Genomic DNA, 262,298 nt, shown 5'->3' with positions numbered 1-262,298 from the left:
CTATGGGATGGGAATCCTTTAATCGTGTGGCCATCAATATTGACAGGCTCATTCATTTATTAAGTATCCAGAAATATTGATTACATAATACAAAGTTCTCCATTTGGTAAATGGTATTCAATGGGAAATAGTACAATTCAGAAGTATTACGCAACTCTATGCAAGGATGTTTATCCAGCCTATTTTGATCTGAATAGCTCTACTGTGTGCAGATAACTCCTGGCACAACATTTACCCTGGTGTCTCTTGGTCCAAAACTTGTGGACAACATTGAGCCTGTATACCTTGCACAATTCCTCTGACCCAGATTAAATATTAAGTGTGCTTGTGACAGAGAGCAGGCAGCCATCCAGCCAGTCATTTCAGCCCGACACCCTTCACCTTTACTGCCAGTCTAAATGAAGGGTCCCCACCTGTAATGTTGACTGTTCATCTTTCTCTGTGCATGTTCCCTGACCACTGTATTTGCTTTTGCTTAGTACCTTGAGGTAGGTTACCCCTCTATCAAAATCAGTGCGAGCACTGTCCCCAGGTGGTTTATGTGGGGCCTCCGCAAGTCTGACTCTGCCTAGTCAAACTCTTGTTAGGTTCCAGAATTGCAGAGTTGTCATCCCTTTCGGACCAACTCATTCAGGCCAACATTTATGTACCATCTCAAGCGTCCTCCTGTCCTTCCTCACTAACCCTATCAGCATAACTCTTTCTCTACTTTCTTCCCTCATCTGGTCTTCTTTTCAATACATCTTAGCCATTCTGTGTCAGTGGAGAGTTCCACATTCTCGACGCTCTTGCAGTGAAGAAATTTCTTCTGAATTCCTAAATGTATTTTGTGGCCAATGACCACAAGCTGGCTGTAATTTTGCAATTTTTAGTACACTTCACTTTTAGAAGGAAAACACAATGTTCTCAGATCTAAAACCTGAAATGATTCTCTTTCAACAGCTTCTGCCTAAGATGCTTAGTATATCCAAAATTTTCAGTTTTCATTTCAGATTTCTGACAGCTGTTGTTTTGTTTTTAACTTCACTTTTAGAAGCGATAGGCAAGATGGAATGGGGGGATTTGGAGCCTTGAAGTTAAGGAATATGATAAAGACATCAGAGAGGAAGGATGTTAGGATCAACCTCTTCCCCCACCCGGCAAACTACAGGAAAAGTACAAGCTATAGTATAAATCATGAAAGAGTTTTTGTTTTACTTTATACAGAGTCAATCTTTACCCTCTGATCATCAACTTATAATATATAGCTGAATTTTTGTCCTGGATATGCAAATGCTAGCAATGAAGTGAATTAAACGAAGTCGGGGAGAACTAAAACAAGTGCATCTGCTCAATCCACTGTCTGATTGTACCCTGCATACATCACTCAGGTGTCACAAGCTTACATACACTGCCCAAGTATTCAGCTTATTAGCCACAGAGTCATACAGCACAAAAATAGGTGTGTCATTCCACCATATTTATTACCTTTGCAGCCTGTTTCACCTTTCTATGCTGGTCCTGCCTGACTTACTGAGTTCCTTCAGCATTTTGTGTGTGTTGTCTGGATATGAAGGATCTCTTGTGTTTATGATAATCCAACATACACACATTAGGTCTTCAGCCTTTTATGCCTTGATAATTCAGGTACTTAAGTGTTGTTTGTGTATCTGCTCCACCACCTCTTTAGGTAGTGTATTCCAGATTCCAACCACCACCCACCTCACCTTTTGTGGAAAAAAAAACTTCCCTCTGATCTATAAACCTTACACATTTAAAGTCTCTCACTTTAAACCTTTTCCCATGATGGGGTCCTCCAAGGCAAGAAGGCAAACAAGTTTTCTATCTACCATATCTATCCTGCTCATAATTTTATGGACCTTTCACATCACCCTCTGTCTTCTCTTCTGTAGCAAAGGCAAGCCTAGCCTGTCCATTTTCTCCTTATAACTGAAGTGCTTCAACCCTGGCAATATCCTGACGAAGCCCCTCTGCACCTACTCCAGTGCAATTGCATCCTTCCTATAACATGGCAACCAGAATTACACACAATACTCTAGATGTAGCTTAACCCATGTTTTACAAAATTGGAATATAGCATCCCAGATGTTATATTCTCTGTCATGGCTAATCAGGGCAGTGACCAATGACCAATGTGCTCCCTTTCATGTGCTCCCTTTTCTTCTGAGCTGCTATTTTCAAGTGTAGCACCCCGCGGCCCCCCCACCCCGGCCAGCCTCAGGGTCGCTCGGCTCGCTGTCGTCTAGGGAAACAGCCCTCGGCCCCGCCAAACTGGGGAATCAGTTTGTGTGGATGCTGTGTGATGTACCCCGCCTGCCCAAATAACAGACAATACACCAGATATGATTAAATGATTTACAGTTTATGGATATTACTGGAACTATATTATTAATAGAGAATAAAATATAAAAGGAAAATAAAAGGCACCACACTTATCAAAGTTCAATCTCTTCGTGCACAAACAGTTGCAGCTCAGGATCCAACTTCTTCTTCACCCTGCGACCCCTTGGACCACCTCGACCGGCCGCCTGGGACCACCACCAGTGGTCGACCAGACGCTCCACACAAGTCCGTCTCCGTCTCCTCTCCTCGCCGAACGCCCCGCTCGGGGTCCAACCCCGTTAGCAAACTCACAGCACCTGGTCCATTCTCTGTCTCTCTCTCCCACCTTCTGCCTCAAAACCCCACGCATACAATATCTTACAGACACACCAAAAACATAACAACTATCCCAATTGGTTCGTAACTCCTTTCTTATCAGTAATGTGATCCAAACAAACTGCTAGCGGGAAGGACTTTCTCAGCAGTTAACATAACAAAGAAGCCCTTTCAATTATGACATAACAAAGAAGTCATTTTAATTAGACTATGCAGTGACATAAAAAAAGAAACCTTTACACAAGTATCTATAGACTTGAACACCGTCCCACTCTGTTCATCAAATACCCTTCAGGGCTTTACCATTGACTGTGGCTAAGCTGCCCGTTTGCCCACCACACGCGCCAGAACTAATTGTCAGGAGGTACCTTACAGTGTGAAACCTGCTGAAATGTTTCCCAGTGATCTGTTCATTTTAGTTCCCTCACTGGAAATCTGTCAGCTTCGTTAGCAGAGACCAATAACAAAAATACACTACTTTGAAACTCTGCCATGCTATACTGAGATGCAGGGGTCCCTGGTCTTGAAAGCTTAATGCTCTTTGATGGTTCCGGGACAACTTCATGCTACTCTAGTCATGGGCAAGGGACTTCAGTACAGTCGTAATAAATTGCTGGAAGATCTCAGCAGGTTGAGCAACATCTGTGGAAGGAAAGGGATGGCTGATATTTTGGGTTGATTCCCTGCATCAGGACTGAGATTTCAGGAATAGCAAGCCTCCTTCTAGCTCTTCTAAGTCCCTTCTTAACCTCCTTCTTGGGTACCTAATAAATCTCAGGAGCCTTGTTTGATCTTTGCTTCTTCTTCTTCTTGACTACACATTCTACATCTCTTGTTAAGCATCTTTCCTTTATCCTAGCAGCCTTTCCCTGTCTCAGTGGAACAAACCTTTTCTGACTCCCTCCCACACTGACTCAGTAGATATTCCCTCCATGATATCCTCTCTTTCTGCTACTGTGATAGTACTTCTGTTTAACAATATCACTCCACTCCTTCTATCTTCTCCCCTATCTCCTTTGGAGCATCAAGCTGCCAGTCCTGCTCTTGCCATAGTTAAGTGTCTTTAATGGCCACAACACTGAACTACGTGTCCAGATTCACACTCTGTCTTCATCAACCTCGTTCTTAAAAATTCTCACATTAAAGTAAATACATTTGAATCTACTCAGCTGACTGTATTGAAATCCTTTCCACTGCCTATCCATCCTCAGACTCTCTACAAATTGGCTGTACCTTTACATCAACTGCCATGCCGCCATACCAGCTGAGGTTCCTTAAGGTTGTCGTAGCCAGCGGAGGTGCTGGGATATGCTCCCACTACCGATTAAATGCTCCCAAAGGAGTGCGGGAGTGCATTTGAAATAGCTTCTGACAACCAAGTCTAGCTCCTGTCCTTCTCATGTGGCTTAGCTACTAAGCCCGTATGAACTGTTTCCACTGACAGGAAGAGGGGCAGAGGTGGGTTACTGGTGCCTTAAAACTAGTGGCTTTGGGCAGATGGGGCTTGTCAGCCATGGTTGACAACTAATCTAGGAGAAGGAAATGTCTGCTGCCTTGCAGTATACCCACTCATGGAGAAGGTTTTGGGACTAAAGCCTGAGGAGAAAATGAGGAGCTGGAGTCCCTGAGGCAGTCCTACATTGAGTTCAATGCTGACTGGCAACTCCTGCAAAGCCACTGGTGCCAAACTGTATTGATCTCTGCCATTCCTTTGGATTCATCAGCTGTGTGGAGAGGGGGAGGCTGCTGCATGGGCAACAGCTTTCTCTCCATATTGTACTGCCCTGGCTTGCGTATCACGTAAGACACAACATCCATGGTTGACCTTGACCAATAGACGGCCTCATTCTTCTGCCATATCACCCTGCTTTTACTCCTAGTGGCATATGGCATGGGAAACAATCCAGAGATTACTACCCTTCAGGTCCTGCTGTCTAGCTTCCTTTCTAACTCCTTATACTCATCAGGACCTTACCCATTTTGATAGTTATGTCATTGGTACCAACATGTACCATCTACTCACCATCCTCCCTTTAGACTACTGTGGATCCAATCTGAGACATCCCCGACCCTGGCACATGGGATGCAACATTCCACCTCTTTCACATCCACAGAATCTCCTGCCTTTTCCACTGACTATTGAATCTCCTATCACCACTGCTCCCCTCTTCTCTTCTCTTCCCTTCCCTTTTGAGCCACAGAGTCAATCCCAGTACCAGAAAAATGGCCGCTGCAGACTTGCCCTGGTAGTCACCTCCTCCCCAACAAGATCCAAAGCAATATATTGGTTATTGAGGGGAATAGCCACAGGAATGCCCTATACAGACTGCCTACTCTGTTCCCCTCTGTTGTCACCCAGTTACCTATCTCACTGTAAATCCTGTCTAGCAACCCCTTAATCTCTCTGTGCTTGTGTTCCTGCTCCCCTGCCATTCTAGCAATGGCCACTCTGCTTGTCCCTAACTTCTTTTTATTGGCTGCTATGAATGAGCTAATTACCCACTCAATTAATGGCAGTTTTTTGTTGTCCTGCTACCTGGAAAGGAACAGGGTCCCAAAACACACCTCATTATACGTCTCCCACCTTTCGCTCTAACATCCGCTGGACTTCTGGTTAGGATCATCACAAATGATGTCAACCAAAAATAATTAAAACTGCTGGTGCTGGAAATAGGAATTGAAGTCAAAAATAATCAGCAGGATATACAGCCATGGAAGGAGTTATCATTTCAGCTTGATGCTTCTCAGACTTCAGGATATGTAGCATCAGCTCAGTTTTGTTTTGGATCTCTCTGTGACTGGAAATGTAGAAACAAGCCATCCAGCTTTGTTTGCAAGGTCTAACTAACTCTGTTAGATGGGCAGGGCACGGAAGGATGCAATCCTAATGTGGGCAGATGGGATTAGTGTAAATGGACAAAAGGTGGCCGAGGCACCTTGCTTAAAGTTTATGTTATGAATTTACCTTCCAGGGGCTCAACCCAGCACCTTCATCAGCTACTAATGCACAGACTGGAATCCAAAGCAGCAATGGTGATGGAGGCTCAGAATTTATTACACAGGCACCAGAAAACTTCTCATTCTGCAACTTCTCTCCTGCTTCCTCTTGCCTTCTTCATCTTGGCCACGGGACACATCCCCCACTCCTCAGTCCAATTCCCATAACACTGCTGACTGTTCAACTTCCCTCCCTGGCCCCGTGGTTAGCTGATATTAATCATTTAGGCACTAAATCCCCTCACCATTCAAATCAATCAAATATTATCTGTCTCTTTTTCAAAAAAAAACCTTTGACACTGCCACTCCCTTCACAACTTGCTCTGTCCTTTCAAACCTTTATCCCATTCCCACCCTCTGTGGCTTAGTTTTGAATGTGATTCTTAGGTCCTTTCCCTTCTTCCCTGGAACCCTGTGCTTGAAGCTCTTTAGTCTTATTTCCCTCATTACATTGAAGCACCTCTTATCAAAGACAAGTCTGTCATCCTGTGTGCGTGTGATGACGGTATCTGTTCTTCGTGTTTTTTTCCTGAAGAATCTGCGGCCTTTGAAACAGCTGATTACCCATGTCCACGTGGAGACACTTTGCTTGCTGAATGCTGCCTTGTCCGTCAGATCAAAGCGAGGATACCACCTGCCGACATTTCTAGCAATGCACCGTTGTCTCTTCAGTGCTCTATGGACATTCTTACACACGGCCCCTTGTCATCTAAAACACATCAGAGTCCATTGAAGTGTCTGAATGTGATTCACCATCACCTTTCTTACCCTTTTAAAAATTCCCTACTCTTACAACACAACAGAATAATTGTCCACTATTGTATTGCAGCACATTATCCCATAGTTTAATTGGTATTATACAGAATCTTTTACATCTAAATATAATCAACTGGTCTTACGTCTGGACCTGCTGCTACACCTGAATATACTACAACTCTAGCTACTGCCAAGCATCTAACAGTAATCTGACTTCTTCGCCCTTCCTTTCCAGTCCTGATGAAGGGTCTCGGCCTGAAACATCAGCTGTTTGTTACCATCCGTAGATGCTGCCTGACCTGTTGATTTCCTTCAGCACATTGTGTGTGTTTACAGTAAATGAATTATATGAGGCTTCAATACTTTGAACTGAAGGAGAAAAGAATGGACATCCAACTTAAACCATTCTATATAGTTACTTAATGGCACTTACCTTTCTGTGTTTTTTTGTGTTTACCTTTTTAAGATGCTGGATACAGTAGAATAATCCTAATGTCCATTTGTGCACTTTCACCTCTGCCTATGTATAAAGACTCACTCTTGAACTTTGAGAATCAAAATATAGGCAGAGATCTCACTCAGGTATTCAAAGAGTACTATTGTACTAGAGTATTGTTGTAGTATTTGCTGTCTTTCAGAAGATATTTTAAACACAGCACTGTGCACGCAGGTACAAGATCTCGTGCCAAAAAGTCTTGAGAGCAAGGAAGTTGGCCCAGAAACTTGGACATTATTCAATTTTTAGGCATCATCAACTCACTGATGTTTGTTAATAATTTACTGAGAAGCTGTTGGTGAGTTTGGAACACTGGAGGCCTTATAGTACACAGAACATAGAACAGTTCAGCACAGGCACAGACCCTTAAGCCCATGACTGGCTGTGTTGACCGTGACCCAAATTAAATTAATCCCATCTGCTTGAACACATTTCATGACATATGCTTGTGATATTACACCCAGCAATTCTGATTATGACATGATCCATATCCCTCTATGTTATCAGAAGATGATTACCAGACTGGTATTTCACATTTCCAGCCTATGAGACTTTATTTATGCTTCTCATAATTTTATAAACTCCTATCAGGTATCTCCTCAGCCTCTAATGTTCCAGAAAAAACATAGGAAGTTTATCCAAACTCTCCTAAAAGCTAATACTCTTTAATCCCAGCAACATCTTGGTGAACCTCTGCACCATTTCCAAAGCCTTCCCCGTGTTGCCTATAATACAGTGACCAGAATTACACACCATACTCCAATCGCACCACACCGCATCCAATTTCTCATCCAGGCAGTGTACGATGTGCTTCCAAGCCCATCAAACCTGCACACATGGGGCAAGGCAGAGTCATCTGCGTGCCCACTGTGCTCCAAGCGAGGAACCCTGGAGCACATCCTCAGCGGCTGCGCAAGGGCACTTGGTGAGGGACGGTACAGGTGGAGGGATGATCAGGTCCTGAAGACCATCGCTGAAGCCATCAGCGCAGGAGTTGAGTGGGCAAAGCGGTCCCGACCCTCCAAGCAGACCATTGCCTTTGTCAGAGCTGGGGAGCAGCCAATACCTGCCAAAAGAACATCTGCAGGCATTCTGACCTCTGCAAGCGACTGGCAGCTTTTGGTGGACCTTGAACAGCAGCTGAAGTTCCCCAACCATATCGCAGCCACCACCCTGCATCCAGACATTGTCCTAGTGTTTGAGTCTACTAAGCAAGTGGTGCTGCTGGAGCTGACAGTCCCATGGGAAGATGGCTTGGAAGAGGCCTTTGAAAGGAAGCTCTCCAAGTACGCAGGACTGGTCAGCAACTGTCAGCAGGCTGGGTGGAGAGCGAGGTGTCTCCCAGTGGAGGTTGGTTGTAGGGGATTCGCAGCCTGTTCCTTAGTTACAGCCTTCAGAACTTTGGGCATCAAGGGAGAGAGGAAGAGGAGAGCCATCTGCAGTACCACCGATGTGGCAGAGAGGGCCTCAAGATGGCTGTGGCTCAAAAGAGGGGAACCGTGGAGTTATAAGTAGCTAGCTGGGGTCTGATCAGCCCCGGCTGGGTCACCTGGAGGAGGTTGTATGATGTTGAAAGACCCGAAACACCCGATGATTCCACGAACATCACTGAAGATGTGTCCAGAAGCATCAATAGATGTATGTACACAGCAATTGTGGCCTAATGATGTCGTATCTGTAAATAGGGGCCATGGGCAATTCTGATTTGATGGAGAATGGATGTGAAAGCACAGAGGAACATCTGGAGGAATTTCTGAAACGCTCGTTCACTGCTGTCGTTACAGTGTGGTCGGGAATCTTTCGGAGGGTAGGCCTCAAAATCCCCGGCCTTGCCTGCTTTTGGCGACCGAGAAAGAGGTTGAATTGCTTGGACAGAGATGGCGCTCAGTACTCGGTGTCAGACAGCTGATCAGAGCTCGAAGTTTTCAGATGACTCAGAGTCGGATTGTGGTCGGCATGGCAGGGAGAGTTTTTCTTCCCTCTCCCATCTGTGTGAGATGTGGGACATTTGAGAAACTTTGAACTTTACTGTGCTCACGGACTTCTTCATCAAGTTATGGTATTGTGCACTGTTGTAACTATATGTTACAATTATGTGGTTTTGTCAGTTTTTTTAGTCTTGGTTTGTCCTGCGTTTTGTGATATCACACCGGAGGAAATAATGTATGATTTCTTAATGCATGTATTACTAAATGACAATAAAAGAGGACTACGTGTCTTCATAATCTAATGAAATATTTATACAGCTGAACAATGACCTCCCAAATTATGGTTAATATGCATTAACTGATGAAACTCATCATCTTTGTTGTGTTGTTGGGTAGGTAACTCTAGGACTTGGACTCAGCGATCAGCAATATACTATTTCTAAAACAGAATGATGTGTAACATGGGAAAGGATTCAGTGGGTAATAGTTTATTTTTTGTGACTCCATGCCCTTCGTGAGAAATCTTGGTGAGTAACCTGTACACATTTTATGAGTGCTATATATCACAACCATGGTGTGCTGATGATGGTGTGGAATTGGGTTGAACTTCTTCACTATTATTGGAATGTTGCACCACATTCCTGACGTGCCTTGAGATGGGGAAAATGCTTCAGGAAATCGGGAGATGTCTGGTCACTTAATTTTGTGATTGATATAGCATTAAGATGCTACTAGACAATGGCATTGCCATTCAATGTCAAAAGTCTGTGATGGTGATGGTTATTGTTTGGTCCTCGTGTGATGTGAATGTTACCTATCATTTATCACCCCATGCCCAGTGCTGTGTAGGTTTCACTGTAAAACAGCATGGACTGTCTCTTTATCTAAGGTGAATGGAATTTAATATTATACAACAATCAATCAATATCCAGTCTTCTGTGTCTTTAGAGGGTTAAGTCATTTTGAAGGAGTTGAAGATGGATGGGCCTGTGGCACTGCCCTGAGAAATTACTAGAACAATATCCTGGGCTGAGGTAATTGAACTCCAGAAGCACAATCATCTCTTTAGTGCAACTCAGTGGAGAATTTTACTATGCCTCTCTGAGGACATATCCAATTGAATGCTGGTTTGATTTCGAGGGTGGTCACTGATGTCTTGCCTCTCAAACTCCAGAACTCCGGAATTCCAGAGGCAAACTATGCTGGAGCACAGAGACAAGTGGTCCTGAACGTCAGAGAGCCGATTGCTGGTAAATACCTTTAGACAGTGCAGTCAACAGAACTATTAATTTAATTGATGACTGGGAGTAGACAATGGCCCAGTAAATTACTTTGCCTTGTTCTTTTTAATAAACAAGGCATACCTGCACTGTTGGGTTGTATACCTGGGCTGCAACTTAAATGGAACAGATTGGCTGGTCCTGAAACAAATCGTCAGCATCAAAGCCAAAATGTTTTTGCGTGCTGCAACCTTTGCTAAAGTTATTTGTAGCTATTTCAACTTGTCTGTGAACTCATGAATTTCGGAAAGATCTTAAAGCAATTAAAAAAGAAAATTCTGTATTTTTAAATCTAAAATTAACTGAAGTCATTTGCTAGCTACTAAAGTCCATAAGACCATAAGACATAGGAGCAGAATTAGGCCATCTGGCCCATCGAGTCTGCTCCGCCATTCAACCATGGCCGATCCTTTTTTTCTATCTCCTCCTCAACTCCAGTTCCCGGCCTTCTCCCCGTAACCTTTGATGCCATGTCCAATCAAGAACCTATCAATCTCTGCCTTAAACACACCCAACAACCTGGCCTCACCAGCTGCATGTGGCAACAAATTCCACAAATTCACCACCCTTTGGCTAAAGAAATTTCTCCCCATCTGTTTTGAAAGGGCACCCCTCTATCCTGAGGCTGTGCTCTGTTGTCCTAGGCTCTCCCACCATGGGAAATATCCTTTCCACACCTACTCTGTCTAGGACTTTCAACATTCGAAAAGTTTCAATGAGGTCCCCCCTCATCCTTCTGAATTCCAGTGAGTACAGACTTGTAATCTCCTTAAAGAATTCCAATAGATTCATCAGACAGAATTTTCCCTGAAGGAAACCATGCTGGCTTTGTACTATCTTGTCCATCACCTCATCCTTAACAATTACCATATATAACCATATAACAATTACAGCATGGAAACAGGCCATCTCCGCCCTTCTAGTCCGTGATGAACTCTTACTCTCACCTAGTCCCACCGACCTGCACTCAGCCTATAACCTTCCATTCCTTTCCTGTCCATATATCTATCCAATTTAACTTTAAATGACAACATCGAACCTGCCTCAACCACTTCTGCTGGAAGCTTGTTCCACACAGCTACCACTCTCTGAGTAAAGAAGTTCCCCCTCATGTTACCCCTAAACTTTTGCCCCCTAACTCTCAACTCATGTCCTCTTGTTTGAATCTCCCCCACTCTCAATGGAAAAAGCCTATCTACGTCAACTCTATCTATCCCCCTCATAATTTTAAATACCTCTATCAAGTCCCCCCTCAACCTTCTGTGTTCCAAAGAATAAAGACCCAACTTGTTCAACCTTTCTCTGTAACTTAGTTGATGAAACCCAGGTAACATTCTAGTAAATCTTCTCTGTACTCTCTCAGTTTTGTTGCCATCTTTCCTATAATTCGGTGACCAGAACTGTACACAATACTCCAAATTTGGCCTTACCAATGCCTTGTACAGTTTCAACATTACATCCCAACTCTTATACTTAATGCTCTGATTTATAAAGGCCAGCATACCAAAAGCTTTCTTCACCACTCTATCGACATGAGATCCCACCTTCAGGGAACTATGTACCATTATTCCTAAATCCCTCTGTTCTACTGCATTTTTCAATGCCCTACTATTTACCATGTATGTCCTATTTTGATTAGTCCTACCAAAATGCAGCACCTCACATTTATTGGCATTAAACTCCATCTGCCATCTTTCAGCCCACTCTTCTAACTGGCCTAAATCTCTCTGCAAGCTTTGGAAACCTACTTCATTATCCACAACTCCACCTATCTTAGTATCATCTGCATACTTCCTTATCCAATTTACCACCCCATCATCCAGATCATTAATATATATGACAAACAACATTGGACCCAGTATAGATCCCTGAGGCACACCACTAGTCACCAGCCTCCAGTCTGACAGTTATCCACCACTACTCTCTGGCGTCTCCCATCCAGCCACTGCTGAATCCATTTTACTACTTCAATATTAATACCTAACTATTGAACCTTCATAACTAACCTTCCATGTGGAACCTTGTCAAAGGCCTTACTGAAGTCCATATAGACAACATCCACCACTTTACCCTTGTCAACTTTCCTAGTAACCTCTTCAAAAAATTCAATAAGATTTGTCAAACATGACCCTCCACACACAAATCCATGTTGACTGTTCCTAATCAGACCCTGTCTATCCAGATAATTATATATATCATCTCTAAGAATACTTTCCATCAATTTACCCACCACTGACATCAAACTCACAGGCCGATAATTGCTAGGTTTACACTTAGAACCCTTTTTAAACAATGGAACAACATGAGCAATATGGCAATCCTCTGGCACCATGCCCGTTTCTAATGACACTTGAAATATTTCTGTCAGAGCCCCTGCTATTTCCACACTAACTTCCCTCAAGGTCCTAGGGAATATCCTGTCAGGACCTGGAGACTTATCCACTTTTATATTCCTTAAAAGCGCCAGTACTTCCTCTTCTTTAATCATCATAGTTTCCGTAACTTCCCTACTTGTCTCCCTTACCTTACACAATTCAATATCCTTCTCCTTCGTGAATACCAAAGAAAAGAAATTGTTCAAAATCTCCCCCATCTCTTTTGGCTCCACACATAGCCATCCACTCTGATTCTCTAAGGGACCAATTTTATCCCTCACTATCCTTTTGCTATTAATATAACTGTAGAAACCTTTTGGATTTATTTTCACCTAACTTGCCAAAGCAACCTCATATCTTCTTTTAGCTTTTCTAATTTCTTTCTTAAGATTCTTTTTACATTCTTTATATTCCTCAAGCACCTCATTTACTCCATGCTGCCTATATTTATTGTAGATATCTCTCTTTTCCCGAACCAAGTTTCCAATATCCCTTGAAAACCATTGCTCTCTCAAACTTTTAACCTTTCCTTTCAACCTAACAGGAACATAAAGATTCTGTATCCTCAAAATTTCACCTTTAAATGACCTCCATTTCTCTATTACATCCTTCCCATAAAACAATTTGTCCCAATCCACTCTTTCTAAATCCTTTCGCATCTCCTCAAAGTTAGCCTTTCTCCAATCAAAAACCTCAACCCTGAGTGCAGACCTATCCTTCTCCATAATTATATTGAAACTAATGGCATTGTGATCACTGGACCCGAAGTGCTCCCTAACACAAACCTCCGTCACCTGACCTACCTCATTCCCTAACAGGAAATCCAGCACTGCCCCTTCTCTAGTTGGTAGCTCTATGTATTGCTGCAAAAAACTATCCTGCACACAATTTACAAACTCCAAACCATCTATCCCTTTTACAGTATGGGCTTCCCAGTCTATGTGTGGAAAATTAAAATCTCCCACAATCACAACTTTGTGCTTACTACAAGTATCTGCTAACTCCTTACAAATTTGCTCCTCCAATTCTCATTCCCCATTTGGTGGTCTATAATACACCCCCATATGTGTTACTACACCTTTCCCATTCCTCAATTCCACCCAAATAGCTTCCCTAGACGAACCCTCTAATCTATCCTGCCAGAGCACCGCTGTAATATTTTCTCTGACAAGCAATGCAACACCTCCCCTTCGTGTCCCTCCGATCCTATCACACCTGAAGCAATGAAATCCAGGAATATTTAGTTGCCAATCACACCCCTCCTGTAACCATGTTTCACTAATAGCTACCACATCATACTTCCAGGTATCGATCCATGCTTTAAGCTCATCCACCTTTCTTATAATGCCCCTAGCATTAAAGTAAATGCATTTAAGAAATTTTCCACCTCTTACTCTTTGTTTATCACTAACGATGCAAACAACTTTACTATTTTCTTTTTCTTCCTTCTCCCCTACATCTGTTCCTACACTCTGGTTCCCCTCCCCCCTTGTATCTAGTTCAAATTCACTAGGGTCTCTCTAGCAAACCTACCTGCAAGAATATTTGTCCCCCTCCAGTTCAGATGTAAACTGCCCTGCCAGAACAGGTCCCACCTTCCCTGGAAAACTGCCCAATTATCTATAAATCTGAAGCCCTCCCTCCTGCACCATGTCTTCAGCCACGTGTTTGTCTGCACTATCTTACTATTTCTAAACCCCCTGCATGTGGCACTGGTAGCAATCCTGAGAGGACCTGTCCTTTAACTTGGCGCCTAACTCCCTAAACTTGCCTTTCAGAACCTCCTCACTCTTCCTACTCACGTCATTGGTCCCTACATGGACCACGACATCCGGCTGCTCACCCTCCCTCTTGAGAATACTGAGAACTCGATGTGAGATATCCGGAACCTTGGCACCAGGGAGGCGCCAGACCATCCGGGATTCTCGATGTCTTCCACAGAACCACTTATCTGTTCCCCTAACTATCGAATCCCCTATCACTACTGCTCTCCTCTTTTCCCTCCTTCCCTTCTGAGGTGAGGGTCCAGTCTCAGTGCCAGAGACGCAACCACTGCAACTTGTCCCTGGTCGGTCGTCCCCATCAACATTGTCCAAAACAATGTACTTATTATTGGTGGGAATAGCCACAAGGGTTCTCTGCTCATTTTGGCTATTCCCCTTCCCTCTCCTGACAGTCACCCAGCTACCTGTCTGCTGACCCTTAGGGGCGACTATCTCCCTGCAACTCCTGTTTATTTCTGCCTCTTCCTCCCGAATGATCCGAAGTTCATCCAGCTCCAGCTCCAGTTCCCTAACTCGGTTTGTCAGGAGCTGCAGCTGGATGTACCTTTTACAGGTGTAGTCATCAGGGACGACATCTTCCCAACCACTGAGGTCAGGCTAACTGTTCTATAATTTCCTTTCTGCTGCCTTCCTCCTTTCTTAAAGAGTGGAGTGACATTTGCAATTTTCTAGTCCTCTGGCACCATGCCAGAGTCCAATGATTTTTGAAAGATCATTTCTAATGCCACCACAATCTCTAATGCTACCTCTTTCAGAATCCTAGGGTGCAGTTCTTCTGGTCTGGGTAACTTATGTACCTTGAGGTCTTTCAGCTTTTTGAGCACCTTCTCCCTTGTAACAGGAATTGCACCCACTTCTGGTCCTTTACACACTTACAACATCAGGCACACTGCTAATGTCTTTCACAGTGAAAACTAATGCAAAATACTCATTTAGTTCATCTTTAATCTTTTCATCTAACAATAATTGTATGGAGTTGTATTCTGTCAGCATTGTAAGTGGATTGAGTCCCACGATGTAGGCAAAATGTTGTACCACCCAGAAGACCGCTAATGAGTGTTTTTCACATCCAGTATACCCCTGTTTTACTGGTGAGAACATGTGTGATGTAACTTCCCATGCATCTCCTGTAATAGGGTGGTATCAGCTGCAGCCACCGCCAGTGAGAATGGCTCATGTGGATCTGGGGGTTTTAAAGCAGGCGTGGTGGCCAATGCTTACTCCAGGTCTGTGATGGCTTCCGTCCACATGCCACATTCTTTTTCAGTAATTCCATTAAAGGAGCTGCCTTAGTGGAAAATCCATCAACGTGATCCCCACAGTATCCTACCAGCCCCAGAAAGGACCACAGACCTTTTAGGTCTTGGGGAATAGGTGGTTTCTTAACCACTTCTACTCTTTGCTTGTCAATTTCTCTTTTCCCCAGTGTCAAGATCATTCCCAAATAACTAACTTCTTGTTTCATCACCTGTGCTTTTTGAGGGTTTACCTTTAGTCCCAATGCAAATAATAACTGCAACAGTTCTGCCAATAGCTGATAATGTTCCTGCTTGGTTTCAGTCTGCAGATGAAGATCACCTACGTATTGCACCAAGCATTCAGCCTTTGAAAACTGTTCTTCCCCTAAGCACTGGTAAAATATAGATGAGGAATTAAGGAACGCCTGTGGTAGGGCAATCCACATATACTGTTGTCCCTGAAAGGCAAATGCAAACTTGTATTGATACTCACTTTCTAGTGGGATAGACTAAAATCCATTATTTATGTCTAAACTTATGAACCATTGTGCTCTTTCATTCTGTTTGACTACTGTCTCCAGGTTAGTTGCTACAGTTGGTCTGTTAATGGGGTTTCTTTACTCAGTTCTCGATAGTTTATTTTCATTCTCCAACTACCATCTGGTTTCCTTACTGGCCATATGGCTGAGTTATAAGTGGAGGCTATTGACTTCAGTACCCCTTGTTGTACCAAACTCTGTATTACTTTACCTACATCTTCCTCTGCCTTTTTTGGGAAACTCATATTGCTTCTGTGGTTTAGGGTCTGGACCTTGTACGGACACACTGCCAATTAACTTTCCGCAGATATACTCGTGCCTTGCAAATGTCCTGAGTTCTGTGCAACAATTTGCCGAACCTTCTGATCATTGCTTATCTCCTCTGGTTTTATCCACATTTCACGCATGGTGCATATTCTATCCTGATGTTCTCATGCTGGGATCTGCATGCGGTGTATGTTATTCATGTCAGTTGGCATCTGCCAAATCATACAATCAACTGGATTAAAACGAAGCCCCGCTTTGGCCATATAATCACTCCCCATTATATGTTCCTGCTCCTTGGGTAATTCAACCAACACTATTGAATGTTTCAATGCTATGTCTCCTATCCTTACTTCCAATGGTACACTCACGTCCCACTTGTGAATGTCCTGTGAATCCACTTTGGATAATTTCACCTTGTATCTCCAAATTTAAGTTATTTACATTAGCAGTGTTGACAGTGGATTGGGATCCTCCAGTGCCCTCTGACAGTGTGGCCTCCGACACTACCACTCACAGAAGTCTTTTGGTTTCATCCCACCTTGTGTCACACCCCCATGTTGGTGAGACCTGTCACTATCATTGAAGCTCAGGGTACAATTCCCTGGATGGTGGTGTCTCCACCAAGTTATTTTGAGGGCTCAGTCTTTCTGGCCCTTCCAAGGGCAAATGGTCTTTCTCATCTCAGGTTCTCTCTTAATGTACCCCTCTTGACCACAGTTATTGCATATAATTACTCCAACGTCAGCACTCCCTGTTCCTAGTACTGTCCATTTCCTCTGCCCTACCTTGGTGGGGAGAACCCTGGGGTGGGCCCTATCCTCATTTCTCCCGGGAGTTACCTGACTTTTAATATGCATCACCTTTCATTTACAGGGCTAAGTTGGTCTTTGTATCTCATTTTTGCAGGCTTTACTCATTTTCCTCAGTACCCATGGCTCAGTATGCGTAAATTCAGAAAGATCAAACATTGACATAGAACATAGAATAGTACAGCACAGTACAGGCCCTTCAGCCCACAATGTTGTGCTGACCCTCAAACACTGCCTCCCATATAAGCCCCCACCTTAGATTCCTCCATATACCTGTCTAGTAGTCTCTTAAACTTCACTAGTGTATCTGCCTCCACCACTGACTCAGGCAGTGCATTCCACGCACCAACCACTCTCTGAGTAAAAAACCTTCCTCTAATATCCCCTTTGAACTTCCCACCCCTTACCTTAAAGCCATGTCCTCTTGTATTGAGCAGTGGTGCCCTGGAGAAGAGGCGCTGGCTATCCACTCTATCTATTCTTCTTATTATCTTGTACACCCCTATCATGTCTCCTCTCATCCTCCTTCTCTCCAAAGAGTAAAGCCCTAGCTCCCTTAATCTCTGATCATAATGCATACTTTCTAAACCAGGCAACATCCTGGTAAATCTCCTCTGTACCCTTTCCAATGCTTCCACATCCTTCCTATAGTGAGGTGACCAGAACTGGACACAATACTCCAAGTGTGGCCTAACCAGAGTTTTATAGAGCTGCATCATTACATCGCGACTCTTAAACTCTATCCCTCGACTTATGAAAGCTAACACCCCATAAGCTTTCTTAACTACCCTATCCACCTGTGAGGCAACTTTCAGGGATCTGTGGACATGTACCCCGAGATCCCTCTGTTCCTCCACACTACCAAGTATCCTGCCATTTACTTTGTACTCTGCCTTGGAGTTTGTCCTTCCAAAGTGCATTGTCAGATACATCGGTATATTGAGATACCAGTGTCATCAGCCATCTATTTGAGGACTCTGGCCCTAAGTGGACCCGATCTAATCCTGTTCCATACACCTCTTAGAACACAGTCCATAAACAGGATGCAAATGCAGTGGGATGTTCACCTCTCCTCTGGTAACATTTGCCTAGCGCGTCTACCGGACCCTCTGTTAATAACCCAAACAGTCAATACTGCAGTCTTTAATTTCTCACTTTTCCCCCTAACATGTCGTTGCGTATCTGGCAAAGCTAAGTGTATATGTGGATGTAAACACATCATAATCAATTTCCTTTCCTCGCTATCATCTAGGCCATGTATTACTCTCTGATGACTAGTGGCTTGGAAAAGCTATCGATGGTCTCCGAACACACACGTCTCAATATCCTTAGCAATATCCCTAAGGTGCTGTACCCCGAACGGTGTGGTGCATGTTATAATCTGATTTTGATTTCCTGCCCCGGCTCCCCACTCTCTGAGAGTATCTAGGGGTGCCAATCGTGCAGATGGCAGCACCAGCTCCCATTGGTAGGGTGGCAGTGGGAGTTCCTCGGGAAATGGTGCTTCGTAATTATCGTAACCCTATCTAGTAGCTTCATCTGCTAAATCACGCTAATTAACATCTCCATATTCACCCTCCTCCCCTCTTTCAGATCCTAAAGCACGTTATTCCTCGCTGTACAGCAAGTTGGTCCTGCAGCTTCTGAATCTGCTTTAAACACTTTGCATGATCCCCAGTGCTACTCTTCCTTTCCTGTGCTGATTTCTGAATCACATTCATAGCCGTCTTTAATTCATTGCGCTGTTTTCTCCGTCCTTCACTTCCCTTTTACTTTTCTTTTTAAGTATTTTCTCACACTTCAACTGAAACTGGTTCATATGCACCTCTCTGACCCTGTAAATCAGTAACCCTTTCTCTAGAAGCTTCTACCTCCTTTTGGAGCCTTTGTTTTCTCCTTCTAACCTACCTCGCTCACCTTCTGCTTTTTGTCGACATTCTAGGATTTCCTGTTGTAACCTACATCTCTCGGCTTCTGCTTTATGCCGACATTCGTTTTCCGTTTCTAATCTGTGTCGTTCCGCCTTGGCATTTTGTCGTAATTCTATCAAATCCTCAAACAGCCAACTGCTACTTGTTTTTGTAATTGTTTAAAACTTCCTGCGTGACAGCTTCCCTTGGGCGTTTTTCCATAAGCCATCCCCAGCAGTTGTCCCTTCACCGCTAGGGTGAGCGACAAGCTCCTCGTATTGCGTCCGCTTCCCCAGCACGTATTCCTGGAAGTATCCCTCCAGTCAAACCGATCCAGGTCCTTCAGACTTGCAGAATTTCCTGAATTCTTCATTCTTGGTTAGTAAACGCTAACTACCCAGCCCCAGATGTTTCTGTACCTCACCCACGATATCCAACTCCAGTCTCCCACTGAACGACATATCCTAAACCGTCGTCAGAATTCAGGCAATGGTCCTGGCACTAAGACTCGAGGTCAGCAATGCTAAACTAGAGTGGTCTGCCCAAGCTACCCTCCATATGTTGCTGAGCTTACCATGACATTATCGCCTTGGGCTTAGATCTATTAGGACACTTGATTCATATCTTCCCTAGAACTCCCAGCACCTCATGTTCAAACATATTAGTGGCATTATAAGGGCTCCAAAACCTCAGGTTCAGTAACTTCTGCTTGCCATTGGATGCCTCCTTTCCCTTCCTGCCATCTGTTTATATTTCATTACTTACTCAGTTGCTAAGCAGGAGCATGTAGGGCCTTTGGTCAGGGTCATTAATCCTCCTTTACCTGTAAGTAGCAGCTTGTTTGAACTTGTGTACAAAACTTATAGATTTCATTTATAATCAAATAAGTTCAATAAAAACTGACAGTGCAGTTGCTCACAAAGAGTTTTCCTGAATTGTCTGGGAGCGGGGATTTTTTCAGGATGATGAATAGCAGAGTCACCATGATGAAGTCCACGCAGCCAGGCATCGCTAACTAGGGGACTAATAGCCACTGCCCATTGATATCCACATTCTTTAATGCCCCCATTCCACAGTCACTAGTGCTACCAAAGACTCCTTTTCATTAACTTCCTTGTATCCAAGTACTGAATCAAGTTTTGATATGGAGGAACTGGAAAGAAAACCAACTTCAAAGAATTTTCCCCACAGGAATTGGAAGTCCACAGACACGCACTGAATGGGAAAGGTACAAGATTAATAGTTTGGGCAGTGCAACAGAGCGCTCAGCATGTTGATGAAGATCAGAGCCCCTTTGATGAATGAAGTTAGTTTCAGTATCATAAACATGAATGAAACTCCCACTATGCCACTCTGTGGGTGAAGGTGCTGTCAGTACAGAATGGATTTAAACTCATTTGCTCCAGTGAAGTGTGTAACACTGATTAAAAGTGCTCGAAGCAGAATGAGATCCCTCAAGGGAAAGATTTTTAGAAACAAAAAATTAGTGAAATATTCTGGGAGTTGAATCAAACAGGGTATGTTATACACCAGTAGTTAATGAGAACTGAATAAATTTGATTTCCTTTTTAACTATTGGACTTCCTGAGAAGATTTACTAATCTATCCCATTTTTGCATTCTTTAAAAAGACCTTAAATCAGTATGTAATTTCTCCATCAAGAAACTTTAGACCAAAATTTGACTTGGAAGTACCATAGAAAGGGGGCTTGAAATTTTAGTTATTTGCCACTGAATTTAAAGGCTTGAGAATATGAATATGTTGAATATATGTAAGACAATGTTTAGAGTGAAGATTGGAAAATGAGTTCTGTTTTGAGCACTCCATCAAGAAAAATGCTTTGGGATTATGGGTAAATTTCAATGGTGATTATCTGGGAATGAGAAGACTGTGTAAAAATCTAGAGCTGTTTATAACTATTACAAACATTTCCTCTAGCATTGACAAGCAGATAAGATACAGATTTCCCAATGTAACAAGCAAATTTACAGCTTTGGTTTAAATAGTAAAGTTAATTCCATACAGTTTTTAACTGAACTTCACCTGGAATAATGATTTGGTTTTGGTTCTAATGTTTTTCTAGGTTACCTTCCAAATATAACTTCACTTTTACTATAAATTATGGTGCACACCAGAGTGCATTAACGTATGTCATTAACAGACAAACCATGGTAAAACAAGAACCCATTTTAAAGTAAGTTTTATTTGGAAATGTTTAAGCCAGAGTTTGAGCCATAAATGATTGGTAAATAGCAAGCTTAATGCATCTGGTCCTAGTTACTAAACAATGTTAAGATGCCAGGTTAACATTTTCTAGACATTTAATTCACTACCACAGATGCAGATTAAACCTGAAGTATTTTAAAATGACTACGTTGCTCATAGCAACAACATAACTGGTACAGTCTGCTACAATGAAAGAAATAGGTGATGAAAAGATGGCAGTATAGGAGCGAGTAACTGCAGTACTGATCATTGTCACTAGGTGGACACAGTGTATCATCAATCCAAAGTAAGCACTAGTACACTAGGCCATGAAGTCAATATTGTTCTTTTGTTAAGCACTAGTCTACCCTGCAGCCAGTGCAGGTGCTGAGGAAGGGGAAAAGAGGTGGGAGAAGGAATCTTGTATTAGGCCCTCTCAGCCTTCTGTACTCTGTATAATCCATCTCCAAACTGGTGTGGCCCAGTTATTGACTGTGGAAGGATTTTAGTTACTCAAAACAATTTTGCAGAATGCTAACAGGTGTTAAAATTTTTTTTTAAACTTAAAAGGAAAATCAAGAAATGCCACCCAGGACAGGCAGCATCCAGTGCTCCACAACCACTTCTATACTTAAAATATTATATCTAAAAGGAAACATCTTTTTGGTTATAGTGGGGAGGCAGGAAGAACTGAAGCAAGATTAAATCATGGTTATATGGTTGTTTTTTCAGCTCTGGATTCTATTAAAGCAGGACAGACGCAAATAACAAAATAGATCCAGATACTGGAAATCTAAACTAAACAGAAAATGCATTTTTTTTGTTTTCAATGTCTGCAACAGATCATCACTTTGTTCTCAAGTGGGAACTCTTTCTTGAAGGGGAACAGTATTGTTTGTGTTCACACTCAGCAAAGAAGTGATCTGAGCAGCAAGAACTGGAGCCCAAGTTTCTTTGGAAATTATCTAAAACTTGAGTGTTCAGAAGATTTGGTGATTTTGGAAGTTGCTCTTATTCCATTTTCAAGCCCCTTAAATGACATGAAGAAGTAACACTGGCTTTCAGTATTGCTTACATCAGGAAGTCATGTTAGAGTGAGCAAGGGAAACAGGAATATTGTGGCACTGGGGCAGAGTTCGTGCTGCAGTGACCTATGTTCAATCCTGGCCACTGGTGCTGACCATGTCAAGCTTACACATTCTCCTGGTGGACCACATCGGTTTTTTCAGGGTGCTCTAGTTTCACCCTACATCCTAAAGTAAGCTAACTGGCCAGAATTGTGTCAGGTGAGTGCTAGAATCTTGAGGACTTTGGTAGCAATGTGGAAAGAATAAATGCACAATAAACCCATTTTTAGTGTGAATGGGTGCTTGATATAGGTGTCAGTTCAGTGGACTGAAAGGATCATGCCCCCAGGATAAAGTTGGAGAGGGAGAGAGAGAGTTACTGAACAAGCATAGAGGAAGATGATTTTGCTGTCTGTGGTAGATTATTTTCTTTCCAAGGCCCAAGAGGTTTATTGCTGACCTGAGCTTTCTAGCACAGCAGCATAAGTTTTCCAAAGGGTTAGAGTTTGTGACAAAGTTAAATTTCTAACCAACATTCCTTGCTCAGCTTCTTGTTGTAAACAACTGAACAAGTAGTTCTTGTAGACCCATGCTTAATCAATGTAAGACAATAGGGTTGTGCTAATTAGCCTGCATCTAACCAGACAACACTGGCTAAGTTACTTGCATCATTGTGACTAAATCTGAGAAGATTGCAGACCAGACTGATTTTGTCATTTAGCACATCAAACATGGTCACATGTGTTGTCGAACATATATTAGTTGGGATACAGTATTTTCATACTCAGAGAGTCAGTCCTCACAGAATTATTTTTGGGTGTCTGAGATCTCTGTCCCCAGAAGCATTTAGACCATCTGTGTGAATTACCTTGTCCTAGCAAAGGCATCTGAAAAACATCACTTGTAGATAACGTCAACTAGTAGCAAAACAGTATAAATGTTAGAAAGCATCTGGAATTGCTACCAATGACAAGGAGAATTACAGAAAGATGGGGGTGACAGATAGAAGAACTAGAATTCATTTGTCAACATTTGGTTTCTGTAACAGACAACTCATTCATCTGCAACTCATTGGTAAGTTCTTTTTTTTGTAAGAATTGTACCCGTGTTTGGAAATTGGAGTTTATAAATCTTTTGTAATTCAGAAATCTTTCATAAATTAGAAATCGTCTATCAGTGTTAAATGTATGTATGTTAAGAACTGCTTGTCTAAATTAAAACTGAAACATACTGTTTGGTTTATTTTAACTTTGTTGGCTGGAAGTACCTCCTCCTTGATAGGGAAGGGAATGCCACCACTCAGGTAGCTGTATTGGCAGCTAAACCTTGCTGCAGAGACTAGACAGGGGAGTAAGCTAGTCTTTGAATTCAGTACAACTGCCTTATTGTGAAGATGCCCATAGAAACCTATATTGGACAGGTCTTAAAATCTCCTTTGAGGTTAGAACTTTGCAGACAGTGCATCCACCATCACATGTCTTGGTGTTTAGTGAACAATTACAGGTGAGTGGAATTTGCAAGCGCAGATGGGAACCTGTAAGGAACATTAAGATGAAATGCTGGTAGGTGCGGCTATAAGTAGTGATCCTAGCAGCCCTGTACTGAGGGTGGAGAGTCAATGTGCAACAGACTATACACAGTGGCAAACCTGTGTTCAGCCAGATAATACCTCCTGATTCTTTAAAAAAAATTGTGGCAGCTAAAAAAAAAACTGACACTAATTCTGCTGTAGCTTTGCAGTCAAAACTACCTGGAAATTTTAGTTTGTTATAGTGAAGGGTATTGAAAGAATAGATGTGGAAAGAATTTAAAAATTGAGTTTATTATTTAAAAATAAGGGTCATCCATTTCTTAAAAAAAGATACTTTTTCTCTCTCAGTTGACCTTTAATCTTTGGGATTCTGCTTCCTTTTAGGAAGACAAATGTTGAACATTCCTTGAATGGTGTGGGTAGAAACTCGATCAATAAGCAGGGATAAGTGGAAGGCACTGCCAGGAGGTAGGGGGGAGGTTGGTAGAGGCAGATACATTAGTGACATTTAAGAAAAACACTTAGATGGGCACATAGGTGTAAGAAAAATGGAGGGCTACATGGGAGGGGTGGCTTGGAGTAGGTTAAAAGGCTGGCACAATGCTGTGGGCTGAGTGACTTGTACTGTGCTGCGATATTCTAAGTTCTATGATAACTGGGGTAAGCAAGAACGTAGAATTGAAGTTGAAATTTGATTAGCCATGTTATTATTGGAATGCAGCGCTGGCTTGAGTCACTAGTTAGCCTACATCTGCTCCTAATCCATTTGTACACCAGCTCCACTCATTGGGATTCAGATTTTCACCGTCAGCTTTGTTCAGTAAAAATACGCAGTAGGCTGTGGATCACTCCACAGAAGTCACAAACACAAGCTGAGGGATTACTTCTGTACCGTATTAGTGCAGAACCTGTGTGTCCTGTACTGTTGCAAGTCCTGCCTTCTGGTTGAGAAATACTTAGCCATTTCACACATGAATGAAAAATGCATTGCCTTGTTCACATGGAAGGGACTTCTCCAGGCATTTTTGTCAACATTCCTTTCTCAGTCTATGTAGTCAAAAAGAAACCAGTGAGCTAGCTGGTCTTTGCAATGCTGTCTATGGGATATTTCTCACAGTATAGTGACGTATTCTCTGAACAGTACTTTAAGATACGTGGTGAGGAGTAATGATCAAAAATGGCAATTGTACAGCATATCTCAATACAATTTTAAAATATTCAACCTTGCAATGAAAGAATGAAAATGTATTTGTGAATGTATTTATAAATTTAACCAGGCTGTTTCGTTCTGAGTTACAATTCCTGGAGGAGAAAACGTGGTGTCATTGAGGTGGTCATTTTTTTTTTCTGAGGCAAATACTGCTCTGGCCATGACTGCATATGACTGCTCTCACTGCCCTGACATTGCAGTGAACAACCAACAGCTGTAGGTATCTGCATATTAATTCTAAAAAGTACTAGCAGGTAGGGTTATAGTTTTGAATGTCGGTTTCAATATTGTCCTCTTCTTCCCTTGAGGCCCAATTCTGTTTCAACAAGACACAAGACAAAAGCAAAACAATTGCCCTCCCGGATGCTGCAAAGCAAGCCAGATCTTGTCAGTACAATCATGATCCTCATAAGACAGAAACTTCCAGTTTGTCTATACATAGTGAGTGATAAAAAGGCAAAGGAAGAGCATTATGAAAAAAATGGTATCTATGCCTCATGTGTAGAAAATGTTATAAAACAAAATCCAAATAAAATTCAGCCGATAAAATTCAATCCATCTCAAAAAAGGGAAAATCCTTACAAAAATAATTAAACATAGACAAGATCTGGTATTACTTTTCACTTTTCTAAAACTATCATTCCAAATCAATATTACTTCTTGGCAGATTTGCTAATCAAATTGCAGAGCTTAATTCTGTGGAATGTGAAATTTAAACTAAGCTCTAACAATTATTAATTCAGAGAGGGACCTGAATTGCATTAATGTGTCATTCTCTGCAGTGATTCTATAATATATAGGTAAACAAAATACCATACTAGGGGATTATTTCACATTTTAAACCACTGAGTTTAAAACTTAAATTGGCTTGACTTAAGTCAGGTTTGCATTTGTTGAATGCACAGAAGTTCTTTGTAGCATCTTTCAATTATGGAGAAAAGGTCAATCACTTCTCAGATTTGAGGCATCAAGAACTAAGTATTTCAGGTTCTCTACACATGCCACTTTCCATTAGAGAACATTCTGGAAGCATCCTTGTGTGTCATCCTTTCCATTTGTAGATCCAAGTCAGTAATATCTTCCAGCTGCTACAACCTATCATCATGTTCTGTTCACCTTGAGGAATTCAACACAATATATATATATCTTTAAAAAAGTCAGTGTCCTGATCTACAATCAATGATGCACAATTTAATTGCTTATCATATCTCAGAGGATTCGATCCTTTCAATCCATGGTAGGTTCTGTTTGACATCATTGTCCGTCAGTTCTACTTTGGCTGTAATAACCCGAATTTCTTGTTCAAGGGCTTGGTTTCTTTGGTACATCTCTAGATAACTAGACTGTAGTTGTTTCTGATACTGAATGACTTTTTCCTTTTCGTCCTGCCAGGTACTTCTCTCAATTTCAAAATTGGCAGCTTGGGCTTCACACTGCCTTCGTTCCAATAACAGTTCAGCTTTCAGTCTTTCAATCTGGAGGACAAGACCTTGGGTGGTGTCACCATGACAGCTTCTGGCTTTCAGATCATCAGTCTCCCTGTTCAACAAGCCTTTCATTTCTTCGGGTGCTCCATCTCTCTCCAGGCAGGCTTCTTGGAGTAAGATGTGCTCCTCCTGCTGCTGCTGCTGCTGCAGCAGTGCGTTTGTGCTTTTAGCTAGTTGCTTGGATTGTGACTGCAGGGAGTTCTTTAGCAGCAACATCTGTTCATCTTTGGTACAGAGCTCCACTCGAACTTCTTGGAGCAGGGCTTTCAGGCTGAACAGCTCACTCAGTTTCTCCGCTACCTCTGCCTGAGAGTCTCGCAGTTGCTGCTTCAGCAGGGCGATCTCACCAGCCTTCTGACAGACCTGCAATGAGACAAATTTCAAGCAAACCCTTCTGGTCATCTGAAACAACAGGCTGCTCAGCATGAGCAAAAACCAACATTTAGGTTTTCACCCAAGACTTTTTAATCTAAATGCTCAAAGCTTTTTTTTAAATTTTGAGAGAGAAGTTTGTAATTGCCCAGCTGTTGAACAGTGCAGACACTACAGACCAACCTGAAATGGTTTTCTTCCTTTGCCAGAGATTCAATCAGATTGAGGGTTTAAGGTTACAAGCTACAAGGAAGTTTAGAGGGGATCTGAGGAAGATTTTTTTTTCACCCCCCAAGGTTGGAATCTGGAAAATACTGAGGAGTGATGGAGGTTAAGACTCTCACAGTATTTAAGTATTCCAACTAAAACAAAGGAGGGCCCAGACTAAGGATGGTAAATGGATGAGGATAGATGGGCCTTGATGGTTGTCATAAATAGAACTGCAGGCACTGTTTCTGTGCTGCACTTCTGTTGTTGACTTTACTCTTGACCAAGATGGATCATTCGAAATTTTAGTTGCTAAGTGCAGAGGAAAAGAATTGGGCCTAGCCACTGGTGAATACTGGTTTGGAAAGAGATAGATAAATATAAAATATATGTCAAAGGTGCATTCACTTCAGAGAAATTAAACATCTCCTTTGATTCCAGTATGAAATTCGGTGTGCTATATGAATGAAAGTGGGATTAATGGAGCAAATGCCTCCCACGTAATAGAGCTGAGCCTTGCAGAGATTTAACTCCAGGAGAACAGCATTGCTGTCAGCATCCTTGGTCTGAAATTGAGGTGTGGAAAGAAGAGATCAGGGCATCAGCAGTAACCAAGCACAGACTGGTAACATTGCAAAGGAGAATTCTTCAGGAAAGTGTGCTTGGAAGGTAATCCCTGCTCAGACTTTCTGCCAGCAGCCTAGGTAAGCCTGGGCCCTCTTTATCTATCACTGAAGCAGGTCTCAACCCCAAGGTTAAAGGTTGATTTCTCATGTGGGGCATAAACCATGTGCAGGTAAGAATTTTGCACAGGTGACTAAATTCTACACAGCCTTTGATGTCTGTACATAAGCAGAAAGATGAGAGCCCACAGACAAAAATCTTGCCGGGTGCAATTGGTGCACCAAATACCCAATCGTGTTTAGCAACAGGTTTTTGACAAATTTGCCTTGTGCAGTGCATAAGGGCAGGGTTAATAACAAACAATTAAAGCCAGCTTTAAGAATAGGTACAGCTTCCTCGACGTTTTAGTGGAAAACAATATGGGACAATGTGGACAATGTAACAGTGTTAGTACAGAAACCTAAATCAGTAACAAGGAAGATGTTGCTGATTACTTTGGGGTTCCATGTTCTTTTGTTTGTGAAATGCTAATTAACCAATGGCAATACATAATATTAATACATAAATAATTATACCTCCCATTTGGTCTCCTCCAGCTTTGGGGTTAAGTCATCTTGCTCCTGTCGATAAGACGTACACTGGCTTTTGAGCTGCTCACATTCCAGCAGCAACTTGTTGAAATCCTCCTGCAGCTTCCTCTTCTCCTGCTTGATCTTGAAGACCTGCAGCTGGAGAGTCCGCTGGGTGTGCTGGGCTTGCTGGGTCACCTGGCGCAGCTTGCTGGCATAGATTCGCTTCAGCTCTTCCATCTCCTTCTCCCAGAGCCTTTGCTTATCCTCGAACACCTGAGCAATGGCATCCTCGCTCTCATCCAGGTTCCTCCTCACGTGCTTCAGCTCCACTTCCTTCTCGTGAAGTCGGTCTTCCAGCTCTCTGACAACGTCCTCCATCGATCGTGACAGCTCGCAGGAAGGGGACATGTTGCCCTGGGGGTCCACCCGGCTCAGGACTGCCATACTCTTGCAGGAGAAACGGCCACTGTCAGAGTTGGAAGCCTCCTTGGATCCCCCATCAATGCAGTTTGAGCCAATGTGGTTGATTTGCCCCATGGAGGCACTTATCTGCCCTATGTGGTGCTTCAGGCCCGTTCCGCAGGGAGGGAGGCTCGTCATGGAATTCCGCCCAGAGTCAGACAGGTCCTCCTCTTGACTGACTGTCCTGAAGTAATCCTTCTTTTCAGCTCCATTCCTCATGGGTGAATGGTCCATCTTGCTGAAGACATTGAGGCTGGCTGTACTGTCACTCAGCTCCTTGGTCTGCTGCGGATACAGATTCTGCGTTGAACTGAAGTTCGTTGGCACCACCGGCGTGAATGCAGAGGGTCGGAATCGTGACTGTGGAAAAGACAATAAGGTGGGGACGGTTTGGTGAGGGGGAGTAGATGGGAGGATGTAAAATTGAAGATCAACTGATATACATTAAAATACAGTTTGTACTTGTTTTCTGCTAAATGGATTATGCTCGTATACCCATTAGTAATCCATAAGAAGTTGTTTATTCTCCAAATTTTTGTAGCATTTCCATCATCAACTGAAAGGCAAAGCTTAGTTCCGGCACCTTCTGCTTTCCTGATGTTTTTATTATCTAGATATCTCACAGCCCTGATTTTTGTACTTGTGAGACTATCAACACCTGATAGAGGAGTGACATGAGCTAACCTGGATGGCAAATACTTATATTAAACTAGGTTCATTTAACTTAATAGAGAGACTCCCATCCCAGACAGTAGGTTAACATGAATCACACTGGTACATCTAGTTGGTTGTAGTGTTATAATCATTTTCTTTACAATCTATGATCTTAAAGAATGTCATAATTATCAAAAGACAATCTGTTTGAATGTCAAGTATAGAGATAAATGCTAATATAAAATCAGGCAAAGCCAATAATTTTTAGGTTTGAGGTCTACACACTTTTCTTAGTTGCAGAAATCCAATTAGGCACCAATGAACAAACACTTCAATTGAAGTTCATGCATTTAAACAGCTTTGCAGAAGTCTCTTCTCCCCACTTACATTGTCAGACTATCTGGCAAGAGCATCCTGGTGACATTTACATTCCTCACAGTTACTCTGCTCAGAGTCTGACTAAAGCTTCTTTTTTATCTTAAAAGATATTGCTACTGAGACAGCCATGAGGTAATAAAGAAGCTGTTACTGAAATACGTAGAAAATGCTGGAAATACTCTTATAGAAAGAGAGAAAATAAGTAACATTTCAAGTTGAAGAAAATTTCAGCCCGTCCATTGCCAATGATCAAACAAGTAGCTTGTCAAGATAGAGATTGTCAAGAGAAGCTGTGGAGAAGCTCAGAGAGAGAAACAGAGGTGGCGTCATCTGTACACATCATAACTGTGTCCTCTTGTGGCTTGGTATGGACATCCTGAGACCATGTGTAGCTATTTGTGTAGCTACTCTCACTTGCTCGTCCATTGAAACGTTCCCACAACCAATGATCTCACTTTAAGGACTCTTTATCTCATTATCTCATGTTCTCATAATTAATTGCCGTTTACTTATATTTTCATCTGCACAGTTTCTTACCTTCTGCGCTTTGAGTGACCTTTCATTGATCCTGTTATAGTTACTATTCTAGATAGATTTGCTGAGTATGCCCACAGGAAAATGAATCTCAGGGTTGTATTTGGTGACATATACAGCATGAACTTTGATAATAAATTTACTTTGAACTTTGAACTACTTTGTAGCAGTGATCAACTGCAACACTCACTTTGTCATGTGAGCTTGAAAACTTTAACTGTTCTGCCACACACACAAACCCCATGTTTTGAAAAAGGATTCTGGTGCAGCATTGCATAAGATACACACTGTGCTATAATCCACTTGCAACAATGCTACAAGAATCCGTGAAGATACTGATGCCACGCTTTTGAGTGATGTTGCCAAGTGGCTGCATATGGATGAAGAAATAAAATGAGGCCTGGATTTGGGAAAACGCCAGTGTTCCTTGTAGGAACTTCTGGCTTCAGCTGGATAGACAAGAACCAAATAAGTGAGTATAGTGCCACCACCAGTAGTGAATGAAGGTGGCTGTAGTTATCCATATTTATACAGAATCAAAATACATAAAGAGAAATATTAAAAATTCAGAAGGTTGAAAATAAAGTACATTAAATAATTATCAGATTGATAGATCTTAAACAGGGTGAATTAAAAGTAAAAGGCAACTTATTCTACTGTATCAAACTTGTTCTAGTCAGGTGTTTCTGACTGAGGTTTAAAGTACCTTTTCAAATTTTCCTCCAACAGGAAGTGAGTTCTTTTTTAGGTCAATGTCCTTCCCATAAATCTCATTCTGTCCGTCTTTTCGGCACCGTTCCATGGAAGAACACCCGGACGCAATCCTTTTGTCCGTTTTTGCTCCTTTTTTGGTGCTGTTAAGATAGTTCAACAGGTCTCTCTGGGTCAGTCCTTTTTTAAAGAGCCCATCTGGCTGCCTGAGGTTGTATGCGTTCCCACTTCGGTGACTCTTCATATTATCACTTGTGAGCTCATGTTTTTCAGCCATTAGACTACCAACGCTTCCCATTTTGCACTTGCTGTTAACTGGAGAACAAGGATACAGGTTGTTGTGATCACTAGATACAGATAAGGTGTGGACAGCAGCCATGGGCATTCAGGACTCCAGAACATGGCTTGATGGCAACACTAGAAGAGAAAAAACAGACCACTTAAAATACCAGCACTGAGGAATTAATGAAAATTAAGCCCTGCTCCTGTCCCCATGATTAGACTGGGTAGGATGTATGCTCTCTGTGTTACATAGCATCAAAAAGAATGTGTTCCTCCTCTCTGTGGCAAATAAACCAAATATGCGCTCACTCCAAATGCACACAGTAAATTCAGCAAATGTCGCTTAATAGAGGGAATGTATTGGCAAATACAATCACTTTATGAGAAGCTATATTGTCAAACTTAGTGCTTTATGACAGGCTTTTAAAAATATTTATTCTCTAGATTTGCACATTGCTGGCAAATCCTGCTCTATTGCCTATTCCCAGCTGTCCTTGAACATCTAAATTGTACTGAATCAGACAGGCAGGAATGGCGGATTTCCCAGTGGAGCCATTGTACTGACAGGAAGGTACTGTAATATTTAAAATGGGGCTTTGTGCCATCAGAAAAACTGACATTTAGAAAAACTGCTGTTCTTACTTCCAATAAAATGGCATAGAGAGTAAAAAAAGGAGGGGGGGATCAGGGAACAGATAGCGGATAAATTGTTCTCAGGGTCTTGCAGCACTGCAGAAATGCATGCAAAGACTCTGGATAAGGACTAAGCTGCAAATTCTGACTGCATTATGACATAGGGACGGTGGGGGGTTGGAAGGGAGAGTGGGAAGTCGATGCAGAGAAAGAGGAGTGGGGAGAGAACCACGGAAAAGGGGGAGGATGAGGGAAGTGGACAGAGAACTGATGGGGCAAAAGTGGGGATGAAGAGTTAAGAGCCAAAGGAGGGAGAGATGGGAGAAGTGGGGGGGGGGAATGAATGGAGGGAGGGGAACTTCCATGCTGCCTGGTATTATGGGTGGCAAGAATAGACAGAGATAAATAGGGCTGAAATGTTTCCAAAACAGACAATTAACTCCACAGAAAGAAAATCCAGCTCCTTTTCTATCTAGCTTCTACTAACTAGTTCAAGCACTCGCATTGTGTCCCAGCAGCAGAGTTGCACGACTGATAAAACTAAGCTTCAACATTGCACCAGGTGTTGAGAAGTTTTAATAATACTGGAAATCTCACAGACAAAATTCCTGCTGCTTGCCTAAACAATGCACCATATTTAGTGAGTCTCAGGCAGGATGTTTGTGAGCTATCTGTAGCTTGCAATGTGTCAACAGATAGCGTTAAGTGATAATTTACTCAATGAAGGAGTAAATTATATTTAAATTTTACATCACTAATACTTTTGAATAGAAGCAGTGCTACTTTGTTACATTTTATAGAACAAAGTCGCAGTATTGTTCAGTATTGTGCATTGACCAGTTCCTGGTTCTCGGACAATGTGGTGCAAATTCCAGCTCTACCATTTTCAACTTCGTTTTACTGCAGATTCGACTTCCCTGCAAATAATATTGGAGCACTGAATCAATGGGAAATTTTCATGGTGGTTAGTACATACAGTCAGTGGCCATTTTATCAGGTACAGGTGGTACCCAATGGTGGCCACTGAGAATATTTCTGTGTGATTGTGTTCATGGTCTTCTGCTGCTATGGAACTCCACTTCAAGGAATGACGTGTTGTGTGTTCAGAGCTGCTCTTCTGCACACCAACTCTGCACGCCACTGTTGTAACATGTGGTATCTGAGTTACTGTTTCCTCCCCGTCAGCTTGAACCAGTTTGGCCATTCTCCTCTGACCACTGACATTAACAAAGTATTTTTGCCCACAGAATTGCCACTCACTGGAAGGGTTTTTTTTGTACCATTCTATGTAAATTCTAGGGACTTTTGTGCATGAAAATCCCAGGAGGTCAGCAATTTCTGGGCTATTCAAACCGCCCCGTCTGGCACCAACAATCATTTCATGGTCAAAGTCACTTAGATCACATTTCTCTCACATTCTGATGTTTGTTCTGAATAAAAACTGAACCTCTTGACCATGTCTGCATGCTTTCATGCATTGAGATGCTGCCACATGATTGACTGATTCGATATTTGCATTAACCAACAGGTGTTGCTAATAAAGTGGCTATTGAATTGAAGTGCGCATCTTCAATTACTTGTAAAATTATCTAATTTCACTTTTGTCTTATTTCTTTATCGCACAAATGTTCTTTGGAGGGAAATAGAGTTTGCCAACCACTTTACCACAAAGTGGCATGGTTTTCATCCCAGAAGCACCATGTACTAGATGTACCACTGAGCTATTGGGAAAATATCAAGAAATATAATGCATATTTAATGAGTGAATATGATTCAATTGCCATGACACTTGCACCAGATTCCAAATGTTCCGAAATGGAGGATTATGAGAGATAGGTGCAGAGCAAACTCCCGGGGCTAGAAACGCTGCAGCATCATTTGTTTTTGGTGAACCAATGAGGTGCTTGGGTTTCTCAATAATTGGGGGCACAATATCTTGATATTCTAATGTCACTGCCTGGACTGGAGAATAGAACAATCTATCATGCATTAATATTTTTCCTCAGGGTTGTCTTACTCTGGAGTGCAAGTCACTCAGAATGGAGGTGGGGTGAACTATCTAGTGGGGAGAACTGGAGAAGAATTGAGAAAAGAATCAGAGTGAGCCAAAGCCAAAATTGAAGGAAGATGCTGGGAAGCGATTCAAAAACATCCTAAAGAAAATTTTGAAAATAGGAACTGATTAAAAAGTTTGGTGAAGTGTGTAATGAAGTTCAGAATCTACATTGAGGTAAAACCTATGCACCTTACCCTCCGGTACAAATGGATGTTTTAACAATGGAGCACCTTCCAACCCTCCAAGTAAAGTCTGTCCCAGTGTACAAGACTGTCCACATACAGATACAATGTAAGTAGCACAACAGTTGCAAGCCCAACAATCTCTGAGCACTTGCGCACTCAATGTACGTGAAACTCCATGTGTGGATTTTAGATAAAATCCATTTGGGGAGTCCATTACAATGCTGAAATAAGCAAACAAAATTCGAGCCCAACCTTTAAACACTCAGCTGGTAATTGGGGGGAGGCCTGCATGCTGAAGTCAATAACATATCCAGATATTATCTTTTTGATAAATATAAAGATTTGCTTTATTTGTCACATGTACACATTGAAACATAGAGTGAATTTTGTCATTTGTGTCAATGAATAACACAGTCCATATACGTGATTCGGATGAAAAATAGGTGCAGTGATTAGTAAGTTTACAGATGACACAAGTCGTGGATAGCACGGAAAGTGCTGATGAAGAAAATCAGCCCAAGTATTGCCTGTTTATTTCCTTCCATCAATTTTGCCTGTCTTGCTAAGTTCCTCCAGCATTTTGTGTGTGTTGCTCAAGACTTCCAGCATCACCTTTATTTAACATGAGGGACCTTGTCAAATGCTTCACCAAAATCCATGAAGACAACATCTACTGACCTTCCCTCAGTCATCTTTGTCACTTCCCTCAGAAGAACTCAATCAGTTTGGAGAGGCAGGATCTCCCTGCACAAAGCACAACTGACTTTCTCTAACAAGTCCAGGTTTTTCCAATGCAGACAAGTCATTCCATGGGAAACTTCTCCAATAATTTCCCTACCACTGATGCAAGGCTCTCTAACCTATAATTTTCTAGTTTGTGCCTATTGTCTTTCTCAAATGAAGGAACAACATTGGCTAATCTCCAATTTCTGGTATCTTGCCTGTGGCTAAAGAGATACACATACTGTATCTTTGTCAAGGTTCCAGCAATCTCCTCCCTTGTTTCCCTCAGTAGCCTGAATTAGATTCTATCAGGCACTGGGGACTTATCCACTTGAATATTTTCCTAGACACACAATACCACCTTCTTTCTAATATTGATATGTCCTAGAATATCAGCAAAACTCTCCCTAATCTCACTCACCCATCTCCTTTTCCTTGGTGAATACTGATTTCCATTCATAAATCCCCTCCTTTATCCTCGAGTGGACCTACCCTTTTCTGATCTACCTTCTTATTCCTAGTATACGTATAAAATGCCTTGGGGTTCTCCTTGATCCAACTTGTCAAGATCATTTTCTGGCCTCTGTTAGCCCTCTATTTCTTGTTTAATTTCTCTATATTCATCAAGTGCATTGTCTAATTTCAAGTTCCTAAACCTTACAAATGCTTACATTGTCATCCAAAGTTTCCAAGCCTTGCCATCTTTATCTATCAGCTTCGCAGGAACACGCTAGTCCTGGACTTTAATCAACCAGCTTTTAAAATTCTTCCACAAATCATGTGGATTTATACTCAAACACTCACTTTCCAATCTGCCTTCCTTCTTGGTGTCCACTACCATAGATCCTTCAAAGTATCTGTGTAAGTTGTTAGGGAGGTTATAAAGGTGTATGCTGTGTTGGTCTTCATTAGTCAGGGGTTTAAATTCAAGAGCTGGGAGGTAATGTTGTAACTCTATAAAACCCAGGTTAGATCACACTGGAATACTGTGCTTGGTTCTGGTTACCTTATTATAGGAAGGGTGTGGAAGCTTTAGGGAGGTGCAGAGGACAAGTCTTATGAAGATTAGTTAAGTGAACTTTACTTTTCTCTTTGGAGCGAAGAAGGTTAAGAGGTGACGTGATGGAGGTGAACAAGATGATAAGAGGCATAGATCAAGCAGATAGTCAGAGGCTTTTACCCAGGGTGGAAATGGCTAATATGAAGCAGCATAATTTTAAAGTGACTGGAATAATGTATGCGGCGGATGTCAGAGGTAAAGTTTTTTTACAGAGCGCTCAGTGTGTGGAATACCCTACCAGGGGTGGTGGTAGAGGCAGATACATTAGGGACGTTTTAAAAACTCTTAGAAAGTCACATGGATGATAGAAAAATTGGAGGGCGTGTAGGAGGGAAGGGTTAGATGTTAAAAGGTTGGCACGACATCGCGGCCTGTACTGTGCTGAATTTTCTGTGTTCCATAATGTCCAGTTCCTTCTTCACACTCTCGTAATTAGCCTTCCCTCAGTTTTAACTTTCAACAGAGGACCTGTCCTATCCTCATTCATAACCATCTTAAAAATTAATGAATAATGGTATACTGTTTCAAAAATGACCCCTCACTTAAACTTTGTTTTCCTCCGATTAATTCGCCAATACGTTTAGTATGGCCCAGCATAAGCTGGATTCTTGACGTACTGTTTTTCTTAGAGACACCTAACAAATTCCATTCCATCTGTCCCAGGCAATATGGGAGACCCAATCAATATCGGGAAAGTTAAAATCACCCACTACAATAACCCTGTTTTTGCATAATTTGGTGATCTACCCGCATATCTGTTCCTGTCCTCCTGCTGGCTGTTGGCACGTCTGCAACAAAAGCAGCATAGTGATTGCATTTTCTCATTTCTGAGCTCTACTCATACAACCTCGCGGATGAGCCCTCCAAGATGTCCATTATTATCCTGAGGAGAAACATAAAATGGAATGAGAATCTATTTTCCTCATCACTCTGAGAATCTGTCCTGTACTGTGCTACACCCAAATCCCTTTGCTTGCCTGGGTATTGAGCTTATTTCTATAAATACAGCCATTCAATATTAATAATCAAAAATTCATCACCTTGCACATAATTCCAGAGTTAAGCCTGGTGCCAAACTTCCAGCAGTGTGTAAATATTAACTGTTCTATTTTGGTACTATCTGGATATTTCAGTACCATTCCCAGTGCTAGTCGATAACTTTTCTCACAGACGCCTTTGTCAAGTCAACACCTGGTGTTTGAAGCTGTCACATCTGGCATCATGACATCACTTTCCTTTCCTATTTTGACATCCTTAAAGCTTTTGCTACTTCCAGAGATGAAGAACTTGGGACAACTGTTTATCCCTCCAGACAAAAGATTTTCTTGGCCTGACCAAAATTTTCTGTTTGCATTATAAAGCACGTAGCTCAAGACACTGGCAAATGACAGGCTTTTGAAGTAATGCAGCCCAAAGTCTGTGTGTCTTGTGTATCCCTTCCTCAATTTCCCATTGAGATACTGAAGGTCAGCTGATAATTTTACTTGGAGATACAGCACACAACAGGCCCTTCTGGCCTTCTGAACTACATCACCCAGCAACCCACTGTTTTACCCATAGCTTAATCATGGGAACATTTACAATGACCAATTAACCTACTAACTGGTACATCTGTGGACTGTGGGAGGAAATCGGAGCACCTGGAGGAAACCCATGTGAATGCAGAAAGGAATCTACGATCCTCCTTATGGCGGACACCAGAACTGAACTCTGAACTCTGAACTCCGACACCCCAATCTGTAATAGCATTGCGCTAACCACTATTCTACTGTGGCACCCCAATCAAACCAATAGATTGCTTCATTGAATAAAAAAGCAGATAAAAAGACTAACAGATTTCAACTCTCCCGGAGGCAAACCAGATCTGTACAGTTCCACCCCAAAATATTTGTAGCAGCATAGAGAGGAGTTGGTTTGCAAGCTTTGCCTCTATGGTCCTGGTGCAGGTTGATGGGAGTAGGCAGTTTAAATGGTTCAGCACAAATTAGAAAGGCTGAAGGGGCTGATTCTGTGCTGTACTTTTCAATGACTTCATGACATACAGCCTAGCGTTAGTAAAGAAGGCTAGTCATAGACATGCTATTACTCATTTCCAATATGTACTAGAATAAAATGAGTTCAATTGTGTTGCTCAAGCCCGTAATACAGGCACAAATTTTCCCAAAGCCAGGCATAACACAAAAGCAAATAAAAGTTGTCATCACCAGTAAGGTAGGCAACCTAGCCCCACCATTTTCCTCTTCCTGTCCCTCCCTGATGATGCCGGCTCTTGCTGAGACACATTCCAAAGGAGGCCCCCTAGAAGAGGCTATTCCTTAACATGAAAGACTAATCAGATCAGTGAACACTCTGCTAACACTGAGCACCCCCATGGACACTCTCCCTCCACTAGCTGTCACCAGACAGCAGGTGGGAGTAGAAATTTTCCACCACCCCTATGCTGGCAGAGACCGGTTGACAGCAGAGCATTTTGTAGGTAGTACAGTACATAGTACTTCTTCAGGACTGCATGAACATTTAGTTTTGGATGATGTGCAGGTTTAAGTGGTGTTAAAACTCCACCCATCTGTGCAAACGTCTAATCACAATCCTTAATTGCTTATTTCCTTCCTTCCTTAATATGTAGCTGCTGAATCATTTCATTGAACTGGTCCCATCCCGAGTAAAAGAATAGGGCCTCTACAGCGAGAATGCTCATTATAAACTGAAGTACATACATTGATACCACCTTCCAGCAGCAAAGCTTCCTTAACAACATCCTTAGTTATTGAATGTGCTGCTGGAATGCAGAGCCAGAAAATTCAAATGCACAAGGGCACTAATGTGACAGGAAATCCTTTGATATGCCCATTGACTATCCCAATTACTTTTTTTTGTCCTGCTATTGTGCTCTGAAGAGACATGAGGATTTAAATGAGAGATATTTCTGCTTGTTATAGTTGTCTCTGGCTATTACAAAATCCATAAAAGATCAGCAGATTCATGTGGCTGCATATTAGTTCCCCCATGTTTCCCTTCAGTAATTCAATGATGGTAAAACTGTGCAGATTTGTACAGTATTCTTCCACCAGTAAACAGTAGTGTTAGAAATGTCCAACTGGATCCAATTCACTACCACTGCACTAAAGAGCTGAAGAGAACACTAAATATAAGGCTCATCGCACAGAGTTGAAAGGACAGGTAACAAAATCATTTTATGCCCCTAACAAAGATTCCTAAACATTACTGTTTACAACCACTGCAAATCTTCGTTAGAATCAGAAAATCTGAGGACTGAGCAAAATTAACGATTCTGACAGAGTGCAGGAGCAGAATTAATATACACAGTCAAAACGACAAATACATCGAAGAATTCCTGGATAAACGATGCATCTCTGCTGATAGTGCCCCCTTTCTGTCAGCACTCAGCGACTCATACAAGTCAGATCCTCCTATTAAATTAACAGCAATCATTGTTCAATGCATCAAAAATTACAGGGATTTTTTTAAATGGTGACATTGAGAAAGCACATGCACTGCTGAACATCTGTGGTTTCAAGGCACAGCTTCTTTGTTTTGTAAATGTGAATTCATTTGAGATTATCTCTTGGTGATGGCCTATTAACCACCAAATAATACTTGGATATGAACAAAAAAACCCTGTAGATGCTTAAAGTAGATGTAAACAGGCATAACATTGGGACTGTGGATATAAGCACTGTTTCCTCCAAGCTGCGCGGGTGCATGGTTGCGCAGTAACTGAAATGCTCCTGGCACATAGCCTTTGTTGCTGCGCTGCTGGAATATACTTTTCTATAATATTAATATAACCCTGAAATTATATGAATATAATTTCGAATGATATGTTAATAGAATTGTGAAATACCCTGTAATTAATTGTGTATTAATGAATATAATCCACATATTTAAAATGCTGCGCAGTTTTCAGGCCATGTAAAAGTTTCCTTTTCAGAGCAATGATTGGTCCGCGCAGCTGTAAAAAAAATTAGAGGAATGTTGGAGGTCAAGAATTGGAATTGAACAGCTAAGGGTATTCAAAATTTAAGAAGGACAGGCAAAAAAAGAAAGTGTATTCATAGTAGTATCGGTGTTTAAAGAGAAGAGTAACAACAGCAAGGAGGGACTTTGACAGCTGTGGCGGGGTTTGCACATTATAACTTACTGCAAGGCAAGATTGGGGTATCGTAAGTGGCAACAACCATCAGTCCTGGATAGTTCTATACATCTTGCGCATACTTTGACACACCCACACAAACCCACCCAGTCTGCAACCCACACCACCCACCCCCTTCCGCCTTCCCCAACACCTCCAGGTGTCCCTGTAGCTTCAGTCTCCAAGTCTGATGTTTGGGCATCATTAACAAGGGTGGATCCACAAAAGACATCTAATCCAGGAGGTGTTGCTGATGAGAAACAAAGATTCGTGCAGACCAACTGGCTGGAATATTTAAAGATTTATTCAACCTCCCACTTCTGTGGTCTGCGGTCCTCATCTGCTTCAAAGAGACCTCTATTGTACCGGTGCCCAAGGACAGTGTGGTGACCTGCCTCAATGACTACCATTCACTGGCCTTTGGCTATGATACAAATCTGCTCCTAAATCAGTGATGACCTGGATCTCCTCCAATTTGTCTATTGCCATAATAGGTCAACAGCAGATGTGATTTCTCTGGCTCTTCATTCTGCTCTGGACAGCAGGAACTCAGACGACAAACTGCCACTCATCGACTATGCTTCAGCGTTCGACACAATCTTCCCATCCAAACTTATCATTAAGTTTCAAGATGTGAGCATCTACACCTCCCTGTGCAACTGGCTGCTTGACTTCCACATCAGCAGAGCTCAGTCAGCAAGGGCTGGCGAGAAAGTCCCCTCCTTGCTGTTCATCAACACTGGTGCACTTCAAAGCCGTGTGCTTAGTCCCCTGAGCTACCCTCTATATACACGTGACTGTGCGGCTAAACACAGGTACAGTGCGATCTTCAAATTCCCTAGTAACACTACTGTTGCTGGACAAATGACAGGTGTTGATTAGTTAGCTTACTGGACTGAGACAGGTCACCTGATTACGTGTTGATGCAAAAACGTCCCGCTCTATATCAGCAAAACTAAAGAGACGATTGTTGACTTGAGGAAGGGGAAAGAGAGCGAACCTGCACCAGCCTACATTGGAGAATCGGTAGTAGAGAGAGTCAGCAACTTTAAATTCCCGGGCATTAGCACATCAAATGAGGTGCACACAGATTAAATCATAAGGAATATGCACCAGTAACATAAAGGAACCTTTGAACTTGTGCTGACATTTGACAAGATCATTCTGGTTCACATTTTCCTGCTCAGATTCCAAAAACCTATCAATATTTGTCACAGGGCAGACACAGCCTTACCACAAGATTCACAAACCCTTTATCTCCTCCCATTTTCAGCCTCCAAAATTAAAGTCTGTCAGGAGCCTTGTGGCCCATCAGGCCAGAGCTTATGCTGGTTTCCGTGGCGTGAAGTGACTGAGAGTACGAGACTCCCCCTCGGATAGGACGCCAGTCTACCGCGAGGTTAACCCCCAGCATTTTTGCCGGTACCCATTCTCAGCTGGGTAGACTGGAGAATTGTGTGGTTAAGTGCCTTGCTCAAGGACACACATGCTGCCCCGGACGAGGCTCGAACCCATGACCTTCAGATCACCAGTCCAACGCCCTAACCACTTGGCCACATGCCACACTTTCAGCCCCTAAAGTAGACCTCTAATCCTGATATCTTGCTCCAGTTCCAGACTGAAGGAAGCAAGCAACTTATCAGCATGGATTCCACAGTGCCTTTTTAGAACCTTAAAATCAAGCAAGCAACCACAGTGGGAGATACTAGATGGGGCGTCAAATGCCTGACAGAAGGTTTTAAGATAGAAGAAGTGAAGATGTGAAAGTTTAGGAGAGTAAGCCCAGTCAGTGAATGGCAGGGTGCAGAAGCATTGAGATACACCAAACATGAGGGCCAAAAGAATAAAGTGGAGGAAGCTGGGGACTGGTGCTGGGGCCTGGGGAAGGTTATGAAGCAGTAGATGGATTGAGCAGAGTTAAAGATGATGTGGCGAGCTTTAAGGAATTCAGTGCAATTGGCAATGAAAGCAAGGGTGTGGGGCAAGCAGGACATAGAAGGAAGGTGACAAAAGATCCTGTTGAATCAATATATAGAATGCAACATGCCAATTTAGAGAGCTCCGTGATGGTTGGGCTGGAACGGCAAAGACATAAATAATGGTTTCAGGATCTGAAGGATTGAAGCAGTTTCTGGAGTTGAGAGGCTGGAAGATCAACAGCTCAGCTTGAAGTTCAACAGAGAACAAACACAGTAAAGAGAATTCTAATCAAAAGGCCAATAAATTGCTCAGTGGACAGTTTGGCATGTTACCTAATCAGGCAGGTGAGAAATAGACTTGGCTTCAGTTTGGATTTTGGATAGGAGATAGAGAGAATACACTGAAAAGCTGATTCACAATTCCATGAAACCCTGAGCAATTTTATGAATACAGTATCCAGGCTGCAGCCAAAGTATCCCCCACAGTATCACAATGACAAATAATAATAAGAACCTAAAACATTACAGGCCATTCGGCCATCGATGTCGTGCTGACATTTTAACCCACCTAAGATCAATCTAACCTTTCTCTCCCACATAGCCTTCCATTTTTCTATCATCCATGTGTCTATTTAAGAGTTTCATAAACATCCCTAATGTATCTGCCTCTACCACCACTCCAGGCAGGACGTTTTACACATCCACAGCTCTCAGTGTAAAAAAACTTCGCTCTGACATCTCCCCCCCCCCCCACATGTTTTCCTCAAATCACCTTAAAAATTTGCCCCCTCGAATTAGCCATAAATAGAGAAAAACCAGAAAGGTAACTGTAGATTTTGTCCTGCTGGATGTTATAGACTTAAGATTAGCAGACATGCTGGGATGAAATGTCTGTCAAAATTCCCCATCTCTAAATTCAACACCTATAGCTACAGAATTTTATCACCATGCCTCTGCGATTTTGCAACCTTGAGGTGTGAGGATTGTAGAATCTGCCAGACAGCCCGACCAATGGGAAAACTCAAAGTTTGACAGCAGCCAGCTCTGGGGCTGCATTGCTTTGGTATGACAATGAATTGCACAGCACCAGATAGAGCTGAGGAAAGGTCATTAAGCTTACCCCATCCTCCTGCCACCCTACTAGGGATAGGGTTCCTCTCATACTCACCTACCACCCACCAGCCTCCGCGTCCAGCACATAATTCTCCAAAACTTCCGCCACCTCCAACGGGATCCCAGCTCCAAGCACATTTTTCCCTCTCCCCACTTTCTGTTTTCCACAGGGATCGCTCCTTATGCGACTCCCTTGTCCATTCATTACCCCCCCCCCCCCACTGATCTTCCTCCTGGTACTTATCCTTGCAAGTGGAACAAGTGTCACACCTGCCCCTACACCTCCTTCCTCACTACCATTCAGGGTCCTTCCAGGTGAGGCGACATTTCACCATTGGGCTCATTTGCTGTGTTCGGTGCTCCTGGTGTGGCCTCCTGTATATCATTGAGACCTGACATAGATTGGAAGACCGCTTCCTGGAGCATCTATGCTCCGTCAGCCAGAACAAGTGGGATCTCCTAGATGCCACCCATTTAATTTCACTTCCCATTCCGATATCAGCACGATTCCTGTCGTGCTGAGGCCACACTTAGGTTGGAGGAACAACACCTTATATTCCATTTGGGTAGCCTCCAACCTGATGGCATGAACATTGATTTCTCAAACTTCCAGTAATGCCCCCTCCCACCCACTCCTTTACCATTCCCCATCCCCTTTTCCCTCTCTCACCTTATCTCTTTGCCCGTTCATCACCTCCCTCCTTTTTCTTTCTTCCATGGGCTTCTGTCTCTTTCACCAATCAACTTCGCAGCTCTTCATCCCTCTTCCTCCAGGTTTCACCTATCATCTGATGTTTCCCTCTCCCCTTCCCCCACCTTTTAAATCTCTTCCTCAGTTTTCTTTCTCCAGTCCTGCTGAAGGGTTTCAGCCCAAAGCGTCGACCGTGCTCTTTTCCGTAGATGCTGCCTGGCCTGCTGAGTTCATCCAGCATTTCGGGTGCTTTGATTGGATTTCTAGCATCTGCAGATTTTTTCTTGTTTGTCATTAATCTTAATTGGCATCATATTCCGTCTTAAATAACACCCAAGCTACTAAGCTTGCAGAATTTTCTGATTTTGCTCTGGGTTTATGTCAAGCCTGGTTGAATTATTAACTGTGACTAAGAAACGTCTGAAGATGGTTTGCTGCAGATAAACTTCCACTCTTCTGCATTCGGTATATCTGAATAACAATGTGGATTGTGAGGGAAAGCAGGTGGTTCCATCTTTGGAACAAATATCTAAAGTAGACTTCGGCAGTCACAACAACACATTCATCTAAATGACTTACAGTAAAAGAACATTACATCAGATAGGGAATTAGAATCTATGGGAAATTTCAGTGAAAATTATTGCTTAATGAAAACTTTTCTTTTAAAAAGCAAAAGAAATATTTCTCTAATTACTCCCTTTTATATTTGGAAAGGACAATTTTCATACCTTTGACTAGTAACATATTTTTTTAAGTACCACCAGTAACAGTTATTTCTGTCAGAGAGCCATCTGGAAGTGTCCTATCTGACAGGGAACAATGTTATCTGCGCCAGTAGATGTCAGAATCCAAAACACAAATCCTTGGAGTACACCACCAAGTAACCAGTCTGGGCTGGATAAGACGACATGGCACAAAACATTTTCACTTACCCACACTCTCTCATAAAACAGCTTTTCATTTCGAAATGGGGACAGCTGATTCTTGAAGCAGGGAGGACTGCGAAACACTGAGTTTGAAGGTCAGTCTCACAATGTCGATAGCTACATCCCACATTTAATCTCATAATCACCAGATCACCTCAGTAACCCCTCCGCAGTTCCAAATTTAACTTGCCTCCAGTAATAAAAATCCCAGTGATTTTGTTTATCCAACAGCTTTTCAGACTATGACGGATGAATGTTAATATAACGTGAATACTGAGACTATCACTCGAAGGATATTTACCATGTAGGCATACCCTGTTCTCAAAGAAGTTGCAAATCTAAGTTTCTTAACAAATGAAACAGTACAACAACCAAGTGAAAACACATTGAAAGTATGATTTGAGATATACTAACACACTTCTACTAAAAGGATTATTAGCATTCAGGGTATAGAACCGTGGCCTTGTTATAGGGATTAAAATTTTGTCTCAAAAAAGACATAGTATTATTTATTTTCCCCAGTGAAACTTTTCATCTGTTTCTCATGTGAAGAGGAACGTTTGATGAAATTGGTTGGTGGAGCGCAACCGAAGAGGGGTAGAAGCTGAATGAAGAGTTGGGGTAAAGCCTGCTGGAACAGGAGAGTTCTGTGGGCAGTGAGGAAGGTCTACAGCAGCACCTCAAGAGTTCGAGTGTGGAAGGAAGGTTAAGAGGAAAGTTACATTTCGAATTTTGTTGTCAAGCTTGACTAGCTAAGTGTTGGTCAAGACTTGGGTCATGAGGGTGACAAGATAAGATGGAGACGCGGCCTTGCCTGTACGAGATAACAATAGCTAGCAATAGATCATGCAGTGATGAGGTATTGCTAACCTTTGTCCGAGATTGTCCAGCTAATAGAGGAACCGACTGCAGGCGTGCAACTCTAATCTTGAGTCTTGCATGGAAAGCATTTGTAGAATAGCTGATACCTAACGAATGCTTCTTGAAATCACTGACCAAGTACATTTAGCTGTTGGTTATTGCCCAACATTTACTGTATAAATTTAAGGTGTAACCTGACATTGAAGGAGTGGTAAGGTAACGGCTCCCCCGATCATGTATTAAAGGGTTAACCTTATACCAAGGTCTGTGTCTTTATTTCTGTTTGCGAACAAAGTCTCTCATTGTAATTTGATGATGGAATTCTTTTACTTGACGAATTAGTGGAGCGGGGGGTGGGGTGAAGCTGTTCTGCCAATTCACAGAACTAGCCTATTTCCCTCTAATTTTCCTTGTATCCTATTGTCACTTCATTCTCATCAACTACTACTGGGTCTAATTTATAGAGGACAACTAATCACCAAACCTTTGAAGTGTGGGAGGAAACTGGCATAGCCAGAGGAAATCGACTTGGTCACAAGGAGTACCTGCAAACTGCATGCATAGTGTGACACATCTATCACACTGCTTCAGAAACTCAAGTTTGACCCTGTCCACCAGTGCTAACAGTGTGGAAAATACATGTTCTCCCTGTGACCAGGTCCTCTGTTGCCTGGGTGACGAGTGATGGCATTTTCTCAACCTCAACAGCAAGCTGTCTCTTTTCCATCATCCAAAGCTGCAGGCAACCGTGTGCCTCGGTGCAGTTTGCAGGTACTCCTTGTGACCAAGTCAATTTCCTCTGGCTACTCCAGTTTCCTCCCACACTTCAAAGGTTCGGTGATTAGTTGTCCACTGTAAATTAGACCGAGTAGTAGTTGATGAGAATGAAGGGCCAATAGGATACAAGGAAAATTACAGAGGAATAGGCTTGTTCTGTGAATTGGCAGTGAATCAATGAACCAAAATGGATGCCTTCCATGGTTAAGATCATTCATTGGTGATGCAGTAGGAGGTGTATATAGAGCTTGGGTGCTCTCAGAAAATTTCAGTGGGCTGCAATCATAACGATCTATTAGATATTCGGCAGGGGCCAATTAAAAAGAAATGAGGTGTAAGCAGAGCAGCCATTGTGGGAGTGGGCAGCGTTAGAGTGGTCAGGGTTTGGCTAAGCAGGCTCGGGCAAGAACAAGCTGCGGCAAGCACAGGTGGAGGCTCTAAGTAATTTTTTCTAGTAAGTTTTTTTAGTTAGTATATAGCTAATGCGCTGAGAATGGGTCCAGTGTTAATGGTGTGTTCCTTGTGTGAGGGGTGTGGACTTTGGAAGACCTCCAGTCTCCCTGATAACTACATCTGCACAAAGTGCACCGAGCTGCAGCTCCTTAGAGACCGTGTTTAGAAACGGGAGCTACTGTTGGGAAAATGAGGAGGTGATAGAGAGGAGCTACAGGGAGGTAGCCACCCCTAAGTTGTAGGAGGCAGGTACCCGGATGACTGGCAGGAGAGGGAAAGGGAATAGGCAGCTACTGCAGGGCACCCCTGTGGCCATTCCTGTTAATAATAAGTATACAACTTTAGATACTGTGGGTGGGGGGCTGTGGAACCTACCGGGGGAAGATGCAGCGGCCTGACCTCTAGCACTGAGTATGTCTCTGTGGTTCAGAAGGAAGGATAAGAAGAGGATTGCAGTAGTGATAAGGGATTCCATAATTAGAGGAGCAAACTTTAGATTCTGCGGACATGAAAGAGTAACCTGAATGGTATGTTGCCTTCCAGGAAGGTATGACCTGTACAAAAAGGACAGGTTTTCCAGAGCAGTTGTGGAGGGTTTAAACTGATTTGGCAAGGGGATGGGAACCACAATGATTGGGCTGAGGATGGGGCAGTTGGTATTCAACTAGATGTAGTGTGTAGTGAGACTATGAGGAAGGACAGGGAGATGATAGGGTAAAATTGTAGCCAGTGGGATGGGTTAATCTGCACAGGGGGCCAAAATCATAAAGGCTGATGCATACAGGACTGAAGCTGTTATAATTGAATGCATACAGTATACAGAATAAGGTAGATGATCTTGTAGTGTAGTTAGAGACTGACAGGTATGATACTGTAGGCATCATTGAGTTGTGGCTGAAGGAAGATCATAGTTGGGAGCCTTATGTCCAAGGGTACACATTGTATCAAAAGGACAGATAGGTAGGCAGAGGGTGTGTGGTCCCTTAGAAGGGGTGACGAAGGATAGGAAAATGTAGAATCCTTTTGGATAAAGTTAAGAAACTGTAAGGATAAAAAGACCCTGATAGCAATTATATACAGGCCTCCGAAAAGTAGCCAAGATGTGGCCTGCAAACTACAACAGGGGATAGAAGAAACATGTTAAAAGGCAATCTTGCTATATTCATGAGTAATTTCAATATGCAGGTAGACTGGGAAAATCAGGTTGGTGCTAGGTGCCTAGAGCAGAAATTTGTAGAATGCCTATAAGATGTCTTTTTAGAGCAGCTTGTTGTTCAGCCCACTAGGGAAATGGCAATTCTGGATTGGATGTTATGTTAAGACCCAAATTTGATTAGAAAGATTAAGGTAGGGGGTACCTTTAGACAATAATGATCATAATATAGTTTTCACCTTTCAGTTTGAGCGTGAGAAGCTAAAATCAGATATATTGGCATTAAAGGGAATTACAGAGGCAGCAAAGAAGAGCTGGCCAAAGTTGATTGGAAGGGGGGCACCAGCAGGGATGATGGCAGAACAGCGATGGCTGGAATTTCTGTGAGCAATTCAGAAGATGCAGGAAAGATACATCCCAAAGATGAAGAGGTATTCTAAAGGTAGGATGAGGCAACTGCGGCTGACAAGGGATGCCAAAGACAGCATAAAAGCAAAAGAGAGGGCATATAATATAGCTAAAATTTGTGGGAAGGTAGAATATTGGAAAGCTTTTGTAAACCAACAGAAAGCAACTGGAAAATCATAAAGAGAGAAAAGATGAAATATGAAAGTAAGCCAGCCAATAATATAAAAGAAGATCCAAAAACAGTAAAAAGAGATCAGAGTAGATATCGTACCACAAGAAAATAATGCTGGAGATGTAGTAATAGGGGACAATGAAATGGTGGATGAACATATTAAGTATTTTACATCAGCCTTCACTGTGGAAGATACTAGCAGAATGCCAGAAATGTAAGAGTTTCAGGGGGCAGATGTGAGTGTCATTGCTATTTCTAAGAAAAAGGTGCTTGGGAAACTGAAAAGTCTGAAGATAGATAAGTCACCTGAACCAGCTGGACTACACTTCAGCATTCTGAAACAGGTAGCTGAAGAGATTGTGCAGGCATTAGTAATGATTTTTCAAAAATCACCTCATTCTGGAATGATCCTGGAGGGCTGGAAAATTGCAAATGTCACTTCACTTTATAAGAAGGGAGGAAGGCAAAAGAAAAGAAATTATAGGCCAGTTAGCTTGACTTCAGTGATTGTAAAGATGTTGGAGTCTATTATTAAGGATGACGTTTCAAAGTACTTGGAGGCATAAAATAGCCCAAAGCCAGCACGGTTACTTAAAGATAAACCTACTCTGACAACTCTGTTGGAATTATTTGAGAAAGTAACAGGGAGGATAGACAAGGGAGAGTCAGTGAATATTGTTTATCTGGATTTTCAGAAGGCCTTTGACAAGGTGTCACGTATGAGGCTGCTTAACAAGTTAAGAGCACATGGTATTACAGGTAAGATATTAGCATGGATGTAAGATTGACTGACTGACAGGACGCAAAGTATGAGAATAAAGAGAGCCTTTTCAGGTTGGCTATCTGTGAGTAGTGGTGTTCTGTAGGGGGTCTGTATTGGGACCACTTTTTTTCATGTTATATGTCAATGACATGATGAAGGATTTGATGGTTTTGTGGACGACACAAAGATAGGTGGAGGGGCAGGTAGTGTTGAGGAAGCAGGTTGTCTGCAGAAGAACTTGGACAGATTGGGAGAATGGGCAAATAAATGGCAGATGGAATATTGTGTAGGGAAGTGTATGGTCATACACTTTGGTAGAAGGAATAAAGACATGGACAATTTTCTAAATGGGGAGAAAACTGAAAAATCAGAGGTGCAAAGGAACTTGGAGATCTTCGTGCAGGATTCCCTAAAGGTTAACTTCCAGCTTGAATCAGTGGTAAGGAAGGCAAACATAGAAAAACATAGAAAAACCTACAGCACAATACAGGCCCTTTGGCCCACAATATTGTGCCGTACATGTACTTACTTTAGAAATTAGCTAGGGTTACCCATAGCCCTCTATTTTTCTAAGCTCCATGTACCTGTCCAGCTGTCTCTTAAAAGACCCTATCATATCTGCCTCCACCACCGCCGCCAGCAGCCCATTCCACACACTCACCACTCTCTGCATAAAAAACTTAATCCTGACATCTCCTCTGTACCTACTTCCAAGCACCTTCAAACTGTGCCCTCTTGTGTTAGCCATTTCAGCCCTGGAAAAAAGCCCCTGACTATCCGTCATGGTCCGCATCAGGGTCCCTTTAAATTTACCTTGTTTATGTTACGATCCGGACCATTGATTCCCTGTTTTCCCGTGTCCCTCAACTTTGGTGATTAGCGGCAATTAACACTTGGCTGAACCAGTAGTTTATAGTCTCCGGTTTCAGCCGTTCGGCACGGGAGCTTCTGCAAAGTCATCAAAGGTACGGTGTGCCGATGTCATCTGGCCGGAGCAAGCCCAGTCTCTGCCGAAGCGAGTGCCGGTAATTCGCCTTTCCTCACCAGAGCAACCCTGTCCAGTTACCTCGCCAAAACAAGCCTGCAAAGTTTCCTTACCAAGGTGGGTCCGTCAGTTAACCCGCCGGAGGGAATCAAGAACCACTGTCTACTGTTCCCGGGCCGAGTTGAGAGGTCGCCACTACCCGGAGGCTCCAAGTCAAGTCCTGGCTCCGGGCGGCATTCAAGTACCATGTCAAGTCCTGGCCCTGGCGGCGTTCAAGTACCATGTCAAGTCCTGACCCTGGCGGCTTCCCAGTTCTGAGTCAAGTCCTGGCCCTGGCGGTCTGTGATTCCTGTCCTACCCCCTTGTCTGAATCCCTTCTCTGCCCCTCTCGCCTCTAGCCCTCGTCTGCAGCCCCCACCTGCACTTCGGTCTAGTTCAATCGCCGGAGCTAGATAGGTACGGTCTGGTGTTCATTTGTGTTGGTCTTGTCTTGTTTTGTCCTTGCCTCCGTGGGGTAAGTCAGGCCGTCTTGCCATTGCCCCGCGGGGAGTCATGTTCTGTCTTGTCTTGTCCTCACCTCCGTGGTGTAAGTCATGCCCCGTGGAGGGTCATGAGTCCCGGCCCTATGTCCTGTACCCAAGGAGGGGTCCCGACTCTGTGTTCTGTGTATGTGTCCATGGTTCCATTTACCTACTCTCCCAAGACCGAGGCTCTGTGTTCCCATGTTCCTCCTCTCCCTAGCCCATGTCATGTCCATGCTTGGTTTTGGGGTCCAAGCCCAAGGCAAGACCCAGGTACTGGGTCCTTGCCCAGTCTCGGGCTCGGAGTCCATACGCTAGCCTCTTCACACCTCCTCTAGTTCTGGGAGCTGATTCCAAGTCCAAGCCCAGACCCTTGGTCCCAGCCTAGTCGTAGTCCTGAGTCCTTATCCTGTTCGCTATTCCTGCTTCTGTCTTGCTCTCCTGGTATCGTACAATAAACTAAACCTAAGTAACCTCACAAGATGTGTCTTACATTTGGGTCCACCCTTGCTCCCCATGCCCCCGCCATTGTGACACTATCCACACGATCAATACCTCTCATCATCTTATACACCTCTATCAGGTCACCTCTCATCCTCTGTCACTCGAAGGAAAAAAGGCCAAGTTCACTCAACCTATTCTCATAAGGAATGCTCCCCAATCCAAGTAACATCCTTGTAAATCTCCTCTGCACCCTTTCTATGGTGTCCACATTCTTCCTGTAGTGAGGTGACCAGAACTGAGCACAGTAATCCAAATGGGGTCTGACCAGGGTCCTATATAGCTGTAACATTACCTCTTGGCTCTTGAACACAATCCCACGGCTGATGAAGGCCAATGCACCATATGCCTTCTTAACTACAGAGTCAATCTGCACAGCAGCTTTGAGTTCCTATGGACTTGGACCCCAAGGTCCCTCTGATCCTCCACACTGCCAAGAGTCTTACCATTAATACTAAATTCTGGATCTTTTCCATCAACTTACCAACCACTGAAGTGAGACTCACTGGTCTATAATTTCCTGGGCTATCTCTACTTCATTTCTTGAATAAGGGAACAATATCTGCAACCCTCCAATCCTCCGGAACCTCTCCCATCCCCATTGATGATGCAAAGATCATTGCCAGAGGCTCAGCAATCTCCTCCCTCGCCTCCCACAGTAGCCTGGGGTACATCTCATCCAGTCCCAGAGACTTATTCATTTTGAGAGAACTAGAATACAAAAGCAAGATTTCACGCTGAGGCTTTATAAGGCAATGGTCAGACTGCACTTAAAAGAGTATTCTGAGCAGATTTGAGCCCCTCATCTAAAAGATGTGCTGACTGTGGAGAAGGTCCAGAGGAGGTTCATGAGAATAATGAAAGTGTTAACATATGAGGAGCATCTGTCAGCTCTGGGCCTGAACATGCTGGCTTTTAGAAGAATCAGGGGAGATCTCATTGAAACCTATCGACTATTGAAAGCCCTAGATAGAGAAGATGTGGAGAGGATGTTTCCTATAGTGAGGGAGTCTAGAACTAGAGGGTACAGCCTCAGAATAGAGGGTCATCCATTGAAAACAGATATGAGGAATAATTTATTTAGCAAGAGAACAGTGAATCTGTGGAATTCATTGCTACGGATGGCTGTGCAGGCCAAGTCATCGGATAAGGCAGAGGTTGATAGATTCTTAATTAGTCAGAGCATGAAGGGATATGGGGAGAAGCCAGGAGAATAGGTTTGATAGGAATAATAAATCAGCCATGATGGAGAAAGTATGATGGGATGATTGGCCTAATTCTGCTCCTATTTTATGGCCAAGGGAATATGGAAAGTGCTTCCAGAGATTGCCAAAGTGGGATGTGTGAAACCTGAAGGAATAGCAAAGACTTTCAATGCAAGGTCAGGATTACAGGGGCCCAGTGAAGCATGGTAACCGCCGGAATAACGGGTTCAAAGCATCTGACTATAAACTGCTACAGCTAGCTGTTCGCTCTGAGTGATATGACCAGAGGCAAGATATACATCACAAAGTGGTAGGCAGTCGGATGCTGTAAAGACGGATGAAATACAATGATCAGATTAGCACTGGTGCGGGGAGCAGGGGCAGGTAGGAGAGGGTGTGCATAGTGTGAGAAAAAAATTCAGGTCAGGAGCAAAGAATAAACTGGTATCTCCAGACCAGCTAGAGCCCTTAACCTGAGGGTCAGTTTCTCTTGTCAGAGAGAGAGATGGAAGTGCAGAAAGGGTGGTATTATGTGGCTAAATAATTTCCTAACATTTAAGTAATCATGGTATTAAACAGCTGGCCTTTGAATAAAATCTATCCAGTGTAGGCTAGTAGAAACTACAGTCTATGGAGAGAGAGGATTAGGGCGAGGGAAAGGGTAGTGGAGAGGGTGAAGGACAGAGAGAGGGGAGAGAGACAGACAGAAGGAGAGAGTGGGGAGAGAAAGAGAGACGGAGATCGGGAAGAGATAGGAGGACGACTGCACAGATCGGAAACTCAAACTGTGCAACAGGAAATTTGGCAGCTGGCGATCTCACAGTCAAAGGTGTTCAGATCATCAATCACGGTAATTCAAGTGCCTCACTCTTGCCTGCAGCCTTCTGCTGATGTTGCTATAAAGGCTTCACGAACAGCAGAGGGAGAATCAGAGTTCAGTCTAGCCTAGTGAAAGATCAAATCAAACAGGATGCAAGAAATGAGGCTTTGAGAAACACAGCCTGTAACACTAAGGTTTTCAAAAACTTCAACAATTATACATCTTTTTGGAGAAATGAAATGAGCCATCACAAATAATGTCAATCAAACTGCTCAGACATTCCAGTACACTTTACTCCTGCACTCCAATAACCGACCATGGCTCTCAATCTGGCACGGGGCACTTCCCAATGCTGAGGGGTTTCAGAGGACAGAATGAGAGCAAATCGGAGGAGTGGGTAGTGCTGTTCCAAGCCACTGTTGCTCATCTTACAGAAACTGGTATAAAATTCACCAGCCCAGGGAAGAAATACATTTAGAATAATGGTGATTCTACAAGAAGCAAACCTCATGTGTGTTAACTGTCTGTGCTATCTATTGGTTCTTTTTGGGCAAACCCGGGGTTGGAGCAAAGAAGCACAACATTTCTTTCTGATAAGGCAGCATATGCTGACAATAATTGTTTCCTGTAGCCCAGAGGAGTGAATCTCTGTGCAGTTGTGCATGTGGGATACTGGTGAGGCATGGAAGGACAAGCAAAGCCTGAACAACCGTGCGGAACATCCAAAATTGAAATAACACTGATGTAGTTTCTTTGTTATACTTGCAGTTTTTTCCTGCACACACAACACAAATGTCTTAAGAACTGCTGTGACAGATGATTTTAATGAGTGGAGAAAGGGAGAAAGTGAAGGGATTCTTAGAATGGAAGCCACACCAGAAACTAGAAAGGAAGCTGAAGGGCAGATTGGATACTATGACATCCGGTCCAGCAATGTACATAGGTGGCCTCAGTGCCAAAGGACTGCACCAGGGATCATTGACTTTGCTCAAGCAGCTCAGGTCACACTGGTCTAGACTCAGACTAAACATTATGCGCCTGTCTTTGATTTTCTCTCTCTATGTATTTTGACCTAATTCAGTCAGGAACGGGTCCCTGGAGCATCTCTGGAATCGGCCAGGGGTATTTGTTTATGTAGAAGAAGAAAATATCTGTAAGATTCAACCTAGATATAGTAGTCAATATTATTATGTTTGCAAACCCTCTAAGACTGCCCCGGCATCCCAGGAATTAGAGGAATTTCCAGAGTACAATTAGAAACAACCCAACAAAAACAAGTCGGGGGGGGGGGCAACAAAAATGTAATTTTAATTTTTCTTTGAACACATTTGTTTTGAGTTTTCAATATACCGAGACAGAGGGAAAAGCTAATTGACAATCAAGTGGTAACACTTACCTGTTCTCTGAGCAGTTTGAAGTAAGTACATGTTCGGCACAGCATTGTGGGCTGAAGGGCCTGTATTGTGCTGTAGGTTTTCTATGTTTCGATGTAATCAACGTGTCACGGATATTGGCATGCCAAGTGACCAATGGAGGCCTGATACCATGCAATGACCCCTCCTGCAATTCCTGAAGTTACTATCTGAACTCTGAGACCCATTCAGATTTCTCTCCTGCCTCTGAACAATAGAGCTTTGTTACATGCACTCCTCTGGTCATTAAGAATTGCCACCCCACCAGCCTCCCCTCCCCACACCCTCTCCCAACAATACAAAGTGAACATATTTCTCCCTCGCCTCTTGCTGGGATAGTCCTCCCTTTGGCGAGCTGCATTCAGATATGCTATTGAGCCTCTGTTCCAAAGATCTTCTGGGATACAGTGTGAGAAGTGGAATTCACCCAGTGTCTGCAAGTATATCAGCCAACAGTTCTACTTACTCCCATATTTAGAAACATTGAGGACAAAGTGGCTTGAACAAGTTAGCATAAACTACAAAAGTTGACTTTCTTTGTTTTCTTCCAATAGAGATCAATAATCTGTTTAACCATTCAATTTAAAAGGACAGAAAATTATTCATTCATATCTGTGTCCTCTTATTTTTGTGTTTCATACATACTTGTCAGCTAGTAATTAACTTCCTAACCTCAAGAACATCCTGTCTTATGAGGGAGCTATGGTAGCATAACGGTTAGTGCAATTTTATTACAGCTCAAGACATTCTGGAGTTCAGAGTTCAATTCCAGCGATGTTGTGTAACGAGTCTCTGTACGTCCTCCCTGTGGAATGTGTGTGTTTTTCCCGGGTCCTCCAGTTTCCTCCCACAGTCCAGAGATGTACTGGGCAGGTTAATTGGTCAGTGTAAATTGTCCTGAGATTAATTAGGGTTAATCGGGTTGGGAGTTGCCAGGGCAGTGTGGCCCAAAGGGCTAGAAGGGCCCACTCCACACTGTAATGCTAAAGAAACTAAACTAAAGCGCAGTCACTAGAGATACAGCATATTTTAATACCTTCAAGTAATTATTATACTGACTGGCATTTCAAACAGTGTTATGAATAGAAAGGAAATTAAGTTGTCTTTTTCTGGGGATGCAGAAACAAAATGAAACAAAAAGATGGGTCATATTAATAGTGAACCTTGACCCCCCCCCCCCAACACAACAATCCAGAATTGGAGCTTAAACCAGTTGGACCAAATAGCCTAATTCTCTGCTGTAAATTCCTACAAATGTATAAATGGAATCTGTAGTGCGTGGACTGGACAATCCATCAGTGTACTAATCTGACCATTCCACCGTACAATTGCGCCAAAAGGTATTCCCAATCAAAGTTTCAAGTTTGACTGGGCAAGTCCAGCTTCTGAACATACAGGACTGGAGTCGTTGTACTGGTGTAGGATTCCCTGAAGGTTAACTTGTAGGTTGAGTCGGTGGTGAGGAAGGCAAATGCAATGTTAGCATCCATTTTGAGAAGACTAGAATAGAGAAAAGTACATGATGCTGAGGCTTTACAGGGTATTGGTCAGACTGCACTTGGAGTATTGTGAGCAATCTTGGGTCCCTTATCTAAGAAAAGATGGGCTGGCATTGGAACAGGTCCAGAGGAAGTTCGTGAGAATGATCCTGGGAATGAAAGGGTTAATGCACCAGCAGCATTTGATGGCTCTGGGCCTGTACTTTGCAGGAGTTCGGAAGAATGAGGGGTGATCTCACTGGAACCTATGGAACTTTGGGAAGCCTAGAAAGAGTGGATGTAGAGAAGATGTTTCCTGTAGTGGGTGAGCCCTTGACCAGAGGGCACAGCCTCAGAACAGAGGGACACAAATTTAGAACAGAGATGAGGAGGACTATATTGAGCAAGAAGGTAGTGAATCTGTGGAATTCATTGCCACAGATGGCTGTGGATGCCAAGTCGTTGAGTACAGTCAGAGCAGAGGTTGATAGATTGTTGATTAGTCAGGGCATCTGAGGTTACAAGGAAGAGGCAGGAGAATGGGGTTGAGAGGGATCAGCCATGATGGAATGGCAGATCAGACTTGATGGGTTGAATGGCCTAATTCTGCACCTATGTCTTATGGTCTTATTAAACCAGGAGATGAATGAAGACACAGTTAGTTCACAACTTCAACCCTTTTGACAGTTTTCTCTGACAATGTTTTGAACCGTCTTGGAGCAGATTAAAAACACAAATTAGGAACATATTTATGCCGTGCACATCTATGTCAAAAAAAAAATGCCAGAACATGCCAGTGTGGAACTTGGGGGCCACGTCAAAGCAGGTCCCTGAAATGCAAAATGCAACACATTGGGGAACCATGGAGAATAAAGTTAGTGATAAAATAGTTTGGTTTCTGCAGCTGCAAATTGAGAGTACTCTGTTTTCAGTTCTTTGTTCTGATTTAATTCGACTAAACAAGACGCTTTTCAAAATAAACTTATCATACATAAGGAAACTCAGCAGCAGTCCTTGAATCCATGCCAAATGCCACCTGCAATCCATCACACTAATGAACTATTCCTGACAGCCACAGAGCACATTATTAGGTCAAGTGGGCCTCAGAATTCACCTTCTACCAGATGTAGCAGCTCCAATGAAATTGTTGCACTAAGGAGTTGGATTGTGAAATTCCCTCCCTGCACTCGTACTTCAATTCAAAATCCAAGTCTTCCATTACGTTTCTGTGGCAGGAGTCCAAATTGTCCTCGTGAAAGGAACTGAGTGAGGAAAAAAACGCAACCAGCAATGAGTAACTGACAATTTTGTATTGTCATGTTAACGAGGCCATAATCCTGGCCAAGGTTTCTATTTATATCCAGTGCTTCCTTTTAGTCTAATGGTCACTGCAAGGCATTGGGCAGGAATATCCTTGGGGACTGGTGTGTGGCTCTAAAGCTCCAGAGTAATAAATAAAATGAAAATCTCAAAAGGTTATTAGGCTCGAAAGTAGTTTTCAGAGTGTTTCAAGCACCCTGCTTGTGTAGTTATTCCCAGGGTGGATGAATTCCCCATTTCTCCTTGAGATGGCATCAGTTTTCTGATGAATATAGGATTTGTGCTATTGCTGAGTGTACTACAGAAACTCCATTTGGCACTATATTACACACCAAGGGAAAACAACTTTGACCATACCCTGTCATGTTGCCATGAATTCCCCTCCAACAATAAGCCTCAGAATACCAGGAATCACAAATCACGTCCTGTCAGGTCCCATCAGGCTGTTACCAATGTCACAACCACAGAGGTGATGGGCCGAATTCCAACTATGGTTCAATCTGTGAAACAGAAAGCTATTGCATTCTAGTACCAAAAAAAAACCATGAATGTGTCCCCATTACCATTAAAAAGTAACTCGTGTTAGGCAGCCAGCCACACTGACACTGCCTTTCCTGTTGGTTACTTCACTCTTAGAACGTACAATTTACTCTTGGTTCTTGTGGAGTGGTACAACAGAGATCCCAGTTATAATAGAGTAAAATCATGGCATATTAGCCCTGTTAATTTTGACTGATTGATTGATTGATTGATTCAGTTACAGGCAGGATGAGCCCTTCTGGCCATTCAAGCTGCACCCCCCAACAACCCCCTATTTACCCTAGCCTATTCACGGGACACTTACAATGACCAATTACCCTACTAACAGGTACGTCTTTGGATTCTGGCAGGAAACTGGCGCACCCAAGAAAACGCCACACATCGCATGGGGTGGACGTACAGACTCCTCACAGATGATATTGGAATTCAACCCTGACACCCCAAGCTGTACTAGTGCCATGCTAACCATTATGCTACAGTGGCACATTTATTTTAGAACTGAGGTCTTCATGACATGGAAATATCTGGGCGTCCCCTGGATATGTATAAAGTACAGTACCGGTGTCCTGAGTTCAATTCCTGCTGCTGCCTGTGAGAAGCTTGTGTGTTCTCCCCGTGACCGTGTGGGTTTCCTCTGGGTGCTCTGGTTTCCTCCCACAGTGAAAAGACAAACTGGTTCGTAGTTGAATTGATCATTGTAACTTGACCTGTGATGAGGCTAGTGTTAAATCAGGGGGAATGCTGGGCAATGCGGTCCGAAGGGCCGGAAGGGCCCGTTCTAAATTGTCTCTCATTAAAATGAATCTCAGGGTAGTGTATGGTGACTCATAGCTACTTAAAATAAATTTACTTTGAATTTTTGACTTTGAATCAACTGAATGTAGGGCCTCTCTGATAGAAACAATGTGAGTCTCATTCTTGCCCATCCACATGTCTGCCCTGGTGCACAGCTATTTATAAATCAGATCTGCTTCTTGAATTGAAGCACAATGCTGGAAGGTGTGTTGTGTGTGCTTTCCTCCACACCACTCAGCCAGCTGTGGGTAAGAATGTCTGGAAGTGGAAAGTGTCAACAGTCGGCTCTGTTACAACCTTATCTAAAAATATTTCAGCTCTCTAGATAAGAAATCCACATTATCCAGCTTTCTGCAATAGCTTCAGAAGATCTAACGAAGGACATGACTAGAAAATCTTCACCTAAACAATGCAATGTTATACAATAATAGAAAGCTCTGCAAGGCAACAGCATTATTTGGATTCAAATTCGAAAGGTTATCACTAGGGAGCTGATTATTGGAGATTCTGGATACTTTAGTGTAGGAATTCTGCAAGATTCCTAATCAACTAAATACAGTTGGTTGAAAAATAATAGAAAATTTGAGTGAACACAATCACCCGAGAAAAATAGTCGCCTTCGTGCCCATTGGTTGTAAGAGCACGCGCTTGAAATATGGGTACTTATTGATGCCCCTGGAAATAGCTTAAGGTAAGCATCATCACTTCGGTTAGAGGATAGGACAAACTCTTGTGATCTTAGTTCACTAACAGTAAGGAGTTGTCATAGATCCAATAAATTGGGGAAACTGATTGCACGTTGATTTGAGAGATTGAGTCCTTATGCAGAAAGAATGTTGAAGGAAAAGATTGGCTGGATGATCCTAAATCAAGGTTACTAGATGGAGAAGTGGTGGGAAATGCAACAGAAAGACAGGGTGGGGTGGTGGTGCAATGTAGTTTGACTTGTAATGAAAGGCAAATCCCTAAAACGGGATTGTGAACCTTTTTGAGAGCATGTGCTCAAATTGGCAAAAACTTCTAAACATTTTCTCATGTGCCTTGGTATTTTTGAGCAGAGATTATCATTAATCAGTGAATTAGTAACAGTAATTATGGAATTTTTTTAAAGAAAACAGATGAGCCTTGTTGTTTATTTACATGGATTTGTTGTTTTACTATTCGTAAAAATATAACAGTCAGATGAAAATATATGAAACATTTTAGAAAACTTGTTCAAAAATTATTAATATTATTCTTTTAAAAAGATTTGAAAGATAAAATCATTTGTAAATAGTATTAATATCGTAACCATTTACTATACAAATCCTGCGAGGATTTCAAAATATATCATCCATCATCGTCTCTTGCAAACCGGCATGAGACGTTTCCTATAAAAGTATCTCACCACTCTCAGGTTGTAAAAAATCATTCATAGAATCATAGAGAAGTACAGCACAGAAACAAGCCCTTCGGCCCAACTAATCCATGCCAACACCATTTAAACTGCCTACTCCCAGAGTACCAGAACAGTTAGCAGAGAGATTGTGGAGGCACATGTTGCTAAGACCTCAGGCAAAGTTAGGAATGAAAAGTTTGAGCATGCTGTGACAGAATTGAAAAGGGTGAATATAGTACTGAAGGTGTTGTATCTGAATGTGTGGAGTATATGGAATAAAGTAGATGAACTTGCAATACAGTTACAGATTGGCAGGTTTGATGTTGTAGCCATCACGGAATCATAGCTGAAGGATTATACTGGGAGCTTAATGTCCAAGGATACACATTGTATTGAAAAGATAGGCAGGAAAGCAGAGGGGTTGGTGTTGCTCTGCTGGTAAAAAATGAAATCAAATCATTAGAAAGAGGTGACATATGGTCAGAAGGTGTTGATCATTGCGGATAGAGTTAAGGAACTGCAAGGGTAAAAAGATCCTGATGGGAGTTGTATACATACCCCCAAAGAGTAGTATGCCTATAAATTACAATGGGAGATAGAAATTGCATGCCAAAAGGGCAATGTTACAATGGGGGACTTCAATATGCAGGTAGATTGGGAAAATCATGTTGGGACTGGATTACAGTATGGAGAATTTCTAGAGTGCCTATGAGATGGCTTTTTAGAGAAGCTTGTGGTTGAACCCACTGGAGGATCAGCTATTCTGGATTGGGTGTGGTGCAATGAACCAGAATTGATTAGAGAGCTTAAGGTATAAGAACCATTGGGGCAAGTGATCATAATATGATTGACTTCACCCTGAAATTTGAAGAAAAAGAAGCTAAAGTCTGATGTATCAGTATTACAGAGGAGTAAAGGGAATTACAAAGGCATGAGAGAGGAGTTGGCCAGAATTGATTGGAAAAGAATACTGCCAGGGATGACAGCAGAGCAGCAATGGTAGGAATTTCTGAAAGCAATTCAGAAAGCACAGGATACATACATCCCAAAGAGGAAGGAAGTATTCTAAAGAAAAGATGACACAAGAGAATTCAAACCCAAGATAAAAGCCAAAGGGAGGTTATATAATACAGCAAAGATTAATGGGAAGCTAGACGATTAGTAAACTTTTAAAAACCAACGGAAGGCAACTAAAGTCATTAAGAAGGTAAAGATGAAATACAAAAGTAAGCTAGCCAATAATATTAAAGAGGATACCAAAAGTTGCTTCAGATATGTAAAGTGTAAAAGAGAGGCGAGAGTGGATATTAGACATTTGGAAATAGATGCTGGAGAGGTAGTGATGGGGGACAACAAAATGATGGACAAACTGAACAAGTGTTTTGCATCAGTCTTCACTGTGGAAGACACTAGCAGTATGGTGGAAGTTCCAAGTGACGAGGGCATGAAGTGTGTGAATTTACTATAACTAGAGAGAAGGTTCTTGGGAAACTGAAAGGTCTGAAGGTAGATAAGTCACCTGGACCAGATGGTTTACACCCCTGAGTTCTGGAAGAAGTGGCTGAAGAGATCAGGGAGGCATTAGTAATGATCTTTCAAGAATCACTAGATTCTGAAATGGTTCCATAAGGCTGGAAAATTGCAGATGCCACTCCACTCCTCAAGAAGGGAGAGAAAGAGAAGAAAGGAAACTATAGGCCAATTAGTCTGACCTCAGTGGTTGGGAAGATGTTGGAGTTGATTATTAAGGATGAGGTCACAGGGTAGTTGGAGGCACAAAATAGGCCAAAGTCAGCATGGTTTCCTCAAGGAAAAATCTTGCCTAACAAATCTGTTTAAGTTCTTTGAAGAAATAACAAGCAGGATAGATACAGAAGAATCAGTTGATGTTGTGTACTTGGATATCCAGAAGGCCTTTGACAAGGTGCCACACATGAGGCTGTTTAACAACCTACAAGCCTGTGATATTACAGGAAAGATGCTAGCATGGATAAAGCAGTGGCAGGAGGCAAAGAGTGGGAATAAAGGGAGCCTTTTCTGGTAGGCTGCTGGTGACTAGTGGTGTTCCACAAGAGTCTATGTTGGCACTGATCCTTTTTATGTTGTATGTCAATGACTTAGATGATAGAATTAAAGGCTTTGTTGCAAAGTTTGCAGATGATATGAAGATAATTGGAGGAGAAGGTAGTTTTGGGGAAGTAGAGAGACTAAAGAAGGACTCAGACAGATTAGGAGAATAGCCAAAGAAATGGCAGATGAAATACAATGTTGGGAAGTGTATGGTCATGCACTTTGGTAGAAGAAATGAAAGGGTTGAATATTTTCTAAAAGGAGAGAAAGTACAAAAAAAACTGAGGTACAAAATGACTTGGGAGTCATAGAGCAGGATTCCCTGAAGGTTAATTTGCAGGTTGAGTCTGTGATGAGGAAGAAAAGTGCAATGTTAGCATTCATTTCAAGAGGACTAGAATATAAAAACAAGGATGTAATGGTGAAACTTTATAAAGCACTGGTGAGGCCTCATTTGGAGTATTGTGAGCCGGTTTGGGCCCCTTATCTTCAAAAGGACGTGCTGAAACTGGAGAGGATTTAAAGGACGTTCATGAAAATAATTCCACGATTGAGTGGCTTGTCATATAAAGAGTGTTTGATGGCTCTGGGCTTGTATACACTGGAATTCAGAAGAATGAGGGGTGACCACATTGAAACCCATTGAATGGTGAAAGCCCTTGATAGACTGGATGTGGAGAGGATGTTTCCTATGGTGGGAAAGTCTAAGGCCAGGGGACACAGACTGAGAATACAGGGACATTCCTTTAGAACAGAGATTAGGAGGAATTTCTTTAGTCAGAGGGTGGTGAATCTGTGGAATTCTTTGCCACAGCCAGCTGTGGATGCCAAGACTTCATGTATATTTAAGGCAGAGGTTGATATATTCCTGATTAGTCAGGGCATGAAGTGATACGGGGGAAGGCAGGAGATAAAGGCTGAGAGGAAAATTGGATCAGCCATGATGAAATGGTGAAGCAGACTCTATGGACCAAATGGCCCAATTCTGCTCCTATATCTTATGGGCTTAGGTCTGTAGTCTCCCATTGACCTACACCAGGACCCTAGCCTTCCATATCTTTACTATCCATGTACCTATCTAAACTTCTCCTCAATGTTAAAATCAAGCTTGCATGCAGCACTTGTGTTAGCAGCTCATTTGAGACTCTCACGACCCTCTGAGTAAAGAGATTTTCCCTCATTTTCCCCTCAAACTTCTCACCTTTCATCCTTAACCCATGACCTCAGCATGTAGTCCAACCCAACCTCAGTAGAAAAAGCCTGCTTGCATTTACCCTATCTCTACCCCCTGCAATTTTGTACTTCTCTATCAAATCTGCTTTCAATCTTCTATGTTCTAAAGAATACAGCCCTAACCTATACAATCTTTCCTTATAACGCATGTCCTCCAGACCTGGCAACACTCTTGTTCTGCTTCATTTATCAGTTAACATAATTATGAATGTACCTTTTTATTGTGAATAGGCTTTAAAGAATCAGGGGGAAGCAATGCATGTCACATGCCAACAAAGGTTTTGCACATGCCATCTTGGACAAACCATCCCGGACAATTTAAGTGGAATGTTGCTCTTAATCTAATCCAGGTCTGATGTGTTATTGCTTACCCCAAGGCAAAAAGAAAGACTGCTTTCTGCAAATTGCTTTTGCACTTGTCAAGATTAAAGATGTCAATCTAGATATGAACAGCTGATGCAGTTGGTCTTAAAACTCATAGTTACTGCTCCCAGCCACTTTCACAGGGAAGCAGAACATCAGAGGCATTGATCGATTGTTACTAGGTAATTGGTTTACTATAGTCACATATACTAAGGTAGAGTGCAAAACTTTTCTTTGTTTACCATCCGGACAGATAATTCCAAACATAACTACATCGAGATACTACAAACGATAACAGGAACGCAGAATATAGTGTTGCAGTTACAGAGTGCAGTACAGGTAGGCAAATAAGACGCAAGGGCCACCCCAAGGTAGAGTTCATCTTTATATTGCAAGAGATCCATTTAAGAACCTTATGATAGCGGGAGAGAAGCTGTTCTTGAGCCTGACTGGAATCTGTTCTCAAGCTTTTTGACCTTCTGCCGACAAGAGAGTTGGGCAGGGCTGGAGATGGAGATGAGAGGATGACCAGATAGGAAGCTCAGATTTTTGGATACAATTGCTATCACTCCTGTTTTCCCTCCACCTGATCATGCACATCTAGCCTCCTCCACTTCCAATACTTGTTCACCGACAATCCACAATGCTGGCACCTTTCCTGGAGGAGACCACTGCAGCATCCATCTTGCTCAAGTACAACTTGCTCTGTATGCTGCAAGCAGAAATAAAGCACCATCCAGAAATTACAGTTCAGACCGTGGTCAATATTGCAATAAATCAATCCCACTAAAGCCTAGCAGGTGATAAATTTATGATAAATAAGCAGCAGCAATTTATGGTTCTTGCTGCAAACCAGCAGAGCTCCCCTTGATCAGGAGAGCTGCTGATTCCTTGTTCTGAATTGAGAGCAGATCTCAATGATGGGACACAGGTTTGAAGATTGGAAGCAGATGCCCTGATTAGTAACAGGCCTCCTGCTCAGCAGAGTTCCTTCCTTGAGTTCTGTGCACTTCAGATGGAGCCAAATCCAGCTGGAAGTTTCTTATCAACTCAGGCTGCAGTTATTCAAACAGCATAGAAAAATGTTAGGGGGAAAGGAAAGGAAAGAAATATCAAGAAAGCTCCAATTAGTTTCCCACCCTCACCCCGCCCCATTTTGCTTTCCATCATTCTGGCAGTCCTATCACCTTTTTCTTTTCCTCCGCTACTACACTACTTGCCCATCACCTCCCTCCGGTTCCCCTCCTCCTTCTCTTTACTCTTTGGTACACTATCCCCTCCAATCAGATTTCTTTTCCAGTAGCCCTTTACCTCTTGCACCTATCACTTCACAGTTCCTTACATCATCCCATCCCCACACCCACCTTTCCTCTCATCTGGTCTTACCTTACATCATCCCATCCCCACACCCACCTTTCCTCTCACCTGGTCTTACCTATCACCTACTAGCTTGTACTTCCCTTTCTCCCATCTTCTTATTCTGGCTTCAGCCCTCTTCCTTTCCAATCCCAATGTAAGCTCTTGGCCAGAAATGTCAACTCTTAATGACCCTCCATAGATTCTGACCTGCTAAATTCTTCACATTACACTTTCTTTGATAACTCAAAAGCTGCAACGAAGCCAGACAGATAGTAAGTGGTACAAGGCAGCCAGTAAGAAAATATTTTCTCTATCAATGGCTCATTGTGGCAAGCATTTGATTTTCACTCAACTGCAGGCACTCAGTTTTGAAGCTCTTTTTCACAGAATCCAAGATCAGTTAAGTTCCAGATGGAGAGCCAGAGGCCGAGTCGAGTCAGAGAATGCTACTGCTCAATTCAGATGGAGAAGAACAGGCATAATCAGTGGAAAGAGATCTCCCTTAAGGTGTCAGGTCAAACGGGGGGCGGGAGGTTAAAGACTGAATATTACTGATGAAGGGTCATAGACCTGCAACGTTATCTCTGTTTCTTTTTCCACTGATGCTGCCTGACCTGCAGAGAGTTTCCAATGTTTTCTGCTTTTATTTCAAATTCCAGCATCTTCCGTTGTTTTGACTTTCATTAAGGTCGAGTTTATTTTTCCTTCACATAGCCCTCCTCCCAATGCATTTTTCCCCTCTCCTAAGTATACAAACACTGGGCTACTGTACAATTCCTAGGCAGTATTTACTACAGAGGAGTGTCGACAGCCACTGTGTACAGAGCAGGCTGCAGCCTGGTGAGACTTCCTTGTTCAAAGCCCAGCATTATCTGACATTCCTGAAGGACTTACTTGTTTACTGCAGGCATGCTGCAAAGAAGCTAACCTTTACCATTAAGCACAAGAAAGTCTGCAGAGGCTGGAAATCCAAAGTAACACACACAAAAGGCTGAACTCACCAACTATGGAAATGAGTAAGCAGTCCAAGTTTCGGGCCGAGACAGTTTTTCAGAACTTTTACCATTGCTTACTCTGGGGTTATTAAATCCACTTGTGGTAGCCCACCTACCTCTGTAGTGAACCTCAACTCTTCCCCACCATCAAGAGACGATGATAAAAGAAGGTAGTTCCATCACTAAGGACGCTCGCCATCTGGAATCACCCTCTACTTCTTACTATCATTGGGGAGGAGGTACAGGAGCCTGATGACTCACACCAACCAATTAGGAACATTTTTTTCCCTTCCACCACCAGATTTCTGCATGCACCATGAAAACTACCTCATTATTTCTTTTTTTCCCACTAGTCATTAGTTTATAGTAATGTTAAGTCTTTGCATTACACTACTACAGCAAAACAAGTAACTTCATGTCATACAGATCAGTGATAACTCTGATCCTGTTTCTGAAACACATGCTCCTTCAGAAAAAGCCCAAAGATATCACCCCCCCCAGCAGTTTTGACATGCAGTACCAGGAAATTCATTAAGCTAATTGCCCGAGCAGAAATTACCTGATTATTATTATAGCACTGGAGGGCAGACAGAGGAGATTCTTCAGATCTTGCCTGGAAATGTTACATTTTAGTTAATAAGAGGCAGGATAGGCTGGATTTATTTTTGTCGGAGTGGATCTATTGGTTTTTCTGTGTGAGGGAGGGGTTTGGGGATTTGATGTAATTGTCGCTGTTCTTTTCTGTGAGGGAGGGGTTTCGGGGATTTTATGTTACTGTTGCTGTTTTTTTTTGCAAGGGAGGGAGTTGGGTTTGAGGGTTTCGATGTTCCAGCTGCTGTTTTGCATGTGGGCAATCTGTTAGCCTTTGTGTAAGGGAGGGAGTGGGGGCTTTTGGGGTTTGAGGGTTTTGTTTCTTTTTCTTTTTCATGCCGGTGGGGGGGGGGGGGTGGAGTTGATGTCTTTTCCTTCAACGACCTGCCGGGTTCTTCTGTATATAGAAACATAGAAAACCAACAGCACAATACAGGGCCTTTGGCCCACAATGCTGTGCTGAGCATGTACTTACTTTAGAAATTACCTAGGGTTATCAAAATCGTCTAGAACTACCAAGTATAAATTTAAGATAATGGAATTCAAATTTGGATGTAACTTGAGAAAGAACTTAATCAGAAAGTGGACGGAAATTCAACCACACTGCCTGAGTGGGTTGTGGAGGCAGGTACTCTCACAACAGACAGGCAAATACATTGTCAAGGCAAAGGCAGCTGGACAGCTAGTGCTGGTGCTGGTCAGTGGGATTAGTGTAGATCGGGTAGCATGCATGTAGTGGGATGAAGGTCCTGTTTCTGTGACGATATCACCAAAGGGGTGAGAGGAAATTTACAAAAGGGATAATGTGGCTCTTGCTGAATCATTTTATTAAGAAAAAGTTAAAAAGATGTAGTGGGAGATCTCTGAAGGAATAAATAAAAATGATTCTCAAATTGAATCACACTGACATGTCAATAGCCAGAGCTCGGCTTGCTTGTGGAAGGAATTCAAAACCAAGACTTCATTCGAGGAACCAGGAGGCAAAGCTTTGAAAACAGCTTTGTTGCGATTATGTGTGCAGATGGCCTCTAATGACCTCCATGTGGAGAGAGAGCACGGGCCCTGATCTGGTATTCATGCACCGTGCATTGGAAAGCTGAAGGAATTAAGCTGGTTGAAAGGAGGTCAGAAAGTGTAACATGTACCAGGCTCTCTTCAACAAAGAGATATAGATGGCTCCTGTCGGCACGAATCTTCTTACTTAACAACCTAGAATTAGGAGACCACCTTCTAAACGAAAGTCCTACAAAAGATTGTGAGGATCTCCGGGGTCTCTCTTCCACCCCTCAGAGATATTTATCAGGAGCACTGTGTATGCAGGGCCCTTAGTATTGTCCCAACCATCCAACAACCTCTTTGATCTACCCCACCCACCATCAGGCAAGAAGTACCGTAGCTTTAGAACAAGAACTGTTATGATGGGAAAATGCTTCTGTGGCCCGTCATATGACTACTGAACTTCCTGCCACCACCCAGGTCTCATCACACATGTAGCAGCTGTAGCATTTACTGCCAAATGTTTAGTTAAATTGTCGTAACTGCACCTTAGTATTTGTTAATTTACTTGTGGTAACATTACCTAATGTGTTATGTGTGTGAGTTATATGTACTGTGTTGTGCACCCTGGTCTAGAGGAACCTTGTTTGGTTTGGCAGTATAGATGTGTACAGTTGAATGACAATAAGCTGAACTTGAATGTAAAGAATGTTTAACAGCCACTTTGCAGACATCTTTTACACAATCCAGGGTTTGCATTCTTTATGGACATTTGAACCAAGCAAACAGATCTCGATTCAGCAGTTCCAAGAGACCACTGGTACTGCGACCTTACTAACTTCAAAAAGTGCTGCTGAGCATCCCCAGCTGATTACATATACATTATCCACTGAACTACTATTGCAGACTCGAGGTCTGTCCTAGACTCCACTTCAAACTTGCTCCAGAGGCATCAAAAGAGCTGGAGTGCACCAGTACCTTGAGCTCAGTTCCAAGTGTGGTCTGGAGCTGAGGCCAGAGTCAGACCAGGACAGTTGAGCTAGATTGTGAACCACGAGGGAGATCGGACGGGGTTCAGAATGTGGGCTGGGAGTGAGGCCGGAATGTGGGACTAGAGAGTGAACCGAGAGTGAGATCAGATCCGGGGTTCAGAGAGTGCGCTGGGAGTGAGGTCGGAACCAGGTCAGTAATGTGGGATGACAGTGAGGTCGGATCCGGGGTTCAGTGTGTGGGCTGGGAGTGAAGGCCTGAGCAGGAGCGTGGGACTAGAGAGTGAACTGAGAGTGAGGTCAGATCCAGGGTTCAGTGTATGGGCTGGAAGTGAGGTCAGAACCAGGTCAGGAATGTGGGATGAGAGTGAGCTCAGTTCCGGGGTTCAGTGTGTGGGCTGGGTGTGAGGTCAGAACCAGGTCAGGAATGTGGGATGACAGTGAGGTCGGATCCGGGGTTCAGTGTGTGGGCTGGGAGTGAAGGCCTGAGCAGGAGCGTGGGACTAGAGAGTGAACTGAGAGTGAGGTCAGATCCGGGGTTCAGTGTATGGGCTGGGAGTGAGGTCGGAACCAGGTCAGGAACGTGGGATGAGAGCGAGCTCAGTTCCGGGGTTCAGTGTGTGTGCGCTGGGAGTGAGGTCGGAACCAGGTCAGGAATGTGGGATGACAGTGAGGTCGGATCCGGGGTTCAGTGTGTGGGCTGAGAGTGAAGGCCTGAGCAGGAGCGTGGGACTAGAGAGTGAAATGAGAGTGAGGTCAGATAAGGGGTTCATTGCGTGGGCTGGGAGTGAGGTTTGGAGCATTACTGTGGGACTATACAGTGAATCGAGAGTAAGGTCAGATCCGGGGTTCAGTGTATGGGCTGGGAGTGAGGTCAGAACCAGGTCAGGAATGTGGGATGAGAGTAAGCTCAGTTCCGGGGTTCAGTGTGTGGGCTGGGAGTGAAGGCCTGAGCAGGAGGGTGGGACGAGAGAGTGAACTGAGAGTGAGCTCAGTTCCGGGGTTCAGTGTGGGCTGGGAGTGAAGGCCTGAGCAGGAGGGTGGGACGAGAGAGTGAACTGAGAGTGAGCTCAGTTCCGGGGTTCAGTGTGGGCTGGGAGTGAAGGCCTGAGCAGGAGGGTGGGACGAGAGAGTGAACTGAGAGTGAGGTCAGATCTGGGGTTCAGAATGTGGGCTGAGAGGGAGTTCGAAACCAGGTCAGTAATATGGGATGAGAGTGAGCTCAGTTCTGGGGATCAGTGTGTGTGCACTGGGAGTGAGGTTGGAACCAGGTCAGGAATGTGGGATGACAGTGAGGTTGGATCCGGGGTTCAGAATGTGGGCTGGGAGTGAAGGCCTGAGCAGGAGCGTGGGATTAGAGAGTGAACCGAGAGTAAGGTCAGATCTGGGGTTCAGTGTGGGCTGGGAGTGAGGTCGGAACCAGGTTAGGAATGTGGGATGAGAGTGAGCTCAGTTCCGGGGTTCAGTATGTGTGCGCTGGGAGTGAGGTTGGAACCAGGTCAGGAATGCGGGATGACAGTAAGGTTGGATCCGGTGTTCAGAATGTGAGCTGGGAGTGAAGGCCTGAGCAGGAGTGTGGGATTAGAGAGTGAACCGAGAATGAGATCAGTTCCGGGGTTCAGTGTGTGGGCTGGGAGTGAGGTTTGGAGCATTACTCTGGGACTAGACAGTGGGGTCGGAACCAGGTCAGGAATGTGGGATGACAGTGAGGTCGGATCCGGGGTTCAGTGTGTGGGCTGGGAGGGAAGGCATGAGCAGGAGCGTGGGACGAGAGAGTGAACTGAGAGTGAGCTCAGTTCCAGAGTTCAGTGTGTGGGCTGAGAGTGAAGGCCTGAGCAGGAGCGTGGGACTAGAGAGTGAACCGAGAGTGAGGTCAGATATGGGGTTCAGTGCGTGGGCTGAGAGTGAGGTTTGGAGCATTACTGTGGGACTAGACAGTGAATTGAGAGTAATGTCAGATCCGGGGTTCAGTGTATGGGCTGGGAGTGAGGTCGGAACCAGGTAAGGAATGTAGGATGACAGTGAGGTTGGATCTGGGGTTCAGAATGTGGGCTGGGAGTGAAGGCCTGAACAGGAGTGTGGGACTAGAGAGTAAACCGAGAGTGAGGTCAGATCCGGGGTTCAGTGTGGGCTGGGATTGAGGTCGGAACCAGGTCAGGAATGTGGGATGAGAGTGAGGTTGGATCCGGGGTTCAGTGTTTGGGTTGGGAGTGAAGGCCTGAGCAGGAGCGTGGGACTAGAGAGTGAACCGAGAGTGAGGTCAGATCCGGGGTTCTATGTGGACTGAGAGTGAGTTTTGGAGCATTACTGTGGGACTAGAGAGTGAACCGAGAGTGAGGTCATACCTGGGGTTCAGTGTGTGGGCTGGGAGTGAAGGCCTGAGCAGGAGCGTGGGACGAGAGAGTGAACCGAGAGTGAGGTCAGATAAGGGGTTCAGTGCGTGGGCTGAGAGTGAGGTTTGGAGCATTACTGTGGGACTAGACAGTGAATTGAGAGTAAGGTCAAATCCGGGGTTCAGTGTTGGCTGGGAGTGAGGTCGGAACCAGGTAAGGAATGTAGGATGACAGTGAGGTTGGATCCGGGGTTCAGAATGTGGGCTGGGAGTGAAGGCCTGAGCAGGAGCGTGGGACTAGAGAGTTAACCGAGAGTGAGGTCAGATCCGGGGTTCAGTGTGGGCTGGGAGTGAGGTCGGAACCAGGTGAGGAATGTGGGATGACAGTGAGGTCACATCCGGGGTTCAGTGTGTGTGCGCTGGGAGTGAGGTTGGAACCAGGTCAGGAATATGGGATGACAGTGAGGTTGGATCCGGGGTTCAGTGTTTGGGCTGGGAGTGAAGGCCTGAGCAGGAGTGTGGGACTAGAGAGTGAACAGAGAGTGAGGTCAGATCCGGGGTTCAGTGTGGGCTGGGAGTGAAGTCGGAACCAGGTCAGGAATGTGGGATGAGAGTGAGGTCAGTTCTGGGGTTCAGTGTGTGGGCTGGGAGTGAGGTCGGAACCAGGTCAGGAATGTGGGATGAGAGTGAGGTCAGATCTGGGGTTCAGTGTGTGTGGGCTGGGAGTGAGGTCGGAACCAGGTGAGGAATGTGGGATGACAGTGAGGTCAGATCCGGGGTTCAGTGTGTGTGCGCTGGGAGTGAGGTTGGAACCAGGTCAGGAATGTGGGATGAGAGTGAGGTTGGATCCGGGGTTCAGTGTTTGGGCTGGGAGTGAAGGCCTGAGCAGGAGTGTGGGACTAGAGAGTGAACAGAGAGTGAGGTCAGATCCAGGGTTCAGTGTGGGCTGGGAGTGAGGTCAGAACCAGGTCAGGAATGTGGGATGAGAGTGAGGTTGGATCCGGGGTTTAGTGTTTGGGCTGGGAGTGAAGGCCTGAGCAGGAGTGTGGGACTAGAGAGTGAACAGAGAGTGAGGTCAGATCCGGGGTTCAGTGTGGGCTGGGAGTGAGGTCGGAACCAGGTCAGGAATGTGGGATGAGAGTGAGGTTGGATCCGGGGTTCAGTGTTTGGGCTGGGAGTGAAGACCTGAGCAGGAGCGTGGGAATAGAGAGTGAACTGAGAGTGAGGTCAGATCCGGGGTTCAGTGTATGGGCTGGGAGTGAGGTCAGAACCAGGTCAGGAATGTGGGATGAGAGTGAGCTCAGTTCCGGGGTTCAGTATGTGTGCGCTGGGAGTGAGGTTGGGACCAGGTCAGGAATGTGGGATGACAGTGAGGTTGGATCCGGGGTACAGAATATAGGCTGGGAGTGAAGGCCTGAGCAGGAGCGTGGGACTAGGGAGTAAACCGAGAGTGAGGTCAGATCCGGGGTTCAATGTGTGGGCTGGGAGTGAAGACCTGAGCAGGAGCGTGGGACTAGAGAGTGAACCGAGAGTAAGGTCAGGTCCGGGCTTCAGTGTGGGCTGGGAGTGAGTTCGGAACCAGGTCAGGAATGTGGGATGAGAGTGAGGTTGGATCCGGGGTTCAGTGTATGGGCTGGGAGTGAGGTCAGAACCAGGTCAGGAATGTGGGATGAGAGTGAGCTCAGTTCCGGGGTTCAGTGTGTGTGCGCTGGGAGTGAGGTCGGAACCAGGTCAGGAATGTGGGATGACAGTGAGGTTGGATCCGGGGTTCAGAATGTGGGCAGGGAGTGAAGGCCTGAGCAGGAGCGTGGGATTAGAGAGTGAACCGAGAGTGAGGTCAGATCCGGGGTTCAGTGTGTGGGCTGGGAGTGAGGTCGGAACCAGGTCAGGAATGTGGGATGACAGTGAGGTCGGATCCGGGGATCAGTGTGTGGGCTGGGAGGGAAGGCCTGAGCAGGAGCGTGGGACGAGAGAGTGAACTGAGAGTGAGCTCAGTTCCAGAGTTCAGTGTGTGCGCTGAGAGTGAAGGCCTGAGCAGGAGCGTGGGACTAGAGAGTGAACCGAGAGTGAGGTCAGATATGGGGTTCAGTGCGTGGGCTGAGAGTGAGGTTTGGAGCATTACTGTGGGACTAGACAGTGAATTGAGAGTAATGTCAGATCCGGGGTTCAGTGTATGGGCTGGGAGTGAGGTCGGAACCAGGTAAGGAATGTAGGATGACAGTGAGGTTGGATCTGGGGTTCAGAATGTGGGCTGGGAGTGAAGGCCTGAACAGGAGTGTGGGACTAGAGAGTAAACCGAGAGTGAGGTCAGATCCGGGGTTCAGTGTGGGCTGGGATTGAGGTCGGAACCAGGTCAGGAATGTGGGATGAGAGTGAGGTTGGATCCGGGGTTCAGTGTTTGGGCTGGGAGTGAAGGCCTGAGCAGGAGCGTGGGTCTAGAGAGTGAACAGAGAGTGAGGTCAGATCCGGGGTTCAGTGTGGGCTGGGAGTGAAGTCGGAACCAGGTCAGGAATGTGGGATGAGAGTGAGGTCAGTTCTGGGGTTCAGTGTGTGGGCTGGGAGTGAGGTCGGAACCAGGTCAGGAATGTGGGATGAGAGTGAGGTCAGATCTGGGGTTCAGTGTGTGTGGGCTGGGAGTGAGGTCGGAACCAGGTGAGGAATGTGGGATGACAGTGAGGTCAGATCCGGGGTTCAGTGTGTGTGCGCTGGGAGTGAGGTTGGAACCAGGTCAGGAATGTGGGATGACAGTGAGGTTGGATCCGGGGTTCAGTGTTTGGGCTGGGAGTGAAGGCCTGAGCAGGAGTGTGGGACTAGAGAGTGAACAGAGAGTGAGGTCAGATCCAGGGTTCAGTGTGGGCTGGGAGTGAGGTCGGAACCAGGTCAGGAATGTGGGATGAGAGTGAGGTTGGATCCGGGGTTCAGTGTTTGGGCTGGGAGTGAAGGCCTGAGCAGGAGCGTGGGAATAGAGAGTGAACTGAGAGTGAGGTCAGATCCGGGGTTCAGTGTATGGGCTGGGAGTGAGGTCAGAACCAGGTCAGGAATGTGGGATGAGAGTGAGCTCAGTTCCGGGGTTCAGTATGTGTGCGCTGGGAGTGAGGTTGGGACCAGGTCAGGAATGTGGGATGACAGTGAGGTTGGATCCGGGGTTCAGAATGTGGGCTGGGAGTGAAGGCCTGAGCAGGAGCGTGGGACTAGAGAGTTAACCAAGAGTGAGGTCAGATCCGGGGTTCAGTGTGGGCTGGGAGTGTGGTTTGGAGCATTACTGTGGGACTAGACAGTGAATTGAGAGTAAGGTCAAATCCTGGGTTCAGTGTTGGCTGGGAGTGAGGTCGGAACCAGGTAAGGGATGTAGGATGACAGTGAGGTTGGATCCGGGGTTCAGAATGTGGGCTGGGAGTGAAGGCCTGAGCAGGAGCGTGGGACTAGAGAGTTAACCAAGAGTGAGGTCAGATCCGGGGTTCAGTGTGGGCTGGGAGTGAGGTCGGAACCAGGTCAGGAATGTGGGATGAGAGTGAGGTTGGATCCGGGGTTCAGTGTGTGGGCTGGGAGTGAAGGCCTGAGCAGGAGCGTGGGAATAGAGAGTGAACTGAGAGTGAGGTCAGATCCGGGGTTCAGTGTATGGGCTGGGAGTGAGGTCAGAACCAGGTCAGGAATGCGGGATGAGAGTGAGCTCAGTTCCGGGGTTCAGTATGTGTGCGCTGGGAGTGAGGTTGGGACCAGGTCAGGAATGTGGGATGACAGTGAGGTTGGATCCGGGGTACAGAATATAGGCTGGGAGTGAAGGCCTGAGCAGGAGCGTGGGACTAGAGAGTAAACCGAGAGTGAGGTCAGATCCGGGGTTCAGTGTGTGGGCTGGGAGTGAAGGCCTGAGCAGGAGCGTGGGACTAGAGAGTGAACCGAGAGTAAGGTCAGGTCCGGGCTTCAGTGTGGGCTGGGAGTGAGTTCGGAACCAGGTCAGGAATGTGGGATGAGAGTGAGGTTGGATCCGGGGTTCAGTGTATGGGCTGGGAGTGAGGTCAGAACCAGGTCAGGAATGTGGGATGAGAGTGAGCTCAGTTCCGGGGTTCAGTGTGTGTGCGCTGGGAGTGAGGTCGGAACCAGGTCAGGAATGTGGGATGACAGTGAGGTTGGATCCGGGGATCAGAATGTGGGCAGGGAGTGAAGGCCTGAGCAGGAGCGTGGGATTAGAGAGTGAACCGAGAGTGAGGTCAGATCCGGGGTTCAGTGTGTGGGCTGGGAGTGAGGTCGGAACCAGGTGAGTAATGTGGGATGACAGTGAGGTCAGATCCAGGGTTCAGTGTGTGGGCTGGGAGTGAAGGCCTGAGGAGGAGCGTGGGACTAGAGAGTGAACCGAGAGTAAGGTCAGATCCGGGGTTCAGTGTGGGCTGGGATTGAGGTCGGAACCAGGTCAGGAATGTGGGATGAGAGTGAGGTTGGATCCGGGGTTCAGTGTTTGGGTTGGGAGTGAAGGCCTGAGCAGGAGCGTGGGACTAGAGAGTGAACCGAGAGTGAGGTCAGATCCGGGGTTCAGTGTGGGCCGGGAGGGAGTTTGGAGCAGGAGCGTGGGACTAGAGAGTGAAACAAGAGTAAGGTCAGATCCGGGGTTCTATGTGGACTGAGAGTGAGTTTTGGAGCATTACTGTGGGACTAGAGAGTGAACCGAGAGTGAGGTCATACCTGGGGTTCAGTGTGTGGGCTGGGAGTGAAGGCCTGAGCAGGAGCGTGGGACGAGAGAGTGAACCGAGAGTGAGGTCAGATAAGGGGTTCAGTGCGTGGGCTGAGAGTGAGGTTTGGAGCATTACTGTGGGACTAGACAGTGAATTGAGAGTAAGGTCAAATCCGGGGTTCAGTGTTGGCTGGGAGTGAGGTCGGAACCAGGTAAGGAATGTAGGATGACAGTGAGGTTGGATCCGGGGTTCAGAATGTGGGCTGGGAGTGAAGGCCTGAGCAGGAGCGTGGGACTAGAGAGTTAACCGAGAGTGAGGTCAGATCCGGGGTTCAGTGTGGGCTGGGAGTGAGGTCGGAACCAGGTCAGGAATGTGGGATGAGAGTGAGGTCAGATCCGGGGTTCAGTGTGGGCTGGGAGGGAGTTTGGAGCATTACTGTGGGACTAGAGAGTGAACCAAGAGCAAGGTCAGATCCGGGTTTCTATGTGGGCTGAGAGTGAGGTTTGGAGCATTACTGTGGGACTAGAGAGTGATCCGAGAATGAGGTCAGATCCGGGGTTCAGTGTGGGCTGGGAGTGAGGTCGGAACCAGGTTAGGAATGTGGGATGAGAGTGAGCTCAGTTCCGGGGTTCAGTATGTGTGCGCTGGGAGTGAGGTTGGAACCAGGTCAGGAATGCGGGATGACAGTAAGGTTGGATCCGGTGTTCAGAATGTGAGCTGGGAGTGAAGGCCTGAGCAGGAGCGTGGGATTAGAGAGTGAACCGAGAATGAGGTCAGTTCCGGGGTTCAGTGTGCGGGCTGGGAGTGAGGTTTGGAGCATTACTGTGGGACTAGAGAGTGAACCGAGAGTGAGGTCATATCCGGGGTTCAGTGTGGGCTGGGAGGGAGTTCGGAGCAGGAGCGTGGGACGAGAGTGTGAACTGAGAGTAAGGTCAGATTTGGGGTTCTGTGTGGGCTGAGAGTGAGGTTTGGAGCATTACTCTGGGACTAGACAGTGGGGTCGGAACCAGGTCAGGAATGTGGGATGACAGTGAGGTCGGATCCGGGGTTCAGTGTGTGGGCTGGGAGGGAAGGCCTGAGCAGGAGCGTGGGACAAGAGAGTGAACTGAGAGTGAGCTCAGTTCCAGAGTTCAGTGTGTGGGCTGAGAGTGAAGGCCTGAGCAGGAGCGTGGGACTAGAGAGTGAACCGAGAGTGAGGTCAGATAAGGGGTTCAGTGCGTGGGCTGAGAGTGAGGTTTGGAGCATTACTGTGGGACTAGACAGTGAATTGAGAGTAATGTCAGATCCGGGGTTCAGTGTTGGCTGGGAGTGAGGTCGGAACCAGGTGAGGAATGTAGGATGACAGTGAGGTTGGATCTGGGGTTCAGAATGTGGGCTGGGAGTGAAGGCCTGAACAGGAGTGTGGGACTAGAGAGTTAACCGAGAGTGAGGTCAGATCCGGGGTTCAGTGTGGGCTGGGAGTGAGGTCGGAACCAGGTGAGGAATGTGGGATGACAGTGAGGTCGGATCCGGGGTTCAGTGTTTGGGCTGGGAGTGAAGGCCTGAGCAGGAGCATGGGAATAGAGAGTGAACTGAGAGTGAGGTCAGATCCGGGGTTCAGTGTATGGGCTGGGAGTGAGGTCAGAACCAGGTCAGGAACGTAGGATGAGAGTGAGCTCAGTTCCGGGGTTCAGTATGTGTGTGCTGGGAGTGAGGTTGGGACCAGGTCAGGAATGTGAGATGACAGTGAGGTTGGATCCGGGGTACAGAATATCGGCTGGGAGTGAAGGCCTGAGCAGGAGCGTGGGACTAGAGAGTAAACCGAGAGTGAGGTCAGATCCGGGGTTCAGTGTGGGCTGGGAGTGAGTTCGGAACCAGGTCAGGAATGTGGGATGAGAGTGAGGTTGGATCCGGGGTTCAGTGTGTGGGCTGGGAGTGAAGGCCTGAGCAGGAGTGTGGGACTAGAGAGTGAACCGAGAGTGAGGTCAGATCCGGGGTTCTATGTGGGCTGAGAGTGAGGTTTGGAGCATTACTGTGGGACTAGAGAGTGAACCGAGAGTGAGGTCATATCCGGGATTCAGTGTGGGCTGGGAGGGAGTTCGGAGCAGGAGCGTGGGACTAGAGAGTGAACAGAGAGTAAGGTCAGATCCGGGGTTCAGTGTATGCGCTGGGAGTGAGGTCAGAACCAGGTCAGTAATGTGGGATGACAGTGAGGTCAGATCCGGGGTTCAGTGTGTGGGCTGGGGGTGAAGGCCTGAGCAGGAGCGTCGGACTAGAGAGTGAACTGAGAGTGAGGTCAGATCCGGGGTTCAGTGTATGGGCTGGGAGGGAGTTCGGAGCAGGAGCGTGGGAGTAGAGAGTGAACCGAGAGTAAGGTCAGATCCGGGGTTCAGTGTATGGCCTGGGTGTGAGGTCAGAACCAGGTCAGGAATGTGGGATGAGAGTGAGCTCAGTTCCAGGGTTTAGTGTATGGGCTGGGAGTGAAGGCCTGAGCAGGATCGTGGGACTAGAGAGTGAACTGAGAGTGAGCTCAGTTCCGGGGTTCAGTGTGGGCTGGGAGTGAAGGCCTGAGCAGGAGCGTGGGACTACAGAGTGAACCGAGAGTGAGGTCATATCCGGGGTTCAGTGTGTGGGCTGGAAGTGAGGTTGGAGCCAGGTCAGGAATGTGGGATGAGAGTGGTCAGTTCCGGGGTTCAGTGTGAGTGGGCTGGGAGTGAGCCGGAAGCAGGTCAGGAATGTGGGATGACAGTGAGGTTGGTTCCGGGGTTCGGAATGTGGGCTGGGAGTGAAGACCTGAGCAGGAGTGTGGGACTAGAGAGTGAACCGAGAGTAAGATCAGATGCGGGGTTCAGTGTGGGCTGGGAGTGAGGTCGGAACCAGGTGAGGAATGTGGGATGACAGTGAGGTTGGATCCGGGGTTCAGTGTGTGGGCTGGGAGTGAAGGCCTGAGCAGGAGCGTGGGACTAGAGAGTGAACCGAGAGTGAGGTCAGATCCGGGGTTCTATGTGGGCTGAGAGTGAGTTTTGGAGCATTACTGTGGGACTAGAGAGTGAACTGAGAGTGAGGTCAGATCCGGGGTTCAGTGTATGGGCTGGAAGTGAGGTCGGAACCAGGTCAGGAATGTGGGATGATAGTGCGCTCAGTTCCGGGGTTCAGTGTGTGGGCTGGGTGTGAGGTCAGAACCAGGTCAGGAATGTGGGATGACAGTGAGGTCGGATCCGGGGTTCAGTGTGTGGGCTGGGAGTGAAGGCCTGAGCAGGAGTGTGGGACTAGAGAGTGAACTGAGAGTGAGGTAAGATCCGGGGTTCAGTGTATGGGCTGGGAGGGAGTTCAGTGCAGGAGCATGGGACTAGAGAGTGACCCGAGAGTAAGGTCAGATCCGGGGTTCAGTGTATGTGCTGGGAGTGAGGTCAGAACCAGGTCAGGAATGTGGGATGAGAGTGAGCTCGGCTCCGGGGTTCAGTGTATGGGCTGGGAGTGAAGGCCTGAGCAGGAGCGTGGGACTAGAGAGTGAACCGAGAGTGAGGTCAGATCCGGGGTTCTATGTGGGCTGAGAGTGAGTTTTGGAGCATTACTGTGGGACTAGAGAGTGAACCGAGAGTGAGGTCATATCTGGGGTTCAGTGTGTGGGCTGGGAGTGAAGGCCTGAGCAGGAGCGTAGGACGAGAGAGTGAACTGAGAGGGAGGTCAGATCCGGGGTACAGAATGTGGGCTGAGAGTGAAGGCCTGAGCAGGAGCGTGGGACTAGAGAGTGAACCGAGAGTGAGGTCAGATAAGGGGTTCAGTGCGTGGGCTGAGAGTGAGGTTTGGAGCATTACTGTGGGACTAGACAGTGAATTGAGAGTAAGGTCAAATCCGGGGTTCAGTGTTGGCTGGGAGTGAGGTCGGAACCAGGTAAGGAATGTAGGATGACAGTGAGGTTGGATCTGGGGTTCAGAATGTGGGCTGGGAGTGAAGGCCTGAGCAGGAGCGTGGGACTAGAGAGTTAACCGAGAGTGAGGTCAGATCCGGGGTTCAGTGTGGGCTGGGAGTGAGGTCGGAACCAGGTAAGGAATGTGGGATGACAGTGAGGTCAGATCTGGGGTTCAGTGTATGGGCTGGGAGTGAGGTCAGAACCAGGTCAGGAATGTGGGATGAGAGTGAGCTCAGTTCCGAGGTTTAGTATGTGTGCGCTGGGAGTGAGGTTGGAACCAGGTCAGGAATGTGGGATGACAGTGAGGTTGGATCCGGGGTTCAGAATATGGGCTGGGAGTGAAGGCCTGAGCAGGAGCGTGGGACTAGAGAGTAAACCGAGAGTGAGGTCAGATCCGGGGTTCAGTGTGTGGGCTGGGAGAGAAGGCCTGAGCAGGAGCGTGGGACTAGAGAGTAAACCGAGAGTGAGGTCAGATCCGGGGTTCAGTGTGTGGGCTGGGAGAGAAGGCCTGAGCAGGAGCGTGGGACTAGAGAGTAAACTGAGAGTAAGGTCAGGTCCGGGCTTCAGTGTGGGCTGGGAGTGAGGTTGGAACCAGGTCAGGAATGTGGGATGAGAGTGAGGTTGGATCCGGGGTTCAGTGTGTGGGCTGGGAGTGAAGGCCTGAGCAGGAGCGTGGGACGAGAGAGTGAACCGAGAGTGAGGTCAGATCCGGGGTTCTATGTGGGCTGAGAGTGAGTTTTGGAGCATTACTGTGGGACTAGAGAGTGAACCGAGAGTGAGGTCATATCTGGGGTTCAGTGTGTGGGCTGGGAGTGAAGGCCTGAGCAGGAGCGTGGGACGAGAGAGTGAACTGAGAGGGAGGTCAGATCCGGGGTTCAGTGTGTGGGCTGGGAGTGAAGGCCTGAGCAGGAGCGTGGGACGAGAGAGTGAACCGAGAGTGAGGTCAGATAAGGGGTTCAGTGCGTGGGCTGAGAGTGAGGTTTGGAGCATTACTGTGGGACTAGACAGTGAATTGAGAGTAAGGTCAAATCCGGGGTTCAGTGTTGGCTGGGAGTGAGGTCGGAACCAGGTAAGGAATGTAGGATGACAGTGAGGTTGGATCTGGGGTTCAGAATGTGGGCTGGGAGTGAAGGCCTGAGCAGGAGCGTGGGACTAGAGAGTTAACCGAGAGTGAGGTCAGATCCGGGGTTCAGTGTGGGCTGGGAGTGAGGTCGGAACCAGGTAAGGAATGTGGGATGACAGTGAGGTCAGATCTGGGGTTCAGTGTATGGGCTGGGAGGGAGTTCGGAATCAGGTCAGGAATGTGGGATGAGAGTGAGGTCAGATCCGGGGTTCAGTGTGTGGGCTGAGAGTGAGGTTTGGAGCATTACTCTAGGACTAGAGAGTGAACCGAGAGTAAGGTCAGATCCGGGTTTCAGTGTGGGCTGGGAGTGAGGTCGGAACCAGGTCAGGAATGTGGGATGAGAGTGAGGTTGGATCCGGGGTTCAGTGTGTGGGCTGAGAGTGAGGTTTGGAGCATTACTCTGGGACTAGAGAGTGAACCGAGAGTAAGGTCAGATCCGGGGTTCAGTGTATGTGCTGGGAGTGAGGTCAGAACCAGGTCAAGAATGTGGGATGAGAGTGAGCTCAGTTCCGGGGTTCAGTGTATGGGCTGGGAGTGAAGGCCTGAGCAGGAGCGTGGGACGAGAGAGTGAACCGAGAGTGAGGACAGATCCGGGGTTCAGTTTGGGCTGGGAGTGAGGTCGGAACCAGGTCATGAATGTGGGATGACAGTGAGGTCAGATCCGGGGCTCAGTGTGTGGGCTGGGAGTGAAGGCCTGAGCAGGAGCGTGGGACTAGAGAGTGAACCGAGAGGGAGGTTAGATAAGGGGATCAGTGCGTGGGTTGAGAGTGAGGTTTGGAGCATTACTGTGGGACTAGACGGTGAATCGAGAGTAAGGTCAGATCCGGGGTTCAGTGTATGGGCTGGGAGTGAGGTCAGAACCAGGTCAGGAATGTGGGATGAGAGTGAGCTCAGTTCCGGGGTTCAGTGTATGGGCTGGGAGTGAAGGCCTGAGCAGGAGCGTGGGACGAGAGACTGAACTGAGAGTGATGTCAGATCCGGGGTTCAGAATTTGGGCTGGGAGGGAGTTCGGAGCAGGACTAGAGAGTGAACCGAGAATGAGGTCAGATCCGGGGTTCAGTGTGGGCTGGGAGTGAGGTCGGAACCAGGTTAGAAATGTGGGATGAGAGTGAGCTCAGTTCCGGGGTTCAGTATGTGTGCGCTGGGAGTGAGGTTGGAACCAGGTCAGGAATGCGGGATGACAGTGAGGTTGGATCCGGTGTTCAGAATGTGGGCTGGGAGTGAAAGCCTGAGCAGGAGTGTGGGATTAGAGAGTGAACCGAGAATGAGATCAGTTCCGGGGTTCAGTGTGTGGGCTGGGAGTTAGGTTTGGAGCATTACTGTGGGACTAGAGAGTGAACCGAGAGTGAGGTCATATCCGGGGTTCAGTGTGGGCTGGGAGGGAGTTCGGAGCAGGAGCGTGGGACTAGAGAGTGAACTGAGAGTAAGGTCAGATTTGGGGTTCTGTGTGGGCTGAGAGTGAGCTTTGGAGCATTACTCTGGGACTAGACAGTGGGGTCGGAACCAGGTCAGAAATGTGGGATGACAGTGAGGTTGGATCCGGGGTTCAGAATGTGGGCTGGGAGTGAAGGCCTGAGCAGGAGCGTGGGACTAGAGAGTGAACCGAGAGTGAGGTCAGATCTGGGGTTCAGTGTGTGGGCTGGGAGTGAGGTCGGAACCCAGTGAGGACTGTGGGATGACAGTGAGGTCAGATCCGGGGTTCAGTGTGTGGGCCTGGAGTGAAGGCCTAAGCAGGAGCGTGGGACTAGAGAGTGAACCGAGAGTAAGGTGAGATCCGGGGTTCAGTGTGGGCTGGGAGTGAGGTCGGAACCAGGTCAGGAATGTGGGATGACAGTGAGGTTGGATCCGGGGTTCAGAATGTGGGCTGCAAGTGAAGGCCTGAGCAGGAGCAAGGGACTAGAGAGTTAACCGAGAGTGAGGTCAGTTCTGGGGTTCAGTGTGTGGGCTGGGAGTGAGGTCGGAACCAGGTCAGGAATGTGGGATGAGAGTGAGATCAGATCTGGGGTTCAGTGTGTGTGGGCTGGGAGTGAGGTCGGAACCAGGTGAGGAATGTGGGATGACAGTGAGGTCAGATCCGGGGTTCAGTGTGTGTGCGTTGGGAGTGAGGTTGGAACCAGGTCAGGAATGTGGGATGACAGTGAGGTTGGATCCGGGGTTCAGTGTTTGGGCTGGGAGTGAAGGCCTGAGCAGGAGTGTGGGACTAGAGAGGGAACAGAGAGTGAGGTCAGATCCGGAGTTCAGTGTGGGCTGGGAGTGAGGTCGGAACCAGGTCAGGAATTTGGGATGAGAGTGAGGTCAGATCTGGGGATCAGTGTGTGTGGGCTGGGAGTGAGGTCGGAACCAGGTGAGGAATGTGGGATGACAGTGAGGTCAGATCCGGGGTTCAGTGTGTGTGCGCTGGGAGTGAGGTTGGAACCAGGTCAGGAATGTGGGATGAGAGTGAGGTTGGATCCGGGGTTCAGTGTTTGGGCTGGGAGTGAAGGCCTGAGCAGGAGTGTGGGACTAGAGAGTGAACAGAGAGTGAGGTCAGATCCGGGGTTCAGTGTGGGCTGGGAGTGAGGTCGGAACCAGGTCAGGAATGTGGGATGAGAGTGAGGTTGGATCCGGGGTTTAGTGTTTGGGCTGGGAGTGAAGGCCTGAGCAGGAGTGTGGGACTAGAGAGTGAACAGAGAGTGAGGTCAGATCCGGGGTTCAGTGTGGGCTGGGAGTGAGGTCGGAACCAGGTCAGGAATGTGGGATGAGAGTGAGGTTGGATCCGGGGTTCAGTGTTTGGGCTGGGAGTGAAGGCCTGAGCAGGAGTGTGGGACTAGAGAGTGAACAGAGAGTGAGGTCAGATCCGGGGTTCAGTGTGGGCTGGGAGTGAGGTCGGAACCAGGTCAGGAATGTGGGATGAGAGTGAGGTTGGATCCGGGGTTCAGTGTTTGGGCTGGGAGTGAAGGCCTGAGCAGGAGTGTGGGACTAGAGAGTGAACAGAGAGTGAGGTCAGATCCAGGGTTCATTGTGGGCTGGGAGGGAGTTCGGAGCAGGAGCATGGGACTAGAGAGTGAACCGAGATTAAGTCAGATCCGGGGTTCTATGTGGGCTGAGAGTGAAGTTTGGAGCATTACTCTGGGACTAGAGAGTGAGGTCGGAACCAGGTCAGGAATGTGGGATGACAGTGAGGTTGGATCCGGGGTTCAGAATGTGGACTGGGAGTGAAGGCCTGAGCAGGAGCGTGGGACTAGAGAGTGAACCGAGAGTGAGGTCAGATCCGGGGTTCAGTGTGTGGGCTGGGAGTGAGGTCGGAACCAGGTCAGGAATGTGGGATGAGAGTGAGGTCAGATCTGGGGTTCAGTGTGTGGGCTGGGTGTGAGGTCGGAACCAGGTCAGGAATGTGGGATGAGAGTGAGGTCAGATCTGGGGTTCAGTGTGTGTGGGCTGGGAGTGAAGGCCTAAGCAGGAGCGTGGGACTAGAGATTGAACCGAGAGTAAGGTCAGATCCGGGGTTCAGTGTGGGCTGGCAGTGAGGTCGGAACCAGGTCAGGAATGTGGGATGACATTGAAGTCAGATCCGAGGTTCAGTGTGCGCTGGGAGGGCGTTCAGAGCAGGAGCGTGGGACTAGAGAGTGTACTGAGAGTGAGGTCAGATCCAGGGTTCTGTGTGGGCTGACAGTGAGGTTTGGAGCATTACTCTGGGACTAGAGAGTGAACCGAGAGTAAGGTCAGATCCAGGGTTCAGTGTATGGGCTGGGAGTGAGGTCAGAACCAGGTCAGGAATGTGGGATGAGAGTCAGCTCAGTTCCGGGGTTCATTGTATGGGCTGGGAGTGAGGTCATAACCAGGTCAGGAATGTGGGATGAGAGTGAGTTCAGTTCTGGGGTTCAGTGTATGGGCTGGGAGTGAAGGCCTGAGCAGGAGCGTGGGACTACAGAGTGAACTGAGAGTGAGCTCAGTTCCAGAGTTCAGTGTGGGCTGGGAGTGAAGGCCTGAGCAGGAGCGTGGGACGAGAAAGTGAACTGAGAGTGAGGTCAGATCCGGGGTTCAGAATGTGGGCTGGGAGGGAGTTCGGAATCAGGTCAGGAATGTGGGATGAGAGTGAGGTCAGATCCGGGGTTCAGTGTGTGGGCTGAGAGTGAGGTTTGGAGCATTACTCTGGGAGTAGAGAGTGAACCTAGAGTAAGGTCAGATCCGGGGTTCAGTGTGGGCTGGGAGTGAGGTCGGAACCAGGTCAGGAATGTGGGATGAGAGTGAGGTTGGATCCGGGGTTCAGTGTTTGGGCTGGGAGTGAAGGCCTGAGCAGGAGTGTGGGACTAGAGAGTGAACAGAGAGTAAGGTCAGATCCGGGGTTCAGTGTGGGCTGGGAGTGAGGTTGGAACCAGGTCAGGAATGTGGGATGAGAGTGAGGTTGGATCCGGGGTTCAGTGTTTGGGCTGGGAGTGAAGGCCTGAGCAGGAGTGTGGGACTAGAGAGTGGACAGAGAGTAAGGTCAGATCCGGGGTTCAGTGTGGGCTGGGAGTGAGGTCGGAACCAGGTCAGGAATGTGGGATGAGAGTGAGGTTGGATCCGGGGTTCAGTGTTTGTGCTGGGAGTGAAGGCCTGAGCAGGAGTGTGGGACTAGAGAGTGAACCGAGAGTAAGGTCAGATCCGGGGTTCAGTGTGGGCTGGGAGTGAGGTCAGAACCAGGTCAGGAATGTGGGATGACAGTGAGGTTGGATCCGGGGTTCAGAATGTGGGCTGGGAGTGAAGGCCTGAGTAGGAGCGTGGGACTACAGAGTGAACCGAGAGTGAGATCAGATCTGGGGTTCAGTTTGGGCTGGGAGTAAGGTCGGAACCAGATCAGGAATGCGGGATAAGAGTAAGGTCCGATCTGGGGTTCAGAGTGTTGACCAGGAGTAAGGTTGAATTGGGGTCTAGATTTTTGATGAGCTGAAATATGCAAGCTAAAACTGACTGTTATATCAATGGCGGGAGCTTACTAGCAGCTTCAGTTGTTCTCATTTACTCTTTTCTGGTGTCAATGGGAAGTTTCTGTTATTATCACTCACTAACAGCAAGGCCTCAGTATGCTCTCACAGCTGAACTCAGTGCAAGAGGCCAGTACAGGTTCCGCATCCAGCCCATGCAAGCGTGGTTTGTGAGAAAACTGATGTGCGATGCGAAATGTGGGCAATTACACCGCACAGAATTATGCTTCAGGGTGATGCCCCCAACAGCTCATTAAGCTGCTGAAAATTCCTATCTCAGCTCACAGCTGAAGTATTACTGGTGAAGGCAGCAGCAGTGTTTGAACTTTAGTAAAGTGTTAGTGTTAGTACACTTCAATGAACTGCAGGTTAGTGACGGCTGCACAGCAGGTAGTGCTGCTGCCTCACAGATCCAGTGACCTGGGTCTGCTATCGGTACAAAGTTTGTCTAATCTCCGTGTGGGCTTCCACTTTCCAAAGACATGCTGGTGGGTTAATTAGCTTCTGTAAATCACCCCGAGTGTCAGTAAGTGGGAAAAGAGTCAAAGGGAAGTTGGGCATGTGAGTGAGACTGAGGTGCAAGGTTACAAGAAAACGTGCCTGATGGAATTGCTCTATTGAGAGCCAACATGGATCTGATAAGCTGAATGACCTCCGCCTGTGTCTTAAAAAAAACAAGGAGTTAATGTGTTCAAGAGAAATTGGCAGGGAAGTAAGAAATAAATTTAAAAACAAGCCTTAGCCCACTTCCTTCAATCTGTGGAATTCATTGCCACAAGTTGGTGTGGAGGCCAAGTCATTGGGTATATTTAAGGCATAGGTTGATAGATTCTTGATTAGTCAGGACATGAAGGGATATGGGGAGAAGGCAGGAGATTGTAGTTGAGAGGGAAATGGATCAGCCATGGTGCAGACTCGATGGGCCAAATGGCCTAATTCTGTTCCTATATCTTATGGTCTCTGTTACTCATCCATCCTCCGCCCTCCACCCCCCCTTCCCAATCCAACCCCCACCTCACACAGAGCCTATAACACACATCGGTGCCTGTCAGAAGCTTGGAAATGCAAGAATGGCTCTGTTTAGAATGTAAAATATAGTAAAAGATTACTATATTTTAAAAATATATTCAGATACATCATAAGTACATCAGTTGTTTCATGAACCAATTGATTTGCTGTTTCAATATCTAGAGCACACAACTCAGCCCAATACATCATGGGTACATCTCACCGCACCTTTGGGAGGTGCTGCTTGAGGAAAGTATCAAAGATCCCCATAATATGTGCCACCAAACCTCACAGCTACCACCAGGCAGGAAGTAGAAAAGGCTGAAGTCCCAAACCACCTGGTTCCCTCGAAGTCCTTGAACCAACCTGCATGACCTGAATCATTACCTCAGTATAGCACTACAATGCTACTATGGACGTTGTTTCTTTTTGTTCTAATTGTGTTCTGCCTCATAAAAAATATTTATAATCTGCATAAGTTATGTATTTCCTGTGGTTGTTGTGTATCTGATGCTATGTTCAAAGTTCAAAAGTCCAAAGTAACTTAATTATGTATAAGTATGTGCGTAGATTTCATCATATACTGCACTGATTCATTTTCTTGCAGACATTCACAGCTGAACAAATACAACAGAATCAATGAAAAACTACATAATGCACAAACATTGACAAGCAACTAATGTGCAAAAGACAAGCCATGTAAATACAATAATAATAGTAATAATAATTAAAAGAGGAAATTGGAAGACTTTGGAACATGAGCAGGGTATATATTGTCTCGATAGCAATATCTACAACTGGTATCATCCCAAAGGCACGACACAATAGCAGCAAACAATTAGGGCTACATAGCAATATCTACGTATGTAAATATCCAGAAGGCCGCAATACTAAACACCACTAGAATAGTCCTAAAGTTCTTACCAATTGAGAAATGAGTGTGCTTGGCTATGCCCACACTTAGGTTATTATCAGCTTGAGTTGAGAAAAAAAAATAATAAGTAAGTATGTAATATTGAGAACGTGAGTTGTAGAGTCCAAAGGTTGCGTTTAGTGAAGAGTTCTGAGTTGAATTGAATTAAGTTATCCACACTGGTTCAGGAGACTGATGACTGAAGGATAACAACAGTTCCTGAACCTGATGGCGTGAGACCTAAAGCTCCTGTAGCCCCTTCCCCACGAAAACAATACTTCTGGAAACAGCTATCTAAAGGATATTTTGCTATTTTGGACACATCTCACGAACTGATGACACACTGGAACGCATTCTGCTTGAAGGCAGAGTAGAGGGAAGCCGCTCGAGGCAGACAGAGGACAACCTGGATCGACATCGGAATCAAAGGTTATGGGGAGAAGGCAGGAACTGGATACTGATTGTGGATGATCAGCCATTATCACAGTGAACGGCGGTGTTGGCTCGAAGGGCCAAATGGACTACTCCTGCACCTTATTGTCTATTGACAAAATCAAGAAGTGGACCAGCCTCACCGCCAGAGATGCAAGAGGTTTGACTGCCGACAGATCGCAGCGGAAGAAAGTGATCACTGAGGCTCTGGCAGAGTATGGCACATGATGATGATGATGACCCCCTTCCTGATGAGAGCAGCAAGAAGAGAGCAAGGCCTGCTTGGTGGGGTCCTTAGAACATAGAACAGTACAGCACAGGAACAGAACCAGCTAAAAGGCAAGTCAAAAACACCCAAACACTAATCCCTCCAACCTACACAACATCCATGTCCATCCATCTTCCCTCCATCTATATGCCCATCCAAAAATCTCTTAAAAGCCTCTAGTGTATTTGCTTTTACCACCATACCAGGCAGTGCATTCCAGGCATCTACCACTCTCTGAGTAAAAACTTACCCCTCACATCCTCTTTGAACCTACCCCTCTCACCTTCAATGCATGCCATCTGGTATTAGACACTTCAACACTGGGAACCAGTTCCCCTCTACCACACTCCTCCGTCTAACAGAATTAGTCCTTACTCTTAATAATTTCTCCTTTGGCTCCTCCCACTTCCTCCAAACTAAAGGTGTAGCCATGGGCACCTGTATGGGCGCCAGCTATGCCTACCTTTTGGTGGCTTTGTGGAACAGTCCACGTTCCAAGCCTATACTGGTATCTGTCCCCCAATTTTCCTTTGTTACATCGACGACTGCATTGGCGCTGCTTCCTGCACGCATGCTGAGATCGTTGACTTCATTAACTTTGCCTTCAACTTTCATCCTGCCCTTAAATTTACCTGGTCCATTTCCGACATCTCCCTCCTCTTTCTTGATCTTTCTGTCTCTATCTCTGGAGACAGCTTATTTACTGATGTCTACTATAAGCTGACGGACACTCACAGCTACCTGGACTATTCCTCTTCCCACCCTGTCTCTAGCAAAAATGCCATCCCCTTCTCGCAATGTCCTCCTTTTTTTCAAGAAAGGGGCTTCCCTTCCTCCACCATCAATTCTGCTCTCAAACACATCTCCCCCATTTCACGCACATCTGTTCACACCCCATCCTCCCGCCACCCCACTAGGGATAGGGTTCCCCTTGGCCTCACCTACCACCCCACCAGCCTCCGGGCCCAACATATCATTCTCAGTAACTTCCGCCACCTCCAACGGGATCCCACAAATCAGCACATCTTTCCCTCCTCCCCCCTTCTGCTTCCCGCAGGGATCGCTCCCTATGCGACTCCCTTGTCCATTCGTCCCCCCCATCCCTTCCCACCGATCTCCCTCCTGGCACTTATCCTTGTAAACGGAACAAGCGCTACACATGCCCTTACACTTCCTCCTTCACCATCATTCAGGGCCCCAGACAGTCCTTCCTGGTGAGGTGACACTTCACCTGTGAGTCGGCTGGGGTGATATACTGCGTCCGGTGCTCCCGGTGTGGCCTTCTATATATTGGTGAGACCCGACGCAGACTGGGAGACCGTTTTGCTGAACACCTACGCTCTGTCTGCCAGAGAAAGCAGGATCTCCCAGTGGCCACACATTTTAATTCCACGTCCCATTCCCATTCTGTTATGGCTATCTACGGCCTCTACTGTCAAGATGAAGCCACACTCAGGTTGGAGGAACACCTCCTTATATTCCATCTGGGTAGCCTCCAACCTGATGGCATGGCATGGCATGAACATTGATTCCTCTAACTTCCGTTAATGCCCCTCCTCCCCTTCTTACCCCATCCCTTATTTATTTATTTATTTCCCCCTTTTTTCCCTCTCTCTGGCCCTCTCACAATCACTCCTTGCCTGCTCTCCATCTTCCTCTGGTGCTCCCCTCCCCCTTCCATTCCATGATCCTCTTCCTTCTCCAGCCTGGTATCCCTTTTGCCAACCAACCTTCTAGCTCTTAACTTCATCCCTCTCCCTCCTGTCTTCTCCTATCATTTCAGATCTCCCTCTCCCCCTCCCAGTTTCAAATCTCTTACTGTCTCTTCTTTCAGTTAGTCCTGATGAAGGGTCTCGGCCCGAAACGTCGACTGTACTTCTTCCTATAGATGCTGCCTGGCCTGCTGCGTTCCACCAGCATTTTGTGTGTGTTACTGGGAAACATACTCCCTGTCTACACCTCTCATGATCTTATAAACCTCTGTCGGATCTCCCCTCAGCCTCCATAGAGAAAACAACCCAAGTTTATCAAGCATCTCATGATAACACATGCCTTCTAAAACAGGCAGAATCTGATAAACTTTTTTCTGCCTGTGATGTTGCTCCAAGTAGGTTTTTCATTGCACCTGTGCACTTGACAATAAACTCACATTTCAAAATAACCTGAGGATATTTAAATTACAATGAGCCAGATTGTTCTTACAGTCAAATTTATTCTTATTCAACCATACATGGATACCCAAGAATATAGCCAAGCGAACAGATTTACTCTGGGGTCAAGGTGCAAAACACAATACCAACAGTCATACACAGCACAAGGCACATATAGCACATATAAGATATCAGTTAAAATACAGTGAAACAAAAAAAAGTCCATGATCCCTGAGTTCATGAATGTTGCAGCAGTCTGCAGTCGAGCACAATACAACTTGTCTTTTGCCGAGGGAATACTGGGAGCAATACCGTCTCCATCTTGGATGCCGTGCCACACCACCTCCAGTGGAGCGCACCGACTCCTACGCCTCTCTCTTGGGCGGCTTGAGGCCTAGTCCCTGCTACAACCGAGGGCACACATCTCCCCCACCATCTGCCCCTGCCCCTGCCGTCCGCCAATAAATCAGACTTGCAGCATTCCACATTAACAATGTCCAACAGCGTCTTGTGATCACAAGAAAAGTGACTAAGGCAACCACTTGATGTTAGCCTGCACACTGCCTTCATGCACCAACTCTTCCAACGCCTCTCCGGCGTAGGCAGCAGTACCGTCCGCACCAACACCAGCTGCTTGCTTCTCCACCAACGAGCAACTGGCTGACGGGGTAGACCTGCGGTACCTTAAGTTCTTAATGCCCAACAGGGTCTTGCCTTTGTAAAAAATATATCTAAAAAGGGCTATAATACCTTTGGTTGACCCCCAGAGAAGCCGCTGCAATCGAACGCGCCACCATCTTACCAGAAGGTCTTGCGGAAGATGTGCACAACACAGTGCATATAACAAGTTGCATTTGCAATGTAAGTTAAAAAGTAAGTAGCTTAACACAAGCTCATTCATAAAATGACTTATAATTTATGATTTGTCTTTTATTCTGAATAATTTACAAATATATTTGCTTATTCTCATTACATAAAAAGCTGCCTTTTAAAGTTGGCATGAAAAAATTGTTAACTTTCAGACTATAATTTATTTCACTTTTAGTTATTTTAAATGTTTTTGGAAGTTAAAAACATTAAGAAATGTTGAGGTGTCAGAGGCATTAAAATCATTACAGCCAGCAAAGCTAGAGATTAAAAAAGGTTTTCAGCAGGGGTGTTTGAAAGGGTGTGTTCTGGCCTGCTACATCACTCCATTGCATCATTCAAGACCCAGCCTCCATTACTCAGATGTGGGAAAATCTGGTCCCTATTCACCCAAGATCAGTCCAACTTAGTAATGACCATGGGCAGAGAGTACCAGTGCTTCAGTATAATCTAAGCCATGAATTTCTCACAGACTGTCCTCTCTGCAGCTGTAGACCAACCCAATATTCACTACAAATTGGCCTGGCCTTTTCACCCAACCCTGTCCCCAACAATCATTTTGTTTTTTATGAACGCCTGGCCAAAAGGACATTTCTTCAGCCAGCACAGCATAATGGAAGTCATAAATACCACAAATACTTCTTTAGAAATCATTAATGATTCCTTTATAAACACAGATAAAGCCTCGCTGTGTTGGCCAGAACAAAGAGTACCAGAATGGATTCAGATCTTAGCATAAATCACCCCTCTATAATCCTTGTTTATTCTCACAGTTCGACCAACTATGCAAGGAGACAGTGTGACAAGTCTAGGAGTGAGAATGCCAGGTTGTTCACACCCTGGTCAGCCAGAAGGCTAGAATGGACTTACTGTCGTTCTAATGGAACTGGACGGCAGCAACGATAGCTTGAGTTAACATTCACTAAATATAGGATGGAGTAAAGGAGAGCAGGTGTAGCTAGACAATGTATAAAATTATAGGAGGCCTCAAAAGATTGTACAGGAAAGAGGCTTTTCCTTTAATACAGTGATCCCAAGCCTTCCTTTATTTAATGTTGGAGGAACTCATCAAGTCAGGCAGCATCTATGGAGGGGAATAAACAGTCGAAGTTTCAAGCAGAGACTTTTTATCAAGACTAGCTCCATTCCCCTCCATAGATACTGCCTGCTTTCTGAGCTCCTCCAGCATCCTGTGCATGTTGCTCTCGATTTCCAGCATCTGCAAAATCATTTATATTTATTTATTCTATATGCTCTTCAGATTTACATGCAATCTACCACAAATGCTAATTATCATCTGCCCTCATTACCTGCCCACCGCTCCACTGCAGTCCTGTTCTTCCACCCCAATCATTTCATGTTACAGCCCTCGCTCAATAACCCTACCCTCATCACCCTGGCCCGACCTTACTCTGCTGCCTGATTGTCCACAGTCATCAACTAAAAATGTTTCAATGACTCCCCAACTCAGAAAATGTACATGGCCTAAAAATTCTGGCATACACCATCTCTCCCATCTAAACCCTTCCCCCGTTAGATGTCTCAGTTAACTCTAGGGTATTGAAGCCCTGGTCTAAGAGAGAGAGGGAGATCAATAACTAGAGTATAAATTCAATGTAACTGGTGGAAGATTAGAGGGATGTTTAGGGAAAATCTTTTCATTCAGAGAGTTACATCTTATTGGTGAAACCAGGGGAGGAAGAACACCCTCAAAACACATGAAAGGTATCTCATAGTCATAGCCATAGTCATACTTTATTGATCCCAGGGGAAATTGGTTTTCGTTACAGTTGCACCATAAATAATTAAATAGTAATATGTAAATTATGCCAGGAAATAAGTCCAGGAACAGCCTATTGGCTCAGGGTGTCTCACCCTCCAAGCGAGGAGTTGTAACGTCTGATGGCCACAGGCAGGAATGACTTCCTATGACGCTCTGTGTTGTATCTCGGTGGAATGAATCTCTGGCTGAATGTACTCCTGTGCCCAACCAGTACATTATGTAGTGGATGGGAGACATTGTTCAAGATGGCATGCAACTTGGACAGCATCCTCTTTTCAGACACCACCGTCAGAGAGTCCAATCCATCCCTACAACATCACTGGCCTTACGAATGAGTTTGTTGATTCTGTTGGTGTCTGCTACCCTCAGCCTGCTGCCCCAGCACACGACAGCAAGCATGATCGCACTGGCCACCATGGACTCGTAGAACATCTTCAGCATCGTCTGGCAGATGTTAAAGGACCTCAGTCTCCTCAGGAAATAGAGATGGCTCTGACCCTTCTTGTAGACAGCCTCAGTGTTCTTTGACCAGTCCAGTTTATTGTCAATTCATATTCCCAGGTATTTGTAATCCTCCACCATGTCCACACTGACCCCCTGGACGGAAACAGGGGTCACCAGTACCTTAGCTCTCCTCAGGGCTACCACCAGCTCCTTAGTCTTATTCACATTAAGCTGCAGATAATTCTGCTCACACCATGTGACAAAGTTTCCTACTGTAGTCCTGTACTCAGCCTCATCTCCCTTGCTGATGCATCCAACTATGGCAGAGTCATCAGAAAACTTCTGAAGATGACAAGACTCTGTGCAGTAGTTGAAGTCCGAGGTGTAAATGGTGAAGAGAAAGGGAGACAAGACAGTCCCCTGTGGAGCCTCAGTGCTGCTAATCACTTTGTCGGACACACAGTGTTGCAAGCGTACTGTGGTCTGCCAGTCAGGTAATCAAGAATCCATGACACCAGGGAAGCATCCACCTGCATTGCTGTCAGCTTCTCCCCCAGCAGAGTGGGGCGGATGGTGTTGAACGCACTGGAGAAGTCAAAAAACATGACCCTCACAGTGCTCGCTGGCTTGTCCAGGTGGGCGTGGACACGGTTCAGCAGGTAGACGATGGCATCCTCAACTCCTAGTCGGGGCTGGTAGGCGAACTGGAGGGGATCTAAGTGTGGCCTGACCATAGGCCGGAGCAGCTCCAGAACAAGTCTCTCCATGGTCTTCATGATGCGGGAGGTCAATGCCACCGGCCTGTAGTCATTGAGGCCGCTGGGGCGCGGCGTCTTCGGCACAGGGACGAGGCAGGACATCTTCCACAATACAGGAACCCTCTGGAGCTTCAGGCTCAGGTTGAATACATGGCGAAGTACTCCACATAGCTGAGGGGCACAGGCTTTGAGCACCCTGGTACTGACACCATCCAGTCCTGCAGCATTGCTTGGGTTGAGACGTTTCAGCTGTCTTCTCACCTGTTCAGCTGTGAAGCCCACCGTGGTGGTTTCGTGTGGGGGAGGGGTATAGTAATTAGAGCAGGTTGGGGGACTGTGAGGAGGGGTAGGAGGGGAGAGTGGAATATGTGTTGACTGGGGGCCGACAACAGATGACTCATGTGGGGGATGAGCAGGGGCCACAATGTCAAATCTGTTAAAGAACAGGTTAAGTTTATTGGCCCTGTCCACACTGCCTTCATCTCCTCTGTTGCTAGTTTGCCGGAACCCAGTGATGGTCCTCATCCCACTCTAGACCTCTCTCATGTTGTTCTGCTAGAGTTTCCACTCAAGCTTCCTCCTGTACCTGTCTTTCGCCTCCCTTATCCTCGCTTTCAGGTCCGTCTGTATTGCCCTCAGCTCCTCCCTATTTCCATCTCTAAATGTCCTCTTTTTAGCGTTCAGGATGTCCTTAATGTCCTTTGTTACCCATGGCTTGTTATTGGAATAACAAAGGACAGTTCTTGTCAGAACATTGCAGTCCACACAGAAGTCGATGTAACCAGTGATGCACTCCGTGAGCCCATCAATATCCTCTCCATGTGGCTCACAGAGTGCCTGCCAGTCTGTCACCTCAAAACAACCCTGGAGCTCCTCATAAGCCTCCTCCGACCATTTTCTCACTGTCCTCGAGGTTGTAGGTTTACTCTTCACCAGAGGCAGGTAGCAGGGTTTTAGATGCACCAGGTTGTGATCTGACCTTCCCAATGGGGGGAGGGGAGAGGAGCTGTGTGCATCCTTAACGTTAGCGTACATCAAATCCAGAGTCCTCTCCCCTCTGGTTGTACAGCTGACATACTGCGTGAAGCTGGGCAGTGTTCTAGCCATGGTAACCTGGTTGAAGTCACCCGAGGTGGTAATGAGGGCACTCGGGTGCTGGGGTTGTAATCTGGCTATGATGGTGTAAATGATGTTACACGCCGACGTTGGGTTGGCTGAGGGAGGGATGTACACAACAACCACAATTGCATGCGAGATTTCCCTTGGCAAATAATATGGCCGGAGTCCAACAGCAAAAAGTTCAATATCTGGGCTACAAACACGTTCCTTGATTGTAATATGACCAGGATTGCACCATCTGTTGTTTACCAGAACAGCAAGCCCCCCTCCTTTACACTTAACGCTCTCAGTGCAATTCCTGTCAGCCCGAACGGGCTGGAAGCCCTCTATGGAAATGTTTTGATCGGGTATGTCCTCCTGCAGCCATGTATCAGTAAAACACATAACACTGCTCTCCCGAAATGTTCTCTGGCTCCTGACAAGCACCGTCAATTCGTACATTTTATTACCCAGCGATCTCACATTGCCCATGATGAGAGAGGGGCGACACGGCTTAATGAACCATTTGTAAGTCATAGTCTACAGGACGATAGACTGTGAAATTAGTTAATAAAATCCTGATCTGGTGGTCTGAGTGGTCTCGTTTTAATTATTTTTGACTAGCTCTATAAATTGTACCATGTCAGTCTGCAACACATCAAGACAGAGTATGGTAGCAATTCCACACTGGGACGATGCATGACAACAACCCACGCAGCTTCCCGAGGAAATTGCTGTTGGGGTTGGAAGTTTTCCATGCAAGTAATTCCATCCCTTTCTAAAGAATGCAAATTTTAAAAATTCATGAAAGAGAGCATGAATAAGGAAGAAAATTCATGAGTGGAGGCAACTGGAATTCAAATAAACTACTGCAAGGCAGAGATCTGGAGCTGGAGTGGAGTCTGAAAATACTCAGAGGCAGATTTTGATTTGATAATTACTTAAGAAAGCAACAGGCTGGGGTAGCACCCCAGAGAATATGTGCAAAGGAAATAGCAACAGTGAAGATTATGATATCACTTCTGTTACTAAACAATCCTTGGATTGTGTTGGTCCTTGACACAAATGACGCATTTCACTGTATGTTTTGATGTATAGTACATGTGACAAATAAAGCTAATTTTTAATCTTTTATCTTGGTTACATTGAAATCCTGAAACTTACTGACCCAGTTATGATTCCCAACCAACCTGTTCAAGGAAGCAGCTCGTTGGCACCTCCTCTGGGGCTTTATGATAACTACTGCTACGCCACTGACATCCACATCCTAAGACTGAGCTTTGAAGAACAAAGGCACAAGCTGCACACCAGGGATTTATAGTAGTCGCAGAGGAAGTAACCAAACTGACTGCACCTGTCAGGATGTACATGAATAAAAAAACAATATACAACAGTGATTAATTTCAAAATATGCGCTTGTCGGAGATTCACGGTTTCAGCACCAGAGAAAGCCTTGTTCTAAGTGGTAATAGAAGTGCAATAAGTGGACAATGAGTCAAGAAAGGGCTGAACTCTGAAGACTGTCAAGGGTGCAAAATGCTAGCTAAACTCTTTGAGCTTGCACCTAAAGAATAGCCAGTTAGGGTAAATGCAAAGGAAGGAAGGAAGGAAGGAAAGGTGTGCATGTTTATAGTGCCTTTCACATCCTTCTCTGGATGTCACAAAAAATTCTTGCACCCAAAGAAGTATTTTTGAACTATTGCAACAGGGTTAATGTCGGAAGAATAAAAGCAGCTGGGTTCCATAAACATCAATGTTGCAACAGCTGAATAATCTTTTTTTCTTGCCATACTGATACTGAGTGTGGATTGGCATTGAAACCAGCAATAACTGTTCAGTCTTTCTATGACTTAGGCTGATGGGATCTTTGATACCCTCCTGAAGGAGCAGGCTGGCCTTGGTTTCATGTCTCATTTGAATGCTGGTATCCTATCAAGGAAGCACTCTTGTATAGGAGTAGCAGCCAAAATTCGTGTCTCTAAACTGGCTCTGTAATCTCAGCAGCAGCCAACATCTTCCACACAGGGAAATATAATATTTTAAAGATAATTAGATTTTCTGCAATGAAATGTGTATTAAATGTGTTACATAATAGTCCATACAACTGCAATTTGATTTTTTTTATCTTTTTGTCGTCTCTGTGCAGTCCATCTGTTTTTGTCTGCTCGACATATTCTTTGTATCTGTTCTACTTTGATACATTTTCTACAAGTTTCTCCTTTAAATCTGCATTGATCTGGTGTACGTGAGACCCTGCCACAATGATAACACAATTTGTTTGGCCAGGCTGGTTTCTATTTAGGCATTGCAAGCTTGTTCATGCTCGCTTTCATGCCTGACTGCAACCCAATTGTGTGTCTGTCTGCTGTTTCCATTGATACAGCAATTTCAATTGCTCTTTTAAATGCAAGTTGTGCTTCAGTTAGTAGCTGTTTTTGAATGTTTTGTTGTAAGGTTCAACAAACCAAACAATCTTTCAGTGCATCATCAAGCCCATTATCAAACTGACAATGCTCAGACCATCTCTTCAATTCAACCATGTATGCTGAAATGGAGTCCCTTTCATTTGATTCCACTTATAAAACCTAAAACATTCCGCAATCAATAATGGCTTTAGTTCTAAGTATTCCTGCATTACTTTTACAATATCAGCAAAGTTCATTTCTACTGGTTTGAAGCAGTCAAACTTCAAAGCAAACTGTATACCTTTAAACTCAATGCACTTAGTAAAATTTGTATTCATTTCTCATTGGTTATTTCATCTGCTTCAAAATACTGTTCAATTAGCTCAGTATACATGAGCCAATTATCTCTTGTGAAATCAAACATGCCAATCTTTCCAATGTGGCGTGCTATTTCTGCTCTTTTTTTGTGATTATTATCACCCAATACTCACTCTTTATGAACCCGTGAATTGTTCCATTTACCGTCTTTTTTTAATACTCAGCTGTATCTTCCCTTCTGAAGAACACATGCTCCATTGCTTTTTTTTAAACTCGACAGTCTCTGCATGCGTTGGGCTGTGTTTTCTACTCACTGCAATTTCAAATTTGAAAGTCTTGCTGCACTTCAACAGACTTTCTGTAGTTCATTTTAATAATACCTCATCGCCAATGTTATGTTTTGTAACTTCAATACATTAACCTAATTCAAAGGAAGACACGGAAGTCTGAAATGTGAGTCTAACTTCGTATTTGCTTTAAGTGAGGCACGCATGTAACACGTGATCGTGTAATGGCATATGCTATTCATGTATTTATACATATAACTTTTTTATAAATTATTTAAATGAACAAGAATCAACACATTTTATATATATATATATATATATATACACACACACACATAGAGGATTACTCAAATATTACTGAAATATTAAATACACAACAGATCCATCTCCTTGATGATGGTATTTAACCTACAAATTACATAGGGTGCCATATATTTTAAAGTCCTAAATAATCATGCAACCTGTACCAATATCAAATGAACAACAAAACATAATACAAGCAAATCAAAATGATAAATAGTTAATGACTTGCCTTGTGTTCTAAGCAGTCTACCTGTTTTTTGCTATTTAAGCAGTCTAGAAGACCACTTATTGGAGTCTAGAAGTCTACCTTCAAACCCCTGAACACTGAGCTGGAGTCTAGTTCTTTGTCACTCAAATTCCACCACAGGTAGCCCATAGTTAGAGTATTGCTAGAAGGCAATTTGTGGACCTTGAACAACATCATTAACAACTTAAGCTGCAAATTCAACAGCAGCTAAGTGTTTAAATATTAACTTGCTCACAGACACATTAACAATGACTGAGAAGACTTCTAAACAAAAGGTTTATTTAGTAGCGTGTAACCATGCATAGCAATTAAACCCTGTGGTTTAGAGTTGCAGGAACAGTGCTTTATAAGGTGCAGATCTGTTGGAGATAAGCACCATGAGTCCCAGCTCAATTAATTCTATGAAATAAAAATTCTGAACCCCACAACAGGCCCCAGCTACACTACATGGGACTGAGTCTAGATTAATAAAGATAGTCAGCACCTTCCTCACCCCATCTGATAGGCAGCCACCACTCTTCCCCAGAGGTAGCACACTCGTGAAATGTGGGAAGAGCCAAAGCCAGCATATTGAATGAACCCATTCATGCCGCAAGCTGTCAAACAGTGTGTAAAACTGGTTGTTTATTGTCATATAGCCGGCAAACTTCAGGAAGCAGAACAGAGTTTAAATTCAGCTATCATTTATATATAGCATTAGAGTAGAAACACAATTGTGAGGTGTTTGGTCTAAGTCAGTAAATGCAATTTACTGGAGTAGAATTTTTTTTGTCAGTGCTCTAAAGGTATATTGAGGTAAAATTTGTATCATGAACTCCGCTCCCGTGACCCACTGAATTTAGTGTCAACTCTATTACATTACTAATGACTCCTATCCAAACATCTTTACAGAAGTTGGTAGCAAAATAGAATACTTCTGAAAAAAAAGTCAGTGTGGTCATTGAGGGGAGCGTGAAAGGAACTCTTTGCAGGTACAGGGTAGGAAACCTGCCACCTCAAAATACCTTTGCTCATATATAGTGGTATTATCAACTCAGCTGTGGAGTAAAAGGTTAATGATTGCTGTGCTTACCAGGCAATGCGAGAAGGAGTCCTGGACCATTACCCATGAAAGGCTTTCTGTGTGATGGGACAATTTTAACTGGGATAAGTAAATGCTATGAGAGTGAGTCAAGGTGTTGATGAACAAGACAACTCCCCCATCTTTGGTGAAACCATTGATACTGATATATTCTCTGACTTTGAAAATACAGTGGTGGTGCCTGGCACAGAGGGAAAACTCAGTACATTTGAGCTAATAACTGCTCAAGTCTAGCATAATATATTCAAATTGAGATTGGTTCTGGTGAGGATAGGGGTCCGAAGGATGCAAGAGGGATCCAACGCCTTGAAAAATGGTTTAATCTGGAGATGTTGAATAGGGAGGGAGGGCAGGGCGTCCTTATCCAACTGGAACATCTCAACATACCAATAACCTATTTAAATGGCACTAATATAAACCTAGAAACAGAACAATGGTACCATGTCAAATTTAGCACATGCTATTTAGAGTGTACACTGACTAATGTATGTAGATTTAGAGAACATCTTTTGTTAGAAAAGCAATAAAAAAAAGCTGCTCATTCAGGAAAGGGATAAAATTGTTGAAGTAGACCAGAGGCATCTCCTGCACAATCTCCATCAGCACAGGTACACCACAGGGCTGTGTGCTTAGCCCTCTGCTCCAGCCACTTTACACTGAAGGCTGTGTGGCTAAGCACAGCTCCAATGCCATATTCAAGTTTGCTGAGGATACCACTGTCATAGGCCAAATCAAAGGGAGTGACATATCAGCATACAGGAGGAAGAGTGAAAATCTCTCTTTGTGGTGCCATAACAACAACCCCTTACTCAATGTCAACAAGACAAAGGAGCTAATTATTGACTTCAGGAGGAGGGAACCAGAAGTCCATCAGTCCTCACTGGGGGGTGGGGTGGCAGTCAGAAGAGGAGAGGGTCTGCAACTTTGAATTCCTCTATGTTATCATTCCAGAAAAGCTTTCCTGGGCCCAGCACGTAAGTGCAATTACGAGGAAAGCACGGCAGCACCTCTACTTCCTCAGGAGCTTGCGAAGATTTTCATGACATCTAAAACTTCCATTGATGTGTGGTGGAGAGTACATTGACAGGCTGCATCACAGCCTGGTATGGAAACATTAATGCCCTTGAAAATCCTACAAAAATTAGTGGAGATATGGCCCAGTCCATCATGAGCAAAGCCCCTCCCCAAGATTGAACACATCTACACGGAGCGTTGTCACAGGAGAGCAGCATCCGTCATCACCCAGATCATGCTCTCATCTTGTTGCTGCCATCAGGAGAAAGGTACAGGAGCCTCGAGCCTCACCACCAGGTTCAGGAACAGTTAGTACCACTCAACCATCAGGCTCTTGAACCACAGAGGATAACTTCATGCAACACACACAAAATGCTGGAGGAACTCAGCAGGTCAGGCAGCATCTAAGGAAATGAAAAGATAGTCAGTGTTTTGGGCTGAGACCCTTCAGGATTGAGATGGAAGGGGGAAGATGCCAAAATAAAAAGTGGGGGAGGGGGAAGATGCCAAAATAGAAAGTGGGAGAGGGGAAAGATGCTAGCTGGAAGGTAATAGGTGAAGTCAGGTGGGTGGGAAAGGAGCAGGGCTGGAGAAGGAGGAACCTGATAGGAGAGGAGAGTGGTCCATAGGAGAAAGAGAAGGAGGAGGGGACCCAGGGGGAAGTAATAGGCAGGTGAGAAGAGGTAAAAGATCAGAGTGAGGAACAGAGGAGGTCAGTGAGGGGGAATTTGTTTACCAGAAGCAGAAATCTATATTTATCCCATCAGGTTGGAGACTGCCCAGCTGGAATATAAGGTGCTCCTCCACTGTGAGGGTGGCCTCATCTTGGCACAGGAGGAGGCCATGGACCACAGGTCAGAATGGGGAATGGGAATCGGAGTTAAAACGTTTAGCCAACAGGAAGTTCTGCCTGTGGTGGATAGAGCGGTGGTGCTCAACGAAGCGGTCCCACAATTTACAATGGTTTTCACCTTTGTAAAGGGGGCTGCATCGGGAGCATCAGTCACAATAGATGACCCCAGCAGATCTGCAGCTGAAGTGTTGTGTCACTTGGAAGGACTGTTTGAGCCCCTGAAGGGAGGTGAGAGAGGTAGGTACGCGCAGGTGTAGCTGTTTGGCCGCGTGCAGGGTTAGGTGCTGGGAGGGAGGTTAGTGGGGAGGGACAAACGGACAGGTGAATTGCAGAGGGAATGATCCCTGCAAAGGCCAGGGGTGGGGAGAGGGAAGATGTAAAGAAATGTTTAGTGGAAGGACAATTTGGAGATGGCAGAAGTTGTGGAGGATAATATGTTGGATGGATGCGGAGGTTGATGGCGCGGCAGGTAAGAACATAAGGAACACTTTCACCGTTAAGGTAGCAGGAAGATGGGTGACTGTGGATATAGGGGAAATGGAGGAGATGCAGGAGAGGGCAGCATCAATAGTGGAATGAGGGAAAACCTGCTCTTTAAAGAAGGAGAACATCTCTGATGTCCTACAATGGAAGGCCACGTCCTGGGAACAGTCGTGGGGTAGGTGAAGGAACTGAGAAATGGAAATAGCATTTTTACATGAATAGGGTGGGAAGAAATATAGTCAAGATAGCTGTGGGAATCAGTAGATACAGATATAGACCAAAAGGTATTGGAGCACAAAAAGCCATTTGGCCTATCGAGTCTGCTCTGCCAGTTCATCATGGCTAATCCAATTTTCCTCTCTGGCCCAATCCTGCCTTCTCCCCATATCACTTCATGCCCTGACTAATCAAGAATCTATCAAACTCTACCTTAAATATACATAAAGACATGGCTTCCGCAGCTACCCATGGCAAAGAATTCCACAAATTCACCACTCTCTGGCTAAAAAAATTCCTCCTCATTTAGCAATCCTTCTGAATTCTAGTGAATATAGACCCAGAGCCATCAGCTGCTCACAATACTCCAAGTGAGGCCTCATCAGTGTTTTAAAAAGCATCAATATTATATCCTTGCTTTTATATTCTGGTTCTTTTAAAATGAATGCAAACAACACATTTGCCTTCCTCACCACAGACTCAACCTGCAAATTAACCCTCAGGGAATCCTACACAAGGACTCCCAAGTCCCTTTCTGCTTCAGTTTTTTGTAATTTCTCTCCGTTTAGAAAATCGTCAATCCTTTCATTTCTTCTACACTTCCTGGCACTGTCTTCCATCTGCCACTTCTTTGTCCATTCTCCTAATCTGCCTAAGTCCTTTTGTAACCTCTCCACTTCTTCAAAACTGCCAGCCCCTCCACCTATCTTCATATTGTCTGCAAACTTTGCAACAAAGTCATCAATTCTATTATCCAAATCATTGATGTATGATGTAAAAAAATGTCAGTCCCAACACAGTCCCTTGCAGAACACCACTAATCATCGGCAGACAACCAGGAAAAGTATCTCTTACTAGCTCTTCCTTCATTTAGTCCTGATGAAGGGTCTCAGCCCGAAACGTCGACCGTACCTCATCCTAGAGATGCTGCCTGGCCTGCTGCGTTCACCAGCAACTTTGATGTGTGTTGCAGGAAAGGTTCCCTTTATCTCCTCTCTTTGCCTCCTGCCTATCAACCACTGCTTTATCTATGATAGAATCTTTCCTGTAATACCATGGGCTCATAGCTTGTTAAGCAGCCTCACGTGTGGCACCTTGTCAAAAGCCTTCTGAAAATCCAAGTATACAACATCAACCAATTCTCCTTTGTCTATCCTGCTTGCTATTTCTTCAAAGAATTCCAACAGGTTTGTCAGGCTAGATTTTCCCTTGAAGAAACTATTCTGACTGCAACCTATTTTGTCATGTGCTTCCAAGTAACCTGAGACCTCATCCTTAATAATCAACTCCAATATCTTCCCAATCACTGAGGTCAGACTAACTGGCCTATAGTTTTCTTTCTTCTGCCTCTCTCCCTTCTTGAAGAGTGGAGTGACATTCAGAACTCTTGCACAATCTAGTGATTCTTGAAAGATCATTACTAATGCCTCCACAATCTCTTCAGTCACCTCTTTCAGAACTCTGGAATGTACAGCATTTGGTCCAGGTGACTTATCTACTTTCAAACCATCCAGTTTCCCAAGATCCTTCTCTCTAGCTATGGTAACTTCACGCACTTCATGACCCCTGACACCTGGAACTTCCACCATACTGCTAGTGTCTTCCACAGTGAAGACTGATGCAAAATATTTATTCAGTTCATCCATCTTTTCTTTGTTCCCCATTACTACCTTTCCAGCATCGTTTACCAATGGTTTGATATACATTTTCACCTCTCTTTTACACTTTATGTATATAACCATTTCACCGAGCTCATATAGAAACTTGGCTCCTTAGCTAACTCTGCTAACAGCCACGTGTCTCAATGGTGAGAAGGCCACCTTCCATAAGCAATATACGTCTTGGGTCAGTATGATTTGGGGTTCAATCATATGTTAAGGAACACCGATTGTAGCAACACACATAAAAGTTGCTGGTGAACGCAGCAGGCCAGGCAGCATCTCTAGGAAGAGGTACAGTCGACGTTTCGGGCCGAGACCCTTCGTCAGAACTAACTGAAAGAAGAGACAGTGAGAGATTTGAAAGTGGGAGGGGGAGGGGGAGATCCGAAATGATAGAAGACAGGAGGGGGAGGGATGGAGCCAAGAGCTGGACAGTTGATTGGCAAAAGGGATATGAGAGGATCATGGGACAGGAGGCCTAGGGAGAAAGAAAAGTGGGAGGGGGGAGAAAACCAGAGGATGGGCAAGAGGTATAGTGAGGGGGACAGAGGGAGAAAAAGGAGAGAGAGAAAAAAGAATGTGTGTATATAAATAAGTAACGGATAGGGTACGAGGGGGAGGTGGGGCATTAGCGGAAGTTTGAGAAGTCAATGTTCATGCCATCAGGTTGGAGGCTACCCAGACGGAATATAAGGTGTTGTTCTTCCAACCTGAGTGTGGCTTCAACTTTACAGTAGAGGAGGCCATGGAGAGACATATCAGAATGGGAATGGGACGTGGAATAGCTTCATCTTTACACTGACTGTAGCAAATGCTGTGCAAATACTGCCCCATGCACAATTATTGGTCACCAAGAAATAACAGACCATATACCTATATAAAATTATAAAGCAAGCATATTTACCAATTTTTCAATGTTATCGAAAGAGCTAACAGGAAAAGAAAAGAAAAATAAACAGGCCTATTACAGTTATGCCAGTCCAATATGCCCATAAGCATTGGAGCTCATTTCTGGAGTAGTTGGGTGTGTCGACTTACTCACATGCTGAACTCACGTTCTGTGTGAAAGACACCAGCCTCAATTTGAACCTCCCTTGAAGACCATCTCAAACAAACTGGATAACTCAGGAGTATTGACAATTCCTCCTTTGAACCATTTATCTGCAAAAGTACTTGAAACAATGGGTCTCTCCTTCATCTGGCATTTGGCGGGCTTCTTCCTTTGTGCCCCACTCTAAAGCTCCCACCAAAAGACCCCAAACCAGATTACTGTCCTTCAGCAATCTCATCCCACCCACCCAGCTCTCTGCAATCTTCTCTTGCATCCCACTGGGCAGAAAGTTACAATACATACCCAGACAGTCCTGATTGGCTCACACACATTCCTAAATTGGGCAACATGACTCTTTATCATTAGCTGAAGCCAAAACACACTTACTAGCAGAACATATTGCTTTTGCCTCACAGCAATTACCTCACAGCATAGCAGTAAAATCTTAATCAGAACACTATATGTATCTGAAGAAACTTTTGGAATCCTCTTTAATGTTATGGCTAGCTTACTTTTGTATTCCATCTCTACCTCCTTAATAACTTTTTTAGCTGCCTTTTGTTAGTTTTTCCAGGCTTCCAAATCCTCTAACTTCCCACTAATTTTTACTCTATTGTATGCCCTCTCTTTGGCTTTTATGTTGGCTTTGACTTCTTTTGTTAGCCACAGTTGTGTCATCTTGCCTTTAGAATACTTCTTTGGGATGTGTATATCCTGTGCCTTCTGAATTGCTTCTAGAAATTCCAGCCATTGCTACATCTGACATTAGCTTCTCCCCAAATTTCAGGGTGAATTTGATCATATTATGATCACTTACCCCTAAGGGTTCTCTTACCTTAAACTCTCTAATCAATTCAGGTTCATTGCACAACAACCAATCCAGAACAGTTGATCCTCTAGTGAGCTCAATTATGAGCTGCTCTAAAAAGCCATATCATAGGCATTCTAGAAATTTCCCCTCTTGGGATCCAGCACCAACCTGACTTTCCCAATCTACCTGCATATTGAAATCACCCATGACTATTGTAAAATTGCCCTTTAGGCATGCAATTTCTATCTCCCATTGGAATTTGCAGACCACATCCTTACTGGGGGGCCTGTATACAACTCCCATCAGGGTCCTTTTATCCTTGCAGTTCTTTAGCTCTATCCACAATGATTCAACACCGTCTGATCCTATGTTGCCTCTTTCTAACGATTTGATTTCATTTTTTACCAACAGAGCAAATATCTATTGACATTTTGTCTCCAGAGATAGAGACAGAGATCAAGAAAGGGGAGGGCGGTGTCAGAGATGGACCAAGTGAATTTCAGGGCAGAGTGAAAGTTAGAGGAAAAGTTGATAAAATTGATGAGCTCGGCATGAGTGTATAGAGCAGCAGCAATGCAGTAATCAATGTATTGGAGAAAGACTTGTAGAGTATAACTGGGGAAGGCTTCAAACATAGAGTGTTCTACACAGTCAACAAAGAGGCAGGCATAACTGGGACCCACGTGAGAGCCTATGGCTACCCCTTAGGTTTGTAGTAAGTGGAAGGACCTGAAGGAGAAATTGGTGAGGGTGAGGACCAGTTCTGGACCAGGATGTGGCTAAGTGAACTATTTGACACTACTGTATCTTGATACTGTGGCCATCACTTACACTAATTTATTACGGAGCATCAGGTAAACATAAATTTATTGTAGTTGTCAATGTTCAACTGAAAGTGAAAATTTAGTAAAAGATACAGTGATTGACCACTTAACCTCCCCATCCTTAAGGTTAATCTCACAGTTGTATAACATACACATATTCAACTGAACATTCAAGTTATCTTACCATTTTGTTACATCATCTCTTTCAATATTTTCATTTAGTGACCACTGATGACACTCCCATTTGCATAGATCAGAAAAAGTCCATGCAACAAATTCTTCTCAATCAAAAAAGACTATGACTTAAAAGATCCCAAAACTAAACAGCTATGCAGCAAGTACACAGATATAAACTAGAGCTTGACAATACATTGACATTGATTTAGAATCTGTTCAGACACAGAATTATGCCCATCTAGGGAAGGATTGTAATGCTGCAAATAGAACTCCTCCCAAATGTACATTTGCAGTCATCATGGTTGGGTAAAGCATCAATCCACAAGAATTTTTTTAGAAGACTTTTTCCTAACTGTGTTTGCATTTCTTCGCATTGAAGCATTAAAACATAGAAAACAAAAATTCTTCATGAAGAATGTATTATTTCTTGCAGCCTTTTAAATAGGGAATACTGCCCCAGCCAACCTTGCTCTGCTCTGGGCTTCAGTGCTTAATAAATGTATTCTCCACAGACACTTGATAAGGAACCTCTTGAACTTGAATCTACTGAGAACACTAAAGAGCTTGATGGCCCAGGAAAAGGTGATGCCCGGGGTCTGATAGCACTGTAGTTCTGCAGTGGGATGCAGTAATTGTGCCTAAATTCATCAGATTATGAAAGACTAGAAAAAAATAGAGAGAAACGGCCTTACTTCCAAAAATAATGGAACTCTGAAAAGGAATGGTTTAATATTTTCCCGCAGGATAATCAGCAACAAGGATTTTAAAATAAGCATTCAGCTTCATTGCTCCGGGGTGCATTCACAGAGGCCGCTGAAAATCCACAGCTCAGGGATGCACTGTTGCACCAAGATCTTATCAAACATGTACTTCCTTTCAGTAAAAAATAATCAAAGCTGCCACAGAATCAAATGTCAAAGCGTAGACCTTGTGGCTAGCAAGTCCAAGCTGTAGAGTGTGCCCTCCCATAAGGACCAGATACATATGAGACACTCCAACTATAACCTATTTAGAACTTAAAAAGCAGAATTCATCCAATTGGTCCCTCCTGCCTGCCAAACCATTGAATAAGATCTTTTCGCTCAACACCACTGAATACCTAAAAATCTATCCAGTTTAAAGATAGATTTATATAGATGTTAGATAAAACAGTGGCTTGTGTTAGCCACATACTCAAGGGAATTTAATCTATTTAGACTAATATTTCTCACAATCTATGTCCATAAACTTGCATACTTGATACAAACAGCTCAACATTTCCTCGGATACTTGCCCCTTCAATGTATAAACTGAGTAAATAGTCCGTCACTGTCCTGGCTCAGAAAACAGTTGGATTTGCCTGCACACCTTTCACTGTGACCAACAAACTAATTGCTGTTTTATTCAGCCCAGGACTGCCAGTGAGGTCATCCTCTGAGGTAAGTGTTGTAGCGGAAGGCTAGCCTAAACCTGCTCAGTCTCCAAGCTGATAAATAGGAGATGCAAACACCCAATCAAAAAGCAAAAAAAGAAATTCTCTCACACTTACTCATGTTTGGCTGGCTTGTTAACTTCACCTGGTGTGTTGATAAATTGCAAAACATTCTGCATTGAATATTAGGAAATTTCCTGTTTGCAATTCCCTCAGCAAGAATTCGATCATCTACGTGGGCACTAGAGAAATTCCAAATGGCTTTTTTTGTTTTAAACTCTCTTTTTATCATCAAATTACAAAAAAAAAATCATACTTTTGTCATCCAAACAGAACAGAACTGGCTCATTACTGTTGTGTGAATGACATGAGATTTTCTTCACTCTTCAAGAAGACAAACTGAAATGGGATCAGGATTTCACCTCGTCAGAGTATTTCAAAATGCTTCAGAGCCATTACAGTAATTGAATTCTCTCCATCATCAAAATAATGCAGCTGCCAATTTACTAAAATTTTATCCTAACTGTAAAGCTGTACATTAGTAATGTCATTATGGCATCAAGTGCCAAGAGGTGGATTCTTCAAAACTAATTAGTGAAGTTAAATGATGGAGAATCTTGCCAGAGAGTCAAAGGTCAATATTGAAGATGGTTTGGTGGCAGCATGGCTGGCTACAAAATGCAAACAGCACCAACAGATGGTGTATTTTGAATGTATAAAACTTAATCTTCATATTTCCCAGTTCCTTGATTAAACGGAAGCATTCTGATCCTTCCCAAAGCTACAAAACTGATATCCCACCCAATGCCAGAACTGTGCAATTCCACTCCCATTATCTTTACCACCTCACTGCAGCAAAATCTTCCCTTCTGCTGCTGTTGCCTCTAACTTTCAATTACATTGGTGCCATCTTTTCTAGCTAACCATCCAGTGTCAGCTCCTCAATCTTACCTTTTAACTTAAATACTCAATTAAAACAAATATATTTTGGCTCAGACACACACAACTTAAAAAAAAGAGCAATGAATTCAAGGTGGGTATCTTATCCAAACATGCTTCACTTGTTCTGTATGCAAAGACTTTAAAACAAAACTGAGACATGCAATGGTTCAGTGCAGCTACACATAGTCAGGTCTCCCCTGTGTTCAATTCACCTTTCTCCTTTGTTAGCACTGATCTGTGTTAGTTCTTTGACCCAGGACATACTAAACATAATTTCCTCTAGTTTTGTTCAACTTTTCCTTCTTCATTCCCCAGTCTATTGCTCTAAACCCAATATCAGTACTGGGGTTTATCCTCAGCCTACCATTAATGATAATGCCTTACATTTTCTAGGCCCCCTTGTTTCCTAGGCTCCCTCACACATCCCTCTCATCTTGCGGCAACTGTGTTCAATAGCAATTCTTAGAGAGAGTTTTCAAAATCTTTTTAAAAGTGCAGTGTTCACAATCAAGAACATTTCAGAGCTCACAAGAAAACTCAAGGTTCTACATACAGAGCAAATGCTGTCAAGAACTGTAGTCTACCATAAATGTGTTCCATTTTCCCCCAAATATGCAACAAACATTTGTCTCCAATAAAATGGTTCTTCTTAAACTGTGGCTTCAGTTCTACAATTGTTAACAACAACCTTAACTGCATCATACCAATTCCTATGTCTTGCTCTCACCCCCATCTCCTTTGAAACAGAATAAGGATAGAGTTCTCCTGTTCTCAGCTTTCACTCTCCGCATTCAACAGATCATCCTCAGCAGTTTCTGCCGCCTTCAAAGAGAACCACCACTGAATACATCCTTCTCTTCCTTCCCTTTCAGCATTTCGCAGTGACCTTCCCCTTCATGACTTCCTGGTCCACTCTTCTGTTCTCAACGTTCTCCCCTGGTTCTTTTGGTACTTTCCCTGACATCTGCTGGTGTAACAACACTTGCCCTTTCACCTCTTTCCTTCTATCTAAGGACCCTGTTGTGACTGCGAATAAATCCCTGCAGAAACTGCAGAAATTGTAGATATGATAGTCTTTATTCATCATGACAAACAGACATTCTCTTGGAAATGCTCGATACAGTCCCTCAAACTCAAAAGTACATCACATTTTTTATATCTTTAAGATCAAAGGTAACAGTAGGTGATTCAATTCAATTTTAATTAGTTACAATAGCCTTGTTTACTTCTATATTTTGGGTTGACGAATGGCTCCTTTGAGGTATATATTTACAGTGGAAGCACATCACAATTGATAAGACAACTCTGAAGATTGAAACGCCTTTGCTGGGAGAAAGTAATTCACAGTTACTCTAAGAACATTTGATGACAGACAGCCACATGCCCAACTATCGACAGGTCTTAGTGATGGTATCAGTCTGGTCCGCAAGCTTCCTTGAACTTGTTTACAAAGGTGCAAATTACTTAAACCCATTACTCACACCCTGGATTGATGCAGGCCAATTAACACAACCCACTGTTAGAGCTCTAGAAAATTACAAGGATACCAGGAAGGAGCTCAAGAATGAAATTAGGAGAGCTAGAAGGGGCCATGAGAAGGCCTTGGTGAGCAGGATTAAGGAAAACCCCAAGGCATTCTACAAGTATGTGAAGAGCAAGAGGATGAGCTGTGTGAGAATAGGACCAATCAGGTGTGATAGTGGAAACGTGTGCATGGAGTTGGAGGAGGTAGCAGAGATACTTAATGAATACTTTGCTTCAGTATTCACCAGTAAAAAGGAGTTTGGGAACTGTGGGAATTACTTACAACGGACTGAAATGCTTGAGTACAGACATTAAGTAAGAGCATGTGCTAGAGCTATTGAAAGGTATTAAGTTAGATAAGTCACCAGGACCAGATGGTATACAACCCAGGCTGCTGTGGGAAGCGAGGGAGGAGATTGCTGAGCCTCTGGTGCTGATTTTTGCATCATCAATAGAGGCAGGAGAAGTACCAGAGGGTTAAAAGTTTGCAAATGTTGTTCCCTTGTTCAAGACCAGTGGATCTTACTTCAGTGGTGGGCAAGTTGTTGAACAAGATCCTGAGAGGCAGGATTTATGAGCATTTGGGGAGACATAACCTGATTAGGGATAGTCAGCATGGCTTTGTCAAGGGCCGGCCGTGCTTATGAGCCAAAATTGAATTCTTTGAGGATGTAACCTAACACATTGATGAATGTAGAGCAGTGGATGTAGTGTATATGGATTTCAGTAAGGCATTTGATAATGTTCCCCATGTAAGGCTCATTCAGAAAGTACTGAAGCATGGGATCCAAGGGGACCTTGCTTTGTGGATCCAGAATTGGCTTGTCCACAGAAGGCAAAAGGTGGTTGTAGATGGTTTGTATTCTGCACAGCGTTTGGTGACCAGTGGTGTTCTGCAGGAATCTGTTTTGGGACCCCTCCTCTTTGTGATTTTTATAAGTGACTTGGATGAAGAAATAGAAGGGTAGGTTAGAAGTTTGCTGATGACACAAAAGTTGGGGGTGTTGTGGATATCAACACAAGGGTAGGTTAGTAAGTTTGCTGATGACACAAAAGTTGGGGGTGTTGTGGAAGGGTTATCAAAGTTTACAGTGGGACATTGATAGGATGCAGAAATGGGCTGAGAAGTGGCAGATGGAGTTCAACCCAGGAAATTGTGAAGTGGTACATTTTGGTAGGTCAAATTTGAAGACAGAATATAGCATTAATGGTAAGACACTTGGCAGTGTGGAGGATCAACAAGATCTTGGGTTCTGTGTTCATCGGACACTCAAAGCTGCTGAGCAGGTTGACAGTGTTGTTAAGAAAGTGTATGGTGTGATGGCTTTCATCAACCGTGGGATTGAGTTCAAGAGCCATGAGGTAATGTTAAAGCTATATATGAGCTTAGTTAGATCCTACTTGGAGTAGTGTGTTCAGTTCTGGTGTGGATACTATAGAGAGAGAGAAGAGGAGATTTACAAGGATGTTGCCTGAATTGGAGAGTGTGCCTTATGAGAATAGGTTGAGTGAACTTGGCCTTTTCTCCTTGGAGTGACAGCAAATGAGAGCTGATCTTATAGAGATGTGTAAGTCGATGAGAGGCATTGATTGTGTGGATAGCTAGAGGCTTTTTCCCAGGGCTGAAATGGCTAACATGAGGGGGCAGAGTTTTAAGGTGCTTAGAAGTAGGTACAAGGGGGGGTGTCAGAGGTACATTTTACACAGAGTGGTGGGTGTGTGGAATGCACTACCAGCGACAGTGGTAGAGGTGGATACAATAGGGTCTTTTAAGAGACTCTTGGATAGGTACTTGGAGCTTAGAAAATTAGAGCGCTATGCGGTAGGAAAATTCTAGGCAGTTTCTAGAGTAGGTTACATGGTTGGCACAACATAGTGGGCCGAAGGCCCTGTAATGGACCGTAGATTTTCTATGTTCTATGCAGAGGTGCAGCAGTAGCCAGAGCACACCCAGCACATCTTTAAGAAAAAAGCCAAAATAAACAAACTAATTAATTAGGTGCCGCCCAGAAGCCAGTCTTCATTAGAGGAACTGAGGCGGAGAGGGTCAATAACTTTAAATTCTTCGGCATTAAGGATCGACGTTTCTCTCTTTCTGAAAAGTGTCAGAGGATCTGTCCTGGGATCAGCACGTAACTGTCACTACAAAGAAAGCACGGCAGCGCCTATACTTTATTAGAAGTTTGTGTAGATTCAACATGTCACCTTGAACCCGACAGCCCAGTCTTTTCAGCCTGTCCGGGCTGGTGTTTAAATTGACCAAACAACAGAACAGCTAAAGGCTCCAGCGCCCTGGAAAGAGGAGTGAACATTGCATAGAGCAAGTGAAATGAGCAATTGTCTCTGATCTGAGCCGACATTTACATGCCAGGCAGCACCTAATTAATTAGCTCCTTTATTTCGGCTTTTTTCTTAAATATATGCTGGGTGCGCTCCGGCTACCGCTGCACCCCTGGTTCTATGTTTTATGATTGCCTGATGCATATGGTGATGTCTCATGTTCACCATTTTGCAAACCATATCTTCTACAGACAGTATTGGTTATTTGTAAAAGTGTGCTTTTAACTTCAATTCCAAAGAAGAGAAAATCTGCAGATGCTGGAAATCCAAGCAACACACACAAAATGCTGGAGAAACTCAGCAGGTCAGGCAGCATCTATGGAAAAGACTACAGTCAGCGTTTCAGGCCGAGATGTTCAGCAGTGATTTTTTTCCAATCTAGTGTACTGTAATCAGTGTTCAAAATGTGATCTCCTCTACACTGGAGAAACCAAATACAGATTAGGTGACTGCTTCGTGGAGCACAGGCCTTCACTCTACAAGGTGATCCTAAACTTCCTGCCACTTTGATTCTCCACTCCACTCACAATCTAACCTGTTGGTATGTGATCTCCTGTACTGTTACACAAGACCCAAAACAAGACCGGAGATCAGCTTGTGGACACATTGCAGCATTCTGTGCTCAATATGGAATTCTACAACCTAAGATGCTGATTTCTTTGCCTTTTTCAGTCATTCATCTGTGATGTGGGATAATATTGTTTGTTTCTCTTCCCAGTTTTTCCCCTTTGGGAATGGAGGACTTGCCCTGCTTGTCTTCCTGCTTTGCATTTTACAGTTCTGACATTATTTGTCAATGTTCTCACTCTAGCTGCTTCCATTCATTCACTGACCTTTTCCACCTGGTTACCTTACCAGTCACCCAACCTCCTTGCCGCTTCTTTCTCATCCTCCCACTTCTGACAAAGATTCTTAGAACTGAAACATTGACTCTGTTTATCTTTCCAAACGTGCTGCATGACCTGCTGAGTATTTCTAGCATTTTTTGTTTTTTATTAATGGGCCACAATGCCTAAATCTGCTCTTTTGTCTTATGGCCTTATGATCTATTTTGAATTTCCACCATGTGCATTTTGATCATCTTCCTTTTGTTTTTAAACTTTAGTGTTAAAAGGAAGGTATTGTTTGAAAGGCAGTCCTTGCTGTCACCTAATTATATTTCACATTCCTTAGCTCCCATGCAAAGGATGTACTCAGATGGAACCACAATCCAGATTTTTTATACGCACTCTGGATTCCAATTCAAATACCAGTCACTCTGATTGCATGAAATTTGAACCCCTAGCAAAAGACATCTGACAATGATCTCCAATTCTGTATCAGTAAGCAAGCCATTGTAGACTGTGCTCACCAAACCTGACAAAAAGATCCCAAGCAACTTCATCAGCACCAGGTAAACAGTCATAGCACTTGCCGCATGGCAAATTAAAACATGTAAGCTATAAATAACATCAAAGGAGAGCTTTTAATCGGGACATTCCATTAAAAACAGGCATTCAGTAGAAATTAAGTAGAGCTCCTCAGGGCATTAATGTCTTTATTGCATCCGAAACCATACAAAGAAAAACATTTCCATGGATTTGAGACACCATTTAATTATCAGGTGTCTACTATTAATCAGCTCCTTCATTAGTGACCAATTGTAACTTTCTGCCAGCAGGAAACCGAACTTTATACATAAAAAGAGTTTCTCTGGTGTTATTGAAATGAAACGGCAGACAAAACTAAATATTTTAGAAAGTATATAAACATAGATTTCATAAAGAAATATCACAGTGTGTCCATAATGAAGCCTTGCAGCACAGTTTGTTTGGGATGAGTTCCAACAGGGAATTCCCATCATTACACCCAAGGATCACTCTTCTTGGAGAAAACTAAATGTAAGCATCCAAATGTTACTGACAGAGGAAGATCATAACTCGCTTTTATGAGTTCCTGATGAAGTAAGTTGCTTCCTGCCGCGGTGTTTACATGATTAGATTCTGAGCCCTGATGGAGAACAACAGCACTTAAATGCAATGAATATCTGAGTAAACAAAGCCTTTATTTTCCATCACCATTAGTTTCTGACACCTTCAAATTAAATCTGGAAACAAATTCAAGAGCACAGTATCCTCTTTCATTAACGTCACCGATCAATCAATTCATGATGAATGACTCCTTTGTCAAAACGATGTAATTAGTAAGATGAGGAAGATGCTAAATTACTATTTCACAAGGCAAAAAGCTTAATTGGCCCAAAAATTTAGAATTGACCACAACAATGACATTTCAGGAAAATCCAGTCATATAAAGCAGGCATGAATGTCTGAAGGAACTGGATTGAACTAATCCAGAACCCTTCTGATCGATGAAAGGATCTAAAGTAATTAATATCTGCTATAAGATCACAGTTTTGGCCACAAACAAACAATAATTCTGTGTAGTTGCATTGCACCCTAAACAAAAAGGTAAAAACAACAAAGAAAACTTGTGCAGTTCATGCATCTCTGCACCCAAAGAATTACTTCAAGGAAATAATGCAGCAGGTTTGCACAAGGATCAAAATTAAGAGGAAAAACCAGTACATGAGGTTTTAGGTAGCAATGTTTGAAGACAATGACCTCAGGAGAAAGGAAATGCTATTGTTGAAGAGAGCCTTGATTTAGATTCTGATTTTCAAGGCAGTCCTTTCGGCAATGTATTTGTCGGTCTCAGCTTTACATTGGAGTAACAGCCAGGGTTCAAAATTGAACTTGAAACAAAAAACCTCCAAATCTGAAAGGAGAACGCCATCTCAACTAAATTAATACTGCATAAGAACTTTTATTTCAACTAGGGAGGCCCCACCTGCACTGCTGTGCCTTGATCCAACCAGTTGTTTTGCCCCCTGTGGGATTACCAGTGACAAAGTAGATACAGGCTCCTTCTCATGGTTCTCCCCCATCACCGTTGCCAGATACTGACTGCCAGGGATGAGGATGAGAATTTTTATTATTGCAGAGTTCAGAATGCAACACCACCACCACCGTGGCAGGAGATAAATATTCTCTACATATCACTTGGTATTGCGCAAGCTGGATTATGGGGTGTTCTTGCATTTATTTGAAAAAGTGTTTGATGATTGAGTAACAATGCCTGAAAGAATTAAAACCAACTTCAAACAAGAGTTATATGCCCAGAAAAATGACACGACACATCAAGAGTGGCCTTGAAGGGGAGGATGATTTATTTAGTAAAGAGGCTTTCTAGGGTGGAAGGGGGGGGCCAGGGAACACGATCATAGCTCTGGGAAGGAACAGAATAGGTAAGATCTGTTATGTTTTGTAACTCCAAAACATAAAACTAATTGGAAAAAAAACAAGGAAGTCCGGAATGAGAGTCTAAATTTGTTTTTACTACAAGCAAGTTACGTACATATGACATGGCAGGACAATGGTGTATGCCATTTATGTACTTCTACACACAGGTCAGAATGCACTATGCAAACAACAGAGAAGGCTTAATCAAACAATATATTTACACTACTACTGTAATATTACTGAATACACAACACTCTTCCCTCTTTAGCTATGAACTCCAACTCAATATAGAATGCATTTCAACTTACACACACACACACACACATACACACACACACACACACACACACATTCTATTCAGTGCCTATAAAAAGTATTTACTCCCCTTGGAAGTTTTCATGTTTTATTGTTTTACAACATTAAATCACACTGGATTTAATTTGGCTTTTTTTGACATTAATCAACAGAAAAAGATTCTTTGGTGTCAAAGTGAAAACAGATCTCTACAAAGTGATCTAAATTAATTACATATATAAAACTAAAATAATTGATTGCGTAAGTATTCACTCCATTTAATATGACACATCAAATCATCACAGGCATAGCCAATTGGTTTTTGAAGTTTCATAATTAGTTAAATGAAGGGACCAACTGCTGATGAATCAGTATCCTAGCAAAAACTACATCATGAAGGCAAAAGAACACTCTAAGCATCTCCATGAAAAGGTTATTGAAAAGCACCAGTCAGGAGATGGATACAAGAAAATTTCCAAGTCACTGAATATCCCATGGAGTGCAGTCAGATCAATTACCAAGAAATGGAAAGAATGTGGCACAGCTGTAAATCTGCCTAGAGCAGGTCATCCTCAAAAACTGAGTAACCATGCAAGAAGGGAACTAGTGAGGGAGGCCACCAAGAGACCTTTGATAACTCTGGAGGACTTACAAACTTCAGCGGTTGAGGTGGGAGAGACTGCACAGGTAACAACTGTTGCCCAAGTGCTTCACCAGTTGCAGCTTTATGGGAGAGTGGCAAAGAGAAAGCCACTGTTGAAATAAAACCTCACATGAAATCTTGGCTAGATTTTGCCAGAAGGGATATGAGAGACTCTGAAGTCATCTGGAAGAAGGTTTGATGGTCTGATGAAACCAAAATTGAGCTTCTTGGCCATCAGAAGCCAAATATCGCACATTATCAAAAACACACCATCCCTACTGTGAAGTATGGTGGTGGCTGGACCATGCTGTGGGGTTGTTTCATTGCAGCAGGCCCTGGACGGCTTGTGAAGGTAGATGGTAAAATGAATGCAGCAAAATAGAGGAAAATCCTGGTGGAAAACCTGATGCAGTCTGCAAGAGAACACTGATTGGGGAGATGATTTGTTTTCCAGCAAGACAATGGTCCCAAGCATAAAGCCAAAGCAACACAGGAATGGCTTATAAATAGCAAAGTTAATGCCCTGGAGTGGCCAAGCCAGAGTCTAGACCTCAATCCAATTGAAAATTTGTGGCTGGGCTTGAAAAGGGCTGTTCACTCATGATCACCATAACAGATCTTGAGCAGTTTATTAAAAAAAATGGGGAAAATTTGCAGTGTCCATATGTGCAAAGCTGATAGAGACCTATCCACACAGACTCAAGGCTCTAATTGCTGCCAAAGCTGCATCTACTAAATACTAACCTGAAGGGGGTGAGTAATTATGCAATCAATTTTTGTCGTCAATAATTTTAATAAACTTGGACCAATTTGTAGAAATTTGTTTTCACTTTGACAGAAAAGAGGTATTTCTGTTGATATATAGTTCTGGGGCCTCCTCTGCATTGACTCTAAGACTGCAAGCAGTGATCTTGACTGTCCTGGACACCTTTTTCCTCCTTTCTCCAAGATGCTCCATCAGCATCTCCATGATTAGTTGTCCTTGTGAATTTGATCTTGTAGTTGTGCTCTGCAAGGAACAGAGCCCATTTCTGCATTCAGGCTGCTGCTGTGGATTGACAATGTACTCTAGTGGCTGATGATCAGTACTGAGGGCAAACTCTCCCATACAAGTACTGATTCAAATGTTTTACAACCCAAACCACACGCAAAGCCTCTCTCTCAATCTATGCATGACTTTTCTCTGAAGTGGCAGAGAAAAATTATCACAGGGACTTTGATATAAAGGGTATGGGATGTTTGCTTCAATCACTCGTTACATGTGGCATGACTGCACTTTTCCCCATAAGTGAAGTTGTCACATGGAAGCTATACTAGATGATGTGGATCACAATGTGTGAATACAGTGCCTGACATCACCATTTTCTTTACCCTTTTGAAAGCCACCTTACACTGCTTTATCCATTGACATTTCTTCCCGATCTGTAGTCGTAATGAGTTCAATGGGTGGAGCCTGTTCTAGTAATTGACATATCCCACAAAGGACTGCAACTGTGATACATCCTTTGGTCTTGGGGCATCCACCACTGCTTGAATTTTCTCAGCACACATGTATCATCCTTGTGCATCAATTGTGTGACCACAGTAGGTGCTGCTTGTTTTAAAGAATTTACACTTGTTGCGTCATGCCCTGACCCATAATTTTCTAATCTTTTTAACACTACCTTGAGGTTTTAGAGATGTTCCTTGTCATCTTTACCAGTAACAATGATACCATCCTAGTAACACTGAGTGCCTGGACAGCCTTGCAGGACCTTGTCTATAGCTGTCTGCCAGAGTGCAAGGACAGATGTTACTCCAAAAATAAGCCTATTATAGTGATAAAGCCCTTTGGGAGTGCTTGATGTGAATAACACTTTGGACTCTTCTTCCATTTCCATCTGTGGGTAAGTCACAGCTAAGTCCACGTTGCTGAAGTGTTTTTCTCCAGAAAGATTTTCCAAAGATTCTCTACCATGGGCAAAGGGTATTGATCTACGGTCAGTAGTGGGTTGACGGTGAACTTAAAATCCACACAGAATCTGTCAAACCCATTCTTCTTGGCTGCTAGGACAGTCTCCACTCAACCTTAGAAAGAATTCCTTCAAGCTCCATATGATCTAGCTCATTGGCTACTTTATCACAGATAGTATAAGGAACCAGATGGGCTTTGTAAAATGTGGGTGTGGCATTGGTTCTAAATGTTCCTGCATTACATTCATGATATCAGCAAAGCTCATTTCGGTTAGTTTGGTTGGAGCGGTCAATCTTTGAAACAAACTGTATGCCTTTCCATCCAATGCACTCAGCAAAACTGGTACTTCCTTCTCATTTGCTTTAAAATACTGCTCAATTCACTCAGCATACATGTTCCAGTTATCTCTTGTACAATTGAACACATTCATCTTTCCAATGTAGCCAGCCATTTCTGCTTTTTTTAATTTTTATTATCATTATCACATGGTAATCACTGTCTATGAACCTGTGAATTTGACTGCTTTTCCCCCTTTTTTTTTTAACCCAAACATCTCCTTTAACGAAGAAGTATGTGCTATGTATTTTTTTTTACTTGACCTTTCCTTGCTGTGTTTTTCTATAAACTCTTACATCTCGCTGTGCTTCAAAAAGTAGGTAGCAGGTAGTAGATTTGTTTAAATCTTGCTCATTGCATCTGTTATGTTTTGTAACTCATAAAATCTAATATGAAGAAAAACAAAGAGGTCCAGAATGCAAGTCCAATTTTGCTTTTACTTTAAGTGACGTGGATTACATATGATGTTGTGGCAGAATGTCATAAGCCACTTATGTACTTTTACATATAACCCGCAATGCAGTACATAAACATCAAAGAATGCTTAATCAAACAATATATTTGCAATATTATTCAAATATTCCTGAAATATTAAATACACAGCAAGATTGTGTAGAGAGCAGAATCCAACATAATAATCCACTTTTGCTTGGTGCATTGAAGACAGTATGAATACTGCTTCCTGTTCACTTTCTAAACTGGAAAACCCCAAGATTGCTCTCCATTTCTTCCTTACTCTTACCTTCACATGATCCATCTCCAACTCTCCTCTTCCTCTCCTCAACTTCTCCATCTCAGGCACTAGATAGTGACCAATGTCCATTACAAGACCACAGCCTCCCAGCTAACCTCCTCCAATTTTATTTCCTGCATAAAAAATACAATCTATCCTCCCAAGCTCTCCCACAGGGTCTAAAAAAAGTCATGCAAGGCAACTTTCAGATCACGAAACAAAGTACAGAGACAAGAAGTCAGTGCATAGTTATGTCTTTCTGTATGGATTAATCTTTAAGTGAACCATACTCCAGTTGCTTTTAGCCTTCTTGCAATTTCACCACTATTCCTCATTCTCTCGTGATAGTTACCATCATACCTAATCTCCAGGGGTAGGCAGCGTCCAATATAATATTTCAAAAATCTTTGAAAATTGAAGAAATTTTATTTGTATTTTAAAGTATCAAGATTATGAATTTACCACTAGACAGAATCTGCCAATGAACACATTGACTTAAAAAGTATTTATCAACAGCAGAGACAATCAAAGCAGCTCTCCGCATCAGTGGCGCCTGGCAGGAATTGTGGACTACAGCAGAAAAACAATGGCCTTTATCAGACCCATCTCCGTACGTAAATCAAATGTTCCCCAACCCAGCAATACACAGGCATGCAATTGTTAAAAGAAATGCAGTCTAAATTCAGTAGCTCATTCAGTGAACCAGACATCCTTCCCACACTTCTGAAACTCAAATGGTACAAAGTCTGAAATAAAAAAGTACATTCTGTAACACCATAAAAGTAAGACCAAATTAAAACAAATATGGTCTTAAGTTTAGCCAGTTCAAAACATACAATGGGTGAATCAGTGGGTTTTATCTCCCCTTTCTGGGTCAGCTGACTGGGGGAAAAAACTGGAATTATTTAACAACTCAAAAGCTTTTTCCTTGAACTTTATTAGAACTCTTCACTTTTTCTTTTAAATTGAAATCCAATCTTTTGCAGAGCTGTACTTAAATTTTGTTCAATACTCCACCATAAACCATTGAATGTCAAACTGGCTCCTCATTCCCTCAACATAAACTCAGCCTCAAGCGTTTCAGGTAATGCCATGCCAAGGTAACCAATGCTACTCCCAACACTAAGGGTATATTAGTGTTCCAGATTGCACCAAAGACCTACCTCGATGCATTATGTGGAAGTCACAGTGAGAAACTGGTGTGTATTCGGTGGGATTGATTCAGTATGGGCTGCTTTGCCTTCAGCTGCCAAAGCACTAAACTTATTATTTCTCTAAGTTCACCTCCTCTCTCTGGTCCTCTTAAAACGGTCTTTGGAATGAACTTTTGGGCATTCACCTTTATACCCTGTGCAGCTCTGCACTAATTTTACTCGATGAAGCACTTTGGGATGCTCCTTGCTTTAAAAGGTGCTAAATAAATGGAAAGCTGTGTTTGTTTTGCAATTAGGCAGGATGCACAAGCATGTTTTTTTTAAAAAAGCTTGCATCTTTCTTTTCCGCCAGGCAACTGTGGTTGCATTTTGTCCTCACAGATGGGATGGCATAAAATACATCACGATTGCTCATTTTGGGGACTTGGGTTCAATTGGAATGTGATTTGGGATAACCCAGGAGGAAGAAAGGCACCATACAAGTATAAATCTGTTTGTAATATGCTCATAATACTCCATTTGAATAATGTTTCCACATTCTGCTGACTGAATAAAAAATTGTTTAGCAGTTATAAAGCAGCAAAGAAGCAACTTTTGGCCTCCTAAATCTGTGCTGATCATCGACACTAATCCCACACTGCTCCCATTTTATTATTCCTGTATTCCCATGACTTCCCCGCAGATTCTAAAACTGCTGGAACAGTCCACAGAGAAAGGCGAAATGTTTAAGAAATGCAAAAGCGACCTGGATAAGTTGAGCATTTGGCCAAATCCCCACCCCATCTGTCACCAGCGTCTTGTTCATGTATGTTCTCTATTTAACCAGTGCTTCCCTAGTAGCCATGGTTTAGATGTATTTTGAATCATTCTGCATGAAACAACTTTTGATGACTTGAGCAGAACAAAACAGTAGTTAGACAGAACATGGTGGTTTCTCCCAGCTCTAACAACTCTGGTACAATCCTGACTTCTGGTGCTGTCTTTGTGGCGTTTCCCAATCTCACTGTGACCATATAGATTTTCTCAGGGTGTTCCAGTTTGCTCCCACACATCAAAGACATGCATGTTCATGGGTTTATGACTAAGTTGCTTCTAGCAGGCAGATGAGGGCACTGATGGGAATTCGGAGTGGATGAATTGAAATTCACCCAGCTTGATTACCATTCTCGAGGCTGCTGGGCCCTACTGCTCCGCCTCTTCCACCACCAACCCTGGTCTCTCAGGCTCCCCTCTACCCCTTATCACCCCTTCATTTCCATTAGTCCTCATCTTCCTTCCACCCCACTTTCCCTAAACACGCCTATCTTCCTCTCTCCTCTGACCCCTCCAACCCTCTACTCTCTTTTGACGCCAGCTCTAACCCCTGCCGTGTCGTCATTGTCCCTCTGGACCATTCCCTCTCTTTCACAAAGATTCCCCCACCCGCCACTGATGACCCCTTCTGCTGTTTTCAACCTTCTCCTCTTCTTAGACACCCTGCTCCGGCCTTCTGTCCACTCTGGATCTTTTCATCTCTAATTGACGGTAAGATGTCAACTGGCCCAACTTCAGCACTCCTCTCTTCTCCCTGAGATTGCACATCCGGAGGGTGCCTTCATGATGGCCAATGATTTTAACAGAGCGTCACTGCCTAAAGTCTCTGTGAAGTTTTGTCAACACATCCAGGTGAGCACACGGGGAGGTAGCATACTCGACCACTGCTACTCTCCCTTCTGCAATGCTTACAAAGTGCTCCTCCATCCACCATTTGGAAAATCAGATCACTCCACTTTGCTGCTGCCAAAGTACAAGCAAAAGCTGAAACAAGAGGCGGCCATATTTAAAACTGTCCACTGTTGGTCCGTCCAATCGGCCTCTATGCTGCAGGACTGCTTTGATGACGTTACTGGAATGTCTTCCATGATGAGGATGTCTCCAAGTTCACGGATGGGGTCACGAGTTTCATTTGGAAGTGCATCAAGGATGTTGTTCCCCGAGGAATCGGTCAGGGTCTATCCAAACCAGAAATCCTGGATCAACAGTTCCATGCGAGCAGCACCCACTGCTCAACACAGAGCTTGCGTTACTGGTAATCAGCAAGAGCTCAAGAACTGCAGCTACGATCTGCGCAAAGTCATCAAGGCAGTGAAACACCAATACAGGGACAAGATTCAAACTCTCTTTCTTTATTAATCTTTTTATTGATTTAAAAAAGCATAAATACAATTGAGGAGAATTAGTTAAAAAAAATATATATATATATCAGTAACAATATAAACCAAGATTAAGATAGACATTGTCAAAATCATAGATATTGTTAAACTAGTATAAAATATATAATAAAAAAATGAAAATAGCAATTCTCCTCTTACCAGTTTATGAAGAGAAAGGAAAAAACATTGGGTTTTAAATGAAAAGAAAAAAAACCACTACACTATATATAAAAAAAACAAAAAAGGGACTGGGCAGTCCATTTTGAGGATACGACAAAAAAAGAAAGACTTTCTGATCAAATCTAAAACTTCGAAAAAAATGATTGAAAGGATTCAGACTCAACTCTCCACCAACAACACATGCAGCCTATGGCAAGGTCTGCTCACCATCGCAGACTTCAAAGCTAAACGCAGTAGCATTTCCAACATCGCTGTCTCACTCCCAGATGAGCTAAATCTTTTTTACGCTCGATTTGATACTGCCAACACTGAGCTCCAGAGGAGTCCTACAGCTGGTGTGACCTGCAGCTTGGTCATCTGAAGCCGAAGTACGCAGGTGTTTCCAATGAGTGGACAGCCACAAGGCTGCGGGACCAGACGACATCCCAGGGCGGGTACTCAGGATGTGCGCGACACAACTGGCAGGTGTGTTTACAGACATTTTTAATCTCTCCCTCTCCCATTGTAGAGTGCCCTCCTGCTTCAAAACATCCACCATTGTTGCTGTACCTAAAAAGACCAAGGTAACATGTCTGAATGTCTGGTGCCCTGTTGCACTCACCTCAATAATAAGCAAATGCTTTGCAAGGCTGGTCAAGAACTACATCTGCAGCTTGCTACCAACCACACTGGAACCCCTACAATTCACCTTACCAACACAAGTGATCAACAGATGACACAATAGCCACTGCTTTACACATTGTTCTTGCACATCTGGAGAAGTGGGATGCTTATGTGAGAAGGCTATTCTTGGACTACAGTTCAGCATTCAACACCATAATTCCCCCCAGGCTCGACAAGAAGCTCAGAGACCTTGGCCTTCACCCTGACTTTTATAGCTGGATCCTGGACTTCCTGTCAGATTGCCAGCAGGTGGTAAGAGTGGGCTCCCTCACCTCTGCCCCTCTGACCCTCAACACAGGTGCCCCTCAGTGCTGTGTACTAAACCCCCTCCCGTACTCTCTGTATATCCATGACTATGTCACCACCCACAGCTCTAATTTGCTAATTAAATTTGCTGATGACACTACACTGATTGGCCTAATCTCAAATAATAATAAAGCAGCCTACAGAGAAGAAGTCATCGCCCTGACACAGTGGTGTCAAGAAAACCACCTCTCCTTCAATGTCGCAAAAACAAAGGAGCTGGTTGTGGACTACTGGAGGAATGGAGACAAGTTAACCCCTATTGACATCGATGGATCTGGGGTTGAGAGGGTGAACAGCTTTAAATTCCTCAGCATAAACATTACTGAGGATCTCACCTGGTCTGTACATACCAGTTGTGTGGTGAGAAAGGCACAAGAGCGCCTCTTTCACCTCAGATGGTTGAAGTTGTGTGGTGTGAGCCCCCAAATCCTAAGAACTTCCGATAGGGGCACAATTGATTCATCCTGACTGGCTGCATCACTGTCTGGTATGGGAACTGTACTTCCTTCAATCACAGGACCCTGCAGAGATTGGTGCGGACAGCCCAGCACATCTGTAGATGTGAACTTCCTACTATTCAAGACACTTACAAAGACAGGCGTGTAAAAAGGGCCTGAAGGATCATTGGGGACCTGAGTCACCCCAGCCACAAACTGTTCCAGCTGCTGCCATCCAGGAAATGTTACTGTTACCGCAGCATAAAAGCCAGGACCAACAGGCTCCAGGACAGCTTCTTCCACCAGACCTTCAGACTACTTAAGTCATGCTGACACAGCTGTATTTCTGTGTTATATTGACTATCCTGTTCTACATACTGTTTATTATAAATTGCACTTTGCACATTTAGACAGAGATATAAAGATTTTCACTCCTCATGTATATGAAGGTTGCAAGTAGTAAAGTCAATTCAATTTAAACCTTACCCCCTCTAAATTCACCTGCTGTCCCCACACCAGTCCCAACCTCCTTATCAAAGTCACTGTCAAGGGGGGTGGGGTTGCTGTTGTAGTCTGGTGGACTGACCTCTACCTTGCTGAGGCCAGCTGGCAAATCTCAGACACCTTCTCTTAGTTATCCCTTGCACAGGATCCCACTAAGGAGCATCAAGCCATTGCCTCCTTCACCATCACCAACCTCATCGACTCTGGAGATCTTCCATCCTCAGCCACCAATGCTTCCAGCTCCTACCCAAGATCCACAAGCTCTTTTGTTCCAGTAGGCCTATTGATTCTGCCTGCTCCTGTCCCACTGAACTCATGTCTGCATACCTTGACTCTAATTTATCCCTGTTGATTCCCTTGCTTCCCCCTACATCCATGACAGTTCACATGCTCTCCATCACTTCAATCACTTTCATTGCCCTGGCCCAGATCACCATGGACGTCCAACCCCCATCAGAAAGGCCTTAAAGCTCTCAGCTTTTTTTCTGGACAACAGACCTATGAGTTCCCCCACCAGCACCACCAAGAGAAAATCTGCAGATGCTGGGAATCTGAGCAACACACACAAAATACTGGAGGAACTCAGCAGGCCAGGCAGCATCTCGGAAAAGAGTACAGTCAATGTTTCAGGCCAAAGCCCTCTGGTGGGACCCCACCACCACCCTCCTCTACTTGGTGGAAATCTTACCGACAGGCTCAGTGATCCGACGGACCTGCTTCAAAACTGTCTAACTCTTACTCTGTGTTGTAAATGCTGGAGTGGATACAGCGGTAATTTACCAGGATGTTGTCCGGAATGAGGCATTTCAATTAAGAGGAGACATGAGAAGCCAGGACTGTTTTCCCCGGTTCAGGGCAGGCCAGACAGGGACATGACTGGGATATAATTAAAGGGATATAGATGAGGTAATTAAGAAGGATTAGAGGGGATCTCAGTGTGACCTTATTTCATCCAAAGAGTAGCATCCACTGCTTAAAAGTAGTGGAAGCATCACTCAGACTCAGCTGGTAGCAAAAACAAAATGCGACTTGCTTAAAAGGAGTGCAGTAAATGGGGAAAAAACAGAAGAACTGTTGTCAGTTGCACTCAGTGTACCAATACCCTGACATTTAGTACCATGATGACACTCTGTAAACACCAAATGCCTTTGGGATAGAGGAGACAGACACAGCGTTTACACTCTGTTAACATCACTTTAATCCTGCCAAGCATCAAATGATTTTGATTAACCCTGTTCCTTCTGCTCAATGTGCCTTTCCATTTGAAATTTGTAGAGATCAAGCCCAGCACTTCGTGTTTTTGGAAGCCGCACCTTGACTTTCCCGGCAGGAACCAAACACCAGCCACACACACAAGCTAGAGGGACTTAGCAAGTTGGGCAGCCTCTATGGAGGGGAATAAACAGGTGACGCTTTGGGCCAAGACCTTTCACCAGGATTGGAAAACAAAAGGGGCAGAAGCTGGAATAATAAGGTGGTGGGTGGGGGAGGGGGGTTCGAGGGAGGAAGGGGAGGCAGTACAGGTGAAAGGGAAGGGGGATGAAGAAAGAAGCCGGGAGGGGGAAGAGGCGTGGGGTTGAAGAAGGAATCCAGTAGGGGGAAGGAGTGAACCATGGGGGAAAACAGAGGAGGAAGGGGACCAGGGAACATTGGCTTTAAGACACAAGATCAGAATTAGTCCATTTGGCCTGTTGAGTCCGTTCCACCATTCCAACATGGTTGATTTATTATCCCTCTCAGGCGTCTCCCTGTAACCTTTGATGCCCCTACTAATTAAGAACCAATCACCCTCCATTTTCGATATACCCAATGACTTGGCCTCCACAGCTTTCTGTGGCAATGAATTCCACAGATTCACCACCCTTTGGTTAAAGAAATTCCTCTTCATCTCTGTTCTAAAGGAACATCCTATTCTGAGACTGTGCCTTCTGGTTCTAGGCTCCCCCACTACAGGAAACAAACTCTCCACATCCAATCTCTCTAGGCCTTTCAATATTCAATAGGTTTGAAGGAAAGCCACCTCCTTCATTCTTCTAAACTCTAGTGAATACAGACCCACAGCCATCAAACACTCCTCATATGTTAACTCCTTCATTCCTAGAATTATTCTCGTGAACCTCCTCTGAACTCTCTCCATTGTTGGCACATCTTTTCTATGATTAGGGGCCCCAAAACTGCTCTCAATACTCCAAGTGAGGTCTGACCAATGCCCTTATAAACCCTCAGCATTACTTCCTTGCTTTTATATTCTAGTTCTCTTAAAATGAATGCAAACATTGCATTGGTGTTAAATTCAGGCAATTACTTGTAGAGCCAGATTCCGTGTCAGAGACCTGGTTATTGTAGCTTTCCCCGATAGGTTATTTCCCCCACCCAACAGTATCCAAAATGATATACTTATTATTGATGCAAATGGCCAATGGCCACAGGGTACTCTACACTGGCTGCCATCCCCTTTCCTCTCCTGAAAGACAGCAAAGAAAAGGTGATGAGGATGAGGAGAGGAGGGGTGAAAAGAGAACCAGAGTGGAGATATTTAAAAGAGGAGAGGGGGGGAGAAATCAACAGAAGTTGGAGAAATTGATTTTAATGCCTTCAGTTTCAAGGCTACCCAGACAGAATATGAGTTGTTGCTACTCCAACCTGACTTTGACCTCTTCATGGCAGTAGAACAGACCATGGACAGATACATCAGAATGGGAATGGGAAGTCAAATTAAAGTGGGTAACCATTGGAACCTGCCTTTTGCAGCATTCAGAGTGAAGGTGCTCAACAAAGTGTTCCCCCAACCTGCATTGCATAGAAACATCGACTGTTTATTTCCCTCCACAGATGCTGCTGAGTACCTCCAGCATTTTGTGCGTGTTGCACTAGGATTCCAGCATCTGCAGAATCTCGTGTGTTTAGGATCACACACAAGTCAGGCTTATAAAGATGGAATTGTGCAGGTCACAGTGAGTAGGTGGGATTAGTAAAACCTCACTCTTAGTGTCAGCACCAAGTTAAAACAGAAAATATTGGAGACACTCAGCAGGTCAGGCAACATCTGTGGAAGGAGAAACGGTCAATAGTTCCACTCTGGGACAGTCCACCAGAGAAGGAGAAATTATTTAGTCTTGGTAGCAAAGAAAGTGGAAGAAGGCAATGGCTACAGAAAGGAAATTTCTGTGAGGGTTCAATACTGTGGATGATAAGGGGCAGTTAAGCTCTTTGTTCATACAACTGAGAGAAAATGGCAAACAGCGGCAAGCGGACAAAAGCAACCAGTCTTGATGCATGTCTTGTTCTCAGGAAGGAGGTGCAGAAATCTGATGGCACATACTCAACAATTCAGGAACAGCTTCTTCTCCTCTGCCGTCCAATTTCTGAATGGACATTGAACCCATGAACACTACCTCACTACCTTCTTTAATTTCTATTTTTAGCACTAATTTAATCTAACTACTTAATATATATACTTTAATTCATTTTTTCCATTATTATGTATTTTATTGTGCTGCTGCCGCAAAGGCAACAAATTTCACGAGAACACGAGGAAATCTGTAGATGCTGGAATTTCAAGCAACACACATAAAAGTTGCTGGTGAATGCAGCAGGCCAGGCAGCATCTCTAGGAAGAGGTACAGTCGACGTTTCGGGCCGAGACCCTTCGTCAGGACTAACTGAAAGAAGAGCTAGTAAGAGATGTGAAAGTGGGAGGGGAGGGCGAGATCTGAAATGATAGGAGAAGACAGGAGGGGGAGGGATGGAGCCAAGAGCTGGATAGTTGATTGACAAAAGGGATATGAGAGGATCATGGGACAGGAAGCCCAGGGAGAAAGAAAAGGGGGAGGGGGGAAGCCCAGAGAATGGGCAAGGGGTATAGTGACAGGGACAGAGGGAGAAAAAGGGAAGAGAGAGAAAGAATGTGTGTATATAAATAAATAAATACCAGATGGGGTAGGATGGGGGAGGGGCATTAGTGGAAGTTAGAGAAGTCAATGTTCATGCCATCAGGTTGGAGGCTACTCAGACGGATGTAAGGTGTTGTTCCTCCAACCTGAGTGTGGCTTCATCTTTACAGTAGAGGAGGCCATGGATAGGCATGTCAGAATGGGAATGGGATGTGGAATTAAAATGTGTGGTCACTGGGAGATCCTGCTTTCTCTGGCAGACAGAGCGTAGGTGTTCAGCGAAACGATATCCCAGTCTGCGTCGGGTCACGCCAATATATAGAAGGCCGCATCGGGAGCACCGGACGCAGTATATCACCCCAGCCGACTCACAGGTGAAGTGTCGCCTCACCTGGAAGGACTGTCTGGGGCCCTGAATGGTAGTGAGGCAGGAAGTGTAAGGGCATGTGTAGCACTTGTTCCGCTTAGAAGGATGAGCACGAGATATGCCGCAGATATTGAACCTGATTCTGAAAGGTGAGATGTTGCTATATTGGACCTTGTTAAGCAAGTGCAGCAGGCCACAGACCAAGGTCAGGGAGGGAGTGAGATGGTGAACTGAAGTGACAGGCAACTGGAAAATCAGGGTTACTCTTTCGGACTGATTTGTTAGCATGAAAAGTGGAATCTTTACGGGTAATATACTCATTGCAAAGGAAATAAACAACGACATTCAAATAAACAGAAAATGTGTGTGATATGACATTCAGCAATCCTCGTCTGACTTTGACCCAGCAAACTCAGTACAGCACTCTGGAATCGGTTAATTATGGCCAAGAATGCAAAAAGCCTCAACCCCACAGTGCAGGGCTAAGCAGCAATCTGTCAGCTCACCTCTCCTGTGATAAACACAGCTGAAGCCTCCAGCTTACTCTAATACACACTGTCCCCTATGGAAGGAAGGACACCAAAAATTGGAAGGGCAGCAAGCAGCTTCCCACCTTTTGAGATTCCAGGGAAGAATGAGTCTGCTAACTGAGCTATAACTTAATATACTTGAGATGGAGGAAAGGCAATTTGCATCTTTCAAAACAGATGGGAAAATGATGCCAATGACCTCAATGAAGTACTGTGAGAACAATCATCTGTGTGGAATTTGGCAGGTATGGGCCATCAGAAAGATTATGAAAATCTCCAGGGGCAGCTTGAAGTTTGTGAAAAACTTCAGATGACTAGTGAGAAAACAGAACAACTTGCTTGAAATCTGCGACGTACTGTCCAAGGAACTGGTGGATACCAGTATGCTCAGAACATTTAAAAGTATTTGGTAAGTGGCAAACATGGTCAAAGGGCTGGAGGGGTAAGAATAAACTGCAGGGCTACAAGAAAATGAAAATCAGAATTGGTTTTATTATCACTGACATACTAGAAGTCATGAAAATTGTTGTTTTGTGGCAGCGGGACAGCAGAAGACTTAAGTTGCAATCAATCAATAAATAAACAAACAAACAAACAAGCATAGCAAAAACAGAAGAGTGAGATGGCGTTCGTGGACCATTCAAAAATCTAATGGTGGAGGGGAAGGAACTGTTGTTAAAACATTGAGTGGGGATCTTCCGTCTCCTGTACCTCCTCCCTGATGGTAGTAATGAGAAGAGGTAGTAATTCCCCAGATGAGGATCCTTCATGATGGATACTGCCTTCTTGAGGCACTGCACTTTGAAGATGTCCTCGATGGAGGGGAAAGTTGTGCCCGTGATGGAGCTGGCTGAATCTATAACCTTTGCAGCCTCTCTCAATCCTGCACCTTGGAGCCTTCATACCAGGCAGTGATGCAATCTCAGAATTCTCTCCACCGCACACAGGTATAGAAACCTGCTAGTCTTTGGTGGCATACCAGATCTCCACTTTGTGATTGCGTCATTTTACTGGGTCCGCAATTGACCTTCAGAGACATTGACACCCAGGAACTTAAAGCTACTCGCCCTTTCCACCACTGATCCCTAAATGAGGATTGCTGTGTGTTTGTTCTGAAGAAGGGTCTCGGCCTGTAATGTTCACTGTTTATTCATTTCCACAGATACTGCCTGACCTCCTGAACTCTTCCACTGTTTGTGTGTGGCTTTGGTGTGCGTTTTCTAAACTTTCTGAGTCCACAATCAAATCCTTGGTCTTGCTGGTGTTGATTATCAGTGAAGGGGAGATGTTTTTAATCAATCCACACTGACTGTACTTACCCAATGTGGAAATCAAGGATGGAGCAGCAGGAGGTGGTGCAGTGGCCCAGGTTTTGAAGCTTGTTGATTTGTAGCGAGGGGTTGATGGTGTTGACTGCAGAACAGTAATCGGAATGGGTCTAACAGATTAAATGACCTGCCTCCTACTGTGTCATAATAATCAAGTTTAGAAACATCCTGTCAAATCTCTCCACCTCCGTATATTTCTACAACTCTCCCTCAGGGAAAGTGAGGCAGTGACAAAAGTTATTTTGGTTTTGAGCGAGCTATATTTTTAAAAATTTGAGAATCATAACCTCATGGGTTTCAATGAACCATGGATGATGGCCAGCAGGAGATCTCTCAGATGTTAGCTTGCTAATGGCTGCAGTGAAATATAGAAGAATATATACTTTGAAGATTTGCACTGTAACACCATTTTTAGCAAAACAGTATTTTACTGGAACACAGCAGCCAAAGTTCTTAAATAGCTTTGTCTGCCCATTATATTAACACTGAATAGATCATACTTGAAGAGGTTGCCCATCAGGAAAGGCTTCTCATTTGCCAACCTTATGCAAATATCTGACTGCTAATAAAGTCAATAAAAATAACATGACCTTCTGCTTAAATGTCTGGTACAGTACATTTAATTTAGCAATCACAATTCACACAGATGCAGCAAGCTATGTTGATGATGTTGAAAATATGCAAAGAAGAAACATAATTTTTTTCTGAATGGGTCGCAGACCTAGGCTACAGAGTTCTGGTATTTAGTGAACAAAACACACACCTTCAGCATTTTCCTCCCGCCCTACCTTCCTTGAACACCCCAAACGCTTTCCCCCTCCGCTGATGCCACCAACTCTTCTCCCCCTCTGATCCCAGCTCAGATCCCTCAGTGCCTTACCCAGCCCTTCCGACCTTCCCCTGAGGTGGAACGCTCTGCCCTCAGCAAGGGCCTTCCCTTTGTCCCCCGTGCCCATGCCTCAATGAATTCCGCACCAGCCATGACACGGAGGTTCTCTTACATTGTCTCAGTCTCCAAGCCTACTTCTTTGGCAAGGATTCCTCATCCCCTACCAATAATCCCTTCTGCTGTACTCAACCCTCCTCCTCTTCTTGGGAACCTCACTCTGGCCTTCTGCCCACTCTGGAATTTTTTATCTCCAACTGCTGGTGAAATGTCGCCCAGCTCAACTTCAGCACTCCCCTCTCGCCCTCGAACCTTACCCCCTCTGAATGAACTGCCCTCCCAACCTTACCATCAGACTCACAGACAGAAGGAGTGCTGTTGTAGTGTGGCGGACTGACCTCTACATTGCTGAGGTCAGACAATAACTTTCTGACACCACCTCATACTTACCCCTTGAAAAGGTCCCCACTGAGGACCATTGTGTCCTACACCATCACTAACCTCATCAGATCTGGAGAACTCCCATCCACTGCCACCAAACTCATAGCTCCCTTACCCGACACTGCTTGCTTCTACGTCCTACCCAAGATCAACAGACCTGACTGTCCAGGTAGAACTATAGTCTCTGCCCGCTCCTGTCCCATCGAACTTGTACCCGCATACCACAACTCTACTGTATCCCCCTTGGTTCAGTCCCTTCCCACTTATGTCTGCGACACTTCATGCACTCTCTATCCCCTCAACAACTTTCAATTCCCTGCCCCTGATTGCCCCATTTTCACCATGGATGTTCAGTCCCTACACAGTTCTATCCCCCATCAAGAAGACCTCAAAGCTTCCCACTTCTTTCTTGATAAAAGACCCAACCAATTCACCTACTCCACCACTACCATCCTCCATCTGGAGGAACTGCTACTCACCCTCGACAATTTCTCCTTCGGCTCCCCCCACTATTTACAAGCTCAAGGTGCAGCCATGGGCACCTGCATGGGTCCCAGCCCTGCCTCCTTTTCATTGGCTATGTAGAACAGTCCATGTTCTAAGGCTTCCCTGGTAATGCTCCCCAGTTCTTTCTGCGCTATATAGATGACTCCATTGTTTCGTGCATCCATGCTGATCTCATCAATTTCATCAACATCCCTTAAATTCATTTGATCTATTTCTGACACCCCTCTCCCTTTTCTCGATCTCTCTGTCTCCATCTCTAAAGACAAACCACCTATCAACATCTTTTATAAACCTACCAATTCCCATGGCTATCTTGACTATACCTGACCCTGAGACCCACATTCTCACCATGGATGTCCAGTCCTTGAACACTTGTATCCCTCATCAAGAAGACCTCTGCTTCTTTCTCGGCGAAAGACTTAACCTGTTCACTGCCACCACCACTCTCCTCCTCTGGAAGAACTGGTGCTCACCTGCAACAGTTTCTCAACAGTGGTCGCTCCACATGGGAGGCCATGTCGGGCTGGGGGTCACACCCCACAGGAGGCCACCTCTCAGTGGATGAAGGCCCCATGGAAGGATTGAGTTCTAGCTGTTGCTCTCCTCAATGCTGGCAGAGGACTTTTCAAAATTCCAAGACGTGTGATTATCGGTGTGGACTACATTTTATATTGGTTTGTGTTTTCTTTCTTGTTGTCGATTGGCAGGTGGGCAATATGGTACTTTTCTGGGTGAGAGAGGGATTGGGTGTTTCATGTCATTGTTGCTGGGTTTTTTTGTGTGGGAGGAGCTTGGGGTTTAGAGGTTTAATGATTTAGCTGCTGTGTCCGAATGAATGATCTGTTAGTTTTTGTTTGCGGGGAGAAGTTGGGGGTTAGGGGTCTGGTGTTTTAGCTGCTATGTTTGCGTCCAGGTGGGCAATCTGTCAATTTTTGTGTGACGGAGAGGCTGGGCGTTAGGGGTTTGATGTTTTAACTGACATGTCTGAATGGACAATCTATTAAGGTTTTGTGCAAAGGAGAAGTTGGGGGGTTTGGGGTTTGCAAAAGTTTCGATTCTTTTTCATTTTTGTGCGGAGGTGGGCCTCAATGACTTCCATGGCTTTTCTGAATTTAATGGCTATCTGGGGAAGACGAATCTCAAAGTTGTATTCTGTTGTATTCTTCCAACCCTGTCTCATGTAAAAATGCTATTCCCCATTTCTCAGTTTCTTTGTCTCCACTATCTGTTCCCAGGGTGAAGCTTTACTTTTCAGGACGTCTCCTTTCCCTTCCACCACCATTGACCTCACCTACATCTCCTCTATTTCCCAGACATCCACGCTCACCGCATCAGCTCACCACCTTAACAACGATAGAATTCCTCTTGTTCTCGCCCTGTGTCCAGCACATCATTCTCTTCAACTTCTACCACCAAACATGTCTTTTCCTCCCCCCACTCTCCACAGGGATGACTCCCTCTGTGGTTGCCTTGTCCATTTGTCCCTCCCTTGTCAGAACTGGGGAACTGCATTGCCGAGCACCTCTGCTCCATTCAGTGAAAGCAGAATCTCCCAGTGGCCAAACGTATCAATTCCAATCCCCAACCCCATTTCTGACTTGTCAGATTATGGTCTCCTTTTTTGTCACAATGAGGCCATTCTCAGGGTACAGAAGCAATATCTCATATTCTGTTTAGGTAGTCTCTAAACTGATGGCATGAACATTGATTTCTCCTTCTGGTAACCTTTTTTCCTCTCTTTTTTCCTTTCTCTTTTCTATTCCCCTCTCTGGCCTCTTACCTCTTCTCACTTGCCTGATGCCTCCTTTCCTTCCTCCCGTGTCCAATCTCCTCTCCTGTCAGACTCCCTCTCCTTCCCTTTACCTTTCCCACCCACCTGGCTTCACCTATCACATTATAGCTTTAGAACCATAGAACATTACAGCACAGAATCAGACCTTTTGGCCCTTCTTGGCTGTGCCAAACCATTTTTCTGCCTCATCCCACTGACCTGCACCCGGACCATATCCCCTCCATACACCTCCCGTCCATGTACCTGTCCAAGTTTTTCTTAAATGTTAAAAGTGAGCCCGCATTTACCACTCATCTGGCAGCTCATTCCACACTCCCACCACTCTCTGTGTGAAGAAGCCCTTTCTAACGTTCCCTTTAAACTTCTCCCCCCTCACCCTAAACCCATGTCCTCTGGTTTTTTTCTCCCCTTACCTCAGTGGAAAAAGCCTGCTTGCATTCACTCTATCTATACCCATCATAATTTTATATACCTCTATCAAATCTCCCCTCATTCTTCTACGCTCCAGGGAATAAAGTCCTAACTTATTCACCCTTTCTCTGTAACTCAGTTTCTCAAGTCCCGGCAACATCCTTGTAAACCTTCTCTGCATTCTTTCAACCTCATTAATATCCTTCCTGTAATTTGGTGACCAAAACTGCACACAATACTCCAGATTTGAGAATATCAATATTAATACGAGAATTCGAGGTTAAAGACCCTAGCCTTGCTAGTTCTTCAGGATAAAAGGTTATACTAGCACCTCCACCATCCCACAAGCAGAGGAACCATTCGGTCAGTGATTCCCCGGACCTTCATTTAAAACGAGCAGCCATCTCAGATAGCTCCTTATCATTATACTTCTTGCACTCGAGAGTCTGTACTCCCGGCTGCCCATGGACATTTTTCTCAGAAGTCACCACAGCAGGCCGAGCCTGCAATGGTTCTGGGTCAAAAGCAGTTTCCCCCTCACCAAAGGACCCATTATCATTATCATCATACCATATATCCCCATCCCTGGTGTCTGGGTCTCCCCTGGATAGCAACATCGATCTTATCTTCATGGGATCGGGGTTATAATTCTGGCAGCAGGCTGCCTCCTGACGTTTAATTTACACTAGCCTACATACCATCTTAATTCCCCTCTCCTCAGCTTCCTGTGCCCTATTCTGACTGGTCCTCACCACCTCAGTCATTACTGAGCACCTCTCCGTAGCATTCACTTCATCCCTCAACTTATCATTTTTTTTTCCGCTTCATGGGCCCCTTCCAACTGTTGGCGCAAGGCTGTGGCCAGCAGCCAACAGCCATCAGTATGAGAACCTCATTTCGATAGAAAATTTATTTCTCGCAACAATCTAGCCACCTTACTTCCCAATTTGTCGCCAGGATTATCTAGGCGATCATCCCAACTTATGGGAGGTCCCAACTTAGCAAGGGTGTTAGCAAGCACAGCAAACCCATCAGTATTATCCATCCACCCAGGTATTCGATATTGTTCTGGGGCAACCTTTTTGTTCCAGCGAAACATTGTCAGCCATCCACGAATCCTGTCGACTACGCCAATTGTTCCACAAAACTGATAACCAATAAGAATAACCGTGACGGGTGGATGCTGCAACTATTTGGTTTCGCTTGAACAAATGGACACAGACTTGGTAGTTCCTCCAAGACTCACTATATTGTTAATACAGAGAAGAAATAGAGAGTTGCAAGAAATACTTTATATTGTACAGTACCTACACCACTAATAGGTAGGGCTAACAGAAGCAACCCGTAGTGGTCTACACTGCTGAGTATACTTAGCAACGTCTGCGTGGTCCCTGAGGCAGGCGATCGATCGTGGACTGGTTAGGGTGGAGGTCCTTGGCGCCTGTTCAACTGCTCGGCCTGAAGGTGGGACCCAGGCGAGTGGTCTGCCCGAGAAAGAACTTTCCCACCTTTATAGCACTATCGCCACCTCCCAGTCCAGCTGGAAGGGGCCAAGCATCCAATCTGACGTTTACACGACCCTAACGTGTCGGTCGGGTGACCTTCAACAATCAGCCTTTGCCTCCCCAGGGACAATGCATGCTCTTAAGCTTACAACTAAATAATATAAAATAAACGTAAACATGAGGAATTTTGCAGATGCTGGAAATTCAAGCAACACACATCAAAGTTGCTGGTGAACTCAGCAGGCCAGACAGCACCCCCAGGAAAAGGCACAGCCGATGCCCCGCACTGAAGGATCCTGACGAAGGGTCTCGGCCCGAAACGTCAACTGCACCTCCCCCCAGAGATGCCGCCCAGCCCACCACGCCCACCAGCAACCCCGACGTGCGTTGAATGTAAAATAAACACTCTTTAGAGACAAGGTGAGTAGTTAGCTTGTCCTCCTTCCTCTCCTCCCAACTTTTTACTTGGCATTTCCCCCCTTCCTTTCGAGTCTTGATAAATGGTCTTGGCCCGAAATGTCGGCTGTTTATTCATTTCCTGCTGATTTCTTCCAGTATTTTGTATGTGTGGCAACCTCAGTAAAATTGCCATGACTCTTTCTAGCATCCAGACATTAAAAACTGGGCTTCAATAATGCAAGGGTTTATTCTGCATTTGGTTTTATGGTATTCTATCATCTTTCTCAGAACTTTTTTGCAATTTGATGGGTTTACCATGCTATGTATTCACCTATTGACCACGAAGTCTTGGATGGCTTGTTTTTGTGGAGGGGTGATGTTGTGACTGGAGATAATAACAGGCTGTTGGAAACCAATCACACCTGATGGCATACCGTAACCACCATGAGCTGCGTACGTGTTAGCTTCAGCAAGAAAAACAAAATTAAAAGCATTTTTCCTAGTTACCAGGCTTAAGATGAAGGTTTCACTGGCATGGACTGAAAAAAACTTAAATTCCAGTTTTTTTCTCTAATATTATTGACATTTTTGTTAGTATTGTTTCACTGAAACATTTACTGAACTGAGACATCAATGCCCATCCCCGCACCTTGATGGTAAAGGTAGTTCAAGAACAGCCTGTGTACCAGCCAATATCAGCGCTCAAAATCTGCTGCATCTCTGAAAAAAGTTTTAAGCTCTGATGGGCTGATTCTTACATCCACTTGACCTGACATTCTAAGCACAGAATTTTTTTTTTAAAAATATAGAATCCTAGGACATGTTGGATTTATTCTAATACATTCCTACTTTTTATCCCCGTTAAATAGCCTACGCTTTTATTCCTTCTACCGAATTCATTCCACGAAGTCTGTCTGACAGTGTAGTGCAGACAGACTATAAAGTGCAAGGCTCTAACAGGGTAGACTGTGAGGTCAAGAGTCCATCTTGTCATAAATGGGTACCGTTTCATAGTGGGGCAAAAGACCTATGAAGAATGGAATGTTAGTCAATAAGATAATGTCACAAGTCACCAAGGCCAAACAACAGGAAGCAAACTGCACAAGAAATGGGATATTATAGAGCTTATAGAAACAGTATGAGAAGTCAGATGGGTTGAAGTGTAACGTGGGGGCAAAGGCAAAAAGGTTTATGAAAACAGGACTAAAGGTGCGATATTTGAGTACACACAGTATACACTTTGAGGTAGATGATCTCGTAGCACAGTTATATTGGCAGGTATGACGTTGTGGGTATCACTGAGTTGTGGATGAAAGAAGATCATAGTTGAGAGAGACTAGCATCCAAAGGTGCACATTGTTTTGAAAGAACAGGAAATACGTGGAGCAGGTTGGTAAAAAAGTGAAATCAAATCCTTAGAAAGGTGAGATAGGATTGGTAGGTATAGAATCCTTGTGGGTAGAGTTAAGAATCTGCAGGGTACAAAGACCTTGATAGGAGTTATGTACAGGCCTCTGAACAGTATTGAATTGACTTTATTTCTTACATCCTTCACATACATGAGGGTAAAAATCTTTACATCTCCATCTAAATGAGCAATCATAGTAATTTATAATAAATAGAACAGTCAATGTAATATAGAGTACACTCAAGTCAGTGTGAGTTCACCTGTCTGATGGCCTGGTGGAAGAAGATGTCTGGGAGACTGTTGGTCCTGGCTTTCACACTGTGGTACCACTTCCCAGATGGTAGCAGCTGGAATAGTAGTCAGGATATGCAATATAAATTATAGTGGGAGATAGAAAAGGCATGTGAAAAGGCATGTAAAAAGGCATGTTACAATAATCATGGGGGATTTCAATTTGCAGGTAGATTGGGAAAATCGGTTTGTTGCTGGATCCCAAGAGAGGGAATTTGTAGAATGCCTACAAGATGGCTTTTTAGAGCAGCTTGTAGTTCAGCCCACTAGGGGATCAGCTATTCTGGGTTGGGTGTTGTACAAGGAACCAGATTTGATTTGGGAGCTTGAGGTAAAGGAACCCTTGGGTGACAGTGATCATAATATGCTAGAATTCACCCTGCAGTTTGAGAGAGAGAAGCTACAGTCAAATGTATCAGCAATGCAGTGGAGTAAAGGGAATTACAGAGGCATGAGAAAGAAACTGGCTAAAGTTGATTGGAAGGGACACTAGCACGGATGATGGTAAAACAGCAATGATGGAGGTCTGGAAGCAATCCTAAAGGCATAGGATAGATAATCTTAAAGAAGAATTGTAAAAGGAGGATGACTCAACTGTAACTGACAAGGAACATCAAAGACAACATAAAAGGAAAAGAGTGGACATATAATATAGCAAAAATTAGTGGGAAGTTAGAGGAATGGGGACCTTTTGGACACTGAGAGAAGGGAGCTAAGAAAAGTCATAAAAAGAGAAAAGATGAAAATGAAGGCAAGCTAGCCAATATTAATCAAAATACTAAAAGTTTTTTCAGATATATAAAGACTAATAGATAAGTGAGGCTGGATATAGGACGACAGGAAATGATACTGGAGAAGTCGTAACGGGGGGGGCAAAGAAATGGCGGATGAACTTAATAAATATCTGCATCAGTCTTCACTATTGAAGACACTAGCAATATACCATAAATTCAAGTGTCAGGGTAAAAGTGAGTGAAGTTATTATTCCTAGGGAGAAGGTACTTGGAAAGATGAAATGTCTGAAGATAGAAAAATTATCTGAATCAGATGGACTAACACACCAAGGTTCTGAAAGGGGTAGCTGAAGAGATTGTGGAGGCAATATTAATGATCTTTCAAGATTGACTAGTTTCTGGAATGGCTCCAGAGGATATGAAATTAGAAAATGTCACTCCACTCTTTAAGAAAGGAGGGAAGCAGAAAAAAGGAAATGATAGGCCATTTAGCCTGCCATCAGTGCTTGGGAAGATGCTGGAGTCTATTATTGAGGAAGATGTTTCAGGGTACTTGGAAGCATATGATAAAATATGCCAAAGTCAGCAATAGTTTCCATAAGGAGAAATCTTTCCTGACAAATCTGTTGGAATTCTTTGAGAAAATAATATAGGCAGGACAGACAAAGGAGAGACAGCAGATGCTGTTTACTTGGATTTTCAGAAAGCCTTTGTCACTATGTGCTGCACATAAAGCTGTTTAACAAGATAACAGCCCATAGTATTACAGGAAAGATACTAGCATGGATAGAGGATTGGTTAATTGGCAGGAGGCAAAAAGTGGGAATAAAGAGGGCTTTTTCTGGTTGCTGCTAGTGACTAGTGTTGTTCTGCAGGGTTTGGTGTTGGGTCCGTTACTTTTCACATTATATGTCAATGATTTGGATGACTGAATTGGTGACTTCATGGCGAAGTTTGCAGATGAAACAGAGGTGGAGGGGCAGGAAGTGTTGAAGAAACAGGGAGTCTGCAGAAAGACTTGGACAGATTGGATGCATGGGCAAAGAAGTGGTAGATGGACTATAGTGTAGGGAAGTCTATGGTCATGCATTTGGTAAAAGGAATAAAGGCATGGACAATTTTCCATATGGAGATAAAATTCAAAAATCTGAGTTGCAAAGAGACTTGGAAGTCCTTGTGCAGGATTCCCTAAAACTTAACCAGGTTGAGTCAGTGGTAAAGAAGGCAAATGCAATGTTAGAATTCATTTCGATAGGGCTAGAATATAAAAGCAAGAATGTAATTCTGAGGTTTTATAAGGCATCAGTCAGATTGCACTTGTAGAATTGTGAGTGGATACAGCCCAATTCATCATGGATAAATCGCTCCCCACCACTGTGTACATCCACACGGAGCACTGTCGCGGGATAGCAGCATCCACAATCAGGGACCGCCGCCACTCAGGTCATGTTCTTCTCTCAATGCTGCCATCAGGAAGGAAGTACTAGAGCCTCGAAACTCTCACCACCAGTTATTACCCCTCAGCCATCAGGCTCCTGAACCAGTGGGGATAACTTCACTCAACCTCACTTCCCCATCACTGAACTGTTTCCACAAGCTATGGACTCACTTTCAAGGACTCTTCATCTCAGGTTTTTGATAGATATTGCTTATTTATTTTTTCTTTTGTATTTGCAGCTTGTTGTCTTTTGCACATTGGTTGTTTGTCCGCCCCTTTGCGTGCAGTTTTTCACTGATTCTATTTTGGTTCTTGGATTTACTAAGTATTCCAACAAGAAAATGAAACTCAGAATTGTAGTTGGTGACATTTATGTACTTTAATAAGAAGTTTACTTTGAACTTTGCATTTTGGGCCCTTTATCTGAGAAAAGACATGCTGGCATTGGAGTGGGCCCAGAGGAGGTTTGTGGGAATGAAAGGGTAAATGTATGAGGATTGTTGGAATGCTTTGGGTCTGTACTTGCTGGAGTTTCGAAGAATGAGTGGGGATCTCTGACATCTATCAAATATTGAAAGGCCTAGATATATTGGATGTGGAGAGGATGTTTATTATAGTGGGGGAATCAAGGACAAGAGGGCACAGAATTAGAATAGAGGCACATTCATTTAGCACAAAGATGAGGGGGAATTTCCTTAGCCAGACGGTAGAGAATCTGTGGAATTCACTGCCATGGACAGCTGTAGAGTCCAAGTCATTAGGCATATTTAAAGCGGAGGTTGATAGGTTCTTGATTAGTCAGGGCATGAAAGGTCACATGCAGAAAGCAGGAGAATGGGGTTGAGGGAGATCATAAGCCGGCCATGATGGAATGGTAGGGAAGACTCAACGGGCCAAATGGCCTACTTCTACTCCTGTCTTATGGTCTTATTTTTCCTGCGCCTCAGGCTCAATGCTTGTCAACAGTGATTCTGAAAATGTACACCAACTTTCATGTTCAAAACCAATTCCATTAAAAGGATAATGCTCTTAGAGAGCATATCAAGATTTGATAACTGCCAAGAACTCCTCCAATCTTATTTACTGAGCATGAATCATTTGAACATCAGTCGCCTTGGGGAGTGGAGTGTGGAGGGAAAGACCACATGTGTCATATTGTAGATCTAGGAATACAGCTTTAATCATGGTTAAAGCAATCAGATCATCAGTTTACTACAAGGGTGGCCATGCTTAATGTATATCTGTGCCTGAATTTTCCTTTTATTCCACTCTGGGAACTTTTCTTTCTATTCTTGGAATTTGTGTCCCTTCCCTGGTAAAGCAGGCCAATAATTATCTACTTAAACTAGACCACCTTTCACCAGATGGAACAGTCAGAATGTTAAAAGCACAGCTGTACAATCCACTAATTCAAGGCAGTGCCGTACAGAAATCAAGCAATAGTCCATCAAAAACAAAATCCTCAGTTAGCAGGTATCAGGAATCCTACATTCTATATTTCTGACATGGTAGTTGTCTCTGATGATCAAAATGCTTTCAAAAGTCATTCTTCAGGCCAAATATTCACCACCATCTTCAAGACCTTGGATCATCATTTGCACAAGGAGGCCTTGTAGATATTGGAGGATTCTGTTGTGTTTCTTACATTTACTGTGTATGCCCGTAACAAAATTCATTTCGCAGTTGTACATGGTGATAAACATCATATGCAAATTTACTTTGAACTTTGATCACTTGAGTTACCAAAGCACGAAAGTCTATGGACCAAGTGCTCGTAAAAGTGATAAATACATAGAGATTTAGTGGCCAACAGGGACAGGGTGGCCAAAACTCGTGTTTCCACGCTGTATGATTCAATAAGCATTTCACCAAGATCATTAATTGGATTTTATAATGACTACATCTGCAGAAATGTAGTTATAAATTTTATAACTTTTGCCTTCATGTTAATAACACAGATCATATGGCATATTTGCAGATTCAAATTCACAATATACATGTCCTACCAAATCCTGAAGTACTAAGAGCAAAATCATTACTTTCAGGAAGAAATCCTTCAGGTTATGCAGCGTCTCTGGAAAAACTTAACCATTCATGTCACTTCATCTAAAACTCATTTTTTTCCTCTTTACACAGACGACGCCCAGCCTGCTGAGAGTTTAGAGCATTTGCAGTTTTTATTTCGGGTTTCTAACATCTGTGCTGTTTTGATCTTCAAATTTCAGAAAAGGTGTTGGAGAACGAGAGGACAGAAATTTAATTAAAAAGGTAGTGATGGCAAAGAAAGGTGAAGTGTTTCAGCTGGTCAACAAGATCAGCAGGATCTGTTTTTACAACATACAAATTTGCTTATAAGCTGAATAGGTTTCAGTTACAGGGAGGCCAAAGGAGAGAAGCAGAGAGTCAATTATAATGGCTTTGCAAATTCATAAAAGCAGCTGGAAGTTGGAATGCCAGCAAAATTCAATATAAAAATAGATCTTTAGGATTTCCAGACACTACCTACCCGGAACTAAGGCAAGATTCTGATCAAATGTTTCGAAAGAACCAACTACATGATAGCATCATTCAGACATTCAACACAGCACACCTACTTCCAAATTATACAATGTAGTTTCCCAGTAAAGGAAGTGGAAATAATCCACTACTAAAATTAGACTTAATTACAACTCCATGCAAACAGAGCACATTTCCCCAAAAGGTTGGAGAGGCAGGGTAAGAGATTAATCTGAAATTAAAAGCATGCCAATATAAATTCAGTCTCCAAATATTAATGCTTCCTGAAAAACTCAGGTTGACAGTAGCTAACATCATCTCAATTTACAGATGAATCAATGAAAATATTCAAGTATATGAATTAACTTCCCTTCAAAAAATTAATTTCAAGTACCTGCAGCTTTCTTTGTCCTAAATGACTCTACATATCCTTGAACAGAGTTAAAGTATTTAGTAAGTAAATAAGTATCATTTCCACATGTTCCTCCTCCTTTTAATGTTCAAGTGCCAAAAGCTACCCACCCACCCCCAACACTAAGACTTTCAGGAGGCAACAAACAATACAAGTGAACTGAAAAAGGATCTAGTGCTTTCCTGGCATATATGATGCATAAACTCTTCTTGGGCTTCCAGCCAGGTCCAGGTGTCAGTTTTAACCATGTTTTGATGACAAACTCCGTCATCTTCATCAGGAATAACGTCTAGGCATGTCTAGTCTGGTGGTATTTATACCCCATCGTCCATCCCTCTTGATTGGTTAGTCCTCAACCAATCAGTTTTCCATGGTCCCACTTTGTTTAAAGTTGCATTCCAGTTCCTACTTAGAGCATACCTTTGTCTTTGAAATTCTTATTCCCTAGTCTTATATCAATGGCTTCCTTCACCAGGTGGTCCCAAAAGCCATTGGCATGGCACAGAAATTTTGTGCCATCGAAGTCAATCCTGTGGACATTGTATATGCAATGTTCTGCTACTGCCAATTTCTCCAGGTAACCAAAATGATACACTTCCTATGCTCCTTGATGGTCTCACTCTAGATGAAAACAGGAATACGACTTTAAACAAGATGGGACAGTGAAAGCCTGATTAATGAGGAAGGGATGCAAGATGGGAGTTGAGTATATACACCACCAGACTAGACATGCCTAGGCTTCATCCCTGATGAAGCTGGCAGAGTTTGTCATCAAAACATGATTAATATCAACATTTGGATTTGGCTGGAAGTCCGAGAAGAGTTTATGCATCATAGAAGTCAGTTGCTCCACAACATAAACAAAGCCAATTCTCTAGTATTTGTCATTTCCATCCTGTGGGGAAAAATACTCTGACTATCTTGTTTGTGCTTCTCATATACTTCCATTAGGTCATTTCTTAGCCTTTGACACTGAAGAGAAACATATTCCAGTTTTGTTCAGCATCTCGATTCCTTTACTGTGAACTTTTTACTGTGCCCATGGCCTGTTCTTCATCAAGTTATGGTATTGTTGCACTGTTGTAACTATATGTTATAATTATGTGGTTTTTGTTAGTTTTTCAGTCTTGGTCTGTCCTGTGTTTCTGTGATATCACACCGGAGGAATATTGTATCATTTCTTAATGCATGCATTACTAAATGACAATAAAAGAGGACTGCACGTCCTCATAATCTAATCTAATACTCTCCCATCCAGGCAACATCCTAGTGAACCTCTTCTGCACCCTCTTTATGCCTCCACATCCTTCATGTAATGCAACAACCAGAAGTGTGCATAATACTCCAAATTGGCCTAACGAAAGTTTTATACAGCTACAACGTAACTTGCCAACTTTCATACTCAATGCCCTGAATAATGAAGGTGAGCAAGCCATATGCCTTGTTTACCACCCTGTCTACTTGTGTGACACTTCCCTATTTCTAGCCACAGAATAGTTGAACCAGAGAAGTGTTTCAAGCTGGCAAAAACTTTTCTCACTCCAGTAAACACCAAACACATTTACACATTAAAATTGGACAAAGTCAGATTAATGCATAAATACATATTGAAGAATAGCACCAGGCATTGAACGACATCACTGAAGGAGTGTTCCTTTTTCACATATAAAATGCAATCGGCTCTTGTAGGAGCTGGAATGGTAAGGCAGATACACAAAGTAGACTCAAACAGAATTCAGCTGAGAGGACTGTGGCAACTCAATAACATTCAGGCTGAAATATTCAGGCCTTACACCAATTAACTTCCTCAGCGAAATAGCAATCTCCCTTTTAAAAACTGTTTCTCAGCATCAGCTCGACAGCCAAGAGTGAGTCTTTCTATTAATGTTCTCTTCATTAAAACAGAAGCAGAAGTAGCAACTCACAGTTAGGACTGGAGACGTTATCAAGCGTCAGTAGCTTTGAGGAGCTTGGTATAATACCAGGTCACCTGGAGCTCAGCCAAGGCCAAGGTGCCTAACATTCAAAAGCAGAAATAAACAGGATGTATTTCAATGAGTTATAGGCACAACGGGTGGACCAGGACATAAGCTGGTGTTATGAGAAAAGAGGAGGTCTTTATATAAAAAAAAGTTTTACAGCATGGCTCTCATGCAAGCAATCGATTAAGGTAATCAAAATGACTTCTGTGAAATAAATTACCTCTACATAAATATAGATTTTGGACTAGTGTCACTTAATGCAGAAAAAAGGATGTGTTAAATGTGGATTCCCTTCTCCTTCCCTCTGCTTATAGTGTCAGCTGGTATTGGTGTTGTTACTGCCCTTAGAATCCCCGTGGTAACAAGCAGGGAGAAAGTCAGGAAGGGTTTAAACACGTCCATACTGGAACCTCTTTCCTTTCCCACTGCCCCTGCTTACCTGCAAGTGTGCTTATGAGCACCTGTGTGGCTTTTTATGCCTCTTCCACATTTTAGTAGTCATTAACATTTAATGGCAGACAACCAACTTACAATGACGATTTCTAACATACGGAAATAACTTCATGTGAGTCAGAATATTGAGGAGGAGAAGTGAGAAAACTGCGTGGTGTTTATGGATGATGGAAACTGAAAGCTACAAATAGCAAAATCGTCAAAAGTTGACAACTAATTACACACATTCACCAGTCCCTATGGCTTAGAGCCAATTTTCTTCAAAACAGGACATCCTCATTAACGTTTGTAAGTTTTTTAGACTAATTTACCTAAACCCTTAGCTTAGAAGGTTTTCTCCCTAAGATGAATAAAATGTGCAAGTCCATCAACATTAACCACCTCCAGCAAACATTCAGTTAACCTGTAGGAAACAGAAGACATGACCAACTTCTCAACATAGCAGTTCAGGGGAGATTCAGTTGAGCCTGGCTGCTTCTGCAGACGCTAGGCAGACTTGCCAGCACAGGTTTTCTTCAACTTTCAGCACAGCACTCCACCTGATCTAAGAACTGCCAATTGGGCAAAAGATGGTGGCGCACTAGAGACACGGTGCCTCCTTTGGCTCCCAGTAATGGTACTAGTTTCAAATTCTTAGATAGGTTTTCAAAGCTTCTAGTCAGGCACATATCAAAAACTCTATTCCTGCCACACTGGGCAATCATCAATATGCTTACCGACAGAACCACTCTACGACGGATGCCATAGATGTCATGTGCCTGGCCCTGACACATCAACAAATAAGGCCACTTGGGTCAGAATGCTGTTTCTGGATTTCATCTCTACATTCAACACTATTGGTGAACAAGCTTGTACTCCTCGCCACTGTTGGACTTCCTAATCCACAGACCTCAGACACTCAAGATCCAGAACCACTCTCTGCATGGTACGGAAACGGCACTGCGGCAGACAGGAAGGCTCTGCGGCGGGTGGTCAAAACTGTCCAATGCTTCGCCAGCACCAGCCTACCTGCTGTCAAGGAGATACACACCGTATACATAGAAAGGTGCTGGAAAAGAGCCAGCAACATCATAAAGGATCCTACCCACCCTGCTCATGGACCGTTTGCCCCACTCTCATCAGGGAAAAGGCTACGTAGCATCCATGTGAGGATCAACAGCCTCAAAAATAGTTACTTTGCACAAGTAGTAAGGCTGATCAACACCTTCACTCACTAAACCAACTTTCTGCACCTTCTACCACCGCTACTTCATCATGTCCTGTCAGTCAACTTACGTACACACACTAGCATCACTTCATGGACATACAATCAATGTATATAAATCAATCTTATAGATTTATTGTGTTTTTTTATAATTGAGTTCTTTATCTCATTATGCTTTTTGTGCTGCATCAGATGCGGAGTAACAATTATTTTGTTTCTCCTTTAAACTTGTGTACTGGAAATGATGTTACTATCGCTTAAACACTCTCTTGTCAGTGTCGAAGCCACAAAAGCTGAGAGATCCAATTTCATTAAACACACGAGGAAATCATGTTGGCTAATGTTTTGCTGCAGAGAATGTCACATCTTCAAAGGCTTGATCTGCTGGTTGAGACATCCATTTCCCTCTGTTTTTAAATTCAATGCCCTCAGCTTTCAGAAGCAGCAAATGGTATCTGACATGCAGATAGCAACAAACACTAAACTGTACAGGGCTACAAAACCACTGTGTAAGTAGTCTGGCAGCCATTAACTGTTTTATGTTGTTTAAGTACCTATCCCAAAATGGTTAGGCCCTAAGCATGCTTGACCGAGGCTTTCTTGAAATTCTGCATATTGCTATATCACCTTTATCTTATTTACATTTAGGAGGAAAAAAATATCTCCATCTGCAAGGTGAAAATCAAAACAAAACCACAGATGTTGGAATTCTAAACTGAAAACAGAAACACAAAACATAGAACAGTAAAGTAGAACAGAACAGTACCTTTGGACCATGACATTGTGCTGACCTATGAAAACCTATTCTGCTATCAATCTAACCTTCCCTCCTACACAATCCATAAACCTCCAGCTTTCTTACATCCATGTCCCTATTTTATCAGCTTCTACAACAAACCCTGGTAGTGAGTTCCAAGCCCCCGCCACTCTTTGTGTGGAGAAAACTATTATTCACATCTTCCATAAACTTTCTTCTAATCACAAATGGAAATCCTCTGATCCTGGCCATTCCCACCCTAGGAAAGAGGCACTGACTGTCCACAGTATCTATGCCTCTCAATCTTACACACCCCTATCAAGTTGCAGCCCATCCTCGTTCACTCTAAACAGAAAAGCCCTAGCTCGCTCAAACTTTCCTCATCGGACATGTTCTCTAATCCAGGCATAATCCTGGCAAATATCTTCTGCGCCCTCTCTAAAGCTTCCATATCCTTCCTATAATGAGATTACCAGAACTGAACACAATATTCCAAGTGTGGTCTAACCGTAGTTTTACAGAGCTGCAATTCTATTTCACAGCTCTCGATCTCAGTGCCCTTACTAATGAAGGCCAGCACACAACACACATTCTTGTCCACCCTATCAACCTGCACAACAACTTTGGGAAATCAATGGACCTGAGCCCCAATATCTCCCCATTTGTCCGCACTGCTAAAAGTCCTGCCATTAACCTTGCACTTTGTCTTCATTCAATCTTCCAAAGTGCATAACTTCACACTTTTCTGGATAGAGTTCAGCCTGCCACTTTTCCGCCCAGCTCTGCATCTTGCCTACGTCCTGCCGTAACCTACAATAACCTTCCACACAACGCAACTAATCTTTGTGTCATCTGCAAACTTACTAACACATCCTTCCACTTCCTCATCCAAGTTATTTATAAAACAAATAAACAGCAGGGTTCCCAGAACAGATCGCTGCGGAACACCTCTAGTCATCGACCCCCAGGCACTCAATCCATCTACTACCACCTTCTGCCTTCTGTGGGCACATCAATTCAGAATCCATGCTTCAAAGTTTCCATGGATCCTAAGCCATGTGACTTTTGGGATGAGCTTACCATTAGGAACCTTATACACAACCACCGCCATTCTACCTTCATCAGTTTATCCCTAATAAGACTATGCCTCTTCAAGTGCTTGTAACTCCTGTCTCTAGAAATGCTCTATAATAGTTTCCCCTACCACTGACTTAAGTCTCAGTCTATAATTCTCAGGATTATCCCTATTACCTTTCTTGACCTTGTCTCCTTGACAAACTTACTGGAGTTCTTTGAGGATATACCGAGCGCTGTGGATAAAGGAGAACAGATGACGTAATTACTTAGATTTCCAGGTACTTGGTAAGGTGTCACAATAAGAAGACTTTTCCTTAAGATAAGGATGCATAGAGTTAGGGGTGATGTGCTAGTATGGATAGAGGTTTGGTTAACTAATAGACAGTAGAGAGTTGGGGTACACGGGTGTTACTCTGGTTGGCAATCAGTGGTGAGCCGTGTGCTGGGCCCACAACTGTTCATGATATACATTAACAATCTGGAAGAGGGAACCGAGTGTAGTGTATCTAAGTTTGCTGATGATACTAAATTGAGTGGAAAAGCAAATTGTGCAGAAGATACGGTGAGTCTGCAGGAAGATATGGATAGGTTAAATGAGTGAGCAAGGGTCTGGCAGGTGGAGTACGATGTTGGTAAATGCGAGGTCATCCACTTTGGAAGGGAAAATGAAAGAGCAGTTTATTATTTAAATGGTAAAAGAAATTGCAGCATGCTGCTATGCAGAGGGACTTGGGAGTCACAAAAGGTTGGTTTGCAGGTGCAGCAGGCTATCAAGAAGGCAAATGAGATGGTGGCCTTCATTGCTTGAAGGACAGAATTTAAGAGCAGGGAGGTTTTGCTGCAACTGTACAGGGTACTGGTGAGGCCGCATCTGGAGTACTGCATGCAGTTCTGGTCTCCTTACTTGAGGAAGGATATACTGGCTTTGGAGGCAGTGCAGAGGACCTTCACCAGGTTGATCCCAGAGATGACTATGAGGAGAGATTGAGTCACCTGGGACCGTACTCGCTGGAATTCAGAAGGATGAGAGGAGATCTTATAGAAACATAAAATTATGAAAGCAATTGATAAGATAGAGGCAAGAAAGCTGTTTCCACTGGTACGTGAGACTAGAGCTAGGGGACACAACCTCAAGATTTGGGACAGTAGATTTAGGATGGAGATGAGGAGGAATTGCTTTTCCCAGAGAGTGGTGAATCTGTGGAATTCTCTGTCCAATGAAGCAGTGGAGGCTATCTCAATAAATATATAGACAAGGTTGGATAGATTTTCACATAATAGGGAAAAGAAAGTAAGGGTTATGGGGAAAAGGCAGGTAGGTGGAGACGGGTCCATGGCCAGATCAGCCATGATCTTACTGAATGGCAGAGCAGGCTTGATGGGTCAGATGGCCTACACCTGCTTCTTATGTACTTGTATTCGTAATTGAATAACATTTGCCATTTTCCAATCATCTGGCACTACTCCTGTGGCTAGTGAGGGCACAAACAGCATCATCAATGCCTCAGCAATCTCTTCCTTCAATTCCTGTATAATCTGGGGTATGTCCCACCTAGCCCTGGGGACTTAGCCATCCTTATGTTTTGCCAAAAACTCCAACACTGTCACTTTCTTAACCTTGACATGCTCCCGCACATTAGTTAGTTCTACGCTGACCACATATTCATCAAGGTCCCTTTTCCTAATGAATAGTGAAGAAAAGTATTTGTTAAGGTCTTCACCTATCTCATCTAGCTCCAGGTACACGTTTTCCACCTTATCCCCGAGAGATTCTACCCTCATTCTGGTCATCCTCCTGTTCCTTGTGTACATGTGGAATGCCTTGGGATTTTCCTTAATCCGATTCATCAAGGCCTTCTCATGTCCGCCTTTAGCTCCCTGAAGTCTATTCTCAAGCTCCTTCCTGGCCACCTATGACCTTCAAGAGTCCTGTCTGAAATTTACTTGCTAAACATTAAATATGCACTTTCTTCCTCTTGATTAAATATTTCACTTCTCTTGTCAAACATGGCTCTTTCACCCTGCAATCCTTCCCCTGCCTCAATGGGACAAACCTCTTCAGGCCCTCATGCAAGTACTCCCTAAACAAACTCCACATTTCTGTTGTACATTTTTCTGGGAACATCTGTTCCCAATGTAAGCTCCTAAATTTCTGTCTAATACCATTGTAATTAGCCCTCGCTAATTACCTTCCCATACTGTTTGTTCCTATCCTTGTCCATCATTATCCTAAAGGTGAGGAGCTGTGGCCACTGTCTCTGAAATGGTCACCAGCGAGATTTGTCACCTGACTAAGTTCATTGCCTAGATCCAGTATTGACTCACCACTAGTCAGCTTGTCCACATACTGTGTGAGGAATCCTTCCTGGATAAATCTGTCAAATTTAAATCTATATTGGGCAAGTTGAAATCATCCATGACAAAAACTCACCTTTCTAAAATCTCCTCAGTGTCGTGAGTGCTATTGACCTTTACGATACTCTTAATAGAATGATTGCTCCCTTCCTATTTCTGACTTCCACTTAGACTGACTCAGAACACAATCCACCTACAACATCCTCCCTTTCTGCAGCTGTGGTACTATCCCTAATTAGCAAAGTCACTCCCCTCCTCCCTCTTTTTGAAACAGCTCCAGATCATCAAGCAGCCAACTCTCTGTCATGGCCACGACATCGTAATACAACGTACTGATCCGTACTCTAAATTTGCAACCTTGTCCTTATTACTTCTCATGCAGAAGTAAACACAATTCAACCCCCTCATATCATATGCAGTGCCTATCCTTTCACTCAGTCTGTCTGCACAATGCATTCACCTTCACACCAGCTGTTTCAGCTTCTGACCAAGCACTCTGGTTTGCATCTTCCTGTCAACCCTCCCGAACCTGCTGGCAAGGGCGTCGGTCATTCTTGAGATTGGGAGTAAACCTCCCTTTTGTACAGGTCATACCTTCCCCCCTAAAAGAGATCCAATGATAAACAACCCTGAACTCCTGCCCCTGCGTCAGCTCTCCAGCCACACATTTATCTGCCAAATCATCCTATTCTTACCCTCATTGGTGCATGGCACAGACAGTCATCCAGAGATTACTGCCCTTGAGGCCCTGCTGCTTGGTTTCGGTCCTAATTACCTGCGGTATATTCACTTGTCAGCACCTCATCCCTTTTCCCTGCTCTGTCATTGGTACCAATATGTACCACAACTTCAGGCTGCTCACACTCCCCAGTATGAATGCTTTGGACTCTGAAATAACTTTGACCACATATGATCCGGGTGCCTCTTTCACACCTACAGAACCAACTGTCTGGTCCCCTAATCAATGAATCCCCTAACACTTACTCACTCTTCTTCCCTTCCCTTTCACTTCTGAGCCACAGAGCCAGACTGGTCATTTAAGGTGGTTATCTCCCCCAACAGTATCCAAAGCAGTACGTTTGTATTGAAGGGAACAGCCACAGGCTGTCTACTCTCTTTCTCTATCCCGACAGTCAACTGTTTACCTGCCTCCTGCATCACAGGAATGACTACCACCCTGTAACTCCTGGCAATCAACTCCTCAGCCTGCTCAGCTCCTGTACCTTAACATGGACTGCAAGGGCTGTAGCCAGATACACTTCTCGCAAGTGCTGGAAGTACTCAGCAGGTCAGGCGGCATGTGTGGGAAGAAAAACAGAGCTAACACTTCAGGTCAAAGACCCTTCATTAGAACTTCTTCCGGAGGTATGGCCATAGATGTAGTCTGACCTGTTCAGTATTTGAAACTTTTCATGTCTTTAGCTTCGTTCTCTATGTAACAGATGCCTGGGGTTTTGATGCCCTCCAAAACACAGTTGAATATGTTTTAAATCCATGATAAAGCTTCACTGATTTTGTTTTTTCATTGCACCACTGAGTTAAGAGCAAAGGAGTGGATTATCACTCCATCTGTATCTGTATTTTGGGTAACCCTCCAACTCTTCCAGAGGCAACAGCGTGGACATTTGTCAATGTTGTATAAAAGGTATTAAAAGAGCCAGTTACGAGGAGGACCATGGAGATCAACTTTCTACTGTGCATGATGCACAATGCTTCAAACACGTTAAAACCATGAACCCTGTGTTTTAGTTCCAAAGGGCAAACTTGTCAGTGACATCCTTGGCCATATGGCAGCTCTTAAAGTGCTGGTCCCATCTTCAGATACTGGGGCCAGTTTTGAGGCAAACTGTTCAAGCACTAGGTGAGTGCTAGAAATGAGCAGCCCAGATGTTAATGAACCTTGTCGGACATTGTGCCAGAAGCATAGATCCTTTTCGTGTGACTTTTCACAACAAAGAAAGAAATACCGGCCATTTTTGAGATGCAAGGCCTTGGAACCTGAGACAATTTATGGATTTGCTCTACTAGACTACTGGATCTCTCAGGAACACTCCACAACACATCTTTAACATTCAATAATGGCCTGCTCTAGCATTCAAGACTCACATATTTTCTAAGTGTATATTTCATGTTGCATTAGAATATTGCTGCTTGCATCTCTCATTTTCTAGGTGTGCAGGGAAGTCTGGTGAAATTTGCACAAGGTGCACATGACCTTTCATGACCAGCTTTCAGAAAAAGCAAGAACAATGTGAAGCAACAGAAGTTGCACCACATGAACTATTTCTCAAAGCAACGTATCAAGTCTTTTACCCATTGGGAATCCCCCATCGTTTTTATTTCCAGCAGGGGGGAGGAGGAGCAGACAGCAGTCAGCCTGGAGCACCAGAGGACATCGAGATACGCCCCTGGAAATGGTCCACTGACAGCAGACTGAAGAGAATGCCAGGACCATTCTTCCCGGCTCCAAACCAAAGTCACAAGCCGCCCCTGCTCCTGCATTTGTGCACTGCATTTTGATCAGCCTCTGGAAACCCTGCATTTCCCAAACCCCATCACCATTTGAAGGTGCATTGGGTTCCACGGGTCCAGCTGCTGCATCGTGAAAGCCATTTCCAAATTCTGTCCATGGCAACAACCATAATAGTACAGGCCTCCTGTTATGTTGCAATGGGCATAGTCGTCTGTCCTGTGTTTCAGTTCAAAGAGCAGGACTCCAAACCTCTAGCTTTCCACCTGCAACAGTAGGCATTCAAGTGGGCAGCAGGAAGGCCATAGTTGGTGTTATCCCAAGATATCGCACTGGTGCCATGTCATTGCCCACAGCAGGGGGAAACAAAACCAAATGTCATAAGTGAACTTGAAATCCCTAGCCAGATCCTCATTCCATTGCTTTCAAAGCAGACATTTGAATGGTTAGAGCTATGTGGAAATGTCACCCTTTACGTCCTGAAGAAATACAAAGAAATGTCAGGTGCTGGAGATCTGAAATAAACACACTTGGGCAGGTTGGGCAACATCTGTAGGAAACACTAGACAACGGGGTAACCCTTTGAGAGAAGGGTAGTGCAGTCTGATGTGACTAGAATGAACATTAAATTTTCCTGAATGCTACTGGTATGGCTTTGCTTTGCAAACCGAAGTAGAAAATCTCAGTTTATTAAAGAAGAACGATGCATAGCAAAGCAAATATAGCTCCTCCTCGTTTAATGAAGGACACTTTTGATGACATAATTTCTGGTTTATCTGCCACCCTCATGCCTCTTGTTGTCATTCTGGAGACGTGCAGAATTTCCATCCCCCATCTCTTCATCCTTTCTGCTGTTTGTTGTTTTTTCTGTGATCCTGGAGACGTGCATTTCTCAGCTCCTTTGTCTCTTCCTCTCTCCTCCATCTGTGTGTGTTTTTGTCATTCTGGAGATGTGCAGCCCTTTCATCCCCCGTCTCTACATCTCTTCTGCTGTTTGTTGTTTGTTTCTGATTCTGGAGATATGCATGCCTCTCCTCCTCTGTCTCTTCTTCTCTCAACTTTTTATGTCCTGACTCTTTGATCCCGGAGTTGTGCGGCCCTAGCCTCATCCGATTCTTGTTCTCTCCCTCTCCTTGCCACTTCCCGACGATGTTTGGCATCATTTCTTGACCATAATGTCCTCCTTCCCTTTCCACGTGGCATAATTAGGCTGACAATTTTTTTTTACCCTAATGCTGGATAGAAGATAAGAAGCACTAACACCAAAGGATGCTGATTATTCTTGATGATGTGGTTGGCGCTCTCCTAAATGGACGTGATATAGTCACCGCTGTCCTTTGACTGCAGCAAAGGGTTTTATGGGTGTCTCAAAGTACGTCATTACAATAAGATTTAATTATCTCTTGTTGATGGGTGGCAGTTAGATCTGTCCAATCCTGCACATGCTGATGGTGATTAGCAGAATGTGACCCCTCGAAATAGAGCTGTGTGCCCTTTTGCTCTGGTAGGTGATGCTGCTGAGGCTGGCCGTGCGTATGCGTCGGGCTGTTGCGTCCGGAATTCCACGATGATCGATCGGCTCTCGGGTGAAAGCCCGCCTGTTGATTTTTGGTGAATGAGCAATTTTATACGAACATATAACCCTGAACTTTGCCTGCATTCTGTAAGTTAGCACATTTTAATTCGATTTAGCAAAAAAAAAGTGCCGCTGTAATGCACCATTTGCACTAATTGGAGGTCACAAACAGACAGACAGACAGAGCATGAGAGTTTTAGTGGTATATAGATAGTTAATGTTTCAGGTGGAAAACCCTTCATTATAACTGGAGTAAGGAAAAGGCAAGTTGCATCCCTCCTGGATTCCCCTCGCAATTTAAAACAAGTAACTGGATAAAGCAGTGGGCAGTCTTCTATCCAGAGCAAAGTTTAATCTAAGCTTCAGGTTGTAAATGCTCCAACTGCAGAAGGGAGTGGCTGGCAGCAGAGCCTCTTATCCAAGTCTCCCTGAGGACATGTGACAGCTGCTGTGAGCAGGGGGCACCATCAATCACACCCACATTTTGCCGGCACAAAGCATATTGTGTTTGGTGGGAAGGGGAGAACGGGATGTGTCTGTGCGGAGTCCAACTCGTTTTGAGTTAGGTTTTCAGTATTGGTAACAATCTGCAAGGTGGTGAGATGGAAAAGACCATCTCACCAAGAGTTGTCAGCCTCCTTCCTCCCCTCCCGCCCAACACACTCTGGTGTTGCTGGTCAATGCTTGCTCACAGAGCATCTGAGGCTCACTGCCTGCTGCCAAAATCTACCTACAGCTTGTTGTTTTACATTAAAACTGGATTTGAAAATGAGAATGACCTTAGATTGCTGTGGAGGAGCGAGCCTGAGGCTTGGCAGAATGAGAAAGAAACCGTGTCATGCTCCAAGCCTGCTCCATGACAATACCCGGCATGAGAAGAGTTCCCATTTCTCCATCCAAACCTCAACCACAAGCCTTATGCTCCGGTTTGGTATGTTGACATTTAACATAAATAGAAATACCAAATTAGGATTAAGGGTATATGGGAAAACTAATTTATCTCCCGCTGCCAGGAAGTAGATTTTCCTCAACAAGGTTAATTAAACTTTCCTGAACCCTGGTGCTCTTCAGAATCATTTCTGTACAGATCCTCAGTGACCGGCAGAGAAGTACGCTGCGGCAGGATTAATGCTCTGCACACAAACTCTCTGTAGTCAGCATGAAGCAAAATTCTAATTAGCGCCTGTTCTGAAAAGGGTACTCTCATAACACAACTTACTGCTGTGTCTTTTTCTCCTGAAAAAAATCCTTCCTCTTTTTGTTCCCCCACCACCAACACCCCCTCCCCCTCACCAACCCCGTTAGCACAATGTCCTCTCATAACAAAACTTCCCGGTATTTTAGACACCATTTTAAAAGAAGTGCCAACAGTGCACGTGTGAATTGCAGAGCCAAGTGTAACCACAAAGCAATTGCCCTCTTCCTATAGAAGATTTAATGATGGTGGGACAATGCACTAACATCACCACCTAATGTCACAACCTTCACTGTATCCAGCAAGGAACATCTTATCTGTCCATGCATCACATTGTTGCCTCCACCTTTCACCTCAGAATCAGGTTGAATATCACCAGAATATGTTGTGAAATTTGTTGTCTTTGCAGCAGTAGTACAATGCAATACATCGTAAGAGAAAAAATGAATTTAAGTGTATGTATGTTAAATTAAATAATTAGTGCAAAAATCAAAATAAATAGGTAGTGAGGTAATGTCCATGGGTTCAATTTCCATTCAGAAATCAAGTGGCAGAGGGGAAGAAGCTGTTCTTGAATTGTTGAGTGCGTCTTCACAGTCTTCTGTACCTCCTTCCTGATGGGTGAGAACACCACATGACCTGGGTGATGGGAGTACTGAATGATGGACGTCACCTTTTTGAGGCATCACTCACTGAAGATGTCCTGGATACACTTGTCCTGGGAGATGTCCTCCCAGCTTCTAATGCTACCTCCACTCTTCCCTCCCCCACTTGATGCCATCTGCCAGTCAATCTCTCATCGCCTCGATTCACCTAATGCTTGCTGGATCAGCTGCAGCCTATTGCTGTAACAAGGAATGTTTCCTTCACCAAGGGTAAGACACCTGGTTAAGCACATCTTTGAAGAAATATAACCATTTCTGAGGCAGTGTAGACACTTGGCCAGCTGTTGGCAAAGGTCATTTGCAAATTATCAGGTTACATCATGCACGAAATATTAAAATACTCTCACTTCCATGAAAACTAAACTCAGAAAGAAAGAAAAATGGAGGTTTAAGGGCTATGTAGGAGGAAAGGGTTAGATTGATCTTAGAGTAGGTTTAAATGTTGGCAGAATATCATGGACCAAAGAGCTTGCACTGTGCTATACTGTTCTGCTTTACGCTCGATCTGTACGTAGTAAAGTTAATTTAGATTTTTTACAATGAGCTCTAACTTAGACAGAATTATATATCCAGCAAGAAAAGGATATTCCTTTGAGGTTTGAATATGAGTATAGTTTTAAATTAACCACCTGCTGTCTTTGAAATCCATTTTCTTTCATTCACCCTGCAGCTCTGCATCAACAGCACCTTCCAGGTGACCTAGATCCAAATGTCCTACAATCTTAATGATGCAACACAATGCTAATATTCATTATTACTAGATGGCAAAATGTCTCTGGAAACTGTAATTTTGTTTTCTTGTGCAGAGATTAGAATATCCTTCACTCCTGGCTAAATCACTGGCATGGGATTAAATAGATATTTCAATAATTTTTTCGCCCTTCCCAGAAATCTTTAATGACTATGACCTTTTTCTCCTACTGTTGCAGGGGCAGGTATGCAATAGCATTGCTGGAGAATTTATTTCAAGAAGAGAAAGGATTTTTCTGATAGTTCAAGTTATTAAACTTGATGTTTAATAAAGGGACAAATGTACATTAGCATTGTCGGTACCTACACCGGTATTTTACCCATCCAAGCCAGAGTGCTTCAACATGCACCTTAGGAAAACTCAATGTAGCATTCCACAGGTGATGCTCTGCTGCGTTTCAGTCAGTGTCTAATTGGGTTTAGGTAACCTCCTAAAAACAACTCAAATGGGGACAACTATCTACAAATGCTCGCCATGCATTCCCGTTCCTCTCCACGCTGCCGCAGTTAAGGTGGGTTGTTAATTCAGTGACAGTTGAAGCAAAGTTGCCGCATATCCCTCCCATCAATCAGTTTTCTTACTGCAAGTTTAAGCCAAAAGGCTACTGCAAGAACTAACCATTTCCCTCCCTTTATTAGCCAATTTTAATTTTAATTCCTCAAATAAAACAATTCAATCTGTTTGCTCTTATTTTTATAGCACAGTGGCACAGTGAATAGAAAAGCAGCCTCAGACTCCATGACCTTGGGTTCAGTCCCAATGTTGAGGCTTTATAAATCACTGCTGAGGGCTCTCTTGGAGTATTGTGAGCAGTTTTGTGTCCTTTATCTAAGAAAGGCTGTGCTGACATTGGAGAGGGTTCAAAGGAGTTTTAAGAAAGTGATTCTGGGATTGAAACGCGTATCATATGAGGAGCATTTGATGGCTCTGGACCTGGACTCACTGGAATTCAGAAGAATGAGGAATGACCTCATTGAAATCTATTGAATGTTGGAGGCCCTGCCAGAGAGGATGTGGAGAGGATGTTTCCTATGGTAGGGAAATCTAAGACCAGAGGACACAGCCTCAGAACAGAGGGATGTCCATTTAGAATATAGATGAGGAGGACATCTTCAGCCAGAGAGTGGCGAATTTGTGGAAATCATTGCCACAGGCGGGGTTGGAGGCCAAGTCATCAGTATATTTATGGCAGAGGTTGATAGATTCTTGATTAGTCAGGACATGATGGGATACGGGGAGAAGGCAAGAGATTGTACCTGAGAGGAGAAACAGATCAGCCATGAATGAAATGGCAGAACAGATAATGGGCCAAATGACTCAACTCTGCTCTTATACCGTACGGTCTAACCTTTAGTGCTCTTTGTCTGGAGATCTCATGTTCTCCCTGTGACCATATAGGTTTCTCCCACATCTCAAAGATGCAAGGTTTGGTTGGTTTATTAACCACTTCAATATTTTCCCTGGAGTGCTGCTGGATAGAGTCTGTAGGGAGTTAATGGGAACATGGGAAGAAGAAAGTGGGACTACAACATTAGTGTAAATAGGTACTGGGTCAGCATAGGCTTAGTGGGTTGATGGGCCTGTCCCGATGTTGTATAATTCAGTCAAAACATGGGGGAGCTGTCAAATGCTTCAAAAGAAGATTGGGGATGGGAGGGGAAGGAGTACAAGCAGGCAGGTGATGTGATACCGGGTGAGCAGGATGGTGGGTGGGTAGGTGAGGGGGTAATGAAGTTAATCCTTCCCCTTCCCTCCGCCACCTTCTTATTCTGGTTTCAAACCCTTTCCTTTCCAATCCTAAAGAATGATCTCAGCCCAAGACATCAACTGATAATTCTCCTCCGTAAATGCTGCCTGATGTGCCGAGTTCCTCGAACATTCTGTGTGTGCTGCTCAAGATTTCTGACATCTGCAGAGTCTTGTGTCTATCCGATTCTGCCTTGGTGAGAGTTCGAAAAATATAACCTAGAAAATACCATCTTATCAATTGTCCATATTAAAATTTTCCTCAGAATTTATCATTTCAAAGTCAAAAGAACGTATCAAAATGCAACAAATATCACACCTATGGCAGTACAAATTGATGAGGATTAAATGGTAGACTGAGCACAAACCAGCATGAAACTACAAATTACGCCCGAGTGCATCCTGCTGCATCTTATCACTACCCACCTTGCAACACCCATTACTGCTAATAGATGTGACCTGACCCGACCTGCTGTGTCTCCAGCATTTCTGCATTAGATTAGATTTCCAACAACTATAGTTTTTGTTTATTTTTCACAATACTGTCAACTTTTGTGTTAGCTGCAAATTTAGAAATTATGGCACGTACCTGCAAGTCGTGATTAATCGAGATTTTTGAAAAAGTAATAAGCCTAACTTTGATCTCCAGGGAACAGCACAATTCACTTTTCTCCGGCTTGAAAACTAACCATTCACTCACGACCCCTCTGTTACCCGTCATTTAGCCAATTTTGTATCGGTGTAATCAATTCCCCTTCTACATCATGTATTTTCCTTAAGTGTTTTGTTTTGCTATTTTCTTCCTGCCCTTTTACTGTTTTTGAAAATATTTATTAACTTGCTCAATCACCCTTTGCCATCTTTATCAATATTTTGTTCATTTATTGAGAATTTGAGCTGGTATACATATTAAACTTTTTGGTAATGTCTGGCCTTCAATCTAACGTAATCCTGACCTTCTTGGTTAGGCATGGAGAGATAGTTTTGATTCCTCAATGGAATGTATGTTTGTAAGAAAGTCTAAATATTTCATTTATTGTTTCTCATTGTTTATCTTCCAGCAAATCTTTTTAATATATGATCCCAGTCTAGACTGGCCACTCACCTACAGAAACTCAAAGACAAATTTCTAACAGAGCTGGCTCTCTTGAACTCTATACAAGACTATTGTATTGTGGCCACTTTTCCCAAAGAGATATTTCACTCGAGATTATTAATTAATACCATCACATTACACAAGATGAAAGATAACCAGTTTCCTGGTAGCTTTCCTGGTTCTGCTAAAGAAAACTATTCCCCAAAGTGAGGAACGAGGAGAAAACCCATCAAGCTGCCATCACCAATCTTCCTTCATGATTCTGTCTACAAGCATTGCTCTTTGAGAATCTCATTTCCTCTCTACCCCTGATGAGTCTGCTTCCTGTTCTGCTATGCCAAGATTAATCTCCACTATCCTTTACAAGTTACATAACTCCATCCCCCAACTCACTCTTCCTCATTGTTTTGCTTTTCTGAAAGCAAGATCTACTAGAGTATTTCATTTCCAATCCTGCAACCATGTTACCGTCGTGATTAGCAGCTCAAACCCTTTTGGTCTCAAATTGTGCCATCTGTTTTACATTTCCTTTGTGCGATCAGGTGTAATTCACTTAAATTTTAACCTTTCAGATTTTTTTTCTCTGTTTTGTGAAAAGCAGTTAAAACTGCAGATTCTGGAATCCAAATCAAAACCAGAAATCCTGCAGGAACTCAATCAAGCAATAGCTGTGGAAAGAGAAACCAGTCAATGTTCTCAGCAACCCTTCATCGGAACTGGCTGGTAAGGAGTGGAGAGTTTACAGTGTTCAAACAGAGCTGGGGCGGGGGGGTGCAGGGAGAGGAGTGGTGGACTTTATGAACAATCAGGAGCATGTACTGATATGATCCTTACAAGAAACAGTGTGAGTTTTATGTCATTTGAGTGAATGGCAATGTGCTTAGGGTTTAGATAAAACTGTTGTTTTTCTAGTTTATGTTAGCAAGATATGTTAAAGAAACAGAAAAAAAGGACATAAAGGCAAGATAATGGGAAACAATAGGAGAGGTTACTTGAAGTTGCTAATTTAATACATTAATTTATTGAGATACAGCTTGGAACAGGTCTTTCTGGACCTTCGAGCTGCATCGTACAACAATTCCCCCCCCCCCCATTTAACCCAAGCCTAATCACGGTACAATTTACAATGACCAATTAACCTACCAACTGATGTCTTTGGACCAGGTGAGGAAACCAGAGGACCTGGAGTGGACCCACATGGTCATGGGGAGAAAGTACAAACTCCTTACAAGAAGTGGTGTGAAATCTCTGTTATTTGAGTGAGTGGCAATGTGCTTAGAGTTTAGATGAACTGTTCTTCTTTGAGTTTATGTTAGACCACACTATAGCATTGGAGTAGACTGCCGGAAGACAAAACACATGAAATGCTGGAGGAACTCAGTAGGTCTGGCAGCAACAATGGAAATGAATAAACCTGCAGATGTTGGAATCCAAATGAAAACCAGAAATCGTGTCGGAACGTTTCTATAGTTGCTGCCTAGCCTGCTGAGATCCCCAGCATTTTGTATATTTTGCTTTGTGCAAATTTTCTCATCTTTGTGATTCTACTGCTGTGAGAGTTTGGAATTGGGTTGAGATCTGAAGTGGCATGCAACAGGAACTTCAGGACCACGCGCAACACGAGTCACAAAGCAATCTCCCAACCTGGGTTTGGTTTCTTCAGCGCGGAGGAAGCCACACTGTACAGGCAAACAGTGAATGCAATAGCAGACAACATGCTATGTTATTTTCTACTGATGTATTACTAGGACTGGAGATGTACCAGGAATCTGCCTGCATTGTAGAGCATGACTTATGAGGACAAAGCTCAAAGTTTAAAGTAAATTTATTATCAAGAGATGTACTGTCCATGTCACCATATGCAACCCTGAGACTCATTTTCTTGCAGGCATTCACAGTAGATACAAAGAAACACATTAGAATCAATGAGAAACTACACACAAAGATGGACAAACAACTGTTGTGCAAAAGGTGGCAAACTGTGCAACTAGTTCAATTAGACGGTTCAAAAGTGCATTTCTTAAAGGGAAGTTACAGGCTGCAGATTGCAGCAATAGTATTTCAGAAAAAGGAACTTCAGTGAGCTGCCGGAAAAACATCGACCTGCATCATCTTGAACAACAATTATTAAGCTGAGTGAGCTAGGGCTTTTCTCTTTGGAGAGAAGGAGGATGAACGATGGTTGGATAGAGGTGTAGAAGATGATAAGAAGCATATATAGAGTAGATAAAGACTTTTTCCCAGGATAGAAATGGCTAATAGATGGGGACATAATTTTAAGGTGATTTGGAGGAAAGTATACAGGGTCGGTGGGGGGGGATGTCAGAGGTAGTTTTTTTTTAAAAACGCAGAGTAGTAGTAGGTACATGGGATATGCTGCCAGAGGTTGTAGTAGAGGCAGGTGCATTAGGGACATTTAAGAGATCCTTAGAAAGCACATGGATGAAAGAAAAATAGGGCTACATGGGAGGAAAGGGTTAGATTGATCTTGAAGTAGGCTGAAGAGCCTGTGTTGTTCTATGTTCCATGACTACTATTGTTGAACTCTATGGACTTTCCTCTGTCACTAAATCACCACCCAGTTTGCCATTTTGTTTTACAGCCTGACTTTACTTTAAATCTGTAACCTCTACCTAACCTAAACCCTGTCCCACATCTACTATTTAAAGGTCTGTGTAATGCTCTAGATACCTAATTCACTGGCTGCAGCCCAGTTTAATAACATGAACTATCAGAAAAAAAAAATCCTTTCCCTTCTTGAAATGAAACATTTCATTCACACATCACTGAGCTATGCATTCATCTGTTTTCAAGTATGCCAATTTGCACATGGCTCACATAACAATCCTGACATTATAATTCTTGAGATTATGTCCTGTGATTTGGTCCCTGGTTCCTCAAAGTCCCTCAGTAGAACTTAATTCCTATCCTTACCATATTTTTTTTATTCCCATGTACATCACCAAATGATCATTCCCCTACAAAATTCTTCAGCTCCAAGGACACAGACTCAATACAGAGCAGGAATGTAGCCTTTGAGATTCCTGCTCACAGCTGTGGAAGACTGTATCCAGACTCAGAATGGAATGCTTCCGACTGGTCTTCCCACTTCAAAGGTCACCGTTCAGTCTGAGAGCTCAGATGGATTGAAGACTTCCTGCAAATTCCAATAAGACAAAATATCCCCCCAAGATTCTAAGTTTCTTCCCTAGTGCAGGAACAACTAGGCAAGAATTTTGGGTTTAGCCGGTCACAAACAATGCAGAGTGACAGAGATAGCGGACCTGCTGGCTCACAGCTCTGGTGCTGGGTTCTGTACTGACCTTGAATGCTGCCTGTGTGGAGTTTGTCTGTCCTCTCTGTGATCACGTTCATCTTATCTGGTTGATCCAATGTCCTTCCAATCCCAAAACTGCATAATGTCTGCTTCGCTGCCACTGTGCGATCGAGAATCTCCGGAAGGGAAGGCCCCAAATCCTCAGCTTTGCCTGTTGCTTGTTGGCTGGGGCCGGGGTCAAAGCGCTCGGCAGAGATGGCGCTCGGTGTCGGAGGGCTGGTCGGAGGCTCGAAGTTTTCGGACGGACTCAAGAGTTGGCTGTGGTCAGGTGCTTCCAGGGTGCTGCATCGGCAAGTTTGCGGCGCTGGAGGTTCACAGCAGGGAGAGTCTTTTTCCTTCTACTGTCTGTGTGAGATGATGACTCTTTTGAAAGACTTTGAGACTTTTTTTTTTAAAACTGTGCCCATGGTCTGTTCTTTATCAAATTATGGTATTGCTTTGCACTGTTGTAACTATATGTTCTAATTATGTGGTTTTTGTCAGTTTTTCAGTCTTGGTCTGTCTTGTGTTTCTGTGATATCATTCTGGAGAAACATTGTATAATTTCTTAATGCATGCATTACTAAATGACAATAAAAGAGGATTGCGTGTCCTTATAATCTAATCTAATCTAATCTAACTAGTTGGTTAACTGGCTACTGACTAGCTAACTTACTGTGGCTGCACATTAGTTACTAACTACTGGCTACATACTAGCTAACTTGCCACTAGCACGTATGTGAGTGGTAGAATCTGAAGAATCCAAGGAGACTATGCAACAGAGGGGGAAAAAGAAAATAGTGGAGGAATGGGATTGCCTTGTGTGTTAGCAAAATCTCAATTGGCCAAAATGGCATAATTCCAAATTGTAAGAAATTATGGAACACTGTAGGAAAATATGCTTCAAATGAGATCATTGCCAAATAGTAATAAAGGCTCCAGAAGGGGACATAGTCTCGTCAGGATGTGTATAAGAACAGGCATGGGAGAGTGGTGGTTGGTGTAACACTTTACAGTACAGGCGACCTGGGTTCAATTCCTGGCACAGCCTGTAAGGAATTTATATGTTTTCCCTGTGACCCTGTGGGTTTGTTCTAGGTGCTTCAGTTTCTTCCCACAGTCCAAAGACATACTGGTTAGTAGGTTAATTAGTTATTGTAAATTGTCCCGTGACTAGGCTAGGGTTAAATCGGCTGATTGGTGGGCGTGCAGCTCGAAGGGCCAGAAGGGCCTGCTCCTATGTCAATAAAATAAATAAATTAAAATACAGAGCGAGGGAATCGTGCTGATGGCAGTATTCAGTCATTCAGTGTGGACAGTCAGGGGCAAGAGAAATAAAAATCAAAATAAGGATTCTAAATCCATTACAGCTCAAGGATTCTTGCTAAGAATCAATAACACAAATTCCTTGACAAAATATACAATAACTACTGCAAATAGGATCTGATGCTCACTTACAAAATTAGAGTAAATTCTCGTTGCAATTTATTTCCAGCTATTGGAAGTGTTGTAATTCTTCACATGGGATGGGATGTGAAATCGCCATTTAGTTCTTCAGAAAATGAAAGGCAACCTGGTACACATGCTTCACATTTGTGGCATCAGGCAGGACACCAGGATATTCTCCTATTCATTTTTGACCTTTCACCTCTACCTTAGATTCAGACATGACCTCAGTAAAACAGCTCATCTGACAGGCTGGGCCACCAGCAATGTAGTAATCCCTTTGTTGTCCACAGCAATGCCAGGCCTATATTTTCCTCTCATTTAGAACAGGACTTTAACTCAGTCAAGTGTATTACCAGCGAACCATGATTCATATATTAATCGCAACATAGCTTACAGAGAAGATGGGAAAGAATTGAACCACAAAGTTTTTTTTTCCCCAATTCTTTGAACATTTTAAACAATTTAAGTGTCAGAACAGCCTGAATGAATTCTAAAATTTATACCTGCATCAGTCATTCCAGCCACAAAACAACTAGTTTTACATATCCCAGCCAACACAGGTCATTTACTTGTGGCTCATCGAATAACAGATGTTTCTAATTTCATTTCTGATTAGCGAATATAAATGAGGAATGGATATCTCCCTTGGGGAAGTGATCCTAATTCCAATGAATGCATACATACTTCATAATGGAGTGTGCGGTAGCAAAATAGCAAGATGAAAACAGTCTGCACAGGTGTCATTAATCACTGTAAGAACTTTACTTCCTTGGTTACCAAATTGTGGTAGGCATCCAAGTATACCCAGGATACATATAATAGCATTGTGTCGGATATGAAAGGTGAAGTAAAGATTACTCCACATGCTGAACCATTGTAGGGTGGGCATGTTAGTGGCACATTATCAATTTCTAATGGCCAGTTTCACAGAACCTACTGAATTTCTATTAAGCTACCCTAACTTGTGGTCAACTCTTGATGTATATACAAATGAATGAGACGAATAGGCAGCTGGTCTCTCAAGCCTGCTCTCAAATTTAATAAGATCATGGCTGACCTTACTGTAAACTCAACTCTACATTCATATACAAAGTTTTAAAAAAAAAGACAGGTTCTGAGGTTAATATAGCCAAGCCTAAGCCATTTAACCAGATATCCACACAGATGGCCACAAGATAGTAGTTAGTAAACTGGAATACTAAATTAATAGGAATTAATTGGGATACTTATAGGGAAAGATTGGCTAAAATTCCATATCAGATTGGGAATCAAGGCCAGAAAGTGAGCCATCAATACAATCATATCACACTGCACAGCAAGCCACTAGAAAACCTCTGAAACTCTGGTCCTACAGCATAGACTTACAGATACATAGACCATCAGATCGTCAAAGTTTTACATTAATAGTCCAAGCAAATCTGTCCAGCTGACAGAACATAGAATAATTTGTTGAACAGGTACTTAGCACTAAATGACAAAATCCCTTTCAGTGTTTGTAGTGAGTCTTAATAAAATGTGCATTAATAATGCACATATCAATAACATACAAGGATAAAGTTATATTAAAAGGTTTACAAACAGGAAGGTGATTTAGCCGTACTGGAGTAATGTTGACACATATAAAAAGAACGGCTCAGAATGAAAGTCCATTGGTTTCGCCATGGCAGTGCCTGTCAGTGCAAGAATTGAATTTGTTTTTGTTTGTTATTTCTGCAATCAAGACAAAGGATGCTAGTCATGGAAAACAGTGTTTCACTTTTCAGCCCACATGACAGTATCAGGGCTCAATGACCAACAGAGTAAGTTTTCCCATGTAAAAAAAAGGAATATATTTAGTAGAAGTCTTTAAAAATCTAAGTAGAAATCCTTGGAAACACTCAACTGTAGCATTGTGTCCTGTCCATTACCAGCATAGAAACCCTGACCTTCCAACTTCAGGAAAGCACCTGCTCACATTAGAGAATTTTCACATCTAATCCTTACACTGAGTTGTAACAAGCACTTTTGTCTTCCGAGCTCAAGCCAGGTAAGCATTGAATTGAAATACAGGTTTCCCCCGCCATCCAAAGGTAGAGCGTTCCTACGAAACGGTTCGTAAGTCGAACTGCCATAAAGCAAAGAAGCAATTACCATTTATTTATATGGAAAAATTTTGTGAGCATTCGCAGACCCAAAAATAACCTACCAAATCTTGCCAAGTAACACATAAAACCTAAAATAACAGTAACATATAGTAAAAGCAGGAATGATATGATAAATACACAGCTTATATAAAGTAGAAGTACTTCTCTACAATGATTGCCTGCACAGATCTCTGTAGTGAAAATCTCATGCAAGTGTTGTTGGCATAAACATGCTCTCCAGTAACCTTTAAACTATGAAGCTGCCAAATCTATCAAATAACATGTAAAAATACACAGCCTATATAAAGTAGAAATACTTCTCTACAACGATTGCCTGCACAGATCTCCGTAGCGAAAATCTCGTGCAAGCGCCGTCGGCCGAAAATCTCACGCAAGCGCTGTTGGCATAAACGCGCTCTCCAGTAACCTTTAAACTATGAAGCTGCCAAATCTACCAAATAACACGTAAAAATACACAGCCTATATAAAGTAGAAATAATGTATGTACAGTGTAGTATCACTTACCGGAATTGGGAAAACAGCGCCGAGCACACTGATGATGGTATGTTAGACTGAGTCGTCACAGGTTGGTTGCAGTGGCCCCAACCTCCGGGCCGCCGACCCGATACATTGTCGTGAAGAACGCAGCGGTAGCCGGGAGGCACCCAGCACATCTTTAAGAAAAAAGCCAAAATAAACATGCTAATTAATTAGGTGCTGCCCAGCACGTAAATGTCGGCGCAGATCAGAGGCGATTGCCGATTGCTGCATTCCTTCTGTTTAAGACACTTGAGGCCCAGACCTTTTCTTTAGTGCAGAGAGAATGGAGGGCAGTGCATTCAGAGGGAGTGAGGTTGGAACAGGAGAGAGGAGTGGTGAAGTTGAGATGTATGCTGCCCGACCTGCTGAGTTCCTCCAGCGTGCTGTGTGATCTTTTCCACAGATGCTGCCCGACCTGCTGAGTTCCTCCAGCATGTTGTGAGTGTTGATTTGACCCCAGCATCTGCAGATTATTTTGTGTTTACGATTGTTATCCTTTCCTCTTCCAATTGCATCAGCTCTTCATCTATCAGTTCTTGGTCATGGAATGCCAAAACCTCTTCAACATCATCTTTGTCAGCTTCCACAAGCCAAACTCACTTTGTCCTTGCTTCGTTCACCATGATCGAAACGCTTAATTATGTCTAGTTTTATGCTAAGTGTAACACCCTTACTCTTTCAGGCTTTTCCGACACCTTAGAACTTATCTTGCTAACAGCTGCTCAATGCAATGTGCTTAAGCAATGCCGTTCTGAATCCGGGGCAGAGTGGCTGCTCGGGGCGCGCGCTGCCTTTCTTCGTAACAGTGAAAACACCTTCTGAAAGCGAAAACAGGGTACTAATGTAGGTCTTTCGTAACAGTGAGGTTTCGTAAAGCGAACGTTCGGAAAGTGGGGGACACCTGTAATCCAAATTTTAGTGCCCAGAAATGCAAATGAACAACTTCATTGTCATGCAACTGAGAAATTGGACTCCTTCCCTCCTCCCCTCCAGAGTGAAATGGTAATTTCTTTTCATGGAAATGTGATGAGTACTTCTTGACTTTGATCAACCTTCCAACTCTGATGCTGTTCCTCTTGCAAATCCCTCCTCCCAATCCCCAACGACAGTTATAGAGAGAATGAATCACAAATTAATAATGATTGCAGCACCTTTTCCTCTAACTGAATTTCTGCACATACAAAGCAGACACAGACATGTGATGTAACAGCGGTTCAAGTTCCTTCCAGGATGGAGAGGGAAGGGTTTCCTTGTGCGTACAATGAGTAAAGTGCAGGAATATCTCAATGATGACAATCAATGCAATTACACAGAGAATTTATGAGCAATTTCAAGACTTTCAAAGAAAATGTGATTCTATTCAAGTAATTTCCAACCGTGGTAGGAGCTCTCAGCAAGAATTTCCACTTTAATAACGGAGCTGAATGTGATATCCTAACGAGGAGTGGGAAAATAGACAAGGAAATGGGCATGCTGCATTCCTAGGGGATGATCAGACACTTAGACCTTTAGGAAATACTTGTGCAGCCTAAGATACAAAGCTTTACATGGAATATGCAAAGAAATACGGTCCATTGAAGAAAATTCAAGTTTGTTTTTTTTTGTTTGATGGATTCCACAGCAATATTTCAGGATACCCCTATCTACAGAACTGCTGGCTGCATTCCTTCTGTTTAAGACATTTGAGGCCCAGACCTTTTCTTTAGAGTATATTAGCAGCAACAAACCAGCATAATGTGGCAGCTGTCTTCACTACTGCATACACTATAGAGTTCATACACAGGCACATGACGAGCACAATCAACAACCATCCTATTTCAAACCATATACTGTTTCAATGTGATACTTCCATGTTATTGTACAGCAGGATTAAAAAAGTATACCATATGAATGACTTTCTAGAGCAAAATTCTCATGAATTAGGCCTTGAACATTAAGATCAGGTATCTCTACAGCATCTGCAATCACCTGGGTAATCTAATGCCAAAAATGGACAATATTCAAGATGTGATTTGACCAGAGTCTGAAACCTTTAAGAATGATTTGGTGTGGCATTTGTTCTACTCCATCTTATAGTTGAAAATTCCATTAATTCTGTTGATTGCTGCTTTTCATTAGCAGGAGCTGCTGAACTTCAAGTTTGCCAAAACTGTTTACAATTTCATCTTTGGCTATTCCACATTGTCTTGCATGCAGTTTGGTTTTCCTTGCTACGCAGTTCTCCACGTCTATCTTAGCTCAGTGTCAGTATGTGTGCTTTCAAGTCATAGGGTGATAGCTCACGAGACATTTCAGTGCAGCCCTGAGAAAGCACAGAGTCAAAGGTTTGAAGACAGCTTTAAAAAAAACATACAAGATTCTGCATCTGGCCCAGTGAAGTGCTAACGACTCCCAAAAGTATCCGAAAAGCAGCAGGGTTTCCTTTCAGTGTGTTCAACATTAACAGTTTGAATCAACAGATAATCCCATCAAAAATTCCTTTACTAAGACCCTACTGTCTGAAAATAGCCATTAAACTTCTTCCAATGGTGGTTGGACTTCAGAAGTATCTTAATAATTATGAAGAACTCCAGACATCCCAAGATCTCTATAACAACAAATTTTTTACTGTAACACTGTGGTAAATTTACTGGAGCTGAAGTTCTGGATCTCTGATCTAGAGGTGATAACAGTTCAAATTCTACATTGGAAGCTGGAGAAATAAAAATTGAGGTATTAAATATCACTTGTTTAAAGAAAGCAACTCATGGTAGGCATGAAATTACTGGATTGTTGTTACAAAACCAAATGGTCCACTAATGTTCTTCAGGAAAGAAAAGTGGCCATCTTTGCTCCAATCTCCATTCCTAATTATGTAATTGACCATAAGATCATTGGACAATAAGACATAGAAGCAAAACTGGACCATTCGGCCCACTGAGTCTGCTCCACCATTCCATCATGGCCGATTTATTATTCCTCTCAAATATCATTCTCCATCCTTCTCCCGATAACCTCTGACACATTTACTAATCAAGAAACTATCAAACTCCACTTTAGATACAAGCATAGACTTACAAACTCCCCCACTATAGGAAACATCCTCTCCATATCCACTGTCTAGGCCTTTCAATATTTGATAGATTTCAATGATATCCCCCCACATTCTTCTAAACTCCAGTGAGTAATGGCTGGAGCCATCAAATGCTCCTCATACATTAACCTTTTCATTCCCAGAAACATTCTTAAACGTTCAAAGTAAATTTATTATCAAACTACAGTTATGTCACTATATACAACCCTGAGGTTTGTTTCCTTGCAGGCATTTGCCGTAAATCCAAGAAACACAATAGAATCACTGAACTACTGTACCCAACAGGATAAACAAAAAAAAATTGGGCAAAGGATAACAAATGTGGAAATACATACAAAAGAGCAAAAACAATAATAATAATAACAATAATAAACAAGAAATATCAAGAACGTAAGATGAAGTGTCCTTGAAAGTGCGTACTCAAGTTATCGGAAAAATTCAATGATGGGGCGAGTAAAGTTGAGTCAAGAACCTGATGGTTGAGGGGTAATAATTGTTCCTGAACCTGCCGGTGTGGGTCTTGAGGCCCCTCACCACCTTCTTGATGGCAGCAGTGTGAAAGGAGCATGGCCTGGAAGTGGGTGGGGGGAGCTATGATGAAGGATGCTGCTTTTCAGTGTAGATATGCTCCATGTAGATATGCTCAATGGTGGCAAGGGCGTTACTCCTGATCCACTACTTTTTGTAGGATTTTCCATTCCAGGGCATTGGTATTTCCATACCAAGCCATGATGCAACTAATCAATAAACTCTCCACCATACACCTACAGAAGTTTGTCAATGTTTTAGATGCCATGCCGAATCTTCACAAACTTTATGAAGGTAGAGGCTCCAGTAGATTTTCTATTCTCCCTCCTATTTGCCAATTCATTCCCGCCTTTGATTTGGCCAATGATAGTGGCGTCATCAACAAACATAAATATGGTATTGGGCTCTGCTTGGCCACACAGTCATTACTGTAAAGCGAGTAGAGCAGAGGCTAAGCACACAGCCTTACAGCCTTGGTGTGCACCTGTGCTGATAAAGATTGTGGAGAAGATATTCTTGCCAGTCTGAACTAACTAGAGTCTGCAAGCAAGGAAAAAGAGTATCCAATTGCACAAGAAGGTATTGAGGCCAAGGTCTTGGAGCCTATTGATTAGCTTTCAGGGAACAATAGTGTTGAATGCTGAAATGAGTGCTGCAGTCAATAAAGAGCATCCTGATGTATGCACCTTTGTTGTCCAGATGTTCCAGGGCTAAGTGAAGAGCCAAAGAAATAGCACCTGCTGTGGACCTCTTGTGATGACAGGCAAATTAGACCAGATCCAAATTGTTTCTCAGACAGGAATTGATATGTTTCATCACCAACCTCTCAGAGTACTTCATCACAGTGCCTGTAAGTGCTACTGGACGATAGTCATTGTGGCAGATACCATGTTCTTCTCAGGGACCACTATAATGGAAGTCCACTTGAATCAAGTGGGTACCTCAGATTGCAGAATTGAGAGGATAAAGATATTGGTAAACAATCCAACCAATCGATCAGCACAGGTCTTTAGAACTCAGCCAGGTACCCCATTTGAGCTGGGTTCACTTTCCTGAAAAATGCTCTCACATCAGCCTTAGAGACTGAGATCAGAGGGTCATCAGAGGCTGTGGAAGATTGTGATGTTTCCTCTGTGTTTTAATGGTCAAAGCAAGTATAGACTGCACTGAGTTCATCTGGAAGTGAAGCCTTGGTGTCAGCTATGTCACTTGATTTCAATTGTCAGCTAAGTATAGCTTACTAAAAACCCACTTTTTTCGATATCTACATATTAGAGACTTTCTACGATCTCAATTATATACATTTCCTAAAAGTCCCAATAAGAACTTATTAGATGTAATTTTTAATTTGAAACCTTTTCATAATGGTTCAATATCTAATATTTATGGTATGTTGCTGGGAATGATTCAAGCGCTGTCACAGCAGTTAAGCATCCCTCAGTGACTTGAGTTTGGTCTGGAATTGTCATTTCTCGTGTGAGATGTCTTCCTGGTGATCGTATCACTGATGTGGCCCTCAGTAGATTGTAGATCTCATGGCTCATCCAGGGCATCTGGTTGGGGAAAAGTCAGAATGATTTTCTGGGGACTGATCTTATAAAGTCCATGATATTCATTCAGTTCATCTGATGAGTCCTTGAATACGGCCCAGTTCACTGACTCAAAGCAATCCTATAGCCGCTTCTGTCTTCTGCGACCACCTCTTTGTTAATCTGATCGCTGGAGCTTTGCTTTTTAGCCTCTACCTATATGCAAATAAGAGAAGGTAGCCAAGTGACCGGATCTCCCAAAAAGTGTTCTAGGCATGGAACAGTAGGCATTCCCTTTCCAGTAGAGGAAGAAGGCTGTTGTTGTCTTTGGTGGTCCAAGACCAGTGGCACTTGGCTTGGGGTGCTGATCCCAAATCTTGTAAATAATCAAAGGGACCAAACTACCCAGAGAGAAACACAACTAAAATAAATAGCTGCAGTTGTTCCAGATTTAGAGCTCTTACAAACTGGTCGCCCCTTTCGTTATCATTGGTTGGCCGAATTAATTCTATTAAAATGAATATCTTACCTAAATTTATATACCTTTTCCAGGCTTTACCTATTTTCATTCCTAAATCTTTTTTGATTCTCTTGATTCTATTCTATCTTTTTATATATGGAAAAATAAACATTCGATTAAATAAAGTTCATCTTCAAAAAGCTAAAAAGAATGGAGGTTTAGTTTTACCCAATTTTAGGTTTTATTACTGGGCAGTCAATATACGAAACCTTATGTTTTGGTCATATTATATTAACTGTGAGGACTGTCCGGTATGGGTCTCTTTAGAAACTAACTCTGTTAATAAATTTTCTATCATTTCTCTTCTTGGATCCTCACTTCCTTTATCTTTAAGTAAACTAACTGACAATTTGGTAGTTAAACATAATTTGAGGATCTGGGTACAATTTAGAAATATTTCAGTTTATTGAGATTTTCTCTTTCTAGTCCCACTTTTTCTAATTTATTTTAAACCCTCTATGACCGACCTAGTTTTTAAAGAATGGGATAGATTAGGTATTAAATGCTTCCAAGAATTTTTTGTTGGAGAAAGTCTCTTTTCATTTGAACAATTGTCAGCTAAGTATAGCTTACTAAAAACCCACTTTTTTCGATATCTACAAATTAGAGACTTTCTGCGATCTCAATTATATACATTTCCTAAAAGTCCCAATAAGAACTTATTAGATGTAATTTTTAATTTGAAACCTTTTCATAATGGTTCAATATCTAATATTTATGGTATGTTGCTGGGAATGAGAAATGCTCCTTTAGACAAAATTAAAAATCTTTGGGAACAAGATTTACAGACTTCAGTTTCTGAGGAAACTTAGAATGAAATTTTTAAGTTGGTTAACACTTCATCGTTATGTGCCCGTCACTCCCTCTTACAATTTAAAGTGGTCCGTAGGGCCCACATGACCAAGGATAAGCTATCTCGTTTTTATTCGGATATATCTCCCTTTTGTGAATGATGTAATAATGGAGAAGCTTCACTAGTTCATATGTTTTGGACATGAGTCTTGGGAAATACTGTAAGGAAGTAAGTATTTCAAACTCTCTCTGTACTTTTCAAAGTAAATTTTAAACCCAACCCTTTGACAGCTTTATTTGGTATTGTTGGAGAAAAAGATATTATTCTGGGGACAACTGATTTGCACATTTTGGCTTTTATTTCTCTTATAGCTAGGAGGACGCTCTTGCTTAAATGGAAGGATATCGCTCCGTCTACTCACGCTCAATGGTTACATGATGTTATGTCATATTTAAATATTATGATTTAATTTAATTTACATGAATATAGAGAAATGAGGTTGCAAGTGTGATTCAAATATGTATTGGTATTATTTTATCTTTTTTGACTTAAAATATATACTTCTTGTACTCTGTATTCTTTATGTAGAAATTAATAATAAAAATATTGAAAAAGGAAAAAGAGCTCTTAAAGGGCCAATTATCAGCGTGGTTGCGTGCACTGGGCAAATAAGTCTTTCTAAAAACAAAAGTAGGTCAACACTGCAGAGCCCATAATGTCTATTCTACTTTGAAAGTCAGCTCTCTCCTTAGTATGCATGATGACACTATTCTAAAACAGCTTTTGTAAAATAACCTGTCTGTATATAGCTTCCTTCATATAAACAAAATCATCAAATCTTGCAGAGAAATTAACAAACGAGTGATTAGAAAGAATAAGTATGAAAGTTAGAGAAGGACATGATTTTAGATAATAAGCCTCAACCAATTTCCTCTATAAACTACCATATTTTATTCTTGTGAGGTTGGCTCAGCTTCAATGCCAACTTGTTTAACTGTAATTGTGCACCACTGCAACATAGCAACTTCCTGAAACTCACTTTGATCGATGTACCATGGATTCCACCCACACTAAGCACAAAATGCCAGCACAGTCCTTATGCTTATAATGCAATCCTATTATAAAATTTGAAGTCAAACTTCAGAGACGATGCCTTATCTCTCTGAAGGAGACCAAGCATAATAATTGGGAAGGAACAATTTTGCATGACGTGGAGAGTAATCACAATGTGCTATTGAACTGTACACACCTATCACAAGGTCACTTAGAAATTTTTTATAGAGCAGTGTTTGTTCAGCACAAATGTCTAGGGAAACAAATAAAACTAATTTCCAGAGCGGAACATGACCGCAATCTGTTCTAGTTCAAACAACACCGTTCCAAATATTTAGCATGAAGCTTCCAATTGCAAATCAGCCTTGAGATCTAGAGACATGATTGTCACAGGCCTGTGCAATGTGTCACTATCACAGACTCTGCTGCAGGGTCTACACCCCACCCCCCACAGGTGAGCTGCACAACAGGGTCAGCAATTGCACTTGTGGGTATACACTTTCCAACTAATGGCTGTTTCATAACGGCAGTATTTAACTCGCTTCTTTTCATTGTAGTCCTGTCGAGACTTGACCCAAAGCACAGCAACGTTATGCTCCCTGCTTACCCTCGTCCTTATCCGGAAAGAGGACCACTACACTGGCAGACACTGAAAAGGAGCAGTATTCACTTAGTATTTAGTTATTGTTTCCAGCCACACTGTTGGCTTCAACTAAAACTCTCAAACTGAAAGTTAACGGCCCTGGTGGCTTAGTGTCTTATTGTTTTTCTTATCCTGTAAATTCTGCAACAATTCTCATTAAAGTCAGTGAACTGTTGACCCGCTTCAGCGTTGCTCTCTCTGTACTTGGGCCCTGAATATCTGACACATTGGTCCCTGTGTAACATCTATAGCGTTATGTTGTTCTAAGAAATGATAGTCTCTGGTCAGTTCATGAATACCCACACTGTCATGCCATTACTTAACTTACAGCAGTGAAATTTAGATCAGCCTATTAGCGAGGTGTCAGCCCCACAGTAGAAATCTAATCGAAGATGGCCCCTTTCCAAGTTATCTATGCTATTCAAGTTCCAGCCACTCCCACTCTCGAACTCCAAATGACCCACCTGGCAATCCCGTGGTCCAGTTTCAGGTATCCTCCCATTATAGGCACCGATCTTTGGGATCAACTCTGTCTCAAGTCACACCTTCATACGACAAGACGGCCCTCTCTCCACCTCCCATCATCACCACTACCACCATGTATCTCAGAGAAACATCCACCTCATCAAGTCCTGGCTGAGTGTCCAACCACCAGTTCCCCTTCCAATCCATTTCACCACCTGCCTCGAAGCCACAGTCGTAGACTCACCTTCACCCTAGAGCCCACAGCATTAAAGCCAAAGAGCATCTTAAGCCTGGAGCACTTCCATGGGTTGCACAGTCGATGGCAGGCCAAGCAGATGCTACAGGCATCTTCTAACAGTGGAGAGGAAACCCAGGCTGAGGTGACCTTCTTGCCATGCCAAGTTTGCAATTCTTCTTGCATTGTTTACTTGTTTTCCCACAGCACACCCACTATTTTATATTTATAAAGACACAGGAAGCATAACATTTATTCTAGGTTTGGAAAAAAATCCATCCCTGTTTTCATAACTCATTTTCCTTAACCAATAATTTACAATATTCTCCAGTTTTTCATTCTCTTTCACGCTCAAATTATTTATTTACTGTGGATTTGGGCTGACCATCACGCATGGAGACTTCTTAGCATTTTTATCATACACGTTAAAAGTCCCTCATCAGTATCTCTTTCCACCTCACCCCCCCCACTTCACCTACTGCCTCCAAAACTCTCTTAAACCCACCTCTTTGACCAAGCTCTGAACTTGTCCATTGCAATGCCATCCATTCCTGTCTCTGCTACTCTGCCACTCCATTTCTTCTAGATTACTTTCAGCATTCAGTATTGGGGATTTAGATACACAGGAGCACCACAGAGTGTCAGTCACAATATTCTATGTATTTAGACCATAAGACACAAGAACAGAATTAGGCCATTGGCCTATTGCGTCTGCACTGCCATTCCATCATGGCTGATTTATTATCCCTCTCAATCCCATTCTCTCGCCTTTTCCCTGTAACATTTGACAGCCTGCCTAATCAGAAATCTATCAACCTCCACTTTAAAAACAACTTGGCCTCCACAGCTGTCTGTGGCAATGAATTCCACAGATTCACTACCCTCTGGCTAAAGAAATTCCTCCTCATCTCAGTTCTAAATGGATGTTCTCTCTATTCTGAGGCTGTGTCCTCTGGTCCTAGACTCACCCACTATGGGAAACATCCTCTTGACATCCACTCTATCTAGGCCTTTCGATATTCAATGGATTCAATGAGACCCCCTCCCCTTCATTCTTCTAAACTCCAATGAGCACAGGTCCAAAGCCATCAAACACTTCTTATAGCTTAACCCTTTCATTCCCAGAATCATACTTGTGAACCTCCTCTGAAACCTCTTCAGTGACAACATATCTTTTCTTAGATAAGGGGCCCAAAACTGCTCACAATGCTCCGTGTGGTCTGACCAATGCCTATAAAGCATCAACATTATATCCTTGCTCATATATTCTAGTCCTCTTGAAATGAATGCTAACGTTGCAATTACCTTCCTTACCACCCACCCAACCTACAAATTAACAATAGGGAATCCTGCACAAGGACTCATAAATCCCTTTCTACATCAGATTTTTGAATTTTCTGCCTGTTTAGAAAATAGTCCATGACTTTATTCCTTCTACCAAAGTGCATGACTATACATCTCCCTACATGATATTCCATGTGCCACTATTTTGCCCGTTCTCCCAATACAAGCCCTTCTGCAGGTTCCCTGCTTCCCAAACACTACCTGCCCCTCCATCTCTCTTCACTCTGTGCACAAACTTGGCCACAAAGCCATCAATTTCATCATCCAAGTCACTGACACACAATGTGAAAAGAAGCAGTCCCCAGCACCAGCCCCTGCAAACACCTTTAGTCACTAGCAGCCAACCAGAAAAGGCCCCCTTCGTTCCCACTCTTGGCCTCTTGCAACTCAACCAATCTTCTATCCATGCCACGTGCTGGCATGGGAGAGGTTTCAGACGAGGTCCACAAGCAGACATCCCACCTCTCCCGCAAGGTCCAGGAGTCTCCCGCAAATTAATAGTGGCTCCCTGATGCCCGCAAATTATATACAATATCCTGGAAATTGATTTTTTTTTGAGAGCGAGCATGAGAGAGCGCGTGAGAGAGCGGGAGAGAGAGAGAGCGAGAAAGCAAGCGCGAGTGAGAGAGCACATGTGATAGAGAGAGAGCAAGAGCAAGAGTAAGAGTGAGTTCCAAAGAAAGTCAGAGTGGCAGAGTGTTCCAAAAAAAGAAAAAATAAAATGTACGTCACCCCAGACTACACTAAAGTGTACCCCTGCCTAATAGGGGTCAAAATAATGACAATGTTGCTCGCTGCACTGTTTGCAACAGTGACTTTTCTATTGCCCATGGTAGGTTAAAATGTAAAAGACATGTTGAGGTGAGTTTAACAGGTGTCATTTGTTCATCAGCATAGTTAACATTATTTAAACTAGCTGGCTAGCTGCTAAGGAGCTACTCTATTGCAGACATCCCACTTCTCCCAGAAGTCTCCCGCAAATTGATGGTGCTACCTCCCTGAAATGAGTTTTTGCAGGGTGGGATGTCTGCACAAGTATGTTAAGCAGCCTCATGTACCACCTTGTCAAAAGCCTTGTGAAATTCCAAGTAAGTAATATCCATGAACTCGCCTTTGGCTATTCTGCCTGTTCCTTCCTCAAAGAATTTCAAGGAATCAAGGAAACCATACTGACTGGCCTTTTTTATCATGTGGCTCCAAGTGCCTCGAAACCTCACTTTAATAATGGGCTCCAACGTCTTCCCAACCACCAACGTCAGGCTAAAAGGCCTACAATTTCCTTTCTTCTGCCTCTCTCCCTACTTAAAGAGTGACATTTGCAATTATCCAGTCCTCCAGAACCATTCCAGAATCCATTGATCCTTGAAGTATCATTATTAATGGCTCCACAGTCTCTTCAGTTACCTCTTTCAGAACCTTGGAGTGTAGTCCACCTGCTCCAGATGACGTATCTACCTTCAGACCTTTCAGCTTCCCAAGCACCTTCTCCTTAGTAACAGCAATTCGCTTCTGCCCCCTGACATTCTACTAGTGTCTTCCACAATGAAGACTGGTGCAAAATGCTTATTCAGTTTGTCCGTCATTTCTTTGTCTCCGATTATTATTTTCCAGTGGTCCGACATCCACTCGCCTCTCTTTAATTGTTTATATATCTAAAAAATGTTTGGTATCTTTTATTTTATTGGCTAGCTTTCCCTATATTTCATCTCTTCTCTCCTTATTTGAAGAATACGGACAAAGAAACATATTGAAAAGAACAAAAGCAATCTGAGCTCCTGCTTTACAATTGAATGTCACTCTTGTCACCGCTCCAAGTCCACACATGCTCATTTCCCTTACTTCACAACACAAGGTTACAGTGCACCTGATGGTCCTTTGAGGCAATCACCTTCATAAACAAAACACACAGACAACCAATGTGGAACCTAAACTGATCAAACACCTTTGTTAGACTGGATAACTTTCAACAAATCACAAGGATGCACAGTAATCTATTGGAATGGTTGGTGAAATGCTTTGTTCATTCTTTATTTTTGTTCATGAAGAGTGGGGGGTGGGTTGCACCAGGAGAATGCAATGAATTTGAAAAGAAAAACCCAACTGCTTAACCCAAACACAGAGCGATAGAGTAGAGACTTTATCAATAAAGGCTCAGGCTTGTTTTGGAGAACTAACAGCAGTCAAGCACTCAATGTCCTCCTGGTGTTACTAAATTACTCCCTGCCAGACAATTTCTAAAATGTTCCTGCACAAACTCATGAAATGTTTACATTGCAGTGGTTAGACACACAAGGCTACATTCCAGACGAAAATCAGCATCATCTCTGTCTACCAAAAATACAAACTACTGACATCGCTAGCACAGAGACTAGAGTCAGTGCTTCAAACCTACTGGATATTGTCACCATGTAGACAGTACAAGTCTGGGACAAGTCAGAAATACTCTCAGAGACAGGATGGATTTTAAACAGAGCAAAGGGAAATACCAGTCCCTAATTTCTAAAAGATCAATTGTGGGCGGCCTATGACCTGACCTTAACCTTCCAGTGACATCATAGTCACTTTAGAAGAAATCGGCCAAAGATGAAAAATCCTTACACTGTTTAAACAATTGCAAATATTTTTAGTAAATTAGAAAGATATGCAACTTTCTTGCTCTTGCAGTCTTTTTCATTCCCATCAGGAATTTTAAAAGACTTCATTGATAGTGACCTTGGAATTAGCTGATTTTTGTAGGGCCCATCTGTTCCACCAATGTTCCTCCTGTTTAGAATCTGGCCTGAACATGACTCCAGGCCCACAGCTCTGCGCTTGATTCTTAACCACGTTCTGTGGTCAGGCTAGCCATTCAGTGCACAACAAAACAAATCAATGTCAGACTGGGCACTAGCGAAGGTTCACAAAGTCATTGTTAGTCCAGTGGACGATGCAAGTTCCTCCTCACAAATACCTGGGGACTGGGGTCCAAACTGAAGAGTTATACTATAGACCATTCGAGCAATAGCCTAACAAGCAACATCTTATTGAGAACATGCTGGACTCCACCACTGCAGTCCCACGGTAGCATAGACGTTAGCACAGCACCGTACAGTACCAGCCACTGAGGTTCAATTCGCACTGCGGTCAGTAAGGAGCCTGTACGTTCTTAGTGTGACTGCATGGCTTTCCTCGGGTTCTATGGTTTCTTTTTACAGTCCAAAGATGTACCGCTTGGTAGGTTAATTGGTCGTTGTAAATGACCCCTGATTAGGCTTGGATTAAATCAAGGGTTGCTGGGCAGCATGGCTCAAAGAGCCAAAAAGGGACTGTTCCACGCTGTATCTCAATAAGTAAATATGTATATTCTGTCTTACTGGAAGACAAAGGGGTAAGACATACTGTGGGCCCTGGAGCTCAACTTCAACTTCAGACCTCATGACATCAGATTCTCAAAAAAAAACACTTCTCTATTACCAGCAACCATCCTCCTTCAGCTGATTAAACAATGCTACTCCAGTAGAGGAAGAAGGCTGTTGTTGTCTCTGGTGCTCCAAGACCAGTGGCAATTGGCAAGAATCATTGCTGAGACTGCTGTTGTGTATATATAATCATAGATCAGTTACAGACAGGGGTAGAGAAGTGGCAGATGGAGATTAATCTGAGCAAGTGTGAGGTGTTGCACTTAAGAGAGTCATATGAGAGGAGAAAGTATACAGTTAATGGTAAACACAAAATTCTCTGCAGATGCGGGGGTCAAAGCAACACGCACAACACGCTGGAGGAACTCAGCAGGTCAGGCAGCATCTGTAGAAATGAACAGTCAACGTTTTGGGCCAAGACCCTTCATCTGGACTCCAGTTAACGGTAGATCCCTTAGTAGCATTGAGGTACAAAGGGATCTTGGGGCCCAGGCCCACACTTCAATGTAAGTGGCTGTGCACGTGGATAAAGTGGTAAAGGTGGTGTATCTCATAGGGGTGTTGGGTTTAAGTGAAAAGAATTCATTCTGCAGCTATACACAAACTTCAGTCAAACTGCACTTGTAATACTGCATGTGTTTCTGGTCACCCCATTGCAAAAAGGATGTGGAGGGGCTGGCTGGTGGCACAATGACATCGGCGCCGGACCTGGGAGCAGAGGTTCCCAGGTTCGAAACCAGTCGGGTCTTCTCCCGAGTAGGCTTTCCATCTGTGCCGGGTTGAATGTCAAGATCGCAACTTGACCTCGTAAAATAAAAAACGGAAAAATACTGCGAAAATGTCTGTGCGAGGAGTGGCATACAGGCACACGCACACGCCAAAAAAAAAAGGATGTGGAAACGGTGGTGAGAGCACAGAAGAGTTTTACTGGGATACTGCCTGGATTAGCGGGTAAGAGCTACAACGAGAAGTTGGACAAACTTAGGGTGCTCCTGCTAGAACCTCAGAGGCTCACGGGAAATCTGATATTGGAGGCAGGGTTAGGATAGACAGTCAAAATATTATCCCTAAGGTAGAAATATCAAACACTAGAAGATGTTTTTAAGCAACACACATCAAAGTTGCTGGTGAACGCAGCAGGCCAGGCAGCATCTCTAGGAAGAGGTACAGTCGACATTTCGGGCCAAGACCCTTCGTCAGAACTAACTGAAGGAAGAGTGAGTAAGGGATTTGAAAGTGGGAGGGGGAGATCCAAAATGATAGGAGAAGACAGGAGGGGGAGGGATGGAGCCAAGACCCGGATGGGTGATTGGCAAAAGGGATATGAGAGGATCATGGGACAGGAGGCCCAGGGAGGAGGAAAAGGGGGAAGGGGGGTAAAACCCAGAGGATGGGGAAGGGGTATAGTCAGAGGGACAAAGGGAGAAAAAGGAGAGAGAGAGAGAAAGATTGTGTGTACATAAATAAATAACGGATGGGGTACGAGGGGGAGGTGGGGCATTAGTGGAGAAGAAGTTTAAAGTCAACATGAGGGGCAAATTTATTTTTTTATATATATACACACACACACACACACACACACACACACACACACAGTGGTAGGTCTCTGTATAGGTTACCAAGGGTAGTGATGGAAGCAGGTAGCTTGATGGAGTTTAAGAGGCCTTTAGAAAGGCACATGAATATGAAGGCAAAGGAGGGAAATAGATGAACATCAGAATCAGATCTGTTATCACAAAATGAACTCATGAAATTTATTGTTTTATAACAGCAGTACAGTGCAAGACATTAAAATTACTACAAGTTACAAAAATAAAGAAATAGTGTGAAAGACAAATAATAAGGTAGTGTTCATGGGATTGCAGACCGTTCAGAGGAGATGAAGCTGCTCCTACAACCGTGACTGAAGGTCTTCAGGCTCCTGTACCTCTTCCTTGATGGTAGTAATATGAAGAAGGTGTGTCCCTGATGGTCAGGGTCCTAAATGATGGCTGCTGTCTTCTTGAGCCAATGCCTTTTGAAGATGTCTTCAATGGTGGTGAGAGTTATGCCACTGATGGAGCTAGCTGAATCTACAGTCCTCTGCAACCTCTTGCTCAAGGTCAGCACAACATTCAACACTGTGTGCCAGATAGGTTGTCCAGTACTATACTGTCGTATCTTCTATGTTGGACAACAGCTTGGAAACAGCATGGAAAGTTTCACAGATATAGAATTGGAGTCTTCAACATCTAATACCAAAACAGGCTTGGTGGCATCATCACTTATCGAGGTGGCTTACTGATGAAGGGCAGAGCTGCCAGACTGGGACCTTACAAGAATCAAGCAAACCAACATAAGGGATAAATCTAATTGACCTTCTCCTTAGTGTGCTCCTGGCAGGTACATCAGTCCATGACAACACTAGCAGTTACGACTGCTTGTGGAAAGCAAATTCCACATTCAAAGCAAAAGAGGTCAGCTATCATCTTTTATCACTGACCAGAAACTCGACCAGAACAACCCCAGAGACATCATGGCTGCAGCAGCAGGTCGTAGACTGGGTACTCTATGGTGCGGAACCCAGCTCCTGACATCCCAAAGTCTTTTTCTACCAATAACCATATAACTATATAACAATTACAGCACAGAAACAGGCCAGCTCTGCCCTTCTAGTCCGTGCCAAACTCCTACTCTCACCTGCAAGTCAGGATGTGATGGAGTTCTCCCTACCAGCCAGGATGAAGCTCCAACAACTATCAAAAGGCTTGACCCTATCCAAGATAAAGCAGGTTACTCAATTTGCATCCCATCCAGCATTTCAAGCATTTAATCCGTTTATCATCGATGTAATGCTGTGACAGTCGGTACCATTTACAAGTTGCAACCTTTACTACTTTTACTTGCCAAGGATACCCTGAATGCAGCTCTCAACATGCACTACCCCCCGCAGGTTCCCTTCCATATTGTACACCATCCCAGCTTGGAAATATGCCATTCCTTCATTATCACTGCACTTAAATCCCGGAACCAACCCACCCAACCCCACTTTGGAAGTTTCTTCACAGACTTACTTCAGCTAAGAATAGTTCCTCAGGGACAATTATACTGGCCTTATGGGCAACATCCAGACCACGAAAAGGTAAAAAAGTTAGGATACATTGAACTTAATAGTCATGACAGGAAGCATGTTTGCCCAAAGCTGATCTTTCTGACAGAATCTGCAGTTACTCTAAAATTCCAATCATTTCATACCTATTGCAGAATGATGGAAGGAAATACAGATCACCAAACTGATATCCAGTAAAATATATGTTAAAAAAAAAATTCTTGAACTGTTCAGGGAATGGAACTATTGAGAACAGAAAGGACCACTCATTCATTGCACAAGTATCACAAGTACTTTGCACTTGCAAGCAAGCTTATCATTGTACTTGCACCTCACTGTATTCTGCATATAACAATAAACTCAACTTGACTGTGGTCATTGGTTTGAGGATATACCATAGATTTAAGGTAACTGATAGAGAGAAGGATTGGAGAAGACTTGAGGGAAAATGTTAGAGAGATTGGGGCTAGGAACTCCTGAAGTTATCGGGATAATCATTAGATATCAGAACTATCAAGAAGTGGGAATATTGATTTTTGATAGGCTGGGTCAAAATGGGCTAAATTAATCATAAAAAGATAAACAGAAAACAACAGGTGGAAGCCAATCGGCCTCTCAAACCTGTCCTGTCCACCATTCAATAAGATCATGGCCACATTATGGAATTCTCCCCACCACCCCCCAACTCCTTACACCAGTGTCCAGCAGTCTCCACCTTTTAAAACATTCAATGAGCCCATCTCCATAACTCTCCGAATATTCATAACCCGCAGGGAAAGTGGTCTGGTGACTCTTGTCTCTATTGCTAGTTGGTAATCCCTTATTCAGAAACTGTGGCTATTGATCTCCCACTAGGAGAATCGTCTACTCAGCATCCAGCCTATCAGCAAACCCAATCAGAATGTTTGTAGCAATAAGATCACCTCACATCGCTTTAAACACCAACGTTATCAGCGCGTTTTTCATACATCACCCGTTTCATCTGAGAAGCCAACAATTGAACCCCAGCACTGCCACCAGCCACCAATGCAAGCATTGTCCTTAGGTAAGGAAATTAAACTGCACAGAATCTCACCAGTTAACGTTCCATCAAAACTTCCCAACGTTACTCCACTCTTCTTTCAAAATGCCAACTTTCTAACTACTTCCTGTCTCTAGTATACATTTCTTTGATCCTAATGATTTTACCAAGTAAAAGAGATATTATAGTAGAACATTTCTGTCCCAATACAATATCTTCTTCCAGAGCAATTATCACTTTCCCAAGACTTAAAATGGATTAGCTAAAGCACTTCAATTACCGTAGAAAAAAAGTGTTTTGCTCCTCTACATTAATAAGGACTGACTGAAGATTCAATAAGGGTGCATGAATGGTTGCCATAAACACTACCTTGTAAAGATACAGTCACCGCCATTCTTCAAAACACAGCCGTTGCATTCATTGTCTCCACAATAGACAGACGATTTTTTTTACAAAGCCTCCAATTCTCCCCCTAGTTGATTTTCATTCCCTCGATTCAGATTCACCCCGAAGGCACTGATTCTGTTGGACTGGTCTTCCACCAACTCCCATAAAGGCTCAAGCTGCTGTCCTTCCCGGACAGTTAAATATCAGGATCATCCCTGAGGGGAATCCAGTCTTACTCCAACCTGATATCCATTGGCGAACTCTCTTCAAAGGGAGTCGGGTACGGGGAGTTCAGCGGATTCCTCCTTCTTCACAGCTGCATCAGTTGAGCCGAGACTTTCTCAATGCTCCGGGGCCCGTAAAAAAAACGTGCATTTAACTTTGGACAAAAGCCCAGTGTATAAGCCTCTCAAGTCCTGGATAGCATAAAGCAAGCTAAATATCCGTGCAAAGATCAGTCACCGTGCAGGGGGCGAAAGGGTCATTCTCAACTTCGATTAAAATTAAAACAGACTTTTAAAGAGACCGCACAAAATTTTAAAGAGTCAGGGGCAGTTAGCAACAGAAGCGGTTTCAAAGATAATATTACATGCTGCCTCCAACGGTTGTTGATGTAGTGCTAGTCCCACAGCTAACGTGTGCTCTACCTAGCCTGCACCCGGGACCTTCCGACCACCACCAGGTTCGCTGGAGCCCCCAGCACGCAGCAGAACGCGCCCGTTTCCATCAGAGCCCCGCACACTCGCAAGGACAAGTGCACTGCTGAAAGTGCCGGCCAGACACACAGGACCACCTACCGAGCGAGATAGCCGGGGCTTAACCACCCATATGGAGGAAACCAAAAGCTTTCCAACTAAATCGCAACACCATCCCCGTCCCAAACGACCAGAAATGTTTTTTTTTTTGGCTTCACAAGCTCCACAATCACACAGCAACTTCTCCAGCAGGGACACGGACCTCGTCCGCTCAATACCGAGCACGCATCCCACACATGTAACTGGCTCCGCTGAACGCCAGCGCCCAGTATAACCTGCAGCTCAGTGGATTAAACCACACTCAGATCTGACGCGTTACACTGTACTCTTCTGCCCTGCTTCAGACGGTATGTACTCACTCATGCTAACTCCATTCCTTCCCATCGCTGTTCACTCCGGTAAGCGTCCTGATGAACTGACTTAGGTGGACTTCATTCTGTTCTGTGTTGATTTAGACTGAATATGCACTCAAGCAGACGAGACTTTATCCCGCTTCAGTCCCGGTGCACTGTCTGAAAGAAATTGCGGGTCAGCCGCCTCTCAACTGACACGCCGTGTGAGCGCAGCCAGCGCTAATCTGACTTTATTGGATGCAGTGGCAAAGTGGAACGGGACAGCTGCAAAAGAGGGACTGGACAATCCAAGCAGCACGGGGTTGGATCATTGGAGAAAAAAAGGATACTGGACCCCACTGGTTGGAAGTAGCCACGATGCTCATTACTAAATGGCGATCCGTAAACTGATTAATGATTTTCACTTCGCTAGATGGAACACGCAGTTTATAAACTAAGATACTACAGTCGTTGAATTCGGCTCGATTACAAAAGTTGTGCATATACAGTATATGGACTTCTATAGGGACAGTGCGGTAAATTCCAGTCAATGCTCACGCGAAAACACATACACACACACACACACACACACACACACACACACACACACACACACACACACACATACACACACACACACACGAACACACACACAAGAAAACACACAAATACACACCACAAACACACTCAACACAAACACCACAAGTTTAACCTTAGCAAACACGCTCGTGTACATGCGAAATGCTCACAGACCTGCTCAGATCAGAGCAGTAAGTACAGAGCTCCAGTAAGTTAATAACTGGAGCTATTGACAAAAGTCTGAGGCACAACTGTTGATAAGGAAACAAATAGACCCCCTCCCCTTAAAAAAGTAAAGATTTAAATAATTCAGCAAGACAGTCAGCATCGATGGGCAGAAAAACAAGAGTTAATGACCCATCATCAGAAATGGAAATGTGATCGAAATATTAAATTGGAAGTAAGATGTTTTGAAGAGTTGAGTTTAGTATTTCTGAAAGTAAATATTTTCTGACAGAAAAGTATAATAGCCACAGGAAACAGGGATCAATGTAAGCAACACACATCAAAGTTGCTGGTGAACGCAGCAGGCCAGGCAGCATCTCTAGGAAGAGGTGCAGTCGACGTTTCAGGCCGAGACCCTTCGTCAGGGCTAACTGAAGGAAGAGTTAGTAAGAGATTTGAAAGTGGGAGGGGGAGGGGGAGATCCAAAATGATAGGAGAAGACAGGAGGGGGAGGGATGGAGCCAAGAGCTGGACAGGTGATTGGCAAAAGGGATATGAGAGGATCGTGGGTCAGGAGGTCCGGGGAGAAAGACAAGGCTGGGGGGAAACCCAGAGGATGGGCAAGGGATATAGTCAGAGGGACAGAGGGAGAAAAAGGAGAGTGAGAGAAAGAATGTGTGTATAAAAATAAATAACGGATGGGGTACGAGGGGGAGGTGGGGCATTAGCGGAAGTTGGAGAAGTCAATGTTCATGCCATCAGGTTGGAGGCTACCCAAATGGAATATAAGGTGTTGTTCCTCCAACCTGAGTGTGGCTTCATCTTCACAGTAGAAGAGGCCGTGGATAGACATGTCAGAATGGGAATGGGATGTGGAATTAAAATGTGTGGCCACTGGGAGATCCTGCTTTCTCTGGCGGACAGAGTGTAGGTGTTCAGCAAAGCGGTCTCCCAGACTGCGTCGGGTCTCGCCAATATATAAAAGGCCACATCGGGAGCACCGGACACAGTATATCACCCCAGTCAACTCACAGGTGAAGTGTCGCCTCACCTGGAAGGACTGTTTGGGGCCCTGAATGGTGGTAAGGGAGGAAGTGTAAGGGCATGTGTAGCACTTGTTCCGCTTACAAGGATAAGTGCCAGGAGGGAGATCGGTGGGGAGGGATGGGGGGGACAAATGGACAAGGGAGTCGCGTAGGGAGTGATCCCTGTGGAAAGCAGAGGGGGAGGAGGGAAAGATGTGCTTAGTGGTGGGATCCTGTTGGAGGTGGCGGAAATTACGGAGAATAATATGTTGGACCTGGAGGCTGGTGGGGTGGTAGATGAGGACCAGGGGAACCCTATTCCTAGTGGGGTGGCGGGAGGATGGAGTGAGAGCAGATGTACGTGAAATGGGGGAGATGCGTTTGAGAGCAGAGTTGATAGTGGAGGAAGGGAAGCCCCTTTCTTTAAAAAAGGAGGACATCTCCCACGTCCTGGAATGAAAAGTCTCATCCTGAGAGCAGATGTGGCGGAGACAGAGGAATTGCGAGAAGGGGATGGTATTTTTGCAAGAGACAGGGTGAGAAGAGGAATAGTCCAGATAGCTGTGAGAATTAGTAGGCTTATAGTAGACATCAGTGGATAAGCTGTCTCCAGAGACAGAGACAGAAAGATCTAGAAAGGGGAGGGAGGTGTTGGAAATGGACCAGGTAAACTTGAGTGCAGGGTGAAAGTTGGAGGCAAATTTAATAAAGTCAACGAGCTCAGCATGTGTGCAGGAAGCAGCGCCAATGCAGTCGTCGATGTAGCGAAGGAAAAGTGGGGGGCAGATACCAGAATAGGCACGGAACATAGATCTGACACAGACTGGGAGACCGCTTTGCTGAACACCTACGCTCTGTCCGCCAGAGAAAGCAGGATCTCCCAGTGGCCACACATTTTAATTCCACATCCCATTCCCATTCTGACATGTCTATCCACGGCCTGCTTTACTGTAAAGATGAAGCCACACTCAGGTTGGAGGAACAACACCTTATATTCCGTCTGGGTAGCCTCCAACCTGATGGCATGAACATCGACTTCTCCAACTTCCGCTAATGCCCCACCTCCCCCTCGTACCCCATCCGTTATTTATTTTTATACACATATTCTTTATCTCACTCTCCTTTTTCTCCCTCTATCCCTCTGACTATACACATTGCCCATCCTCTGGGTTCCCCCACCCTTGTCTTTCTCCCTGGACCTCCTGTCCCATGATCCTCTCATATCCCCTTTGCCAATCACCTGTCCAGCTCTTGGCTCCATCCTTCCCCCTCCTGTCTTCTCCTATCATTTTGGATCTCCCCCTCCCCCTCCCTCTTTCAAATCTCTTACTAACTCTTCCTTCAGTTAGTCCTGACGAAGGGTCTCGGCCTGAAATGTCGACTGTACCTCTTCCTAGAGATGCTGCCTGGCCTGCTGCGTTCACCAGCAACTTTGATGTGTGTTGCTTGAATTTCCAGCATCTGCAGAATTCCTGTTGTTAGGGATCAATATAATCTACTTATAATCAACTAGAAACATGAATAAGTTGCTGGTAATAAATGTAATATTTGAAATAAAAAAATTAAGGATAAAATTTAAAGTAACAGACACCCTCTACGTACATTGATAACAAAGCAATCATAAGAAGAAATGACAAAGAAATATGAGAACATTAATAAAATGTTCTAGGATCACATAAAACAACTAAATGAAGGTCAAAGTCGAGGCTCAGCCACTGGAAATCACACCAAATGAGCAACAATTTCCAACCATGTAAGAACACACAAGGTGCCATTCAGCCCATTGAATCCAATGCCAGCTTCCATTGTTTTGTTTCCCTGCACCCCTGCAATTTATTCTCTCTCACACATGTCCATTTGATTCTTTTTGCCATCAACCTGCATTATACAGCCAATTAACCTGCCAGTAAGTTTGGAGAAGACTAGAGCATCTAGAAAAAGCCCACGTGGCCATAGAGCAAGTATGAGAACTCTGCTCAGACAGCACTGACAGAACACTGGTCCCCATGACAGTCGCACTAAACTAACATCAAGTAATTGATTTGGTTTGTTATTTATTAGGGAGACCATGTTGGTGGGGTATAATACTAAAAGAGATCAAAAATGTATGAACATTTAATGTAGAGAGGAGAGGGAAGAAAAGGGAGAAGCTAATAAAGCTTGAGGATACCCCACCCCAATCTGGATGGATTGAATCTGTGCATTAAAATATTTTTGATACAAGTTAATTTAAATAGTTATAAAAAATCATTGGGAAGTAGAATGGTGCCAATTTGTTTGTGTACTACTATCGTGTTTGCCATATTTTAAAAGGAGACAGAATGCACCAGATGAATATTTTGTGCTCCACAATTCCCAAGAAGGCATTGGATTCCATACAGGGAGAGAGAGTTTAAACAAAGTAAGCGGGGGCCATCAGCACATTTTGTATGCCACGGATCCCAAGGAGACTTTGCATTATAGAGCGGGAGAGACAGAGTTTCAAAGAAGCGAGCAGGGGCAGTTGGCACATTTTGTGTACCACAGTTCCCAAGGAAACTTTGGATTGCACAGAGGGAGAGAGAATTTAAAAGAAGTGAGTGGGGGCAGTCGACACACTTTGCACTTCATAGTTCCTGAGGAGACATTGGATTGTGCACAATTAGGCAAAAAGGAGGTTAGGTTTAAGCGATTCGATCATTGTGTGAGTGGTCAGTGTTAGAGTGGGGAGTTGAGGCATTGGCTCATTGAAGCCTTGGCAAGAAAAGGTGTAGGTAGATCTGTTTTCTTCTTTCTTTCTTTCTTATCACACGCTTAGAGTGGTGGGGGCACCAGGCAGGATAATGAACTGCTCTTCTTGTGGGATGTATGATGGCAGGGAGACCTCCAGGGTCCCTGATGACTAAACCTGCAAGAAGTGCATCCAGCTGCAGCTTCTAATGGGCCATGTTAAGGAGTTGGAGGTGGAGATGAATGAACTTCAGATTATTTGGAAAGCTGAAGAGTTGACAGACAGGATATAGAGGGAGGTAGTTATGCCCAATATGCAGGATACAGGTAACTGGGTGACTATCAGGTGGGGTGAAAGAGAATAGGCAGCCAGTGCGGAGTACCCTGTGGCCATTTCCCTCAACTGCTTTGGAGATTGTTGGGGGATGGGGTGACCCAGCAGAGGAAAGCTACAGTAGTCATGTTTCTGGCACTGAATCTGGCTCTGTGGCTCAGAAGGGAAGGGAGAAAAGAGGTGAACTGTAGTGACAGGGAATTTGTTGTTAGGGGAACAGAAAAGGGGGTCTGTGGACAAGAACGAGATTCCCAGAGGCGTTGCCTCCCAAGTGCCAGGATGAGGAATATCTCAGATCGAGTCCACAGCATTCTTAAGTGTCAGAGTGGGAAACCAGAGGTCATGGTCCACGTTGGTACCAATGACATGGGGAGGAGAGGTGACAAGGTCTGCAAAGTGAGTTCAGGGTGCTAAGTTAAAGGTCAGGACCTCCACTGTTATGATCTCAGGATTGCTACCCATGCCACATGCTAGTGAGTTCAGAAGTAGGAAGATCCTACAGCTTAACACATGGCTAAGGAAATGGTGCAGGAGGGAGGGTTTCAGATTTTTGGATCACTGGAATCTCTTCCAGCGAAGTTGAAACTTGTAGAGAAAGTGTGGTTTGCACCTGAACTGGAGGGGGACTAATTTCCTAGTGGGAAGGATTGCTAGTGCCTGCATGGGAGGGGGGAAGTTGGTGGTAGGAGTTTAAACTTGAGTTGCAGGGTGATGGGAACCAGAGCACCAGAACAAGAGAACAAATAGTGGAGTGATTGTGGAGAAAGATGTTGTTAAGCCTACAAACAAAGTCAGGAATCAAAAGATTGAACATGGTGGAACTGAAGTTCTGAGCTTCATATTCTTCAATGCAAGGACTATTGTAGGAAAGGCGGTTGAGCTTAAGGCATGGATCAGCACATGGAATTAGAATATTGTAGCCATTTGTGAGACTTGGTTGCAGGAGGGGAAGGACTGGCTGTTCTGGGGTTCCATTGTTTTAGATGTGATGGGGGAAGGATTGAATGGGGGGGGTGGCATTAGTAGTCAGGGAAAATATCACAGCAGGACAAAACAGAGCTCATCTAATGAAGCTTTATGGGTAGAACTAAGGAAGAAAAGAGGTGTGAACATGTTAATGAGATTTAGGGAAGTAAGTTTGTAAAGAGATCGCAGACTATTGTAAGAAATATAAGGTTGTGATAGTTGATTTTAACTTTCCACATATTGTATTGACTGGGACTCCCATATTGTAAGGCTGGATGGGAAAGAGTTTGCAAATGTGTTCAGGAAAGTTTCCTTCATCAGAATATAGAAGTCCCAATCAGAGAGAGTATGATACTAGATCTTCTATTAGGGAATGAGGCTGTGCAGGATTTATGTAGGAGAACATTTTACATTGCGTGATCATAATGTCATTAGTTTCAAAGTAATTATGGTAAAAGTTAGGTCTGTGCTCAGGTTGAGATTCTGGAGAAACTGGAGAAAGGCCAATTTTGATGGTATTGAAAAGGTTTTAACAAGTGTGGATTTGGACAGGTTGTTTTCTGGCAAAGGTATACTTGATAAGTGGGAGGCCTTCAAAGGTGAAATTTTGAGAGTACAGAGTTTGCATTTTCCAGTCAGAAAAAAAGGCAAGGGTGACAGGTTTAGGAACTGTGGTTTTTGAGAGATGTTGAGGCCCTCGTTAAGAAAATGAAGGAGGTTCATCGTAGGTTTAGGCAGGTAGGAACAAATGAGGCACTTGAGTATAAGAAATGCAAGAGAAAACTTAAGTAAATTAGGAGGGCTAAAAGAAGGCATGAGTTTACTCTAACAGACTAGGTGAAGGAGAATCATTAGGTTCTACAGGATGGCAAGGAACAAAATTGTTCCTCTGGAGGATCAGTAGTAATCTACGCATGGAGCTGAAAGAGATGGGGAAGATAGTAAATGGACATTTTGAATCTGTATATATTTAGGAGATGGACACAGAGTCTATAGAGTTGAAGCAAAGCAGCAGTGAAGTCAAAGACCCTATATAGATTACAGAGGAGGAGGTGTTTGCTGTTCTGAAATGAATTGGGGTGGATACATTCCCAGTGCCTGACAAGGTGTTCGCTCAGGTACTATACAGTGCTAGTGCAGAAACTGCAGGAGCCCGAGCAGGGATATTTAAATCATCCTTAGCTACAAGTGAGGTACTGGAGGATTGGAGGACAGCTAATGTTGTTCTGCTGTTTAAGAAAGGCTCAAACAATAAACCAGGAAATTATACACTGTTGAGCCTGACTTCAGTAGTGGGAAGGTTATTAGAAGGTATTCTAAGGGACCCTGAGTAATTGGATAGACAGGGACTGATTAGGGATAGACAGTGTGGTTTTGTGCATGGTAGGTCATGACTAACCAATCTAATAGAGTTTTTCGAGGAAGTTACTAGGAAAGTTGATCAAGGCAAGTCAATGGATGTTGTCTACATGGACTTCAGCAAGGCATTTGACAAGGTCCCCAATGGGAGTTTAGTCATGAAGTTTCAGTTTTCTTGGCATTCAAGATAAGGTAGTAAATTGGATTAGACATTGACTTTGCAGGAGAAGCCAGAGAGTGATAGTAGATGGTTGCCTGCCTGACTGGAGGTCTGTGACTAGTGGAGTGTCACAAAGATTGCTGCCAGGTCTGTTGTGTCACAGTGTGTGCTGACGGACAGCTGAACCCAGGTGCAGAGGAACAACAGGCTCACACGTAGAGACAGAAACAAAAGTTTATTCTTAGGAATTCCACCAGAACATTGGTAGCGCAAGATGAATCATTTTCGAAACACAATGACCCCGTGATAAGCGGTAACTGGGAGTCTGCTTTAAATAATCACAGTACAGAGAAAACCCATTCCAGTCAAAGTAGTCTTGACAAGGTTAAACAGAAAGCACAAGGGCTTAACAAATCTAGATAAGACAATAATTAACAATACAGGTGCACAGGACTGTAGGGCTCAAGACAGTACCTCCCTCCCTAAGGCCAGCACCTCACAGCCCAGAGAGCCCTGAGGAGTTCGAGACAGGGCTGGTAAACTCAGGAACATTGCATATGGCTTGGCAAAATTGCTTATAACTCGGAAACATTGCATATAATTCAGGAACATTGCATATAACTCAAGAACATTGTGTATAACTCGGAAACATTGCCTATAACTTGGGAACCTGGAATAGTCCTTGAAAATATGGAACAGTCCTCAGAAACATAGAGGGCCATGGGAGAGCCAGGAAACATTGATGAGCTTGAACATAGACCAGAGAAGCTCATAGCGTGGACTCGAGAAATTTGGAATGTAGTCTCGAGAAACTTAGAATGGAGCCTCAGGAAATGTAGAGTGTAACCCCTGCACAAGCACTGAGAATAGAAGGCATCCTTGCCCCCAGCCAACCAATATCCAAGTCACTGAGGACCTCCACTGGGTTAATTGACAGCCCATGGTGTTCACCGACAAAGTACTGAGCCTCGGGGTGGAGGAATAACAGATTCCCATCTGGAGACAGAAACAAGAGTTTACTGATAGGAATACCACCAGAACATCGGTGGCTGAACCGAGCTACACTGTGAGACAAATCATTCTCGAAACATATGGGTCCTGCGATAAGCACTAATCTGGAGTCACAGTACATACATAGAAAATAATCACAATACAATGTACATAGAAAACCTGTTCCAGTCAAAGTAAACTTGACAAGATTAAACAGAAAGCAAAAGGGTTTAACGACTTTAGGTAAAGCAACAGTTAACAAAAACGGCTGCACAGACCCACAGAGCTCATTACACTTTGTTTGTCATCTATATCATGATCTAGATGATAATGTTGCTAACTGGACCAACAGATCTGCAGATGACATCAAGACTGGTGGTGTTAGTGGACAATGAGGAAGACTATCAAAGCTTGCAGCAGGACCTAGACCAGACGGGAAAATGGCAGATGGAATTTAATGCAGACAAGTGTGAGGTGTTGCACTTTGGGAGGACAGACCAGCGTAGGTCTTACAGAGTGAGCAGTTGGGCACTGATGAGTGTGGTAGAACAGAGGAATCTGGGATCTTATACTGAAATTGTACAGGACATTGGTGAGGCCTAATTTGGAATACTGTGTGCAGTTTTAGTCACCTACCTAAAGGAAATATGCAAATAAGATTGAAAGAGTACAGTGAGCATTTACAAACATGTTGCTGGGGCTTGACAACCTGAAGTTATAAGGAAAGATTGGATAGGTTAGAACTTTATTCTCCAGAACACAGAAGATTGATGGGAGATTTGATAGAGGTATATAAAATTATGCAGGGCATAGATAGGGTAAATTCAAGCAGGCTTTTTCCACAAGTTGGATGAGACTACAACTAGAGATCATGGGTTAAGGGTGAAAGGTGAAACATTTAAGGGGAATATTAGGGGGAACTTCTTCACTCAGAGAGTGGTGAGAATGCGGAACAAGCTGCCAGCACAAGTGGTGGATGCATGTTTGATTTTTCGGATATACGCATGGATAGGACTATGGAGGGCCTTGGTCCGGGCATGGCCGATGGGTCTAGCCAGATTAATGGTTCAGCATGGACTAGATGGGCGAAGGGCCTGTTTCTGTGCTGTAGTGTTCTATGTCTCTATAATTATCAATACAGTGGTTTCACATCACTGTTAGAAAAGCTGGTGGAAGACTTACTGGTATTTCCTGGAAAGTAAGAGTTTAAATATGGTAAACAGTGAAGGCTATTTTACTACATTTGAACACTTAATTTCAAAAGAACATGAAGCAAATTTCCAAGAATTTCCAAGCAACTACACAAATCAACAAGAGTGGTTACGCGATAGACCATAAGTAAATAGTAGAGTTCTATTCATCACATAAATTGGAAGATGTGATTGCACTGGAGAGGGTGTAGAGGAGATTTATGGCAATGTTGCCAGGATTCGAAAATTATAGTTAAGAGGAAAGAATAAATAAAGTCGTTTATTTTAATGGAAACGACGATGCTGAGAGGAAACTTAATTGAGGTGCAGAAAATAATGAAAATCCCAGATAGAATAAATAGGAAGGGCCTATTTCCCTTTGCAGAGGAATCACAAACCAGGGCACTCAGAGTTACATAGCACAGAAGTTGGCCTTTCTGCCCACCATTTCCATGTTAACTATTTTACATTGACTGAAACTAATAGGTAGAAGCATTAGAGAGGAGAAGACAAAATATGTTTCACCAAAGGTTAGCATGGGTCCCGAACTCACTGCCTGAAAACGTGGCAGGTGCATAAGACCCTGTCACATTGGAATGGTAGTTGAATGTGCACTTGAAGATATGTAAGCAACAGAGCTAGGCATCCAGTGCTGGACGATGGGATTTGGATGGGTAGTTATTTTTGACAAGCGCAGATATAATGGGCTGAACAGCCTCTTTCTGCTTGATTGATTTTCTAGGATTATACAATTCAGACTTTGGGATCCATTTCTAGAGAAACAGGGATTGAAACACAGAGTTTTTATGCTAAGCTTATTAAGAACCTATTTATAGCACCAGTTCTGGCCTTGAGATATAGAGGTACTGGTGAAAATACAAAGAAGATAGGAATTGTCTTCAGACTCTGAATTGTAAGTACTCCTCCTCATTCAATGCAGAAGTCATCGCCAGCTATGAAACATATTTCTTATGATCAGTGCCCAGAGTCCAGGAAGCTTACATGACTCACATTCAAGGGATCTGGAAATAGACACCCATAATTCTTTCAAAGTGGCGTCACAGGTAGATAGGGTCATATAGAAAGCTTTTGTCACATTGACCTTCATAAATCAAAGTACTGAGTACAGGATGGGATGTTATGTTGCAGTTGTGTAGGACATTGGTAGAGCCTAATTTGGAGTATTGTCTGCATTTTTGATTTCCTACCTACAAGAAAGATGTTAATAAGGTTGAAAGAATACATAGAAAATTTACAAGGATGTTGCCAGAACTGGAGGACCCGAGTTATAAGGAAAGATTAAATAGGTTAGGACTTTATTCCTTGAGAGGATATTTGATAGAGGTATACAAAATTATGGTGGCTTATAGGGCAAATGCAAGCAGGCTTTTTCCACTGAGGCTGGGTGGGACTACAACTAGAGGTCATGGGTTAAGGGCGAAAGATGAAAAGTTTAAGGGGAACATGAAGGAAAATTTCTTCACCTAGAGGATCATGAGAGTGTGAAATGAGCTGCCAGTGCTAGTGATGTATGAGAGTTTGATTTCAACGTTTAAGAGAAGTTTGGATAGCCACATGGATGGCAGAGCTATGGAGGGCTATGGTCCTGGTGCAGCTTGATGGGAGTAGGCTGTTTAAGTGGTTCGACATGGACTAGATGGCCTGTAGGGCCTGTTTCAGTAGTGTACTTTCCTATAACTCTGTGTCTCTCTGACTTACTTGTCCCTCAGGAGTCCACGTTAGCAAGTGTCTTTAGTATCCTGAGAATTTGGTCCTGATGGGTTAATGCTGCTGTGTGCAGTGGTGGGGTGATTTTGTCCAGAGTTAGTCATCCCACTGCTGATGTGAATGTGCTTGGTGGTGGTGTAAATACTTTCAGTGTTGGTAAGGACCCCCCTACTGTTTGGGCGAGTGTGTCCCATGCCTGTGCTGAATGAATGCTTTCAGTACTGGTTTTACTCCCAAAAACATTCCTCCACAAAAACGGCAGAAAGGTCACCTTTCCCTGTACATCAGAAGGACAATGGCAGCATACGATTGGAAATACCATCACTTGTAGTTCTGCTTTAAGTCACTTACCATCTTGACTTCAACATACTGTGTATTACTGTTGCTTCATTGTTGCTGGCTTGAAACCCTGGAACTCCCTTTCCACCGCATTGTGAAAGTACCTTCACTGGAAAGATTGTAGCTAGAAAGACACAGCCCAGTCCATCCCAAGTAAAGACCTCGCCTCCATTGAGCAGATCTACACAGAGTGATGTTGCAGAAAAGCAGCATCCATCATCAGGGACCCTCACCACCCAGGTCATGCTCTCTTCTCACTGCTGCCATCAGGGAGAAGTTACAGGAGCCTCAGGACTCACACTATCAGCTTCAGCAATAGTTATTACTCCTCTACTATCAGCTCTTGAACCAGAGGTGACAACCTCATTCAACTTCACTTATCACATCACTGAACTGTTCCCACAACCTATGGACTCACATTCAAGGGCCCTTCATCGGAGGTCCTTGATATTTATTATTTATTTATGATTATTACTTTTATTTTCTCCCCTTTGTATTTGCACAGTTTGACTGGCCTGTTGGGTGTGGTCTTGCATTGATTCTATTATGGTTCTTGGACTTACTCAGTATGCCTGCAAGAAAGTGGGTCTCACAGTTGTATATGGTGACATATATGCAGTTTGGTAGTGAATTTGCTTTGAACTTTGAGCAATTTAAGATGGCAGCTCACCAATACCTTCTCAAGTGATATTAGGAATGGGCAGCAAATGACAGCCTGGCTAAAAATGTCTATATCTTATAAATAAATAGATGAACAAATCATCAGGGCCCTGGAGAATGTCACTGGTGTTTGCAAGGTGAGACCCCTCTGACTGTGCCAATCCAGTGATTCAATGAATTACACCCCATGCAGTTGTGTTCTTTGTTTAGTCTGCCAGGTCTTGGAAAACATGGCCAGCAGGGGAGCTCAGGCTTTATCTGAAGATCCACAAGGAGAGCGGAAATGGGAGGAGCCAGAGAAAGGTGAAGAGCAGAATGAGCATCAAGCATCACAAGTTCCAGTCTATGACGATCACTCCCCAGGAAGAGGACAACCTCCGGATGTGCAGGCAGACACAATTTAAGAGCCTGAAGTTTCTCAGGAGGATACCACTTTGCTTCAGTTCTCTACAACGTTTCATGAGAAATTCTGATAATTTGGCTGACCTGGACATTTCAGCATTTTCTTTATCACAGGCAGCATACCGGTTACCATGTAAGGATCAAAGCTTTGACACTGTTCTGGATTAGTGAAACCCCCTGTGAAAACCTTTCTTTCAGACTCTGAGTGGATGTTTTCTGATCGTGACCCTTGCGGGGTATTGGTATGTAAACCTCTGCTCTGACAAGATTTCTCTCAAGATTTCCTTCAGCTACAGGCCCAGGTGCCAGTTTTCTTCTCCTGTGCTGCATACCCCTTTAACCTGTTGCCTTCTGGCCTCACTTTCTACCAGTTGCAGTGGTACGTTCTTCATCCTCCACTATCTTATCATCCTCTTTCATCCCATCGCTTTCTGCCCATCCTCTCCTCCTCCACTGGCGCTTGAGTTGCGCAGGGATAGTGGAGGTCTCTCAGGTTAGCTTCAGCAGTAGAAAAACATGAACAATCTCGGTAGCTGGTATTTCTGGGGGCATCCAAGGCCACACACACAGAGACATGCCAGCAGAATAATGGTGAAGGGACAAAAGCTACGTACTGATGGAGTAGAGCACCAGCTCTGCAGTGGGACACTGCATTTGAGGCTACCGAACGCCTCAAATCCCATAAAGGGGAGGGGCTTCTCTTCTAAAATGTGAGGCATTGCACATGAGTGGATCTTTTTCCCATCCAATTGACCAATGTGGTTACTTTGACACAAAGGGGGAATGGTTATTTGTCATCTACTGTGGCATTCTTATATTACTGACTGGTTAGTTCCTGCGTGTGTTATTTTGCGGAAGTTGTCTGAGTTTCTCTGGAAGCAGCTGAAGATAGGAGCTCTAGGAAGCAGATCCCCAACATACTCACATTCGTGCCGTGACGTATTTGTGAAATCATGTTATGTCCTCCTACATTGCTCCACGCTCCTCGGGCTCTTGCTACTGAAGGCTGCCACATCTCTCCTACTGAATCCCCTTTAATTATAACATCTGAACCCTTACTGTGGCTCCCCTTCACGTTTTCCCAACCTGACTCCATTGTAGCCCCTCCCTTTCAGTAGCCTATTGCCAGCTCCGACATGTTCACTCAGTCCTCTTGGTGATGGAGCACCTGCCACACCAATAGCCACTGAAGCCTGGACCAATTACCACCCCATCCCCATCGCCACCACCACCCCCCAGCCTCTGGCCTGATCAAATAAATCTCCACCTGTGTGAGTCATATCTCAGTATATTTTGCATGAAAACAAGCTACAAGATGAATGAAGTATGAAGTATAAAGTATGTTTTCCACTCGCCTCACAATAGCCATTAACTGGTCAGCCGTGGCTGGCATCAACCACACCCCTTGGTGTCTATTTTGAATTTGTTCTGTTCTGCCTAATCGTACAAAGACCTCTGAGTACAGAAACATAGAAACGTAGAAACCCTACAACACAATACAGGCCCTTCGACCCACAATGCTGTACCGAACATGTACTTACTTAGGAAATTACGTAGGGCTACCCATAGCCCTTGATTTTTCTAAGCTCCATGTACCTATCTTAAAAGACCCTATCGTATCTGCCTCCACCACTGTCACTGGCAGCCCATTCCATGCACCCACCCCTCCCTGCGTGAAAAACTTACCCCTGACATCTCCTCTGTACCTTTTGGAGCAAGCTGTGACCTAACTGTCAATCTTATACAAACAGTTTCGTCACTATCATTCTCACTTGAGTCACTGGGGCCTAAATATACAGGACCAGTTCTGCGTGCTCAATGTCTTGGCTTTCTTGCACACTTGAATAATGCTTTCACACTGTAGAAAAACCTGCAGCACCTTTCCCACTGGCCAAGAATTTCTAGGCCAGAGAACCTGCAGCACTCAACACATTGTTAGCAGTATCCACAAGCAGCACACAGCATTCAATCCACTGCCTTCAGTGCCCAGTAGGATACAGTCCACAGCTTACAACCTACAGCTCAAAGCCTTGATCTACACAGCCCACCCACCACCCTCTGCATGTGGTATGCAGCCTGCAACTTATAGACAGCAGAAGCAAACTCTACCCATATCACAGTGTACTATAAAACCTAGATAAAATATTCCATACTGGTGCACCTATATTATCTAGCTAGTCATTTACAGCAAGAGGTAAACATGGCACAGCAGGTGCCTCCGGCAAATAGTTTAATTGGAGTTTATTTAGAAAGCCCTTAAAACTTTTTTTCAAATGGATGACGAGGGAGAGGTCAGACTGAGACTCCTGCAGTTCTTGCCTTTGAAAAGTTGAAGGAGTTTGTGAAAGTCAACTGTTTTGGTTTGCCCAAGAGACCTCTTTATCACTTCACTCTGTCAGTGCATTTCCAGTACTTCAATCATGGGTCAATTCCTGTCCTAGGACTGGGATACATCCCACATTGATCTCCAAGGTACATTAAAAATAACACAGGTTACTATATTCATAAGTATTTTGGCTTGTGGCTGACTACCACGTTGGTGATTAACAAAAGCTTCACGACAACCACCGCTGAGCAGTTAATGGCTATTTTGAGGCTAATGGAGAGCACTGACTTTGTAGGTTGTTTTTATGTCACACATTTTGCAGGACACATCCTGAGCACTCTCATAACTGCATTGCCCTTGCGCCACCCAAGAGCAGACTCCTGAGCACAGCGCAGATTTCGCTCCAAGAATAAAACAGCGGAGATATTTCATACGGACATAAGAATCAGGAGCAGGAGTAGGCCATTGAGCCCCTTGTGTCTGCTTCATCATTCAATGAAGTCGCCGCTGGCCTATTTTAGCCTCAACACTACTTTTCCATGGAGGGAATCGGTGGCGATGGACAAGTGCATGAGGAAGTTGCAGAGAGTGTAATCCCTGCAGAAAGCTAAAACAGGCAAGTAGGGAAGATATGCCTGGCAGTGCGATCAGGTTTGAGGTGTCAGAAGTTCTGGAGAATGATTTGTTGGATGTAGAGTTTTGTGGGGTTGTACGTGAGAACAAGGAGAACTCTATCCTTGTTACGTCGCCAGTGGGAGGGATGTTGATGAGCTAAAGACTCATAATGAGTGCAGGAAGTGGAAGAGATTCAGGTGAGGCAGGTGAAGGCTGCATTGTTAGCAGTGGAGGGGAACATTGGTTTCTGAAAAGACGAGCACCCTGGATGCTCTGGAGTGGAATACCTCATCATGAGAAAACACATGCAGCAGAGATGGAGGAAATGAGAGAAGGGAATAACATTCTTACAAATGACAGGGCAGGAAAAAGTATAGTCAAGGTAATTATGAGAGTCAGTGGCTATGTAAAGGTATCGAGATAATCTGTCTCGAGAGATGGAGATAGAGAGATCAATTAAGGGGAGAGAGGTGTTGGAGATGGGCCAAGCGTATTTGAGGGTGAATTTGAAGTTAGTGAAATTGACAAGCTCCACATGGGTGCAGGGAACAACACCAATGCAGTCGTCAATGTAGTGGAGGAAGATCTGGGGATTATAGGCTTGGAACTTGAATCGTTCCACAACGCTAATAAAAAGGCAGTCAGGGCCCATGGCCACACTGTTGGTCTGGAGAAAGTGAGAGGAACCAAAGGAGAAGTTGTTAAGAGTGAATACCCTTTCTTTTCCCGTCTTTTGTGTGTGTTGCTCCAGACTTCCAGCACCTGCAGCCTCTTGTGTCTCTTAAACTAAGTGTAAGATGAAGTGAATACCTTCAATATGAGATGGTGGCCTGGAAATTCAGTTATTTGGTACAAATATTTTATATGCTATGTGAAAGAATTTTATTGAAAACCCACTCACTGTATGTGATTGGATGATTTGTCTGTGTACAATTTATGTATTTGGTCTGCATTCTCCATGCATGTGATGTATGCTTTTGGAGGGTGCTGGATTGACGTTGTGACTCAAAATTATGCATAACAGACCCTCAGGTTCAGAGCATTAAATCCTGCTTTGGTATTTGTACCGCAGCTTTCTGTGCTGCCACTTCGGAATCTATGATGTCCAACTTCCTCAAGTAAGATTCTTCCTATAATCATACATACCAGGTGATCATTCGCAAAGCCAACTCCCTACCTCTCCAACAACCACCCACCTCGTCTTGGATGACCTAATTTAGCTCTACTTCACAGATACTTCCACAATCCCCTTCCCTACTCATCAGCCCCCAACAAGTACCTCCTCTGACATACCCTCGTCATCATGCCCCAATCCCAACCCCGACCATCTCCTCAGACTTCCCTACTTCCTTGATTATCCCAGAGCCTCCAACCCTGCCATTTCCTGCCAGCCAGCTCCACAGGCCCCTCCCTCCATCATCTCCATAACTTGCTGGTCTGGGGCCTCCCTGACACTGATTAACTCCTGAGGAAGTGGTAATATTTACGGAATAGTTTCTCATTTTATCTATGAAATACCTTGCTATAATATACAAAGCCATTAAATTATTTAATTCACTTACTTTTTGTAAGAAAAGCTTATACTGGATAGATTTGACTGACATGGAAGAACAGACTATCATTAGGCACTCTGCTGACGAAGGTAATATACACTAGAAAAGCACAAGTGTTGATAGTAAAAGTCTCAGGTTTTCCAATATCTCAGGTTTTGTCTCTTCCTCTATTGTCACTCAGACTACATAACAGTTACAGAACCATATGCATTGTCATGTGAATCAAACATACAAATGGTAGTCACAAGTGATTTTGCCGATGCTAGAAATCGCGAGCAATGCACACAAAATGCTGGAGGAGCTCAGCGAGTCGGGCAGCACCTGAGGAAGGGTCTAGCTCTGAAACATCGACTGTTTATTCCCTGCCACTAAGGCTGCCTAACCTGCTGAGTTCATCCAGCGTTTTGTGTGTGTTGCTAAACATACATGTGATGTTTGTTCTCTTGATATTGAGAATGAAAATCAGGCAGAATGTATAACAGGCAGGTCACTCAGTAAGTACCATCCATTACACACCCTGATTGATCTTCAGTAGCACAGTAAAATCTTCAGTTTTTTTCTGGCACTAAATTGCATACATCATATCCTTAAGATCAATCTTTTCATTGTCTTCACTGAATTCCAACCAGTTTGTCCCTTCTTTCAGGTTTATTATTGCTGACATGCAGCATGTTGTGATATTTGTTGTTTTGTGGCAACAGAACAGTTCAGTATATAAAAAATCACTGTAGGTTACAATAAGAGATATATAAACATAAAAGTAAATAGTGAAAAATGAGTGTAAAATTGTGCGGTAGTGTTCTTGGGTTGATGGACTATTCACAAATCTGATGGCTGAGGGGAAGAAGCTGTTCATAAAACATCCAGTGTGCATCCTTGGGCTCCTGTACCTCTTCCCTGATGGTAGCAATGAGAAGAGGGCATGTCCTGGGTGGTGAGGTCCTTCATGATGGATTCTGCCTTCTTGAGGCACTGCCTTTTGAAGATGTCCTATCTGGTGGGGAGGCTAGTTAGCCCTTGATGAAGCTGGCTGAGTCTACAAGCCTCTGCAGGTTTTTTTCAATCCAGTGCATTGACCAAGTAAAACCTCTAAAGGAGAGTTTTGAAATTTTAGGATTCAGAGACCTGATGCAGCATCTTGCAAAACACTTTGACATTTTTGCTCTATGACATTGCTTTAAACACATGAGATTCTGCAGATGCTGAAAATCCAAAATAGCACACACAAAATGATGGACCTCAACAGGTCAGGTAGCACCTATGGAAAGGAATAGAGTTGACGTGTCTGGCAGAGACTCTTCATCAGGACTGATATTGCCTTCTTGTTCTCCCTGATTAACTGCTGCAGACCCTTAAAATGCCTTCTAGAGAATGTGTTGGATTTTGCAAAGAGAATGTTGGAGGTAAGTTTCCAGCGCTTCGAGTGTCTGCTGCTGATGGTGTCCAGATATCAGAAGCATAGCGGAGGGCAGGCATCACTGCTGCTAGTCTGTCTCAAGCCAGGTCACAGGCCTTGACCTTTTCTTCAATCAACCAAAAACTGTGATGACATATTGAAGGTGATGGTGTCTGTCCTCACCAAGAGGTAGGGCTTTGGAATAGGAGAAAGTGACTGACATTTTCCAGAGTTTGGAGAGCAGTGTGGTGCACTGTGGTGGGGTATGATGTGGGTCAGTCCTGATGAAGGGTTTCAGCCCAAAACATCGACTGCACCTCTTCCTATAGATGCTACCTGGACTGTTGCGTTTACCAGCATTTTTTGTGTGTGTTGCTTGAATTTCCGGCATCTGCAGATTTCCTTGTTGTTGGTGGGGTATGATGTCTTTGCAAAGTTGTCGAAAATTATTGGGGGGACAAGAGAACCAACATTAGTGCCCTCTCCCAAGCTAGCATAGACAGTTCAGTTACACTCACACAGCTCTGTTGTGCACATCCAACGTCAATGTCCCAAAACAATCTAATCTGAGCTCCTGCAAGTGAAGGTATTATCATGCAGAAAAAAAAACACTCAAGTATTCAAAGACTCCTTGCAGAAATCAAAATCCTCACTGACTCCTGGAAACATCTGGCCCATTGTTGATCAAAATGGAAAAGGGTATTTGGAATCATATTGTGAACTTTGGGTCTGTGTACTGGTAATGCAGAGACCTCTTTTATAACACACACAAAATACTGGAGGAACCCAGCAGCCAGGCAGCATCTATGGAAAAAAGTACTGTTGATGTGTTGGACCAAAACCTGTCGACAGGAAATGTTGACTGTACTTTTTTCCATAGATGCTGCCTGGCCTGCTGAGTTCCTTCAGCATTTTGTGTATGTTGCTTGGATTTCCAACATCTACAGATTTTCTCTTGTTTAACCTTCTTTATAAGCAGTGGAAGGTGCAGGCACTCTCTATCCAGCTGTTCCATTTGGCAGGTGCTACCCCACCACTGAAAGAGTCTGCGGTTACCATACTGACTCCATCAGCCACCTGAGAACTCACAAAAGTGGAAAGGAGCCAGTTCATCCTCAATTTCAGCATCAACTTCCAGTGCCCACTATCCCGAGAATGTATCCCTGGGATACAATGAGCTAGACCAAACAAAAGCAGCAGAATCATAAGACCATAAGACATAGGAGCAGAATTAGGCCATTTGGCGCATCGAGTCTGCTCTGTCATTCAATCATGGCTGATCCTTTTTTTTCTCCTTCTCAACCCCAGTTCCTGGCCTTCTCCCGTAACCTCTAATGCCATGTCTAGTCAAGAACCTATCAATCTCTGCCTTAAATACACCCAACAACCTGGCCTCCACAGCGGCACGTGGCAAAAAATTCCACAAATTCACCATCCTCTGGCTAAAGAAATTTCTCCGTTTCTCTGTTTTGAGAGGGTGCCCTTCTATCCTGAGGCTGTGCCCTCTTGTCCTAGAGTCTCCCACCATGGGAAACATCCTTTCCACATCTACTCCGTCTAGGCCTTTCAACATTCGAAAGGTTTCAATGAGATCCCCCCTCATCCTTCTGAGTTCCAGCGAGTACAGACCCAGAGCCATCAAAGGTTTCCCATATGATAATCCTTTCATTCCTGGAATCATCCTTGAGAATCTCCTCTGGACCCTCTCCAATGCCAGCACATCTTTTCTAAGATGAGGGGGTCCAAAATGGTTCATAATACTCAAGGTGAGGTCTCACCAGTGCCTTATAAAGCCTCAGCATCACATCCTTGCTCTTGTATTCTAGACCTCTTGAAATGAATGCTAACATGGCATTTGCATTCCTCACCAACGACTCAACCTGCAAGTTAACCTTTAGGGTGTTCTGCACAGTGACTCCCAAGTCCCTTTGCATCTCAGACATTTGGATTTTTCCCTGTTTAGAAAATAGTCTGCACATTTATTTCTAATGACCATGCATTTTCCAACATTTTATTTCATTTGCCACTTTCTTGCCCATTCTATCTGTCTAAGTCCTTCTGCATCCTACCTGTTTCCTCAACACTACCTGCCCCTCCACCAATCTTCATATCATCTGCAAACATGGCAATAAAGCCATCTATTCCATCATCTAACTCATTTATAAACAGTGGTCCCAACACCGACCCTTGTGGAACACCACTGGTCACTGGCAGCCAACCAGAAAAGGATCCTTTTTATTCCCACTCGCTGTCTCCTACCAATCAATCAATGCTCTAACCATGTTAATAACTCTCCTGTAATACCATGGGCTCTTAACTTGGTAAGCAGCCTCATGTGTGGCACCTTGTCAAAGGCCTTCTGAAAGTCCAAATATACAACATCCACTACATCCCCTTTATCTATCCTACTTGTAACCTCCTCAAAGAATTCCAGCAGGTTCGTCAGGCAGGAGTTTCGCTGAAGGAAACCATGCTGACTTTGTACTGTTTTGTCCTGTGTCACCAAGTTCTCCATCACCTCATCCTTAACAATTGACTCTAACATCTTCCAGTGAGTCATATTGCCCCATCACAATTCTAGAGGAATTGCCCAAATGATAATCCAAGTCTTCATATAGTTAGTCCCCATTCCAGTGATGAGCTATGAAAGTTAGGTGAACCTAAGCGAGTGTGTGTTCTTCTTTCACTGTACACTCATAATAGTCAAATTCACTTCTTTCCAAGATTTTATGATGCAACTGCAGAGGATGAAATAGAGAACAGAAGAAAGAAGTTTAAAATCATTATCTTATAACCCGAGTAAGGAATCTCTGAGTACGGAGGTACCTTGGGAAGACAGACACACTCATAGGAATGAAAAGGAAAAATTAGAAGAGGACAAAGCCATCATTTTTGGTTTCCACCCTTCGCCCTCCCCCAAGTACTTAACTGAAATAAGACACCAGTTCAAACCAGGGAAGGAAAGTAAGAAGTAGCGGGCATTTGCTTTTATTGTTAGAGCCCCCAGGGAATCAAGGCAATATCCTGCTCTGAACATTCCTTCCCCCACGCAACTTGAACAGGGAGTACAGGAACAACTAACTCTCCTGAAGCACCATAAAACTGCACTTGTTAATCCCCACCCCTCCCCTCCCTTTTCAACGTAGACAATAAGTTTAACCACTCCATTCACAGTCAGTGCTTTGTTCTGATTTCCCTGATTTAAGCCTTAGGTGTTTAAACTTCAAATATGACTTGAAGAGGATTTTCAGAAGTGAAGTGATGATCTGGTAGTTGGCTACATTTAAAGGAAGAATGACCAACTTCTGAAACAACCTTGTCTAATTAAGTGTGCTTACTGCAACCTTGCGCTCAGTGGCCATTTTATTAGGTACAGGATGTACATAATAAAGTGGCCACTGAGTTACTGTTGCCTTCCTGTCAGCTTGAACCAGTCTGCCATTCTCTTCTCACCTCTCATTTACAAGGCACTTACGCCCACAGAACTGCCACACACTGAATGTTTTTTTTTGTATTTTTCACCATTCAGTGTAAGCTCTAGACAGTTGTGTATGAAAATCCCAGGAGGCCAGCAGTTTTTGAGATTTCAAGCCACTCTAGGGCACCAACAATAATTCCATGGTCGAAGTCACTCAGATCACATTCCTTCCCCATTCTCATGTTTGGTCCGAACAACAACCGAGCCTCTTGACCTTGTCTGCATGCTTTTACTGACTGATTAGATATCTGCATTAATGAGCGGCTGTACAGGTGAACCTAATAAACTGGCCATTGAGTGTATAGCACACTAATAATGTCAATTCTTATACTTTATACTTTATTGTTGCCAAACAATTGATACTAGAACATACAATCATCACAGCGATATTTGATTCTGCGCTTCCCGCTCCCTGGTTTACAAATACTAAATATTAGAAATAGTAAGAATTAGTAAATATAAAAATTTAAATTATAAATCATGAATAGAAAATAGAAAAATGGAAAGTAAGGTAGTGCAAAAAAACCGAGAGGCAGGTCCAGATATTTGGAGGGTACGGCCCAGATCCGGGTCAGGATCCATTCAGCAGTTCTTATCACAGTTGGAAAGAAGCTGTTCCCAAATCTGGCCGTAAGAGTCTTCAAGCTCCTGAGCCTTCTCCCGGAGGGAAGAGGGACAAAAAATGTGTTGGCTGGGTGGGTCGTGTCCTTGATTATCCTGGCAGCACTGCTCCGACAGCATGCGGTGTAAAGTGAGTCCAAGGACGGAAGATTGGTTTGTGTGATGTGCTGGGCTGTGTTCACGATCTTCTGCAGCTTCTTTCGGTCTTGGACAGGAAGAAGAGGAGATGGAACTGATTCATTTCGTTATCTAGTGGTAGATGAAACCAATCCAGCATATATAAAATACATAGTCCTAATACATACCCTAGTCCTGACGAAGGGTCTCGGCCTGAAACGTCGACTGCACCTCTTCCTAGAGATGCTGCCTGGCCTGCTGCATTCACCAGCAACTTTTATGTGTGTTGCTTATATAAAATACAGCTTAATCTTGCTATACTTTTTTTTTGGCATGTGCGTGCATGCGTGTGCGTCTGCATCTGCGTGCGTCTGTGCATGCATGCATCCGTGCGTGTGCGACGTTGGCGGGACGATGTCATTTTCATTCCTTTACAAGGCGCGAAGCGAGGGAGAGAGACTGTGTGGCGCGCCACTCCTCACATAGACATTTCGCAGTATTTTTCCCTTTGTCTTACGAGGCTAAGTTGTGATCTTGACACTCAACCTGGCATGGATGGAAAGCGTACTCAGGAGTGGACCCGACTGGCGGTGATGTCATTGCGCCACCAGCTGGCCCTTGCTATACTTCTCCATAGCAGTGACTATACCACTCTTCCCCTCCGGCTCAAAACAGATGTACCACTACACTTGAAATCCACAGAACAAACTCGAGAAGGAAGGGTAATGCACAAAAATGCTGAAGGAACTCAGCAGGCCAGGTGGTATCTATGGGAAAGGGGAAACAGCTAACATCTCGACCCAAAATGTCAACTCTTTACACTTTTCCGTAGATGCTGCCCAGCCCGTTGAGTTCCTCCAGCATTTTGTGTGTACTACTTTGATTTCCAGCATCTGCAGATTTTCCCTTGTTCAAGAAGGAAGGGGTTTGGATAAGGATAAATAGTGTAGGAAGGATTATCTTGAAATTGAATAACCAGTAAACATGTGATCAGAACAGCAAGAAAATTAGCCCCAACGTGAATTCAGAGAGTTCAAGTGCTGCTCGGTGCTAAATATGTCAGGAAGCACACTTATTTCAGGGAAGCAGATTCTCTGACTGTCAGTAGAGAGAGGATCACAGTGCAGGCACTGAAGGAAGTTACGGGGAGCTCTTACATGACAATGAGGGAGTATACAGGAGTAAGATGGATTGACTGGTTGAATGGTGATACAACAACAACCTCAAACACAATGTCAGCAAGACCAAGGAACTGATTGTGGACTTCTGGAATGGGAAGTCAGGACAACACATCCAGTCCTCATTGAGGGGTCAGCAGTGGGAAGGGTGAGCAGTTTCAAACTCCTGGGCATCATCAACCTGGATGACCTATCCTGTGTTCAACAAACTGATGTAATTATGAAGAAGACACCTAACAACTGTACTTCATGAAGAGTTTGAGCAGATTTGGTGTGCCATCAAGGACACTCACAAATTTTTATAGTTGATTGATAGAGAGAGGGTCCTAATGAAGATTCTTAGCCCGAAATGTTATCTTTTTCGATAGATGCTGCCTGGCCTGCTGAGTTCTTCCAGTATTTTGTGTGTGTTGATTATAAAGTTCAAACTAGAATTTAAATACTGCTCTCTCTCTCTCTCTCTCTCTCTCTCTCTCTCTCTCTCTCTCTCTCTCTCTCTCTCTCTCTCTCTCTCTCTCTAATTGGGAATCATCTCAGGAATTCATGGTTTGACTTTTTAAAATTTTTTCTTACTTAAATGTAATTTGCCTTTGACTGATCCAGTATGGGCTTCTTGGCAATACCAATTTGATGCACACAACAACACACACAAAATGCTGGAGGAACTCAGCAGGTTAGACAACATCTGTGGAGAGGAATGAACGGTCAATATCTTGGGTGGCGAGACCCTTAATCAGGACTGGAAGGCAGAGGAAGAAGGTGGGGGAAGGTAAAGAGTACAAGCGGCAGGTGATAGGTGAAACCAGACGAGGATAAGGATAGGTAGATGGGAGGAGTGGGGATGAAGAGAGAAGCTCGGAGGTGACAGTTAGAAGAGGTGAAAGGCTGAGGAAGAAGGAATCTGATAGGAGAGGACAACGTACCATGAGGGAGAGGAAAGGAGGAGGGACACAAGAGGGAGGTGAGGAGAAGAGAAGGGTAAGAGGGGAGATAGAATAGGGAATGGAACAAGAGAGAAGTGGGGGGTAAGGGAGAAGTTACCAGAAGTTAGACATCTTATATGACAGTGGCCAATGCATTCAGTGTGATGGATTAAATCTGTAATGGCAGCAGCATGTCCTCACCTGCAAGAATTCAATTACGTTTATTCCGCCCAAAGGGCTGTTTAAAAAGTCTGAATGATTGGGACTTCAATTCTCAACTGAAGGCAGTATCTCTGTTAAAAGTTAAACGTTCAAGGTACATTTATTCCTGAAGTACAGATGTACTGAGATTCACTTCTTGCAGGCATTCACAGTAAAACAAAGAAACACAATGGAAATGATGAAAAGCTACATGCAAAGACAGACAAACAATCAATCTGAAAAAGAAGATAAACTGTGCAAATAGGGAAAAACAATATTAACAAATAAATAATACTAGGAACATGAGTTGTACAGTTGAAAGTTAGTCTATAGGTTGTGGAACTACTTCAGTGTTGAGGTGAGTGAAGTTATCCATGCTGGTTCAGGAGCCCAATAGTTGAAAGGTCATAACTGTTCCTGAACCTAGTTGCGTGGGACCTAAGATCTATTTCTACTACCCCATGTAAATAAATTATTCTATTAGTATGTTACTCATTATATCTTTAGTTCTGGATTTGTATTCACCATCTCTCTCTCTCACACTTGTCAGAAAGTTCCTCAGGGCTGCCTACTGATAGCCGCTTTCTCAGTCTATTTTTAAGCTAAATGAATTCCTTAGCTTACCGTTAGCCAATTGTTTTTGCAACTTTCAAAAATATACCTGTAAATTTGCACTTCAAGTTATTTTCTAATTTTGGTTACCTTAGGTTTACAGCCAGAAGTGTCAGTAATCCTGCTCTTTAACCGAACCCAGGTAACAAAATTTTAAATACCACCTCTTTTTTCACTGTTGTAATATTACCTTTGTCATTATATCACAATATCTTGCATTATATGCATTATGTAATTCAAGTCAGTTTTAGTCTACCTTTTGTTTCTCCTCTATCTGAATCTTTCTCTTTCTGAACTAGTCTATATTCCAAAGTTATCTGCCCACCCCATTCTTGGTGATGCTGCATCCTCGTTTCCCTCACTACGTAAATGAATTTAATTCATCACTATAACACGGGTGTATGCAGAGACGGAAGAAACTGGGATTCTTTTCCTTGGAACAGAGGAGACATAGGGAGATTTAATAATGCCATTCAAGCTCATGAAGAGGTCACTGTCCCACAGGGAGAGGGCTTGCAGGCCCCCAGTTTAAATTAATTGACCAAAGAGGAGAAAATTAAGAGAAATAGCATTCTGATGATGTTTCTCTTATCACAGATGCTGGCTGATCTGCTGAGCTTTTTCATATTTTCTATTTTATATTATTTCTAGCATCTGCAATTTTTAAAAAATCTCGGTGAAATGCAATTAAATTATTTTTAAAGGAATGTGAAATGTGTCTCTTTAGCAGGAAAACTAAGGAAAAACACTAAAAACTACATGATACCTGTTTAAAAGAGATGCAAAAGAAAGCTGAATCCACATGTTTCAGAAGCAACATATCAATTCAGCTACAAAGAAGGCACAATAGTGGCCATTTTTCATTAGGAGGAGATTTGATATGTCATCATAGACACGGGCGGATTTCTATAGATGTATCATTGAGAGCATTTTAACTAGCTGCATCACCGTCTGGAATGGGGGGTGCGGGGGTGCCACTGCAAAGGATTAAAATAAGCTGCAGTGAATTGTAAACTTAGTCTGCTCCATCATGGGCACCAGCCTCTGTTGCATCCAGGACATCTTCAAGGAGCAATACCTCAAAAAGAACCCCATCGCCCAGGCCATGTCTTGGTCTCATTGCTACCATCAGCAAAGAGGTGCGGAAGCCTGAAGACAGACACTCTATGATCCAGGACAGTTCTTCCCCTCTGACATCCGATTTCTGAGTGGATATTGAACCATGAACACTACCTCACTACTTTTTTTTACTTCTATTTTTGCATGACTTATGTAATTTAACTATTTAATGTACTGTATGTATACTTATTGTAATTCACGTTTATTTAGATTATTATGTATTGCAATGTCCTGCTGCCACAAAAACAACAAATTTCATGACATATGCCAGTGATATTAAAACTAATCCTGATTCAGATTCTGATTTGAAGGCTCTATCACAAATACCAACTGAGGTCTGCTTTTCTTAAAGTATCTGTAGGATGCCATCTACCCCTTTATCAGAAACAGAGAAACTTTTTCACACAAAGAAGTCTCAGCTGGAGCACATTCTGCACACCATGCTTTAGAAAGGATATCAGGCCCTGAGAGAAGTTGCAGGGGAGTTTTGTTGTTAGTGCTACCAGAGATGAAAGACTTCAGCTATGTGAAGAGATGAGATAAACAAGGATTGTCCTCTTTAGGGCAGAGAAAGCCAGATGGAAGTTTGATAGTGGTGGTTAAAATCACTGAAGGTTTTGATGACATGAATCAGAATAAACTATTTTTCCTGGAGGTTCACTTGGAAACCGAGATTTAACGTACAGCAGATCCCAGTTAATTGGGACATATCAGGACTAGCACATTTTGGCCCAGTTAAGTGGCTGCCTTAATTAGCTGAAGTTTCGTGGAAATTGTTAAAAAGGTAGAAAAGAGACAAACTACCATTTAACTGAGTAAGAATTTATGCATTTAAATGAAATACAGAACAAATTAGAACACTACTAAAACCTCTACAGTACTATAAGACTGTGCATTTGTTCCTAATAGTTATCAATGGAGGAATTCTTCCGGAGTATGCTGCCATGTTCTTTTGATGAACTGTAGAAGAACAAAATCAGCACAGACACCTAGTGCATATAAGAGACTGCTTCATAGAATGCTTTCAATGATGGTATCATCCAAATCTTCATTTTAATTGTGACATTCAAGATGATTGACAATACCTTTAAACTCTTTGGGGGGAGGGGAGGGAGGGACGGAGGGGGATGTTCCCTCCCTCCCCCCTCCCTCCCCTATCTTAAACTCTTTGTACTTCCTAACTTGTTGAAATAATGAAATAGTTTCATTTTCACTCCTGGCCATTTCTGGCATTGGCAAGCCTTAATGTTTGAAACTGTGGTGAGCAAAACAGTTCTGAATTGTCTTACCGCTATTTCTCACCAACTAAAAGTGACAAAAATCACTACTTTTTGAACACACAAACACATACAACTGACGCTACTTAAAACCCGTTCACTTTAAGTACAGTGTAGTGACTAACGGCCGCACAAGTGCATGTGACTGACACTAGTTAGAAATAATGCAGTAATAGTCTCCCGCCCCAATTAGGTGACATAATGTCTCAAATAAATACTTTATACTTTATTGTCGCCAAACAATTGATACTAGAACGTACAATCATCACAGCGATATTTGATTCTGCACTTCACACTCCCTGGATTACAAATATTAAATATTAAAAATAGTAACAATTAGTAAATATTAAAAATTTAAATTATAAATCATAAATAGAAAATAGAAAAATGGAAAGTAAGGTAGTTCAAAAAAAACGAGAGGCAGGTCCGGATATTTGGAGGGTATGGCCCAGATCCGGGTCGGGATCCATTCAGCAGTCTTATCACAGTTGGAAAGAAGCTGTTCCCAAATCTGTCCGTATGGGTCTTCAAGCTCCTGAGCCTTCTCCTGGAGGGAAGAGGGACGAAAAGTGTGTTGGCTGGGTGGGTCGTGTCCTTGATTATCCTGGCAGCACTGCTCCCACAGCGTGCGGTGTAAAGTGAGTCCACGGACAGAAGATTGGTTTGTGTGATGTGCTGCGCCGTGTTCACGATCTTCTGCAGCTTAATTTGGTCTTGGACAGGACAACTTCCATACCAGGTTGTGATGCACTCTAGAAGAATGCTTTCTACGGTGCATCTATAAAAATTAGTGAGGATTTTAGGGGACAGGCCAAATTTCTTTAGTTTTCTCAGGAAGTAAAGGCGCCGGTGGGCCTTCTTGGCAGTTGGACCAAGTCAGGTCATTTTTGCTATTGACCCCAAGGAACTTAAAGCTTTTGACTTGTTCCACTTGTGCATCACTGATGTAAATTGGGTCATGCGGACCGCTACTCCTTCTGAAGTCAACAACCAATTCCTTCGTCTTGCTGACGTTGAGGGATAGGTTATTGTCTTCGCACCATGCCATCAGGTTCTTAATTTCCTCTCTGTACTCAAACTCATCATTACCCGAGATGCGGCCTACAATTGTTGTGTCATCAGCAAACTTATATATTGAGTTTGATGGAAACTTGGCTACACAATCATGGGTGTACAGCAGGGGGCTGATACACAGCCTTGTGGGGCACCAGTGCTCAGAGTGATTGTAGAGGAGAGTTTGGCCCCTATCTTTACAGCCTGGGTCCTGTCTGTGAGGAAGTTGAAGATCCAGCTGCAGATCTGAGTGCTAAGGCCCAGGTTCTGGAGCTTAGGAATCAGTTTATTTGGAATGATGGTATTAAAGGCAGAGCTGTAGTCAATGAAAAGGAGCCTTACGTATGCGTCTTTATTCTCCAGGTGTTCTAAGGAGGAATGTAGGGCCAGAGAGATGGCATCTGCTGTTGACCTGTTGCTCCGGTAGGCGAATTGCAAAGCATCGAGGTTGACTGGTAGGCTGTGGTTGATGTGTGCCATAACCAATCTCTCGAAGCACTTCATAGCAATTGATGTCAAAGCCACAGGTCGATATTCATTCAGGCATGCCACTTTGCTCTTCTTCGGCACTGGGATTATCGTTGCCTTCTTAAAACACGAGGGGATCTTAGACTGAAGCAAGGAGCAGTTGAAGATGTCAGCAAACACTCCAGCTAGCTCGCTAGCACAGGCCCGGAGAACCCCTCCTGGGATGCCAACTGGGCCTGTCGCCTTCCTTGGATTTATCTTCAGGAAGGCCCTCTAACATCCTCCTCAGTGACGATGAATCTCGATGCCACCAGGTCCGGTTCATCCGGAGGGAGCGGGACGCTCCTCTTCTGTTCGAATCTTGCGTAGAATACATTAAGTACGTCAGGAAGAGAAGCGCCACAGTTATTGATATTCCCAGCCTTTTCTTTGCGCCCAGTGATCTCATTTAGACCCTGCCACAGTCTACTGGCATCCCTTTGGTTAGCCTGGGCTTCCAACTTGGCTTGATATTGCCTCTTGGTGCCCTTAATGGCATTCCGGAGTTCACCCCTGGATTCTGTGTAGCGACTGGTATCCCCGGACCTAAAAGCCACAGCTCTAGCCTTTAAAAGGGACTTGACCTCATAATTCATCCAAGGTTTCCGGTTAGGGAATACCCAGATCGTTTTGCGAGACACACAGTCCTCCGTGCATTTCCAAATAAAGTCCGTGACAGCTGAGGCATACTCATCGAGGTTAGCTGCCGAGCCCTTGAATACTAACCAGTCCACCGATTCAAAGCAGTCACAGAGGACCTCATCCGTTTCCTCCGTCCAACGCGACACTACTTTTGACACAGTGACCTCCTGCTTCAGTTTCTGTTTGTAAGCCGGGAGGAGGAGTACGGCCTGATGGTACGATTTTCCGAAGTGAGGTCGTGGGACGGAACAGTAGGCATCCTTGACTACTGTGTAGCAGTGGTCAAGTATATTCAGGCCTCTAGTGGGGCAGGAGACATATTGGTATAACTTTGGCAGCGCCTTTCTGAGGTTGGCCTGGTTAAAGTCCCCGGCTGTAATGAGCAAAGCCTCCGGATACCTGGTCTCAAGTTCACCGATGTTGGCATACAGTATGTTCAGAGCACACTCCACGTCCGCCTGGGGGGGAATGTAGACCGCTGTCAGTATGGCCGAGGTGAATTCCCGTGGCAGATAGTAGGGACGACACTTCAATGACAGGTGTTCCAGGTCTGGGCTGCAGGAGCTTGTCAGTGCCACTGTGTCCGAGCACCACGCAGTGTTGATCAGTAGGCAGACATCATCTCCCCTCGTCTTGCCCAAAGACGCCGTGCGGTCCATCCGATGGATCGAAGATCCCTCCGGTCGGATGGCAAAGTCAGGGGTGGCAGAGGAGGGCCAGGTCTCGGTGAAACAGAATACACAGCAGTTCTGCATCTCCCTGCAGTAGGTGAGTCTCCCTTTAAGATCATCCACCTTATTCTCTATGGCTTGGTCATTAGCTAGTAGGATGGTAGGCATAGGGACCCTGAAGCCCCTCAGCTTCAATCTGACCAGCAGCCCAGCTCTTTTCCCACGCTTCCTCAATAAGTAGTGTATCTTTCCAGGTTTCCATCGATGCAGTGTGTTGTTGGCAGCTCTTTGAGGTAGGTGGACGCGTCCCACGGGGATCCATTGGCGGGTTGTGTCGTTGTGCGCTCCGGGTTGGGCCGAGTAACGGGGGAGGCTCCGCTGCCACTTCCAGCTGCCGGGGGCCCGGGCTGTCGACTGGGTCGGGCCCGAAGCCGACACTTAATCCCGGATGGCCAGGCTCCTTGCTGAAACAAGTCCTTAAGCCAAGTCACAATTGCTGAGGCCTCCGCTCCAGCCGAGCCTCGGGCTCGATTTCTGAGGTCGGCGGCGGAGGCCTCACTTCCGGCAGCTGTGGATGGCCACCAATGGGGCTTTACGGTGGTCGCTCCGGGGAAGCGTCTGGGGCACCTTGAGGTCTCTGCCATCACTTCGGTGTGGTCGTCTGCTCCGGAGAGGTGCTGGTCGGATTGGGCCGTGTCTCCAAGCACTCCAGCACAGTAGCAGGCCGTGGGTCTCCAGGAATGTGGTGGGACTCGTTGGTCAGGTCCAGGTGCGGTCTGGAGTTTAAGAAGCAGTTCTGGCGCGGTGGTCTCCAGCTGGGTCAGTAGCTTCACCAGGGTGTTATTGATCTTGATCTTGCTAGACTGGAGGTTTAGACGGGTTTCTCGGGTATAGGATAGTGGAGAGGGCAGTTTGCTCGGGAGAGCACATGCAAAGTCGCCAGTTACCGGCGCCATCTTTTGAAGGGAATCCTGGTTATTCTCTTGATTAGTTTTGTTCTTTAAGAGTTGTCCCAAATAAGCAGCTGCCCTGACTAACTGGAATCTACTGTATAACCAAAAGAGCCAGAGGCAATGTAAATAAAAGCAACATTGTTTTGATCTATAATGCATACCCTGAAAGAGTAGTTGAGGAGTTCCATAAAGAAACAGCGGGGGTGAGGGGTGGTGGTTCAGGGAAGTAGAGATAACCAAGGCACTGAATAGCATTCTCATGCTGTAAAATTCTCTAATCCCAGCCTCCATCAGAGCATCAGAGAGCTCAGACCCATTGTGATACCTGTATGTAAAGACTTTCAGGTAAACTAGTCAGCTTGTCAATGATTCTAACTCTGTATTTCCTGCCCTCCTAATTCAATTGCCCATCACTCCTATCTCTTTTTGGCACCAGATCTTAACCATGAACCTCTTTTCTCTTTAACTTTGTACAGTTCCTCCCACAACTTCCAAATATTTGCCTTTTGATACATTTAACATCTACTTCCTTTTGGTTCAATATTGCCAATATTTTTTTAAGTCCCTTAGATTCAACACTCCTGAATTCTTACATGAAAAATGTATCAATAATTTTTCTTTACTCAAAAGTTTCCATTAATATTATCTCTGCTAACACTTCTTTGGTCAAAATTTGCAAATCTCTTCCATATTCTATATGGCATTCTTCCTCCTATTTATTACAAAGTAAGAGAGATTTGCTAGATAGAAAGTATTATATAAGAAAGAGAATTCTCATTTATCTGGCTTGAAAGCAACCCAATGTTCTCAGAGAACAAATTCTGAAGAAAATTAATGCAATAGAACATGCCTGTCAAATTTGATAAAAAGTCTCACAAATATGATGGGGTAAATGAGCACGTAATGGAGCCACCTACAGGTTAAATGTTGGTTAGGATAGGAGTTCCAGCTTCATTCAATATGGAATTGTTGAAAATTGGCTTAACCCGAACTAGTTGATTTTGCATATGTTTTGGGTGCTTTAGGCCCCACTGCCAAATATGTCTTCTGACTTTTGGTGAGACATTTGTTTTCCCTGTAAGTTTTTTCAGTTGTACAACTCCCCAAGTTACATCAACATTCATAGCACTTGCTTGCAAACCTTGTCTGCAGTGAGAACTTCAACCACATAGGTCAAAGGAAAATAAAAGCACTTGTTCACCCACAAAACATCTACGTTTTATCATTGCTCAGAAATGGTACTCCCGATTAGTCTTAGGTTTGAACCCATGGCTAGTTGGCCAAAAGTCAAGAGGAGTCTCATTGCATTAAGGTTGAGACCTTAAATAAACATTACCTTTGGAGATGAGCAGAGGTCTGGAGAAATGCTAAATTATTCAATTTCTTCAGTCATTTTTACCTGGGAACACCAACAAATACATTAACATGTTGTTGTTGATTTTACTAAAACAGAGGGGCTGAAGAGATTGAGTACTGGTGCAGATATAAAAGCTTTGGTCTACACAACTCCAGTGACCTAGGTTTAATCCTGACCTCCAGTACTGTTTACATGTTCTCCCTGATGAGCTGATTGCCTCTCGCATCCCAAAGAAATGCACTGTAAATTTTCTATAGTGTGGTGTTAGAATTGAATGGGAATGTGGAGGAAAAAGTTTACTAGGAAATTTAGTAGGGAACAAGTTTGCTCTGTGAAGCAGCATAGAATTGATGGGCCAAGTTGCTTTCTATGTCTTTATAAAATAGATAAGATCAACATTGGAACCTTTCCTCCTTATATCATGACCAATAGAATGAGAATGGAATTAGTGACTGTTGTAGAGAATTTGTAAAAGGCTAGCAAGGCGCAATGGTTTTTCCAATATACAAGTCAAATAGAAAGTTGTGATGAAAACCCATGATAGTAACTCAATTATTTAAACAAGTTAATATGAACAGGATAACAGACTGCAGGAAAAATTAATAGCCTAATGGAAATTGGTTTTCCGTAAAGCTCAGTGGACCTAGCTAGGATTTTGAATTCATACTGCAGGAAATCTGCCTCAGCCACTGATGGACTACTTGTTTAACTTCTGGCTGTTTATATGATAGATATCAGATTAAAACAGACTTCTTTTTCTTTGTAAACTTACAAAGGCTGTACATTCTCTCCCCCGTTTAACAATAACATCCTGCACTTTCCCTTTTACTAATAATAACTTGTTAAGGCTTTCTCACTCACCAACTGGGTTACATCCTGTGTCCTGCAAAAGATTAACAAAGCACTATTTGAGGGTAGCAGAAAAGACTAACAATACAGTATTTGAGGGATACACCATTTGTGGGTAACAGAAAAGACTAACAGTACAACATTTGAGAGTAACAGAATGAGCGAGTATTGAAATGTACAGCTTTGTGAAAAAACATTGTGAGCACAGACAACAGATGATGAAAAGCATTCAACAATGCAGCACTTTGCAGTTAAATTTTACACAATCTCACGCTGCAAGTTGCCACATTTTGCAGGAGATTTCAGGTCCTGTAGGTACTTGTGTTATAATTAGCTGTTCTCAAGGAGCTGTATAAAGTACTATTTAATGTTAAGTTAAATTGCATATCTGGATAGCTTAAATCATATTACTCATCGCACTTGTGGCCACATGCTGACCTAATGCTGAAAACCTTTATAACTGCGTGGTGCAGAATATTGTGGCAGCTTTATTCCAAAGCCCTTTAATGATGAGTGCAACAGCCATTTCTTTAATATTACATGAGGTCTCATGTGATAACACAATCCACTTCACCTTGATCAAATGTGTGGTAAATAACGACCTGTTCTAAAACCCAGGGTAGTGATTTTGTCTCCAAAGGCAAATCTGTAGGTTCATTTCCTCCCTCCCTCCATCCCTCCTTCCACCACCTCTCTCTCTAGGTTCTTGTAACCTAGAATGAATTTTTAGGTTACATTCATTCTTGGTTTCAAGTGTGCAGCTCAGCTAACGCTCAGTCACATGGTTATATCTCTGACTCTCCCTCTCCCTCTGACACTCCCTCTCTGCCTCTCCCTCTCCCTCTCCCTCCTTTCTCTCACTGCTACCATCAGGAGGAAGGTGCAGAATCCCTGAGCCTATCAAGTTAAACTTCAACCATAAGACCATAAGACATAGGAGCAGAATTAGGCCATTCAGCCCATTGAGTCTGTTCTGCCATTACATCATGGCTGATCCTGGATCCCACTCAATCCCATACACCTGCCTTCTCTCCAAATCTTTTGATGCCCTGACTGATCAGGAAACCATCAACTTCTGCCTTAAATATACCCACGGACTTGGCTTCCACCGCAGTCTGAAAAATTCATCCTTTCCTCTGTTCTAAAAGGTTACCCCTCAATTTTGAGGCTGTACCCTCTAGTCCTGGATACCCCTACCATAGGAAAAAGCCTCCCGACATCCACCCTATCTAGTCCTTTCAACATTCAGTTGGTTTCAATGAGATCCCCCCACATTCTTCTAAGTTCCAGAGAGTACAGTCCCAAAGCTGCCAAATGCTCCTCATGTGTTAACTCCTTCATTCCCAGAAAAGCTTTTATAGATATGTAAAAAGGAAAAGACTGGTAAAGACAAATGTAGGTCCCCTACAGACCGAAACAGGTGAATTGATTATGGGGAGCAAGGACATGGCAGACCAATTGAATAATTACTTTGGTTCTGTCTTCACTAAGGAGGACATAAATAATCTTCCAGAAATAGTAGGGGACAGAGGGTCAAGTGAGATGGAGGAACTGAGCGAAATACATGTTAGTAGGGAAGTGGTGTTAGGTAAATTGAAGGAATTAAAGGCGGATAAATCCCCAGGGCCAGATGGTCTGCATCCCAGAGTGCTTAAGGAAGTAGCCCAAGAAATAGTGGATGCATTAATGATAATTTTTCAAAACTCGTTAGATTCTGGACTAGTTCCTGAGGATTGGAGGGTGGCTAATGTAACCCCACTTTTTAAAAAAGGAGGGAGAGAGAAACCGGGGAATTATAGACTGGTTAGCCTAACATCGGTGGTGGGGAAACTGCTGGAGTCAGTTATCAAGGATGTGATAACAGCACATTTGGAAAGCAGTGAAATCATCGGACAAAGTCAGCATGGATTTGTGAAAGGAAAATCATGTCTGACGAATCTCATAGAATTTTTTGAGGATGTAACTGGTAGAGTGGATAGAGGAGAACCAGTGGATGTGGTATATTTGGATTTTCAAAAGGCTTTTGACAAGGTCCCTCACAGGAGATTATGGTGCAAACAGTATTGTTTCAAAAGGCTTTTGACAAGGTCCCACACAGGAGATTAGTGTGCACACAGTATTGGGGGTAAGGTATTGATGTGGATAGAGAATTGGTTAGCAGACAGGAAGCAAAGAATGGGAATAAACAGGACCTTTTCAGAATGGCAGGCAGTGACTAGTGGGGTACCGCAAGGCTCAGTGCTGGGACCCTAGTTGTTTACAATATATATTAATGACTTGGATGAGGGAATTAAATGCAGCATCTCCAAGTTTGAGGATGACACGAAGCTGGGCGGCAGTGTTAGCTGTGAGGAGGATGCTAAGAGGATGCAGGGTGACTTGGATAGGTTGGGTGAGTGGGCAAATTCATGGCAGATGCAATTTAATGTGGATAAATGTGAAGTTATCCACTTTGGTGGCAAAAATAGGAAAACAGATTATTATCTGAATGGTGGCCGATTAGGAAAAGGGGAGGTGCAACGAGACCTGGGTGTCATTATACACCAGTCATTGAAAGTGGGCATGCAGGTACAGCAGGCGGTGAAAAAGGCGAATGGTATGCTGGCATTTATAGCGAGAGGATTCGAGTACAGGAGCAGGGAGGTACTACTGCAGTTGTACAAGGCCTTGGTGATACCACAACTGGAGTATTGTGTGCAGTTTTGGTCCCCTAATCTGAGGAAAGACATCCTTGCCATAGAGGGAGTACAAAGAAGGTTCACCAGATTGATTCCTGGGGTGGCAGGACTTTCATATGAAGAAAGATTGGATGAACTAGGCTTGTACTCATTGGAATTTAGAAGATTGAGGGGGGGGATCTTATTGAAACGTATAAAATCCTAAAGGGATTGGACAGGCGAGATGCAGGAAGATTGTTCCCGATGTTGGGGAAGTCCAGAACGAGGGGTCACAGTTTGAGGATAAAGGGGAAGCCTTTTAGGACTGAGATTAGGAAAAACTTCTTCACACAGAGAGTGGTGAATCTGTGGAATTCTCTGCCACAGGAAACAGTTGAGGCCAGTTCATTGGCTATATTTAAGAGGGAGTTAGATATGGCCCTTGTGGCTACGGGGATCAGGGGGTATGGAGGGAAGGCTGGTACAGGGTTCTGAGTTGGATGATCAGCCATGATCATACTGAATGGCGGTGCAGGCTCGAAGGGCCGAATGGCCTACTCCTGCACCTATTTTCTATGTTTCTATGTAATCATTCTTATTAGCCTCCTCTGGATTCTCTCCCATGACAACACATCCTTTCTGAGCTAACAAGCTTTAACAGAAAGCACCAGAATACCAGATTACAGAGAGCAAGTCACTCGATTAAAAAATACAGGGAACTGTATATGATTAACAACTCTCGTTAAACAACAATTAACCAATTCAAGTGCTCTACGAACCTCAGCGTCCACTGCTCTCTGGCTCCCCGCATAGGCTCGAAGAGCTTGTTACACAGTCATCAAAGTTAAAAGTAATGTTCAACTTGTCTGGGTATGTTTATGTAAACCATTCCTTTATTTTACACCTAATAAAATTATTAACAAAGCAATGAATAATAGGAAATAGAAACCAGTATTTTGTTTGGCTTTTGGCTCACCTACTCCCAGGACACATATACAGTATAAGCAAAGGAGATGAATGTGATCCTAAAGTACTGAAAATACAAAAGCTGGGAGCAGCCATGTCATTATATATTTTATAAAAAATGAAACCAAGTCAGAGTAGGAAGTTCAAGAAGCATAGAGGCATGACAGGTGCTGATTTAGATTCAGCCTGATATGACCTTTGAGGGAGTAGAGATGATCCTTTTAGGAGCAGGACAGCATGACTGTTGGTAAGTTTCCATTCTTGGGAAAATCTAAGCAATGGGCCGTAGTTACAGGGCTGGTCATTTAAAAGTGGTGTGTAGGAATTCCTTCTTGCACAGTGTGGCAGATCTCTGGAATTCTTTGCCCTAGAGGTTGGATCACTGGGGGCATTTGAAGAGATGGACGCATTTTGGATTGGCAACAGCATCTCCTGCACAACCTCCATCGGCACAGGTGCACCACAAGGCTGTGTAGTTAGTCCCCTGCTCTGCTCGCGTTGTGTGGGATGTGGCCAAGTGGTTAGGGTGTTGGACTAGCGATCTGAAGGTCGTGGGTACGAGCCTCAGCTGAGGTAGCGTGTGTGTCCTTCAGCAAGGCACTTAACCACACAATGCTCCAGTCTACCCAGCTGAGAATGGGTACTGGCAAAAATGCTGGGGGTTAATCTCGCGATAGACTGGTGTCCTATCGGGGCGGGGGAGGGGGGGGAGTCTCGTACTCCCGGTCTCTTCACGCCACGGAAACCAGCATAAACACTGGCCTGATGGGCCACTAGGCTCATGACAGACTTTAATCTGCTCACGCTAAACACAGCTCCAATGCCATTTTCAAGTTTGCTGATGACAACACTGTCGTCAGCTGAATCAAAGGTGGTGACAAATCAGGATATGGGAGTGAGATTGAAAATATGGCCAAATGGTGCCACAATAACCTTTTACTCAATGTCAGCAATAATAAGGAGCTGATTATTGACTTCAGGAGGAAACCGGAGGTCCATGAGCCAGTCCTCGCTGGGGAATCAGAGGTGGAGAGGGTCAGCAACTTTAAATTCCTCAATGTTATCATTTCAGAGGATCTGTCCTGGGCCCAGCATATAAGTGCAATTACGCAGAAAGCACAGCAGCACCTCTACTTCCTTAGGAGCTAGCCAAGGTTCCGCATGACATCTAAAACTTTGACAAACCTCTACAGATGTGTGGTGGAGAGTATATTGACTGGCTGCATCACAGACTGGTATGGAAGGACTAATGTCCTTGAACGGAAAATCCAACAATAAGTAGTAGACACAGCCCAGTCCATCATGGGAAAAGCTCTCCATACCATTGAGAACATCTACATGGAGCGTTGACGTAGGAAAGCAGCATCCATCATCATGTAACCCCACTACCCATATCATGCTTTCTTCTTACTGCTGCCTTCTGGAAGAAGGTATACGAGCCTCAGGACTTACACCACCAGGCTCAGGAACAGTTATTATTAACCCTCAACCATCAGGCTTTTGAACCAAAGGGGATAACTACACTCAACTTCACTTTGCCCCATCAATGAAATGTTCCCACAACCTATGGACTCAATTTCAAGGATTCTTCATCTCATGCTCTCAATATGTATTCCTTAATTATTTATTATTATTATTTATTTCTTTTTGTATTTGCACAGTTTGTTGTCTTTTGCACACTCATTAAACACCCATTTGGTGCCGTCTTCCACTGATTCTATTCTGGTTATTATCTATTATGGATTTATTCAGTATGCCCACAAGAAATTTAATCTCAGGGTGGTATATGGTGACATATATGTACTTTGAAAATAAATTTATTGAACTTTGAGCTGCAATCCAATTCTGTTGTAAGTGTTCAGTTGATGAAAATTCTACATAGAGAATGTTCGGGTGCCTTTGCTTCAAAGATCATTGGCTGTTTGAGATGAATCTGAAGGTTGTATAATATATATATATACTGGGATAATAAATGTAATTTGAACTTTGATGAAGGGTCTCAACTTGAAATATTGACTGTTTATTGCTTCATAGATGCTGTCTGACGTGCTGAGCTCCTCCAGCATTTTGTGTGTTTTACTCAAGTTTACCAGCATCCGTAAAACCTCTTGTGTTTATCATTGGATGCTAGTATGGGTTATTTCACACAGAGGCAAATATCCAACATGTCTTTCTCCAGCTTCCTTCCTAAGTTTGACAGCTGCAATGCATACTGGATGAGGCCTCTATGACCTTGCCTAATGTCCAAAACTGCAATTAAAGCAAATTATCCCTAAAAGTTACTATAATCCTCAACAGCCTGCTCACTGATCCAATTTACCTCTCCTCCTAAACAATGCTTTACTTACATACTACCACACAGCTGGCCATTCAACCCATTGAGTCTGGGCTAGTCCTCAGGTTGCATCACCAGCTCTTGCTGTGTGGTAATGTTCTTGTTTTTGAGTGAGAAAGCTGAATGAATCAGCAGGGTGCTGCAGTTGTAGTTGTACTGTTTAGTGATATATGACAACCACAAAGTGTGATTGTACTATATGGAGAAGAAAAGCCAATATCTGAAGATCGTGCAGTTACATTGGAGCATTGCTGGTAGATGATTACTAATGAAGATGTGGTAAACAAAGGTTTCATTGTGTTTATTAAACCTTGGTCACTGGTCCACCACAGAAGCTTTGTGGGTATTAGGTTGCACAACATTCTTTGGGTTGTCTGGAACCAAAAAACACTATGCACAAACAGGAGGTGGTCTTCCTGCAAAGGAATACGATTAGTTTTCTGTTGAGCTCTGTTACTTGTACTGTAACTCTTTACAAGACACTTTCAGCTGGGGTGTGGTGGATGCGTGCATGATACAGGAAGTCACTTGGACAAATGCAATTTTAAATAAATAATTTTGCTCTGCAGTTTGATTTTAGACAAAGATTTTCTTCGGTCTAGATATTTCTACAATTTTACTACTGATTCATTGTCTGGCAGTTCAAAGGTTGAAAGGTCCATTTATTATCAAAGTATGCATTCAGTATACAACTCTGAGATTCATCTTCTCCAGATAGACACAAAACAAAGAAAGACCACAAAGGTCAATTCTGAGAGAAACAGCAACCCACCACCCTACACAAAAAAAAAGAATAGCAACATGATCATCAACTCCCCCCCCCAAAACTCCCTCCCCACCCCGCACAATATGCAACAAGAACAGTGGCCCCCAAATCCCTCTCTCCCTGCACAAAAAATCTAACAAAAACACAACAAGAACATTGACCCCCAAATCCCCCTCCTCCACACAAAACATGGTAATGTCAGAAGATTCTGCATGATTTAAATACACCCTGATCACAGCTATTTGTTGTCACAAAAACTAATGCCTGGAAGTGACCTCAGCCAAGATGTGGGGAGAATCCAAGCAGCACACTTAGAATGCTGGAGGATATCAGAAAGCCAGGCAGGATCTATGGAAAAGAGTAAACAGTCGACGTTTTGGGCCAAGACCCTTCATCAGGGCTGGAGAGAAACAGATGAAAAGTCAGACTAACAAGGTGGGGGGAGTGGAGGAAGTACGAGGTGGCAGGTGACAGGTGAAACCGGGAGAGGACAAGGGGGTGAAGTTAAGAGCTGGGAAATCGATTGGTGAAAAAGATAAAGGGCTGGAGAAGGGAGAGTCTGATAGGAGAGGACAGAAGGCCATGGAAGAAAGGGGAGTGGGAGGAACACCAGAGGGAGGTGATGGACAGGTAGGGAGATAAGGTGAGAGATGGAAATGGGAATGGTGAAGGGGGCGGAGGGCATCACTGGAAGTTCAAGAAATTGATGTTCATGCCATCAGGTTGGAGGCTACTCACAGAATAACGGGTGTTGCTCCTCCAACCTGAATATGGCCGCATCACAGCAGTAGAGGAGGCCGTGGACTGACGTGTCAGAATGGCAATGGGAAGTAGAATTGAAATGGGTGGCCATCGGGAGATCCTGCTGTTTCTGGCAGGCAAAGCATAGGTGTGCGGCAAAGCGGTTACCTAATCTACTTCGAGTCTCACCAATATACAGAAGGCCTCACTGGGAGCATCGGATACAGTGGATGACCGCAGCAGACTTACAGGTGAAGTGTTCCCTCACCTGGAAAGACTGTTTGGGGCCCTGAATGGTAGTGAGGGAGGAGGTGTAGGGGCAGGTGTAGCACTTGTTCCACTTACCAGGAGGGAGATCAGTGGGGAAGGATGAATGGACAAGGGAGTTGCATAGGGAGCGATCCCTGCACAATGCAGAAAGTGGGGAGGAGGGGAGGGAAAGAAATGCTTGCTGGTGGGATCCCTCCTCCCGGTTTCACCTATCACCTACTGCCTCGTATTTCTTCCTCTCCTCCCCCCACCTTTTTACTCTGACTTCTCGTCTTTTTTCTCCAGTCCTGATAAAGGGTCTCAGCCCGAAATGTCAACAGTTTACTCTTTTCCATAGATGCTGCCTGGCCTGCTGAGTTCCTCCAGGATTCTGTGTGTGTTGCTCGGATTTCCAGTATCTGCAGATTTTCTCTTGGGCAAATATATAGTGCGGGGTTACCAGTGGGAAGAGCTTCCAACAGGGGACTGGACTCTGTGAACACTACAGAAGGATGAACAGTGCAATGTTAGGCTTTTAATTGCGATAACAGGTGGAAGGCTTACTGCTGCCATATGTTATGGTGGCTCAGAGATATTCTAAGCAATTACAGTGTTAGGCAGTGAAAACACTGAGTCTGATCTGCGGTTCTGCAAATGTTTTGCAGTTACCCTCATTTCCCCAAAACATGGGTCTCTTTGACAGAGTTCTTGGTCTTCAAAACTTATTCCTATATGCAATCATATTTAACCAACATTATGTCTACATCTCAGACACCATCATTGGGTTGGAAGTAAAGGAGAAACATTCTGCATCTATAACCTAATGACTTGGATTAAGCCATTTTAAGAAAAGATTGATGAAATGGAATCATCTTCTCACTGTTGCTGGAATAGCTATTCCTGTCACAATCATGGACTCTGTTGTGGAGTTTACATGCCCTCGCAGGTAGGCTGTGCAGCAGGTTCAGCAATTGTGTTTATGAATATGCATGATCCAGCTAATTACTGTTCCATTACAGCAGCATTTAACCCTTTCTTTTCCTTGTAGTCTTGTTGAGACTTGAGCAAAGCACAGCAACATCATGCTCCCTGCTTACCTTCGTCTTTGTCTCAGAAAGAAGGCTACTGCTTCGAATGATGCTGGAAAGCAGCGGTATTCATTTAGTATTTAGTTATTGCTTTCAGCTGCAGTGCTCGCATTTTACCTTCAGTTTGAGAGTTTCCGTTAACCGCCCTGTTGGACTAGCGCTTATCGTTTCCCTTTCTCTTAAAATTCTGCAAAGTTCATTAAAGTCTGTGAACTGTCAACGAGACCTGCCCCTTACAAAGTTTGACTTTAAGATTTACAAAAATCCAAGACCTCTTAATCATATAGCTTTTTGGAGGTTATATGTTATATCTTCTATAAAACCTGTCAATATTCTTACCCTGTTACAAATGACTAAAGCTATTGCATTCCCATACTCGGCTTAATTCTTATTTGCTGTGATCTATACCCCTCCTATTACAGTTCCCACTGGCACTGACTGCAGCTGACCCAGTTGTCACAGCTCACACTCTTCATTCCCATTGTCCTCTGTTCCTGGGCAGTTCTTGTTTGGCCATCCAGTCCCAGCTCTCCAGATTCCACTTGTACCAAGTTCATTGTTATTGTAGCTGCTGGCTCCAAAGTAAAAAGTTTTGTCTTCGATAAATCCATGAGCACAGCTTCATCAGTAAACTGTGCCCTTCTGCATTGTAAACTGTCCTTCAAGTACATTCCAAAGGCTTTTCCAGCTCTAGATTCTACTGTGAACATTTTTTTTCTGTTTAGCTATTTGTATCCAGGAGGATATTCCACTCTTGGCTTTGGGTCGGAGCATTGTGGTTTTATTTCCTAACTCAAGGATTTCAGCTCAAAGTTCGAGGGGCACTCCTGTGCTATTCAGATAGGTGCTACAGTAACAGTGGTGCCAACTTTCAGAGCAATATTTGCATATTTGCCCTTTCAAGGGATGTAAAAAGTCATGTTGACTCTTTAAAGATCTGGAGGGTCCTCACTGGCAACTTGACCAATTCAACATCCTCAAGCAGATTACAGAGTCTTAGAGTTATGGAAAAGTACAGCACAGAAACAGGCCCTTTGGTCCATCTAGTCTGTGCAATTACTTTATTGTTATTTGTAGGACTTTGTTGGTTACAAATTGTCAGTTAAAGAGTGTCTACAATTCTGAAAGTGCTTTGCTGAATTCCTCAGGAAAGTGTCCTAGGACCAACCATCAATGACCTTCCACCTGTCACAAGGTCAGATGTGGAGATGTTCGCAGATGACTGCATAATGTTCTGCACCAATTGTGACTCCTCAGATAGTGAAGCAGTTCACATCCAAATGCAGCAGAACCGGGACAATATCCAGGCTGGGCTGACAAGTGGCAAGTAGCATTTGAGCCATGCAAATGCCAGGCAATTACCATCTCCAACAAGAGAGGCTCTAACCATTGGCCCTGGACATTCAGTGGTATCACCATCACTGAATTCCCTACAGTACTATTAACATCCCGGGGGTTTACCATTGACAGGAAACTGAACTGGTCTAGCCATATTAACACCGTGGCTACCAGAACAGGTCAAAGACTAGGATTGCTGTGGTGTGTAGCTGACCTCCTGACTCCCCAAAGCTTGTCCACCATCTACAAGGCTCAGGTCAGGAGTATAATGGAATACTCACCACTCACCTGGATGAATGCAGCTCCAACAACATTCAAGAAGCTTGACACCATCCAGTACAAGGCAGCCAAGTTGATTGGTACCCTTCCACAAGCATCCAATCCCTCCACCATCGATGAACAGTTGCAGCAGAGTGTACTATCTACAAGATGCACTGCAACAACACACCAAAGTTCCTAACACAGCACCTTCCAGACCCACGACCACTACCATCTAGAAGGACAAGAACAGCAGATACCTGGGAATACCACCACTTGGAAATTCCCCTCCAAGTTACTCACCATCCTGACTTGGAAACATATCACCATTCATTCATTGTCGCTGGGTCAAAATCATGGAATTCACCCACCTAACAGCACTGTGAGTGTACCTACACCTCAGGGACTGCGGCGGTTCAAGAAGGTGGATCATCACCGCCTTCTCACGGGCAACTAGGGATAGGCAACAAATCAAAGTTGCTGGTGAACGCAGCAGGTCAGGCAGAATCTCTAGGAAGAGGTACAGTCGACATTTCAGGCTGGGTCCAGGCCTGAAACGTCGACTGTACCTCTTCCTAGAGATGCTGCCTGACCTGCTGCGCTCACCAGCAACCTTGATGTGTGTTGCTTGAATTTCCAGCATCTGCAGAATTCCTCGTGTATGGGCAACAAATGCTGGCTTAGCTGGCGATGCCCACATCCCGTAAATGAATTAAAAAAATGTACTAATCAACCAGTAACACTGGTGGTCGGGACCGCGGTTAACCATATGCCTGAAGGTTGGCATCTTTGTCAATGCTCAGAACTGTCATTCCAGAATGTTTGACAGCCTGAAATGCAACCTATTGGTGTTTTAACCAATACTGAAGGAGAGGCGAAGAACTACTGTTGAATGAGAAAAATGGAGGTAAATCCATCCATTTCTTCTTAGATAGCTTGACCCTGTAGGAACCTAGGTCAAAAGGCTGAGATCAGCATTCTGGGAGGTAGATATTTCTTCTGAGCCCTTTGGAGCAAAAAATCTCACAGGCAACCCCCATGTTATGGCCTTTCGGATTTTGGAAATTCGACCTCGCAGAATTCACATAATTGCTACAAAAATTTGAGATAGAACATAGGACATAGAACATAGAATATATAAAAACCTACAGCACATTACAGGCCCTTCAGCCCATAATGCTGTGTTGACCATGTAACCTACTCTAGAAGCTGCCTAGAATTTCCCCACCGTACGGCCCTCTATTTGTCTAAGCTCCATGTACCATGATATGGAATAAAATTTGTTCTTACAGAATTTTTGTGGAGAAAAAAGAAAATAAGCAGATAATATATTTTTGCACCTCTGGTAACGGATACAGTATTGATACTGGTTTATTATTGAAATGTTTATTGAGATACAATGAAAAGCTTCTGCATACATTCCATCCAGGGAAATCATGCCATACAAGAGTACTTTGAGGCAGAAAAAAGAAAACAAAATGCAGAAGATAAAGCTCGAGGTACAGAGAAACATAGAAACATAGAAAATAGGTGTAGGAGTAGGCCATTCAGCCCTTCGAGCCTGTATCGCCATTCAATATGATCATGGCTGATCATCCAACTAAGAACCCTGTACTTGCCTTCTCTCCATACCCCCTGATCCCTTTAGCCACAAGAGTCATATCTAACTCCTTTTTAAATATAGCCAATGAACTGGTCTCAACTGTTTCCTGTGGCAGAGAATTCCACAGATTCACCAATCTCTGTGTGAAGAAGTTTTTCCTCATCTCGGTCCTAAAAGGCTTCCCCTTTATCCTCAAACTATGACCCCTTGTTCTGCCTCTGTACAGCTACAGAGGAAGTCCAGAACACGTAAATAAGTTAGTGTAAGGGCCATGACAAGGCATGATGGGAGATCAAGCATTCAACTTTTGCATATTCTTAACTTAATCGCCAATGTCATGATCCCATGTTAAGGAAAGTCACAACACGGATCACCATCCAGAGCTGTAACATCTACCCTGCCCCCTCAATAACCTGGGGGATTTCAAACACAAGAAAACCTGCAGATGCTGGAAATCCAAAGCAACACACTCAAAATGCTGGAGGGACTCATCAGTCCAGACAATGTCTATGGAAAAGAGTAAACAGTCGATGTTTTGGCTCAAGACCCTTCATCAGAACTGGAAAGGAAGTGAGGAGAGGGAGGAGTTTGGAGGGAGGGGAGAAAGGACTACAAGGTGGCAGGGGATAGGTGAGATCAGAAGAGGGGGCGGGGAGAAGTAAAGAGCAGGGAAGTTGACTGGTGAAAGAGATAAATGGCTGGAGAAGGGGAATCTGATAGGAGAGGAGAGAAGACCATGGAAGAAAGGGAAGGGAGAGGAGCACCAGAGGGAGGTGATGGGCAAGTGTGACTAAACAATGCGAATTCTCCCACTAACCTTGCATCTTTGCCCGGTTTGTCATTCCTCCTCAATCAGTCCGTGGTCTAGTTTACACACTTTGCCCTCCTGTTCTGCGGACCTAGGGAGTTCACAATTTACACACCCCAACGGTAAAACAATCACTAGCTTAGCTAATCAAAACAGTTAATGTGCTTTATTGGTTTATAACTCATAAGATTAAGGATTCTAGACACAGGCATTCCAAGCAGTTTTAGTTATTTTCACTCACACCATTATATCAGTTTGTAGACAACAGAACACCCCCGAGAGACCCAAGGGACAGTTTGGGGCATCCTAAACTAATGCCTGGGTTAGTGGGAACAGACACACCACACTCTACAGAGGCAACACCATTGGTGGGGAGGCATTATTCTTTTATATTCATCTGAGCATGTGGACACTGATCTGTGGGTTTAACTGAGGCATTTGTTGTGGAATAAAACTGTAGGATATTAGAATCCTTGTTTAAAATGTTCCAATTCTGCCTCTGAATTAAGTATTATGGTCTGGTCACGTGATTACGATCCCACCCCCAAAACCAACAGTAGAACTCCCTGGTCCTTCTAGGCTAGGTGGAGGCAGATTTAGACCCTCAATCTGTCTTTGCTAGAGAGGTGTGGAGGTTGGATTTAATGGTTGGTGAATAGTTACATTGAAAAGTTAAAGACAAAGTGTGTCGGAGAGAGAGCCTCTGTATATTTGTAAATTTTTGTACATACACATTTATTTTTCATTTGTCTACCTGTAAATATATATTTTTTTCTTTACAACTTTTGTACTTTTTTCTGCTGGCATTAAACAAAACCCCTTTGCACTAATGTGCTGTTGCAGCTTACCATCTGTTTGTTTTCAAACTGCTGACCCTCGTTGGGCATGCTTACCCACACCTGATAGTGTGTTGTGACAGCAGGTAAGGGGATAAGGTGAGAAAGGGAAATGGGATTGGAGAATAGTGAAGAGGGCGGGAATTACTGGAAGTTTGAGAAATCGAGAATGATGCCATCAGGTTGGAGGCTACCTAGATGGAATATAAGGTGTTAAGGTGTTGCTACTCCAACCTGAGTGTGGCCTCATCACGGCCGTAGAGGAGGCCGTGGACTGACATGTTGGAATGGGAAGTAGAATTGAAATGGGTGGCCACCGGGAAATCCCACCTTTTGTAGCAGACAGAACGACCGTGCTCGACGAAGCGGTTTCCCAATCTACATTGGGTCTTATGAGATTTGCCTGTATTTCTTCCCAGGTTGCTGATTTTATTTCTTGTCTGCGTTGAATCCCTGCCCTTTCTGGAGCCAAGCTTGTTTCACCATTTATCATTCAAAACTTCCTCACCTTGTTGATTCTTTGTGCAATTCTGTTGAGCAAGTTTGCGTATAGACATTTGCTACATTTGTAAAAGACCTCTCATTATATTAAATCTGTAGTTCGTAACACCTCATATTGAAGCATCTTGGCATCATGAAACTTCTTACATACTTCCAAAATCCAATAATTCTCATTTTTAAAAACTCGGCATTTTGTGTGTTTTGCTTTGAATTTCCAGCATTGGAAACAAGGTAGGCGATACATTTACATGTTTCAATTCTGATCTCAGGAGAAAACAAACATAATAATCTGACTTGAACAAGTAAACTGGTCTTTTACATAGAAAGAACATTTGGAACTGGCCATTTGGAAGTGAGGAGTCAAAAGGATGGGCATCTTATAGAATATTTTGAGGGAAAAGATTTAATAGAAACGTGAAGGGCAAGGTTTTTACACAAAAGGTGCCCATTGGGCTACAGGGCTTGTTTCTATGCTGGATGACTCCATGACTTCCTTGCTTTGGTGGGCAGGTTCTGTGTGTTGGGACGTACGTATGTTTGAGGAGTGGGTGAATCAGGCCCCTTCTCCTTTAACATTTCTGAGTGTGCGCTGTGACAATGAGTACCAAAGCTATTCATCCACTGAAGGCAACACAGCCAGTACCAGCTGTGACCTCATGATACTTTGAGATCTGTCGAATAACCGGCAGGAATCAATGGAGAGAATCACAACACACTTTAAGTTCACTCCACTCGATCTTAACCATAATCTGCCGCTTATTTTAATTCAGCATGTATCACGCCTAGACTGAAAATGTCTTTTTCCCTGAGTCCCATGGTCACAAGGAACAATCAGAATCCTGCAAGTTCATGGCAGAGAAAATTTCACTCAGTTCATCAGGGCTCTAAATGAGTCCAACTTCCCAACTCTCTCTCCACAGCCACTTGGCCATACAGTATCTTTCTCGTGCTCCTTCCACACACCGTTCAAACATGATGAGGACTTCTGCCTCCACCACCCTTTAAAGCAGTTATCTCCCGACCCTCACGATTCTTTGGCTAGAAAAAAAGATCCTCAACCTTCTAACCTTCTGTTAATTAACAGACAATAATGTCTTCATATAAGTCTCCCTGTTCACCCTATCTAGGCCATTTCACAATCTTGTGTAGCAAAATTAGATCTCCCCACAGTCTCTGTTATGCCAAAGTCTTGCTGATCTCTCAGAACAATAACTTGCCAGCCCAGGGCAACATGTGGGCGGTGTGGTAGTGTAGTGGTTAGCACAACACTTTACCATACAGGCGACCCAGGTTCAATACCAGCCACTGCCTGTGAGGAATTTGTATGTTCTCCCTGTGAACGCATGTGTTTCCTCTGGGTACTCTGGTTTCCTCCCACAGTCCAAAGACGTACCAGCTGGTAGGTTAGTTGGTCATTGTAAATTGTCCCATATTTAGGTTATGATTAAATACAGCTATTCTGTGCTGTATCTCAACAAAGTAAAATAAACATCCTTATTGATCTCCTCTGCACCCTCTCTAGAGCATCCTTCCTTAAGTATGGGAAACGGAGGAGCACACTGCCCTCTAACTATGGTCTAATTATTCTTTTATACAGATTTAGTGTGACCTCTCTTCTCCTGTATTTCATTCCTTGCTTATCCAAAGGTTTTCCTGCATCGATTTTTTCTCCGTGGCAGCAAAGTTGTCTTCCTCGCTTGCCAAAGGTTTCAGTGCCTCACTGCTGATCACTGACAGTGAGTCCCATTTACAGCATTCAGGAAGTTGTGGAGTCAGGAAATCCAAGAGAAAAAAAAATTTAAGCTGACACGACACTGCTTTGGGAGTGCAGCACGTCAAAGGCCCTTTTGGATGAGACATTAAACTGGGATCCCATCTGCTCTACTGAGTGGATCTAAAAGGTGCCAAGGCACCTGCTCAGAGAAGTACAATCTAATTTCTCCTCTTCTATTTTGCCCTTATTCTGAATTCTGCTTTTTAACGATTTTTTCAAATTATTGTTTTAATTGTTTTTATTTTAACAAAACACCTAAAATATGATTATCCTTGTTCAGGATCACTCCAGCCCTACAATGCTCACTAGTCTTGGAAGGTGAATGCTGTGTGCGCCCTCTCCAGGGACTCCTGGGCAGGAATAGAACATTAGAAGCGGGGTTTTCAGTCAGTATCAGGCACCATCATGGGGTACATTTTGTATACAACTGCGCCACCTGCAGATTGTCTGTGATACTGCAAGCTATTCATGATTCCCAGGTAAAGCACGACATAACATTAGCCTTACCAGCAGCTGGAAAGACACAATTCCGAATTGGAAATCTGAGACAAAATCTAAAACGCTTCAATAGTTTGTCAAGGCAGGCAAGTAAAAAAACCTGCATTTTAAACACAATCCTTCACCAGTCAACATTTCGGGCCAAGGGTCCTGATGAAGAGTTTTGGCCGAAACATCAACTATTCATTTCCATTGATGCTGCCTGACCTGCTGAGTTCTTCCAGCATTTTGTGTGTGTTGCTCTGGAGTTCCAGTATCTTCAGAAACCCTTGTGTTTATCCTTGTTAATACTTGAATTATGTGCATTACTTCCTTTCTTTAGCTACAGAGAGAGAAGTGGGGAATAAGGGAAGAGAAGGGTGGTATCTGTTCACATCAGAAAACATACAGAAAGAATTTCTTTGAGAAACAAATGACTTACTGAGAATGACAAATTTAAAGGGATTAGTATCAGTATAATCAAAGCAATGGGGAAATGAAAGGGATTAAAAGCCAACTAATTCCGGAACCTGCTGCTTGCACGCTATAATTTTAAAGGAGGTCATTATGGAGGTACTGGATAGTTTTTGTCGACCAGCTTGCTTTGGATGTTGAAGTTCTCATTGTGAAGGGGAAGATAATTGCCGTCAATCCCACACTGCACTGCCCTCCCACCCCAATCCCCATAATTTCTGTCTTGACCACGCACATCCCCAAACCTGCCATTTGCAGAGGCCTGGATGAAAATTCACAACCACAGAATACCAAGCAAGTGCTTGTGGAAGATTAAACCCTCTGCTCTGGATTATAAAATCGTGCCACACAGAAGCAGGTTCTGCACCCCAACAAATCAGTACTGAGCATCAGCCACCCATTTACACTGTCCCTTCACAGCACACCTCCCCCCTGCCAAGATTCTCTCTCCACAGATACCACCTGATTTGCTGAATGGTTTCCATATTTTCTATTCTTAAACAGTTTACTGAACTCTATCAGGATTTTGAATGGTCGCCAGATAACTTGATTAAGTCAAGAATTTAACCTGCCGTATGTCTCCTTACACAACAAATCTATCGTCCCAGGAATCAACCTAGTGATTGGTTTTAACATTAGTAAATCCTTTCATGAATGCAAGGACCTAACTTGTACATAGTATTCCAGTTCTTGTCTCAGTGGAACCCTATATAATTCCATAAAGACATTTTTACTCTTGTACTCAAACCTTCTTGCACTAAAAGCCAGCATACTAGATGCCTTTCTTCATGCCTGCAATAATTGTATAGTATCTTGCTGTGATTTATGAATAAGGTCAATTAGATCACTCTTAACAGCAACATTTTACAAAGTTCTCCGGAAAAAAAGTCCAAGGGATAGCGCCTCAGATGTTCTAGAAGGCTTGGAGATCTCAGTGTGAATCAAACTATCTTCCCCATGGTTGGTTTGTTATTTTGGCCTAGGCATGAGATTGCTTTATGTTGAAGATCTGCCGGGGGCGGGTGTGGTGCGGCATCCAGGCTGGAGCTGATGCTGCCCCCCCGCCCCCCCCCCCCAGTGATCACACGGCGGGAGATGGGCCCGATTGTGCTTGACTGTGGATTGAAGGCACGAGTTTTGGTCTCTTTTATTGCGTGATCGTGATACCATTTGTGTTTGCTATCTTGTGTGTGCTTTGTGCTGTGTGTGACTGTTGGTACTGTGTTTTGCATCTTGACTCCGGAATAATGCTGTTTCATTTGGCTGTATTCATAGAGTATTCATGTTTAGAGTGACATTAAACTTGAATTGAATTGAAGAGGCCACTAGGTGGGAGTGTAAGTGTGAGTGGGAGAGAGAGAGAGAGAGAGAGACAGACAGAGAGAAAGAGAGAGAGAGAGAGAGATTGCGATAAATTAAGCTGGTGCTGTCGAGCTCTAACCCACCACAAAGTGGAGTTGTCTTCTTCAAACAATACGCTGTACCAACCGGTCCCAATGTGGAACAGCAGCAATAGCACCAGGATTCCCATCATGTTAATATTTGATTATGGAAGAGGGAGACATTGTCTCTCTGGAGAAAATTCAGCAGACATTCTACCTGGGGACGTACAGTATAATATTGTGGCAAAATTACTTTTGTGATGGACAAGTCAGGATTTTTTTAAAAAGGAGGGGGTAATAAGTTTTGGAGGATCAAACAATTTGGGTCTGGGTATGTAAATGAATAAAGGCTTGAAGAGAAATAGAAAATGATTAAAAAGTCTAACTGAAGGAGAACTGCAATACAAGGTGCAGGAAGCTACGTGACAACTACATACTCTCAGAGGAGGGAGAAGATGTGATCGACAGGTGGGATGGGTGGGTGGCTTGGGTGGTGCACTCCTTCACCCATTCTTCTGTGTGCTCCCAGAAAGGATTAAGGTGTTCCATGACTCCCCAGGTGCTCCTTCTCTACTCTGAGTGATAGTGAGGCAAGGATGCACACAGGTTAGTGAGCATTTACACTTTTCAAAAAGCCTTTGAGAAAATATAAAATAAAAGTCTCCTTACCCTCCTGGAATTCTCAGAGCAGTGTGCCTTTTTGGTCAGATGCTGGGCATACCAATGACAGGGACCACAGTTACACTGGGGTTTAAAGAATATGATTATTATAGCAGGCTGGATAAACTGAGCACAGTATTTAAAATGGCAAAAAAGTGATACAGTTAAGGAATCAAAAGCAAAAGATAGCATTCTCAAAATTAGTGTTATCCATCCAGGTGTGAAACCAGGAAGCTTTTTCCCACAAAGGGTGGCGGATACGTAATGTTTTCTTTGCCAAAAGGATGCCAGGTGAGTTAGGAATTCTTAGAGAGGTTTGTTGGGTCTGTTCAAGGCATAGAGGTCAAAGGTGAGCAAATGGAATTGATAAGTCTCTCAGCCACAGTCTAACCGAAGATGAAAACAGGAGCAAAGAACAGAATTTTCTGTTCCTCTCCTAATGTTCCTGAGGAAACAAGTAAATTCCACACTGAGTCAGAGGTTTCTCTCCAGAGACTTAAGTACAAGTGCCTTGGCTGACTCTGCTGCACAGTATGTGGGAGTACCACTCTCACTGAGAGCTCTCTGAGATGCCATCTATCCAACAAAGTCTTTAACAGTAGCCCCATCTGCTTTCTTGGGTGGAATAAAAAAAATGAGACTATTCTAAAGAAGAATATGGGAAAAATCCCCAGTTCCTGGACAATATGTATTCCTTAATCAATATTTTTTAAACAGATTGTGTTAATATTCATGCAGAGATATGTGGGAGCTTGCTGAGGACAAGATGGTTGCTGTGTTTCCAGTTTTAAACCAGTCATTACACTTCCAAAAGGTATATGAGAGGCACCCTAAGCCTTATTTACATTTTTTTCAAACCATGGAACATGAGATGAAGCTTAAAAATATTAATTCATAATTTAAATCTAAACATTGCATCCAGGAGGTCGGAGAGCACAGATAGGAGGCAAATTATACGCTAAAAGTGAAAGAGAATTAAATAGGTATTTGATGCATTGTGTGATCAAAATTGTAAATTTTTATTCCAACAGTTTTGCCTTCCTAGTGTGTGCAAGAGCAAAGGTGTTAATGTATCTGTGAACTCAGTACTCATCACAGCTCAGTCCTTCTTTGGGAAGTGCATTAAACCAACTGAGCCACCAGTGAGGCCAGGCCACCAGCCAGTTCTCAAGTCTCAGTAACATGATAGAAAAGATAACACTTTGATTTTTGACCATTGCACATAAAACCTTGTTGGATTCTGGTCAGACATTAAAATAGTCTCCCAGGGTGCTGAGTGAATTATACTATTCAGAGCAATAGCTGTCACATGACTCTCACCAGTCAATTATTGATGAAGTATGTCTATTACTTTAGTATCAAAGGATAAAGCAAGACATCTATTAAGATTGCCAGATTGAATAAATCACCAAAATTCTCAAAATCACCAGATGTCCCTAAAATCAGGAACCAAGAGTTAGTCTGTCTTCAGTAGTTGGCAAGATAGTAAGGCCCATTAGTAAGGATGAGATTTCAGGATATTTGAGGTAGACAAAAAAATAGGCTAAAGTGAGCAGTGTTTCCTTACGGGGAAATCTTGCCTGATGAATCTGTTGGAATTTTTTTGTGGAAATGACAGGCAGGATAGACAACGGTGAGTCAGTGGATATTCTTTACTTGGATTTACAGAAAGCCTTTGACAAGGCTTGCAGTGTCGGTGAGTGTGCATTAAAAAGCTGCGCTTTGCCGGAGTTTTTGGCATACGTACAGTGGCAGGTGAGAGATCGAGACAGAGAGAAGAAGTAACTCACACAGGTCATTGAGTGTGCATTAAAAAGCAGCACTTCACAGGAGTTTTGGCGTTTGAACAGCAGCAAAGCAGAGATCAGAATTCAAGTAAAATAAGACGGGGCCAAGTGGAGTGGCCTTTGTAGGAGTGGACAGTGTTAGAGAGGGGATTTTGAGGCTTTAGCTCTTTGAGGCTTCAGGCGAAAAACTATTGGTAGATATTTTCAGTTTATTTATTGTTTCCTTCTTTATAATTAGAGCAGTAGGAATGTCTGGCAGATACTTTGATGTTCCTCATGCAGGATGTGGGAAGGCAGGGAGGCCTTCAGTATCCCTGAAGACTTCACCTGCATGAAGTGCATCCAGCTGCAGCTCGTAACAGACGGTGTTAGGGGGCTGGAGCTGGAGCTGGAACTGGATGAACACTGGATCATACAGGAGGATGAAGGGGTGATAGATAGGACATAGAAAACAGTAGCTACACCCAAGGTGCTGGACACAGGAAACTGGGTGACAGTCAGGAAGGTGAAGGGGGTTGAACCGTATGTCCTTCCCCCTCAACGACAAGCATATCACTTTAGATTGCGTTGGGGTGATGACCTATCAGAGGAAAGTGCATAAGTTAGTTCTCTGGCAATGAGAATGTTTCTATGGCTCAGAAGGGAAGGGATGAGAAGAGACAAACTGTGCTGATAGGGGATTTGATAGTTAGGGGAACAGAAGGGAGGTCTGTGGATGAGAACAATATTCACAAGTGGCATGTTGCCTCCCAGCTTTCTGGGTCCGGGACATCTCAGATCGAGTCCTTAGTCTTCTTAAGTGGGAGGGTGAGTAGCCAGAGGTCATGGTCCATATAGGTACCAATGACACAGGTTGGAAGAGGGACAAGGTTCTGCAAAGTGAGTTCAGGGAGTTGACTGCTAAGTTAGGAGAGGCAGTGGAAATTGTTTGCATGGACTCCAGCAAGGCACTTGACAAGGTCTTGCATGGGAGGTTGGTCAAGAAGGTTCAGTCACTTGGCATTCAAGATGAGGTAGTAAATTGGGTTGACATTGACTTTGCAGAAGAAGCCAGAATGTGGTAGTAGATGGTTGTCTCTCTGACTGGAGGCCTGTGACTAGTGGTGTGCTGCAGGGATCAGTGCTGGGTCCATTGTTTGCCATCTATATCAACAATCTGGATGATAATATGGTTAACTAGATCAGCAAATTTGCGGAAGACACAAAGATTGGGGGTATAGTGGACAGCGAGGAAGACTATCAAAGCTTGTATGTAGTGGGATCTGTACCAATTGGAAAAATGGCAGATGGAATATAATGTAGACAAGGGTACTTTGGGTGGACCAGCAAGGGTAGATCTAACACAGTGAGTGGTAGGGTACTGAGGAGTGTGGTAGAACAAAGATATCTGGGAATACAGGTCCATTATTCATTGAAAGCGGTGTCACAGGTAGATGGGGTTTCTAAAGAAAGCTTTTGGCGCAATGGTCTTCATAGATCAAAGTACTGAATACAGGAGATGGAATTTTATGTTGAACTTGTATAAGACGTTGGTGAGGCTAGTATGGAGTATTGTGTACAGTTTTGGTCACAATGTAAATAAGATTGAAAGTGTGCAGAGAAAATTTCCAAGGATGTTGCCAAGACTGGAGGACCTGACTTATAAGGAAAGATTGAATAAGTTAGAAATTTATTCCCTAGAACTTAGAAGACTGAAGGGAGGTTTGACAGAGGTATATAAAATTCTGTGGGATATCAATAAGGTAAAGCAAGCAAGCTTCTTCCACTGAGTTTCGGTGAGACTGCAACCAGAGGTCATGGGTTAAAGGTGAAAGATGAAATGTCTAAGGGGAACATGAGGGGAATCTTCTTCACTCAGAAGGCGATGAGAGTGTGGAATGAGCTGCCTGTGCAAGTGGCGGATGTAATTTCAATTTTAATGCTTAGGGGAAGTTGGATAGATAGGTACATGAACGGAAAGGGTATGGTTCGGGTGCAAGTCGATGGGACTCAGCAGTTTAATGGTTCAGTATGGACTAGATGGTACAAAGATCCTATTTCTGTGCTGTAGTTTTCTATGACTCTAGGTCCCACACATGAGACTGCTGAACAAAATAACAGAACATGCTATTACAGGAAAGATACTGGCATGGACCAAAGATTGGCTAACTGGCAGGTGGCAAAGAGTGGGAATAAAGGGGACCGTTTCTGGTTGCTGTCAGTGACTAGTTGCGTCCCACAAGGGTTGGTGTTGGCCTTCTTCTTTTTCACATTATACTGTATATTAATGATCTGGATTATGGAATTTTGTCCTAGTTTGTGGGTAATACAAAGAGAGGTGGAGGGGCAAGTAGCGTGGAGGACACAGGGAGTCTGCAGAAGGATTTGGACAGATTAGAAGAATGGGCAAAGAAGTGGCAGATGGAAATACAGTGCAGGAAAGTGTATGATCATGATCATGGGATAAAGATCTAATGGTTTTTTAAATGGGAAGCAAATTCAGAATTTGGAGGTGCAAAGACTCTTGATAGTCCAGTGTAGGATCCCCTAAACTTTATCTTGCAGGTTGAGTTGGTAGTAAGGAAGGCAAATGAATTGTTAACATTCATTTCTGGAGGTCTAGATTATAAAGGCAAGAATGTATTGATAAGTCTTTTTAAGTCTTTTTCAGACCATATTTGGTGTTTTATGAGGAGTTTTGGGCCTCATATAAGAAAGAATGTGTTGGCATTGTAGCGGGTCTAATAGAGGTTTATGACAATGATCCCGAAAAGAAAGGGTTAACCCGAAACGTTGACAGTACCTCTTCCTATAGATGCTGCCTGGCCTGCTGCGTTCACCAGCATTTTTTATGTGTGTTGGTTAATGAATGTGGAGTGTTTGATGACTTGGGCAGTGCATTACAGATTCTAACTATGCTCTGGGAGAGGAAAATTATTTATCAAATCCCTACCCCTTATCTTAAAGCAGTGCTGTCTGGTTTTAAACCCATCTATGTTAGGGAAAATTTCTCACTGTCTACCTCATCTACCCCTATCTTCCCCTCACAAATCTGTACTGTATTCAGTTCACCCCCACTTTACAGAAGGGTTTCTCCTAGAAATTGTCAGGTTTGTTTCAGAGAAAATAACTCCCTTCTCTCAATTCCTCCATCTCTGCCGCACCTACTCAGGATGAAGCTTTTCATTCTAGAATGAAGGAGATGTCCTCCTTTTCTAAAGAAAGAGGCTTCCCTTCCTCCACCATCAACGTTGTCCTCAACGGCATCTCTTCCATTTCATGCACATCTGCTCTTACCCCATCGTCTCTCCACCCTACCAGGAATAGGATTCCTCTTGTCCTCACCTACCACCCCATCAGCTTCCGCGTTCAGCACATAATTCTCCAAAACTTGCGTCACCTCCAACAGATCCCACCACTAAGCTCATTTCTCCCTACTCCCCCCTCCACTTTCTGCCTTCCATAGGGATCGCTCTCCCTTATCTTTTCATCCCTCGCCACTGATCTCCCTCCTGGCACTTATCCTTGCAAGTAGAACAAGTGCTACACTTGCCCCAACACCTCCTCCCTCACTACCATTTCGGGCACTAAACAGTCCTTCCAGGTGAGGCGACACTTCACCTTTGAGTCTGTTGGGGTTGTTTACTGTGTTTGATGCTTCCGGTGAAGCCTCCTGTACACCAGTGAAACCCGACGTAGATTGGGAGACCGCTTCATCAAGCAACTACGCTCCGTCTGCCAGACAAGTGGGATCTCCCTGTGGCCACCCATTTTAATTCTAATATGCCCATGCATGGCCTCCTTCACTGTCATGTTGAGGCCACACTTCGGTTGGAGAAACAACACCTGATATTCCATTTGGGTAGCCTCCAACCTGATGGTATGAACATTGATTTCTCAAATTTCTGGCAATGCTCCACCAACCATGCCCCCCCCCCTCCACCATTTCCCAATCCCCTTTTCCCTCGCTCACTTTACCTACTTGCCCACCTATCGCCACTCTCTGGTGCTCCTCCCTGCTTTCTCTTTCTTCAATGGCCTTCTGTATTTTCCACCAATCAACTTCCCAGCTCTTCACTTCATCCCTCCCCTCCAGGTTTTACCTATCACCTAGTGTTTCTCTCTCCCCTCCTCCAACTTTTAAATCTACTACTCAGTTCTCTTTCTCCAGTCCTGCTGAAGGGCTTCGGCCCAACACATCGATTCTACTTTTTTTCCATAGATGCTGCTGGCCCTGCTGAGTTCCTCCAGCATTTTGTGTGTGTTGCTTTGGATGTCCAGCATCTGCAGATATTCTCATCTTTGAAACTCCTATTATCTAGTCTCTCTTCACATCTGAAAAGCCACTTTGTCTCCGACAAGGTTAATTTGCAGTTAACTTTGGATGACTGGCCCTCTACTGTATAAACAGATGGACTTCATTTGGCACAAATAAATGAGTGATGGAGCAGCTCAGCAAATCAGAATGTTTTCAGGCAGATAACTCAGGAAATTCACAGTTGCCCCTTTATCTGGACATCCAGATGAAGTATCTCACACCGAAATGTCAACTGTACATTTCCCTGCACAGATGCTGCCTGACCCACTGACTGATCCAAGCAGCTCATGTTTCTTTGGCTTAAATTCCAGCATCTGCCGTGTCTTACGTCTCTAGACTTTATCTGGGATATTCTTCCCATAGAAGCTAGCTAAATAAAATCTGGCAGTTAATTGCAACTTGATTGTGTGGGAGACAGGATGGAACATTTCAGTGTGAGAAGGATGGGTTTATTTTTTACTTGGAATCTGTCCCTTGGACATCTGCAGCATAAATGCATCAGGAGCATATTCTCCCCTTGATATAACTGGTCAGCTGTTTTCAACCCCAACATCAATGTTTCCCAATGAGCTCACAATACTAGATGCTATTTTTTGTTTTGTTTCCAGGTTTGTCTTTGTATCAGTGAGACATCAAAACTCTGATTTATAGAGTGCCTCAACCATGTAAAAGTGTTGAGGCAACAGTAAGTGCCCTCATCACAGCCCATGGATTGTTCTGACTGTTGTGTCAGCCATTACCATTCAGAGAGTCCACTGATACCATTACACTGACCACTGAAAAGACATGGAGGAAGAAAGTTATAAACATCCCAAGGTGATTTATTGAAATGTAAAATTACAATATCTGACATTGAACCAGTGGAAACTGTAGAACCGGTGATCAAGAGGGGAAAAGATTTCGAGAGGGAATTCCAGATCCTAATTTGAAGAACTGGATGCCACATGAAATATTGAGCTACATCATTAATGGATTGTCCAGAAAAAGAGAGTTCATGAATGAGAAGTCCATGTGTAAGAAAGGCAGAGATAGGAGCAGAAGGCAGAGCAAAGGAGAAGAACTCTAAACTTCCTCCTCATTGTAGTTTTAAACCATAAGACCATAAGACGTAGGAACAGAATTAGAACATTCGAGCCTTCTTTGTCCTTCAATCGTGACTGATTTATTTTCTCTCTCAACCCCATTTTCCTGCCTCCTCCCTGTAATCTTTGATGTCCTTATTAATCAAGGACCCATCAACCTTCGTTTAAGTATACCTAATGACTTGGCTTCCTTAACTGTTGGTGCAATGAGTTCCACAGATTCACCATCCTCTGGCTAAAGAAGTTCCTCCATATCTCTGTTCTAAAGGGATGTCCTTGTATTTTGAGGTTGTGCCCTCTGGTCCTAGAATCTCCCACTTTTGGAAACATCCTCTGCATGCCCCATCTGTCTAGGCCTTTCAATAGTCGATAGCTTTCAATGAGATCTCCCCTCATTGTTCTAAACTCTCATGAGTACAGAGCCAACATTTGCAAAATATCTAGATAAGCACTTAAATCAATGGAGCAAGTGCTGGAAAGTGGGATTACAATAAACAAACACTTAGTGGTTGACCCAGATGTGTGGGCCAAAGGTCTGTTTCTGTGCTATATTATGCTACAACTCCATTTCAGGTTTTAGGATTGAGGTACTTGCATGTGAAGTGGCCTATTTTGGATTCATAGCTTTTGATAGTAAATGCAAATTCTAAGAAATGATCAAAGCAAGGGAAAAGCATATTAAATGAGAAACCTCCAACATTTTTATTCTATTTACCCCTCAAGTGTTGAGTTTATCAGTTGTGAATCCTTTTCCTCTCTTATTTCACTCATGAGTCCCTGACTTCTATGGAAAAGCCTGTGAAAGCTTTGGAGTGAGAGGATTATCTGGTGACAGCTTGTTGTTTGTGTGTCTCATTGTTCGGGCTGTAAATGTGAGCAGTGAGGTGCAGCTGACACAATAAAAGCAAACAGCAGCAGCTTCTATGGGAAGAAGAGCTGCCCAAATGAAGTCTGGCTGTTTATAGAAGGCCAGCCATCCAATCCCTATTAACTGCAGCTTGGCTTTGTCAGAGACAAGAAAAAGGTAGGTTCAGCATCAAACACATTTCCCTAAAGGAATGCATACCAAGAGAATTAACTGCCCCGTGACAGACAAGTAATTTGTACTGTGATGATTCGACACAAGAGCACCAAGAACTTCCTTTGTGTTCCCATAATCTCCCTCTTTTGTTCTGAAGGTATAATTTTGCCCCAGTAGAGAGTTGCAGGGATTTAATTAAGGTAATAGTTATCTAATTCTATTAAACAAGGCAATTTAACTCACAGTGTGACCGACACCAAAAGCCTTCCTTCTCCCTTTTTCAATCTTAATGTCTTAATTTTGCATTAACTCTCACCCTCCCTTCATCCTCGCTGTATGCAAAAAAAAAGCTGATTGTCCTATGGAGCAAATGTGGACAATTGCTTTGAAGTGGGACTTGGGAATCACAGCTGTTTCACTGCCTTTCACTTGAGATCTTTCTTATAGCATGCAGGCAAATGAAAAGCAAAATTGTACATATGGCATTGACTCTGGCAAATCATTCCACTCCCTTCTTTTCAACACAATTTTCCAACATTTAACCAATAGTTGAAAATTAAAGTTACTTGTGCATCTCCACTTTGGAGGGACAAAGTTCTGAGGGGCGGCGTGAAGAGAATGACGAGACCTGGGTTATCGCATTGCGGCTCCTTTCAACTCATGTATCCTGTGCACTGATGTCGCTACATGGAGAATCAAAGCTCTGAACCCATATCTAACATGAAATGCCAGATACTAGAGAGCACAGATTCAGGGTGAGAGGGGAAGGGAAGTTTTAAAGTAATTTACAAGGTAAGTTTTTTTACCAGGAGTACTGTTGGGAGAGCTGGTGAGGCAATACGATGGCAACATTTACAAACACGTGAATGGGCAGGGAGTAAATGGATATGGAGTAAATGGATATGGAGCAGGTGTAGGCAGATGGGATTAGTTTAAATTGGCTTTATGGTCGGAATAGATATTGTTCCAAAGGGCTTGCTCCTGTGCTGTACTAATCTATGCCTGTTCCAACATGCACACAATGTAACTTAATGGGATTTTTACCACGTAAACACGAGGAATTCTGCAGATGCTGGAAATTCAAGCAAGACACATCAAAGTTGCTGGTGAACGCAGCAGGCCAGGCAGGATCTCTAGGAAGCGGTACAGTTGACGTTTCAGGCCGAGACCCTTCGTCAGGACTAACTGAAGGAAGAGCTAGTAAGAGATTTGAAAGTGGCAGGGGGAGGGGGAGATCCAAAATGATAGGAGAAGACAGGAGGGGGAGGGACGGAGCCAAGAGCTGGACAGGTGATTGGCAAAAGGAATATAAGAGGATCATGGGACAGGAGGCCCAGGGAGAAGGAAAAGGGGGAGGGGCGGAAAAACCCAGAGGATGGGCAAGGGGTATATTCAGAGGGACAGAGGGAGAAAAAGGAGAGAGAGAAAAAGAATGTGTGTATATAAATAAATAATGGATGGGGTATGAGGGGGAGGTGGGGTATTAGCGGAAGTTTGAGAAGTCAATGTTCATGCCATCAGGTTGGAGGCTACCCAGACTGAATATAAGGTGTTGTTCCTCCAACCTGAGTGTGGCTTCATCTTTACAGTAGAGGAGGCCGTGGATAGACATATCAGAATGGGAATGGGATGCCCCACCTCCATGTCTGGTACCATGTTCTTTGAGGGTCAACATCTCTGAGGATCTTTCCTGGGCCCAACATATCAATGCAGCTACAAAGAATGCACGACAGTGGCTATATTTTGTTAGGAGTTCGAGGAGATTTGGTATGTCATCAAAGACACAGGAAACTTCCTACAGTTTTATTCTAACTGGCTGCATCACCATCTGGTATGTTAGGAGGGGGAGGGTACTGTAGAGGATTGAAATAAGCTTCAGAGAGTTGTAAACTCAGTCAGCTCCATCCTGGGCACTAGCCTCCAGAGTATCCAGGACATCTTCAAGGAGCGATACCTCAAAAAAATGGGTTTCCATCATTAAGGGCCCCCATCAGATAGGATGAGATTAGATTAGATTAGATTATGAGGACACTCAGTCCTTGTTTGTTGTCATTTAGAAATGCATGCATTAAAAAATGATACAATGTTCCTCCAGAATGATATCATAAGAAAAACACAGGACAAACCAAGCCTAAAACTGACAAAACCACATAATTATAACATATAGTTACAACAGTGCAAAGCAATACCGTAATTTGATAAAGAGCAGACCATGGGCATGGTTAAAAAAAGTCTCAAAGTCCCAATAGACTCATCATCTCATGCAGGCGGCAGAAGGGAGGAACTCTCCCTGCCATGAACCTCCAAGCGCTGCCAACTTGCCGTTGCAGCACCATTGGAATACCCGACCGCAGCGGACTCTGAGTCCATCCAAAAACTTCGAGCCTCCAACCAGCCCCTCTGACACAGCCTCTCCCAGCACCATCCTCTGCCGAGTGCTTCGACCCCACCCCGGCTGCCAAGCAACGAGCAAAACCGAGGACTTGGGGCCTTCTCCTCTGGAGATTCTCGACCACACAATAACAGCAGCAGTGAAGCAGGCATTTCAGAAGTTTCACCAGATGTTCCTCCGTGCTCTCAAGTCTGTTTCCATCAAATCAGAATTGTGCACGGCACCCTACTTGACAAATAACAGACATCACCACCAGAGTGGCCGCTGTGAGCTGCGTTGCGCCGCCATCTTCTCCTCCCGCCGAAATACATGCCCTCTTCTCACTGCTTTCATCAGAAATGAGATACACACTTAACATCTCAGGGACAGCTTGTTCCCCATGCCATCCGACTCCTAAATGGACATTGAACCCATGAACACTACCTCACTACGTTTTTTATTTTTATTTTTACACTGCTTGTTTAATTTAACTTATTAATAAACATACACTTACTGTAATTCACAGCTTTTTTCTATTATTGTGTATTGCATTGAACTGCTGCCGCAAAGACAAATTTTACAACATATGCCAGTGATATTAAACCTGATTCTGATGTACCCGGGTTAATTATTTGCTGACATCTATACAGGAAAGAAAAACACCCAAATCATTATTATCCATCTCAGTGAAAACTAATTCTTATACAGTATCTGTTCTCTTTCCACTTATCAGTGGCCTTTCATCTATGTTACATTACTTAAATGCAGTCTATTATTAGTTCTCAGGTTGCAGCAGTGTGTACTATCTACAAGATGCACTGCTACAACACACCAATGTACCTAAGGTAGCACCTTTCAGACCCACGACCACTACCACTTAGAAGGACAAGAACAGCACCACTGGCAAACCCCCTCTGAGTCGCTCACCATCCTGACTTGGAAACATATCACCATTCCTTCATTGTTGCTGGATCAAAATCGTAGAATTCCCTCCCTAACAGGATTGTGGGTGTACCTACACCTCAGGGACTGCAGCAGTTCAAGAAGGCAGCTCATCACCATCTTCTCAAGGGCAACTAGGGATGGGCAATAAATGCTGGCTTAGCTGGCGATGCCCACATCCCGTAAATGACTAAGTGAATAAATAAATGAACAAATAAGTAAATAAATAAACATTGTTGGATCACTCATGGTAATACTGGCAATTGGGCAGTGAGACAAGTCAATAACGAAAGTTTTGGACATACTGAAAATCTGAGATTCCGTATACACGAATTTTTATTCGCCCAGATACAGCTATCCTCAGGTAATCCCCATGTGGTGCTATAATTCTGCAACTGAGCAAGTCAGACAGATACTCATGCATAGGTGTAAGTGATAGATTGTGACTCAGCCGATAAACTTGTGCCCATTTTGATAACAAACTTTTCTGGCCAATTAACCAATCAGAAAGTGCTTTGACCCTGACCCGGGTTGTGCTTTAAACACCTCACATCGGCTGAGCTGAGGTGAAAGCAGAGGATCAAGTGGCCATTCACACCACCTCATTATCAGTGCTCATTTGACATTTGAAAACTTCACCCCCTTGACCCAATGGTCTTTTAAGACCTTATTTCCTCCGGTGATATCAGCAAATTCTCAGAGACTTTCGAGTGCAGGAAAAGGACTCGGCATAATAGCCAAGCTGCAGCGTTATTCCCGGCACTCTTAACTTTGCTGTTGTTAATCACTCTGCCAGTTTCGGAGACGACAGCATGCCTGGCAATGGTTCCTGTTATTTATACCACCTGTGAACTGAGCCGAAAGATCTGTGGGAATGTGTCTGAGTAGGAGTGGACAAGGTCCTGCTGATTTGACAGGCAGACAGAGATGCAGCAGCTCCTTAGCGATCTGATGAGATGCACATTGAAACCAAAGCAAGGAATTCCAATAACCTTGTAATTCTTGTGGGTTGTCACCATGCCTTATAATTCTCAATGGGTTCTAGCTTTTAGTAGGTAGATAACTCTGAAATAATATGTTATCTGAACAAGCCTATTATTCTATAAAGATAACTGATTTTCAATGGGTTTACACTTTTCAGTAGGATTACTGTTTTGATCAAACAATGATGGGCATTTCAATGAAATCACCAAAAACCTAGCCAGCTTTTCCTCTTCCTCTCACTCCAACAAGTTTACTCACTTACTCACTGCCTATTACACCACTGGCCACTGACACTTAGGGCAGCAATGAAGGTCCTCCATCTCTGGTGGTTTTCAGGGCCTCTTTCATCATGTCTGTCGCTTCTTCATGGTTTTCACTACCGTCAGTCGCGCAGGTCCTGGGTGGAGACTCAGGAATACCATCACACTCGGATGTAGAAGGAATCTTCATTGCTGTTTCTGTAACAATTTTGTTTTACCTGTCATGGTTGTTAGCCCTGAGCTGAACCTCCAAACCTGGAGCACTCTTAGTCTGGCCTCTACCCTTTGACCTGTTTGGCATGGAGGACTCTACCAAGAGCCAAAGCATAAAGCCCTGACTCCAGCCAACATAAGTCTCCAGGTCATTGAGGCATGCAAGCCTCCAAACCCTACGACAAGGCTGGGGTCCCCTTGAAGGTCCATCAAGTTTATTATCATTTAATCACTCATTCTGGAGTGACTAAATCATAATAAACTTGGTTGTGTCAGGTGAAAGAACCAAAATATATAACCAATTCAAAGATACAATTGGCACCTCTGTACTGTACACATCATATCGATTCCTTCTTCTCCAGCCCATTACCTTTCCAACCACTTGGCTTTAATGGGTTTGTGAAGCTATCACCTTCTAGCTATTCCTTCTTCCCCTCCCACCACCTTTTCATTCTGGCATTTTCCCACTTCATTTCCAGTCCTGAAAAAGGGTCTCAGCCTGAAATGTTGACTGTTATCTTATTTCCTTAGATGTTGCCTGACCTACTGAGTTCCTCCAGTATTTTGTGTGTGTTGCACATCATATTGAACTCTGTGGTGCTCTAGCATTTCTTCTGTTATAGCTGACAGACTGAAAGATAAATTCTCACCAACAATGATTTATGGCAAGTCCCAAACAATTAAATGTGTATCACAGCCACCTGCATAGATAGATACACACATACACCATACACAGATACATGTTGGTGCATAACAGTCTCAGACACAAAAGAATTTACTGACATGCTTTATTGACTTTTTCTCTCTCTTGGCTGAAATTTCTGATTTAGATGCACACCTCAGGTTTAAGAGCCCTCAGGTTACTGTGCATGATGAAAGGCTTCCTACGTAGTCATAGTATGAAGCATATTAGCCATTCTGGGTCCACTGCTGTGAAGGTAAAAGTGCATGAGGCACTAGGAATGGCTGGTGCACACTTACCTTCATACATTACACAAAATTCAAGGGAAAACTCTTGTTCTCAGTATCATTATTTTTATTTGTAGTTTTTTCTTCTTTTGCACATTGGTTGCTTGTCAGTCTTTTTTTTCATGAAGTTCTATTGTATTTCTTTTTTCCTTGTAAGTGCCTGCAAGAAAATGAATTTCAATGTAATATATGATAGCATATACATACTTTGATCATAAATTTACTTTGAATTGTGCTTTAAGCCAGGTCAGAGCTCCACTAGGGTCGTGGTGGGGTGCAGTGAGGAAGTGGTCACTCTTCAGGCAGCAATGACCTGTTTGTAGGCTGGAGGCAGGAAGTTTCGTTTGGCCAGAGATCTGTGCCTTGTGGAAGTTGAGAAATTGGGGCTCCATCTGGGAAGTGGGAAGCCTGTAGGTGGGGTGCAGGTGGATCAAGAAGGGGGACTGCTACTCAGGTGTTGGGGGGAGGTGGAAGTGGTGGATAGAGTATTGGCACAATGAGCAGACACAGAGGAGGCCAAAGGAAAGGAGATAACCAATGGCAGTCTTGCCTGGGAGTGCCCAGTGTTACTGTGCATGCTAGGGGATTCAAATTGGGAATAATGTAATTTATGAGCACCTAACGTCATGTTAGATGTGGAAAGATAATTTCTGACAAAACATGGCCACTCAAATTTCCACACTGATACAATTCAACCCAGAAATGGTCATAATCAATTTTCACTCTGGAAAAAAAAATACTTATCAAATTCAAAACCTTGCCATGAGTCCAAAATTTCCAGCCAGTTTCTTTGGCAAGCATTGCTCTTCATTTGTAACCATAGGCAGCAGAAGCCAATTTTCTGAAAAGCCAACATCCTTAACTGTTTTCCAATCTCACTGTTCTTGCACATTAGGTGGAGGGAATTATGCAGATTGCAGGAGAAAAGAAATAAAAGAAGCTGGTTATCAGATTGAGAGATTTTGCTGGGTTTGCCTGGTGTTCAAATCAATGTCTTTAACAATTTGTCTGCAAGGATTAAAACAAATTAAATACTGAGTGGTTGTCTTCTGTCCTCTCCTATCAAATTCTTCCTTCTCCAGCCCTTATCTCTTCCACCAATCAACATCTCACCTCCTTACCTCATCCCTCCCCTCTCCCAGTTTCACCTATCACCTCTACCTTGTACTTCTTCCTCCCATCCCCCACCTTCTTAATCTGACTTCTTCCCCCTTTCCTTTCCAGTCCCGTGAAGGATCTCAGCCCAAAATGTTGATTGTTTACTCTTTTCCGTAGATGGTGCCTGTCCCGCGGAGTCCCTCTGGCATTTTGCATGTGTTTGCATTTCCAGCATCAGCAGATTTTCTCATTCTTTTAATACTTCCAGTTATTTCGGTTGTAAAGTTGTTGCTTACTCAGGTTGCTGATCTGCCTTCAGAATGCACCACAGCTGGGACATCTAAAATTGTGTCCAAGTTGCTGTGGATGTCACAGTGTCTCTTGAAGTGGGGATTTCTCCTTTTCAAATATAACTCACATTAAATTCATTTATTCTAAAATAAAACATTTCATTACTGTTCATGTCCTGACAGTTCTTCGACTTGTAAGAAGCTTTCAGAAATTTCCTTGTGTACATGCATGTGATTAATTAAAACTCAATCAAGCTTAGCTGAAAACCAGACAATAAATTATCTTTCCCTTCATTACAGATTTGATTACACTTCAAAAGTACTTTGATAGCTGCGTTGTGCTTTGGGGCATCCTGAGACTGCACAACATGCAAGTTTTTTCCAATCTTAATATACTATGACATTCTATTACTAGTAAAAACATCCTTGTCTTTGATCACTATGCCTTCTAAATTTGGCAATCATCGTTGATTGTGTTAATCTGATATTGTTCTATTTAAGGCTAGTATCTCAGGTAAAATACCAAAAGGGTGGTTGTAGAAGTCCACTAGATATTCATTTGTCATCTATCAAAATACCCAATGCTTTGCCATCAAAATAAGTCACTGATAAAGTATACAATAGACAATAGACAATAGGTGCAGGAGTAGGCCATTCAGCCCTTCGAGCCAGCACCACCATTCACTGTGATCATGGCTGATCATCCACAATCAGTACCCTTTTCCTGCCTTCTTCCCATATCCCTTCACTCTGCTATCTTTAAGAGCTCAATCTAACTCTTTCTTGAAAGAATCCAGAGACGTGGCCTCCACTGCCTTCTGAGGCAGAGCATTCCACAGAACCACAACCCTCTGTGTGAAAAAGTTTTTCCTCCACTCCGTTCTAAATTGTCTACCTCTTATTCTTAAACTGTGGCCTCTGGTTCTGGACTCCCCCAACATCGGGAACATGTTTCCTGCCTCGAGCGTGTCCAATCCCTTAATAATCTTATATGTTTCAATCAGATCCCCTCTCATCCTTCTAAATTCCAATGTATATAAAGTAACATGTAATGTGTCAAATGAAGCTCCTCACTACAGCCTAGATCCAATGATCTGGTCTAGAAAACGAGTATTGTTTGTCATTTTCCTTCTCTGCAGTTTGGATCAGCCGTACTTTGGATCAAATAGGGGAGCAGTTTGTCTTTACATTTCCCAATCCACAAATACTGTTCAATTGCCATTTCTGCTGCATTATTTTGCCTCTTCATTAGTACAGACCTTCAAAGCCAGGTTTGATTTAAGTTTGAAAGCTGCATAGTCTCAATTGAAAAAAAGTTCTCTACTCAGAGAATTGCCTGAGCTGATAAGGCCAAAAGTAAACTCATTGATCAGATTGCACTTTATAGATATAGAGTTGTACAACATAAAGGAGACTATTCAGCCTGTCCCATTCATGCTCACTCTTGTACCTACCTATACTATTCCCATTTGCTTGCATTAAATCCATAGGCTTTCATGCTTTAACTATTCTAGTGTCCTTCTGGATATGTCTTTGGAGAATTAGTTAAGAACAAACCAAATTATGGGTCAAATTATTATTCATGTGCTGGCCACGTGGCCAAGTGGTTAAGGCGTTCGTCTAGTGATCTGAAGGTCGCTAGTTCGAGCCTCAGCTGAGGCAGCATGTTGTGTCCTTGAGCAAGGCACTTAACTACACATTGCTCTGCGACGACACCAGTGTCAAGCTGTATCGGCTCTAGTGCCCTTCCCTTGGACAACATCGGTGGCGTGGAGAGGGGAGACTTGCAGCATGGGCAACTGCCGGTCTTCCATAAAACCTTGCCCAGGCTTGCGCCTTGGAAACCTTCCAAGGCACAAATCCATAGTCTCATGAGACTAACAGATGCCTATATATATTATTCATTTAATAGCAGAATTGGGATTCAGCCATCTTGGGTGTCAGCAAGACCAAGGAGCTGATTATTGAGTTCAGGAGCAGGTTACCAGAGATCCATGAGCCAGTCCACATCGGGGATCAGAGGTGAAGAGGGTGAGAAACATTAAATTCCTCAGTGTTATCACTTCAGAGGATCTGTCCTGGGTCCAGCACAAAAGGGACACTATGAACAAAGCAGGGCAGTGTGTCTACTTCCTCAGAAGTTTGCAAAAATTCGGCACGACATTTAAAATTTTAACAAACTTCTATAGATGTGTGGTGGAGAGTATGTTGACTGGTTTCATCGTAGCCTGTATGGAAACACCAATGCTCCTGAATGGAAAATCCTACAAAAAGTAGAGGATACGGCCCAGTCCATCATGGGTAAGTCCCACCCACTATTGAGCATATCTACATGGAGCGCTGTCGCAGGAAAGCAGTATCCAACGTCAAAGACCCCCATCACCCAGGCCATGCTCTCTTCTCACTGCTGCCATCAGGAAGAAGGTACAGGAGCCTCAGGTTCCACACCTCAGGTTCATGAATATTTATCACCCTTCCACATTCATGAATATTTATCACTCCTCAACCATCAGGCTCTTAAACCAGCTGGATAAGTTCACTCACCCCATCACAGAACTACTCCCACAGCCTAAGGGCTTACTTTCAAGGACTCTTCATCTCATGTTCACAATATTTGTTGCTTATTTTTTTTAACTTTTGTGTTTGCAGTTTTTTGTCTTTTGCAGATTGGTTGTTTGTCTGTTTTGCTGGGTGTGGTGTTTCATTGGTTCTATTATGTTCCTTGGATTTACTGTGTACGCCCGCAAGAAAACAAATCTCAAGGTTGTATATGGTATACGTACTTTGATAAAAATCTACTTTGAACTTGATCTTCTGTAACTGTAGAAGAAAGGGTTATGCTATGAATATATAGATTTCTAATGATTATTAAGGTGTGATCCAGCTGACAGAGTATCAGTTCATCTCTCTGTTATAAATAACATATAATGTTATCCCTCATCTTTAAATGAGGAGTTATTTCAGTAGCCAAGGGTTCAGATGCAGTTAGAGTGTCAGCAAATCTAAGTTAAGTTCTTCTGGTTACTTCAGGGGTGTTCTGAGGGCACTGCTGTTCTGGACACCTGGGAGGCTGGCTTACTGTATTTTTTTCAGGGAAAGTAGGAACCTAGCTTCCTGACTCTATTTTACATCTTTAGGATGTTCAGAAGCCAATGAAGAATAATTGCAATGTAGTTTTGTTGTTATGTAGAGAAATGCTTTCTCAAACAGTTAATCTATTTTCATAATATTGATTGAAATCACGAAGTCATAGCGAGATATAGATTATAAACAGGCCGTTTGGCTCACAGAATCTATGCTCTTTTTTGACTACCCATTGATATTAATCCTACGTTAAATTATTTTTTTTATTTTCTCCACATTGACTACCCCTGGATTCTGCCACTCACACATTTTGGGCAATTTACAGTCACAATTAGCCTACCAATCAAAGACTTCAGGATGCTGGAAGGAAATGGATCACCTAGAGGAAACCCATGACATTACAGGGAGGGCATGCAAACTCTGCACTGACAGCACCCAGCACCCACTGACTGAACTTCATCTCTGGCGTCGTCCAGCAGCCAAAGAGGTGCAGCAAAATATTGGCCAGGCTTATCGAGCCTCCTCCACCATACAATAAGATCATGGCTCTTCAGGCCACGGACTCAGCTCTACATACCTGCCATTTCCCCATAATCTTTAATTCCTCTGACATGCAAAAATCCATCTAACTGTGTTTTCAATATATTAAATGATGCAGCCTCTGTCTACTGTTTCCCTGGGCAGAGAACTCCACAGCTTTACTGCTCTCTGGGAAAAGCAGCTTCTCCTCATCTCCATACTAAATCTATTATTGAAACAAATAAGACTGTGATCGGGATTGACAATATGGAAGGGGAGATGCATTGAAAACTAGAGGCCATAATTTCAAAATATGGAATCAACAATAAAAGATGGATGAGAAGAGGAAGTTCTTCTCTAGATGGATAGTGATTCATTTGAATTTTTCTACACTAGGGAGCGCACAGACTAAGTCATTAACTATATTCCAGTTGACATGGTTTTTTGGAACATGCAGCACTGAAGGTTTGCGGGGATAGGTAGGAAAATGGAGGTGGACCCAAGACCAAATCAGCTGTGATCTTATTGAATGGTGCAGGATGCTTGAGGGGCTGAGTGGCCTACTCCTGTGCCTATTTATTATCTCTAACCAATACAAGGAGGAAAAGCTTATCCCTGGGCTGTAAATATTGCATCCGGGTCTAGAGTTTCATTTGCAAAACTCAAAAATTAAACTATACTCCGCAGTTAAAAATTGGTGTAACCCAGAGTGGAGCAACATTACAACCATTTCCAGTGCCCTGAATGGTCTCCATGCCTCCCTCACACAAAGAATGTTTCTCCTGGGGATACTTTACCTCATCGGCTTGTCTGTGTCTTTTTAACCCCTCAGCGGAATCTCCCACCTCCTATTTCAATGCAGCTGAAAGAGTATTATGTCTCTTTGAGAGATGACTTCAGTGATTGCACCTGCAGGACTAAATGCCAGCAGATGCAAGAACTGAGGATATGACATACTGGAACTGATATAATGCGATATCACGCAGGAAAGCCAAAAACACTGTTCATTATGCTTGCAGTAAATTGAATTGTCTTGACTCTGGCATCATGATGATGGAGATCAAGACTGCACTTGTACCTCTGGCTAAGCATGGTTATGAACTATTTAGCTGTTTCTTTAGCAGTCATATGCCAGAGTTGTTCAGTCGTTTTAGTCGAGTCACCTTACCATAGGATTTTCATGGCAAGATACAGAAGTAGATTGCCAAGACTTTCTTGCCAGAAACAGCTGCTGCCCAGGTTGGGACCCGGCTGGGTTTGAACCCAGGACCATCTGCCTTGAAGTCCAGTACTGATGCCACTACACCACCAGTCAGCCCTGATGGTAGGACTTGGCAAATGACTACTGAAAAAAACAGCTAAATCATTCACTCCGCTGTTCTTGGAACTTCCTCCTTCCTCCTTCTGCTGCCATTCATGACCAG

General features: G+C 43.7%; 1 protein-coding gene across 6 annotated transcripts; it reads right to left on the bottom strand.

Annotated features, from left to right (window-relative positions):
• Positions 1-21,226: 21,226 nt before the first annotated feature.
• n4bp3 (NEDD4 binding protein 3) lies at positions 21,227-189,240 on the bottom strand. Of its 6 annotated transcripts, XM_072263641.1 has the most exons (6): positions 189,018-189,240; positions 169,812-169,960; positions 169,147-169,267; positions 31,047-31,468; positions 28,316-29,134; positions 21,227-26,900 (listed from the first exon to the last, which is right to left on the bottom strand). In XM_072263641.1, exons 4-6 carry the CDS (start codon positions 31,434-31,436, stop codon positions 26,253-26,255), a joined length of 1,857 nt encoding a protein of 618 aa, XP_072119742.1. In that variant the 5' UTR covers positions 31,437-31,468; positions 169,147-169,267; positions 169,812-169,960; positions 189,018-189,240; the 3' UTR covers positions 21,227-26,252. The 6 variants fall into 6 exon arrangements, with proteins under 6 accessions (XP_072119742.1, XP_072119740.1, XP_072119743.1 ...); XM_072263639.1 differs by lacking the exon at positions 169,147-169,267; XM_072263642.1 differs by lacking the exons at positions 169,147-169,267; positions 189,018-189,240 and adding an exon at positions 188,493-188,751.
• Between the last annotated feature and the right edge of the window lie 73,058 nt (positions 189,241-262,298).

The sequence above is a fragment of the Mobula birostris genome, chromosome 7, assembly GCF_030028105.1.
Source record: "Mobula birostris isolate sMobBir1 chromosome 7, sMobBir1.hap1, whole genome shotgun sequence".
In the NCBI taxonomy this organism is placed as follows: Eukaryota; Metazoa; Chordata; class Chondrichthyes; order Myliobatiformes; family Myliobatidae; genus Mobula; species Mobula birostris.
The sequence above is the reverse complement of the archived record's forward strand: the minus strand, read 5'-3'. Positions and strand labels throughout refer to the sequence as shown.

Coding starts and splice junctions, on each gene's coding strand:
- n4bp3 (XM_072263641.1), bottom strand. CDS start 31,436: ATGCCCATGGCTGCTGTCCACACCTTATCTGTATCTAGTGATCACAAC. Junction 29,135..31,046: donor TTGGAGGAAAATTTGAAAAG/GTACTTTAAACC, acceptor TCTTTTCCACAG/TCACGATTCCGACCCTCTGC. Junction 26,901..28,315: donor TGGAGGAGACCAAATGGGAG/GTATAATTATTT, acceptor GTCTCATTGCAG/GTCTGTCAGAAGGCTGGTGA.